The sequence below is a fragment of the Heptranchias perlo genome, chromosome 2, assembly GCF_035084215.1.
Source record: "Heptranchias perlo isolate sHepPer1 chromosome 2, sHepPer1.hap1, whole genome shotgun sequence".
Lineage (NCBI taxonomy): Eukaryota > Metazoa > Chordata > Chondrichthyes > Hexanchiformes > Hexanchidae > Heptranchias > Heptranchias perlo.
Window position 1 is genome coordinate 101,777,501 of NC_090326.1, and position 288,358 is coordinate 102,065,858.

Consider the following 288,358-nt stretch of genomic DNA (forward strand, 5'->3'; position numbering starts at 1 on the left):
CAGTAAGGCTAATGGAATGCTGGCCTTTATATCTAGAGGACTAAAATACAAGGGGGCAGAAGTTATGCTGCAGCTATTCAAAACCCTGGTTCGACCGCACCTGGAGTACTGTGAGCAGTTCTGGGCACCACACCTTCGGAAGGACATATTGGCCTTGGAGGGAGTGCAGCGTAGGTTTACCAGAATGATACCCGGACTTCAAGGGTTAAGTTACGAGGAGAGATTACACAAATTGGGGTTGTATTCTCTCGAGTTTAGAAGGTAAAGGGGTGATCTGATTGAAGTTTATAAGATATTAAGGGGAACAGATAGGGTGGATAGAGAGAAATTATTTCCGCTGGTTGGGGATTCTGGAAGTCGGGGGCACAGTCTAAAAATTAGAGCCAGACCTTTCAGGAGCGAGATTAGAAAACATTTCTACACACAAAGGGTGGTAGAAGTTTGGAACTCTCTTCCGCAAACGGCAATTGATACAAGCTCAATTGCTAAATTTAAATCTGAGATAGATAGCTTTTTGGCAACCAAAGATATTAAGGGATATGGGCCAAAGGCGGGTATATGGAGTTAGATCACAGATCAGCCATGATCTTATCAAATGGCGGAGCAGGCATGAGGGGCTGAACGGCTTACTCATGTTCCTATGTACTTGGCACTTCTGGCTGATGATGGTTGCAAACGCTTCAGCCTTTTCTTTTGCACTCACGTGCTGGACTCCACCATCATTGAGGATGGGGATGTTTACAGAGCCTCCTCCTCTTGTTCGTTGTCTGATTGTCCATCACCATTCATGACTGGTTGTGGCAGGACTGCAGACCTTGGATCTGATCCGTTGGTTGTGGAATCGCTTAGCTCTGTCTGTAGCATATTTCTTCCACTGTTTAGCATGCATGTCGTCCTGTGTTGTTGCTTCACCAGTTTGGCACCTCATTTTTAGGTATGCCTGGTATTGCTCCTGGCATCCTCTTCTGCACTCCTCATTGAACCAGGGTTGATCCCCTGGCTTGTTGTTAATGGTAGAGTGAGGATAATGCCAGGCCATGAGGTTACAGATTGTGTTGGAATACAATTTTGCTGCTGCTGATGGCCCACAGCGCCTCATGGATGCCCAGTTTTGAGCCCTTTGAGTACATTCTGTGCCCTTGCTACCCTCAGTGCTTCCTCCAAGTGGTGCTCAACATGGAGGAGGACTGATTCATCAGCTGAGGGAGGGCGGTAGGTGGTAATCAGCAGGAGGTTTCCTTGCCCATTTTTGACCTGATGCCATGAGATTTCACGGGGTCCGGAGTCAATGTTGAGGACTCCCAGGGCCACTCCCTCCTGACTATCACTGTACCGCCACCTCTGGTAGGTCTACCCTGCCGGTGGGGCAGGAAATACCCAGGGATGGTGATGCAAGAGTCTGGGACGTTGGCGGAAAGGTATGATTCTGTGAGTATGGCTATGTCAGGCTGTTGCTTTTGTAGTCTGTGGGACAGCTCTCCCAATTTTGGCACAAGTCCCCAGATGTTAGTGAGGAGGACTTTGCAGGGTCGACTGGGCTTGGTTTGCCTTTGTCGTGTCCAGTGCCTAGTGGTCCGATGCCGGGTGTTCCATCCAGGTATATGTGCACAAATCATTGAAGGTGGCAGGGCAGTTTGAGAAAATGGTTAAAAAAGCATATGGGATCCTGGGCTTTATAAATAGAGGCATAGAGTACAAAAGTACAGAAGTCATGATGAACCTTTATAAAACACTGGTTCGGCCACAACTGGAGCATTGTGTCCAGTTCTGGGCACCGCACGCCAGGAAAGATGTGAAGGCCTTAGAAAGGGTGCAGAAGAGATTTACTAGAATGATTCCAGGGATGAGGGACTTTAGTTACATGGATGGACTGGGGACTCTGGGGTTGTTCTCTTTGGAACAGACGGTTGCGAGCAGATTTGATGGGAACATTCAAAATCATGAAGGGTCTAGATAGAGAGAAACTGTTCCCATTGATGCAAGGGTCAAGAACCAGAGGACATAGATTTAAGGTGATTGGCAAAAGAACCAAAGGTGACATGAGGAAAAACTTTTTTTTACACAGTGAGTGATTAGGATCTGGAATGCTCTGCCCGAGGGGGTGGTGGAGGCAGATTCAATCATGGCCTTCAAAAGGGAACTTGATAAGTGCTTGAAAGGAAAAAATTTGCAGGGCTATGGGGAATTGGCGGCAGAGTGGGACTAGCTGGATTGGTCTTGCATAGATCAGGCGTGGACTCGATGGGCCGAATGTCCTCCTTCCGTGCTGTAACCTTTCTATGATTTGCAATTTTCCAGTCCTCTGGCACCTTCCAAACATCTATGGATGTTTGGAAGATTATGGCCAGTACCTCTGCAATTTCCACCCTTACTTCCCTCAGCAACCCTGGATGCATCCCATCTGGACTGGGTGACTTATCTACTTTAAGTACAGCTAGCCTTTCTAGTACCTCTTCTTTATCAATTTTTTGCCCATCCAGTATCTCAACTATATCTTCCTTTACTGAGACTGTGACAGCATCATCTTCCCTGGTAAAGACAGATGCAAAGTCCCCATTTCGTACCTCAGCCATACCCTCTGGCTCCATGAGTAGATCTCCTTTTATTGTCGCTAATCGGCCCCACCCCTTCTGTTACTTCCTGTTTACTTGCCTGTAGAAGACTTTTGGATTCCCTTTTATATTCTCTGTTCACAAAAGGTCTCATACAGGTTCAGATAGGGCAGGATATCTTTGACTGCCTTAACAAGCTATCTCCAGGCCTGTGGTCTTGATTGCTTGGTTTCAATTTCTGGTAAGGAATGTTTTGCTTATATAAACATTCATGGTTTAATTAGCAGTAACCCTTTCCTTTCAAGCAGTCTGACCACTGACTCCATTTTGAGGACACATTTAAGGCAATTCGGGCATTTCTCCCACGCCCTCTTCCTATTCAATCCCAACCATAAAGTGTGACGAGCTTATGGATTTCTTTGAAGATCTATTTGTGCAATTGCCTCATCTGTATCCTGCCCTTGCCCCCTGGCCCCAGTTTCCCACCCATTCTAGCCCAGAACCTCCCTCTCTCTGCAGCTATTCCCCTATCTACTACGTACTCCAAGCCTATCTTGTCTACGAAACCCATCTCTCATTCCCTCACTCCTTTTCAACTCAACTGCTGACTACCCAACTCCCTTCCCTGGCCCCTATGCTAGCTGGCATTTTCACTGGTTTCCTCTCCTCTAGCACTGTCCTACTCACCTTTTAAAACTGTTATTACCCCTGCTCCAAAACTCAACCTTGACTCTTCTGTCCTCACCAATTACCACTCCCATCTTCAACTACCCTTTCCTCTCTAACGTCCTCAAATGCAATGTGGCTCCCAGCTCTGTGCCTCTCTCTCCCACAACTCCTTGTTTGAATTCCTCGAATCTGGCTTCTGCCCTTCTCAGCACCAAAAATGGTCCTAACCAAAGTAATGATAGACATCCTCTGTGATGGCAACTGTGGAACTGTATCCTTCCTCGCCCTTCTCAACCTCCTTACTGCGTTCAACATGGTCAACTATGTCATCCTCCTCAAAAGCCTTTCCTCAGATTTTCAGCTCCATGAGACTACCCTTGTGTGGTTCCACTCCTACCCATTTGAATGTAGCCAGAGTATCTCCAGCAATGGCGTCTCTTCCCACCTTCCCCCCCACCCCCCACCCCATGCCATCACCTCCAGAGTCCCCCAACGATCTAACCATTGTCTCCTTATCTGTATGCCGCCCCTTGGTGACATCATCCGCAGTCATGGGGTCAGCTTCCACATGTATACCAATGATGCTCAACCTACCTGCCCATCACATCTTTTGGGTCCTTGACTGCCTCTGTACTATCAGAGTGCTTGTCTGACTGCCAGTCTTCAATGAGTTTGAACTTCCTCCAGCTCAACATTGGGAAGCCCAAAGCAAACAGTTTTGGCTCCTTCAACAAATTCTGCTCCCTTGGGATTGATTTCATGGTATATATTAATGATTTGGACTTGAATGTGGGGGGCTTGATCAAGAAGTTTGCAGATGATACAAAAATTGGCCCTGTGGTTGATAGTGAGGAGGAGAGCTGTAGACTGCAGGAAGATATTGGTGGATTGGTCAGGTGGGCAGAAAAGTGGCAAATGGAATTCAATCCAGAGAAACGTGAGGTAATGCATTTGGGGAGGGCAAACAAGGCAAGGGAGTACGCAATAAATGGAAGGATACTGAGAGGTGTAGAGGAACAAAGGGAACTCGAAGTGCATGTCCACAGATCCCTGAAGGTAGTAGGACAGGTAGATAAGGTGGTTAAGAAGGCATGCAGAATACTTTTCTATGCCTCGGTAATAAAGGATATAAGAGCAGGGAGGTTATGCTAGAATGGTATAAAACATTGGTTAGGCCACAGCTTGAGTACTGCGTACAGTTCTGGTCACCACATTACAGGAAAGATGTAATTGCACTAGAGAGGGTACAAAGAAGATTTCCGAGGATATTGCCATGGCTGTAGAATTTTAGATTGGATAGGCTGGGGTTGTTTTCTTTGGAACAAAGAAGGTTGAGGGGAGATTTTAATTGGGGTATATAAAATTATGATGGGACTGGATAGATTGGATAGGGAGGACCTATTTCCATTAGCGGAGGGGTCAGTGACCAGGCGGCATAGATTTAAAATAATTGGTAGGATTAGTGAGAGCTGAGGAGAAATGTTTTCACCCAGAGGGTAGTGAGGGTCTGAAAGGGTGGTTGAGGCAGAAACCCTCAATTCATTTAAAAAGTACTTGGATGTGCACTTGAAGTGCCGTAACCTACAGGGCTACGGATCAAGTGCTGGAAAGTGGAATTAAGCTGGATAGCTCTTTTTCGGCTGGCACGGACACGATGGGCCAAATGTCCTCCTTCTGTGCTGTAACTTTCTGTAAGCCAAGACAAAAGAGCTATTATCATAAATGAATAATTCATAAATATTTTTGATGAAGAATGTAGGCTTTCTACGGCTCAGTCACTATGCCCTCCACTCTGGTAAGTCAGAACTGGTAAGTCAGGTATATGATCGGACTAATATGGTTGTTCACACTGTTTTCAGATGGTTCCAAGATCCACTGCATGATGATTAGTATTCCTGAATACTGAATTAAAAAATATTGCACACACTCTAAATTCAGTCCACCTGATTAGTCGCAAGCAATTGTAGAACAAAACTTTATGCTTATGTTGATTTATGTTGTGTTACTTAATGCTGTTGATACCACTGGTTTTATATTTTTTTCCTCTGTTTTTGGGCCTTACTGGCCTTGAGGTGTTCATTACTTGTTTCAGCTTGCAGAAGTGACAATATGGGCCCGATATTAGGAGGGAGGAGGGTTGCCAGCGAGGGGTCGACTGGGCGCGTGGGTAACCCTCCCAGTAAAATTTGTGGGTTCCCCACGTGATCACAAGTAAATTGAAGCCACTTACCTTGGCTTCCGGGTTTTGCACTGGAAAGCTGCGCAGCGGCCGGACTGCGCACCCGCATCATAGGCTGTCAGCTGGTGGAGCCCTATTTAAAGGGGCAGTCCTCCACTGACGCTGCAGAAAGGAGCCAAAATTACAGCATGGAGAAGGCTGCTCCCAGGTTTAATGATGCTTCACTCCAGGTCCTACTGGATGGGGTGAGGAGGAGGGAAGAGGACAGAGATCTTCTCCCCGGCTGTCGGGAGGAAGTGCCCTGCCTCTGCCACCAAGAAGGCCTGGCTCGAGGTGCCAGAGGAGGTCACCAGCACCACCAAAGTATCACACACCTGCATACAGTGCAGGAGGCGCTTCAATGACTTAAGTAGGTCATCCAAAGTGAGCACACTTACTCATTCCCCTACACTCCGTCTGCCACATCACCGCCCCCACCCCACATCACCTTCTGCACTTCCAACACTACTCTATCATATCACTCCTCACATCCACTCAAAGCTTATCCTCATCTTACCTGCACTTACTCACCTCGCCTGTACTCATCCCACCACTACCACTGAACCCAATCCTCATACAATCTCATGGCTCTGTCTCATACTCACCCTCTCATGCATCTCTTTCACGGTCAGCCTCACGCCACCTGCCACTACCTGTGCTGCAGCCACAGGGCATGCATCACGTATGTGTAGTAGGAAGCGTAAGGCAAATGTGTCGTGAGCATGAAGGGGATGCACAAGGGTGTTTGAGGGTTTGTCATGGTTTTTACTTATTTGATTTCTGATCAACTCACATTACATATTATATTGTCACCACTACTGCCACGTCTTGGCCATTCTTGACTGGCTTGTGCAATACTGTCCTTTCATGAGGTTCTCCATGAACACCCTTGATGCCACCCATTGGGTCACCCTACATTGGGTGTATGTGTAGTTGCACAACTACTTTGTGCAGGTGCCTGTTGTGCAGCACTGTTGTGTAGCTCCACGTGGCGGAGGTGGACGGCATGCCTAGCGAGGCTGGTGATGTTGTTCGTCCTCCAATGGAGTGATGAATACAGCAATGGACTCCCCCCCCCCCCCCCCCCCCCCCCGCCCCCCGCAAATCCTGACGGTGTGAGTGTGAGGACAGCAGAGTTTAGGGCATGATTTAATAATTTGGAGTGTGGAGACAATGGTGTGACAGGCAAAACTTTGTCTGAGGTGACAGAGTGCCCCGCTGCAATGAATGAGGGTTTACCCCACCTGTTAAATGGACCTTTGCAGCTGCTGCTGGCTGCAACACGTCTGTTTAAACAGGGTTTGTTTCCCCCAGCATGGGAAACATGCTCTGGGTAGTCCAAAATCCAAATCCTCCTAAAATCTCTAACTAGTGAGGTCTGTAAACGACCTCAAGTACCCAGATAATGATCTTAAGTGGGATCCCGCCGGCTTTGATTGTCGGTGGGAGTCCCGCATGCAGGGGCTGCGCGCGCACCGATTCGCGTCATTGGGGAACCCGGAAGTGGGCGGGTTGGAGCCGGGCTCCAGACCCGCTCCGGGAATCCCCAATTTTAGGAGCTCCCCTGCTACGAACGCACCCGCTTGGCCATCCGAAAATTGACCCCTATGGCTCTGCAAAAAATGGTTATAATGAATCTTTTCTGCTGAAGTATAGGGGGGCAGAAAACTGATTATTAATGGCCAGAGTATTTTCATCAGCTCATGGAGGGAACTTTCATTATAACCAGAGGTCAGATAGTCAGCCATAATTAAACTGCAGGAGTTGAACATCTGGATTGTGGATTTTTTTGGTGTTTTAATGGCTTTTTTCTCAAAACTTGCCAATGTTGCTTTAAACATTTTAGGAGGGGTTATGTGCTTGACGCTGCAGTGAGAATGTTGGGGCTACATTGACATATCATTGATACACTGTGGAAAGCATTTAATTCATTAGGAGTGCATGGTTAAAACATGTATCTTGGCTTCTATTGCTGAGAGCTGCTATTGTATAGCTTAATGGCGACACAGACTTATCTTGAACTGTTGTTTTTAGGTCATCGTCAAGTAATAACCTGGAGACGCAGTGCCACAGCTATCTCAAAGGTGAGAATTTTAGTGGATAATAGCTCATGAGGGTTATAGATTTATTTTTGTTTATTTGGGTGGAATATTGGGAGTCATCTTATGTGACTTATGTACACCTGCCAAAGAACCAGCACAGTGGGGAAAGAGAGGGGTGCCGGAGCCCCCTCTGAAAATGTTAAGGAGCTGCTTCCTCAGCCTCCTAAGGATGCTGTTTCAAAAATATTTTAAAAATAAATTTCACTTGCCTTAAATCTTAAAGATCCAGGCCATGATCCTCATCCAGAATAGGCTCACAACTGCCATTTGATGACTAGGTGAGCCTGGTTTCACCAGACGTACTACTGCCGATGATGCACTGTGCCCTTGTGATGCTGTGGACACAGGAACTTCCAGCATTGGGAATGCTCTTTCCAACCCCTTCTACGCTGTAAGGGGTGGGTGGCGAGTCTTCAAGTTACAAGGCTCTGTGGAATCCCAGATTTAAGGCTGGGACCCAGTTATGCTGTGTCCTGGACTATTTTCTGGCACCAGAAAGACTGTATATTTTCAACCCCAGTATATTTTGTTGCTGATGACCTTCGATTAATATTGCTATAGATTTGTGCACCTGAATATTAACCTTAGTTGCTGTAATTTGACATCATTTTTGATTTATTGAGTAATATGTTTCCTAAGATACAAAGGATAGTGTACGGTAGCACTGTGGTTACGATACCGGGCCAGCAACCCAATGATCATGAGTTCAAATCCTACTGTGCCAAAATGTGAACTTGAATTCAATTAATCAAGTTTGAGAAGCCGTATTTTTTGTCATGCGCTGAACAGGGGACACACCACTGAGTAAGCATCTGGTGATTGATCAATTACTGTTCTGGACTAGGCCTATGGTCCTGGGGTAGAAGTTTAAAAATTATTTTTAAAAATTGCTCATCTTTACCTTTTGAGCCAGTCCAGTCACTGCCTCTCCCTGCCTGCACCCGCCCCCCCCCCCCCCCACTCAACCCTTTGAATGCTGCTCTGAGATTTGCACTGGCTTTGCAGGCTAATCATCCCTACAGGAATAGGCACACCCACCCATAAGATTTAAATAAATCCATCCCTGCGATTTAGGACTGAGTCACAGCAAATTCAAAGTGGTGGGCAAAAATTCTGCCCTGCTGCACTTAAGTTGCTACATTTTCCCACACTCAGACCTCAACAATTATTGCCATTTCGCTTTTGGTTAGCAACAAATCTAACCAATTTACCAAAGCCTTGAAATTTATACAAAATTGGGTTATAATAGTCCAAGTTGCTATGAATGACTGAATATATTTGGTCTACTGTTCTGATTTTTCTATTTGGTGTTTCTTGATTTGTAGTGTTACAATGAAGCAACAATAAAGTAATTACACTTGAAATCATTATTGTCAATTTTACAAACGAAATATTTTTCATTATGCTAGATTTTCTAAGAAATTGAGGATTGACATTCTAAATAATAGTTTGTAAATTAATTTGTTCTTTTCTCTGAGCATTTCTTTAGTAGAACTTTGTGCAAGAAGTTCAAAATATCGGGTATATTTTCTTCATTTAGCAGTAAGTATTAAAGTTTGCCCAGTTCTGTTCATAAGGAACACCTCTCCATCAAATTTGTAGCTCCATCTGCCTTTTCTCCCAATGACTTAGTGCCCCATGAATTTGATAATCTTGGGTAATCAGCACATACCTGCACTAATACTGATCTGACGAATATTTTCTATAGGTTAAATTCAGCAACCCCACTCTTCCAGCAAGGAGCTGCGCTTGAAAGGAGCACAGTTCAGAGAATTGGGGCACAAAGTTCTCTGATCTGCTCTCCCTTTAAGCACAGCTTGTTGCTGGGAGCACAAGATCACTGAATTTATCATTGTAACTACAACTATCAAGTCTCAACAGCCTGTATATCCATTAGTCGTGAGTTTTCAGATGATACAACTAGATCATGGTGAAAATGAGGGTGTGCGGCTCAAAATATGATGAATGCCCGCTTCCGATGATTTGCTGATCTAGTCATCTTTAGTGACCTTCTCCCACTGGTCACAAAGTGTATCAGACATTGGGGGTCATTTTCACTGGTTTTAGATGGAAAACCGGCAGTTGCTGACTGCCTGTAATACACCCTGCCCCATTTTCTTTTCCATTGACTTGACTTTTCTGCCTGCACCAAAAGTGAAAATTACCCCCATTGTTCTGCATGGGCCCCCAGTTGATTTTGAGGAAAGAAGTCACTGCTTGATGGGTGATTTGGAGCCAGATGCAGGAGATGACCTGCGGCAGGAACAGTTTTAAATATGTGCAGTGGGCTGTAGGATGTTACGAAAGAGAGGGGTGACTCTGCCCCATCTGTTCCATTCTAGGAATTCAATAAGAGTTCTGCTATTGGCAGTGGAATGCCTCCACAGCTACCCCACTTGCCTATCAAAAAGCCCTTTGAAAGTGCATCTGCCAAAGCTGCTGCTGTAACTCTGGAATTATGAAAGGGAAATTGTGTTTGACAAACCTACTGGAGTTTTTTGAGGAGGTAATTGGTAGAATAGATAAGGGAGAACCAGTGGATGTGGTGTATTTGGATTTTCAGAAGGCCTTTGATAAAGTCCCACATAAGAGGTTAGTGTGCAAAATTAAAGCACATGGGATTGGGGGTAATATACTGGCATGGATTGAAAATTGGTTAACAGACAGGAAACAGAGAGTAGGAATAAATGGGTCTTTTTCGGGGTGGCAGGCGGTGACTAGTGGCGTACCGCAGGGATCAATGCTTGGGCCCCAGCTATTCACAATATATATCAACAATTTGGATGAGGGAACCAAATGTAATATTTCCAAGTTTGCTGACGACACAAAACTAGTTGGGATTGTGAGTTGTGAGGAGGATGCAAAGAGGCTTCAAGGCGATTTGGACAAGTTGAGTGAGTAGGCAAATACATGGCAGATGCAGTATAACGTGGATAAATGTGAAGTTATCCACTTTGGAAAGGAAAACAGAAAGGCAGAGTATTATTTAAATGGTGATAGATTGGGAAATGTTGATGTACAAAAGGACCTGGGTGTCCTTGAACACCAGTCACTGAAAGCAAACATGCATGTGCAGCAAGCAGTTAGGAAGGCAAATGGTATGTTGGCCTTTGTTGCAAGAGGATTTGAGTGCAGGAGCAAGGATGTCTTACTGTAGTTATACAGGGCCTTGGTGAGACCACACCTGGATTTTTGTGTGCAGTTTTGGTCTCCTTACCTAAAAGAAAGGATATACTTGCCATAGAGGGAGTGCAGCGAAGATTCACCAGACTGATTCCTGGGATGGCAGAACTGTCTTATGAGAAGAGATTGGGTCGACTAGGCCTGTATTCACTCGAGTTTAGAAGAATGAGAGGGGATCTCATTGAAACGTATAAATTCTGACAGGGCTAGACAGACTGGATGCAGGGAGGATATTTCCCCTGGTTGGGGGGTCTAGAACAAGGGGTCACAGTCTCAGGATACAGGTTAGGACATTTAGAACTGAGATGAGGAGAAATGTCTTCACTCAGAGGGTGGTGAACCTGTGGAATTCTCTACCACAGAAAGCTGTGGAGGCCAAGTCACTGAATATATTTAAGAAGGAAATAGGTAGATAGATAGATAGATAGATAGATAGATTTCTAGACACAAAAGGCATCAAGGGGTATGGGGAGAGAGCGGGAATATGGTATTGAGATAGAGGATCAGCCATGATCATATTGAATGGCGGAACAGGCTCGAATGGCCCACTCCTGCTCCTATTTTCAATGTTTCTATGAAGGGAGTATTAATAGTATGAAAGGGCTTTTATACAACGTAGGATTGGGGGTACCACCTGGACTGTTGTCATCCAACATCGGTGTATTCCAACATCAAAAGCTTTACTAGGGGACTTCCATACACTTTGATTTCCCTAGAATGTTAATCAGGGCCTGGCTTAAGTACAGCAGTATGTGGAGGATGCTGAATAATGAATATAAATTTGTTATCCTTTTTTCTTCTTTGTGACTGCAATGTTCCCACATTTGCAAAATACAACAGCAATAAGCCAATCTATTTACAAAAACCTCCTACAAAAAGTAAAATATATAACACACACATCTAAAATCAGCCAGATTTGTGAACTAGCTATATAAGCACCACTAGATGAAGTCACAAATAAAAGTAGCAAAAGATCTGTCTTTGAAAGTTCAGGTAAGAAACACCCTGAAAGAATAGAAAATACATTGATTTGGCCAAACCCCTGCTGTCTGTAGGCCAAGCTGTCACACTTATTAGTTGAATCCTGTTTCATTAATAAGTCTGCCAGTTCTCAGCAGCTGCTGCTTGGCAGGAAAGCCCACTAGTGTTAACTTTATAGCAATGCCTTAGTAACCAGGAGGCAGGCTTTACATTGAATGGTGTTTAGGAAAGTAGAAATGTTACTGATTTTTAGAATGCTACAGAGAAACCTATAGTAACTATTTTACTGTTTATTTTTTATTAGCTGGGTCAGACCTACAGGGAAACCCATTATCGTGCTTAAGGATTTCCGATTCAAGCTAATGAGAAAGCCATAGAAGTAACTGTTTTGTTTGCCTAATATGGAGTGCACACACTCTTCCTGTAGGGACAAGGCTTCGGGCCTGCCTGTGGGCAGCAATGCTGCTGGAGTTTGACCTGCTAAAATTGAGAGGCTTGTCCAACTAGGACCACCTTGGGTTATTGGTTTTATAGGGTATGCCAGACCCGAGTGGGTAGAATCCTAGCCATCAGTTACAGATCCACCCTGCCAGGTTCTGTTAATAAGTTGGCTGTCAATTATCAGCAGTGCTCTGGGATACCATAGATCTATCTGGCTCAGATATCTGGGGGGTAAATTTATCCCCCAAGAACAGGTGGTTTGGGGGCTGGTGGTAGGTTAAAGTAGTAGTGTTTTGGAGCGGGACTGCATCCTGGCTCCAACTTCCGCATTTAACTCAGGCGCGTTAGAATGCACACATCAGAAACCTAGAAGTCCCATCCCCACTTAAAGCTAGCAAGCAGATATTTAAAGGGCCAATTCAGGTGGTTGAAACATTTTAGGTACTTAACTTTTTTTGTGGATTCTGCAACAGAAATGGATTTAACTACTCCTGAACGTGTCTCCCGTGGCTTCTGAAACACGCCATTGAAACGGAGGCAAGTTGCAGCTGAAGCTCATTTGGCTCTTTAAATCAGTGATTGACGCATCTCAATAAAAGGTGAGGTATTGAAGCTGGGCACTCAGTTCTCTCAGACAAATGTTCAGCTGGGAGTTCTTTGTGCTTAGACTGAGATTTATTTGTTGAGACTGAGAATTCTTGTGTTCAGACAAATTTACCTACATTTTGGAGCACCTCAAACAGATCAGGATGGGGGGTGCAATGGATCTATTCCACAGTACATCTGAGGAGGAGGAAAATGAAGATGGGGAACCCATTGCCAGAGCAGCTGCGCACATTGCTGCCAGGGATGCCATCATCTCCAACAGGTTTTTGTAATGAGATGTGCAAATTGAAGACTTTGAAATACTCAGGCTGCCTGGAACCATCACCACCAACCTCCAGGCCCCCACCTCCACCTTGCCTTTGCACAAAACAGTCCTTCATCCAGGCATACACCTATTACACATGCATCCAATGGGTAGCATCATGTCTTGGGATTCATGATGAATCACATGAAAGAGCAAATTCACGAAAAGGACTCAATAATGGCCAAGACGTGGCAATGGTGGTGATAATTAAATTTAATGTGCCATAACAAAAAAATATATAAATTAACAACATAAGACCTTGTCAAACACCCTTGTGCATACCCTTGGTGAATTATAATTGCTTAGCCTTTCTCTTTCTACCGTTTCTATGTGGTGCATCCCCTTTGGCTTCAGCAGAGATAGTGGCAGGTTGCTCAGATCCCTGCCCTGACTGCTGAGATGCTCTCGGCCTACGAGATCTGGGTTTTGGAGCCCATGAGGGCCACGCCAAAGACTGTTCCACCTGTACCTGTGCAGGGGCAGACTTGGCCATCAGGGGAGGAGGCAGCATTGTGGGTACTGGTTGAAGGGGGGGTGGGGGGGGCAACGGCTGAGACATGGGAGCACTTTGAGTGGAGTCCACACTTCCATGTCCTCTTTCGCCAACATCCCTTCCCGGGCCAGCGCAACATCACACCCACCACTCTGCTGGCCAGCAGGTTGGTGAGCAGATGTGCCCCACTGTAAGGTCACGGCTAACGTACCTGTCTGCCTGTTTAAGGTGGCAGACATGTTGGCACCCAAAGCCTGCACGGCCGTTGTCATAGCCTGCATGGGCTCATTTCAGAGCCGTTCTTGAAGCTCAGTGAAGCCTACCACTCTCTCCATCGCAGACATTCTTGTACTTACCTGCGCCACCAATCCACTAGCGATGGAGTTGGACTCCTCCATCCCCTCTGCTATCGCGCAGTGTGTGTGTGAGCGTGTGGCAAAGTTACTGCTGCACCTCTATCATTCTCCTTCTGAACGATGGCTCCCGAGGTTCAGCATCTATATCCAGCTGAGCAGAGCTTGGAGAGTAGTGTGCCCCCCGACACGGACTCTCCACAGTTGCCCCTGCCACCAGTGTCTGCTCGTGCTCGCTTGTGAGTGGTGAATCACCAGATGACAATCCAATCAACTCTAGCATGACCCACCGAAGTGCGAGTATCAGCGCTGGTGCATGGCTGTATATCCTGTGATGATGCACCCTCAGAAGGAATGAACTCCTCTAAGGAATTGCTTTCTTCCATTTCTGCTGATTCTGCGTGTAGGCCCTGGAAGACAACAGAAAGCGATATTAATTATTCATCGCAAAAGTGACAATCTTTCCAATGACCATATTGAGGTTTGGCACACTTACATCATTGATTAAAATCAATTCATCATATGTGTGAAAGATGTTAAGTTCTGTCACCAGCCATCTGTGGGTTGGCAGTCTCTCCAGTGAAGGATGCTTGCTGCTGCTGACACTTAAGTGGGTGTGAGGAGTTATCTGATGGGTTAGGCATGCCAACACAGTGACTGGGGGCAGGGAATATTGAACAGCACAGGATGTGGGTGAATCAACAACTGTACACACTTTTCCTGACCTGGTTAGGTAATTAAAACATTCCTGCACTGAACCCAAGACCTGGGCATCATATTCCTGATGCTCACCTCTTCTGCCACCTCAAGCCAAGCATTTTAGATATAAATATGCTCACTTTGCTTCCGGGTTCCCCACACTCAAATCCATCCACCCGCTGACTTCCTGCTACCATGCTAAAATCATGGTCCTGATAACCGAATCTGTAGTGGAAGGTTGATTAGTTTCAAATTTCTTTCAGCTTAGAAATGCCATCTTGGACCCAAAGACTTATCTCCCACAAAGGATGATGGCCACTAAATGACCATTAACCAGGCCAGATTTGCAGTTTTCCTGGAAAAATGGATGGAATTGCAGAATACTATCCCCAAAACAAAAGTAAAAGTCCATGAAAATCCCATAATTCCTTGTAGTAAAAACTAAGTTTAACTTATTCGGTCACTACAAGCAGAGGGCCTAATTCTAAATGGAGAAATCACAGAATTGGATCCGCAACATTGGTAAAAGTCCCAGAATCTAATTTAATAAAAATGGAATCTGACCTATTTATCCACTATAAAACAGTAGCTTAGGTAATTAGACAATGCACGAGTGTGGACTTGAACATTTGCCAGGTGAACAGCAGGCACCAGGAACTCCTCACAAGAAATACTATTCCACAGTACAGGCCCTGATGGCTGAAGGCCCTGCTACCAGTTGTGGAGTAGAAAGAGGAATGCACAAAAGGTCAGTATAGAAAGAGCAAAGGGTACAAATTGGAATGTCGTGTTGCAGATGTAGGCTGATGTGAGACCATGTAAGGATTTGTAAATGGAAAAAGGATTTTGAAGTCAATTAGGGAAAGGTGGTTAGTGAGGATAGAGGTAATAGTTGATTCAGTGTGGGTGGAAACAGTGTGGGATAGAAGTTTTGGAAGATAATAATTTTGTGAGGGTTGAGCTAGAAAAGATGACAAGTACAGCATTGGAGAAGTCAAGCCTGGAGATGAGAAAGATGTGGTGAGGATTTCACTGGTAGTGAGGTTGAATTAGCCAGTTTTGGCGATGAATAGAATATTGGGTTTGAAGCCTAGCTTCAGATTCCAACAGGACACCAGTAGTGTACACCATCGGGATCGCCCCGAGCAAGCAGCCAGAGAGGGCATAACATTTCTGGTGGGAGCTGAACAGGGTGGAGGTCTAGAGAAGAAAAAGGTAGGAGTTAGGGAGAATGTTGGTGAATAAACTGGGAGGAAGTTTATACAGGATTGGAGGCAGACAAGGAGCTGGTGAAGGTGAGAATGATGAAGAAAAGATCAGAGATGGCATTGTCAGTAGTGAAGACTTCTGAGGTGGCAAGGGATCGTGATGGCAAGGTTGAGGGGATGGCTGTGGGAAGTTAACGTGTAGACTGACGCTCTGTGAAGACAGGAGAGCAGAGAAGTTTGAGGACATCGGGCAGGGAGAATTTAGATATAGGTTGAAATCAGCAAGGATGATGCAAAAGCTAAATAAGAATAGGGAATGATTTTGCTGAGGAACTTGCAGTGGGTGTGGGGGATTGGTTGAAATTGAAGACTTTGAAGAATGGGCAGGAGGATGGAAGAGGAATTCTTAAAAGAAAAGATAGTGCTTGAGGAAAAGGGGGACAGGCCTAGTTGGGACCTGGAGTTGACTATCATACCACCAAAATGGTCATTTTGGTAAGAAATGTGTAGCTGGATGGGGCAGGTTCGGTGATGAGGAAGGAGTCACCGTGAGTGAACTAGGTTTTGGTCGAGCATAGCATGTCAATCAGTTCATCCAGGTTGAGGTTCTGGATGGGAAGGGCTCTGTTTGAAAGGGAGCTGATATTATCAAAATCAATATGTAGAAGGATAGAAGTGATCGTAGTAGTAATAGGAGACCCATTGAGGGTGTCGGAGGTGCAGGGGAATGGCAATCGGAATGGGACGGAGGTTGGAGAAATTATCTCCCGGAGAGGAAAGTTGGTGGGTAGTTGTCTGGGATAAATGGAGCTGATGCAGTTGGGGTTTCAAATCTGATGAACAGTGGCAAATGCCTGGGCAGGAGCAGAGGGAAACTGTGCTCATCAAGCTTTTCTTGCCTGCATTGAAATTAGATCCCTCTTAGTGGCTCATTTTCTGCTTAGTCCCTAGATGAATCCTATTTTGCTGCTTTTTCCCCAACCTCTTTTTCCTATATAATTATCCAGTACCCTTTTGAATGCTGTAATTGATTTAGCATCAATCACCATTTGTGGTCAAACATTTTACATTCTGATAACTTTGTGTAAAAAAAAAAGTTTCTTCTAATCTCCCTATTTATCTGCTGCTTATTTTGATATCACAATGTTTTGTTTTTGATTACCTACCAATGGAAATTATCTATTCTTTTATCATTTTGAATACCTTTATCAAATCCCCCCTCCATCTTCTCAGTTCAAGAGAATACAAATCTCTAGCCTTTCATTGTAACTCAGATCCCTCATCCCTAGCATCATACTAGTTGTATAGAGCCTTGGTCAAACTACATCTGGAGTATTGCATTCAGTTCTGGGCACCATACCTCTGGAAGGATATATTGGTCTTGGCGGGGGTACAGTGCAGATTCACCAGAATGATACTGGGATTTAGGGTTAAAATATGAGGTTCCTACGCTGCATTGAAAATGTACCATTTAAGTCAATTTGATTTATTTTCCATTTCCTGATTAAGCTGCACCTACCACTTGTCCACATTTTCTATCCAATATACATCCTCTTGATACTCCAGGCTCAATGGTAACACTCTTGCCTCTGAGTCAGAAAGTCATGGGTTCAAGTCCCACTCCAGGACATGAGCCCATAATCTGCACTGTCAGAGGTATTGTCTTTCAACTGAGGCCCTTTCTGCCCTCTTAGGTGGATATGAAAGAATTTGAAGAACAACAGTTGAGTTTTCCTGGTATCCTGGCCAACATTTATCCCTCAACCAACACCACTAAAAACAAGTTATCTCATTGCTGTTTGTGGGAACTTGCTGCGCACAATTTGGCTGCTGCATTTCCCTACTTTACAACAGTGATTGCACTTCAAAAGTACTTCATTGACTGAAGCACTTTGGGATAGGAACAAGAGTTGGCCATTCAGCCCCTCAAGCCCGTTCCGCCATTCAATTAGATCATGGTTGAAAGTATCTTAGCTCCATTTACTCGCCTTGGTTCCATATCCCTTAATACCCTTACCTAACAAAAATCTATCAATCTTAGTTTTAACTCTGTTTTTAGCCAAGGGTTGGAGTAGTGCATGCTCAAGTTCTATATTTGATGGCTGGTAAAGTGCAAGTTGTGCTGCATGAGATGATGGAAAGGAAGATGGGCATTTTTCACCTACAGAGCACCCTCCTAATAAGCAAGCATTACAGCATGCGTGGAAGGAATAAGAAGCAGAGAACATCAGGGCACAGATGACTTACTGCCACGAAGGGTTGCCATGTCTTCAGGATTGTTCTGGAGTCTCCAGGAATTAAATACTAATCTCCTGGATACTGCTGTAAGCAACATTTGATGCTCAAAAATGATATCTATTGGTTTGCTTCAGTTTTGAATTAGTGCAATACTTCGCCACTGATTGAACTTCCTTAAGCGTTAGATGTAAACATATTTTTGCTTAGAAATTTTGAAGGCACTGCTGTTCAAAATATTACTGACAGATTAGGGCTCGTATTCTGTGAGCATTTTGACTTAAGATCTGTTTCTTACCAAAAGAAGCAAAGGATTCTAATGCAGAGATTAAAGCTGCAATCCCAAGGGAGATGTCACTTTCTCCAAAACTTGGCACACAGTCAGAAGCTGCAAATCACAACAACTGAATAAAAATTCTTGCCTTGATTTACAGAGAAAGGAAATATTGAAAACCAAAGCCACACACTATACTTGAATTCAATATGTCTGATAGGAGTTTTTTTTTTACTTCTTTCAATGTTTGCTTTCATTATTTATTGATGTGTTTTTTGAATGGTGAATAAACAATTCAAGACAAGCAAGAGTGATTTACTACTGTGTAACTGTTCAACCCAGATTAGATGGTACTCTTGTGCTTTTCCATTTTCAATGCATAGATTTCCCATGGAATAACATGAAAACAAAATTTCCTGACAAGGCAGCAAGTGCTAAAATAGCATTGGGAAAACATTCCATTTTTAACCTTGTGGGATGCTTGTGTGATAAACTTTTTAGTTTCCCTATATTTCAGATAATCATGGCTGTGTGTAATGCTTTCTGATGGTAATATTTAAATGGTGTGTTTACAGGTTATAAATTTGTGCGCTCATTAAAGCTGATAAATTGTTTTAAAGGAACTATGCTTATTCTTTTACAAAAATAATGGTGTATCAAAATGGCCACCACTCTGGATCAAATTAAAGTTGACAGGTGTCCAATTTAATCTATGGAGATAAAAAATTATACTGGCTGACACAGCAAGGTCCACAATTTTCCCTTTAGATGAATGTTCTTGCAGCTATTTTCCTCTGACTGTACGGTATCCCATAGCAACCTCTTCTTCTGGAATCTTCTGATTTTGACATATCATTAATGCATGAATTCAGGAAGTAAGGCTGCGGAGCTGAAAATTGGCTCATGTATTTAGTTACAGTATATGCTAAAGAATCCCAGCACTGGCACAAATTTATTTTTAAGGGTCTTTGGACTTTTTGAGAGTAAGGACTTTTTTATAAGCTGCTTGTAGTGCGCTTTACATTTTATACCATGAGTGATTATGTCCATTACAATATATGAAAAATATTTCTACAAGTGGATTGACTTAATAATTCACAAGCGATGAAGTCATGAGTAAATTATAGGTAGCACCTCAATTTTAAACAACTTTATGTTACAAATCCTCCATTTATGTACAAAACCATTTATCCATTATACCACCAGTGAATGTGACAACACCTCAAAGGAGTGCAGTCCTGAGCATAGCACCATGGGGCAAAAGACTGCATAGGGGGGGTACAGTGAAGCGTAGAAATTCAGTGGTCATAGGGGATTCGATATTCAGGGGGACAGACAGGCATTTCTGTGACTGCCGACATGAGTCCGGTATGGTGTGTTGCCTCTCTAGTACCAGGGTAAAGGATATTATGGAAAGGGTGCAGAACATTCTGCGGGCGGAAGGGTAACAGCCAGATGTAGTGGTCCACGTGGGTACCATGACATAGGAAATAAAAGGGATAAGGTCCTGTGGCTACAGTTTCAGGCGCTGGGGAGGAAGTTAAAAAGCAGGACTTCAAAGGTAATAATCTCTGGATTATTCCCAGTGCCACGTGCTAGTGAGTACAGAAATGGGAAGATAAGGCAGGTTTAACGCTAGGGACATGGTGCAAGAGGGAGGGTTTCAGATTCTTGGGGCATTGGGATCAGTTCTGGGGCAGGAGGGATCTGTTCAAGATGGATGGGTTGCACCTCAACAGAGCTGGGACCAATGTCCTCATGGGGATGTTCACTAGTGCTGTGGGGGAGGGGGGTTAAACTAATTTGACAGGGGGATGGGCATCAGGATATAGCATTAGAAAGGAGAAACAAGATGCACAAAGGATTGGGAGAGACAGATAGCACTAGAGTAAGAAATAGTTCAGTATTAGGTGGGATCAGACTGAGCGAATACGAGAAGGTCTAAGATAGGTTTAGATTGCATATGTGTAAACGCATGAAGTGTGGTAAATAAGGTTAGTGAGCTGCAGGTGCAAATAGCCACATGGGAATATGATGTAGTGGCAATAATGGAGACCTGGCTCAAAAAAGGGCAGGATTGGGTACTAAATGTTCCTGGATACAAGGTGTTCTGGAAAGATAGGGAAGGAAAAAAAGAAGTATTGATTAAGGAAAATATTGCAATGCTGGAAAGAGAGGATCTATTTGGTTAGAGTTAAGAAACAATAGAGATGCCATTACACTACTAGGTGTATTCTATAGGCCATCAACTAGTGGGAAGGATATAGAGGAGCAAATTTGCAGGGAAATTACAGAGAGGTGCAAGAACTATAGAGTAGTGATGACTGGGGACTTCAACTATCCTAATAGAGACTGGGATAGTAATAGCGTAAAGGGCAGAGAGGGGGAGGAATTTCTGACGTGTGTTTAAGAGAACTTTCTTGATCGGTATGTTTCCGGCCCATCGAGGAAGGAGGCATTGCTGCATATAGTTCTGGGGAATGAGGTGGGTCAAGTGGAGCAAGTTTCAGTAGGGGAACATTTAGGGAACAGCGATCATAGTATCATAACGTTTAGATTAGATATGGAAAAGGACAAGGAGCAATCTAGAGTAAAAATGCTTAATTGGAGAAGGACCAATTTCAGTGGGTTGAGAATGGATCAGGTCCGGATCAATTGGAATCAAAGATTGACAGGCAAAACTGTAATTGAACAATGGGCAACCTTTAAAGAGGAGATGGTTCAGGTACAGTCTAGGTACATTCCCACGAGGGGGAAAGGTAGGGCAACCAAAGCCAGAGCTCCCTGAATGATGAAAGATATAGAGAGTGAGATGACGCAGAAAAAGGGGATGTATGACAGATGTCAGCTTGATAATACAAGTGAGAACCAGGCTGAATATAGAAAGTACAGAGGAGAAATGAAAAAGGAAATAGAGGGGCAAAGAGAGAGTGTGAGAATAGACTGGCGGCTAACATAAAAGGGAATCCAAAAGTCTTCTATAGGCATATAAATAGTAAATGGTAGTAAGGGAGGGGTGGAGCTGATTAAGGACCAAAAAAGAGATCTACTCATGGAGGCAGAGGGCATAACTGAGGTATTAAATGAATACTTTGCATCTGTCTTTACCAAGGAAGAAAATGTTGCCAAAGTCACAGTAAAAGAGGAGATAGTTGAGATACTGGATGGATCAAAAATTGATTAAGAGGAGGTACTAGAAAGGCTAACTGTACTTAAAGTAGATAAGTCACCCAGTCCAGATGGGATACATCCTAGGTTGCTGAGGGAAGTAAGGGTGGAAATTGCAGAGGTACTGGTCATAATCTTCCAATCCTCCTTAGATATGGGGGTGGTGCCAGAGGACTGGAGAATTGCAAATGTTACACCCTTGTTCAGAAAAGGGTGTAAGGATAAACCCGGCAACTGCAGGCCAGTCAGTTTAATCTCAGTGGTGGGGAAGCTTTTAGAAACGATAATCTGGGATAAAGTTAATAGTTACTTGGACGAGTGTGGATTAATAAAGGAAAGCTAGCATGGATTTGTTGAAGGCAAATCGTGTTTAACTAACTTGATTGAGTTTTTTGATGAGGTAACAGAGAGGGTTGATTGGGGCAATGCTGTTGATGTTATGTGTATGGACTTTCAAAAGGAATTTGATCAAGTGCCACATAATAGGCTTGTCAGCAAAATTGAAGCCCATAGAATAAAAGGGGTGGTGGCAGCATGGATACGAAATTGGCTAAGTGACAGGAAACAGTGAGTAGTGGTGAACTGTTTTTTTTGAACTGGAGGAAGGTATCCAATGGTGTTCCCCAGGGGTTCATACTAGGACCATTGCTTTTCTTGATATATATTAATGACTTGGACTTGGGTGTACAGGGCACAATTTCAAAATTTGCAGATGACACAAAACTTGAAAGTGTAGTAAACAGTGAGAAGCATAGTAATAGGCTTCAAGAGGACATAGACAAGCTGGTGGAATGGGCGGACACATGCAGATGAAATTTAATGCAGAGAAGTGCGAAGTGATACATTTTGGCAAGAAGAGCGAGGAGAGGCAATATAAACTAAATGGTACAATTCGAAAGGGGGTGCAGGAACAGAAAGACCTGAGGGTATATGTGCACAAATCTTTGAAGGTGGGAGGACAGATTGAGAAAGAGGTTAAAAAAGCATACGGGATCTTGGACTTTATAAATAGAGGTAGAGTACAAAAGCAAGGAAGTTATGTTGACCCCTTTATAAAACACTGGTTCGACCACAACTGGAGTATTGTTTCCAATTCTGGGCACCGCACTTTAGGAAGGTTGTGAAGGCCTTGGAGAGGATGCAGAAAAGATTTACTAGAATTGTTCCAGGGATGAGGGACTTTAGTTACACGGATAGATTGGAGAAGCTGGGATTGTTCTCCTTACAGCAGAGAAGGTTAAGAGGAGATTGAATACTTCTATCAAAAATCATGAACGGTTTAGATAAAGTAATTAAAGAGAAACTGTACCCATTGGTGGGAGGGTCGAGAACCAGAGGTCACAGATTTAAGGTGATTGGCAAAAGAACCAAAGGCGACATGAGGAAAATGAATAGTTATGATCTGGAATACGCTGCCTGAAAAGGTGGTGGAAGCAGATTCAATCGTGGCTTTCAAAATGGAATTGGATGAGTACTTGAAGGGAAAAAATTTACAGGGCCACAGGAGAAGAGCAGGGCAATGGGGCTAACTGGATTGCTCTTACAAAGAGCCGGCATGGGCTCGAAGAACTGAATGGCCTCCTTCTGTGCTGTACCCATTCTATGATTCTATAATGGGACAATTGTATTAGCTGTTTCATTCGCAATGATTAGGATAGTGGAGCATCCTTTAATATACCTCCTTATTAAACGTGAGCTGCCTTGCATCTCTTTACAAAGGTGAATAATTGATTGCCATCGTGAAATACCCATGATGGGATCAGTGGCAAATACAGCCTCGATAATTTTATATTTTGCCTATTTATACAAAGAATGTTTAATTTCCAAGCTTTGTAGCTCATTATTTCTTTTGTGTAAATTGTGAAAAAACCCCAGAAAGATCATCAGATTACAATGTTACTGATGTTGTTCATTGGTTCCACTGTAGCTGCACATATTAGCTGCTTGGTGAAGGACCTTGTGTGCACGACAACCTTTTGTTATCCAGTATGGCCGTCATTGAGCAGTCATTATATAGAACAGCACGGGAAGCATTGTTGGGTGAAATTTGGTCTAAATCAAGATTGTTCAATCTTATTCCTGTTCACAAATGTTAAAAGCCAGCTCTGAGATATTCATTGAGCTGTAAGATACAGAGCAAAAATTATGAGTGGTACCAGTAACTTCATGTTTAGCATTGGAGGTAGAAAATTTGACAAGACACTCATACCCTACATCTCTAGATCTGCCAGTAGGTAGATACATAGCTTGCATGACTCTCACTAGGCACCCAATCAAACCACTTATCATCCTTTTCAACTATGTGTAATCAGATATCCCCAGCTCTACCAGCTATGGAGAAGCCTCCTTTGTGAAAGTAAGATGTATGCAGCAAACCTAAAATTCTTATCTCCGATGTCAGAATCAAATTTCACAACATGAAGTGCAGGGGGGAGGGCCTCAAATGGTCGTTTCTGTCCAATCTCTGAACTAACCCCAGATATGTCATTTAGAGCTATGTGCACAGCATTTCTAAACTGTAACATTTGTGATATTCAATTCTTCCTCTCTTGCTGTTTACAACCTCTGATAATGCTCATATTCTATCTATCTTGAATCCTTCTAATTGAACAATAATGAAAAAAGCTGTATCTATACCTGACTGATTATCTATTAGCAGAAAGGTGGCATAGATGGCTGGCCTTTATTCTGTTAAATGGTGACAACCACCCAAAGATAAGACTTGAAACTAAGTATGTTTGAAGTATTAAGGAGGATGTTGCTTTTGTTATCAACTGGCATCTGCTGACATTCTCATCTTCATCTACCTTTTGGATGTCATTGACCGGATTCAATGTACCAGATGGTTTCCATCCCAGGGTTTTAAAGGAAGTAGGTGAGCAGATTGCAGATGCCCTAACTATAATCTTTCAAAGTTCTCTAGATTCAGGAACTGTTCCTCTAGATTGGAAAATTGCACATGTCACTCCGCTTTTTAAGAAAGGAGAGAGAGGGAAACCGGGGAATTATAGACCAGTTAGCCTAACATCTGTTGTAGGGAAATTGCTGGAGTGTATAATTAAGGATAGGGTGACTGAACACCTCGAGAATTTTCAGTTAATCAGGGAGAGCCAGCGTGGATTTGTGAAAGGTAGGTCGTGCCTGACAAACCTGATTGAATTTTTTGAATGTAAGGAGTCGTACAACACCAGGTTATAGCCCAACAGAAGAGGTGACTAAAGTAGTGGACAGGGGAATGTCAATGGATGTTATTTATGTGGACTTCCAGAAGGCATTTGATAAGGTCCCACATAAGAGACTGTTAGCTAGATAGAAGCCCATGAAATCGAGGGAAAAGTACGGACTTGGTTAGGAAGTTGGCTGAGCGAAAGACGACAGAGAGTAGGGATAATGGGTAAGTATTCACATTGGCAGGATGTGACTAGTGGAGTCCCGCAGGGATCTGTCTTGGGGCCTCAATTATTCACAATATTTATTAACGACTTAGATGAAGGCATAGAAAGTCTCATATCTAAGTTTGCCAATGACACAAAGATTGGTTGTAAACAATTTTACAACACCAAGTTATAGTCCAGCAATTTTATTTTAAATTCACAAGCTTTCGGAGGCTACCTCCTTCGTCAGGTGAACGATGTAAAGAAGAGTCCTGCACATGTTTCAGGACCATTCTGCAAAATGAGTGAAAATCTAGCCATGATTTCTCCAGTTTCTCCAGTGGTCTAAAATGTTGGTGGCTGCTGGTGGCCAGGCAAGAAATGGTAGGAAAAGTTTTTTTTTACTTCTCCTTCTATGGAGCATGGAGGAGCAAGAGTGCTCCTCCCAGTTCCAGAGCACTTCTGTGGGCTGCTGCAAGTCCGTAGTTGGCCCTCCTGCATCTCACTCCTCCATGTATTGGAGCTTGCGATGTAAAATCAGGGCGTGCAGCTACCCACGCGCAGTGAGTACCCCCCTGTCCCAATCTCAGAATCCTGATCGTCCCCCTCCCACTCCCCTAAGTCCCAATCTCCTGATCCTAGTCACTAGTTACCCTCTTCCAGTCCAACCCTGCACTTCTCCCTGCTCAGTCGTTCTCTATCTTTCCCAACCACCAGCCGGTTCCATTTCCGGTCACTCCTTAGTGAGTGCTTGCTCTCTGTGCCGGCCAGGGTGGAGTGACATCACGCAGTTGGGGGGGCTGCTGCTGTGGCACAAAATTTAAAAGGCGCAGTTCTCTCGGGCTGTTAGAATCAGTGCCTAGGAGGCTCATGTCCCATTCCATGACATATGGCACAGCACATGGTTGAGAATGGCTGGCTGTTATGTGCTGGATGGTTTTTCAGGAAAAGGACGAAGGGCACAGGGCAGCGGTGCCAGGAGTGTTTTTTAACTCTAGCATCCCCTTCAACTCTTATTCTAAACAGGCATTGTACGGCTGGAGAGCTACTCAGAGACTTTGGCGTATTATGGAACTAATTTGAATAGAGGTCAGATTTAATGATCCTTCACAAAACTTGCGAGCCGGATCCCAGCATCATTGCTCTGGTTGCCCACATTGGGTACGTTGTGGGTCTCAGACCTCTGTGCATGAAAGTACTACTGTTTTACTTTTTACATGTGATAAAAGCACTTACCATTCGTATAATCATAGAATCTTACAGCACAGAAGAGGGCCATTCGGGCTATCTTACCTGTGTCGGCTCTTTGAAAGAGCTATCTTTCCCACTCCCTCGCTGTTTCCCCATAGCCCTACAATTTTTTCCTTTTCAAGTTTATATCCAATTCCCATTCCATAGAATCTTATAGCACAAATGGAGGCCATTCGGCCTGCTGTGCCTGTGCCAGCTCTTTGAAAGAGCTATCCAATTTAGTCCCACACTACAGCTTTTTCCCCATAATCCTGCAAATTAGTCCTCTTCAAGTACATGTCCAATTGCCTTTTGAATGTCCCTATGGAATCTGCTTCCACCACCTTTTCAAGTAGTGCATCCAGATCTTAACAACTGTCTGCAAGAAAAAATGTCTCCATTTCCTCTAATTCTTTTGCCAATTATTTTAATTCTATGACACTTGGTTACCGACCCACTTGCCAGAGGAAACAGTTTCTCCCTACTTGCTCTATCAAAACCCCTCAAAATTTTGAATACCTCTATTGGGTCTCCCCTTAACCATCTCTGCTCAAAGGAGAACAATCTCAGCTTCTCCAATCTCTCCACATAACTGAAGTCCCTCATCCCTGGTATCATCCTGGTAAACGTCCTCTGTACTCTCTCCAAAGCCTTGACATTCTTCCTAAAGTGTGGTGCCCAGCGTTGTAGACAATACTTCAGCTGAGGCCTATTCAATGATTTGTAAAAGTTTAGCATGACTTCCTTGTTTTTGTATTCAATGCCCCTATTTACAAAGCCAAGTATCCCATACGCTTTCTTAACTGCCTTATCAACTTACCCTGCCACCTTCAAAGATTTGTGAATTTGCACCTTTTTTTTTTATGATGAAGGAACGGCGATATATTTCCAAGTCGGGATGGTGTGTGACTTGGAGGGGAACGTGCAGGTGGTGTTGTTCCCATATACCTGCTGCTCTTGTCCTTCTACTGCGGCAGGTTTGGGGGCGTCCCCGTAACCTGCTTTGGAGAGGCAGGTTAGTGAATATAATATTTAAATGAGGCTCAATTCCTCAGATTTTGGGAGCCATTTGAATTTAACAGCTGCGGGCCGGATTTCCCAGGGTGCAGGAAACCCGGCGGCTGAAGGGAAGCAGGAGCTGTTAGATCCAGCAGGTAAGTGCTTTTCCAGCACTGCTTGTGGGCCAGGAGGATCAGGAGTGTTTCCCCCTGGCCCCTCACCAACCCCTGATCATCTCCAGTTGCCAGCTGCGGCCTTGTACTGCAGGCTTTCCTGCCCGGCAGGTGGCCAGCCTCTCGAACTGGCTGGTTGCTGGGCGGGAAATGGATTTAAAAAAATTCTAATGAGGTCCTGCCGTTAAATTAGGCAGGACCTCCACCTTCTCATTTTCCTGGCTGCAGACACGCGCCCATGCTGCCTCCCCGCAAATATCTGGGCCATTATTTCAGTGAGCGAACGGTAAATCTATGGAACAGAATCCCAAGGAAGACGGTGAAAGCAGCAGCAGGAACTGATAGTGTTGATTCATTCAAATGCAAATTAGATTTCTTTCAAAAAATAATATTTTGGGATACATTACATGAGTAATTTGAGACATGGCATATGGTAAGTGTAGTATGCCTGGAAGGAACAAGTGACTTTGGACCTGTGGTTCCCAAAGCTCTCCACCACTGGGGGTTTCCCTTGCCTTATGTCTGGGTCTGCTGTAGACTAATTGATAGAGATTGATTGCTATGATTAGTCAACGACTCCATTTATTATTGTATCATGTGATAAGACAAACTAGATGGATCTTGGACTTTTATGGTCTAGCAATTCCTATGTTTCTATGTTCCAATTTACACCTGAAACCAAGGAGAAATTCTGCACTGATACTTTAACCCAAACCTCAGAAGAGTACCTCTGCTGTGAAAGTCTGACATTTCCAGCACTGATGGAAACAACCATTTTATTATATTTGAGTAAGATTGCCACGCTGTGGCAATTAGTGCCAAATTAATGGAACATTGTTCAAAAAAGGGTGTAAGGATAAACCCAGCAACTATGGGCCAGTCAGATTAACCTCGGTGGTTTAAGCACGGAGCTGTTAAAGGCAAATCCTGTTTAACTAACCTGAGAGAGTTTTTTGATGAGGTAACAGAGAGGGTAGATGACGGTAATGTAGTTGATGTGGTGTATATGGACTTTCAAAAGGCGTTTGATAAAGTGCCGCATGGTAGGCTTATCATTAAGATTGCAGCCCATGGAATAAAGGGGGCAGTAGCAGCATGGATATGAAATTGGCTAAGTGACAGGAAACAGAGAGTAGTGGTGAATGGTTGTTTACCTGACTGGAGGGAAGTGTACAGTGGTGTTCCCCAGGGGTCGGTACTGGGATCACAGCTTCTCTTGATATATATTAATGACTTGGACTTGGGTGTACAGGGCACAATTTCAAAATTTGCAGATGACACAAAACTTGGAAGGGTAGTAAACAGTGAGCAGGATAGTGATAGACTTCAAGAGGATATAGACAGGCTGGTGGCATGGGTGGACACGTGGCAGATGAAATTTAACGCAGAAAAATGTGAAGAGATACATTTCGCTAGGAAGAATGAGGAGAGGCAGTATAAACTAAAGGGCATAACTCTAAAAGGGGTACAAGAACAGAGAGATCTGGGGGTATATGTGCACAAATTGTTGAAGGTGGCAGGGCAGGTTGAGAAAGCGGTTAAAAAGCATGCGGGATCCTGGTCTTTATAAATAGAGGCAGAGAGTACAAAAGTAAGGAAGTCATGATGAACCTTTATAAAACACTGGTTCGGCCACAACTGGAGTATTGTGTCGAATCTTGGGCACCGCACTTTAGGAAAGATGTGAAGGATTAGAGATTTACTAGAATGATGCCTGGGATGAGGGACTTTAGTTACGTGGATAGACTGGAGAAGCTGGGATTGTTCTCCTTGGAACGGAGAAGGTTGTGAGGAGATTTGATAGAGGTATTCAAAATCATGAAGGGTTTAGATAGAGAGAAACTGTTCCCATTGGCAGAGGGTCAAGAACCAGAGGGCATAGATTTAAGGTGATTAGCAAAAGAACCAAAGGTGATATGAAGAAAAACATTTTTACACAGCGAGTGGTTAGGATCTGGAATGCACTGCCCGAGGGGATGGTGGAGGCAGATTAAATTATGGCCTTCAAAAGGGAACTGCATAAATACTTGAAAGGAAAAAAAATTGCAGGGCTATGGTGTTAGGGTAGGGGAGTGGGACCAGCTGGATTGCTCTTGCATAGAGCCAGCGTGGACTCGATGGGCCGAATGGCCTCCTTCTGTGCTGTAACCTTTCTATGATATTATGATTTTGTGCTGTGGATTCACGCCCACCTCTACAAAAACAACTTGCATTTATATAGCGCCTTTAATGTAGTAAAATGTCCCAAGGCCCTTCACAGGAGCTTTATCAAACAAAATTTGGCACCGAGCCACATAAGGAGATATTAGCATAGGTGACCAAAGAGGTAGGTTTTAAGGAGCATCTTAAAGCAGCGGAGAGAGGTGGAGAGGTTAAGGGAGGGAATTCCAGAGCTTAGGGCCTCGGCAGCTGAAGGCATGGCCGCCAATGGAGTGATTAAAATCGGGGATGTGCAAGAGGCACGAATTGGAGGAGCGCCGAGATCTCGGAGGGTTGTAGGGCTGGAGGAGATTACAAAGATAGGGAGGGACAAGCAGATGCGGGCAGCGGAGTTTTGGATGAGCTTAAATTTATGGAGGGTGGAAGGTGGCAGGCTGGCCAGGAAAGCATTGGAATAGTTGAGTCTAGGGGTAACAAAGGCATGGATGAGGGTATCAGCAGCAGATGAGCTGAGGCAGGGCACTGATGGGCGATGTTATGGAGGTGGAAGTCGGCAGTCTTGGTGATGGAGTGGATATGGTGTCGGAAGTTCAGCTCGGGGTCAAATAGGACGCCAAAGTTGCGAGCCTCAGACAGTGGCCAGGGAGAGGGATGGAGTCTGTGGCTAGGGAATGGAGTTTGTGCCGGGGACTGAAGACAATGGCTTCAGTCTTCCCAATATTTAGTTGGAGGAAATTAGATTGAGTGCCAGACTCATTTTAGGACCATGACAACCACCAGAGAGGAGACTTTCATCCCATCTGTATGGATTATATTTGAATGAAAGTGACAGGGTACTCTAACTATTCTAACCAGTTCTGCAATCCGACTTGAGTATACAACATTTTGTAATATACTCAGTTCACAGAGGATGGAATAGGCATTAACTCGCAAAACCAGTTCTTTTCAAGAATTGTCTCCACTTATGAATATACAGTGTTTGAGTAGCTGTAAATTTTGCATTGTTCATCATTGTTATAAACCATTTTAAATTATCTTTAGAAAAAGATAATGATCTCCCATGAGTTGGCACATAACTAAAACTACCAACAAAATTATACATGAAGAAAAGAATTGCAAGTGTTGGGAACTAAAAGTAGAAAATGATAGAAATACGCAGAAGGTAAGTTTAAAGAGAAATGACAGATTAACATTTCAGATGTCACCCTTCACAGGTACCAGAATGCACCTGTCTGGGACCTCCAATGCTGACCCCACCAAAATTCATAGGATCAGGGGCAGTTCCTTATTTTAATGCCACCCGTGGGAACCCACATCACTAGGAGCACATCTAGGGTGTCCACCTTTTCCTGCAGGTTGCAATTTGTGACAGTTGCCAGTTTCCTTGGGGGGCAGTGCCAGGTCCCGTTTGGAAGTAACTTCAGCATACCCTTGTGGCCTCTTGTAAGCGGTCAGAATCAAAATAATTTTTGAAAAAAAAATATTCCTTGAGGGTCCAGGCCCTGATCCCAGCCGGGACTCTCAGGATGTTCTCATGTCTATGCTTTGGTGGCTGGTTTTGCCCAGCCAGAAGGGCCATGGATTTTTAGCTTATCTCAACAATTTACACCTGTCTGCTAATTCAGCTGTGTTTTCTGCAGAACAATGCTAGGTTAAAGGTGTAGACTAAACTCAATACTTTGAATTTTGTTTTACATGAAATATATAAAATCAATCATTCGTGAAGTAATTTCTAAAAGCTATGCTACATACTGTCATGTGTGAGACAGATCCTATGTCGCAGATAACAAAGACATTCAGTTCTGGTTTCAGATTGGCAACTAAATATGTACAGAAGGCATCATGAATAATGCAACAATTGGAAGGCAGAAGGTTGAGGCACAACTCTGAACAGCTGCTGTCTGCTCGAATAACACCTTTTTATTTTAGCTGTTTACTCTATTGGAGCTAATCCTATAAGACAAATAAGTCTATTACTGTAGGTGCACATGAATGAAAAAGATAGTATTTGGCCATTTATTCAAGCTTACTAAAATTATAGCACTGCAACAGAAAACAATTTTAAGAGTAAAAACAGATTTGATGTGCCTATTTTGTCCACTACAATTATTTATGTTACACAGGATTAAGGGATGATCTGATCGAAGTTTATAAGATAATAAGGGGAACAGATAGAGTGGATAGAGAGAAACTATTTCCGCTGGTTGGGGATTCTAGAAGTAGGGGGCACAATCTAAAAATTAGAGCCAGACCTTTCAGGAGCGAGATTAGAAAACATTTCTACACACAAAGGGTGTTAGAAGTTTGGAACTCTCTTCCGCAAATGGCAATTGATACTAGCTCAATTGCTAAATTTAAATCTGAGATGGATAGCTTTTTGGCAATCAAAGGTATTAAGGGATATGGGCCAAAGGCAGGGATATGGAGTTAGATCACAGATCAGCCATGATCTTATCAAATGGCGGAGCAGGCACGAGGGGTTGAATGGCCTACTCCTGTTCCTATGTTCCTATGATCAAGTTCACGAATAACAGATTGGAAAATTATATGTGTATTATTTATATAGAACCTTGGTTAGACCACACTTGCAGCACTGTGTGCAGTTTTGGTGCCCATAATACATAAATGAATAATGAAGCACCGGAGAGTGCAGAAAAGATTTACAAGAATGTTGCCAGAATTGAGAAGATACAACTATAAGGGAAGATTGAGCAGGCTGGGGCTCTTTTCTCTGCAAAACAGAAGACTGAGGAGGCCTGAGAGACGTCTTTAATATTATGAATGGGTTTGATGGGATAGATGTGGAGAAACTGTTGTGGGTGAACATCAGTTGTGGGGAGGTTTCTGGAATCTATCATCAGGGACAGAGTGGGTGTGTACTTGGACAAGTATGAACTGAAAGAGAGTCTGCATGGATTTGTGAAGGGTAGCTCATGTCAGACTAATCTAATTGAATTTCTTGAGGTCACTAACATGGTGGATAGAAGAGTGTCTATGGGTATTGTCTATATGGACTTCCAGAAGGCATTTTGATAATGTTATGCACAAAAGATTATTAGCAAAAGTAAAATGCGTAGAATTGGAGATAACTTTATAATGTGAGTTGGTAATTACTTGGGAGATTGGTGACAGAGAGTAGGGATAAAGGACTCTTGATTGGCGGGATGTGCCAAGTGGTGTTCCCCAGACCTGTACTGGGACCTCAGCTTTTCACCATATATATCAATGACTTGGATGAAGAAGTAGGAGATTGTATAGCCAAGTTTGCAGATTACACCGTTATAAGACACAGTAAGTTGTGTCGATGGGAGCAGGAAGTTGCAAAGGGATATGGTCAGATTAAGTAAGTGGGCAAAACTATAGCAAATGGAGTTCAATGTAGGGAACTGTGAGGTCATCCACTGTGGATCCAAGAATGACAAATCGGACTATTTCCTAAATGGATTTGATTGGGTAGATACCTAGAATCTATTTCCTCTGGTGGGTGAATCCAGAACAAAGGGCACAATCTTAAAATTGGAGCAAGACCATTCAGGAGTGAAATCAGGAAGCACTTTTTCACACAAAGCACAGTGGAAATCTGGAAGTCTCTCCCCCAGAAGGCTGTGATTTATGGATTTTTGCTCTGTAAAGGGACCAAGGGATATGGATCAATGGCAGGTAAATTGGCTTGAGGCACAGATCATCTTATTGTATGGTGGACCGGGCTCAAGAGGCTGAATGGCCTACTCCTGTTCCTATGCGAAAGCATAACGAAGCAGCTGAGAGGAAAATATACCAGAGTGTTGATGTCAACACATCCCTGCTTAACACCACTCCGGATTTCAAAGCTGTCGGATTGATTACTATTGTACTGGATTGTAGCCTTCATTCCATCACAGAAGGATTGAATCAGGCTGAGGAGGACTGGACGACAACCAACTCTTCCCAGCATTTGAAAAAGGCCCTTTCTGTTGATCTGGTCAAAAGCCTTTGTAAGATCATGAAGGCTATGTAAAGGGTTTTCCCTGTTGTTGACACTTTTCTTGCAGTTGCCTTAGGGCAAAGACCATGTGTATAGTTTATCAAACAACACCGTGGATAGTTTATCAGAAACCGCACTGACTCTCTAGATAAACAAGTTCAGCAAGTTCTTGCAATCTTCTAAGACCTGTGCAAATGTCTTGCCAGTAACACTAAGGAGAGAAATTCCCCAACAGTTGCTACGATCTCCTTTGTTTTTGTAGAGCCGAATGATGTTGGCATCCTTCGTGTCTTTTCGAACCCCTTCCGCCATCCATCAAGCAAGAAAGACATTGTGCGTGTGTTTAAGGACAACCTGCTGTCCTTGTTTAAATACTTAAGCAGGAATACCATCTTTTCCAGCAGCCTTTGTTGATGCTAAGAAGGTGATTGCCTTTTCAAGCTCATTTATAGATGGCTGTATATCAAGCTCCTCCAATATCTGAAGCCTGGGGATCGCATTTAATCCTGCTACAGAAACAGTAGTTTCATATGAATAAAGTTTGTGATAGTATTCTACCCAGCATTGTATCTGTTTGTCTCTGTCAGTGATGATGTTTCCATTGAGGGATTTTGAGTGCTGCAATCTTCTTGACTAAAGGACTTATTACTTTCTTTATTCCATCATATTGAGTTTATATTTTCAAAGGATGTTTATATTTTCTCGCACAGATGTAGCCAATATGATTAAGCACATTTCCTTGCTGTTTATTGCAATTTGCTTTTAGCCGCTCTTAAGATTAGCACATCTCAGGAGAGGGATTCATTCTGTGGTGGAGATACGCTGTGCATTTTGCTTCAATAATTGGAATCATTTCCTCAGAATATGCTGCAAACCCGTCTTTATCTTGTAAAGCCTTTTAACCATAAGTTAAGTTGCAGCTATATGCACATTAGCTCTGAGTGTGTTCCGTGATACGTCAGCGAATCGGGGGCGGCGGAATTGATAACATAGCTTCTTCGAGAGTCACAGTACATTGGAGACAACTTACTTGGTCTTTTGTGTTTATTTGGTACAACGAAATTTCCTTAGTGAAAGCTTTATTGCGCAGCATTCGATCTGCATCACAATCTGTAGGTGATTACTACTGATAATAAATAAATTTAGTTGGTGCCAGTGTCCAGATTTGGGGTGTCTCCATGAAACCTTCCAGCAGTGAAGGCTTGGAAGTAGGTGTTGGCAATGCATAGTCCTCAGTGGGGATGTTCGCTGATGATTGCGTAGTGTTCAGTTCCATTCGCAACCCCTCAGATAATGAAGCAGTCCGTGCCCGCATGCAGCAAGACCTGGACAACATCCAGGCTTGGGCTGATGAGTTCCAAGTAACATTCGTGCCAGACAAATGCCAGGCTATGACCATCTCCAACAAGAGAGAGTCTAATCACCTCCCCTTGACATTCAACGGCATTACCATCGCCGAATCCCCCACCATCAACATCCTGGGGGTCACCATTGACCAGAAGGTTAACTGGACCAACCACATAAATACAGTGACTACAAGAGCAGGTCAGAGGCCGGGTATTCTGCAGTGAGTGACTCACCTCTTGACTCACCTTTTGACTCCCCAAAGCCTTTCTACCATCTACAAGGCATAAGTCAGGAGTGTGATGGAATACTCTCTACTTGCCTGGATGAGTGCAGCTCCAAGAACACTCAAGAAGCTCGACACTATCCAGGACAAAGGAGCCCGCTTGACTGGCACCCCATCCACCACCCTAAACATTCACTCCCTTCACCACTGGCACACAATGGCTGCAGTGTGTACCATCCACAGGATGCACTGCAGCAACTTGCCAAGGCTTCTTCGGCACCTCCCAAACCCACGACCTCTACCACCTAGAAGGACAAGGGCAGCAGGTACATGGGAATACCACCACCTGCACATTCCCCTGCAAGTCACACACCATTCCGACTTGGAACTATATCGTCGTTCCTTCATCGTCGCTGGGTCAAAATCCTGGAACTCCCTACCTAACAGCACAGAGGGAGAACCTTCACCACACGGACTGCAGCAGTTCAAGAAGGCGGCTCACCACCATCTTCTCAAGGGCAATTAGGGATGGGCAAAAAACGCTGGCCTTGCCAGCGATGCCCACATCCCATGAACGAATAAAAAAAAAACTTAAGGCACTTTACTTGTGACATATAAGGTAGTTAGTACGATTTTTAACTTACCCGGGCGGCTCTCCCATGGCTTCTGATTCCTCTGAGATCCGATGTCTCCCTCTCCGATCTCCCCTTCTTCACTCCCCTGATGCCCCCCTCTTCACCCCCCCTGATGTCCCCCGATCTTCCCCTCTTCCCCCCCATCTTCCGTTCCAGTGCTGGATGATGTCTCGCTCTCTCTCTTTCTCTCCCCCCCACCCCCCTCGCATTGCAGCTCCTGATGGCAGCCAGCCTTTCGAAAAGGCTGGCTGCCGAGTGCGAAACCCGGAGAGCACGTTAATCACCATCAATTACGATGCGATCGCGTTGGAAATGGTAAGTTTTGTTTATTCGGGTTTGCCACGCACACATTCACCCCCCCCACTGCTGCCAACCCACCACCATTTCAATATTGAGCCCCAAGTGTCAGATGCACTCTGGCTTTTTGGGTCCATTTTGGAGACCTGCACTACTGGCATGCATGACCTTCTAACCTTCTTTAAAAGCAGGTCCACGCCATAGTTTTGAACATTGGTCTTGTTCATAAAAGGACAGAGAAGTAGAAAAAAACCAAGGCCTGTTTAATAAGCCACCTTAAAGGGAGAAGTTAAGTTACCTTGGGAATTATTTTGTTTTTTTGTGTTTTTAGATATTCTTGGCTGCATTAGTTGGTTTTGTTGGGAATGCATCCATCTTGGTATTTTTGTTTTTCTCCCCCATCACTGCTTTGCTGCATTACTCCTGATTACTGCTGCCTTTGACATCACACCTTACAAAGAGGTGATGATGGGTATCCCTTTGGGGTGATGGGGGGGGGGTTCCAAACAAATTTTCATAATTGCGATGAGGATGAGGAGTTCATGAAGGGGCAACAAATGCAGGTGTAGATGGCACCTATCACTACTCTGGGAGCTGTGCCTGGACATGTCAAAGGATTCCTGTCTTTACCACATCTGTTTCACAAGATAAGATGCCACAGAGTTGGACCATTTGCTACCCAATGATCTGCATACAAAATCAAAATTAGAGACAGTTCTTCCGTAGAAATGAAAGTTACCACAGTATGTGGCTTTCATGCCGCTGCAAGCTACCCTTGGAGACATCTGCCACATCAGGCAGTCTGCAGTCTGCACATATATTAGGAAAATGACAACTACTGTATTGGCAAAAGGCAACACCCTCATCACTTTTCCTGTGGAAAGAAGGCATAAGCTGGACTGGACGCACAGCTTTCACTGGGTGGCAGGGTTCTGTTGCATGCAAAGAGCCAGATATGGAACCTATGTGGGCATTAGGACTCTTCAGATTAACCCCATGATCTTCATGAAGAGAAAGGGTTTGTAATCATTTCATGAATTTAACCAGCAGAAACATCATCATGCCAGTCCAAATTAGTCAGGAAGACCTGACAGGCACTCGCAGTTCACCAGAATTATTCAGATGAGGCCCTAAGCCCAATTTAAAATGAACTTCAGGCTTCAGGCCTCCGACTTCTGGAGCTGCTGCGAGTGCGTTGAACATTTTACGTCTGAAAACAAGCCGAAACAAATTTCTCCTCCACTTGCTTTCAGTAATGGCAACTGCAGGCACTTCAGTGTCCTACACTGTGCACACAATATACACTAAATCTAACCCGCAATGAGAAAGAAGTGTTTTGAAAGAGCAGAGATTTTATTTTACTTTAATCAATTATTTTGAACACATGAATTTAAATACATTCACTTCCGCTATTATTTTTTAGCCTGTTGCTGAGGCAGGAAAAACTGGTGGTAATCCAGGAAATTTGCGATCACTATTGACTTAACTGGGGGCGCAGCTATGATCAATTTTGCACAGTTTTGATGAGGGTATTGGTGGAGCAGTGCAATGATCCAAGGAAATTTTGGCACATCGTAAATAATGGCGTAACTCACTTTACGATATAAAATTAACCCAATTCCGTAGATGTGCCATACGAATTACTTAAGTCTTCAAGAAATTCTGGGCCATAATCTTAAGAATACAAGTAGCTCCTTCTAACTTTACAAAACTTGATAGTGCCTGCTCTGTTAAAGAGGTTACCCTGAAAAATGTATAACTAATACATTACTGAATATGCTGCCATATGATTTACTGAATTTAAAAAAATATTTGTTCATGGCAGGGCCAGCATTTATTGCCCAACCCTAATTGCCCTTGAGAAGGTGGTGGCGAGCCGCCTTCTTGAACAACTGAATGGCTTGCTGGGCCATTTCAGAGGGCGATTAAGAATCAACCATATTGCTGTAGGTCTGGAGTCACATACAGGCCAGACCGGGTAAGGACGGCAGGTTTCCTTCCCAAAAGGACATTAGTGAACCAGATGGGTTTTTACGACAATCCGGTAGTTTCATGGCCACCATTACTGATACTAGTTTTTTTTTATTCCAGATTTTTATTTAATTAATTGAATTTAAATTCCCCAGCTGCCATGCCGTTGAACTCATGACCCCAGAATATTAGTCCAGGCCTCTGGATTACTAGTCCAGTAACATAACCACTATGCTACCGTACCAGATATATTTAGGAAGGAGCTAGATAGATTTCTAGACACAAAAGGCATCAAGGGGTATGGGGAGAGAGCGGGAATATGGTATTGAGATAGAGGATCAGCCATGATCATATTGAATGGCGGAGCAGGTTCAAAGGGCTGAATGGCCTACTCCTGCTCCGATTTTCTATGTTTCTATGATGGTCAGGTTCTTGAGCCTTTTAATAGGAAGCTGCTGGGTGGCATCGTTTCTGCTGCATTGTACACAGGCCTGAGTTCAGTTTTGGTCTCAGTGAAGAAGCAATAATTAGAGGAGACTGCTGTTTCTCTGATCATAGTTTTTAGGTTTTCCATCCTGTAGGTTGTTTTAATGTTGCACTGTTGCCTGATGAGTTCCTGACATTGGAATCAAATCAAAAACTTTGAGTTGTTACTGAAATAAATATTTGGTAGCACAAAGTCTTCATTTAACATCTAAGGTCAAAAAGAAACTATTTTACAAAGAAGTTATTTTTGATAACATTTAAATAAACGCTCTGGTGAGTAGCTGCTTCTGTGCCGTAAATAGGTTCACTGTTTAAAAAATACAGTTTAAGGAGTTAGTTAACCACAGAGGGCAAAGCACAGTAAGTAAATTAAATTGCAAAAGTACAGTAGAAACAAAAGATTCTTCTCCTGGTGCTGCAAATTGTTTTGAAAAAGATCGTGCTACTTTGCCAGTACCCTCATTTACTGGGCAAGACAATCTGAAGATCCCATTTTAATTGCATGTAATTTGCACTTTGGGAAAGATGTGAAAACAACAGAGGCAGTTAGAGCAACTGCTGAGACGCAATGCAAAAATTAATTCCACAACGCAATAAATGAATGTGATATAACTAATATTGGACATCCCATGTAGATTAAGAATATGTGAAAGAAGATTACTGTGAAAATAACACGTCATGGATTGGATTCTACTCTGAATTACTGAAATTTGTTTTGGGGCGTATTTGGGGTGTTGAACGGAGCAAAATGGGTTCTTAGAGGCTACTGCCTCAAATCTGCTGCTAAAAACTGCAGCTGAATTGGCCTCCAAAATATCATCAGTCCCCTTTAAGGCTGGCTGGGAGCCTGATCTGCCATAAGTAAATAGGGTCAACGGAGTGTGAATAACCCCTCCGACCATTTTCCGCCCCAAATTATTTTGGCAGTAAGATATTTGAGGTGGATATCATGTTGAGGAGGCTACTTTGTGTGCTGTTACTGAAGGTTGGTGTTACTTTCCCATCATATCAATCTATTTAGCACTTTGGCTGCTAATTTGACTAAGCTCTGCTCAACATTTGTTACAATTACTTTGTACTTGGGACATGGATCTCCCAATGGGAATACATGTATTCTTAGGAACATAGGAACAGGAGTAGGCCATTCAGCCCCTCGTGCCTGCTCCGGCATTTGATAAGATCATGGCTAATCTGTGATCTAGCTCCATATACCTGCCTTTGGCCCATATCTCTTAATACCTTTGGTTGCCAAAAAGCTATCTATCTCAGATTTAAATTTAGCAATTGAGCTAGTATCAATTGCCGTTTGCGGAAGAGTGTTCCAAACTTCTACCACCCTTTGTGTGTAGAAATGTTTTCTAATCTCACTCCTGAAAGGTCTGGCTCTAATTTTTAGACTGTGCCCCCTACTCCTAGAATCCCCAACCAGCAGAAATAGTTTCTCTCTATCCACCCTATATGTTCCCCTTAATATCTTATAAACTTCGATCAGATCACCTCTTAACCTTCTAAACTCGAGAGAATACAACCCCAATTTGTGTAATCTCTCCTTGTAATTTAACCCTTGAAGTCCAGGTATCATTCTAGTAAACCTACGCTGCACATCCTCCAAGGCCAATATGTCCTTCCGAAGGTGCGGTGCCCAGAACTGCTCACAGTACTCCAGGTGCGTTCGAACCAGGGCTTTGTACAGCTGCAGCATAACTTCTGCCCCCTTGTACTCCAGTCCTCTAGATATAAAGGCCAGCATTCCATTAGCGTTATTGATTATTTTCTGCACCTGTTCATGACACTTCAATGATCGATGTACCTGAACCCCCTAAGTCCCTTTGGACATCCACAGTTTTTAACTTTTTACCATTTAGAAAGTACCCTGTTCTATCCTTTTTTGATCCAAAGTGGATGACCTTAATTATAGACTCCAGCATTTTCCCCACAACAGATGTTAGGCAAACTGGTCTATAATTCCCTGGTTTCCCTCTCTCTCCTTTCTTAAAAAGCGGAATGACATGTGCAATTTTCCAATCTAGAGGGACAGTTCCTGAATCGAGAGAACTTTGAAAGATTATAGTTAGGGCATCTGCAATGTGCTCACCTACTTCCTGTAAAACCCTGGGATGGAAACCATCTGGTCCTGGGGATTTGTCACTCTTTAGTGCTATTATTTTCTTCATTAGTGTTGTTTTACTTAGGTTAATTTTATTGAGTCCCTGTCCCTGATTCAATATTAGTTTTCTTGGGAATTCCGGCATGCTTTCCTCTTTTTCTACTGTAAATACTGATGCAAAGTAATTGTTCAACATGTCCGCCATTTCCCCATTGTCAATGACAATATCCCCACTTTCAGTTTTTCAGGGGCCAACACTGCTCCTGACCAGCCTCTTTTTCCTAATATAACTATAAAAGTTCTTCGTATTGGTTTTGATATCCCTTGCAAGTTTCTTTTCATACTCTCTTTTTGTAGCTTTTACTATCTGTTTTGTGACCCTTTGTTGATCTTTGTATCTTTCCCATTCGCCAGGATCTGTGCCACTTTTTGCCTTTTTGTATGCCCTTTCCTTATGTCTTATACTGTCCCTTACCTCTTTAGTTGTCCATGGCTGTTTGTTTGGCAAGTAGAGTTCTTGCCCCTCAGGGGTATAAACTACTTCTGTATCTCGTTAAACGTTTCTTTAAACATTTCCCACTGATCATCAGTCGTTTTACCCATTAACAGATTTGCCCAGTTTACTGTGGACAGTCTCTGTCTCATCCCATTGAAGTCGGCCTTACCCAAGTGTAGAATCTTAGCAGCTGATTCACTTTTTTCCCTTTCAAACACTACATTGAACTCGATCATATTATGATCGCTATTGGATAGATGTTCACGCACAGTCAAACTGTTAACTAAATCTGGTTCATTACTCATTACTAAATCTAGTATGGCTTGACGCCTTGTTGCCTCAAGGACATACTGGTGTAGAAAACTATCCCGGACACACTCAAGAAATTCACTACCTTTCTGACAGTTGCTAGTCTGCTTTTCCCAATCTATGTGAAGGTTAAAGTCCCCCATTAAGACCACTATGCCTTTGTTACACGCTTGTCTAATCTCTGCATTTATACAATCGAGCACTTTAGAGCTGCTGCCAGGGGTCCTATTCACAACTCCCACTATAGTCTTAGATTCTTTCCTATTTCTCAATTCAACTCATAAGGTCTCTGTTGGCTGCTTACCTCTCGTTATATCCTCCTTTATCATTGAAGTGATTTCATCTCTAATCACTAATCTTACTCCTCCCCCTCTTCCATTTTCCCTATCTCTCCTGTAGACCTTATAACCCGGTATATTTAGTTCCCAATCCTGACCATCCTGCAGCCATGTCTCAGTAATAGCTATCATGTCATACCCTCCAATTTGAATTTGAACCTGTAGTTCATTTAATTTATTCCTTATACTCCGTGCATTTGTATATGGAACTCTTATTTGCCACACACCCTAGCCTGACCTTGAGCTTTGATACTGGGTTAATCGCCTTACGCCTTCTAGTTTTCACTATATCTGTATTGCCTAACATAGGAACAGGAGTCGGCTATTCAGCCCCTCGTGCCTTCTCCGCCATTTGATAAGATCATGGCTGATCTGTGATCTAACTCCATATACCTGCCTTTGGCCCATATCCCTTAATACCTTTGATTGCCAAAAAGCTATCTATCTCAGATTTAAATTTAGCAATTGAGCTAGTATCAATTGCCATTTGTGGAAGAGAGTTCCAAACTTCTACCACCCTTTGTGTGTAGAAATGTTTTCTAATCTCGCTCCTGAAAGGTCTGGCTCTAATTTTTAGACTGTGCCCCCTACTTCTAGAATCTCCAACCAGCGGAAATAGTTTCTCTCTATCCACCCTATTCGTTCCCCTTAATATCTTATAAACTTCAATCAGATCACCCCTTAACCTTTGAAATTCCAGAGAATACAACCCCAATTTGTGTAATCTCTCCTCGTAACTAAACCCTTGAAGTCCGGGTATCATTCTACTAAACCTACGCTGCACTCCCTCCAAGGCCAATATGTCCTTCCGAAGGTGCGGTGCCCAGAACTGATCACAGTACTCCAGGTGCGGTCTATCTAGGGTTTTATATAGCTGCAGCATAACTTCTGCCCCCTTGTACTCCAGTCCTCAAGTTGGAAAGGCCAGCATTCCATTAACCTCATTGATTATTTTCTGAACCTGTTCATGACACTTCAATGATCTATGTACCTGAACCCCGAGGTCCCTTTGGACATCCACTGTTTTTAACTTTTTACCATTTAGAAAGTACCCTGTTTGATCCTTTTTTGATCCAAAGTGGATGACCTCACATTTGTTTACATTGAATTCCATTTGCCACAGTTTTGCCCATTCACCTAATCTATCAATATCGCTTTGTAATTTTATGTTTTCATCTACATTGCTTACAGTGCCACCAATCTCTGTGTCATTGGCAAACTTAGATATGAGACTTTCTATGCCTTCATCTAAGTCGTTAATAAATATTGTGAATAATTGAGGCCCCAAGACAGATCCCTGCGGGACTCCACGAGTCACATCCTGCCAATGTGAATACTTACCCATTATCCCTACTCTCTGTTGCCTTTCGCTCAGCCAATTTCCAAACCAAGTCCGTACTTTTCCCTCAATTCCATGGGCTTCTATCTTAGCTAACAGTCTCTTATGCGGGACCTTATCAAATGCCTTCTGGAAGTCCATATAAATAACATCCATTGATATTCCCCTGTCCACTACTTTAGTCACCTCTTCAAAAAATTCAATCAGGTTTGTCAGGCACGACCAACCTTTCACAAATCCATGCTGGCTCTCTCTGATTAACTGAAAATTCTCGAGGTGTTCAGTCACCCTATCCTTAATTATAGACTCCAGCATTTTCCCCACAACAGCCTAAAGTATACTTTCTTTCTGCTGCTCTACGCTTTTCCCTTTCACTTGTTCGTGAACAACTGTTTGTACTATTTGTATTGTAAATTTCCGCTGGGTCTTCGCCTCTCTTGCTGCTCTCATCTTTACTCCCTTCTGTCTCCCCGCTCAGGTTCCCATCCCCCTGCCACTCTAGTTTAAATCTTCCCCAACAGCATTAGCAAACACCCCCGCGAGGACATTGGTCCCGGTCCTGCTCGGGTGTAACCCGTCTCGCTTGTACAGGTCCCTCCTTCCCCAGAACCGGTCCCAATGTCCCAGGAATCTAAATCCCTACCTCCTACACCATCCCTGCAACCACGCATTCATCCGGTCTATTCTCCTGTTCCTATACTCACTGGCCCCTGGCACCGGTAGTAATCCTGAGATCACTACCTTTGAGGTCCTGCTTTTTAATTTATCTCCTAACTCCTTGAATTCACCATGCAGGACCTCATCCCTTTTATTTTACCTATGTCGTTGGTACCGATATGGACCACGACTACTGGCTGTTCACCCTCCCCCTCCAGAATGCCCTGCAGCTACCAAGGGGTACGGTAGCATAGTGGTTATGTTACTGGGCTAGTAATCCAGAGGCCTGGACTAAAATCCAGAGTCATGAGTTCAAATCCCGCCACGGCAGCTGGCGAATTTAAATTCAATTAATTAATTAAATTCAATTAATTAAAATAAAAATCTGGTATTAAAATACTAGTATCAGTAATGATGGCCATGAAACCACCGGATTGTCGTAAAAACCCATCTGGTTCACTAATGTCCTTTAGGGAAGGAAGCCTGCCGCCCGTACCCGGTCTGGCCTATATGTGACTCCAGACCCACAGCAATGTGGTTGATTCTTAATTGCCCTCTGAAATGGCCTAGCAAGCCACTCAGTTGTAAAATCTCGCTATGAAAAGTCATAATAAGAATAAAACCGGACGGACCACCCGGCATCGGACCACTAGGCACCGGACACGACAACGGCAAAACACCAAGCCCAGTCGACCCTGCAAGGTCCTCCTTACTAACATCTGGGGACTTGTGCCAAAATTGGGAGAGCTGTCCCACAGACTAGTCAAGCAACAGCCTGACATAGCCATACTCACAGAATCATATCTTTCAGCCAACGTCCCAGACTCTTCCATCACCATCCCTGGGGATGTCCTGTCCCACCGGCAGGACAGACCCACCAGAGGTGGTGGTACAGTGATATGCAGTCAGGAGGGAGTGGCCCTGGGAGTCCTCAACATTGACTCTGGACCCCATGAAATCTCAAGGCATCAGGTCAAACATGGGCAAGGAAACCTCCTGCTGATTACCACCTACCATCCTCCCTCAGCTGATGAATCAGTCCTCCTCCATGTTGAACACCACTTGGAGGAAGCACTGAGGGTAGCAAGGGCACAAAATGTACTCTGGGTGGGGGACTTCAATGTCCATCACCAAGAGTGGCTCGGTAGCACCACGACTGACCGAGCTGGCCGAGTCCTGAAGGACATAGCTGCTAGACTGGGCCTGCGGCAGGTGGTGAGCGAACCAACACGAGGGAAAAACTTACTTTGACCTCGTCCTCACCAATCTACCTGTCGCAAATGCATCTGTCCATGACAGTATTGGTAGGAGTGACCACCGCACAGTCCTCGTGGAGATGAAATCCCGTCTTCGCACTGAGGACACCATCCAACGTGTTGTGTGGCACTACCACCGTGCTAAATGGGATAGATTCAGAACAGATCCAGCAGCTCAAAACTGGGCATCCATGAGGCGCTGTGGGCCATCAGCAGCAGCAGAATTGTATTCCAGCACAATCTGTAACCTCATGGCCCGGCATATTCCTCACTCTACCATTACCAACAAGCCAGGGGATCAACCCTGGTTCAATGAGGAGTGTAGAAGAGCATGCCAGGAGCAGCACCAGGCGTACCTAAAAATGAGGTGCCAACCTGGTGAAGCTACAACTCAGGACTACATGCATGCTAAACAGCGGAAGCAACATGCTATAGACAGAGCTAAGCGATTCCACAACCAACGGATCAGATCAAAGCTCTGCAGTCCTGCCACATCCAGTCGTGAATGGTGGTGGACAATTAAACAACTAACGGGAGGAGGAGGCTCTGCAAACATCCCCATTCTCAATGATGGCGGAGTCCAGCACGTGAGTGCAAAAGACAAGGCTGAAGCGTTTGCAACCATCTTCAGCCAGAAGTGCTGAGTGGATAATCCATCTCAGCCTCCTCCCGATATCCCCACCATCACGGAAGCCAGTCTTCGGCCAATTCGATTCACTCCACGTGATATCAAGAAACGGCTGAGTGCACTGGATACAGCAAAGGCTATGGGCCCTGACAACATCCCAGCTGCAGTGCTGAAGTCTTGTGCTCCAGAACTAGCTGCGCCTCTAGCCAAGCTGTTCCAGTACAGCTACAACACTGGCATCCACCCGACAATGTGGAAAATTGCCCAGGTATGTCCTGTCCACAAAAAGCAGGACAAATCCAAACCGGCCAATTACCGCCCCATCAGTCTACTCTCAATCATCAGCAAAGTGATGGAAGGTGTCGTCGACAGTGCTATCAAGCGGCACTTACTCACCAATAACCTGCTCACCGATGCTCAGTTTCGGTTCCGCCAGGACCACTCGGCTCCAGACCTCATTATAGCCTTGGTCCAAACATGGACAAAAGAGCTGAATTCCAGAGGTGAGGTGAGAGTGACTGCCCTTGACATCAAGGCAGCATTTGACCGAGTGTGGCACCAAGGAGCCCTAGTAAAATTGAAGTCAATGGGAATCAGGGGGAAAACTCTCCAGTGGCTGGAGTCATACCTAGCACAAAGGAAGATGGTAGTGGTTGTTGGAGGCCAATCATCTCAGCCCCAGGGCATTGCTGCAGGAGTTCCTCAGGGCAGTGTCCTAGGCCCAACCATCTTCAGCTGCTTCATCAATGACCTTCCCTCCATCATAAGGTCAGAAATGGGGATGTTCGCTGATGACTGCACAGTGTTCAGTTCCATTCGCAACCCCTCAGATAATGAAGCAGTCCGAGCCTGCATGCAGCATGACCTGGACAACATCCAGGCTTGGGCTGATAAGTGGCAAGTAACATTCGCGCCAGATAAGTGCCAGGCAATGACCATCTCCAACAAGAGAGAGTCTAACCACCTCCCCTTGACATTCAACGGCATTACCATCGCCGAATCCCCCACCATCAACATCCTGGGGGTCACCATTGACCAGAAACTTCACTGGACCAGCCGTATAAATACTGTGGCTACGAGAGCAGGTCAGAGGCTGGGTATTCTGCGGCGAGTGACTCACCTCCTGACTCCCCAAAGCCTTTCCACCATCGACAAGGCACAAGTCAGGAGTGTGATGGAATACTCTCCACTTGCCTGGATGAGTGCAGCTCCAACAACACTCAAGAAGTTCGACACCATCCAAGATAAAGCAGCCCGCTTGATTGGCACCCCATCCACCACCCTAAACATTCACTCCCTTCACCACCGGCGCACTGTGGCTGCAGTGTGCACCATCCACAGGATGCACTGCAGCAACTCGCCAAGGCTTCTTCGACAGCACCTCCCAAACCCGCGACCTCTACCACCTAGAAGGACAAGGGCAGCAGGCGCATGGGAACAACACCACCTGCACGTTCCCCTCCAAGTCACACCCCATCCCGACTTGGAAATATATCGCCGTTCCTTCATTGTCGCTGGGTCAAAATCCTGGAACTCCCTTCCTAACAGCACTGTGGGAGAACCGTCACCACACGGACTGCAGCGGTTCAAGAAGGCGGCTCACCACCACCTTCTCGAGGGCAACTAGGGATGGGCAATAAATGCCGGCCTTGCCAGCGACGCCCACATCCCGTGAACGAATAAAAAAAAAAAGCTGCTCTGTGACATCCTTGACCCTAGCACCAGGGAGGCAACATACCATTCTGGAGCCACGTTTACGGCCGCAGAAACGCCAATCTGTTCCCTTTACAATTGAATCCCCTATCACGATAGCCCTGCCACTCTTCTTCCTCCTGTCCTGTGCGGCAGAGCCACCCGTGGTGCCATGAACTTGGCTCTTGCTGCTTTCCTCTGATAAGCCATCTCCCCCAACAGTATCCAAAGCGGTCTATCTGTTTGAGAGGGAGATGGCCCCAAGGGACTTCTGATCTACCTGCCTCGTCCTTTTACTCTGCCTGGCGGTCACCCATTTCCTTTCTGCCTGCGTAATCTTTACCTGCGGTGTTACCACCTCACTGAACGTGCTATCCACGATGATCTCAGCATCGCGGACGCTCCACAGTGAATCCACCCGCAGCTCCAGCTCCAAAATGCGGTTAGCCAGTGGCTGCAGCTGGACACATTTCCTGCACACATGGTCACCAGGGACACTGGTAGGTCTTATACTATCATCATCATCATCATCAACAACAACAACAACAACAACAACAACAACGTGATTTATATGGCGTCTTTAACGTAGTAAAATATCCCAAGGTCCTTCACAGGAGCACTATCAGACAAAATTTCACACCGAGCCACATCAGGAGATATTGGTACAGGTGACTAAAAGCTTGGTCAAAGAGGTAGGTTTTAAGGAGTGTCTTAAAAAGGAGAGAGTGGTAGAGAGGCGAAGAGGTTTCGGGAGAGAATTCCAGAGCTTCGTGCCTAGGTAGCTGAAGGCTACCTAGGCACGAAGGTGGAGCGATTAAAATTGGGGATGCACCAGAGGCAAGAATTGGAGGAATGCAGAGATCTAGGAGGGTTATAGAGATGGAGGAGGTTACAGAGATAGGAAGGAGTGAGGCCTTGGAGCGATGAGAAAGAAAGACAGTGCCTTTCACGACCTCAGACTGTCCCAAAGCACTTTACCGCCAATTAAGTTCTTTTTTGAAGTGCAGTCACTGGTGTAATGTCAGAAACGCGACAGCCAATTTTGCGCACAGCAAGTTCCCACAAACAGCAATGTGATAATGACCAGAAAATCAGTTTTAGTGATGTTGGTTGAGGGATAAATATTGACCGGGACCAGGGAGCACTCCCTGGCTCTTCTTTGAAATAGTGTTGTGGGATCTTTTACGTTACCAAAGAACATAAGAAATAGGAGCAGGAGTAGGCCACTCGGCCCCTCGAGCCTGCTCCGCCATTCAATAGGATCATGGCTGATCTGATCCTAACCTCAAATCTAAATTCATGTCCAATTTCCTGCCCGCTCCCTGTAACCCCTAATTCCCTTTACTTCTAGGATACTGTCTATTTCTGTTTTAAATTTATTTAATGATGTAGCTTCCACAGCTTCCTGGGGCAGCAAATTCCACAGACCTACTACCCTCTGAGTGAAGAAGTTTCTCCTCATCTCAGTTTTGAAAGAGCAGCCCCTTATTCTAAGATTATGCCCCCTAGTTCTAGTTTCACCCATCCTTGGGAACATCCTTACCGCATCCACCCGATCAAGCCCCTTCACAATCTTATATGTTTCAATAAGATCGCCTCTCATTCTTCTGAACTCCAATGAGTAGAGTCCCAATCTACTCAACCTCTCCTCATATGTCCGCCCCCTCATCCCCGGGATTAACCGAGTGAACCTTCTTTGTACTGCCACGAGAGCAAGTATGTCTTTTCTTAAGTATGGACACCAAAACTGTATGCAGTATTCCAGGTGCGGTCTCACCAATACCTTATATAACTGCAGCAATACCTCCCTGTTTTAATATTCTATCCCCCTAGCAATAAAAGCCAACATTCCGTTGGCCTTCTTGATCACCTGCTGCACCTGCATACTAACTTTTTGATTTTCTTGCACTAGGACCCCCAGATCCCTTTGTACTGCAGTACTTTCCAGTTTCTCGCCATTAAGATAATAACTTGCTCTCTGATTTTTACTGCCAAAGTGCATAACCTCGCATTTTCCAATATTGTATTGCATCTGCCAAATCTCCGCCCACTCACCCAGCCTGTCTATATCCCCTTGTAGGTTTTTTATGTCCTCCTCACTCTCTACTTTCCCTTCCATCTTTGTATCATCTGCAAACTTTGATATGTTACACTCGATCCCCTCCTCCAAATCGTTAATATAGATTGTAAAGAGTTGGGGACCCAGCACCGACCCCTGCGGAACACCACTGGCCAGTCCGAGAATGAACCATTTATCCCAACTCTCTGCTTCCTGTTAGATAACCAATCCTCCACCCATGTCAGAATATTACCCCCAATCCAGTGATTCTTTATCTTGAGCAATAATCTTTTATGTGACACCTTGTCGAATGCCTTCTGGAAGTCTAAATACACTACGTCCACTGGTTCCCCTTTATCCACCCTGTACGTTATGTCCTCAAAGAACTCAAGCAAATTTGTCAGACATGACTTCCCCTTTGTAAAGCCATGCTGATTTTGTCCTATTAAATTATGTTTATCCAAATGTCTCCTTAATAATAGACTCCAAAATTTTACCCACCACAGATGTTAGGCTAACTGGTCTATAATTTCCAGCCTTCTGCCTACTACCCTTTTTAAATAAGGGTGTTACATTAGCAGTTTTCCAATCTGCCGGGACCTTTGCCGAGTCCAGAGAATTTTGGAAAATTATTACCAAAGCATCCACAATCCCTACTGCCACTTCCCTCAAGACCCTGGGATGTAAGCCATCAGGTCCAGGGGATTTATCTGCCTTGAATCCCATTAATTTACTGAGTACCAATTCCTTAGTGATTTTAATCGTATTTATCTCCTCCTCCCCTAGATCCCCCTGTTTGTCCAGTGTTGGGATATTCTTAGTGTCCTCTACCGTAAAGACTGAAACAAAATATTTGTTCAGCATTTTTGCCATCTCCATGTTTCCCACCATTAATTTCCCGGTCTCATCCTCTAAGGGATCTACGTTTGCCTTAGCCACCCTTTTTCTTTTTATATAACTATAGAAACTCTTTCTATCTGTTTTTATATTTTTTGCTAATTTATTTTCATAATCTATCTTCCCTTTCTTAATCAATCCTTTAGTTACTTTTTGCTGTCTTTTGAAGACTTACCAATCTTCTATCCTCCCTGACAGGGCAGACGGGGCCTCGGTTTAATGTCACATCTGAAAGATAGCACCTCCGACAGTGCAGCACTCCCTCGGTACTGCACTGGAGTGTCAGCCTAGATTTTGTGCTCAAGTCTCTGAAGTGGGGGTTGAATCCATGACCTTCTGACTCAGAGGCGAGAGTGCTACCACTGAGCCACGGCTGACATGGATGAAGACATAGAAGAGGCTGGGTTGGAGGTTGTTACAATGAGGCACCTCGGGGGTCTTCTCTACAGTCTACAGATCAAGGGTAGAAATTATTTATGGCCCATAACCAACAGCACACAGACACCTCTAGAGGCAGCTCTCCCATTTCAAGGGGATCAATTTCAGGCTGCTTGCTTAGCCGCAGTGACTACTGAAGAATCCTGAGTGGCGCAGGCCCGGTGCTGTAGAGGACTCGCCATAGCTGTTTGCTAACTTTTCTGCCCGATTAACTTGGGCCAGATCCCTTCTGCTCTCAATGAACTCTGCCTTTTTTTCAGTCTAGCACCCTTACTATTCATTATCCTTTTCTATTCTTACATTGAACCTAACTATATTATGGTCGCTATTTCCCAATCATTCTCCTACTTTCACATGGGTTATTTGTTCCACTTCATTTCCCAGAACTATATCAATAAATTCTAATTTCCTCGTTTGGCTAGAAACATACTGATCTAGAAATCAGCCTTGCATGCATTCTAAAAGGTGTTCCCCAATTTGACTACATGCATCTCCTCGTGCCATGGGAGATGCATGAGGGCCCAGGGGCTATGTGGCCGGGTCCTGCTCCGACTTCTTGTGTTCTTTAGATTTGTGGTTGGGATCAGATCAGCCATGATCTTATTGAATGGCGGAGCAGGCTCGAGGGGCCGATTGGCCTACTCCTGCTCCAATTTCTTATGTTCTTATGTTCTTATGTTCTCATGCATCAGTCTATCGTTAAATATGATTGTGCCGTTGTTCTGATATATTTCTCTGAATGCAGATGTCGCCCTCTCATTTCCACTGTTCCCACAGCGAGAATTTTCCTTGCTACTCCTTAACTATGTCGATATGGATTCTATCTTAACATAATCTCCGAGAACATCCTCACATTCTAGCGATGAAACCCTTTACTAATACTGCCATGCCACCTTGTATGAGTAGAACATTATTAGGCAAAGACTTAAGTTGGTTGTTCGGAAGTTTATTTTTGTCGAGTCATTGCCCTCTGAAACAGATTACCAAGGCATGCAGTGATCTGCAGCCCTTCAAAAGGGAACGGGACAGACTCCTGAGAGAGGAGGATATTTCCAGTTTTGACAGTAAATTTCAGGTCTGCTGGGATAATGAAGAATTATGGGTTACCACGGTCTCCTGGAGTTTAATTGCGTAAAGGAGTAAGAAAGGAATTTCCCAGATATTTTTCCCTAAATTAGCCTTAAGGTTTTTTTCTCTTTTTTTTGCCTTTCCCAGGAGATTGTCCTAGGATCAATGGTGTATGTGTCAGCTTTGTGCCTCGGTGAACAGAATGGTCTTTTCTCCTTATTTGTATGCTCATATTTAACTCGCCTCCTGCAATTCTGAGTTTCCCACTATCTCTCTATCTCCTGTTTGACAGCAAGAACCAACTGGTACCTCTGTTGCCCTGCACTTCAGCCTCACTAATCACTCAGTATTAAAACAGATCATTGTCTATTCCTTCATTACAGTAGCTTTCTGGATCATGTCCTGTTCTCCCTATCCAAACATCACAATCCATTCATCAGTTCCTACAACTTCTGCCCATTGCATCCTCCTATTTAATATAAACATTAACTGTGACTTACATCTCTTCAAGAATCTATTTCCACTTCATCTTCACAGTTCCAACAATCAGACTAAATTCTGTTAAATCAATATCCCTTTTATTCTAATCTGGTATGGAGGAGAAAGGAGGGAAAGAATGAGAAGGCTTGGAATTTTGTGTATGGAAACTCACATTACTGTGTCATCGTATGCAGCCCACTCACTGGTTTTGACATGTGTACAGCCACCAGCTCTAAAAGGTTGGACATCCCTACTCCAACATCTGTTAAGAGTTGTTAAAACCTATCGTAACTGATATGTAAATTCTGTTCAGGTGTGAACCTTACAGTATTGTATATATGCAATCAAAGGTTAAGGTCTACAAGGTTAAACAACATTGATGTCTGAAATCCAGGTTATAGCACTAATGAATTATTCAGGCCAGAGACATAATGGTTTGCTACTGATATCAGCCTTAAGAAGCATGGCTACAGAGAAAGTTGGCAGAGAACAGCAGAAATCCTATTTTAAACCACCCAGCTCTAAATCATAGAATGGTTACAGCACAGAAGGAGGCCATTCAGCCCATTGAACCTATACCAGCTCTTTGAAAGTGCAATCCAGTTAGTCTCATTCTCCCGCTCTTTCCCCATAGCCCTGCAAATTTTTTCCCTCCAAGTATTCATCTAATTCCTTTTTGAAAGCCATGATTGAATCTGCTTCCACCATCCTTTCAGGCAGCGCATTCCAGATTATAACTACTCGCTGCGTAAAAAAGCTTTTCCTCATGTTGCCTTTGGTTCTTTTGCCAATCACCTTAAATCTGTGTCCTCTGGTTCTTGATCCTACCGCCAATGGGAACAGTTTCTCTTTATTTACTCTATCTAAACTCTTCATGATTTTGAACACTTCCATCAAATCTGCTCTTAACCTTCTCTGCTCTAAGGAAAACAACCCAGTTCCTCCAGTCTATCCACATAACTGAAGTCCCTCATCCCTGGAACCATTCTAGTAAATCTTTTCTGCACCCTCTCCAAGGCCTCCACATCCTTCCTAAAGTGCGGTGCCCAGAATTGAAAACAATACTCCAGCTGTTTCTGAACCAGTATTTTATAAAGATTCAAGATAACCTCTTTGATTTTGTACTCCATGCTTCTATTTATAAAGCCCAAGATCCCGTATGCTTGTTTAACCGCTTTCTCAACCTGTTCTGCTACCTTCAAAGATTTGTACACATATACCCTCAGATTTCTCTGTTCCTGTACCCCTTTAGAATTGTACCCTTTAGTTTATATTGCCTCTCCTCATTCTTCCTGCCAAAATGTATCACTTCGCAATTCTCTGCGTCAAATTTCATCTGCCATGTGTCCGCCCATTCCACCAGTCTGTCTTTGTCCTCTTGAAGTCTATCACTATCCTCCTCACTGTTTACTACACTTCCAAGTTTTGTGTCATCTGCAAATTTTGAAATTGTGCCCTGTACATCCAAGTCCAAGTCATTAATATATATCAAAAATAACATTTCATAATTCAGGCTCATTTTCAGCATGAAAGTTCTTCACTTAACAACAAAATATTTAATTTGGTTTGTAAGGTTGTAATCATGATGGTAGTGTTGTCAGAACCTGTGATTTGTTTTAAAAGTATTTATTTACATCAGACATCGTGTATGATTTCATGATACAAATTTCATACAGGAGAAATTGCTTTTTAAAGACTTGTTGATGACTGTGAAGATTTATGTTAAGATATGGGTAGTTTTGTGCAGGGGAAATAAAAACAAAGGGGTGCATTTTCCTTTGCTACCCCACCCGATCAGTTATTGAGTTTATATATGCACAGTATAAATACACAGTGAGATTCTCCCAGTAGATAGTGTCAAAAAAGACAGGCTTAGCCATGACTGGCTATTTATTGCATTCTGGAAATGTAATGTACAAATTTGTGTAATGTTTCCTGTGGTTGCCAGGTTGTTTTGATGAATGAATATGTGTAACCTGGTGTCAGCCAATCCAATATATGATGTTATTCACATTGGCATAGACAGTTTTGCATGTGAATCGGTGCCAATCAGATTTTTCTGTAACTCCAGTTCATGCTCCTTAGCCTGCAGAGGACAACTTCCAGTGTTGCTGTGCTGCTCCTGGGTTTGGCAAAGTTTTATCCCCTAAGATGAACTAGACATATAGGCAATAAGTCCTCTGGTCCTTTAAGTGTGCAAAAACTGCAATGTGGTCTTTTTAATTGGATTATCAATCCCAGCTAAAGATCTTAATTGGTGCTTTCTGACATCTTCAAACCATTTCTGTTGGTAAAAACGTGTAACCTCTGTTCCCGATGATAAATACATTAACCTGTGCAGATTTTTAAAGTTGTTTTACTTTCATTTTAATACAGCATATTTGTATATCTAATCCGTGCTTGTGTGCAAATGATTAACTGTGGATGATCAGAATTAAGTATCAATATTATTTTTGTCTTGCTGAGTGTTCAACATGGATTGATAGGGTAGCTCATCGAAAGTCATAAAACATCAACAAAGTAAACCAAGTACACATTTATTTCAGATATTTAAATTTATATCTCAGGTTTACAGCTACCTTAAAGGTTTGACTTTAAGTCTGCTTTTATGCCTGAAAAGAGTAAATGGACTGTTCGGAGTCAGTGCTTAAAACTATAGGACATGCAGCTTATGTGCACACTCTCATTTTAATATATAAAGCTTCAGAAATGCCTCTGATTGGGAGTTTACCCACTGGAGGATGGAAATAATATGCTGCTGCAGTATTTAAAGGCCTGGAGGAGTTTAAAGGAGCAGGAATCATCACCATCGCTGTTGGAGAATAGAAGAAACTTGATTTTAATGAAGGCACTGTGGCAACTCCCAGGGAACTTCTCAGCAGCAAGTGGGCACAATCCATAACTCCTTGGATAGGGATACCTGCCATCTGTAATATTGCGGTGACCCCCTGTTATGTTGCCACTGTCAGTGAGAAGGAGGTGAAGGGCTGAATTTTCCCCTAGGGTGGTATCACAGCCAGAGCTGGGTTAGGGTAGGCCTTCTGCCCTCTGCTCTGACCCATTTAGTTATGTAGTCACAGGCTCCCTGTGGTAATTCTGGTCTGAAGAGGGAGCCCACCACTGCAAAGATGGAAAATCCAGTAGCACTGCAGCACTGGAAAGAAGAGGAGAGACAATTTAAAAAGGGCTGAAACTTCCTATAAATTTTTATATAAAGTGCCCTTAATTAATCCAAATCTCAGATGTCAGCAGGAGGAGGGCAGGATAACTAGATCCTCTCACTCCTTTGGTGGCTCTGGCAATCTTACAGCTGTTGCAGACTCAATACTGCCACTCTTTTCTGATCTTACAGTGATACTGTGGTGGGAAGACAGGGAAATTGGCCAGTTGCCTTCGCTCCGCCCTCGCCTTCATTTAAATGCAGCAAGGTGGTCAAGAGTTGGACGGCTAAGATCCCTGTTGAGGAGGGAAGGTGGATAATTTGGCAGGCCTGATTTAGGGTTGGGGCTCACGGTAGACATCCCAGATACATTTTCTTTGCTGCACCGCTGCTATACCAGCCCAAAATTGCTTGCTGCAGAAAACAATGCATCTTTCTCGGCTGTTTGCCCAATGTTAGTGATGTCTCCAGTGGCAGCCTATAATGACCCTATAGTATAAAAGTTAAGGAAGATTGTGTGTTTAACAGCCACTGCAGTGCAGTATGTGTGGTGGAGGTGAGCTGAAGGTCTGATTGCCGCATGTAGCATACTCAGTGATGGTACTATGCAAAGCAAAGTCTCCACAGGCACTGCTTCTTTGCAAATGCAGGTACATGTGCTTCTATCTATATATTCTGGTGTGAGGTATTAGCTGTGAAATGCCTTGTGCCTCTGGTACTACCTCACTAGCCTGGCTTCTCTCTAATGGGAGTGGATCAGAAGGGCCAGTAATTATCCTGGGACTCTGGTATACCAGATCCTCACCTTCCATGGGGCCTTGTTTGGGTAGATCCTCTGTTCTCCACGCCCCCCCCAAACAAAGTCACACACGTTAAAGGAGGTGTGGATCAGGGTTGGGGGGCCAGTGGGGGTTTCCCAGGCCAAGGGTTTGCTCATCTTCAGCCTGGCAAAACAGCAGCTGCCAGTACAGCCAGTAAAAGAAAGGGTATCAGCTGTTGCAGGGGCACGAGTGGGGCTTACCTGGGGGTCCAGACTTGAATCCAAAGATTGTTTTTTTTAATTCAGTGATTTTCTTTGTCCCTCTTATAAAGGGGGGAGGCGGGTGGGGGGGGGTGCTGGGTGGCTAATGGGCAACCCTACAGCATATTTCGGGCAGAGGGGTGCGTCCTGGGAATTCCTGACGGAAATGGCAGCCTCTGCCGGATTTTGCAACCTCCCCTGTCTGGTGGGCACCCACCAGGATTATTTAAATGACGGAACTCCTCAGATCGCAGAAAGTCCAGAAGGATCAGCTATGGAGGTTCCCCGAGGGCTGACCATTGCACTAACAGTAGGATTAAAGGGTCACAGATTTGCTGCTCTATTATATGGAACTTCTCCCAGGGCAATCTGACACTACAAATTGGGTTCATTCAGTGGAGAAAATCAGGAGGGTGGGCAGTTTTTTTGACAAGGTAGCAATATTTCATGTTTATACAAAGCTATCCTGAAAGTTGCATAAAAAATTCTTGGCTATAGAATCTGAACTAATTATGGAATGTGAAATATTTATCAAAACCTCTGCAATTTAACTTTTTCTTCATTCTCTGGATGTGGGCGGCATTTATTGCCCATCCCTAGTTGCCCGAGTGACTTGCTAGGCCACTTCTGATGCAGTTAACAGCTGGTGTGAAACTGGAGTCACATATAGGCCAGACCTGATAAGGTCGCGGGCTTCCTTCCATAAAAGGATATTAGTGAACCATTTGGGTTTTTAACGACAATTCGACAGCTTAATGGTCACTTTTACTGATACTAGCTTTCTGTTTCCAGATTTTAAAAACTGAATTCAAATTCTCTAACTGCCATGGTGGGATTTGAACCTCTGGATTACTAGTCCAGTAATTTAACCACAATGCTACCGCACTGGTTTTAAAGCTATAATATATAATTAACTATATTATGAAATTAATACTATGCAATAATATAAAAGATGTTAAGCCTAATTTTCATTCGTGTCTCAAGCCAACACTTTTTTTTATCTATTGCAATATTTGGAAGGATGGCTGAACTATTTGGCATTACTGTTACTGTATGGACATCAGTACCCTATGTTGACTTTCAAGAGGTAAATCTGACAAGTAATAGAATTTCAAAATTGTATTTTTAAGTTTTTGTAGGCTATAAATTGATCTGCTACACTTCTTTGTTTACAAGAATTTCAGGACCTTTTCGAAGTTATTTATATCTGAGAAGCTGACTGTTCACTCCTCCCAAGTCTCGTGCTTTGACATGGTGGTATTAACGAACATGTTGCCAGGGTGGGAACGAGAGATCTATTTGAAACTAGAGATCTATTATGAAAAAGACAACAAAGGATCTCAAACGGCATAAACTGAAAAAATTTGTGATTTAAGAAATGCTTGAAATTGTTTTGAATGATACGTAATTTATTTTAAGACAGCATGTAGACTATTTATTTACAAAGCAAAAATTATCCTGAGATTACAAAAGCCTCCACAAAGGGGCAGCGAAGGACATGACAAAGTATATCGTATGCAGAAACTAATGCTGTGCACATTATTAACCAACCACTATCTCTTTATAAGAAATACAAATACGAAGAAAGACTTGAAAAGTTGGGTGTTTTTTGTTAGAACAACGCAGATTACAATACAAAGCAAGTTGTTAAAATTATAAAAGGACGGGACAGGGTAGAGAGAAGCAGTTGTTTCCAGTAGTTGAGGGGCCAAGAATGAGTGGCCATAGATACAAGATTTAGAACAGGGAGTTGTGAGGCCCTGGAATTCACTTCTAGGGTTAGTGGTTGAGGCAGAAATGATGTCAACATTCAAGATTAGATTGGATAGGTGGATAAAGGAAAAGGGGCTGAAGGAATATGGGAAAAGGGTGGGTAAAAGCGACTGGAACTATTTGCTCGTGTGGAGGGTTGACGCCGACCAGAACTGGCTAGGTCAAATGGCCCGTGGTTGTGTTGTAACTTCTGTGTATTTCTGTGACTCTCTAAGTAATTTATTTCCAGGTTTTTTCAGTAATGAAGATTCTCTGTAACACTGACTTTTGGAGCTGCACAAAACCATGTGTAAAAAAAGGGGATGCTTACATATTTCATTAATGAGGAAACCACAAATGATGCATTGTAAATTTACTATGTTATGAATCTTGAATGACTATTATAGTAAGGATCTATTTATAGTTATTATTGCAGCTTAACTCCAACTGAAAGGAAAACAAAGGTTTAATTTCCCCTACATTACAACAGTGACTACACTCCACAAGTACTTCATTGGCTGTAAAGCGCTTTGGGACATCCTGAGTTGTGAAAGACGCAATATAAATGCTAGTTCTTTCTTTTCTTTCATTTTCAACTTCACTAATTAGGCGGTAATCTGGTGGAGCTAATTGCCTACCTGTTGTAGAACTTGCCCGATTACCATTTGATAGAAATCAATGGAATGAAAATTGGTTGGGTTCCACAACAGTTGGATAATCTGCTCTGTTAGACTACTGCCCATGTGAAGATGAAAATTTATCTCAAACTATTTTCTTGTTACTTTTCGGCTTTTTCAGTGTGGATTGTCTTGTAGCATGCTACTTTCTTCTGAACTCAGTGTTTTATCATCGCAGGTAGTGGCCTTTTCACCTCTTTAAGCTCTGCTATTTATTTCCATTAAACATTTATCTTTGGAGGCTTCAAATTCACTGTCTCCTATTCCCTCAATGTCACACCCTTGTTACCAGTGGTGCTACTTGGGTCCACTTTCAGTTTGTATCTGCTTATGTCTATTATAAGCCAGCTTGTCCTACAAACAAGCATCTACTACTACTACTACTACTACTACTACAACAACGTGCATTTATATAGCACCTTTAACATAGTAAAATGTCCCAAGGCCCTTCACAGGAGCGTTATCAAACAAAATTTGACACCGAGCCACATAAGGAGATATTAGGACCGGTAACCAAAAGCTTGGTTCAAGACGTAGGTTTTAAGGAGCATCTTAAAGGAGGAGAGAGAGGTAGAGAGGTTTCGGGAGGGAATTTCAGAACTTGGGGCCTTGGCAGCTGAAAGCATGGCCTCCAATGGTGAAGCGACTAAAATCGGGGATGCGCAAGAGGCCAGAATTGGAGGAGCGCAGAGATCTCAGAGGATTGTAGGGCTGGAGGAGATTACAGAGATAGGGAGAGGCAAGGCCATGGAGGGATTTGAAAACAAGGATGAGAATTTTAAAATTGAGGTATTGTCGGACCAGGAGCAAATGTCGGTCAGTGAGCACATGGAGTGATGGGTGAACGGGTCTTGGTGCGAGTTAGGATATGGGCAGCAGAGCTTTGGATGAGCTCAAATTTATGGAGGGTGGAAGATGGGAGGCCAGCCAGGAGAGGATTGGAATAGTTAAGTCTGGGGGTAATAAAGGCATGGATGAGGGTTTCAGCAGTAGATGAGCTGAGGCAGGGGCGGAGACGGGTGATGTTACAGAGATGGAAGGAGGCCGTCTTGGTAATGGAGTGGATATATGGTCGTATGCTCATCTCAGGGTCAAATAGGACACCAAGGTTGCAAACGGTCTGGTTCAGCCTCAAGACAGTGGCCAGGGAGAGGGATGGGGAACAGAGTTTGTGGCGGGGACCGATGACAATGGCTTCAGTCTTCCCAATATTTAGTTAGAGGAAATTTCTGCTCATCCAGTATTGGATGTCGGACAAGCAGTGTGACAAATCAGAGATAGTGGCAAGGTCAGGACAGGTGGTGGTGAGGTAGAGCTGGGTTTTGCAGCGTACATGTAGAACCTGATGTTGTGTTTTCGGATGATGTCATCGAGGGGCAGCATGTAGATGAGAAATAGGAGTGGGCTAATGATAGATCGTTGGGGAACTCCAGAGGTAATGGTGCAGGAGCAGGAAGAGAAGCCATTGCAGGTGATTCTGGATAGATAAGAATGGAACCAGGCGAGGACAGTCCCACGCAGCTGCACATCGGAGGAGAGGCGTTGAAGGAGATTGGTGTAGTCAAGCGTGTCAAAGGCTGCACGGTTTTGAGATGTTGCAAGTAAATGAAGCACAACATCATGCAGCTGCCCACCCCAAGTGATACCAATGAACAAACAGCTAGGCTACATTACAAGGATTCCTTGTGTGAAGCCCCTTTAAGGTTTGTTGCTGCCTGCACAATTTGGCATATGCACCTGCTCATTCTATTTCACCTATGAAGAAGTAAGCATTCAGTAGCCTTGTTTTATCATGCCAATATTGCACTTGTTAACCTCCTATTACTGGTTAACATAATTCAGCAGAAAGTAATTTAAAGTTTTTTAGGATTTAATTTCCTACTTGTGGCATTCATAACACTACTTTTGCCTAATTTCTTCAGGTCAGACATCCCTCCAGGTCATCAGTGCCCTGAAGGCAACATTCGCCCTGTCTGCTTTTTCTCACATATGCTTATGGGGAGGTGGTCATCTCTGCCAAAATTACTTCCCTTCTTTTCCTCACTCCTTGTAGAAATGCTTCTACAAACCTACCTATTTTCATAGCCTTGGGTCCTCCGTTGCACAGGAATATTGTGCAGTAAGTATCTGTACTGCTCTCCTCTGTGCCTCAGTTTAAATACATCATTTACTGCTGTTTAAAGTTGCTGGCCGTCATTATTAATGGTGTTGCTCCATTGGTTAGCTTATGGAGAGGACATTATAACGCATGATTTATCCCTGTTTCCAAACCCAGATATATCGGGGTTTGATAGAATGCTATGTAACTCCCCAACCTTAAACAACGCTCACTTAACCTTAAGTAGCACTCCAACAACAATTTGTAAACTATGGTTCCTTGTATATACTTCTACCACCTTAGAGATGAACAAATAATTATTTCTCTGTTGAAAGGGAAATAATAGGCCTGTGTGTTGAGGAGCACACATCAACATTGCCATTGTGATATAAAGTAATAGGGAGAGAGAGAAATGCACTATTACTATCTACCTGTGGTGAGGCAAGGGCACAAAAACGAAATTTCAAGCTCAAGTCTGTTCAGTGAGACCAGGGGCATGAACCCGGGAAGAGAGCGGGGGTTAGATTTTCACGCGGGAAACCCGGAAGTGAAGCGAGCGTGTCAGAATCTGTGATCACAACTCAATTGAAGGTAATTATTTTTTCTTCCGAGGTTCGCATCGCCAAGCTGCTAAGCAGGCGTAATGCACACACGCACGATGTGATCTGAAGTCCACTAGTTAAAGGGACAATGCAAAAATAGATTTTGGAGGAGTAGGAGGAAATAAGGGAAAAAGGCCAGCACCCAGATTCACAGATGGTTCCCTTGAAGTACTGCAGGGTGCAGTGAGAAGCAGGAGGGAGGTCATTTACCCAAGCGATGGGAGGAAGAAGCCCGGTTCTGACACCAGGAGGTGGCAGAAGCGGTGAGCAGCAGGAGCACGGCGCCCAGGTCTTGGCTGCAGTGCAGGAAGCGCTTTAATGACCTAACTAGGTCAAGAAAAGTGAGCAGAGTTGATGATTCACCTACATCCTGTGGTGTACACCCTCCCACCCCCCACCACCTTATTCTTGCTTGGTAAACCTACTCCATCACATCACTCCTCACACCCACTTAAGTTTGAGCAGCAACATCCTTCACTTTCTATACACTTCCTCACCTCCCCATTTATGCACCCACCACTGCTACTCACCCCAATCCTTATGCAATGTGATGTATTTGTCTGATAGTCATCCCCTGATGTATCTGTCTGATAGCCGGCCTCACCCAATGCACTGCGTCCATCAAGTGAACCTTCAGTCACTCGCAGGTCTGTTCTTTTGCCCCTTGCAGGAGAAGAGAGTGCAAAACGCAAGGGAGAGAGCGTGGAATGGAGGTGGCCCTCCACAAAAAGCCCAGCTGACAGATGCAGAGGAGGAAGCCATAGAGATAAGCTGGCCATCGGCATCCCTATCCATCAGAGATGGAGAGACTGGGAACTTGCAGATGCCTGGTGACAGAACTTAAACATCTTCACACATGTAATGACTTTATTTTACCAATGATTGAACTATGAGAAACCTGAGTATGGTGATTGGCAAGATTGTTACTTTGCCATGTCTAATTCATATCACTTTCTGTTGTCTTCCAGGGCCTTCACGTACAGAAGAATAATGTGTGGAGATGGATGACATTGATTCCTCAGAGGATCTCATTCCTTCTGAGGGTGCACCATTACAGGACATAGAGCCATGCACCAGCGCAGATACTCACACTTTGGTGGGTCATGTTAGCCAGTTAGTTGGGTTGTCACCTGGGGTTTCACAACTCACAAGTGAGCACAAGCAGACCCTGGTGGCAGGGGCAGCTGTGGAGAGTCCACGTCGGAGGGCGCACTCCTCTCCAAGCTCTGCTCAGCTGGACACAGATGCTAAACCCTGGGGGCCATCATTGAAAATGAGAATGATTGAATTACAGCTGCACCTTTTGTGAGGTACTGGAAAATGTGCCACACACACTCTCCACAATAACGGAGAGGATTGAGGAGTCCAACTCCAACATTAGTGGATTGATGTCACGGGTAATTGCGAGAATGTCTGCAATGGAGAGAGTGGCCGCCTCCATGGAGCTTCAAGCACGGCTCACAAATGAGTCTATGCAGGCCATGACCACGGCTGTGCAGGAGACGTCTGCTGCCTTCAATCAGATGACAGATACCCTTATCCGTGGCCTTACAATGTGTCACAGATGTGTACCAACTGCTGTCCAGCAGAGTGGTGGGAGTGACGTGGCACTGGCCCGGGAAGGGATGTTGACAAAAGGGGACATGGAATTGGGGACTCCACTCAAAACGCTCCTACGTCTCACCCGTTGCCTCCCCATCCCACTCCTCAACCAGTACCCGGAATGCTGCCTCCTCTCCCGATGGCCGAGTCTGTCCCTGCACAGGTGCAGGTGGAGCAGTCTTTGGAGGGGCCCTCACGGGTTCCAAAATGCAGAGGTTGTAGGCCAAAAGCATCTCAGCAATCAGGGCAAAGATCTGAGTGGCCTGCCACTACCTTTGCTGAAGCCACATGGGATGCACCACATAGAAGCGGAAGTTCAAGCAATTGTAGTTCACCAAGTGTATGCACAAGTGTGTTTGAAGAAATGTTATGTTGTTAAGTTTCCTTTTTTTTCTGTATTGGCACATTAAATGTATTGATTAGCACCAGTTCCAAGTCTCGGCCATTATTGCGTCCGAAGTGTGAAATCGCCCTTTCATTTGCTTCATGATAAATGCCAATACATGACTGTACCCATTGGCTGGAAGTGAAATGGATGTTTGCATGATTGAAGGCCTGTTTTGTGAAAAGGTGGGGGGTGGTTGGTGGTTGTGCCAGTCGATCTGAGTATCTCAATGTCTCTTTTTTTGCCACTGTTATTAAGAGAACCTGTGAGGGATGAGGTCATCCCTGGCAGCAATGTGCGCGGTTGGTCTAGCGATGGGTACCCCATCATCACATCCTCGTCCTCCTCATCCTCTTCCTCTTCAAGATTGATGTCAACAGATGATTGATGAGCGCCTTTGTCCTCCTCCACCTGTAAACATCTCTGCTGCGCTATGTTGTGCAGGACGCAGCACACCACGATTATTCTGGAGATCCTCGCTGGCAAGTACTGAAGTGGCTCTGGTTGTATCGCTCTTGTGCATCATTGGTGGAGTTCCTCACAGGTGTCATAAGTCAAGTTTGAAGTGGGTATCCCTTGTCTCCAACGTGTCAGCCCTTAAGTCTGTCTCCTGCTCGGAAGAGGTCTGGAATGTTTGACAAGCGCAAAATGAATGCATCATGACCAGCTGCCAGGGAATCTGCATAAATCGCTTCCTGTGGTCACACACCAGCTGTGCATTGATGGAGTGATAGCCCTTTTGGTTAATGAAGACTCCAGGCTCATGTGGTGGTCCTCGGATTGCCACTTGTGTGCAACTGATTGCACCCTGGACCCGTGGGGAGTCAGCCAGAAAGGCGAAACCCACTGCCTGCTCATTCTGGCTATTGTTATTGTGGGGGAAGTTCACGTAATTGGATGCCCTGGAAAACAACCCATCCATCACCTGCCTTATATATTTATGTGCCGATGACTGACACACCCTGGAGATGTCACTGGTAGCACTCTGGAAGGATCCAGAGGCAAAGAAATTGAGGGTAGTGGTTACTTTTACTGCGACGGGCAATGCCTGGCCACCAGGTCCAACAGGGAACAGCTCTCTCTCAAGGAGGCTACAAATGTCTGCGACCACCTGCTGACTCAATCTGAGCCTGCATAGGCACTGCTCCTCAGAGAGGTCCAGGAGGCTCAGCCTCTGCGTGTCTAACCTCTCATGTGGGTAGTGCCTCCTGTGACCTCGGCCCCTCTGTTGCTCCTCTCTTTGCTGTTCTCCAGATCTGTGTTGTGCACTTCGCTGTTATGCACCTGCAGCACCCACGGACGTGGCTGCCGTGGATGGTCATTTTCCTCCTCCTCCAGAGATGTTCTCTGGAATACATCCCTTGCTCCCCCCCCCCACCATCCTGATCTTGTCAGTTTGGGAGGCTCCAAAGTTTAGCTAAAGATGTCTCGACACAAGAACTCTCAGCCAAATATTTGCCTGAGAGAACGGCAAGACCAGCTGCAATATATGAGCTTTTATTGAGATGGGTCAATCACAGGTTTAATAGCCCGAATCAACTTCAGCTGAATCTCACCTCTGTTTCACTGGTGAGATTCAGAAGCCCCGGGAAACCCATGCAGGGGATGTTAAACAAATTTTATGTTTAAGAATCAATTAAAAAAAACTACCACAGTGATCTTAATTGACGCATTAATTACCAGTCCACCGGCAGTAATTGGGGACGTGGGTTCCGACTGCCCGCGTATTCAAACGCGTTCACGTTAAACCTGGAAGTGGGCGCGTTGGAGCCGGGTTGTGGTCGCACTTCAAAAATCAACGATTTTCACTACCTATCTGCCCCAACCCACCTGTTCTTGAGGGTTAAAACTCCCCCCCCCTCCCCGACACCGTCTTCCCACTGATGTACTCTGTGATGATACTGTTACTAGTTATATACCAGTCAATTATGCATCAGTGTGATTTCATCCCAAAAGCTACATAGTTCAGACTGCAGTGGCGAGAGCTACTCAGTCAGAAGACAGTTCCATCCGCTGCAGGTTTTTTTTTGTAATCAAAAAAGTAAGGTCAGAGATAGCAGCAGAAAGTTCATAGCCAGTGGGAGAAGTATCAAAGGCAGAAGCACCGTAGGGAGCATGAGAGAAAACATAAATGATTTACAGCAGCATGGAATGAGTGGAATGGACAATAGGAAAACTTAAGATTGGAGACAGAAGGAAAAGAAATGGGGAAAGAAAATGTTGATAGATCTATAAAGGACAGAACAAAAATAGAAGTATAGAAAAATAGAAGAAAAATATAGAGTGTCCAATCGCGGACCCCCCGTCCTGATCGTGGACCCCCGACCCCGATCATCTGACCCCAATCCTCCCCCTCTGACCCCGACCCTAATCCTCCGACCCCGACCTTGATCCCCCGACCCCCGACCCTCCCCCTCAAAGATCGTGGCCCTCCGCGATGACCCCCGATCCCATCCCCCATGACTCGCGACTCCTGTGCTCACCTGTGCCCCTTGTCCACCTATGCCCCTTGCCCATCAATGCCCCCCCCCCCCGTTGCCCCCCCCCCTCTCCCTCCATGCAAACAAAGACTTACCTGCAGACGTCCTCGCCCTGGCTGGTCTCCCGTCCGAGTGAGACCAGCCTGTCAATCAGTCGGTCAGGAAACCGACAAAAAAAAAATAAAAGGCGTCCTTACGTCAAAATTGTAAGGATGTCCGGGAAACCCATACTAATGGATTTCCCGACCTCAAATTGCACCCCCCCCCCCCACCTTCCTGGCTCCATTTGAAAATTGAGCCCAACGTTTCAGGTCAATGACCTCCAGTCAGACCAGTCCATAAATTCCAACTTGTTATCTCAGAACCTTGTAAAGTTTACGTAAATTCTTGTTTTTAAGTATCTGTGTTCTTTCGTAGATGAGCATGCTGGACACAATGGTATGTTAATGTATACTTGTGCCTATAAACATTGTTGAATTATTGAACTGATAAGCCAATCAGATTATTTAATACAATTTAATTTGTCACTTCTGGTCACAAGCCTCTGGGTTTCTTCCACAAATGAGCATGCTGGGAACTACACATGCATGTGTATTCATTCATGAATCTTGACTTATAAGATCAATATGAGTCTTTTGTCAGACACTGTAAATATATAAATATGTTGGCAACCAGTATATCTCAGGATTGGCTGTTTTAGCCTTCTGATGTTTGTTCATGTATTTCTTATTACTTTTGCAATAAGAGCCTGAAGTACTACTCGGAACCAGGGATGCCCCAGCCTCCTCTTGCTCTGAAACCTCCAAAGTGCAAATAGACTGGTTTTAAACCATTAGAAGGTGGAAGAAAATAGCCCTTCCTGCTCTAAGATTTCTTGATGGTTACTCGAGCAGGGGGAAACAATATAATAGCAGGGGGAACCTCACAAACTAAAATGTGGCCAGGCATAGTTTTAAAATGAATATTATTGGTCTTATTTGGGAATGCTTCAAGTTAGAATATTTTTAAAAACTTTTATTTCATTTTTTTAGGCAGCCATTTTGTTTTTCCTAAAGTATTTCCTGTTTGGAATATTTTACATATAACAGAATTTTCTTCAGCAATAAAATGTTAACCAAGGTGAGGATATATTGGATAAGTAGTTAAAAATGTCTAAGCACTACAAGGAATGAACCGGCCTTTGATCCAGATTGAAGTTTTCTGGCCAACAATGAGAACAGCATTGTTGAAGGACCAGACTGGGTGGTCATGAAACCAACTTTTGCTCTGGACATGTATTTCCTACTTCTGCCTGTGCACAGGGGTATCAGGCATGATACACTGATTGAGAGCAATCCTTTTTCTTAAACCAATCCTTTTTCTTAAACCAATTTACCTTTGTTTTTTCTGTGTACTCACCTAACCAACATTTGCCAGGAACACGTTTACAAAGAGGGTTCCCTGATGGTCTGCTGATCAGATGTGCTGCATGCTTTGGTATTGAACCATGCAAACATGAAGGATTCTAGGCCTAGTATCATCTGGAGGAATGATGGGCACACCACATTTGATTTCACCATCCCCGGACAAGAGAGAGGAGAAATCAGCCAAGATTCTTATTCCTGATCCCTATCCAAAGACTCCTGCTGGAAAGTATGTGTATGTGGCTATTGGACAAGGACAAGATTGTGTTAAGTTTTAATGCATCCCCAAGGCAAATAGACTGCCAACACTCACTGTTTAGGCTCACACAAAAGACTGGTTTGTAATGCAAGATACAGGAAGGCTATTAGCACTTGTGGACTTGTACCTGAGCCAGAACGTTCAGGAGGGGAGGGAGAGTAAATTGGGAGAGGTGGGGCTGGAAAGAGAAAGTTGATTTTTGGTCATCGTATGCATGTACAACAGATAATGGTAGCTGGTGGAGAGGCATTATGTGAAAACATCTGCCTAACATCAGAAGGGCCTGAACACTTCACTTCTGTTGCATTGAAAGGTTGGATAGCTAGAGCTCTATTTCCCTCATAGGCAGTTGGAATTTGTGTGTTTTTATTTAAGGCTGGGAGATGTATGAAACTTTATATTGAAAGTACTTTTCCTTGCATTTATTGGTTCCTTTTAACAGAATAGGTTTATGTACGTAAGAAATTAATAGGAAATTTCAGCTTAAAAATGAACTTAAGTGAATGGTATTCACTGAATAGGGAACTATGTATTATTACGTTTCAAAAAATCTATATCCGAGGTGTAAGGGGTGGAAATAAACACAACCTGTTAAAATGTTAATAATTTAGAGAAATCAGGTGATGATTTGAAGCTACACTGTTCATACCAACTGGCATCTTGTTTTGTTAACAGAACTGATCCTTAAATTAATCAAATAAAGGAAATATATCAGCCCCGACATTCCTCTGAGCGGCGAACGAACAGGGCCCACCGCTCGTTAGACTTGCGCTAGCCCATCAATTTTTCTTGTTTTTTTTCACGGCAAGTTCCTCTCATCTGGCGCCGAATCCAAAACGGCGCTCTCTCCCTGGCATCTGGGACCTGTGTGTCTATCCCCTTAACCAATCAGATTAAATCAACTGATGAGCAGTGAAGAGTCAGAACCAGGAAGTGTAAGTTTGAATAGTGAATTCAATGTCAGATCAGGTACAGAAAGCGAAATAAAGAGGGGGGTAAAAAATACTGAATTAAGAGACAGAGATAAAAGAGACAGAAAGAAAAAGTAAAAAAATAAAAATTTTAAATTTTTTTTTTAAATGTCCAACAATTAAAATCTGCAGGAATGAGACTCCACTTGTTAAAATTAATTTTCAGTGCGGGAGAAGTTGTTTGGCAGTCATTGAGATTTACCATGCTGTTAAAATGGTGCTTCAACTTAAATGACTTGATGTACCTTTTTTTTGGCGAGATTAGTTTGTATCCATCAGGGCAGTGCAGGAACTTCACACCGTTGCATTCATTTGAATGATGAATCAGCCGGATGAATCAGAGATATTGTTCTCGCCAAACTTATGGAGGAGCAGGGCATCTGGCAGAGCAGCTTCGGGATTTCCATGTTTAACTGCGCATGTGCAGACGTTGGAAGTTGCTCTACCATTTGTACTGGAATAATGGTGAGTGGCCTTAGGCTCGCCATTATTTTCGCAGCAAAATCTGACCCATTGTGTACTATAATGCTAGGATCCCCACCCCAGAGAATCTGATCACTAATGTTCCACACAGATATATCCATTGATCTGCTGATAATAAAGACTTAATGGATTTACAGTTTTTTTCCTGCACTGCTGATGTAAATGACAAAAAACTGCCTCGCTACTTGTGTTTTATTAAAACAAAATGCAGCCTGCAGTGAAGTTGACAGCTGAGCAGTTAGGTTACAAATCCAATTGTGATGGCAGGGCAGGCAGAATGAATATTACCATTTCAGCTGTCAGATTTAGAGAAGATATGACGACTAATAAATAGTCAAGTGTGGCAGGCTGTAATGCTTCATGCGACACCGAGCTGTTGGATGAGACAATGTATTCGAAAGAGGCTTGCTGTAGTGGCCGGCTGGCATGAGCATTAAGTTTTGTTGTACTTGCCTGACTACATGACAGACTCTGGGGTATAATTGAATACTAAAGCAGGGTAAGAGATGTTGGTTCCAAAATCAGATGTAGATTTCTAACCACTCTTATGACCACACGCAGAGGTAACTGATCGTATTTGTTGCGGCCTATTACAAGAATGACCCTTGTACCTTATATTTATGAAGCTTACACTGGTGCATATATGTTCAGTGATATATTTATTATCCTTGATTGTAAAGATCACAATGTCCACTTAAATAAATGTACGTTATCATAAGGGTTCTCAAGTCTGCAAAATCGGTGGCATGTGTGGTTTCTGGTGTTAAGTTTTTGCTGCTTGACTTTCCCAAGTAAAATGGTTGCGAATGTAACTCTTTAATATGGCTGAAATGTATATGTAGTACCATTTTCACAGTACCTTTTTATACATATAATTTGTAATTTTATTCCCTGTGTTTACGGCCATGGGCCACAAATCATGTTTTTGTCAGAAAGTGCAGCCAATAACCTACTCTAAGGCCTTTGCAAATGTTGCTTGTGGATATTTTTTTTCTGAATATCTGTTGCTCTGTCTGGCCCTCTCCTTTTCTGTCTGCATTTCTGTCTCTTTTTCTCCTTGCTTGTCATGGAGACCTAGAGGCAGACTTGGGGTGCCACACCTCTGAAAACTTCGGTGATATCTTGGCACTCTCTAAATGCAGGGAGTTGAGGCATGTGTTGTCTTTAACCTTTGTGTAAGCATTTAGGGAGGGACTGGGGCTATTTTGGGAAGGGACTGTGGGTTGGACAGAGTTGTGAAGCATGTGGTTTAGGCAGAACTTGCAGAGATCAAGGAAGCGGGGCCAGGATGGGAGGTAGTTAGGAGATGTAGGCTTTACTGCAGAGCGATAATCTGGCCAAAAGTCCAGTGAATTGGTCCCTCATAACCAAGTACAGGGAGTGGAACAGAGCCTGGGCCTGTAGAGTGAAGCAGACATAGGTTTACATCTGGGGCACAAAGGAGAAGTGGTGAGGCTGGGCGATGATGCCTGGTTCTCGGACTGGGAGAAAACAGTTGGGGCCTGACAATGGTGTGCCAGGAGCACTCACACTGATTAGAAAGCAGCAAGAGATGGTGTGAATGAGGCTAGTAACATAAGGCTCCCATGGAGCAAATCAGTAGCCCAGGTTGCTGAAGTAGTGATAAGAGCGTGACCCAGGGCTTGGGAGCACTCAGAGTGGGCATGGGGATTGGGAGCTGTGTGATAGTACATCATTTTCCTGGCACAGGGACATGAGAAGGAATTCTGAGATTTATGTGTGCATGTGCTTTCTTGTATGTGTTAACCAACTCAGGCCTCAACTAGAGGGCTGATCTGTTCTGTGAAATGCCCTTCAGTGAGGTTGGGGAAGTTCACGAGGCCTAGGACATGTGTCAAGATATGTGAGGAAAAGCTGTTGGAAAATATCATGAGTATGTTTTTTAGATAAGCTTTTGAATTCGTCTGGATTGTTTAAATGTTATGCTTATTATGATATGAATTTTATTTTGAAGGATATTTGATGGAATGGGTGAGGAATTGTCACAATGACTACCTCAGAGAAGTTGTTTTTTGCTGGTAATATGACAGGACAGAATTTTTTTGCTCAATTGTGATTGGGATGAAAATTAGCTTTGGTGAGACTTAATTGAGAAGGGAATTAAAATTGGAAAGCAAGGTTTTTCACAATTTGTTGGTAGTTTTCTACTTTTATTATGCACGAATTTGAAAGAAGAAAAATACCAACACTTAGGCATTGAGGGGAAGAAAGGCACTTAAATAATCAAGATGAAGAAAATTGACAGATTTGATAGTAATGACATAGATGATGTTCACAACAAACACAAGAAATTTTATTATGAAATATTGTAGAAAAATGAACACATTCACTGCAAACATCGCTTTGATAGAAGGATATAAATAGCAATTTTAGATTTTAATGCAAACATAACATTATGGGGTAAATTTTCATCTTTTGTGCTTCTGAGGCAGAGCTTTTTACACTTGGAGTGCATATTGAGAATTTGGGTGCAGACTGATTCATGATTCTATCGTTTGCTGTCCATTGCCTTTAATTGTTGAAAAATTTTGGGGGGGTCGTAAATTAGTTTACACCTGAATACCAATATGTGCTCCAGAAGCATTAAAGATAAAAGTTTTCCCAATGGATTGAGGATGGGGGAGAAGGAAAAGGCTCATCTCAGTCAATGTTTTGGATCAGCTGGCCTTGAAATCGCATAGAAATTCATTTCTGAAACTTAAAAACGGTGGCCCCAAAATTCCTCTGGACATGATCCTGCCGATTTCCACTGAGATCATACTCGATGGTCCCCTCTAGTGCTGATCCCACCAGAATTTGTGGGGATAGTTGGAGGATGCTTCATTAATATGAGGCAGGTGGGAACAGCACCACTTCAGGTGCTTCTGTGGCACCTGCCTGCTCCATGTTCACGGAAACTCCTGGCATGGACCTCACCAGAATGGTCCACATACGCCATTGTGGAGGCTGGTATGGCTTCACTCACTAGGTGTACCAGCCACCATACAAACATTGGGTCCTGACTGTAGAGCAAGAGCAGGAACTTCCGGTTTAGAGAGACTCTGTCCTGTCTCCTGCCTGTCATTTGTATTGTAAGGGGCAGGCGGAAGTTCTATCCCTTACAAGTCAGTGAGGAAACGCCTGGAAACAGCTGCCAATCCCCTATAGTTCCATTGAATTTATGGTGGGAGGACCAGAAAAACCCACAAAAAATTTCAGCCTCTGTTTGTGTGTGTGTGTGTGTGTGTGTGTGTATATATATTTTTATATTTATACATGTATCACAAATTATTGGTATTGCAAACTGTAAATATGTAAAATAATGAAGACTTCAATCAGCCTGGAATGAATAAAATAAGTTGTGCAGTAGATGATTAATAGACTGAACTATTGAAGCATTCCCATGGAGGATCTTGCATACATTATGTGAAAATTAATTCAAAATCAGTAAGTGTTAACAGATTTCTCCCATTACTGTCACAACTATAGGTTGTTAATCCATCAACAATAACTTCTGCTTGATTCTAGCCCGAATGGTTAGAAAATAGCAAGTTTAGTAGATTGACTTACAACAGAGTTGCACTACAGCTGTCTTCAACATTACATTCAACAGTATTATAGTTATAATACAACTGTCTACAGATTACATTAATGAGAAGCAATCAATACAACCTGATCTGTCTGCATATCCAGATAGATCAGACCCGATCCTTGTGGACTTCCTGAGGCTATGGACTTCCGACTGTCCCCTCTTGAGAGCTCTAACTTATGGGAGGGAGCATACCCTATCTTATACTATTCGGCTGCGTTGTTCTGTACGTAAGCACCGCTGGTCTTATCTCATGGTCGTAAACCATCCTACTGTGCTGACTCTCCTAAAACCACCAAGGATTGTTTAATGTCTTAGTGTTTACGTAGCCTTTCACCATTATCAGGTCTTAGTATGTTTATACTAGGTTAGGACAACTAGTCTCTTGAATCTTACTGTTTTTCACAATTTTAATACCTCAGCATTCTTTCAATGACCTCATAGGTTTCTATAAGTTATTTTCCTCACTGATATGCGGATCTTTGCCCTCCTGCTTTCTTGCTAAGATGCATGGCACTATGTGAACCAGTATATTCTATGCTTGTTTTAAGCCATCTTCTTACAGTAATTTAATACAAGTAATAAAATGCTAATTGTGGGAAGTATAATTAGATTTGTACACCAATGGATTCAAAAAAGGAATTCAATTTTCATTATTGTAACTGAAAAGTTGCAGTTATGCATTGATGAAACTAAGGTTCATTTGGAAGAATGTTTATAAAGTACACTTTGAATCTTTTACATTTTAAATGATAAAAGTTGCTTCAAAGTTTAGCTGTATTGGTGTGCGGGAGGCCTTGCGCTTTTCTTTCTTTGCAAAGTGAATTCTGCAGTATAGAAACAACCCAACTTCAACAGATCACATTACAGTAGCTATGTTGGATAGTCAAAAGATACTGAAGCCACTGCTGGAACTCTCCCACACAGCTACAATTTGGCAACGATGCTGTTTTTAGAGCAAAAATCATATAAAATGATGTTTTTAAATGCAGGGGTAGCCTAGCCCCAGACAAGCATTGCAGGAATCACTAACAGAGTGAATCAGTTACATACTACTACTTGACACTAAAGTATAATGATTTTAAAAACATTTTTTAGTTAAAAGTACTGTGCAGTTATTTTTCATAGAATAGAACAGTCTAAAAAGATTTTATGGGGTTCATGTCTTTTTGGCCGTCAAATGGAGTATTATTGATTGATATCGTGTTTAGGCTCCTTGTCTCAAGTCTAGTCTTAACCTCGGTAAGAACTTCTAGATTTTGCTTTAAAGCTTTATTGCATGTTGCGTTCCTGCCAAAGTTGAATTGCATCCCTATAGAATCTGAACCAGGAATGTCTAAGCTTTTTGTTTTCATGGCCCAATTAGATCCATACCATGCAGTTTCACATGCCACATATACGTTCTCACAATTTTGCATATATCACAAGCTGTGGATACTAACAGATCTTGGTGTTCTGATTTAGGATTTATTCACCAATGGGTAACAACACTGATAATCGTCCTTTCCTAACCTCCAGACGACAAAATTCAAATAGGACAAGAAAACAAGTGAGAAATAATAGTGCAATCAGAATTAAGTTGCTTGGGCTTTGCAGCTGCATTGCCATAGCTTGCAGGTGAGAAATAGCCCACAGGACATAGTTGGACATGCCGATCTAATGTGCCATTACATCTAATGTGCCATTACTATTTCATTCAGCATATTCCATTTGCAATTAATTAATTGGTGGTGGGGAAACTTTTAGAAACGATAATCCAGGATAGAATTAATAGTCACTAGGACGAGTGTGGATTGATTAGGGAAAGCCAGCATGGATTTGCTAAAGGCAATTCATGTTTAACTAACCTGATAGAGTTTTTTGATGAGGTAACAGAGAGGGTAGATGAGGGCAATGCAGTTGATGTGGTGAATATGGACTTTCAAAAGGCGTTTGATAAAGTGCCGCATGGTAGGCTTGTCGTCAAGATTGCGGCCCATGGAACAAAGGGGGCAGTAGCAACATGGATACAGAACTGGCTAAAGGACAGGAAACAGAGAGTAGTGGTGAGCGGTTCTTTTTTGGACTGGAGGGAGGTAAACATTGGTGTTCCCCAAGAGTTGGTGCTGGGATCACTGCTTTTCTTGATATATATTAATGACTTGGACTTGGGTGTACAGGGTACAATTTCAAAATTTGCAGATGACACTAAACTTGGAAGGGTAGTGAACAGTGAGGAGATAGTGATAGACTTCAAGAGGATATAGACAGGCTGGTGGCATGGGCGGACACGTGGCAGATTAAATTTAACGCAGAAAAATGCGAGGTGATACATTTCGGTAGGAAAATGAGAGGCAATATAAACTAAAGGGCACAATTCTAAAAGGGGTAAAGGAACAGAGAGATCTGGGGTATATGAATACAAATTGTTGAAAGTGGCAGGGCAGGTTGAGAAAGCAGTTAAAAAAGCATATGGGATCCTGAGCTTTATAAATAGAGGCATAGAGTACAAAACTAAGAAAGTCATGATGAACCTTTATAAAACACTGGTTCGGCCACAGCTGGAGCATTGTGTCCAGTTCTGGGCACCGCACTTTAGGAAAGATGTGAAGGTCTTAGAAAGGGTGCAGAAGAGATTTGCTAGGATGATTCCAGGGATGAGGGACTTTAGTTACATGGATAAACTAGAGAAGCTGGGGTTGTTCTCCGTGGTAAAGAGAAGGTTGCGAGGAGATTTGGTAGAGGTATTCAAAATCATGATGGGTCTAGACAGAGTAGATAGAGAGAAACTGTTCCCCTTGGTGGAATGGTCAAGAATCACAGGGCATAGATTTAAGGTGATTGGCAAAAGAACCAAAGGTGACATGAGGAAAAACTTTTTTACAAAGCGAGTGATTAGGATCTGGAATGCACTGCCCAAGTGGGTGGTGGAGACAGATTCAATCATGGCCTTCCAGAGGGAACTTGATAAGTACTTGAAAGGCAAAAATTTGCAGGGCCAAGGAGATAGGGTGGGGGAGTGGGACTAGCTGGATTGCTCTTGCCTGGAGCCGGCGTGGACTCGATGGGCCGAACGGCCTCCTTTCGTGCTGTAACCTTTCTATGATTCTATGTTTATTTTTCTTGAAGTAAACTAAACTGTGTTATGGCCACCTGGATAATATTTTTTGTCTATCTTCAGTTGGGCAAGTAAATCCTGCTTTAATCTGAGTAACCCAATCCTTAAGTCTATCATTGGGCCGGAAATTGCTCCGACCGGCGTGGCAAAGTCCGCAGCAGCCCCTACGAATAAAATGAATGAATTTAACCTACCCTGTATCCATGGCGTGGAATACTTGAATTGAGAGACTGGAAATAAGTCGCAAGATCAGGCCAGCCTTGAACAGTGTGGGCTGCTGCACATAGCAAATGGCTGAGAGAATGGAAGCCCCGCCCACAAGCAGGCAAGTAAAACTCATTCATTTAAAGTGACATTCTCTATGTTAGTGTAAATAAAAATTTAACATACCTTATTATAAAAAGCCACGGAAATGATTTAATTTACTGAAACTCACAGAAGTTAAAAGTAAAAAAAATTTAAAATTTTTATAATTTAGAAAAAATATTTAAATAAGTGTAATTTGACATTCCACATTTTTAAAATTTTATTTTTTGTTGTCTTGCATTCATTAACAGTCACAGCGCTTTTAAAAAGTAGTGTAGGGCTGCTATTTTCAAGCATACCTTTTTGTAGCATATGTATCTTTGTTCCAGCTGAGCAGATGGGCAAGTTTACGAATGTTTCCTGATTATAATGATTGTAGTAGTATAGGTGGCCCTTTAATTCATAACTGTCAGTACGCCGGTGAACCAATCGGAGCAATTTCGCGATTTCGGGGTTTTACTGCGTATGTGCGCATTCGCGAACTTGCTCCAATGGATTCGCCGGCGGTTGGAGGGTACGCCATTACAGAGAGGCGTCCTCAGGTAAGCAATTTCTGGCCCATTAAGTTTTTCACAGAAATGTTAATGACAAACCAAGGCTAAAAGATTATCAGGAAAACAGAGAGTGGTTTCTGTTGCTACTTTAAAATCCTATGGTAAGAAATACTGAAAATACAAACATTACAGCTTTAAAATGGATACTGCTTAATTTTTAACTGAAAGAATTCCACATCTTCATCTTCAACAAAAACTGATTTTCACTTATTTTCTTCTCTTTTGACTTTCTTCTGATTTCAAACTTTTAGCCGCCTTCTCCTGAAGATGGTGATGCCAGCTAGGGTATGATTTCACAAGCAGCAGTCTTCCAGTACCATAGTCAAGTGATCTTTCTTCTCATGACCATGGACAATGACTGTTGGTCAGCTATTAAACGTTGTAAGCCGAGTCTGGCCATATCCACACAGATACAAGTGTTTCCAGGAGGGGTTGCTGGATGCTAATCAGGATAAGGAACCCTGGATGATTTTCTCCACCTCTGCCTGGGTATGTTAAAGCCAACTGCTGTCCTGGTTGAGGGTAGTTAATTCAACACGGACTCAGATCAAATCTAGGATCTTCCCTGACTTGTATGGATCAGCACCACGCCATATAGTGTGTTTACCCATCAAGAACTCTTGCTCTTATTGAGGGGTTGCATTTTGCTGGGGGTTCTCCCAATCATCCGCCATAAGTTCGGCAGAGTGTCTGCAGAAACCCCAGAGAAATGGCATAAACCTCTATGGGAATTAATGGCGTAACATTCTGAATGTTGCAGAGTTTCAAGTTATTCGACATTAGTAGCAGAATTTCCTCTTGATTTTGCATTAGGATTTTCCACTGCAGCAACCTTAATTTTTCTCTGGCAGTAATGTCACGACTTACATACTTACACACTTTTTGGTATTCAAGCATTAATCACTGGTGTACTGGACAGCATGGAGATTTAGCCCAACACTAAAATTCAGGGAACCTATCCTCTTCCCAATCATCGTGGCTGGATTCCTATCCCCATCGAGCATGATTGTAAATGTCTTCTGGGAAAGAACAGCATGAAAATTATTTTACTAGGCAATGTCAACATTGATGGGGTTGCTGTGTTTTGTTTTTATCACAATGCAGACTTTATTTTCCACCATTCCCGTCCAACATAACGTGTTCCGGACAGAGGGGCAGTAAGCAATTAACACTGCACAATGCAACTATCAACTGGAAGCGAGGTTTCAGAAAAGTTCCACTGTTGGTAGTTATGAATCTGAAACATCACTGAAAGGAATCATTTGTCTTTTAACAATATGCAAAATCAATGGTTGCAAGAACCCCAAATTCCTCCGCTCTGCCTATCTCCCATTCCTCAGACTCCTGGCGTATCTGTGGAGGCCAGTACATCTAGTGAGTGGAGGCATACTGGCATCCACAAAGGTGGATATTGGTGGAATCCAGACCAGGCAAGCGGCCTGGAACCCCAAAGACCACGATATTTTAATAGATATCTGTCCGTCGATCTCCTTTCTCGGAGCTACTGAAGTGATGATGGCCAGGGTCTGGCAAGCAGTAGAGTTTCTGGCCAACATGGGCAAGCAGATGCCACAGATGTGCCCAAAATGGTGCTTGAACTGCCTGTCTCCTGTAAATGAGGTGACCTCCCACTGACCCCACAACCGCTAGAATTTCAGGGTCTAAGGACTCAATTTTCCGGGAAATTGCGGGTGTGTTAGGGGTGGGGGGGCTCCGAAAATCGGGGAAATCCCTTTCGGGTTTGAAGCCCAGCTCCGACCTGCAGACTTCCAGGTCCCCCATTGACGTGTCAGGGTGCGCGTGTGCCTCCTGAATGCGGAAGTCCCACCGACAATTAAAGCCGGCGGGATGATATTTCACACAGTTGTTGAGATAGTTTAAGTAGTTGAACCACTTAATTTTCTCCACATTTTGGCAGGGGTGCGATTTTGAAGCATCCTCAGCATGTTTCCCGTGCTGTGGGAAACACTCCATGTTGCAACAGACGTGTTTCAGCCAGCAGCCAGTGAGACATTCAAATGCTTATTTGACAGATGGGGAGAAAAGGTCACTTTTTGCAGCAGGGCACTCAGTTCTTTCAGACAAAGTTTTGGCTGCAAGATCTTTGTGTTTTCACTGAAAATTCTTACTTTGCACTTTAAATTCTGCTGTTCAAACATATTTAACTACTTTGTGAACCCCCTCAAACTCACACCGTCAGGATGGGGGGTGCCATGGCTGCATTTACCACTACATCCAAGGACGAGCTACATCACCAGCCTCACCAGGCATGGTGTCCACCTCTGCCACTTGGAGCTCCACAACACAGTGCTGTGCCACAGGCACCTGCACAAGAGCACAGAGGGCAACAACAGAGAGAGCAACGTCGCAGGAGGCACTACCCTCGCCACAGGGTCTACAGACCGAGGCTCAGCTTTCTGCACCTCTCTGAGGAGCAGTGCATACGGAGGCTCAGAATGAGTCGCCAGGTAGTCGCAGACATCTGCAGCCTCCTTCATGCCGAGATGCTCCCGGCTGGGCCGAGCAGCATCTCCTTACCTGTCGCTGTCCAAGTCACCATTGCACTCAACTTCTTCGCCTCCGGATCATTCGAGGGTGCCACTGGGGACATCGCTGAGGTCTCTCAATCGTCTGTACACAAGTGCATAAGGCAGGTCACCGACGGCTTGTTTCGCAGGGCCTCACGGTACGTCAACTTCCCCATGGACGACCTCAGCCAGATGGAGAGGGCAGTGGGATTCCACGCTGTGGCTGGCTTCCCATGGGTGCAGGGTGCAATCGATTGCACCCATATAGCAATCCAAGCACCTCCACACGAGCCAGGACTGTTCATCAATAGGAAGGGGTATCACTTTATCAACACTCAGCTTGCTTGTGACCACGCAAAAGATTCGTTCATGTGTGCGCCAGATTTGTTGGCAGCTGCCACGATTCCTTCATCCTCCAGGAATCCAACATCCCGCCCCTCTTCCATGCACCGAACACCCTTAAGGGCTGGCTCCTCAGGGACAAGGGATACCCCCTGCACATGTGGCTCATGACACCTCTGAGGAATGCCATCAGCGAGCAACAGTGTCGATATAACGACAGCCACATAGCCACCAGGTCTACAATTGAGCATGATATAGGGCTGCTCAAGATGCGATTTATGTGCCTTGATCGTTCTGGGGGAACGCTTCAATACGCACCAGACTGAGTGGGATGCATTATAGTAGTGGGACGTGGCACAACAGAGAGGGGTGTCACTTGAGGTGGCCCCATCCACATCTGCCACCACATTGAGGAGGCAGAGGAGGAGGAGGAGCAGGAGCAACCCATGGGCAGAGCAGTGGCTCACCTGGCTGTTCATGAGGCCAGGGAGTCACTGATATGCGAATGGTTCTCCTAACATCAGAAAGTGTGAAGAGTCCAGTCCTCTCACCACCTGGATAGAGCAGCGCCCACACCAGCACCCCCCACCCATCCCTGCACAAAACAGTCCTGCAACTACACATACACCCACTGTCGAGTCACCCAATGAGTGGCATCTAGTGTCGCCATTCATGGTGAACCTCATGAAAGGGCCCTATTACAGAAACCAGTCAAGAATGGCCAAGATGTGGCAGTACTGGTAACAGTCATAATATTTAATGTGAGTTTAACGAAAAGCTAATATAAATAAAAAAATATGATCAATCGTCAAACACCCTTGTGCATACCCTTTGTGCTTACAAAACCTTCACCTTTCTCTTCCGACTACTTCTATGTGGTGCATCCCGTGTGGCCGCAGCAGAGGTAGTGGCAGGTTGGCCTTGTTCATGCCCTGACCGATTAGATGCTTTGGGCCTACATCCTCTGGGTTTTGGTGCCCGTGAGGGCTGCACCACCTGCACTTGTGCAGGGGCAGACTCGGCCATCTGGAGAGGAGGCAGCATTGTGGGTACTGATTGAAAGGGGGGCAATGGGTGAGAGGTGAGAACGCTTTGAGTGGCGTCCCCACTTCCATGGCCTCTATTGCCATTATCCACACTCTGGGCCAGGCCCACATCACTCCCACCACTCTGCTGGAGAACAGTTTGGAGGACATGTGTGAAGCCTTGTAAGGTGAGTTCTAGTGTATCTGCCTGTCTGTTTAAGGCAGTAGAATGTTGATCACTGTGAGTCTGAATGGCCGTTGTCAGGGTCTGAATGGACTCATTTGTGAGCCGTGCTTGAAGCTCAATGGAGGCTAGCCTTCTCTCCATTGCAGACATTCCTGCACTTACCTGGAACACTATCTCAGAGAGTTGCTCAGCGTCCCTGTGACACTATCTCAGAGATTCCTTCCCGTACTTGTGCCACCATTCCACTCATGCAGGAGGTGGACTCCTCCATCCTCTGCGCTATTGTGGAGAGTGTGCGTGGCACCTGTTCCAGCATCTCGCAAATGTGCTGCTGCCCCTCGATCATTCTCCCTTTAAAGGATGGCCCCCAGGGTTCAGCATCTGCGTCCAGCTGAGCATAGTCTGAAGAGGAGTGCTCCCATCGACGGGGACTGTCCGCAGCTGCCCCTGCCACTAGTGTCTGCTCGTGTGTGGTAACTCACCAGGTGCCAACCCAACCAACTGAAGACTAGGACCCACCGAGGTGTGAGTATCTGCGCTGGTGGATGGCTCGCTAAGATGTGACAGTGCATCCTCAGAGGCTGGCAGGTCCTCTGAAGAATCGCCCTCTGCTGTCACAGCGGTCGCTGAAGGCCCTGTAAGAGAACAGAAGGCAATATTAAGCATCATCACAGATGTATCATGTTGCGATGAGCATACTGAGGTGCTGAAGATGGCGGGGCATGTTAACATCAATTCATATTGTGTGTGCTGAATGTTAAAGTTATGTCACCAGACGTTTGTGGGGTGCCAGTCTTGGTGTCCCCAACGGACAGGCACTCGAGGGTTTGGCTGAGCTCTAGCACCTCCTGCTCCGTGCCTGTGAGGACGATGATTTGTTGTGGCCCCCCTCCGGTCCACGCCCTCTCCCGTGCATTCTGAGCTCTCCTCTCCTATAAGGGGAAAAAGTACAGACATGTGAGTGAGTGATGGTGACGTGGCCAACCGATGAATACATTGGTTTGGGTGCAGCTGACCGTGAAAGAGATGCATCAAAGGATGAGTATGAGACAGAGCCATGACATTGTATGAGGATTGGGTTGAGTGGTAATGTGGGGTGACTAATGGGGAGCTGAGGAAGTGCAGTTAAGTTGAGGATGAGCCTTAAGTGGGTGTGAGGAGTGATGTGATAGAGTAGTGTTGGCAGTGCAGAATGAGTTGGGAGGTGGGGGCGGTGATGTGGAAAATGGAGTGTAGGGGAATGAATAACTGTACTCACTTTGGCTGACCTAGTTAGGTCATTGAAGCGCTTCCTGCACTGGATCCAGGTGCGGGATATGTTGCTACTGCTGGTGACCTCCTCTGCCACCTCGAGCCAGGCCTTCTTGGTGGCAGAGGTAGGCCACTTCCTCCCATCACCAGGTGAAACACATCCCTCCTCCTCCTCACCCCATCCAGTAGCACCTGGAGTGAGGTAGCGTGGAATCTTGGAGCAGCCTTGGCCCTGTGCTGCTCCATTGTGGTGTGTGGGTGTTTGATCCAGGAGAAGCCATTGGAGGACTGCCCCTTTAAATAGAGCTCCTCCAGCTGACAGCCTGTGATGCGGGTGTGCAGTCCACCCACTGCGCAGCTTTCGGACGGCAAACCCGGAAGCCACGTTAAGTGGCTCCAATTGACTCGCGATCGCGTGCGAAACAGACATTTTTTATTGGGCGGGTCACCCACACGCCCAATCACCACCACCCACCCCCCCCCCCCACAGCTGCCATCCCGCCTTCATTCTAATATCGGGGCCTAAATCTTTAAGCTGAAATTCTGATCACTCATGTTATAAACATTCAAGGCTCTAAACCGTTACAAAGTTTAGTGAAGACCATGGACCCTGATAATGTCCTTGTTGTGTTGCTGAAGACCATACCCCCCCCCCACCCACTGTTGCAGTGCATATATGACAGTGACATCTACCCCATACTGTGGAGGTTTGCCCAGGTATGTTCTATGCCCAAAACAGGATCAATCTAGCGAGCCAATTACAGCTTCATATGCCTCCTCCCAGTCATCATAATGTGATGCAAGGAGTCATCAATAGTGCCATCAAATGACAACTACTCACCAATAACTGCTCACTGATGCTCAGTTTGGGTTCTGCCAGAGCCTTTCAATTCCAGTACGCATTTTAGCCTTAATCCAGACATGGATGCAAGAGCTTAATGCCAGAGGAGCTGTGAGAGTAACTGCCCTCAACTTTTGACTGGATATGGCACCAAGGCACCCTTGCAAAATTAAGTTTGCTGGCTACTTATCAGCTCAAACATTGATGTTGTCCACACCAATGGGAATCAAAATCAAAATCCAGTGGCTGGTGTCTTACCCAACACAAATGAAAATGGTTGTGGTTTGTCAGAGGCCAATTGTCACAACCCAGGACATCACTGCAGCAGTTTCACAGGCCAGTGTCCATCTAATCATCTGCAGCTGCTTCCTTTAATGGCCATTCCTTTGTCATAAGGCCAGGAGTGAAACTGTTTGCTGACAGTTATACAATGTTCATCTCTATTCATAAGCCCTCTGATAATGAAGTAGCCCATTCCTGGACCTGGACGACAGACGACAAGTAACATCCGTGCCAAGAATCATCATCTCCAATAAGAAAAAGCCCAACCAGCACCTCCTAACTTTCAATAGCACCACCATCGCTGAGTCCCCACCAGCAACATCTTGGGGGTGACTACTGACAAGAAACTTAACTGGACAAGACATAGCAACACTGTGGCTATAAGAGGTGGGCAGAAGCTGGTTACTGAGTGATGAATGGCTCATCTCCTAATCCCTCAAAGTCTTTGCACCATTTAGAAGGCTGAAGTCAGGACTGTGATCAACTGCTCACCATATGCCTGGATAGGTGCAACAACACTCAAAGCTCAACACCATCCAGCACAGAGAAGCCTGCTTGATTGGTGCCCCTGCCACTGGCCTCAGTATCCACCCGCTCCATCTTTAGTGTACTGTGGCTGCAGTACGCACTACAGCAAGTTATCAAAGTTACTTTGACAGCGCTACCTCCCTCATGACCTCTACCATTGAGAAGGATGACAGCAGTCATGTCGTGAGAACACCATCACCTCCAAATTCTCCTCCAAACCATGCACCATCATGACTTAGACATATATCGCTGTTCTTTCATGTTGCTGGATCAATATAGGAATATAGGAACATAGGAACAGGAGTAGGCCATTCAGCCCCTCGTGCCTGCTCCGCCATTGGATAAGATCATGGCTGATCTGTGATCTAGCTCCAAACTATTCCTTAACTAATACCATTTTGGGAGAACCATAAGGACAGCAGAGGTTCAAGAAGAAAGCCCACCACTACCATCTCATGACAATTACAGATAGACAATATATGTAGCCTTGACAATGTTGCCCACACTCTGAGAACAACATTTTTTAAAACTGTAAAGACAAAGTCTTGATCTATTCACCCTGTAGTTAGGTTTATCCTTATACTTTCAACATACCTTTCCTCCCTCCCCTTAACATTCCTCTGTTCTAATTTAAGTTAAGTTGTAACATGTATTCATTCACCAATAAGAGTTATATCCTCCCTCATTTACTGATTAGACTAATGATACACTCTTCATTTTTTTATTATTCGTTCATGGGATGTGGGCGTCGCTGGCAAGGCCAGCATTTATTACCCATCCCTAATTGCCCTTGAGAAGGTGGTGGTGAGCCGCCGCCTTGAACCGCTGCAGTCCATGTGGTGAAGGTTCTCCCACAGTCCTGTTGGGTAGAGAGTTCCAGGATTTTGACCCAGCGATGATGAAGGAACGACGATATATTTCCAACGGTGTTATATTTGAGTTAAGGACTTTATCCTCATTTCTTCTCCTCAAATCTGTGTTAGTATAGTTGTAGGAGTGAATTACTAGCTGTAATGGCCCAGAGGAGCTGTTATTTTGTAGCACTGTTCCCTGGAGTTTAGTGCAGGTAAAATGAATGAAATGTTGCAGAATTCAACTTTCCAACAATGCACATTTCAGCTCTGGCCAAGGCACACTGGCAAACTGCCCAATCAGAGCTCTTGAGTTCTCTATCTTTGAGTTGAGTGGTATTTCTATGTCCAACCAAGACAGAGTGTTCAGTGTTTGTGCATTTTGTTTGTAGGCCTTGGTGAAAATAGTGGGATTCCTTTTTAATGTAATTTATCCTATTTATAGTCATCAGAAGTTAACCTCTGCACTACTGCTATAATCATAATTGACAGATATCTTGTTTGGAATTGTGGTATATTTAACTGAAAGCACTTATACCATCAAAGGTACAGTTAGAAAAATCTTTGTTTTGCCTGATTTATATGGTATCTAATTCTATACATAATCATTTTTGTTCTTTCCCCAATTGTTGCATAATTTGTAAAGCTATTTTAAAATTGAACACGAATTATGGGGGAGACTTTTAATTACTGGCCGCCCATTTCGCATCTGAAAAACGGGCAAGAAAAGAAAGATGTGCATTTATATAGCACCTTTCATGACTTCAGGACGCCCTTAAGCACGTTACAGCCAATGAAGTACTTTTTTGAAGTGCAGTCACTATTGTAATGTAGGAAATGTGGCAGCCAATTAGTGCACAGCAACGTCCCACAAACATCAATGTGATAATGGCCAGATAATCTGTTTTTAGTGGTGTTGGTTGGGGGATAAATATTGGCCAGGACCCAGGGAGAGCTCCTCTGCTCTTCAAAATAGTGCTGTGGGATCTTTTGCATCCACCTGATAGGGCAGACTGGGCCTTGGTTTAACGTTTCATCTGAAAAACAGCACCTTTGACAGTGCAGTACTCCCTCAGTACTGCACTGGAGTGTCAGCCTAGATTATGTGCTCAAGTCTCTGCAGTGGGGCTTGAACCCACAACCTTGTGACTCAGAGGCAAGAGTGCTGTCAACTGAGCCACGGCAGCAGTTGAAAATCTAGTGGGGACCTTGTGCAACTATTTGCAAGCCTGAATCAAGCAGGCCAATAAATGGTTGCCCAGTACCCCTGTCCAAAACAGGGGGGAGGCTGTGTAAATATGCAAATGAGGTTCTATGTCTATTGTAGCACCTCAATTACAACTTTCAAGAAGGAATGGATGGAGCATGCATGACGCATGCTCGTCCCACTTTCTGTAGGCATTGTGAGGCCTAACAGTGAATCTTAAAAGGATCATTGGCTGCCTCTCCCAAAGGGTAAGTTTTTTTTTAAAAAGAATTTTGTTCAGCTCGGATGAGCAGGAGTTCTCCTCTGGGCCAACAGAACTCTTACAGCTTGCTGCCAACCCATTCTTGTCCACCCCCATCCCGCCCAATCTGCTTCACTCTCCCCCAACAGGACTTACCTGCCAGGTGGCTGCGTGCAGCAGCTGGATGATTTTCCTCCTCACCAGACCGGTGAACTAAAGTGGGTCACCTGTTTGGTGACTGCAGCTCGCGGAAAAAAAGTGTTAATGAGGCCCGAATCTGAAAGTGGTTCGGGTGCTGCGTTGGGAGCAAAGCTGATATCACATCCATTCAGCACCCAATCCGAAAATCTCGCTCTATGTTTTGTTGGTGTTATTTGTTACACTGGGGCCTCCTTCTGATTATTTTCAGCTTTCTGCAACTATGATGGTTTTGAGTCACAACTGATCTTGGTAGAATGGATTGGTTTCAGAAAAGGCTGTGTTCCTGGCAATAAATGCATTCTAAATATGAGTAAATATTATGCAGTAAAGTCTAAAGTGATTTCAGATGAGATTAGCAGTTCCAAAAGAAGAAGAAAATGGTATTATCAAAATGCTGACTTATCAAAAATGCATGGTGGACCCTATTTGAACTCCGGGAAGCAGTAGCGAGGTGAGATGGAATCTCACCTGCTGCTACAGAAATGAGGCCCAGGCTGTTTTAACTCACGGGCCTCATTTAATTCCCACTGGCCAACTTCCTGTCCAGAATGGGCGGACATGGTGGGAAATTGTGCGGCTCGCACAACACCCACCAACACAAGGTATTTTGCGAGATCTGCTAACGGGGCCGTCTTGTGGGGGTCTTGTATTCGAAGGAGGTGAGTCCAGACCAGGAGTGTGTGAGTTTTCCTTGTGGGGCCCAGCGGAACACTCCTGCTCCTTCTGGCCTCACATTGAACGTACAAAAACTTACTTGTTTGGGACTCTTCTGATTCTGGATCCTCGTCCCGATATCTTCACTCGGCAGGAAAGTCACAACAGCTTCCCCATTCCGGCCACCAGTTAAAATTGCAGTTGGGTTCTGATGGCCTATAAAGGCAAAAGTTTGACAACCCTCTTATTGAAAGTGTGGTTTCTCTGTTTGTGAAAGGACCACAAGTAATATGCTACATCTGAAGTTGTAGTATATCAGAAAATATTAAACCAACGAGCTAAGCAATGTGCTAAGTCAGAGCTTATAATATTTCAGGCAGCATAATAGTGAGGAGCGATTGTATTGTCTGTTATATATCTCATTTAAATTGAGCACATTACTATATAATTTTGTCATGTTATTAGTACCATATTTTTTGCTCAATATAAATCAGGAATTATCCAGTGTATATATTGTTCATGAAAAACAGTGTTATTCTGGCATATGGGATATTCAGAGCTAAAAATCTTTTGTTGCCTTCTGTTACTTGTAATAGAGTGACAAACCTGAGAGTTTGGGAGTTGGAAGCATGTGAATCTGACTTACTTCATTGCTATGCAAGCAAATGTTTTCCAATCTCTCTAATTGTTGAAGCATAAACCAAAGACTGTGCACTTAACCCAACGTTTTAACATCAAACGAATGGGTGGACTTTATAGAACATAAATCATATTTTTATCACTTATTACGCACAAGCATAATAATCCAGCTGTCCTGTAAGACAGAGGTTTGCAGAAGAAACAACATCTGTTCATAAATGGCAAAGTGAGAGTGTTAGCCTTGCACTTTTTCAAACTGATACATAAATATTCCAATAATATTACCATCTTCTAAAATCAGATAAAACAGATTTTATCTGGAGTATGCAATTTAGTTTTTTTTTTAATGAAACATATTCAAATTGGTAATGATTCCAAGATGTCTGGTTTCTTTTCAGTTAGTTTGAAGGGTTTATTATCTGTCTGCTTATTTTCTGCCATTGCCTGGTTCAAGAGAATCAAGTGTGTTAGGGAAAATTGTGGCATGTGGTTCATGGACCCCATAATTAGTTACACTTTAGCTCAGAGCAGTAATTAAATCTGCCACTTCTGCTCTGCTGATTCATTTATATATTCATGTAATTGCTGAACTGAATGCTTCTTTAACTTCAGAAATGGAACATTTTCTACAGACAAAAAAGCATGACCTTTACTTCAGAGCCAGAGATATGTAAAAGTAAACTGATAATGTTATATCTATGTTAGACTTTTCTTGTTCTCCAGTTAGATACATCCACTATAAGAAAACAGCTGTTACAACTGAAAATATTTTTTTCTATAAAGGGTTTCTGTCCCCTGTAAATTCATCTATTTCAAAGCACTATGGTATTTTTAAGAGACACATCCAAAATGTCACAGCTGCAAATCATTGGTATACTCCTGGTTACTCCTGGTCAGTGTTGAAGCCGATTGTCCTACCCTCTGGTCATTTACTGAGCAGATTTGGGCAGATCTTCTCATGTGGCACTAATTTAAATGATTGGATAAGGGGTTGTGAGCTCACTGTGCCTGACTCAGGCTTATCTGCCAAGGGCTAAGCTAGAAACAGCAAAGCTTCCTTCATACCAGCAGGGCTTAGGGCTCCTGGCCATCTGTCCACACTAGGAATTGTCAGACAAATAGGGACCACATTTGCACTAGCAGTGGAGCAGCAATAGTAAGTCAGCATTTACATTTCATTAGGACGACGGTACAGAAACATCTCAGCAGGTCAGTAATTTTAATTTGATTTCATGTATCTATTACTGGTGTAGTGTTACATCTTTTAAACTGACTTCAATGTAATTATTTTCTGTTGCTGCTATTACTAATAGTTATCCCTTAACAGAATAAGCAATTTTTAATATAAGATCTTAAGCTTCTGAGGGCTGATGCATGTTTCAATAGACTTATGCAAGGGTTGAGTCCTAGAAACTTATTTTTTAACGCTGTCAACCTTTTCTGCCAATTGCCTTGTAGATACATAAATCTGCACTCTACCTTTTCTGCAAAGGGGGATTACATTTTTGTTTATACAGTAGGTAAAAGAAAAGGAATATTGGCAAAAGAAAGAGTAAATTCTTATATGGTGCTGTGCCACTTTGACAGCGTTTCTTTTACACTTTATTACTGCCTTAGCTGTTAATGTTACTTAATGAGGTATGAGGATAATTAATAGAAAACAGTCGTCTTTTGGAATGTATGGAATCATGAAGAAACAAAGAATGTATTGTTAAACAATGAAAAACAAAGATGCTTAAAATGGTGTCTAAGTACTTCACTAACGATGTTTCAATGACAAGTAGAAACATCAAAAGTTAATAGTTGAACAAATCCATTTAATGAACAGTTTGAGTTGAGTATAAGTACAGGGTGTCAATCAATAAATTTATATGTGTTTTAGGAGTGTGCTGTTGGATGGGCAGTGATAATGTGTGGTCTAGATTAACTTTGGAAAAGTTGAATACATTCAGTAATAATTTACCACACTAGGAGCAACTGCTGAGTAAATACCTTACTTATTCTTTATGTGAAGTTTCCTTGTGTGTTCTATTGAAAAGACAGTAAGAACACTGCCAACTAAATATCTTAATAGTCTCATGCGAAAATTGAGTTTTGTAATCTGCATTATCCGTCTAGCAAAGGCGATCCGATCCTCCTCTCCCTTTAAAAAAAACCTCTTTGTCTTTTACAGTAGCTTTCTCTGTTCAGCCTTTACCCTGCAATCACTGGTGGCTACTTGGATTCTGCTTTTTTTGTTTTATTTTACGTTACAAATTCAAATGCTTTTTATAAAGACAAATATTTGTTTCAGATATTTGTTTTATTTCCTGAGATGATATGAGCATCAGTTAAACAATTTAAAAGCTAAAATAAAACAAAATACAGAACACAAGATTTTTATGTTTGTTGCATTTAAAAATAATCTTACCTAAAGCTGTTTATTCTACAAGAGCCTTAATTTCTAATTACTATTTATCTTTTATTAAATACTTACAAAATCCAAGTATTAAAATACTGGAAATAGTCTGCATACAAACCAAAGTTTAAATTTTTTTAACTGGTGCTACCATTCTAGATATATACTGTATATAGATTAAATAATAAATCTCCCTTTGTAATCCTTTAAAATGATAATCTCATGGAATTAAAAAAGAGCAAGTATTCATATATAAAAATGGGTCATTTGGGTTTTAGGATTAAGCAATACATCCTAGCCAATAGAATATAGTTGAAAAGTCAGGTTTATTCAGTATATTCAGGATAATACATAGGGGCCAACATTCCTGACTGCTAATTTTCTGAAATCACATTTAGTCCATGTTTAGTTCTGCTCTTAGGATTTCTAACCCTCCAAAAATGCATATAGAAGGAGAAAAAAGCTGTTTTCTATTTGTTTAGGCCATGTGAATGTCATTATTAATGAACTCATTGCAGGATTATATAGCTGCATTAGCAAGTTAAAAGAGTATTTTACTTCAGCTGATACTTGGAGTTAGTGACCTTAACAAAAGGGAAGACTGTTAAATGTCACCACAACCCTGACATAAGTTGAGTTTTTTTTGTCATGGTTATAACACTATTTGCAGAAAATAAGGAGAGGCGTTGGAAGTACACAGGCCATAAGAAGCACAATGCTAGTACTAGGTACTATCCGGGAACCACCTGGGCATAGCAGGTCGGCAGTGTTTGAGGAGGCTCACCAGGGTGGTCGTGACTGAGCTGTGCCAACTTTAGTAAAAGTGAAATAATTTTATTTAATTGTGCAGTAGTAGTGGTGTACATGTTTAATGTGATTTGCTTCTGGTGTGGTAATCTTCTCCATGCTAGTGGTGCATATGTCCTACTACTAGATGCTTCTCCAGGTGAAGGAATGCTTTCAGCCTGAGTAACTGGTGGGTGGTTTCAAATCCAATTGACAAGCTGCGGGAGATAAAGAAGGCCCTATAATATATCTGCCTTAGCTCAGTGTTGGTGCTCTCGCCTCTGAGTCAAAAGGTCATGGGTTCAAGCTCAATTCCAGGATTTATGCACATAATCTAGGCTGACACTTCAATGCTGAGGGAGTATTGTATTGTTGAATGTACAGTCTTAAAGATGAGATGTTAAACTGACTCCCCATCTGCCTGATCCGGTGAATGTAAAAGATCCCATTGCACTTAATGAAGAAAAGCAGGTGAGTTCTCCAACTAACCCGGTTAACATTTATCCCTCAACCAACACCACCAAAAACAAAAAGATTAACTGATCATTCATCACATTGGTGTTTGTAGGACTTTGCTGTGTGCAAATAATTGTGCTTTAATTCATTGGCTGTAAGGCACTGTGGGACATTTTGACAAATGGAAGGCACCAGGTTTATTTTTTAATGAACCAATAATAAAATCATGGGATTACACTTTGTGAAATAAGATTCCTAAGAATACGATTTCATTAGCAATAGTGAAAAAAATAGCAGCGAGCCATGACACACCTGTAATAACACCTTAAAACTAATGGATAGCATATTGAGATCAGCGTGCCGGTGATTTCCTGATCTCGTAGCCTATCCAAGCGGAGGAGATAGTTGACCACAGGGCTTGCATGGCCACAATATTTGTATCCCTCAGAGATGCTATTATTGGCATCATAGGCTCTGTTGTGGGGTGTTGGGGGGAGCTCAGCTGCATAAAACTGTCCATGGCAGGGTTTAAATGTCTTAAATCAGAATGCCACCCAAAGGGTTAGTTGAATGTTATACACTGGATGATATTTGGTGAAATAATCCTGGGCAGACAGCCCAACATGTCGAGCAATCTCTCACTGAGGTGTCTTTCCTAACTTTGCAGTAGAGGAAGGAAACAAACTGCCCTTCCAGACAGCTTCAAAAGCTGAAAATCTGAAATAAAAACAGAAAATGCTGGAAGTACTCAGCAGGTCAGGCAGCATCTGTGGAGAGAGAAACCATATTAACTTTTCAGGTTGATGATCTTTCGTCAGAACTGGAAGAACTGAAAGGTCATCGACCTGAAATGTTAACTGTTTCTCTCTCCACTGATGCTGCCCGACCTGCTGAGTATTTCCAGCATTTTCTGTTTCCTTCAAGACAGCTTGTACCTTTTCTTCCTTTGCCACTACACTTGTTCCTGTTCAGTAACGCTGAGTGCATCAACCAGTGTACTCCCCTCAAAGGCACAGTCAATTTCTGAGCTGGTGCTTGACAGGGTAAGATGGAATGACAGTACATCTTCAGCAGGTCTTTCATCATCTTTTTCCCTGGAATCCAAGTCTGAGTCATCTATCTGATCTAGGGAAAGAGAAGAGGAACAACAGTTAGGATGTAGCTTGGATGGCAAGGATATCCAGTTACTTTCAGCGCTAGGCCAGACAAAGTTTGTACATTCATTAACTGATTGTAGTTGCAGTAAATCGGGCAGTGAGTGAGGCATGAAAAAAGGTATAACAGTTGTCTATATACCCTGATCTGGGACCAGGCCTCCTGCTTCTTCATCTTTAATTTTCTCATTATTGTCTCTGCCTGTTCAGGCATGATGAAAGTCTGGAATTTGGGATGGGCTCCTGTGTGTAGCTTCTCACCCTCTTGTTTTGGGCAATCTTCTCCTAGATGAAGAGTCGAAGGGGGTAAATAATTGACATCAGCAAAGGATTTTCAACCTTCGCCATGTATCACTCGATGACCATAGTGTGTATGATCAGGAGGGCAATCGGCGGGATGCCCAATCAATTTAAATACAACTGGCAAGCTGCCAGTGCTAATCCCGCTGCTTCTAGGCAGCTTACCATTTGGGAGAGCAGGAAATCTGGCGGGCAGATGCTCATCATGGGCCTGGAGCAGCACCTCAAAGGAGAGTGCTGGAAGCATGGTGGGGGGAGGTTTGGGGTTGAACAGATCAGCAGATTTCAGTGGCAGAGAGATTTTATAAGTACACATAGCAGCAAGAAGATAAAAGCCTTTAAGGCTCAAAACACTCAACAGATTGAAGGAAAAAATGAGCGCCTAACCTGTTTCCAGCTTTTCCTGACTGATGCTAAGTATCCCTTTAGCGCTATAATGCCCTCCCAACTTATGCTGCACGAGGTTTGTGGACAGGTTGAGGAAGTAGTTGTGGCATTGCTGACTGACATGGAAATGACATTGGGGGAAATGTATTTAACCCTTTGAACTCAGAGCACAATTCTGGTCTGGGTGCCGTCGGGCTGCAGACACTGGATGAGTTTATTTGTCAGAAACAGCTAGTTTGGATAGTGTAATGCGGCAATCTTTTGAATCTGGATTTTCAATTTTCATTGCCACAGTTTATGACATCAAGTGAATCCCTTGATTCGATTACTGTCTGTCTGTTCATAGTATCATAAAAATTACAGCACAGAATGAGGTCATTCATCTAATCGTGCCTGTGTTGGTGCTGGCTCTTCAACTGTAGCTATCCATTCTCATCTCATTTTCCTGCTCTTTCCCTGTCATTTTATACTTTTCCTTTTCAAATACTTATCCAATTCTCTTTTTTAACAATGTTTAAAAGGGTAGGTTTACTGAGTCCTCACTCATGGTGAAGTACTTTGCATATCATGAACAAGGATCAGAAAATCGCAGGGTCTCTGCCTGCAGTTTTCTGATGCATGCTTACTGTGTACATAAACTTGAGCTCATCCAAAACTCTGCTGCCCGTATCCTAACTTGCACCAAGTCCCGTTCACTCATCACTCCATGTGCTCACTGACCTGCATTGGCTCCCGGTCTGTCAATGCCTTGATTTTAAAATTTTCATCCTTGTTTTCAAATCCCTCCATGGCTTTGCCCTTCCCTATCTCTGTAACCTCCTCCAGCCCTACAACCCTCTGAGATTTCTGCGCTCCTCCTATTCTGGCCTCTTGCGGATCCCCGATTTTAATTGCTCCACCATTGGCGGCCATGCCTTCAGCTGCGTAGGCCCTAAGTTCTGGTATTCCCTCCCTAAGCCTCTCTAACTCTCTCTTCTCCTTTAAGATGCTCCCTAAAACTAACCCCTTCCTGTCCTAATGTCTCCCTATGTGGCTTGGTGTCAAATTTTGTTTGAAAACGCTCCTTAGAAGCTCCTTGGGACATTTTACTATATTAAAATGCTACATAAATGCAAGTTGTTGTTGTGTGCCACAAGCAAGGACTCAGAAATTCTATCCTATAGCATCTGCCTCCGTAGTCACTTGTGGTGAAGCATACCACCTTCGATGTTTTAAAAAAAACCTTCTGAATCATTGGGGGTCATTTTAACCCCTCAGAACGGGCGGTTTGGGGGTGGGTGGCAGTAGAAATAGTGGATTTTTGGAGTGGGACCGCATCCCGGCTCCAATGTTCCCACAGCGTGTATGACCCAGGTGTATGACTCAGAGTTAACAGACACCCGGAAGTCGCGGCCCCACTTAAAGCCAGTGGGCTGATACTTAAAGGGGCATTGTACCTCATTGTGATAGTTGAGGTTCTTAATTTTTTGTGTATTACAAAAGTAAAACAACTTTAACCTTACCTGTTTGGGTTTTCCATCGCTTCTGATTCACGTCAGTTGAAAGCAGGCGGGAAGGGCCAGATCCATGAGGCAAATGCCTTTTCATTGCTTGTGGGCCCGGAGGAGCAGGAGTGCTTCTTCCAGGCCCAACAAGCTCAACTGGTGCAATATGACCCCACGATTGGCCGATCCCAGCCCCTCCCATGATGCTGAACTGCACCCCCCCCCCCGATCTTATCCTAGGTCCACCTGATGTCGTCTATGTCCCCCCACCTCCTTCCACCCTTCTGATTTCTTCCAGGGCCCACAATCTCCCTCTCCCTTCCTCTCCGGTTTGCGGCTCCTTACCATCCCAACAGGCAGCCAGCCTGTCAATCTGGCTGCCTAGTGCGAGGGAAACCCAGAAGCACAAATACTTACCTTAAATTGAGTGCAACACACTCATTTGGCTTCCAGGTTCCCCGTAGGAATATCTAAAGACGGGCTGGTTTTCCAGCTCCCAGTTAAAATCATGCCCCTTGTGTCTATACATTTTTTATTATTGCTTCCAATGTTTCTTAATTTCCTTCTGAAAGTTTTCAATATTTACCCATCGCTCGACTTTCAACACCACAACTTTTTTCCATTTATTACCACCAGACCCCAACTATTGACTCCTCTTTCATCCTCTTATGTTCCATATCTCCCCATCGCTTAAGTGTTACTCCCCAACCCTCATGGCCTAGAAATTGGGTTGCTCCTGAATCCCAGATTACAGGGCTGCCCCCAATGCCAATTAACTGTGTCCCTGGTACTGCAAAATGATTTTGCATACAACACAGATGTGACTCCTGGACTTCTCCACATTTGCTCTGAGGACATATACAGGCTGGCTGTCCAGCCAGTAGGTTCCTGATCCTCCACTGCTATCACTACCTGCTCTTGCTCACTTGTGCTGTGTGAATCACCCAGTGCATACTGCTTTATTTAGTTATCTAAATCCCAAAAGTGTACTTGTGGTAGAAGAATGAATAATGCAAGCTACAGTTTCTTGTGGCCCACTGGGGCATGGCATTATTCAATGGAAAGATATTGAAGAGTATGAATGAACAAAGAGACTTGAGGGTTCAAATATATAATTCATTGAAAGTGTGAGTGCAGGTAGAAAAAAGATCAATAGTATTTTGGGTTTTGTAAATAGGGATTTAGGGCCTCATTCATGAGGTGGAGAAGGGCACAAAGTAGACAGATTGCCTGCGGGGGGAGGGCAGGAATTTGGGGTAGAACCTGGACCCACCAGGTTTCCACATAGTTTCCGCTGTCTGCAATTCCTGCTGGGGGCAGGTGAGTCTTCTACCCACCTCCCTTCTGTCTGGCAGAGACTTTGGGATCATTTCTGGGGATGTTCCCGGGCCACCCGATAGGCACAGGAGGAGGTCATTCAGCCATTTGGACAAAGCAGGACAAAGCAGCCCGCTTGAATGGCACCCCATCCACCACCCGAAACATTCACTCCCTTTACCATCGGCGCACTGTGGTTGCAGTGTGTACCATCCACAGGAAGCACTGCATCAACTTGCCAAGGCTTCTTCAACAGCACCTCCCAAACCCACGACCTCTACCACCTAGAAGGACAAGGGAGGCAGGCACATGGGAACAACACCACCTGCACATTCCCCTCCAAGTCACACACCATTCCGCCTTGGAAATATATCGCCGTTCCTCTATTGTCACTGTGTTAAAATCCTGGAACTCCCTATCTAATAGCACTGTGGGAGAACCTTCACCACATGGACTGCAGCCGTTCAAGAAGGCGGCTCACCATCACCTTCTCAAGGGCAATTAGGGATAGGCAATAAATGCTGGCCTTGCCAGCGATGCCCACATCCCATGAATGAATAAAAAAGAAGGCAAATGGTATGTTAGCCTTTATTGCATGGGGGTTGGAGTACAAGAGTAAGGAAGTCTTGCTGCAATTATATGGGCCTCTGGTGAGACCACACCTGGAGTACTGTGTAAGTTTTGGTCTCCTTACTTAATGAAGGATATACTTACCTTGGAGGGGGTGCAATGAAGATTCACTAGATTGATTCCTGGGATGAGAGGGTTGTCCTTTGAGGAGAGATTGAGTAGAATGGGCCTATATTCTCTGCAGTTTAGAAGAATGAGAGGTGATCTCGTTGAAGTGTATAAAATCCTTAAGTGGGCTTGACGGGGTCGATCCTGAGAGGCTGTTTCCCCTGGCTGGAGAGACTAGAACTAGGGATCATAGACTCAAGATAAGAGGTGGGCCATTTTTTTTTATTCGTTCATGGGATGTGGTCGTTGCTGGCAAGGCCAGCATTTATTGCCCGTCCCTAATTGCCCTTGAGAAGGTGGTGGTGAACTGCCTTCTTGAACCGCTGTAGTCCGTGTGGTGAAGGTTCTCCCACAGTGCTGTTTGGTAGGGAGTTCCAGGATTTTGACCCAGCGACTGTGAAGGAACGGCAATATATTTCCAAGTCGGGATGGTGTGTGACTTGGAGTGGAACGTGCAGGGGGTGGTGTTCCCATGTACCTGCTGCCCTTATCCTTCTAGGTGGTCGAGGTCGTGGGTTTGGGAGGTGCAGTTGAAGAAGCCTTGGCGAGCTGCTGCAGTGCATCCTGTGGATGGTACACACTGCAGCCACGGTGCGGTGGTGGTGAAGGTAGTGAATGTTTAGAGTGGTGGATGGGGTGCCAATCAAGGGGGCTGCTTTGTCCTGGATGGTGTCGAGCTTCTTGAGTGTTGTTGGAGCTGCACTCATCCAGGCAAGTGGAGAGTATTCCATCACACTCCTGACTTGTGCCTTGTAGATGGCGTAAAGGCTTTGGGTAGTCAGGAGGTGAGTCACTTGCAGCAGAATACCTAGCCTCAGACCTGCTCTTGTAGCCACAATATTTATGTGACTGGTCCAGTTATGTTTCTGGTCAATGGTGACCCCCAGGATGTTGATGGTGGGGGATTCGGCGATGGTAATGCCGTTGAATGTCAAGGGGAGGTGGTTAGACTCTCTCTTGTTGGAGATGGTCATTGTCTGGCACTTGTCTGGCGCGAATGTTACTTGCCACTTATCAATTCAAGCCTGGATGTTGTCCAGGTCTTGCTACATGCGGGCTCGGACTGCTTCATTATCTGAGGGGTTACGAATGGAACTGAACACTGTGCAATCATCAGCGAACATCCCCATTTCTGACCTTATGATGGAGGGAAGGTAATTGATGAAGCAGCTGAAGATGGTTGGGCCCAGGACACTGCCCTGAGGAACTCTTGCAGCAATGGCCTGGGGCTGAGATGATTGGCCTCCAACAACCACTACCATCTTCCTTTGTGCTAGGTACGACTCCAGCCACTGGAGAGTTTTCCCCTGATTCCCATTGACTTCAATTTTCCTCGGGCTCCTTGGTGCCACACTCGTTCCAATGCTGCCTTGATGTCAAGGGCAGTCATTCTCACCTCACCTCTGGAACTCAGCACTTTTGTCCATGTTTGGACCAAGGCTGTAATGAGATCTGGAGCCAAGTGGTCCTGGCGAAACCCAAACTGCGCATTGGTGAGCAGGTTATTGGTGAGTAAGTGCCGCTTGACGACACCTTCCATCACTTGGCCGGACTGGATTTGTCCTGATTTTTGTGGACAGGACATACCTGGGCAATTTTCCACATTGTCGGGTAGATTCCTGTGTTGTAGCTGTACTGGAGCATTTAGGACCGAGAGGAGGAAAAATTTCTTCACTCAGAGGGTTGTGAATCTTTGGAATTCTCTACCCCAGATGGCTCTGGTTGCTCAGTTGTTGATTATATTCTATGTAAGGAATCTTACAACACCAGGTTATAGTCCAACAGTTTTATTTGAAAATCTCAAGCTTTTGGAGGCTTTCTCCTTCGTCAGGTGTGTGTGGGATTCCTTGAAATTTATCGCATATATAGACAGAGAACAATGCCTGGTGATTACAGATAATCTTTCCAACTGCCCATTATCAAGGCAATCAAAGGAATTGAATGGTGTTCAGACAGAGAGACATTAGATACTAGACTACTGAATATACAAATGGCCAGAACCAAAGACAGACAGAGAGAGAAAGAGAGAGAGAGAAACATCCGAAAGGAAGAGAAAGAGAGAGAATGACCCATTGTATTAAAAACAGATAACTTTTTTTTCGCTGGTGGGGTTACGTGTGGCGTGACATGAACCCAAGATCCCGGTTGAGGCCGTCCTCATGGGTGCGGAACTTGGCTATCAATTTCTGCTCGACGATTTTGCTTTGTCGTGTGTCTCGAAGGCCGCCTTGGAGAACGCTTACCCGAAGATCGGTGGCTGAATGTCCTTGACTGCTGAAGTGTTCCCCGACTGGGAGGGAACCCTCCTATCTGGCGATTGTTGCGTGGTATCCGTTCATCCATTGTCGCAGTGTCTGCATGGTCTCGCCAATGTACCATGCTCCAGGGCATCCTTTCCTGCAACGTATGAGGTAGACAACGTTGGCCGAGTCACAGGAGTATGAACCATGCACCTGGTGGGTGGTGTCCTCTCGTGTGATGGTGGTATCTGTGTCGATGATCTGGCATGTCTTGCAGAGGTTGCCGTGAGGGTAGTGTGGTGTTGTGGACGCTGTTCTCCTGAAAGCTGGGTAATTTGCTGCGAACAATGGTTTGTTTGAGGTTGAGTGGCTGTTTGAAGGGTAAGCATTCTCCAAGGCGGCCTTCGAGACACACGACAACGCAAAATCGTCGAGCAGAAATTGATAGTCGAGTTCCGCACCCATGAGGATGGCCTCAACCAGAATCTTGGGTTCATGTCACGCTACACGTAACCCCACCAGCGAAAAAAAAGTTATCTGTTTTTAATACAACTTGTCATTCTCTCTCTTTCTCTTCCTTTCGGATGTTTCTCTCTCTCTCTCTCTGTCTTTGGTTCTGGCCGTTTGTATATTCAGTAGTCTAGTATCTAATGTCTCTCTCTGTCTGAACACCATTCAATTCCTTTGATTGCCTTGATAACGGGCAGTTGGAAAGATTATCTGTAATCATCAGGCATTGTTCTGTGACTATATATGTGATAAATTTCAAGGAATCCCACACACACCTGACGAAGGAGAAAGCCTCCGAAAGATTGTGATTTTCAAATAAAACTGTTGGACTATAACCTGGTGTTGTAAGATTCCTTACATTTGTACACCCCAGTCCATCACCGGCATCTCCATATCATGATTATATTCTAGGCTGAGAATGATAGATTTTTGGATGCTAAGGGAATCAAGGGATTATGGCGATAGGGTGGGAAAGTGGAGTTGAGGTTGAAGATCAGTCATGAACATGTTGAATGACGGAGCCATCTCGAGGGGCCGTATGGCCTACACCTGCTCCTATTTCTTATGTTCTTATCTTTTGAAAGGGTGAATAGGGTAAAAAAGGAAGACTCGCATTCACATAGCAACCTTTAACAACCTCAGCACGTCCCAAAGCACGTTATATGTCACTGAATTTCCTCTGGTTAGGGAGTCAATGATGAGAGGTCATCAATTTAAAATTGTCACAAAGAGTGAGGAGAGGGGTTAGGAGAAATTTCTTCATGCAAAGAGTTATCAAATGCTTTGTACAGGGAGCAGTTGAGGCATTGAAAATTGCATATGTTAAAGGATAAATGGATAAGCATTTGAAACCTTGGAAGAAACAGGCCTAAAGGGAGAGAGCAAGGCAGTGGGATTGGTTTAGAACTGCTCCAACAAAAAGCTGGTGCAAACATGACTGGTCAAATAGGCTTCTTCTGTGCTTTGAACATTTCTGATTCTGTTATGTGCCTCCTTGTCCTGTGAACAGAGAAGCAGATTTGAGAGGTAGAAGTGTCAATAGCTCATGTAAAGTTTTGCAGTCCTGCAGCTCATCATAGGTGTGATTACATATACACGCATTGTGCATCAAGATTCACGCGGAAGGATTCTTTGAAGCCCGTTAATGATGTGAGTTTGGTAAGAATTACAGGTCTAACTGGCTACTGCAATGTGTGCTGTCCTCCAAAATGCATAGTAAGCATTCAGTGGACTAGAAGATAGTGTGAGGGGCAGGAATATTTTGCCTATTTGCTTAGTATAAAGTAATGATGGATACTGTTACCTCAGCTAATCTTATTGAAGTCTCCGAACTTTTTCCTTACTTGCAACCACGTTCTCTAGGTGATTAACACAGTATTAACATGCAATGCCACTGCCTCACATGCACTTTGCACAGCCTGCCTATGTAGATGTTGCCTTTCTGTGCTAAACAGGGTCAATCCTCTGTGCACTTAGTTTAGTAACAACGCCACAGCTGCATTCTTGAATCTAGCTCATCTAATATGCCTCTGCAACCCAAACCACTGAGAGGCTGCTATGGTATTTAGAAAGATACAACCCTGGAAGATGTGGCAGGGTCAGGCATGTGTGATTTGGATGGACGTAAATCCTGTTCTTTTAATGTCCACTCCGCAAACTCAAAGATTTCAGACTGTTATCTCTGTGATTGGGCCATGAGAAAATAAGCCTTGTTCTGCAGAAGACAGGCCAGGTCAGGTGCTTTCATTTGCAAATCAGTTAGGATGCAAGCAGCTGTTCCCAGAGCTAATGTGATTATGCCTCATTAAGTTGTTAATTAGGTCTACAAGGCCTGTACAGAGTGTGAACCATTGTTCACCAAATGGTGCCATGCTCAATATGCTTCATTGTGTTTTGGATCTGGCTTGATTGACAGCTCTGTACTGAGACACCTCAGCCTGGGATATATTCTGCTGACTTTTGCCATATCCTTAGTTTGTGTCATTCAATTGTATTTCTACATTATGGCAGTGAGACAGAGTACTAAGTACTGAGTTTACAGATTCTGTAAAGGGACTTTGACATTTTAGTATGCCTTTTATTTCAAAGTCAACAAATCAGCTGTGTGCAAGTTTAACTTTTTTTCTGCTGCATTTATTTTTGCTTCTGTGTGAATTTCTTTCTTGTAATAAATTCAACTGCTGGTCTTGCCTCAACTATATGGTCAAACAACCCTGTGAATTGCTGCTTATTGAAAAGTTAGGAGTGCATTGTAAGCAGATCACTTGAAATTTCTGTGCAAAATAACTTGATACAAGAGTCATTTATTTCTGTAACATGCTAACCCATTCACTTTACTGAATTTTTGTACTGTCTGCTGAGTGGCTGAATTGTGCTTTCTGTGTGTAAAAGTTTTTATTCATTCTCGGGATGTCTGTGTCGTTGGCAAGGCCAGCATTATTGCCCTTCCCTTGTTTCCCTGAGAAGCTGGTGATACAGTTAAGGACACTTCAGAGGGCAGTTAAAAGTTAACCATGTTAGCGCAGGACTGGAGTCACATCAGGACAGGTAAGGACTGCATGGTTCCTTCCCTAAGGGACATTAGCGAACCCCAGTTGGGTTTTTATGACCATCTGACAGCTTCATTGTCATTTTTTGCTGATATCATCTTTTTATTTCCAGATTTTTTTAAAACTGAATTCATATTCCTAAACATCCATGGTGGGATTTGAATTTATGTTCTCTGCATTATTAGTCCATTAACTAAGTACTATGCTACCGTACCCAGTTCAGTAAACCATCAAGGGAAGAGAGTAGAGGGAGTCTCTTGTATATTGAAGTTCGCTCTTAACTTGGGGTAAGCCAAGTTATTGTTTATAAATAGATTCACAAAAGGTAACTTTCCACCGTAGTGCTCCCAGAAGATTACCTCATTTGCCAGAAGCACATATTGAAAATTTGGACGCTTGGAAGGAAAAGTAAATTTTGGGTGTATAATTTAAATGGTCATAAAATCTTGCCCAGCTTTTGCCCGAATCTCCAATAAATACTACTGACAGTTGAGATTCTCTGCTAGGAACTCAAAGTCAGAAAATGATCTTTACTGTGTGGACTTTTATACAATCTACTATCAAACTATAATGTATCAAGTCCCCACCACCACAGTGCTATCCGGCATGGCCCAGGGCTTCCCCATATGGATATAACTGGAAAATGGTGCAGGACCTCCTGTGAGTAGTGTGATTAGGTGGGAGAGTGTCATTCATGGCCTTCTGCCTCACCTTCCTGTTCATGTGCATGTAGGAAGGGCAATCAAAGGAACTTGGTAGTGGGGCTTGCGCCAGGACTCTCTTCAAACGAGAAGGTCTGCAGGAACCCCAGGGCAGCCCAAATTTTTTAAGGTTTAAACCCCTCCCATCTCAAAACCATCTTTGGGCCGAGGACCTTTTTGGCTCCAGCCTCTTGGGCCTGTAGTTCACCTCCTCTGCTGCCCCCATGATCCCAGTGCAATGCCTGACCGGAGGACAGGCCTACATCGGAAATGTGCCTTGACAGGAAAATTGCATTCAGAGACTTCAATAAGATTAGCTGAGGTAACAGTATCCATCATTACTTTATACTAAGCAATTAGGCAAAATATTCCTGCCTGTTGGGGGCCGAGCGGGGGCTCGGAGAGGAGGATCAGCCCTATCACGTTTACCGTTAGTCAATTAGAAACTGGAAGTACAAATCTTCATCTAAATGAACTATTGTTTGATGGAAACAACCTAAATTTGTTTGTCAAGGAAAACAATACAATTTTTTAAGTCACGTTAAAGTTATACTGCTGTCTAATACAATGAGATAAATTACGTTGGATTGGATTTAACCATCTTTGACCTTTGTAAGATACATTAGAAAATATAGGCACCCCTCCATTTGAAAGACTACAAGCCTAAAAGTTCTAAATGATTTCAGGTCCTGGTATAATCTATTGGGTTAAATTGAACTTTAGCTAAATAATTAGATATATGAGCTGCTTGCAGGTTAGTTGCGCTGATCTGGTGCAGTGGCTGACATCATGAACTCCATAACTGACCTCTCTATTAAGCTAGGAGGTAATTTTCCAACTTTGCACTGCTGGCAGAAGCATAGTCCGCCAGGAGTATATATAGGAAATTTGGGTCCATAAATTCCATGCTGTTCTGGCTATTTAATCATGTGCTACATGTGCTTAAATTTCCAATATATACTCCTAGCAGGTGAAGCTCCTTGCTGGCGATTGTGTGATTTTGGAAAATTACAATATGGTGACTAGCCCATGGCTCAATAGAATAATTAAGTAACTTCTATAACAGTTTGAAAGATACCTACTGCTTCAAGTTTGTAGTTTCAATAATAACTGGAATAATCTGTTTGTTTTCAAGCATTATTTTGGTAACCAAAACTAGCCAAAGGTGCAAGATGAACAGCATACCTCATGCAACTCATGTTTCTGTATTGTAAGAGTATTAAAGTTCAAGTATTATACAGTGGAAAACTAAACAATAGCAACAATGTTAGGATTTGCTTTTCATATAATTGTTATACTTGAAATTGTAAGCATCTTTTGTTTCTTAAGTTTCAGAACTAATCTCAGTAGTTAATATTTGATTAAAGGTCCGAGAGGTTTTTTTGTTTTGTAGAATGTGTCCTGGTTGTATTTATAGCTACCTACAGCACTGTTAATGACCAAATTAGTAAAGGAGAGCAGGGAAGCAAGCTACTTGTAGTGACATTATCAGCAAGGGAGAATAGATCCATGTGTTTGAGCCTTATCTGAGAAGCTAAAAGAGATTAGTGTCAGCTGACTTGTCATTGTATGTGAATGCAGACAGCCAGTCCAAATGTACTTTAGGAATGTATAATTTCATACATGAGAAAATAAGTGTTTGTGAAACTGCTTTAGGATGGTTTGAATAATGCAGCAAAATATCTACTCCGATCACATCAAGTAAGACACTTGCATTTGGGTCAGCTTATCAAAGTTTACGTTTTCTTCCCCACCCCCCTCCCTTAGCCACTCCTTCTGATCGCTTGCCAAAATTGCCTTATGTGACTTCTGTGTATCCACCTTTCTGCTCCTTTCCTGTCCTGATGATACAGTTGCTGGCTGTCCTAAAGAGCTCTTTGACTTATGTTCCTCCTTCATTGTAATCCTGATGATCTTGAAAAGAACCTTCTGCATTTTTTTTATTCATTCATGGGATTTGGGCGTCGCTGGCAAGGCCAGCATTTATTGCCCATCCCTAATTGCCCATGAGAAGGTGGTGAAGGAACGGCGATATATTTCCAATTCAGGATGGTGTGTGACTTGGAGGAGAATGTGCAGGTGGTGGTATTCCCATGCACCTGCTGCCCTTGTCCTTCTAGGTGGTAGAGGTTGCGGGTTTGGGGGGTGCTGTCGAAGAAGCCATGGCAAGTTGCTGCAGTGCATCCTGTGGATTGTACACACTGAAGCCAAGATGCGCTGGTGGTGGAGGGACTGAATGGTTAAGGTGGTGGATGGGATGCCAATCAAGCGGGCTGCTTTGTGCCAGATGGTGTTGAGCTTCTTGAGTGTTGTTGGAGCTGCACTCATCCAGGCAAGTGGAGAATATTCCATCACACTCCTGACCTGTGCCTTGTAGATGGTAGAAAGGCTTTGAAGAGTCAGGAGGTGAGTCACTCGCTGCAGAATACCCAGTCCCTGACCTGCTCTTGTAACCACAGTACTTATGTGGCTGGTCCAGTTAACTTTCTGATCAATGGTGACCCCCCAGGATGTTGATGGTGGGGGATTCGGCAATGATAATGCCATTGAATGTTAAGGGAGGTGATTAGACTCTCTCTTGTTGGAGATGGTCATTGCCTGGCACTTGTCTGATGTGAATGTTACTTGCCATTTATCAGCCCAAGCCTGGATGTTGTCCAGGTCTTGCTGTATTCAGGCATGGATTCCTTCATTATCTGAGGGGTTGTGAATGGAACTCAGCACTGTGCAATCATCAGCGAACATCCCCATTTCTGACCTTATGATGGAGATTGCTTATTTCACAGGCCATTCTAAAATTGTAGCAGGCATGAAGACAGCGGGAAGACCACAGTAAGTTTCTCATTGCAATTTTATTGTTCTATTCTGTTTGATCGTTATGACTATCAAATATTATTGCTGCCAACTATGCCAGATCCTCTGCTTACTAGATTTCTATAAGAACTTGGGCTCATCTTTCAATTTCAGCGGGCGGTGGGAGCAGCGATCAGAACGCCCGCCCGATTTTGCCAGTGAGAGACCCAAACCATCTATCCAATAGCGATCATAACATGATCGAGTTCAATGTAGTGTTTGAAAGGGAAAAAAGTGAATCAGCTGCTAAGATTCTAGACTTGGGTAAGGCTGACTTCAATGGGATGAGACTGTCCACAGTAAACTGGGCAAATCTGTTAATGGGTAAAACGACTGATGATCAGTGGGAAATGTTTAAAGAAACATTTAATGTGAAACAGAATCGGTTTATACACCTGAGGGGCAAGAACTCTACTTGCCAAAAAAAAACAGCCATGGACAACTAAAGAGGTAAGGGACAGTATAAGACATAAGGAAAGTGCATACAAAAAGGCAAAAAATGGCACAGATCCTGGCAAATGGGAAAGATACAAAGATCAACAAAGGGTCACAAAACAGATAGTAAGAGCTACAAAAAGAGAGTATGAAAAGAAACTTGCAAGGGATATCAAAACCAATACGAAGAACTTTTATAGTTACATTAGGAAAAAGAGGGTGGTCAGGAGTAGTGTTGGCCCCTTAAAAACTGAAAGTGGGGATATCGTCATTGACAATGGGGAAATGGCAAACATGTTGAACAATTACTTTGCGTCAGTATTTACAGTAGAAAAAGAGGATAGCATGCCGGAAATCCCAAGCAAACTAATATTGAACTTGGGACAGGGACTCGAGAAAATTAACATAAGTAATGAAGAAAATAATGGCACTAAAGAGTGACAAATCCCCAGGACCAGATGGTTTCCATCCCAGGGTTTAAAGGAAGTAGGTGAGCACATTGCAGATGCCCTAACTATAATCTTTCAAAGTTCTCTAGATTCAGGAACTGTCCCTCTAGATTGGAAAATTGCACATGTCACTCCGCTTTTTAAGAAAGGAGAGAGAGGGAAGCCAGGGAATTATAGACAAGTTAGCCTAACATCTGTTGTGGGGAAAATGCTGGAGTCTATAATTAAGGATAGGGTGACTGAACACCTCGAGAATTTTCAGTTAATCAGAGAGAGCCAGCATGGATTTGTGAAAGGTAGGTCGTGCCTGACAAACCCGATTGAATTTTTTGAAGAGTGACTAAAGTAGTGGCCAGGGGAATGTCAATGGATGTTATTTATACGGACTTCCAGAAGGCATTTGATAAGGTCCCACATAAGAGACTGTTAGTTAAGATAGAAGCCCATGGAATCGAGGGAAAAGTACGGACTTGGTTAGGAAGTTGGCTGAGCGAAAGGCGACAGAGAGTAGGGATAATGGGTAGGTACTCACATTGGTAGGATGTGACTAGTGGAGTCCCGCAGGGATCTGTCTTGGGGCCTCAATTATTCACAATATTTATTAACGACTTAGATGAAGGCATAGAAAGTCTCATATCTAAGTTTGCCGATGACACAAAGATTGGTGGCATTGTAAGCAGTGTAGATGGAAACATAAAATTACAAAGCGATATTGATAGATTAGGTGAATGGGCAAAACTGTGGCAAATGGAATTCAATGTAGACAAATGTGAGGTCATCCACTTTGGATCAAAAAAGGATAAAACAGGGTACTTTCTAAATGGTAAAAAGTTCAAAACAGTTGTTTTCCAAAGGGACTTAGGGGTTCAGGTACATAGATCATTGAAGTGACATGAACAGGTGCGGAAAATAATCAATAACGCTAATGGAATGCTGGCCTTTATATCTAGAGGACTGGAGTACAAGGGGGCAGAAGTTATGCTGCAGCTAAACAAAACCCTGGTTAGACCGCACCTGGAGTACTGTGAGCAGTTCTGGGCACCGCACCTTCGGAAGGACATATTGGCCTTGGAGGGAGTGCAGCGTAGGTTTACGAGAATGATACCCGGACTTCAAGGGTTAAGTTACGAGGAGAGATTACACAAATTGGGGTTGTATTCTCTAGAGTTTAGAAGATTAAGGGGTGATCTGATCGAAGTTTATAAGGGGAACAGATAGGGTGGAGAGAGAGAAACTGTTTCCGCTGGTTGGGGATTCTAGGAGTAGGGGGCACAGTCTAAAAATTAGAGCCAGACCTTTCAGGAGTGAGATTAGAAAACATTTCTACACACAAAGGGTGGTAGAAGTTTTGGAACTCTCTTCCGCAAACGGCAATTGATACTAGCTCAATTGCTAAATTTAAATGTGAGATAGATAGCTTTTTGCAACCAAAGGTATTAAGGGATATGGGCCAAAGGCAGGTATATGGAGTTCAATCACAGATCAGCCATGATCTTCCATCACCATCCCTGGGTATGTCCTGTCCCAACGGCAGGACAGACCGACCAGAGGTGGCGGTACAGTGATATACAGTCAGGAGGGAGTGGCCCTGGGAGTCCTCAACATTGAGTCTGGACCTCATGAAATCTCATGGCTTCAGGTCAAACATGGGCAAGGAATCCTCCTGCTGATTACCAACTACCGTCCTCCCTCAGCTGATGAATCAGTCCTCCTCCATGTTGAACACCACTTGGAGGAAGCACTGAGGGTAGCAAGGGCACAGAATGTACTCTGGGTGGGGGACTTCAATGTCCATCACCAATAGTTGCTCGGTAGCACCACTACTGACCGAGCTGGCCGAGTCCGAAAGGACATAGCTGCTAGACTGGGCCTGCGGCAGGTGGTGAGTGAACCAACACGAGGGAAGAACCTACTTGATCTCATCCTCACCAATCCACCTGTCGCAAATGCATCTGTCCATGACAATATTGTTAGGAGTGACCACCGCACAGTCCTCATGGAGATGAAGTCCCGTCTTCGCACTGAGGACACCATCCAATGTGTTGTGTGGCACTACCACCGTGCTAAATGGGTTAAATTCAGAACAGATCTAGCAGCCCAAAACTGGGCATCCATGAGGCACTGTGGGCCATCAGCAGCAGCTGAATTGTATTCCAGCACAATCTGTAACCGCATGGCCCGGCATATTCCTCACTCTACCATTACCAACAAGCCAGGGGATCAACCCTGGTTCAATGAGGAGTGTAGAAGAGCTTGCCAGGAGCAGCACCAGGCGTACCTAAAAATGAGGTGCCAACCTGGTGAAGCTACAACTCAGGACTACATGCATGCTAAACAGCAGAAGCAACATGCTATAGATAGGGCTAAGCGATTCCACAACCAACGGATCAGATCAAAGCTCTGCAGTCCTGCCACATTCAGTCGTGAATGGTGGTGGACAATTAAACAACTAACGGGAGGAGGAGGCTCTGCAAACATCCTCATCCTCAATGATGGCGGAGTCCAGCACGTGAGTGCAAAAGACAAGGCTGAAGCGTTTGCAACCATCTTCAGCCAGAAATGCCGAGTGGATGATCCATCTCGGCCTCCTCCCGATATCCCCACCATCATAGAACCCAGTCTTCAGCCAATTCGATTCACCCCACGTGATATCAAGAAACAGCTGAGTGCACTGGATGCAGCAAAGGCTACGGGCCCCGACAACATCCCGGCTGTAGTGCTGAAGACTTGTGCTCCAGAGTTTGCTGCGCCTCTAGCCAAGCTGTTCCAGTACAGCTACAACACTGGCATCTACCCGACATAGTGGAAAATTGCCCAGGTATGTCCTGTCCACAAAAAGCAGGACAAATCCAATCCGGCCAATTACTGCCCCATCAGTCTACTCTCAATCATCAGCAAAGTGAAGGAAGGTGTCATCGAAAGTGCTGTCAAGTGGCACTTACTCACCAATAACCTGCTCACCGATGCTCAGTTTGGGTTCCGCCAGGACCACTCTGCTCCAGACCTCATTACAGCCTTGGTCCAAACATGGACAAAAGAGCTGAATTCCAGAGGTGAGGTGAGAGTGACTGCCCTTGATATCAAGGCAGCATTTGACCGAGTGTGGCACCAAGGAGCCCTCATAAAATTGAAGTCAATGGGAATCAGGGGGAAAACTCTCCAGTGGTTGGAGCCATACTTAGCACAAAGGAAGATTGTAGTGGTTGTTGGAGGCCAATCATCTCAGCCCCAGGACATTGCTGCAGGAGTTCCTCAAGGCAGTGTCCTAGGCCCAACCATCTTCAGCTGCTTCATCAATGACCTTCCCTCCATCATAAGGTCAGAAATGGGGATGTTCGCAGATGATTGCATAGTGTTCAGTTCCATTCGCAACCCCTCAGATAATGAAGCAGTCCGAACCCGCACGCAGCAAGACCTGGACAACATCCAGGCTTGGGCTCATAAGTGGCAAGTCACATTCGCGCCAGACAAGTGCCAGGCAATGACCATCTCCAACAAGAGAGAGTCTAACCACCTCCCCTTGACATTCAACGGCATTACCATCACCGAATCCCTCACCATCAACATCCTGGGGGTCACCATTGACCAGAAACTTAACTGGACCAGCCATATAAATACAAGAGCAGGTCAGAGGCTGGGTATTCTGCGGCGAGTGACTTACCTCCTGACTCCCCAAAGCCTTTCCACCATCTACAAGACACCAGTCAAGAGTGATGAAATACTCTCCAGTTGCCTGGATGAGTGCAGCTCCATCAACACTCAAGAAGCTCAACACCATCCAGGACAAAGCAGCGCGCTTGATTGGCACCACATCCAACACCCTAAACATTCACTCCCTTCACCACCGGCGCACAGTGGCTACAGTGTGTACCATCCACAGGATGCACTGCAGCAACTCGCCAAGGCTTCTTCGACAGCACCTCCCAAACCTACGACCTCTACCACCTAGAAGGACAAGAGCAGCAGTTACATGGGAACAACACCACCTGCACGTTCCCCTCCAAGTCTCACACCATCCGGACTTGGAAATATATCTCCGTTCCTTCATCGTCGCTGGGTCAAAATCCTGGAACTCCCTTCCTGACAGCACTATGGGAGAACCTTCACCACACGGACTGCAGCGGTTCAAGAAGGCGGCTCACCCCCCACCTTCTCAAGGGCAATTAGGGATGGGCAATAAATGCCGGCCTTGCCAGCGACGCCCACACCCCATGAATGAATAACAAAAAAAAATCTTCTCAAATGGCGGAGCAGGCACGAGGGGCTGAATGGCCTACTCCTGTTCCTATGTTCCTATGGTTGGGACCTTATTTGCATGGAATTGGTGAAAGATGCCTGTGTGTTTCCAGCAAGGATAAGCAACTTGCGATTTGTTGGGGAGTACGTGTGGGCTGTGGGGAGGGACGATGGAAAATGTGGCAGCGAGCCAGCGAGGCCCCTTAAAGTGAAGGACCAAGCTAATTGGGGTTGGAGGGGTGAGAAGGGGTGTTGTGCGGTGACTGAAGATTAGGCAGCAGTTGGGAGGATTTTTATGGAGGTGTCAGAAGACTAATTGTGTTCATCCTGCCTCCAAAAAATCCTCCACAAACCTGAATTTTGGGCTTTTTTGAGCATCATCCAGTGACCCCTTTAAGGAACGCTGGTTTGGCTGCATACCAGTGGGTGGAGCTTGTACAGCACGGGCGCTGTGCGTTTTCAGTTCAAAATTACATTGAGTTCTTTTTGTATGTCATAAACCCCTGATTTGCATTTATTAATGATACTCCAGCCTGTTTAGACGTGAACCCAGATCGCTTATTTCATAGGCCATTCTAAAATTATAGCAGAAATGAAGACAGCGGGAAGACCACAGTAAGTTTCTCATTGGAATTTTATTCTTGCCCCATTCCCAGCAAAAAATAGGGTGGTACATAAACCAAAGTGGCCCCCTCAAGACGTGATCATGTTCCCCCTATTGTCCTCAAAATGTGTGTCCATGAACTTGCACTTGTCCTATGCTATCTGTATAATTTCTCTTAGTGCACTTTTGGGGCTGAATTTCCCACCTCCTGCTGAAGGATTATTGGGGCGGGAATTCTGCCATCACCACAACCCCACCATGACCCTGACCCAGTTCTAGAATCATTTGGGTATAAATTTGTCTTGGGTGCTGCTGAATCAACAGTTTGTTTTACACTCTGCCCGATTTTCTTTTCCAGCCTGTTTTATACTCTGCCCGATTTTCTTTTTCATTAATATCTGATTTGCTAGCTCCCATTTTGTGCTATCACCCAAGTCTAGTTTCCTCCCCCCACTATCTTTGCTCGGCAGGTTCCTGGCAGGATCCCCATCACCAAGAAGATTCCCACCCTGTGAGGGAGGAAGGTGTGGCAGTGCTGCAGACCAGAAGAAAATAGGGGCAGAAGTGCCTTGAAGGTCTGAGGAATTAATTTTTGTTTATAGGCCTCAGACTTAGCTGTGGTCTATACAAGGTAATTGTTTTTGGGATTGGAGGAGAGCTACCCACTACTGGGCCTTCTCTCCTCCAAAAGGGACATTATTACGGAAGACATGTTGCAAAGATTAAGGACCATGGTATTAAAAATAGAGAGGTGGCTGAAACATAGGAAGAAGAGAATAGGAATGACTGACTGTTTCTGGGATTGGTAAAGTGTGGCTCGTGGTGCACTCCAGGATCTGTTTAGAACTCTTTTGTTGTCCATAAACTTGGATGTGGGCACAGAGGAATTAATACCAACATTTTCTTACAATGGCAAACAGTGAGGAATAACACAAAAGACTATAGAACTACATAGGGTAGTGGGCAGATATGAAGAAGTAGTACATTTTGGGAAAAACAGAGATTGTAACATATCCTAAAAGGTAAATACTCAACAGAAACCGAGTTCAAGGGCATATACACAGATCTTTAAAAGCAGGATTCCGGATTCTGTACAAGACATTGGTCAAACCACAGTTGGAATATGGTGTGCAGTTTTGTTCACCCCATTACTAAAAATATATTGGAATCACAGAAAAAATGCAATGTAGAAGCATAAAGATATTGCGTTAGAAGAAAGGGTTAATACAATATGGAATGTGTAACCAAAAGTGGCTGCTGCAGCTGAATCAATCATGACATTTAGGAAGGAAATAGATAAACACCTGAAGAAAAATATTAGAGAGTACAGGGAAAGAGCAGGGAAGTGGGATTAGAGTAGATCGGTCAAATGTGGGTTTACCATATGCACGATGGGCCAAATATCCACCTTCAATGCTGAAATTTCTTTGATTCTGTGGCCTAGATTTTCTAATCGGTATTATTTCAACTAGACCGCTAGCCCATTTATTGTATTTTAAATTGTTAAATGCCAGTTAAAAATAACACCGATTGAAAAAGCTAAGATAATATCTGCTCGTCAAAGTCACACCATTTCATTTGAGTGCGCTTGCAAGACCAACATACCCCAGAGAATGAATTAACTTATTTTATTGTATAATGCAATATTTTCTTGACCCCTATTTTTAGATACTAGAAAGTTGTAATGTGCAATGTTAAATTAGCAAGTATAAATAGAAATATGTACATTTTATTGTAAAACTAATGTATATCATTAACTACCAACATTGGTGGAGGGGTAAGTGCTAAAAATTGGTGAGTGCTTAATTCCTGGATAAGTTCCAGATACTTTAGTTATTTAAAAAAATGCATAGACATCTAGACATCTGCACAATTAGATTCAATGGACAGAAAATGTAAATATTCACATTTTCCAGGGTTCCTTTATGGAACCCTACATACACTAAATGCATTTCTTAAGCTTTTGTAAGCTAATACAGCTATAGAAAATTACACTTGTTGAGTCACATTACTGAAACATAGGCCTCGATTTTGAGGGGCACCACCTGGCAGGAACTGGGTGGGAGCCTCCCAAAAATCGCAAGGCTGAACTTACTGCCTCATTCCCACTCCTGATTTGCCCGCTGGCATTTTCATTGGGGCCTTCACATGGAAGACCCTGACATCCATTTATTTCAGGCGGAAATCTACTTATAATATGTAAATCGGGTTCCTATGATGTACATAGAACCCTGATGCAACTTTGAGGTAACAATGGGCAGTGCGTGCACCTTGTATGCACCGCCTAATGGTACCAGGTGTTGAGCAGCCTAACCAGCAGCCGTTAAAAGGACTGCTGCAGGCCACGCAGAAAAAAGTAACTTTCTGTTTTTTTCCAAGATTGTTGTGGGGCCAAGAGGACCATGAATGTTCCTCCTAGCTCTACAAAAATCTTCTGGCCTGTCAGCGCCTACCCCCAGCCATTAGCTTCCTCCCCTTCCATCAGTCCCTACTTCTGTCTTGGCTCCATGTTGGAGTTGTTGGATTTGACGATGACCAACCCCCCCCCCCCCCCCCAAAAATGACTCGTGTGTCTCATCAGTGACTTCAGACAGATGGCGAGAGGACTCCTCCCACTGCCTGGCCAAAGTTTGCCCAAAGTAAATATCTCTAGATAATCTAAATTGATACAGGTGGTTTTTAAGGAATAATAATTGTATTGCTAGCTTTTTAATCACGTGTAGAAATATTCCATGCATGTTCACAAAACTTTCCTGGGGGAAAGAATGATATAAAAGGAAATTCAAAGAGAAACCATTAGATGTCAAACTACCATTCTCTGCATAACATCAACTGGATTTAGTGAGCAAGACAGGCACGTTTAAGTAGCTCACATATTTCTAATTAATTCAAATCATATTTTAAATTTTTGATCAAAATTGATTGGAACATAATAATTTAAAAACAAATCTTTCGAATGAGCTTGGAGCAATGATATCTTCACTATATGATCATCTATATTTACTGACCATTGAGATATCGTAGATTTATTTAAATTTTTTTGATGTGATTTTCTTGAGTTCTAACAGTAGCTCTGATGCACAGCAATGAGTTGTGTATCTCAGGAGTTCTACAGGGATTTTAAGACAACCAGGCTCCTCCTCATAATTTAATTGGACAATAATAAGGCATGTTTATATTGGGGATTTGCCATGCTAGTGATTATTTTGGCACAAAACAAAACCGAGTGTTAAAGTAATGTTGATACAAACCCCTATATGCATAGCTTGGAATTTATTATTGCTAATAAGACCTGGCATTAGCTTGTAAATAAATTTAAATAGCAGTTGAAATAAATGCCATAGTGAGTTCAAAGTAACAATGACAGCCATACGAGTACCAAAAAAAAATTATATGCAGGCATGCAGAGGACATAATGAAAATTTAAAGATTGCTTTTCTGAGCCAGTAGCCCATGGTGTTTTACAATGGTCTGATTGTCAATAATTTATCTAATTACCATTAATGTATCCTACTTTAGTTGTGCAAATAATATTTTTCTTGATTTTATCATAAATGCTGGATTGTAAATGCACATTATATTTGTCAAAAAGATAAGCTATGTAGAGAAAATGGATTTCTGGGACTGATTGTAAGGTAATAATTAATTTAAGGAATATAATTGTCTTAAATCGTGAGAATGAAGTACAAGCAATTTATAACAATCATCTGAAGCCTGAGATTTGATTATATCCTTGAAAACACTGTTCTGTTATTGTTTGTGTATATCATGTTTCAATGATCTTATGTTGAATTTTATTCCGTTTCTGGTCAGTTTATGTGCCACTCACAGCTGTCAGTGTAGATACAGTGTCAGTGTGGGTGCAGACTGTCAATCTGATTCATGACCTTGATGAATGATTGCATTCACACAAGAGAATTAATGATTCTGACATCATTACTGCAAGTTAGACAAGCTAATTCTTGGTAAATTCCTTGTAGAGTATCCATCTAAAGGTTTTATTTTTGCATCTGTCCTGTTAATCTGTACAAAGCTTCATGCAGCAGCTTTCCTGTTGGTTTGTTATAAGTTCATGATCGATCCCAGCTCTATCTCTTCAATTCCCTTGACCACTTGACCACCTTTGTATTATCAGGCTGCTTGTCTGACATCCATGTCTTGAATGAGTCACAACTTTGTCCAGCTCGTCATCTAGAAGAGTGCAGGCATTGTCTTTAACCCCTGCCACAATCTCTGCTTCCTTGCCACCAGTTCCTTCCACCACCTTGACAGCTGTCTCAGACTCAATCTGACCACTCGTATCTTTGGTGTCCCTGAGCTCAGTTTCATATCCTGTCTAGGTTAAAGACCACTTAATTCCATCTCTGCAATATTCCTTACCTCTGTCCCTTGGCCACAGAAACTCTCATGTGCTTTTGTCACCTCCAGACTGGACTATTTGGGTTTTCTTGCAGACTTCCATCCTCCACCTTCCATAAACTCCAACTTGTGCAGTATTGTGCCACACATATCCTGTCCCACATTTGTCCTTGCTGATCTACTTTGGCTCCCTGTCTCCCAGCACCTAAAATTTAAAATCCTTCTCCTTGTCTTAAAATCCCTCCATGGCCTTCCCATCCCCCCCAAGCAATCAATTTTTCTGACTCTGGCCTTTTGTGCATCCCCCTCCCTTTGTCCCGTTATTGGTGGCAGAACCTTCAATTGCTTGGGTTCTACTGTCTGGAATTTCCTCTCTGTACCTCTCGTCCTTTCCACCCCCTCCTCCTTTTAAAAATCTTTTCAAAACCCATCTTTCCAGCCAAGTCTTCAGTCACCCCTAATGGCTCAGTGTCCATTTTTCTTGCACCTATCTGTGAAGTGCTTCAAATAGTTTTTAAAAAATTAAATGCATTGTGTAAACGCAAGTTGTGTTGAATGTTTAATATTTCTATTAGTTGTAGTTGTATGATTAATAATATTTAAATAAATGTATTAAACTTTATAAGAACATTTTGAGAAATTAGCCAGTCATTACTTCTCATTTTATGACAAAACATACTCTACTGAGCTGAGAGGAGGAGAAGCTTTTCTACTCAGAGGTTTGTGAGGCTGTGGAATGCACAACCGGAGTTAGTGATTGAAGTAGAGACCATAACCACATTTAAGAATAAATTAGGTAATTGGTTGAAGGAAAGGGGAATAACGAGACATTGGAACAGTGCAGGCACATGGGATTAGGACTAATGCTTCCATGGAGGAGACACACCAGCATGGACTGGTTGGGCCAAACAGCCTGTTTCCATGTTGTAATTTATATGTAATTCTATGATTAATAGTTAATCATTTTAAGAACAAGACAGACAATGGGAGTTTTTCAGTGGAATTTGTTACATGGATTCTAGCCTTAGTAGGATCTGAAAATTCATTTAATTGACAAGAAAATCTGATTTAAAGAGCACTTCAAATGAAAACAGCAGTGAGGTTCTGCCAGACTATAGAACAGTTCTGGTAATTTGGAAGCCAATGATGTCATGCTGCCTGATGAGTAACAAAGCTCATTAAGAACAAAGCAGAGAAAGGAAGATATTTCAAAGCTATTTATTAATAAAACATACTGCTAAATAGCGGGCTAAATACATCTACTGTGGTATAGTTTACGTAAAACCAAAATAAAGCATTAGTGATGTGATCTGGTACACCTGCACATTACAATCTTGTTGAAAGTGAATGTTTGTGAGAACGTTACAAATTTGATCTGAGAAATGTTATCCTGTCAGAATATTTTTATTTTACATAACATTTCAAAGGAATTATTGCAGTGGTGTTTTTGTTTCTCCTCCCAATTTTCTTTTGAAGGTGGTGACTCATACTGGGGTACACTAATAGCCTCTCAAGTACCTTGCCCAAGTTGCTATTGTTCATATATGAGCCCTTATATTGAGTTTTGGCAAGGTATTTTGACCATAGAGGGACATTTCAACTGAGATGAGACATACTGGCATACTGGCCTTCAGAAGGGTAGAAATGGGCCTCACTGGTGGGGAGGGGTCCAGGCTATGGAAATGGCCCTGACAGAAAGATGGGTAAATTTCTTTTTAAGTTTTACTATTGTCTTTCTTACACGAGGGATTGGCGTGAGGCAACAGTATAGCACCTCTGGGATATGGGAATCCCTCATCGCTTGATGGAGGGCAGCTGCCGAGGTTTCTGGCAGCATGGGACAGGTGGGCACTGAGATCTCTCCATGGTAACGCTGGCACTTGCTGGCTCTGTACAAACTCTAGCGAGGTTGGCCTGCAAACCCTGCCTGAATGCCAGGATTGTATCCCACGCATTTTCAGGGCAAGAGTATTTAATAAACTTTGAACAATTGTTCAGAATTAAAGGAACAATTGCCACATAATTGTAAATGTTAAACGTTGGCGTGAAATGGTTTTTGCATCATACTGACAAGAGGTCAGTAAAGCTGCAGCTTCCCAGTACCAGCTGGAAGCAGTACAAAATTTGCAGAGTGGTGTGAGACTGCCGAGAGCAGGAAGTCTCACACTGCTTCAGCTTTACACTGGTTGCAGTATAACAGGAACTGACGCAGAGGTGACTGTTGAAACTTTTCGGTCAGTCAGCTGAGCAACATTATGATTTATAGCAAAGTTCTTAATGTATGGAAAGGATTGATGAGCTAGTTAGCTCTTGCATTAAAAAAATGACCAGTATTTGGAAGGAGATGAACTTAATTGTGCACAGTTAAGTACTAATACGGAGCACTGCTTGCATGATTTGAGATTTACACTCCCTCTGCTCTGAAAATGGTACATTATCAATCTGGTAGGTCTACTATTTGTTTCTTAGTTGACAGTTTTTACTCTATTTTATGATTTAAAGCTACTAGTTAAAGGCATCCTGGGAGCAAACATTTTGTGTAGAATTCCTCTAATCTGACCTCATTTTAAGCTCTGTTCCAGTGAGATCATGAATAGTAATAGTGACTATGGAGGATTGGTAACAGACATGGATCCAAATCCTGGTATTTGTGAATATGAAAGAATATAGCACCATTCATAATCTCTGGATGTCCCAAAGTTTTACAATCAATAAAGTACTTTTGAAATATAGTCACTGTAGCAAAGTACAGAAATGCGGCAGCCAATTTATGCACAGCAAGGTCCCACAAACAGCAATGAGATAAATGACTAGATAATCTGATTTAGTGGTGTTGTTTGAGGGATAAATATTGGCAGGACAATGGGAGAACTCCCCTGTTCTTCTTTGAATTGTGCCATGGGATTTTTTACGCCCACCTGAGTGCAGATGGGGCATCAGTTTAACATCACAACTTAAAGACGGCACCTCCGACAGCACAGCACTCTCTCAGTACTGCGCTGAAGTGTCAGTCTGGATTATCTGCTCATGTCTCTGGAGTAAGGATTGAATCTATGACCTTCTGACTGAGGCAAGAGTGCTACCGCTAAGCCAAGGCTGACACCAGAATACACAGCAGTTTCTCAATTCCGGTCTCATTGGGTTACATTTTTGATTCAGAGCTGATTTGTAGCCTCTAGAAGGCAATGAGCTTGATGATTAAAGGTTAGCATTCTAGTTGTATTGGCCCTTGAATTGGTATTTTCACCCTTCTTGCATAGCTGCCTGAAACCATCAGCATGCACCTGAGTTGATGCAAGTTGTGAAGGACCAATGAACACACCACTCCTGTCACTCTGACTCTCACTGGAAAGTTTGAAAAGGTCATGCAAGCTGTGCTATTGACCACTGTGAAGATGGAAAATTGTTGGGACTCAAGCTGCCTATTAGCCTCTGGGGAGAGACAGTACAGTTTAATTATTTTCCTTCATATCATTTTCCTTCATATATCATATCATATATCCCTCCATATAAAAACACATTTTGCTGCATTTCTGGCATTCACTTAATATTTTTGTATGAAAAATTATGTATGGGGAAGAGCTGAGATTCTGCTACCTTTTTCAAAATAAAAATAATGATTTTGCTCATAATTATCTCTCTTCCCTGCTACAATCTGTAGAAGAACAATGGAAACCTGCAGGGAAAAAAAACAGTTGTCCAAGAAATGAGTGGCACATTGGGTTAGTACACTGTTCCTTTACTTCTGACCTCTGTTTGAATCCACTCCAAACTGATGGGATGAAAATCTTGTGTACTGGCTGCATGGGTGTGACATGAAATGAGTGAAGTGCCTTGGGATGTTTTTCTACATTAAAGGTGCTATAAAAGAGGAAATTGTTGTTGTGTTTCACCGGACTAAACTAACTCTAGTAGCATCGATGTACACTATAATTGTATAAATTGGCACTGAATTGAGAATCTCAGGGAAGTTACAACTTCCTTCAACTGAACACTGAAGTGATCATTTTCACTCTCAGTATCAACAATGCTCCATTACCACTCATCTTTCTCAATTTCACTCAAACTGAACCAGACCATGTGTAAATTTGATGTCCTATTCAATCCAGACTGTTTCAAATCCCACTTCCTATCTGTCATCAAGGCTACATATTTCCACCTTCATAGAGTTGCCCACTTCTGCCCATACCTTAGTCCCTCCACCTCTGAAATCCTTAACTATACCTCTGTTACCTCCAGACCTGATGGCTCTAACATTCTCCTTACTAGCTTCTCATCCATCGCCCTCCAGTTCTGGACACCGCACCTTAGAAAGGTGTGCCGCGCAGATTCACCAGAATGTTACCAGGGCTCCAAGGGTTAGATAATGAGGAGAGATTACATAAACTAGGCTTGTATTCCCTGGACTATAGAAGGTTAACGGATGATTTGATTGAGATTTTTAGGATTTTGAAAGGAATTGATAGGGTAGCTAGAGAGAAACTTTTCCCGTTGGTGGAGGAGACTAGGACAAGGAGACATAACCTTAAAATCAGAGCCAGGCCATTCAGGAGGGAAGTTAGGAAACCCTTCTTCACGCAAAGGGTGGTAGAAGTGTGGAACTCTTTCCCACAAAAAGCAGTAGAAGCTAGCTCAATTAATATTTTAAAATCTGAGATCAATAGATTTTTGCTAGCCAAGAGTATTAAGGGAAATGGAGCCAAGGCGGGTGGATGGAGTTAGGATACAGGTCAGCCATGATCTCATTTAATGGCGGAACAGGCTCGAGGGGCTGAATGGCCTACTCATGTCCCTATGTTCCATAAACTCCAACTAGTCCAGATCTCAGCCACCCATATTCTATCCCACATTAAGTCCTGGCCGGCCATCACCATGTTCTCAATGATCTATACTGGCTACCAGTCCACCATGTTTTAAACTTAAAATCCTTAAAATCATTTTCAAATTTCTCCACAGTCTCATTCCATCCAATCTGTTATTTTCTCCAACCTTACATCCCTTCCAATACACTTCAATCCTCTGATTTTAATCTTTCATGCATCTTCCTGTTCCTTTGCAACACCCATTCTTTTCACCTAGCATTTGGGCATCTCTCCTAATCTCTCACTCCATGGTTTGGTGTTTGTTTCCCTGTCTATTTCCGTTTGTGAAGTGCTTAGGACATTTTCTATATTAAAGGCGCTGTATAATTGCGAGCACACAGCATGCTCTGCCAGTTTCTGCCCAATTTGGCAGTGAGGTTCTAAAACAGGCATTAGTTCCGTGATTAGTGTATTCAAGGGGTCTAAAGCCTGTTTCAGGCAGGCACCCTGGACACTCGGAGATTGCTAGCATGCATGTTAACGTTGCCATAAGGATGGCTGGTATGAGAACTGAAAAATTCACATTAGTTCAGTAGGGAGTTCTGTTCTGAGATTGGGGCCAAGGTACATTGTCAAGCTAAATAAAAGGACATTTCCTGTATACTTAGCACATGCTGTAATCGACCCAAAGTGGAAAAAATATTACAAGTTTGTCAGCACTAATATCCCCCACTTTGGTCACAAAATTGGTGCTAAATATAAATAAAATTCTATCTCTCATAACAATTGTTTTTGAATTGGGCCTGGCAGACCTAGAGATGCTTTTTTAAAGCTAAATCTGGTTATATATTTAATCTTATGAAACACCTTTGTAAGCAAAGTGTATTGAACAGATTCTTTGTAAGAAATAATTACAGGAGCCATTTTGTTTTAAAAGCAAGAATCGCTAATCCTTAATGGTTTATGTGATTATATCTATAAAACTTTGTATAATAATCATTCAGAACTCAGAAGAATGAGTAAGAGTGAGAATGAATAAAGAATAAGGGGCTGAAATTGCCCCTCATCATGCCCGATTTCTGGGTGTTAAATGAGTGTTCCGGGGATGAGTTTCGATGACATTATCCCATACCCGCAAGTGCGGCAGCTGCCAAATTGGAAACCAGTGACACCCGAGTGTCCAGGGCTCCTTATAGATACCAATCGCGACCTAACGCCTGTTTTAGGACCTCTCTCCCAAATTGGGACGAAACTAGACAGAGCATGTTCTCTGCATACTAAGCAGAGTTTTTCTGGGTTTACTGTGGCCTTAAAGGGACCGCTAGAGTCTACCGATGAACATGTAAGAATAGTTTTTTACTCACCTTTTAATGTGGAGACAGGACTGGCTCCGCAGCAGTATTGTGGGGAATGGTGATTTTATTAGGTGAATTCTGCTGTATTTATTGGGGCTGATTTGAGGTAGAAGGTCTTACCATCCCGTACTCTTTTTAGCACCTTAAAACCACTTAAAATGGGTAGTAATTAGAAGGAAAATCCAGCTCTCTTTATTAATCTAATAAAGTGCAGAAGGAAATAAAACTGTCAAGCTTTGCGCATCTCTTCATCTACCTGTGTAACAGGCTTCCAGAAGGTGTTATCACTCGGAACTGTGTCTTGAATGCACAAGTCCAAATTTCTTTTTTTCAACCAGTGCCATTGTTGCTCTTTCATATATTTGTTTATAGCCACAGCCATTCCCTCTCATTTGATTGTTTATTTTCCACTCCGGTCCTTAACTTTCTCAATTATTCATTTATTTACTACCAACGAGGTCCATTCCCAAACGACACATTTAAGACCCAGCCCATTCAACTCTAAACTATACTATAGCAGAGCCACAATATTGTCTAACAATACATTCTGCCTACATACCACACCTCTCCTGTCGCTATTAAATGTCAATTTATCTGGCTAACTAGTGAAATTCACTAGCACATCTAAAAATAAAATTGTTCTATGTTGAGAATGCCACCATTGCCTTTCAGTGCTAACACTGTAACTTTTGATTTTCTCTGAAACCTGCAATATTTTAAAGGCTTCTTTTTTGTAACTTTAACTGTAAAGAAGTTAATTTTGTATTGTATTGCACAAAAAGTAAAATTAAATCTGTAATATTTTTTATAATGGCACTAGCTTTAATACAGTTACTTATAGTAAGAAATTAGATTACTTTTGGTAACATTTTAATCTTGTAAAAAGTGTAAACCTAAGACATAAGCAAGTGCTACCTCATCCATTGCATTCATTTGTAATTACAGGAAAACTCATTCAGCTTTTCCTGAGAACCAGGCTTACCTTACATCATTAGTTCCAGTCAATGTAGTAATCAAACCCTCTTAATACTGTAAAAAGCAGTAATCAACCATTGTGCTGACCTGAGTAGAAATATATGCTGAACAATTCATGAAATAAAGCCTAGTCCATTTATCTTCTGTTCCATCATTCCTTAAATTCCTTACACTGGCATTTCCAAACCACATGGATCATTTTACTTTAAAGAAATGTAGTAGGGATAACTGAAACATGACTACATAAAGAACAGGACTGGCAGTTGAATATTGCAGGATATAACATATTTAGAAAGGATAGGGAAGGAAGAAGTAGGGGGTGGAGTAGCTGTACTAATTAGTGACAACATAATGGCAATAGAAAAAAGGGACATAAGTAATATTAAGATAGAAACAGAATCCATATGGATTGAGACAGCGGATAAGAAGAGCATATTCTACAGATCACCTAATAGTGGAAGGGAAGTGGAGGAAGAAATATGTAGGCAAATCTATGAAATGAGTAAAAAAACATCGAATAATAATCATGGGAGATTTCAACTACCCCAAATAAATTGGCAAGAAGAGGTAAGGAATGGGGAAAGGAGATTGGAGTTTTTATAGTGAGTACATGATTTCTTTCTTACCCAGTATGTTAGAAGCCCAACAACAAAGGAATCACTGCGGATTTAGTAATGGGAAATGAACTGGAACAGGTAAGAGAAGTAAGCATAGTGGAACATCTAGGCAATAACGATCATAATAAAAAGTTTAAAATAATAATTGACAAAGACCAAAGTAATAGATTGGAAAAAAGCTAATTTTGATGGGATGAGAATGGAAACAGGGAAGGTAAACTGGAAAAGAATTTTGACAGACAAAGAGCTAGAAACCAACGGGAAATATTTAAAACGGTGATCAATAGAGTTCAGGAGAAATATATTCCTCTAAAAAACAGGAACAAACTAGCCAATAATGAAACATCATGGATGAATAAAGAGATAAGGGTAAAACTGAAACTTTAAAAAAAGGCATACTCTAAGTACATAGACAATAAAGGAGAGGATGACAAAAGAGAACACGAGGAGGTTAGGAATCATAGAAAGGTTACAGCATGGAAGGAGGCCATTTGGCCCATCGAGTCCGCGCCGGCTTTATGCAAGAACAATCCAGCTAGTCCCACTCCCCTGCCCTATCCCCGCAGTCCTGCAAATTTTTTCCTTTCAACTACTCATCCAGTTCCCTTTTAAAGGCCATGATTGAATCTGCCTCTACCACCCCCTCGGGCAGTGCATTCCAGATTCTAACCACTCGCTGTGTAAAAAAGTTTTTCCTCATGTCACCTTTGGTTCTTTTGCCAGTCAACTTAATTCTATGTCCTCTGGTTCTTGACCCTTCCACCAATGGGAACAGTTTTTCTCTATCCTGTCTAGACCCTTCATGATTTTGAATACCTTTATCAAAACTCCTCGCAACCATCTCTGTTCAAAGGAGAACAACCCCAGCTTCTCCAGTCTATCCACGTAACTAAAGTCCCTCATCCCTGGAATCATTTTAGTAAATCTCTTCAGCACCCTCTCTAAGGCCTTCACATCTTTCCTAAAGTGCAGTGCCCAGAACTGGACACAATACTCCAGCTGTGGCTGAACCAGTGTTTTATAAAGGTTCATCATGACTTCTGTACTTTTGTACTCTTATGCCTCTATTTATAAAGCCCAGGATCCCGTATGCTTTTTTAACCGCTTTCTCAACCTGCCCTGCCACCTTCAACGATTTGTGCACACATACCCCCCGATCTCCCTGTTCCGGTACCCCTTTTAGAGTTGTGCCCGCCTCGTTCTTCCTACTGAAATGTATCACTTCGCATTTTTCTGTGTTAAATTTCATCTGCCACGTGTCCGACCCATGTCACCAGCCTGTCTGAATCCTCTTGAAGTCTATCACTATCCTCCTCACTGTTTAATACCCTTCCAAGTTTTGTGTCATCCGCAAATTTTGAAGTTGTGCCCTGTACACCCAAGTTCATGTCATTAATATATATCAAAAATAGCAGTGCTCCCAGCACCTACCCCTGGGGAACACCACTGTACACCTCCCTCCAGTCCGAAAAACAACCGTTCACCACTACTCTCTGTTTCCTGTCGCTTAGAGAATTCTGTATCCATGTTGCTACTGCCCCCTTTATTCCATGGGCTGCATTCTTGATGATAAGCCTACCATGTGGCACTTTATCAAATGCCTTTTGAAAGTCCATATACACCACATCAACTGCATTGCCCTCATCTACTCTTCCTGTTACCTCATGAAAAAACTCTATCAGGTTAGTTAAACACAATTTGCCTTTAACAAATCCGTGCCGGCTTCCCCCAATCAATCAACACTCGTCCAAATGACTGTTAATTCTGTCCCGGATTATCGTTTCATAGAATCATAGAAGTTACAACATGGAAACAGGCCCTTCGGCCCAACATGTCCATGTCGCCCAGTTTATACCACTAAGCTAGTCCCAATTGCCTGCACTTGGCCCATATCCCTCTATACCCATCTTACCCATGTAACTGTTTCTAAAAGTTTCTCCACCACTGAGGTTAAACTGACTGGCCTATAGGAAAGATGTCAAAAAAACTATTAGGAAAGCAAAGAGGAACTATAAAATTAAATTATCAAGGAGTGTAAAAAAACAGTACTGACACAGAAATAACAAAAGAAAAATCAGGGTAGGTATATGGCCACTAAGGGATGTACCAGATAAACTCATAGGTTATTACAGCAAAATGGTAGAAATATTGAATAGTTACTTTGCCTCAATATTTACCAGGGAGACTAACAAGGTGGGTGTGATATTAGAAGAGGAGATCAAAAAAGGTATAAAGACTTTTAAGATAGAAAAGGGGAAGATAATTGATAACCCAATCAAACTTAGAGAGGATAAGACCCCTGGTCTGGATTGCATCCACTTATATCAAAAGAAGTTAAGGAAGAGATAACTGAGGCACTATTACATATATGTAACAATTCATTAGAAAAGGGAATAGTGCCAGAGGACTGGCGGACAGCTAATGTTATGCCTATATTTAAAAAGGGAGATAGAACAAGACCAGGGAACTATAGACTAGTTAGCTTAACGCGGTGGTAGGAAAGAAAATGGAATCTTTACTCAAGGATGTAATAGATAAACATCTAGAAAACAAAAATCTAATAATAGTCAGTACGGATTTCAGAAGGGAAAGTCATGTTTGGCCAACCTTATTGAATTCTTTGATGAAGTAATAGGAAGAGTAGTAGTGTAGTAGATGTAATATATTTGGATTTTCAAAAGGCCTTGGATAAGGTGCTGCATTGTAGACTCATAACTAAGGTCAGAGCATGTAGAGTCAGGGGACAGGAGAGTAGGGATTAAGGGTAGCTACTCAGACTGAAAAAAGTGAGAAGTGGTGTTCCACAGGATCGTTTGCTGGGACCACTGTTGTTCCCATTTACATCAATAATTTGGACTCGGGAATCAGACGTACAATTTCAAAATTTGCGGATGATACCCGAAATTGGGGTGTATAGTTAATACAAAAGAAGAAAGCGTTAAAATGCAAGAAGACATTAATAAACTTGTAGAATGGACGTGTAATTGGCAAATGAATTTCAATATAGATAAGTGTGAGGTGGTGCATTTTGATAGGAAGAATAAGGAGGCCTCATACTGCTTGGACAATAAGAGTTTAAATGGGGTAGAGGAGCAAAGGGATCTCGGAGTACAGATACACAAATCACTAAAGGTAGCGATACAGGTTAATAAGGCCATAAAAAAGGCAAACCGAACACGGGTTCATTTCTAGAGGGATAGAATTGAAAAGCAGAGAAGTTATGTTAAACTTGTTTGGACCTTGGTTAGACCACATTTTCGAGTATTGTGCACAGTCTGGTCTCCATATTATACAACGGCTATAGAGGCATTGGAGAAAGTGCAAAAAAGATTCACAAGGATGATACCAGAACTGACAGGATATACTTATCAGGAAATATTAAACAGTCTGGAGCTCTTTTCTCTAGGAAAGCGAAGGCTGAGGGGTGACCTGATAGAGGTCTTTAAGATAATGATAGAGTAGACATAGAGAAAATGTTTCCACTTGAGGAGAGTCCAAAACTAGAGGTCATCAATATAAAGTCACTAATAATCCAAAAGGGAATTCAGGAGAAACTTCTTTACCCAAAGAGTGGTAAGAATGTGGAACGCGCTACCACAAGGAGTAGTTGAGGCAAATAGCATAGATGCTTTTAAGGGGAAGCCAGATAAGCGCACAAAGGAGAAAGGAATAGCAGGGTATAGATAGGGGTAGATGAAGTAGGGAGGAAGGAGGCTCATGTGGAGCATAAATGCCGGCATAGACCAGTTGGGCCGAATGGCCAGTTTCTGTGCTATAGATTCAATGTAAATGTTGCCTTAACTTTTTTTAAACGAGATTTACAATGTAAACAGACAAAATTTCCTCATTTATTTATTTATTTTCTCCCTTTTTTTCAGTCCATCTTAATTTTGTTCAATTAAGTATCATTATAAAGCAATAACAGAAAGCATGCTAAACATAATGAATAAAAATTAGATTGAACATTTTTATGTATGCCACACACAAAATGTTTAATCTAATTTTTGTTGTTTGACTCCAGATATTTTTTGGGTTCAACATCCTGGACTACTTTCAAAGATGAGCCTTCCCAGAGAGTGCATTTATATTTAGGTAAATTAATAGTGTGCCCAGGGATTGAATAGCGAACATGTTTCACTTTGTTTTAACTTACTTCTTTTATCATGTGCCCTCGTGATCTTCCTTTATTTTGGAAGATGGTATACTAGACTATTACTTAGGCTTTCACTGCCAAATAGATTTATTAAAGAGTAAAAGTTTGGTAGCCATGACACAACATAGATTTTACAGTAGTTATTAAATTTAACTATCTCCTTGACTAAGCAAAAATTAACTAATACACCTGTCTGTTGCATTTGTATGGTGGTTCTTTTCCAATTCTCATTGTCCATGATGTTCTCTGCCTTGACTGCAACTCTCAAAGCCTCAAACAGACTCTCCAATTTGAACCTGTCAGGCTGAGAAATATTTTCTAAGAACAACCGGGACCAAAGAAAAAATAAAAATATGTGTATATACATATGTGTGTGTGTATATATATTTGCAATATGCAGTAAACTAAAACCCAATCTCACTGAAATAAAGATTTGCATTTATGTCACGCCACTCAAAAATGTCTCAAAGTGCTTCACATACAACAAAATGCTTTGGAGTACAGAATTGTTTTTACATAGGCAAACACGGCAGCCATTCTGTTCCAACAACATCTCACAGAGAGCGAAGGACATGCTTTGAAACATGTACTGTTACGAATAGCCTGTTTTAAAACTGATAACCCCGTTCAACCTTACCATTTCTGGCTATTACAGTCTACAAATGTAAGGAATCTTACAACACCAGGTTATAGTCCAACAGTTTTATTTGAAAATCACAAGCTTTCGGAGGCTTTCTCCTTCGTCAGGTGAGTGATTGTGGGATTCCATGGAAGGTTACCGCATTTATAGTCAGAGAACAATACCTGGTGATTACAGATAATCTTTCCAACTGCCCGTTGTCAAGGCAATCAAAGTGTTCAGACAGAGTGATGTTACCTACAGGACCGCCGAATATACAAACGGCCAGAACAAAAGACAGAGAGAGAGAAACATCCGAAAGGAAGAAAAAGACAGAGAATGACCCGTTGTATTAAAAACAGATAACTTTTTTTCGCTGGTGGGGTTACGTGTAGCGTGACATGAACCCAAGATCCCGGTTGAGGCCGTCCTCATGGGTGCGGAACTTGGCTATCAATTTCTGTTCGATTTTGCGTTGTCGTGTGTCTCGAAGGCCGCCTTGGAGACGCTTACCCAAAGATCGGTGGATGAATGTCCTTGACTGCTGAAGTGTTCCCCGACTGGGAGGGAACCCTCCTGTCTGGCGATTGTTGCGCGGTGTCCGTTCATCCGTTGTCGCAGTGTCTGCATGGTCTTGCCAATGTACCATGCTCCGGGGCATCCTTTCCTGCAACGTATGAGGTAGACAACGTTGGCCAAGTCACAGGAGTATGAACCATGTACCTGGTGGGTGGTGTCCTCTCGTGTGATGGTGGTATCTGTGTCGCTGATCTGGCATGTCTTGCAGAGGTTGCCGTGGCAGGGTTGTGTGGTGTCGTGGGCGCTGTTCTCCTGAAAGCTGGGTAATTTGCTGCGAACGATGGTTTGTTTGAGGTTGGGTGGCTGTTTGAAGGCGAGTAGTGGAGGTGTGGGGATGGCCTTAGCGAGGTGTTCGTCGTCATCGATGACATGTTGAAGGCTGCGGAGAACATGACGTAGTTTCTCCGCTCCGGGGAAGTACTGGACGACGAAGGGTACTCTGTTGGCTGCATCCCGTGTTAGTCTTCTGAGGAGGTCTATGCGATTTTTCGCTGTGGCCCGTCGGAACTGTCGATCGACGAGTCGAGCATCATATCCCGTTCTTATGAGGGCGTCTTTCAGCGTCTAAGTGTCCATTGCGTTCCTCCTCATCTGAGCAGATCCTGTGTATTCGCAGGGCCTGTCCATAGGGGATGGCCTCTTTGACGTGGTCATCGAGCAAGACATCGGCGTGTTGAAGATGCGCTTCAGGTGCCTGGATAGGTCTGGAAGCGCCCTTCAGTACTTGCCAGCAAGGGTGTTAAGAATTATTGTGGTGTGCTGCGTTCTGCACAACATTGCGCAGCAACAAGGGTTAGAGGTGAAGAACGATGAAGGCGCACATCAATCATTTTCTGATGACAACATTGAACAAGAGGAGGAACAGGAGGGCGAGGAGCAATATGAAGATGGGGCATCCCTCGCCAGTCGAGCTGCGTACATTGCTGCATGGGATGCCAGGGATGCCCTCATATCTCAAAGGTTCTCCATCAGAGTAGGAAAAAAGAAACATCAAAATACTCCAGCCAGCTCCCACCACCAACCCCACCACCCCACTTTGTACAAAACAGTCCTCAACCACGCATACACCCATTGCACATGTGCCCTATGGGTCCTATCATATATTGGCATTCATCATGAAGCAAATGAAAGGGCGAATTGGCACTTGAGGCACAATAGTGGTCAAGATGTGGAAGTCGTGCTGATCAATAAATTTTATGTATTGATATAAAGAAAGGAAACTTCACAACATAACATTTCTTCAAACATTATGTGCATACACTTGGTGAATTATAATTGGTTTCTCTTACACTTCTTACCGCTTCTCCATGGTGCATTCCCTGTGGCTTCAGCAGAGGTAGTGGCAGGCTGCTCAGATCCCTGCCCTGACTGTTGAGATGCTTTCAGCCTATGACCCTTTGGGTTTTGGAGCCCATGAGGGCTCCGCCAAAGAATGCTCCACCTGCACCTGCGGCCATTGGGAGAGGAGGAAGCATTGTGGGTACTGGTTGAGGGCAATGGGTGAGATGTGGGACTGCTTTGAGTGGAGTTCCCACTTCCATATCCCCTTTCACCAGCATCTCTCTCCTAGGCCAGCGCCATATCACTCTTACCACTCTGCCGGAGAGCAGTTTGGAGCAGATCAGTGATGAGTTGTAAGGCCACGGGTAAGGTATCTGTCGTCCTGTTTAACGCGGCAGACATGCTGGCTTCCAAAGTCTGCACAGTCGCGGTCATGGCCTGCATAGACTCATTTGTGATCCGTGCTTGAAGCTCCATGGAGGTGGCCACTCTCTCCATTGCAGACATTCTCACAATTACCTGTGATGTCAATCCACTAATGTTGGAGTTGGACTCCTCAATCCTCTCCGCTATTGTGGAGAGTGTGTGTGGCACATTTTCCAGTACCTCACAAAGTTGCAGCTGTACCTCAATCATTCTCATTCTCAATGATGGCCCCCAGGGTTCAGCATCTGTGTCCAGCTGAGCGGAGCTTGGAGACGTGCGCCCTCCAATGCGGACTCTCCACAGCTGTCCCTGCCACCAGTGTCTGCTCGTGTCCACTTGCGAGTTGTGAATCACCAGGTGAAAACCCAACTAACTAGCTGACAGGACCCACCGAAGTACTAGTGTTTGCACTGGTGCATGGCTGTATGTCCTGTGACAGTGCACCCTACACCTGTAGGCCCTGGAAGACAAAAGAAAGCGACATGAATTAGCCCTGGCAAATAACAATCTTGTCAATCACCATACTCAGTCTTCTCATAGTTAAGTCAGTCATTGATGAAATAAAGTCATCATGTGTGTGAAAGGTGTTTAAATTCTATCACCGGACATCAATGAGTGCCGAATCTCTCAGATGGAGAGGGAAGCAGATGTGTGCCACTTATCTCCATGGCCTCCTCCTCTGCATCAGCGACCTGCATTATTCGTGGAGGGCCACCTCCAGTCCTTTTCCTCTCCCTTGCGTTTTGCGCTCTCTTCTCCTACAAAGGGCGAAAGAACAGACCTGTGAGTGACTGAAGGCGATGTATTCACCTGATGGATGCAGTGCATTGGGTGAGGGTGACTATCAGTCAGATCACTTTGCTTAAGGATTGGGGTGAGTGGCAGTGGTGGATTGATACATGGGGAGGTGAGGAAGTGTATAGAAAGTGATGGATGGGTGCTGCTGAAACTTAAGTGTGGGTGTGAGGAGTGATGTGATGGAGTAGGCTTGGCAAGACAGAGTGAGGGGGGAGGGGGTGGAGGTGTTGTACGGAACAGGATGTGGGTGAATCAACAACTGTACTCATTTTTCTTGACCTGGTTAGATCATTAAAGCACTCCCTGCACTGCATCCAAGACCGGGGCACTGTGCTCCTGCTGCTCACCTCCTCAGCCGCTGCCTCTTGGAAGCAGAACCAGGTTTCTTCTTCCCATTGCTGGGGTAAATTATTTCCCTCCAGGTCCTCACTACAGCCAGCAGTACTTTAAAGGAAGCATTTGGGTGCTGGCCTTGCTCTTTGTGAATCCATGGCTTCACTTCCTCCTTTCTCCTCCAAATTCTATTTTTGCATTGGCCCTTTAAATAGTGGACTTCAGATTGCATCATGTGGATGCACAGTATGCTCGCTGCATACTTGGAGGCGCGAAACCCAGAAGAAAAAATTAATTGTTTCGATTAAATTGCAATCGCAGATTCCGACCTGCTCACTTCACTTCCGGGTTTCGCGTCCGATAAACTTTTCCTCCTGCTCTCTTCCCGGCTCCAAGTTAAAATCTAAGCTTATGCCTCTATTTAAAAAGCCAAGGATCCCATATGCTTTTTCAACAGCCTTCTCAACTTATCCTGCCACCTTCAAAGATTTATGTACATTACCTCCAGGTCTCTCTGTTCCTGCACCTCCTTTAAAATTGTACCATTTAGTTTATATTGCCTCTCCTCATTCTTCCTACCAAAGTGCATCACTTCACACTTCTCAGCCTTAAATTTCATCTGCCATGTGTATGCCCATTTCATCAGTCTTTCTCCTGAAGTCTGTTACTATCCTCCTCACTGTTTGCTACATTTCTGAGTTTCGTGTCATCTGCAAACTTTGAAGTTATGCCCTGTATACCCAAGTCCAGGTCATTAATATAGATCAAAAAGAGCAGTGGTCCCAACACCAACTCCTGGGTGACACCACTGCACACTTCCCTCCAGTCTAAAAAGCAACCGTTCATCACTACAAAACAATCCCATGGGCTTCAGTTTTGCTAATAAGTCTATTATGTGGTACTTTAACAAACTTCTTTTGTAGGTTCATATACCCAACATCAGCCCCACTACCTTCATCTCTGTTATTTCATCAAAGAACTCAATCAAGTTAGTCAAACATGAATTACCTTTCACTTATTAATCCATATTTTTCCAATTAACTTTGTCTCAGATTATTGTCTCTAAAAGTTTCCTCACCACCGACGTTAGGCTGACTGGCCTCCAGTTGCTGGGTTTATCCCTCTCTGCTTTTTTGAACAGCGGTGTAACAATTACAATCCTCCAGTCCTCTGGAACTGCTCCCATATCTAAGGAGGATTGGAAGATTGTGGCCAGAACCTCCGCTTTCTCCACCCTTACTTCCCTTAGCAACCTAGGATACATCCCATCCGGACTGGGTGACTTTTCTACTTTGAGCGCTGTCAAACTTTTCAGTACCTTCTCTTTATCTATTTTAACCTTATCCAATATTGCTACTACTTCCTCCTTTACTGTGACTTTGCAGCATCCTCTTCTCTAGTGAAGGCAGATCCAAAGTACTCATTTAGTACCTCAGCCATGCCCTCTGCCTTCAGTAGAACATCTCCTTTTTGGTGCCTAATTGGCCCCATCTTTCTTTTGACTACCCTTTTACTATTTATATGTTTATAAAAGACTTTTGGGTTCCCACTTATGTTAGCCATTAATCTATTCTCATACACTCTCTTTGCCCCTATTATTTCCCTTTTCAGTTCTCCTCTGTACTTTCTTTATTCAGCTTGGTTCTCTACTGTATTTTCTGTTCCATTTTAACTTCTATATCTTTAGTCATCCAGGGAGCTCTAGCTTTGGATGCCCTTCCTTTCCCCCTCGTGGGAATGTGTCTAGTCTGTACCCAAACTATCTCCTCTTTGAAGGCCTCCCATTGCTCATTTACTATTTTACTTGCCAATCTTTGATTTCAATCCACCTGGGCCAGATCCCTTTTCAACTCACTGAAATTAGCCCTCTTCCAGTTGAGTATTTTCATGTTTAATTGTTCCTTGTCCTTTTCCATAACTACTCTAAACCTAATGATATTGTGATCACTGTTTCTGAAATGCTCCCCCACTGAAACATGTTCCACTTGCCCCACTTCATTCCCCAAAACCAGAACCAGCACTGCTTCCTTCCTCGTTGGGCTCTAAACATCTTATTTATCTAAGTTAAATGCCATTTGCCATTGTGTAGCCCAATCCACTAGCATATCTAAATCATTTTTGAATTTGATTGCACTCCTTGAAGTGTCATTAACAGGTGCAGAAAATAATCAAAAGGCTAATGGAATGCTGGCCTTTATATCTAGAGGGCTAGAGTACAAAGGGGCAGAGGTTATGCTGCAGCTATACAAAACCTTGGTTAGACCGCACCTGGAGTAGTGTGAGCAGTTCTGGGCACCGCACCTTCGGAAGGACGCTACTGTCTTGATTCGTGACGTGGAAAGTGATGTTGGGAATATGGTCAGTAAGTTTGTAGATAACACCAAAATCTGTGTAAGGATTAAGACAGTAGAGGAACATAGGAACAGGAGTAGGCCATTCAGCCCCTCGTGCCTGCTCCGCCATTTGATAAGATCATGGCTGATCTGTGATCTAACTCCATATACCTGCCTTTGGCCCATATCCCTTAATACCTTTGGTTGCCAAAAAGCTATCTATCTCACATTTAAATTTAGCAATTGAGCTAGTATCAATTGCTGTTTGCGGAAGAGAGTTCCAAACTTCTACCACCCTTTGTGTGTAGAAATGTTTTCTAATCTCACTCCTGAAAGGTCTGGCTCTAATTTTTAGACTGTGCCCCCTACTCCTAGAATACCCAACCAGCGGAAATAGTTTCTCTCTATCCACCCTACCTGTTCCCCTTAATATCTTATAAACTTCGATCAGATCACCCCTTAACCTTCTAAACTCCAGAGAATACAACCCCAATTTGTGTAATCTCTTCTCGTAACTTAACCCTTGAAGTCCGGGTATCATTCTAGTAAACCTACGCTGCACTCCTACTGATACCACAAGATTCTATCTTGTGAAGTAATCTAATGTGAGGTACCTTATCAAAGGCTTTCTGAAAGTCCAGGTAGACAATGTCTATTGGATTTCCCTCATCCACTACCCTAGTAACTTCCTCAAAAGACTCTCTCAAATTTGTAAGACACAACCTATTTTTCCAGAAGCTGTGTTGTGTATTTTTAATGGCCCCTTCCCTTTTCCATTGATTATAAAGGGCATCTTTTACGATCCTTTCTAGCATCTTCCCAATAATGGATGTCAGGCTGATAGGCCTGTAGTTCCCCGGCTGTGATTTTTTAAAATCACCTTTGGATGGGTGTTATCCAGACCTGGAGCCCTAACAATTTTGAGTTTTCCTAATCTATCCAAAATGACATTACTATCTTTTTTAATATTAATATTAGTAACGCTATTCAATACTCTGGAACATAAGCATCATCTGCAGGAGTATAGACTGATGCAAAATAGTCATTTAGCAACTCTGCCATAACCTGAGAATTAGATTGAATCTGCCCTACAGTATTCTTTAATGGCCCTATATGGTCCTTAATGGTCTTCTGACTTCTGACATAGCTGAAAAAGCTTTTGCTATTACTGCCACAGTTTTGCACCATTTTCTTTTCCAGAGATCTCTTGGCTACTCTCATGGCTGCATTTGTCTCCCTCAATTGCTTGCAATACTTGTCCCTGTTCTCCTGGGAGTTAAATTCCTTAAGTCTGTAGAATGCCTTCTTTCAATCTGATTTGCTTCTGCAGATTCCTTGTCAACCATAATGGTTTTGTTTTGCCATGTGCCCTTTTAACCATTGGGATATTCATGGCTTAACCCATGCTATTTGTAGGCATTTGCTATTTAAATGCTGCATTCTGTAATGGTGTTAATTATTTCAAACTATAGTTTAGTACTGACCATTGCTTTTTGTGTGCAGACAGTGAGCTGATGCTGTGTGAGTTTAATCTGGTGAGATGTAAACATGCAATTTTATATTTAGAAATAATGCGGTTCGCAGGACTTTACCATAGAGAGCACATGAAATGCACTGGATGATTTAATTAATGGCCACCAATGAACTTTATATTTCTCCATCCTTCTCTTGTATTGGATTAATGCGTTTGGCAGTACTGCTGAGACAGAGTCACTGCGCTCTCATCATGGTGAGCTGTTGCTCACTCATTCATTCTGACATGCTTGTTTTATTAGGGTTCCGCCAAAATACATCTTGTAAGGATCTTATTAGAAAAAAGGAAGATGTAGATTAAAAGAAGGCACTTTTACTGTAATATTGCAAAAAGTAAAAGTAACAAAAGTACTGGACTATGTTTTGCATTTTTAAATATTTACATTAGCTGGCAATTAAAATGGTGGGCAATAACAGAGAAGAAAAGGAATATTAGCTATTGTGATATATGACATTAAAGATAATAGTCATATGGAAGATCTTACATTATTTTATTCTAACTGTTCACAGTTTTATGCCTTTATAGTGCAACTAGTAGAGGCTTCCATTGCTGACTTTTAATATAGTAATGAAGTAAGATAACCATTTCAGAGTACAGAAATTAAAAGTAATTGTTTCCTATCAAAGTATAACTCATATCATTGGTACTTTCAACTGATCAATCTAATGGCTGCCAGTGTCACTTCAGTAAGTGACTGCATCATGAGGATATAACAGTGTACAGTGCCTATGATTCCCCACACAATGAATTTACATTCTTATCTGTGCCATCCAAAGGCGGTTCTGAGCAGCAGGTAGATATTTACCCACTGGCAGAGAGGAAATCATCATAGGCAAGAATAGATTGTATCATGTCCATTCAGTGAAGAAATTATGGGTTTTAAATTTTGAAAATGAAAGTAGTACAGCTTAGTCATAATTATTTTACAGTGTTATTCCTATTAAAGTATCAGTAATAATAGTTGAAACGTAGACATAACAGTTTAGCACTGTATCAAACTCTTCTACAGTCCACAGAATAATATTTTACTACAGGCCATCTAGATGTGAATTCTTCTCACCTGTGCTAATCTAGTGACTGGACAGAATAATATATTGCATGTTGCAGTGAAAGGGTTTCATCAGAATATATTCCATTGAATAATTAAATAGACTGTTAGAAATAATTCACCTAAATGTGACCTGCAAAGCTAGATTCTCCTGTTGGCAACAGTGGATGGTTAAAGTTACCATCAGTGGTAAACTTACTTTAATTTAATTTAATTTAATGGTAATGCTATGCTAGCACTACTGTGAGGCTCACATTCTTTCCCAGTTCTCTAACACTTCCTTTTCAGTCATCAACTTTTTCTGGACCTCCAGCCAGGTTCTCTAAATAGTTGACACTGCATTAACTCTTTGAATGACATATTGCCATGATTAACACTTTCTTTGCATATTTGGGGGCTGATCTCCCCAACCAAAAATCTGTTTGCATTTCTCAATAATAGAGCTTATAAGCATTTGTGGGCCCAATTGGTAAAACTGCTTTTTTAAACTTGTCATTCAGCTATTTTCCTCAAAAATTCACATTCCTTGGCTAGATTAACTAATTCTCAACATTTATACAAGATTTGTTAGCTTATGAGAAGTGTTAAAGGGTAATTACTTGCACGTGCATCATGATTGGCTGCTATCTTTTTGTTGCCACTAACAAAGTTGCATTCTGTATCTTTCAAAGTTGCATATTCCTGTGATTTTGTTAGTAAGCCATTAATTACACTTAAAACCAGGTATTTCTCTCATTTTTCATGTAAAGGAATACCTAACTCTAGATTACAGCAGAGAGCAGTTCACTCACCTCACTTTTTGCTACAGTCCACACTTTTTCAGACAGATCATGATAGGAATTGATTGAAGAACAACGCATGTCAGCACAATAATCTGTGCACAATTCACGCAAATAGTGCTGCACGTTGGGATTTATGTTGGGTATTTGCTGATTAATTTGGATTATGGGATAAGTTCTTTAGATCTTTACTTTGTATGTTAGTAAGCAAAGAATAAAACACACAATTAAATTGTTTGCTGTAGTCTCAATAAAGAAGCTGGAAAACTCAATAGTGCATACATGAGCAGGTTACAAATCATTGTGTTGTCAGTAAAGTGGTGAAACTGGAGGTCCTCTTCACCATCACATTAAGAACGATTATGAGCTCATGTGTCTGTGCTACTGTATTTGAATTTGCAAACAAGTATGTTGTTGTGTTAAAGCAGTCAGTCAGTTCACAGTGGACTAAATTAACCAAACTCATGATGTACGGAATGTTAGTATAGGATAAAGCAGCTTTGTAAGAGCATACAATGACTTATTCAGCTGGCTTCACCCTTATGAATTTCAGCATAACACCTGAGGTAAGGAAATTGTGCAGCTGTGTTTTATTTCTATTTGTCTCTAGTGCAGTTCCTAATTAGCAAATGAATTTGTACGTTCCTAATTGAATTGTGACAAAGAGACAGCTGTGGGTCCCAGATGTCCAGAATTCCCATGTGCTCCTGTATAAGGGGCCAATGCAGTCACTGACAAATTAATTTAACCAGAATGCTTTGCCTTCAGGGAGTTGCACACTGTGCTGTCATTGTAGATGATTGCAGCCCTGTGCACTTGAAACAGTGTTTACTTTATAATTGCTGAGAGTACGCTCCTTCCAATACAGATTCAAAAGTTATATTTTAATATTTGTGGTCAGGCTTTCATAGTATTTTGAACTGTTGAATGCTTTTATGAACTTATAACACATAGCCATGCAGTGTATATATATAAAGTTTCAGTATCACTGTGTAAATTTATATTTTACCAGCCTATGCCATCATGTGATGTGAAATAAAACACTTTTGCATTGGAGGGATAATTTCCTGACTTTGTGTTTAGGATAGGGAGCCTTGACTGCAAATAGCACATATTTGGATACTCTCTACACATTGCACATGCCTGAATTTCAGATTATGGGCTTCTACAAGTGAGGCATCCTGATGGAAAGGCAAAATCACAAAATTATTCCATGTAAAGTTGGGCCCCGAGAAACGGATGATGAAACTGAAATGTGCAACCTCTGTTTGCTGCTTTCCCCATCCCTTTAATTGATGCCCAATTGAGATTGTAAGAATGATGCAGGGAATGATGAGAAAGCTGAATCCAATTGTTTAGAATTAAGGATTAAGAAGAGAACTGTTGCTTGATTGGGAATTTAATATAGACCACCACACAGTGGAAATCAGACAGAGGAAGAGATATTTAAATCAATTAGAAAAATATGTAGAAACAACAGGGTCATAGTAGGTGTCTTTAATTATTCTAAGATTTTTTTTTAGCCTAAGTTAGATTGGTGTAAAAGTAATATAAGTGACAAAGAAAGGAAATTTCTACAATATGCCTACGACTGCTTTCTAAATCAGTAAATTTGTAGCCCGACCAGGAAAAAGGCAATGCTGAATCTGGATCTAGTTCTAGGAAGTGAAGTGAGGAACATAGATAAAGTAAGAGTAGTGAAACATCTAGGAAACAGAAACCATAACATTAATAGGTTCAATGTAAAAATTTCAACAGGAGAGGGAACAGTCAGAAAAATAAAATGGGCACTGAGCCAAACAAGGAAATACTGGGCTTGGTCAAAGAGGTGGGCTTCAAGGGAGGTCTTAAAGGAGGAAAGGCAGAGATTTAAGGGATGTAATTCCAGAACATGGAGCCTTGGTGGTTGATGTTATGGCTGCCAATGGTGGAGAGAAGGGAGGGGGTATACACAAGAGTCTAAAGTCAGGGAAATAGAGAGTTTTGGGATGGGGTTGTAGCACTGGAGGAGATTACAGACACAAGAATGGGCAAGGCCACGAAGGGATTTAAACACAAGGATGAGAATTTTAAACTTGAGGCATTGGGAGATCGGGAGCCAATGTAGGTCAGTGAGAACAGAAGTGATGGGTGATCAGGACTTGGTGTGGAAAAGGATATGGGTAACACTTGAGCCTGGGGATGACAAGGGCATGGATGAGGATTTCAGCAGCAGATGGGCTGAGGTAAGGGCGGAGGCGAGCGATGTTATAGAGATGGAAGTACATAGTCTTTGTGATGGAGAGGATATGAGGTTGGAAGTTAAGCATGGGGTTGAATAGGAGGAAGAGATAAGAACATTCTTGTTCAACCTATGATAGTGGTGAGAAGAGCGCTGAAATAGGTGGCAAGGGTATGGAATTTGTGGTGGGGGCAAAGGCGATGGCTTCAGTCTTCTCAATGTTAGACGAAATTGACTGGATGTTGGGCAAGCAGTCTGACAACACAGAGAAAGAGCAGGGGTCCAAGGAGGTGGTGGAGAGGTAGAGCTGGGTGTCATCTCACTGAGCAAGAAAATGGAGGAGCAGCGATGGAGGAGGATGTTGTGGCCAGCCGTGTCAAAGGCTGCAGCAAGGTGAAGAAGGGTCATGACGGATAGTGCACCATGGTCGCAGTCACAGGATGTCATTTGTGACTTTGATTAGGGCTGTTTCGGTGCTGTGGCAGGGGCGGAAACCTGATTGGAGAGATTCAAACATGGAGTTATGGGAGAGACTGGCATGTATTTGGGAGATGGCAACACATTTAAGGACGTTGGAGAGGACAGAGAGGTTAGACAATGATACAAAAGAAAACCAAAGCTGAATATAGAATATTAGAGGAAGCAAAAAAAGATTGCAAAGACTAAGATCAGGTGTAAAGAAAGTATTTGCATTTATATAGTGCCTTTCACATCCTTGGGAGCTCTCAAAGTGCTTTAAAGCCAGTGAATTACTTCTGAAGTGTAGTCACTTTTTAAGCGAAGACTGGCAGGTAACATAAAGGGAAATAATAAAGAATTTTGTAGACATATATAAAGTAAAGAATAGTTAAAGAAAGAGTATGGCCAATTGGAGATGAAAAAGGAAATCTTCTTATGAAGGATGAAGGACTGACAGAGATGTTACATAAGTACTTTGCCTAATATTACAAAATAGAGTTACAATGGAAATCCAAGGGTCAAGAGGTGGAGGTAAAGCATTTAGATAGGATAACTATAGAAAAGCACATTAGTACTAAAAGAGTTGGTGGAACTGAAAGTGGAAAAGGGAATGAACCCTTGCCCTCAGTAAACGCCAATTGAAGATTTGCCCAAATTGCCAATATGCGCTACGTGCAGCAGCGCAGATTTAGAAGAGTATCCCCATGGTGTCAGAATGCAATTATTATCATGATTCACCCGAGAGGGCAGAGGGGGCCTCTGTTTAATGTCTCATCCGAAAGACGGCACCTTCGACAGTGCAGCACTCCCTTGGTGCTGCACTGAAGCACCAGCCTACTTAGAGAAATATAAAACCAAAGGAGGGAGCCAGCACTGCTTTATAGGAGCAAGATCAAGCCTGACAAACCCCTTGGAGTTCTTGGAGCAGGTTACAAATCTTATAGCTAGTGGTTGTTTATTTAAATTTCAGCAAAGCTTTTAATAAAAGTGCCACATAGGAGATTGGTCCACAAGGTTGAAAGCAGGTGCTTCTGAAATGGATATATAATTGATTGAAACAGAGGAAGCAAAGAGGAGTTGTACGTGGAGCTGGATTGGCATTGAAGGATGTAACTAATGGGATGCCTCAGAGATCAGTGATGACCAAGTGGGGATGGAAACAAAACTCTCCAAGTTTGCAGATGATGCCTAAAGGGGTGGGGGAGCGGGGGGCACTGCAAACAACTGGGAATAAGCTGATCAAATACATAAAGATCCAGATATATTGGGGAGTGGGCTGATGAGTGGCAGATGTCATCTAATGTGGACAAATGCAAAGTTATGAATTTAGGAAAGAATAATAAACAGTGGCAATATAAACTAAATGGTATTATTCTACAGGATACAATATTGGAGAGTGATTTGGGGCTACTGGTGGATATATTAATGAAGCCATCAAAACAGTGTGCAGCTGTAAAAAAAGCTAATGGAATATTGAACAGTATAGCCAAAGAAATAGAGCAGAAATCTTAGGAAATAATTCTGAGTTTGTACAGAACCCTGGTCTGGCCTCACCTGGAGAACAGTGTACAATTCTGCTCACCGTATTATAAGAAAGACATCCAGGCATTGGAGATAGTGCATTGAAGGGCAACTAAATTCTTAGCTCAGTTATAAGAAGAGGCTGCAGAAGCTGATAATATTTTGAGTGGAGAAGGCTCTAGGATGATCTTACTGAAGTATTGAATATCCTAAAGGGCATAAATAAGATAAACATCAATAAGTTTAAAAGCCATCGCCTTAAATCTGTTCTGAATCTATCCCATTTAGCACGGTGGTAGTGCCACACAAATGTTGGATGGTGTCCTCAGTGTGAAGACGGGACTTTGTCTCCACAAGGACTGTGCGGTGGTCACTCCTATCAATACTGTCATGGACAGATGCATCTGCGACAGGTAGATTGGTAAGGACAAGGTCAAGTAGGTTTTTCCCTCTTGTTGATTCACTCACCATCTGCCGCAGGCCCAGTCTGGTAGCTATGTCCTTTAGGACTCGACCAGCTCCATCAGTAATGGTGTTACCGACCCACTCTTGGTGATGGACATTGAAGTCCCCCACCCAGAGTACATTCTGTGCCCTTGCTACCCTCAGTGCTTCCTCCAAGTGGTGCTCAACATGGAGGAGGACTGATTCATCAACTGAGGGAGGGCACTAGGTGGTAATCAGCAGGAGGTTTCCTTGCCCATGTTTGACCTGATGCCATGAGATTTCATGGGGTCCGGAGTCAATGTTGAGGACTCCCAGGGCCACTCCCTCCTGACTGTATACCAGTGTACTGCCACCTCTGGTGGGTCTGTCCTGCCGGTGGGACAGGACATACCCAGGGGTGGTGATAGAAGAGTCTGGGACGTTGGCTGAAAGTTATGATTCTGTGAGTATGGTTATGTCAGGCTGTTGCTTGACTAGTCTGTGGGACAGCTCTCCCAATTTTGGCACATGTCTCCAGATGTTATTAAGGAGGACTTTGCAGGGTCGACTGGGCTTGGTTTGCCTTTGTCGTGTCCGGTGCCTAGAGGTCTGATGCCCAGTGGTCCGTCCGGTTTTATTCTTATTGTGATTTTCTGTAGCGAGATTGTAGAACTGAATGGCTTGCTAGGCCATTTCAGAGGGCGATTAAGAATCTCTGGAAAGTGGGTCTGGAATTACATATAGGCCAGACTGGGTAAGGACAGCAGGTTTCCTTCCCTAAAGGACATTATTGAACCAGATGGGTTTTTACGACAATTCTGTAGTTATATGGCCATCGTCACTGATGCTAGTTTTCTTTATTCCAGATTTTATTTTATTAATTGAATTTAAATTCCCAGAAGAGGGAGGGTATAAAGACAGCTTAGATTTGACTGCGTTATGCAGAATATATACAGTGGACTTCCAAGGACAGCAGATCCAAGAGAGATTTCAGTAAGTACCTAATGAAAAATTTGATTAGTGCTATGAAAGCTATGGTGGAACATGATATTTCCTTGACATTGGGACTGGCCAGAAGGACTGCAATAGCCTTTCCAGTTCTGTACATTCTTTTGTTCCACATAGAACCAGCTCTGCACTTTTAGCATGCAGGACAGGAGGCACTTAATACATTGGCAGGTTGCAGGATTCACAAAATTCTGGGTCTGTGAGGCCATTAGAATTCTGGAGTATCATCCATTTTATCTTCACGGGAGCACTACTTATCAGTATTCAACATTATTGCCTCTAGATAAAGGTAGCTATAGCTGAGGAGTTTTGTCATAAACTGTAGCTCCTGTCCCTTAAACAGCGTGTTGAGCAGATAGCATGTTTAGAAGTATGTCAATTGTTTGCTCGTAACAAGGAAAGGAATACCATGTAAATGTATGCAAAATAAATAAATGTCCAGACCTTGTAACTTAAATTGGTAGAGGAGAATCTCCTTTTTAGCTTAATTGTGTTCAATCAATTACATTTTAGTTTTGACTATTTCATTGGCTTTGTAACTTGAAATGATCCAAAAAGATTTCTTGATTTTCACAATCCTCATATTTAAATGTCCACCCAGAAAACTAGCAAAAGCTAAACAATAGCCTCAAGGAAGCTGACATATCCATGAAAACCTGACAGCTCAAAAATAGTTATAAATATCAGCTTAATGACATATGAAGACAAGGAGTTACACTGAGAATACAATGGAATACAGATTGTTATAATTTAACATGATGTATCTTTATTACGTTAGACTTTCCCTTCTAGCTGTACAGAGAAAAAGATTGTGGTGCATAAACTAATTTCAGAAAGGTTTGAGATTCCATTTATAGCTTATTGTTATTGGTGAGATCATATTTATCTGTGCCATTTATTTTCTGTGTGGAGTTAAGCTCTGGTGTCACTTTAGGCATAGGTTCATAAGGCACCAGTACGTAGCTATTCCATTATGAAGTGCATAGCAGAATATGAAAATTAATGTCTGAATGGCTCTGGTATAAGGATTTAACAGTACAAATTTCATTCTGGAGTTGGCTTTGGAATATCACAGTGTGACTCTTCTAGTGTGAATGAGTCTTGAAATGTCATTGCTATCAATAATTATATCAAAAGGAGCATTTCTCTCTGTTGCGCAATGATTTTGCTATGTGTTCTCCATTACTGAGTACTAATACATCATAGGGATAATTTCCACCACTGAATTTCAGGCTGGTACTGTATAAAATAGCTAAGAGGGTGTACATTTCTATTGTTTGCTTTTTGTTAGTCAAGGAGCTATGGGGGTGAGAGCAGTTCAAATTGCTTGAATTTTTAACGAATTTCTGTAGGTCAAAACCATCCTATTGAAATATGATAACCAGGGTGTGCAATATTGAAAAATAATTGGACCAGAAATTGCTCCCAGCAGCGAACCAACACTACTTGCCATTCCATAGATTTATACTAACCTACTAACTTATCGCGGTCTTTACTGGGTGCACTTCCTCTAGTAGGAAGCAGAGAAGAGCGTTAGCTCCAGCGAAGCTAGGACCCATGGGAAAAGCAAGAGGATCACTCTCTTCTCTTGACCAATCAGATTGCAGAATTTTTGACAAGCTGCGTACAGTTTCTGCAAGTTGGAACATAAAATCCAGGAAGTGAAAGGTACAACACTAAAATAATTTGTAAAATCAGTTATAGACAGTGAAAAAAGAGAGGGTAAGAAATAATCAAATTAAATAAGAGACAGAAGGAAAAAGTTTTTAAAAAATTAGTTTTTAAATTTTTAACAAATTTTAATGACCAAAAACAATTAAAATAAGGAGTAATGAGATTCCACATTTTTAAAAGTTAATTTTTAGTTATTTTTTAAGCAATTTCTGGCCCAATATATTTTACTTACAGTTTAGAAATTGTCAGGTTGACTTTATTTCTATTATTTACCAATAAAATAAGGTCTGAAACATTTTGTTTGCTATAGAAATTAATATGAACTTCAAAAGAAACAGATTGGCTACATTGTACTTGGTAACCTGTACCTTTCAAAGAGCTTTACAATACATAGATCTATAACAGCATAAACAGTAATTTGCCTACATTTCAACAGTGACTGCATTGCAGAAAGAAATTCATTCATTGTGAAGTGCTTCAGAACACCCTTAGAATTAAATAAAAGTTCTTTTTCGATAAAAACTTTGTTTATTGCAAGACTTTAGGGCCAAATATCACAAGTTGCAACCATACTAAAATTATATATTTTTGTATAAAATGTTTATATATTGTAAAACCCTTTTAAAGGTTAAAGTTAACAAGAGCATTTGCAAGTAACATGTTTTAAGTTTGTAACTTATGCTATAGCTATCTTGTTTTTTCCATGCACTAACTACTGCATAATGTCTCGCTGTTTAGGCTTATATTGGCTGCTCCCATTGCCACAGTTTGCTGTATATATATTAATTTCCCATTCATGCTCCACATTTTCAAGTTTGTGTACCTCCTTTTCTCCAAGGCCATTTGGACTGATGTGCTTATACTTACAATTTGCAGCTTGCAGCAAAGGGTAAAAATGTAAGAACTGAAAAAGGATCTTTGAGATCCGGATCATATTAGGGCCTTTAAACTAGCAATGGATTAATTTCATTTTCTTTTACCTCTAGGATAAAAATATTCTTCATATATTTGGCATTTTCTATGCCACATTGCTTTAAAGAATTAGACACATGAATATTTTCTGTGAACATATCACAATGGAAAGGCAATCAGACCATTAGCTGCTTCGTAACTGCAACACCTTTGAGTTCGCACCATCATGAGAAAAAATTATCAATAAATATGGGAGTTCATTAATAATTCTAAAATTTCTTGATTTTTTTTCCCTCTCCATATTAGTGTCCAATTTACTTGTAACTTGCTGTTACAATACAGTAAGAGGCTAATAGTCCCTTGAGGTGTCAAAAATTCTGTTGTACAGTATGTGTACTGAACATTCTGCTCAAATCTGACACAACTGTCAGGGTAACCTGTAGCAAACCATTTTAAAAATAGGGCAAAACGCACAGAGCTTGTGCACATCTAAAATACACACCAGGCTATAACCCAGTCAATAAAAATTAAGTTTCACAATTTTGTGCATGTATAATGCCATATTATACTCAAAAGTTTCTAAGTGCAGTGTTTCTCAGAATCAGAATATTTTTCTCCAGTATCAGTGGGGTGCTCAGTTGGAAATAACCCTAGATGAAACCTTCTTCCACTCTCCATTGCACTTTATCTGTTTATTCTCATTTCCAAAATACATATTTGGCTCAAAATCATGGATTTCAACTGTGATGGATTTATAATAAAATAGTGGATTCACAACTAACAATGAAAAAGGAAACTATCCAGCCATTTCATAATAGACATTTTCATATCCTGATTTGATGCTGTTAAATACTGTTTTCAGGATTAAGGCTCAAGTGTAAATTAAAAGCTTAAAATAATAAACATACACTTGTTTACTGATGGCTACAGTAAAGTTTCAGTCACCATTATAAATCATTTTGATGGATCTATTTTTGTTTCCAAATTATTGCAAAATAATCCTGAATGTTAATTATGGATCTTTGCAGCCTTTTTATTTTACGAACTGACAGATAGCATTTATGATTACTTCTTAACTAATGATCATTATGCTTTTTTTGGTCCAGCATGTGAAATACATTTATTGAAGCAGAAAAATCAATGCTGTATTTTCAGTTCATCTAAAAAGCATTTTTATGACCAGACTCTCCGGTCACTTAGAAAATTCTGCTATTGGAGCCTTTTCAAAGAAAAAATGTTTCAAAATAATATGCAGCTGTTGTATAGGTATACTGTATTTAGGAACTACACAAAAATAGCTGTAATAAGGCCCATGCAAAAGAATGGCTATTTTGTTTGGTTTATTGGTTAATTGAAAGCAGTATTTTAGTGCATTGGCAAAGGATTACTGTATTCATATTCAAAAATTACTGTAGACGTTTTGTGAACATTAGACTATAATTTGCTGTGGCAGGGCATCTAACGGTGTTTGCCGTTAGTTAGACTTGCCCTTGCACATTTAGATTTAAAAAATTTTTTGCATGGCAATTGCTGAAAGTGCGATCTGATAATGTCACAGCACGGGAAACAGGACAAGCAACTGTGTATCCCCTCAACCAATCAGATTGAAGGATTGTGAAATTAACAGTGCAAGGACTGAAAAGGAAGTGTAAATTAGAGTCAGTGAATTCAATGTCAAATCAGGTACTGAAAGAGGAATAAAGAGAGGGAAAGAATGATTGGATTAAGAGAGAGAGAAAAAAGAGACAGAAAGGAAAAATAAAAAAAAAATTTACATTTTACATTTTTAAAATTTCCAACAACAATTAAAACCTGAAGGAATGAGACTGCACACTTGTAATAGATAATTTTCAGTGCCAGAGAGGTTGACTGGCAGTAATTAACACTTACCACACCATTAAAAGGGTACTTAGACTGAAATGGACAAGACTTTAAGTATCTACCGTGCAAATACAGTAAAATAGAATCATAGAATCATAGAAGTTTACAACATGGAAACAGGCCCTTCGGCCCAACATGTCCATGTCGCCCAGTTTATACCACTAAGCTAGTCCCAATTGCCTGCACTTGGCCCACATCCCTCTATACCCATCTTACCCATGTAACTGTCCAAATGCTTTTTAAAAGACAAAATTGTACCCGCCTCTACTACTGCCTCTGGCAGCTCGTTCCAGACACTCACCACCCTTTGAGTGAAAAAATTGCCCCTCTGGACCCTTTTGTATCTCTCCCCTCTCATCTTAAATCTATGCCCCCTCGTTATAGACTCCCCTACTTTTGGGAAAAGATTTTGACTATCTACCTTATCTATGCCCCTCATTATTTTATAGACTTCTATAAGATCACCCCTAAACCTCCTACTCTCCAGGGAAAAAAGTCTCAGTCTATCCAACCTCTCCCTATAAGTCAAACCATCAAGTCCCGGTAGCATCCTAGTAAATCTTTTCTGCACTCTTTCTAGTTTAATAATATCCTTTCTATAATAGGGTGACCAGAACTGTACACAGTATTCCAAGTGTGGCCTTACTAATGTCTTGTACAACTTCAACAAGACATCCCAACTCCTGTATTCAATGTTCAGACCAATGAAACCAAGCATGCTGAATGCCTTCTTCACCACCCTATCCACCTGTGACTCCACTTTCAAGGAGCTATGAACCTGTACTCCTAGATCTCTTTGTTCTATAACTCTCCCCAACGCCCTACCATTAACGGAGTAGGTCCTGGCTCGATTCGATCTCCCAAAATGCATCACCTCACATTTATCTAAATTAAACTCCATCTGCCATTCATCGGCCCACTGGCCCAATTTATCAAGATCCCGTTGCAATCCTAGATAACCTTCTTCACTGTCCACGATGCCACCAATCTTGGTGTCATCTGCAAACTTACTAACCGTGCCTCCTAAATTCTCTCAAAATCATTAATATAAATAACAAATAACAGCGGACCCAGCACCGATCCCTGAGGCACACCGCTGGTCACAGGCCTCCAGTTTGACACACAACCCTCTACAACCACCCTCTGTCTTCTGTCGTCAATCCAATTTTGTATCCAATTGGCTACCTCACCTTGGATCCCGTGAGATTTAACCTTATGTAACAACCTACCATGCGGTACCTTGTCAAAGGCTTTGCTAAAGTCCATGTAGACCACGTCTACTGCACAGCCCTCATCTATCTTCTTGGTTACCCCTTCAAAAAACTCAATCAAATTCGTGAGACATGATTTTCCACTCACAAAACCATGCTGACTGTTCCTAATCAGTCCCTGCCTCTCCAAATGCCTGAACATCACGCCATTCAATCTGTTTCAGTGGTGAGGCAGACAGCGAGATGCTGTTTTTGCGAGGCTAATGGCGGAGCAGTGCATCACGGATTTCCACGTTTAACCATGCATCTGCCCCTTGCCTGAAGTTGCTGTAGCATTTGCACATAAATCATGAAAAGTGCCATTAGCCTCACCGTAATTTTGACAATAAATTATGGCCCATTGTATTGTCTTGTTGAGCAAATCCTAAGTTCAGTAACATTTCCAGGACAACCACAATACACTGTTTAAAAAAAAAACAGAATTAAACTGGGGCGCAAGAACAACTATTCCTTGAAGACAACTCCAACCTAATAATAGTTAGTGGATAAATAAAAGTTCATATATTGTAATGATTCCATCTTTGTATCTGACTGAGGAAAGCAACCAAGTTCCAGAATGACATGAACCTCATGCAGCGTTTTTGGCGTAGGAACATAGAATATAGGGAGTAGACCTTTCAGCCCCTCGAGGTTGTTCCGCCATTCAATTAGATCATGGCTGATTTGTATCTCAACTCCATTTACCCACCTTGGTTCCATATCCTTTAATACCCTTACCTAACAAAAAATTATTAATCTCAGTTATGAAATTTTCAATTGACCTAGGCTCATCAGTTTTTTGGGGGAAGAATTCCAGATTTCTACTACTCTTTGTGTGAAGAAGTACTTCCTGATATCACCCCTGAATGGCCTACCTCTAATTTTAAGGTTGTGCCCCCTTGTTCTGGACTCCCCCCACCAGAGGAAATAGTTTCCCTCTATCCACCCTATCAAATTCTTTAATCATCTTAAACATCTCAGTTAGATTACCCTTTAATCTTCTATACTCACAGAAATACAAGCCTAGTCTATGCAACCTGTCCTTATAATTAACAGGCAGTAACAGTACAGGCATAGTAGTACGTACTCAATCTATTATTATTCATCAGGACAGTTGACGTAGTTCTTTTTATCAGAGGTTCTTTAGTATTGCAGTGGAGCTTCAGGGAAAAGGATTGTTCCTAATTTGTATGGGACAGTGAAGCTCAAATTAAACATTATTCACATTTGAACAATACATAACTAATGTTTCTAAATATAAATCAATATTTTATAGCTGCATAAGAAGCTTATCTACTTATGTTTGCAATAACAATCTCTCGGGATTGACTGTTCAAAGGAATAATTGTTAAGTTTAAAAAAAATCTACTCAGCACCAATAGCCCAGTATTGCATATTATGTAAACAATCAACAGTTCTATCCAAATTACCAGCAGCTTGGAAAGAGAAATAGAATGAGTAACTGTCAGCAGAATTAATAGCCCTTCTGCGGGATCGAATTGCAGGCCGCCTGCCTCGCCAGGAGTAGCCACAGGTAAATGTCAGAGTGAGGACAATGGGTGGGGGGCTGATCACAGCCAGCACCTGCTCCGCTCAAGGCAGCCCAATTCCAGAAGAGTCCTAAAACACGTGCTAGGCCCTTCATTAGCATGTGCAAGGGGCCTAACGCCTGTTTTAGGTGGCTGCCCCGGACGCCTGAAAAATGGCCTGACCCAATATCGGGTTGGATGCCTTTCAAGCGTCCATGGGGCAAAGGTCGTTGGACACCGAAATTGGCCCTTGTTGTGCACATTTTACTCCCGTAAAACAGACGCAACAAGGTCCTATTTCTAGGTCACTATCTCCCATTTATGCCTTGGAAGAAGGATACTGTACAATATCATCAAACTTCTACTCCCATGCTTTAATTTCTTTGCCATCCTATGAGAATTTAAGAAGCCGAATGTCTGTGGAAGGGGTTGGGGGGGGGGTTCATTGTCTTTACCATATAAAACATAGATGTGGTACACAAATCATACAGCAGTTCTACACCATCTGTACATACTCAACTGGTACAGTATTTTCACAAGTGCTGCTGTTAGCCCTATCTTCAAAGGTAGAAAATAAAATGGTGGCTCCTCTTCACCAAAGCGATTATTATAGCCCAATTGATAGAAGCTGCGATGTTCCATTACCATGTCTTTTTCTACTGGATTAGGTTAATTTTATAGGGAGTACTTTGGATCAAAATAAATAAACTGATTTTATCACAGAACTGGTGCTCGTATCACAACCTTTCTGACATCTCTGCACTTGTCTCAGCCGTTAGAAATAGAGAGATAGAACTGATTTATGTAGTTGCAAGGAATCTGCAAATAAGCTATACCATTAGTCTGGATGCATCTAGCAGACCTTTTATGTGATGTAATATCTGTAACAATAATCATTTGTCGGTATGTTATAAATTAGGATCCATAAGTGAACTAGTCACTACAACGCTAGACTCTTTGACTTGCAACTAGAGAGACCAAGTTTGGAATCCAGTTTTGATTGACATTTAGGCTGGGGCTTCTTTTAGTGAATTAAGCAGTCTTGAATGAATTTTGGGAGGAAGGAGAGAAAACTGTCCAGAGATGTGAACTTCATGCTCAAGCACACCTCCTGCATGTCAATCAAAGGCAGCATTGATGGTATCTGGATGAAGTCTGTGTGCAGTGACCTCCACAGTAAAAGGGGAAAAAAAATAAAAAGTTGCTGCAGAGAAATACAGTGAAGCATAGAACAGTAAACAAGGATAATGCAATTTCTTTTTTAATTTAACATGGAAATATTTCTGTATTCCTGATAGGGTTATTTGTACATTAATTTTAAAGTGCCCAAGAAGCCAATAATTTTCATTTAAGTTTGGGTGAGTGAGAAATTAAACTCAATTGAAGCATAAAGGAAAATAATAATATTATCCCTTTAACCCACACAAAGGTGCCTGTGAATAAAGCAAGCTTGAAGATTGATAAAAATGAGTCTTAATCTTAGAAAATCATTAACCAATAGTCTCCCTCTGATTGAACTGATATCAACTGCACATCAGAGCACTAATATAATTGACAACACTCGAATAAAATGCACAAGACTGAGCAGTATCTTAGATCGGGAAGCCTTTCAATTTTCACACTGCTTCTATATTCTTACTTTATAGGCATAACGGATTATCTGCAAAAATGATTTAGCCATTGCCCCTTATGAATTTATTGCGATTATATTTATGATATATCTTAGCAGTGTACTGAAAACCATTAAAGATCCTGGGGCTGAAATTCAATGGTCCTTTTGGTGCATTCCCAATGGGAGTCCACCGGAAAGACTGGAAATTAGGTCAGAACCCAGATATGCCAGGTATCAGCTTTACACTGAGGATTATACAAAGCCTTGTAAGGGGCAGGGCCTCTGCCTGAGTAGATAAGGCCAGTGGCATAGGAAGGGCTGGGGCCAACGTTGAGGACTCCCAATGCTGGGAGTTCTCTCCTCTCTGGCCACTCAGAGGATCAGTGGATCATCCACGGCAGGACTCCTGGCCTAGTGTCCATTTGGCTGCCTGGTATATCCAGGTGTACAAGACCACCAAATAGCAATTATGTGCCTCACCTGGGGGTCCAGGCCAGGATCATGACCTAGACCCTGGAAGATTTAAGATTTTCATTTTTAAAGCAGCCCCATAACAAAGAAAGGAGCATGGGGGCATGATCTTCTCCTTTGTAGGGAGGACACTGACATTTCCCCCTCATCCCCCAGACTTGGCACACTACTTTGCAATATGTGGCCTCTGTGAGCAGGTGGGTGCCCAAGATATCCCCCTAGTAGTGCTGGTACCTGCAATTTGCATGCAAAATAGGGTCTGCGGACATGCAATTTCCCAAGAATCACTCCCTTTGAGCAGCAATCCCTAATAGGTAGTGCTGGATCATGGGGCCTCGGTTTGAATTCTGGTCAATAGTGATGGAATGCAAGCCTCCTCTCCAATGGCTGTAGTGACCATTTAATTGATGGGTTTCCAGCCAGTTTTAACTGAGCACAAACACACTGCACAAAACATCGACACCATTTGTCACGCTTAAAGAGACCACATGGAAGCTGATGTTAAGGTTAAGGTGTATTGTTAGATAGAGTGCAGAGGGATTTATCTGTTATACAACGTATGCTATTCTTTTTCTTTGTCTTTCTTTGGCAGTCCCTCAGGGTCGAGGATGACTTGCTTCCACTCCGGGAGGGTGGGTTCTGCGGTGGCTGAATAGTCCAATCCTGGAGCCACAGACTCTGCCACAAGTGGGGCAGGTAATGTTTAATAAGGCGGGTGGGTGAGACACTCTGGATTCTGCACGCTCTTTCCGCTGCTTACGCTTGGCCTCCACATGCTCCACTCCACACATTTGAGGTGATTGGCGTCTTTGTGGATGCTTCTTCACCAGCATTCGAGGGCAATCGATTCCCAGGTGTCGGCAGGGATGTTGCATTTTTTTAGGGAGGCTTTGAGAGTGTCCTTATAACGTTTCCTCTGCCCTCCTAGTGATCGCCTGCCATTGCGGAGCTCGGAGTAGAGCACTTGTTTAGGGAATTTTGTGTCGGGCATGCGGACAATGTGGCCTGCCCATCGCAGCTGGTTGATCATGACCAGTGCCTTGATACTGGGGATGTTAGCCTGGGAGAGAACGCTCACGTTGGTATGCCTATCCTGCCAGTGAATTTGCAGGATTTTGCGGAGGCAACGTTGGTGATATCTCTCCAGGGATTTGAGGTGTCTGCTATACATTGTCCATGTTTCTGATGCATACAGGAGGGCGGGGACCACAGCTGTTCTGTAGACCATGAGCTTGGTGCTGGATTTGAGGTCTCGGTCTTCGAACACTCTGTTCCTCAGACGTCTGAAGGCTACTCCGGCGCATTGGAGTTGATGTTGAATTTCATCGTCGATGTCTGCTCGTGCCGAGAGGAGGCTCCTGAGGTATGGGAAATGATCCACGCTGTCCAGAGGCTTACCGTGGAACTTGATGGTCGGGGGACAGTGTTGTGTGGCAGGAGCGGGCTGGTAGAGGATCTTTGTTTTCCGGATGTTTAGCCTGAGGCCCATTCTCTCATACACCTCGGTGAATGCGTCGACGATGGTTTGTAGTTCGGCCTCTGAGTGTGCGCACGCAGAGGCGTCGTCAGCGTACTGCAGCTCGATGACAGAAGTCGGGGTGGTCTTGGTTCTGGCCTGGAGGCGTCGAAGGTTGAACAGAGTTAGACAGAGTGCAGAGGGCTTTATCTGTTATTCAACATATGCTATATATCGTATGGGAGTGCATATCATGAAAAACTGTTCCAATCGTGTATTAATATCCCTCACTTTGGATGCAAATTGTCACCAAAAATGCAAACATAATTTTTTTTAAAATCACATATTAATGTGTTTTTTATTATTATGACATATCTATGTAAACGTTTTTGCATTTTTTTTGTTTTATTGACTATGTTAAGCTTGTGTGAGCCATTTAAATAAACCGGAAATAAATCTCCACTTCCCGAACACCAGATAGTGTAAAAAAATGTTCTTCTATATCTCTCATAGTTGATTAAAGGCTCAGTTCAAATGAGCTTGCAGTGTGTCCACAACATAAAATAGGGCCTGACCTTTAACAGGTATGCTATGAAAAAGTGGGTAGAAGTTGCTGTTCGGAAAAAAGTGCCTATAGTGAAAGTGTCACTATTTCCATGAAGTAGGAGTACTATTTGCCAAATGAAAAATGGAAGGAGGGACGAATCTTCCATTTTCTAATACAGTTGGTACAGAATCTATAAAAATGAATTACGAAACATTACCATGAATAATGACTTCTGTGTCTGGTAAATGGAATATGTGAAATTTTAGTCTGTTTTAGTCCACATCGAATAAAAATAAGCAGAATTAAGAAAAAATATGAAAAATATTTGTGGAGGCTATTATTTCACATGAAAAGCTTTTGTGGCCTCTTTTTTACAGCTATTATTTTGAAAGTTGATGTAAGAATAGAACCAGAACACACATACAGACAGGCTTTGTGCTTGATTGTTAGCGACAATTGTTAGTCCAGTTTGAAAGGGTGACATGCTGTCACGTGATGCTTACAAACATCAAAGTGAATGAACTCTTTCTGTTTTTTTTACTCCTCTTCTCCTAGTCATGTACACTGGTATTCTTACACCCCACAGCAGTCACAAGAAAGGCAAAAAATACCTGTGTTGTACATGCCCAGTAAGTCCCTCTTTCCTGCCCAACCGTGCTAAATTGGTCCTTAGGCCTCATCATCATAACTCTGGTGAGCTGCAGGTGTCAATCAGGCACTCCGAACCAGGCCTAACCAATTTCGACTGGTGTAAAGCCCCACCAGGTAAGTCTGCTAGGGGGCAGACGATCGGGAGAGGAGCGTGTGCAGGCCGACAGTGGCTCGCAGTTGTTTCGTGGAGCGAGGAGAAGCTCTCCTGCCCATTCCGATTCCATTAAAAAATAAAATTTCACAAAGTTTTGGGTGCTTTTTTGAGTGGCCTCCTTCAGTCTCTAAGGAATGTTGGCTAGGCGGGTCAAGACCCAGAAATACTAGTGGAAGCTTGCGCAGTGCACGGTCCGCCTGGTTGAACCAAATTTAGCAATCCGGGTTGGAATTGGATGCAGGAGCCTCACTTCAATGTGCAGATCTGGCGCAGGCCTCTGCTCTCCTAAATTGACTATCGTAGTGCTTGTTTTATGCTTGTAAAACAGACGCAGCTGTGTTGAACACAAGGAGGATGGGTCAATGCCAATGAGAACACATATTACCACTGTACAGAAAAGGTGGCCCAACTCAAAAACATCCCTAATGTGAGTGGGATGGTGCACTCCTGTCCAGCTGTACTGTCCTAACCCATGTATGCCTTCGACTTGAAGTGTGTTAAATTAATGTACAAATATGCACAATTAGGTTGTCAGTATACCCTCCTGTAAATGTCATGTTGAGAATATACACCAATACTAGATTAGTGTGAAAACTAGTGTGTGATTTTTCTCCTACACCATTAATTGTTGAATGTTTGCCAGTTTTCTTATTTCAACTTGTAATCTGTAAAGTTTAATTTCTTAAAATAATAGTGGGGAGAAAAAGAATGTGTTAATACCACAGATATTCCAAAACGATGTTATAGTATGATGTAATGGCCCAGAATTTGCAGGTAAGTTCACGGTGCTCACCACTATTAGTGCGTAAAAATCCCAGCAATTTGTGGCGAGGAAGAGATACGCCGTGAGTTGCAAATCGCCACACACACGTTGTTGGACGATTTGTGGCATTCCGCCGCTAGCCTCGCAAAAACAGGAACTCACCGTGATCCTCCCTAGGAGCGTCAAGACATTGCTGGAGTTACACTGTAAATATGAATTAAACTAGCCGCAGAAAGTTAGTGCTGCTATTTCACAACGTAAGAACTCTGTTAATGGGGTGATTAATGGTCCTGCAATTCCACTCAACCTTGAAGATCCAGAAAGCGAACAATTGAAACTGTGGAGTCTCATTCCTGTAGTTAGTAAATTGTTACTGGAAGTTTTAAAAATTTTTATTTTTCAATTTTTTTTCTACTTTTCCTTTGTCTCTTTTTCTCTCTCAATTCAATCTTTCCCTCTCTTTATTTCTCTTTCTGTATCTAATTTGATTCTAATTCAACCTATTTCCTTCTCTGTCGTTTGCTCTGTTTCTTTCCCTATCCTTAAATGCCATTGGTTAAGGAGATAGAGTATTGGTCCTGTCATTCACTAAGGTCCCAGATGTTCCGTTACCTGTTATCAGCTGGCTATCCAGCAATTTACAGCACAAAAATAATTGGAGCTGAAGGGTGAGGGATCCAATCCAACTTACTGCGCTTCACTGCAAGATGCTCTGCTCCAGCAAATTCTGGGCCAATATTGTGATATTACTGCTCAGCAAAAAAATCTAATAATTCATAAAAAGCAGATTATAATGGCAATTTTTGAATAATCAAAAATAGGCCCTTATCTTACACTTAGCAAGGTAAATATTAACAGTTAATGTATAACATTTCCAGTTCTTTTATGATGTTCACTATAAACATAACTCTTTATATTTAAGAACAAAAGAACATAAGAAATAGGAGCAGGAGTAGGCCGTACGGCCCCTCGAGCCTGCTCTGCCATTTAATCGGACCATGGCTGATCTTCGACCTCAACTCCACTTTCCTGCCCCGACCCCCGTATCCCTTGATTCCCCTAGAGTCCAAAAATCTATCTGTCTCAGCCTTGAATATACCTCACTAACTGTAAGATAAAGACCTATTTTAGGAGCAATTGGTGTGAGAAGTCAGGCACTCTGTTCCAGCTATTTTCTGGTCTGGACAGTAAGGCTACAATTTAACATTCTAAGTTCACCTACTAGTGTTTGAGTGTTTTTATTTGCGCTACTGGTGCTAAGGGCTAGTGTAGGCGTTCAGCCCAGCAAGTACCTAAGGGGTGGATTCTTTATTAAGTTGCATCTTGTGCCTAGTTGAACGAATAAGCATGGCTAGATTTCTACCTCACTGTGGATACAACTTCAGCCATTTACAGAGGGATATTTTAATACATACTAACAGATCTCCTGTGGTACTGCTCAAAGTAAATCAGAGTTATGCTGTTGTAAGAGGGAGTTTGAAAGTAGGAGGGGTGCACATCTGCAGTGGGATAAATTATAAGAGATCTCTTTTGGTTTCTGGAAAATAAGTACTTTACCCACTGCAGACAGATATATATCACAGTTTCATAAAATAATGTTAGTAAAAGATTCTTCTCAAAATCCATTACACACCAGCTGATGTTTATTATTCCAAATCCATACAGAACAACAATTGCAACAATTTACATTTATATTGTGCCTTTCACATAACAACCGCACCAAATAAAGGAATTCCATCTTACTGTATATAGGGCTGCATTCAGAACAAATCAACAGGACTGAACGACAGTGCTGCTTTTTGGTTACTCTACAAAAATAGTTTCAATGAAATCAGACATAACACCATTCACTAAGAGAAATTCATGAACTATTTGGAATTAATGAACTGGGTTAGAATTAAATGCTTTATTCGTCAATAAATCTTTTATTTCTGACTCCTTGATATTGCATTAATATTGTCTCAATCTGCTCACATTGTATTTCATGCACTGGGAATTTAATCCTTGGTCAAATCAGAAATATGAGAATCACTGTTTAATATGCCTTGGGGAGGAACTCATCTTTCTTTTCATTTGTAACCAATTGGGTAACTTAATCATCAAATTTGGTAACAATGTTTTAATACAAATTGAACTCTACCTACTGAGACCTCCTCAGGTCAGTGCTAAATTGTATTGCTTGCAAGAGCCACATGGGGTAAAAACATGAACTATAGAAGCACAATTTTAATGTATAGAACTCAGAAAAGACATGGGGTAAATTTTAACAATGAGGCGGTATCTCAGCGGGAGGGTCAATAAGCGGGAGGGAAACCGGGAAAAAGTTTTTATGCGTGTTCTCGAGCGAATGCGACTCAATTGAAGGAATTTAATTCTACTTCTGGGTTTCGGGTCTCCAAGCTGCGCAGCAGGCGTACTGTGCACACGCATGACATGATCTAAAGCCCACTATTTAAAGGGCCAATGCAACAATGCATTTTGAAGAGAAAGGATCAAATAACAGAATGGAAGGGCTTAGAGGATAGGCAGCACCCAGGGGTCAGGCGCCTCCCTTGAGGTACTACTGGCTTTTTAAAAAATTTGTTCATGGGATGTGGGCGTCACTGGCGAGGCCGGCATTTATTACCCATCCCTAATTGCCCTCGAGAAGGTGGTGGTGAGCCGCCTTCTTGAACCGCTGCAGTCCTTATGGTGACGGTTCTCCCACAGTGCTGTTAGGGAGGGAGTTCCAGGATTTTGACCCAGCGACAATGAAGGAACGGCGATATATTTCCAAGTCGGGATGGTGTGTGACTTGGAGGGGAACGTGCAGGTGGTGTTGTTCCCATGTGCCTACTGCTCTTGTCCTTCTAGGTGGTAGAGGTCGCGGGTTTGGGAGGTGCTGTCGAAGAAACCTTGGTGAGTTGCTGCAGTGCATCCTGTGGATGGTACACACTGCAGCCACGGTGCGCCGGTGGTGAAGGGAGTGAATGTTTAGGGTGGTGGATGGGGTGCCAGTCAAGCGGGCAGCTTTGTCCTGAATGGTGTCGAGCTTCTTTAGTGTTGTTGGAGCTGCACTCATCCAGGCAAGTGGAGAGTATTCCATCACACTCCTGACTTGTGCCTTGTAGATGGTGGAAAGGCTTTGGGGAGTCAGGAGGTGAGTCACTCGCCGCAGAATACCCAGCCTCTGACCTGCTCTTGTAGCCACAGTATTTATATGGCTGGTCCAGTTAAGTTTCTGGTCAATGGTGACCCCCAGGATGTTGATGGTGGGGGATTCGGCGATGGTAATGCCGTTGAATGTCAAGGGGAGGTGGTTAGACTCTCTCTTGTTGGAGATGGTCATTGCCTGGCACTTATCTGGCGCGAATGTTATTTGCCATGAGCCCAAGCCTGGATGTTGTCCAGGTCTTGCTGCATGCGGGCTCGGACTGCTTCATTATTTGAGGGGTTGCGAATGGAACTGAACACTGTGCAATCTTCAGCGAACATCCTCATTTCTGATCTTATGATGGAGGGAAGGTCATTGATGAAGCAGCTGAAGATAGTTGGGCCTAGGACACTGCCCTGAGGAACTCCTGCAGCAATGTCCTGGGGCTGAGATGATTGGCCTCCAACAACCACTACCATCTTCCTTTGTGGTAGGTATGACTCCAGCCACTGGAGAGTTTCCCCCCGGATTCCCATTGACTTCAATTTTCCTTGGGCTCCTTGGTGCTTTGATAAGCAGGAGGGAGGTGTTATACCCAGGTGACAGATGGAAGAAACCTGCTTCTGCCACCAAGAAGGCGTGGCTGGAGGTGATAGAACAGGTCAGCAGCAGGAACATGGTGCCCAGGTCTTGGGTGCAGTGCAGGAAGCGATTTAATGACATAACCAGGTCAGGAAAAGTGAGTATAGTTAATGATTCACCTACATCTCATGGTGTACATCACCCCACCCCCCCCCCACACTCTGTCTTGCCAAACTTACTCCATCACATCACTCCTCACACCCACTTAACTCTCTATCAACATACCTACACTTTCTGTGCACTTTCTCACCTCCCCATTGGTGAACCCACCACTCCCACTCACCCCAATCTTGATGCAGTGTCATGAATCTTTCTGATATGGGCAGCCTCACCCAAAGCAATGCATCCATCGGGCTGGTGTTGGTGGTGGTCATTCCAGGTGGTCTGAGTACTTGATTATCGTCACTTTGCCGGTCTCCTTATGAGAATCTATCAAATATGAGTGACTCCCTGGCATCATGAGCAGCCAGGTACGCCGCTGTTCTGCTGATGGATTGTCCATCGTCGTCCTCCTCCTCTTCCTCGTCTTCTTCAATGTTGATGGCAGATGCGAATGCTTCATGAGCAAATGGGACCTCATCCACCTGTAACCCTCTCTGTTGTGCAGGACGCAACACAAGACTATTATTCTTCACACCCTCGCCAGTGAGTATTGAAGTGATCCTCCAGATCATTCCAGGCATCTGAAGTGCATCTTGAGCATTCCTTTGGCTTGTTCAATGACAGACCTGGTGGTGATGTGACTGTCATTGTACCGCTGCTGTGCCTCGCTGGTGGGGTTTCTCTGAGGTGTCATGAGCCATGTCTGCAGGCAGTATCCCTTGTCTCCAAGGAGCCAGCCCTTAAGTCTGTCTTGTGCGTGGAGAAGGGCCGGGATGTTGGATTCGCGCAAAATGAAGGCATCATGGAAGCTGCCAGGAAATATGGCACACATCTGCAGAAACTTCTCCCAGTGGTCACAAATCAGCGGCGCATTGATGGAGTGATGCTGCTTTCGGTTGATGAACCGTCCTGGCTCATGTGCAGGTCCTCGGATTGCTACGTGTGTGCAATTAATTGCGCCCTGTACCCGTGGGAAGCCAGCCAGAGTGGAAACCCACTGCCGTCTCTGTATGGCTGATGCGATGGGGAAATTGATGTAGTTGGATGCCCTGGCAAATAGGTCATCTTAGACCCATCGTATACACTTATGTGCACTCGACTGAGAGATCCTGGTGATGTCATTGGTGGCGCCCTGGAAGGATTGGAGATGAAGAAATTGAGGGCAGTGGTGACTTTAACTGCGACAGGCAATGCGTGGCCACCAAGCCCAGCCGGGAGCAGCTCTGCATGAAGGTGCCTGCAGATGTCTGCGACCACCTTGCGACTCAATCTGAGCCTTCGTAGGCACTGCTGCTCAGAGAGGTCCAGGAAGCTCAGCCTCTGCCTGTAGACGTCCCTCGGGAGTAGTGCCTCCTGCGACCTCGGCCCCTCCGTTGGTCCCCTCTCTGCTCTTCTGTAGGTCCTTGTGGCACACCTCTGTCTTGTGGAGCTGCAACTCCCAGAACTGCATGCCGTGCCTGCCACGGATCGCAGATGGTGATGTGCTTCCTCCTCAGATGTACTGCTGAATAAATCCATTGCGCCCCCACCACCCCCCCCCCATCCTGATGGTGTCAGTTTGAGGGGGTCCAAAATGTAGGTGAATATGTTTCAACACAAGAATTCTGAGTGTGAACAAAGAAATCTCAGTCTAAACACAAAGAACTCCCAGCCAAAGGTTTGTCTGAGAGAAATGATTGCCCTGCTGCAAAAACTCACCTTTTCTTCACAAGTGTCAATCACTGGTTTAAAGGTCAAAATGGGTGCTGGCTGCAACTCGCCTCTGTTTCCATGGCGTCTTTCAGAGACCATGGGAGTCATGTTAAGGGAAAGATAAAATCGTTTGTCTGACTATACAAAACCCTGGTTAGACCGCACCTGGAGTACTGTGAGCAGTTCTGGGCACCGCACCTTCGGAAGAACATATTGGCCTTGGAGGGAGTGCAGCGTAGGTTTACTAGAATGATACCCGGACTTCAAGGGTTAAGTTACGAGGAGAGATTACACAAATTGGGGTTGTATTCTCTGGAGTTTAGAAGGTTAAGGGGTGATCTGATCGAAGTTTATAAGATATTAAGGGGAACAGAAAGGGTGGATAGAGAGAAACTATTTCCACAGGTTGGGGATTCTAGGAGTAGGGGGCACAGTTTAAAAATTAGAGCCAGATCTTTCAGGAGTGAGATCAGAAAAAATTTCTACATACAAAGGGTGGTAGAAGTTTGGAACTCTCTTCCACAAATGGCAATTGATACTAGCTCAATTGCTAAATTTAAATCTGAGAGAGATAGCTTTTTGGCAATCAAAGATATTAAGGGATATGGGCCAAAGGCAGGTATATGGATCAGCCATGATCTTATCAAATGGTGAAGCAGGCACGAGGGGCTGAATGGCTTACTCCTGTTCCTATTTCCAAAGTTCCTATGTTCCTAAATACACAAAAATTTAATCCCCTTAACTGCTTTAATGGTATTAATTGGACCTTTAAATATCGGCCCGCCAGCTTTAAGTGCCGGCGGGACTTGCAGGTTTCAGAAGCACATGTGCATCCAAATGCGTCTGGGTCAAACCCGGAAGTCGGTGGGTTGGAGCCGGGATGCGATCCCACTCCCAAAACCAACAATTTTCACTGCCCACCCGCCCCCAGCCCACCCATTCTCGGGGGTTAAAATTTACCCCCTTCACGCTTCCAGTGAAAAATGTTGACATTTAAGCTATCAGAAAAAAACTAATTGAGCTTAGAATTTCTTCTTTATATTTTCATTTCTTTACTCATATGTGATAGTTATCTGAAAAATGAAAACCTGTTTAAAAAACTTGAGTGTAGTTGTTCAATTAATCAAAAGCCATTCAACTGTGCTTTTGGTTTTAAGAAACGTTTCAATAAAATAGCATTACAGGGATTCCATAAAAAGATGTAATCATAGCTACACCATTTATTATCCTTATTTAAGACTGCCATAAACATACAGTTACATAATCCTGATATTACTATTTTGAATAGGAGAACGTTGTTTGATGATGGCTCCTATTGTAGGGTTTTGCATTTAAGCTGTAACACAAAAGCTCAAAACAGAAATCATTGCTAATCCCTGGGAATTTTTCAGGTGTAGTCCTGCTTTATTCTTCTGAAGCGTAGCCTAGCTGCTTATCCCCAAATTGATTAAGTAACATGAGGGTCTGTTTCTAAAAATTAAATATTAATGAAACCAATAATCCAGTAAGAGTTAAGCCCTTAGCATAGTGCATCTCATGATAGCACAGGAATGTATAAAAGCCAAGAAACTTTATGCATAATTTGAATAAGGAAATAATTTGTACTGCAGCTTCTCAGAATGATTAAACCATTAGTTAGTTGCAGTTCAGTTTTAATTTTTTCAGTTATAAAGATCTGTTGGGCTGATGAAAATCTTTACTGGTTTGTGTACCTCTAGCTAGCCATTACTGCTAGTCATCAAGATCAGACAGATGTGGGAAACAAAGTGTGTGCTCGTGAAGCTTAAATTGTTAAGTTGTGAAACTGTTTCCTATATAAAGAAATGGATCAGTCTGTACTTCAAATTGAAATAAACAACATCACGCATAATGCAAAAATGTCTATAAATTATGTCATAGGTTGTATTTCCTTTTTTATCCTTTATATTACAAGTCATATTTATTTCAATTGAAAGTGCAGCCTGGAGTATTCCTTTAAAAGGGCAGGTTCCTACTTGCATTAAAACTGGCATAACAGCTTAAGCCTCGGGTCAGGCCAACATTTGGCTCTGTCTAGTATAGATTTGTGCCTCTTTACTGTGTGTTATTTGGATTAAATAAGGTCCTGATTATTCTACATGTCATCATGAATAAAGTCATTTTGTGAAAGGATGTCAAGGGGAGGGCATGGAAATAATCCTGGGGCACATACACATCTCCGTGAGCAGCTAAACACATGGCTGCATTAAGCCACGTAATGAATGGAACAAGCTCCAGAAATTAAATTGCACTGTTGTTGTATAAGGGCACGTGGTGTTTGGATCTAGGGGGCATAATGCCTATATTCTAGTTTCAACAAAATGAAAGGTGCAGTTGTTGAAGTTATTATTAATGCCTGACTAAGGAGACATATGTACTGTACAGTAAATATGTGCTAAAATGTGCCAAAAGATGCTTCTGTACTCATTAGAGAATTACATCAAACGTTCATGCTTTCCATTAGCCCTTTGTAGCAGAAATAGTAGGGCAGTCCTTGCGACGTTTTATCCTAGACTCGCAGGAATTCACAAAGCGCGTCTGTTCAGCTAGCTTGACAAAACAGATCCAGCTACCATGGATAGTTTCTGCCATGATGAAAATGCTTCTTCATTAATAGTAATGAACTAAAGCATTATATTATCAATCAGGGAGAATGGAGACCAAGCACTGTTTTTTTCTCTTTGATTACTCATATGTATTTGTTTTGGTGGGTGGATGCTGATTTTGATTTTGATTTAGAAACCCTACATTTAGCGATGAATATTTCTTTCTGAGCATAATATAATGAACATTTTTTTTGGTGGAATAATTTTATTTGTACCATTATATTGTGTACAGACAGCCAAGCAAAGGCATCAGGCTTGATAACACAAAGAAGTATTGTTGGTGTTTTAACATTAGAATTCATTTTGATGTTTGAATGGAATCCCAGATTACATTACACCCACATGCATACCAATTGGACAATGAAAATGTTCTAAATGCTTTTCTTCATGTCTCAGTAATGCATATTATGAGAAAATAGAACCTGATTTATTTATCCACTTCATATCATAAGGAAAAAGTAGCACAAATATGAGAAATGTATTCATTCTGTATAACAAAAAAAAAAGAAAAAATAACTATACTGAAAAATAAACCTATTTCTGTTTACTTCTAGTAAATGTAGAAATTATTTTTTAGGATTCAGGATTTTCCAGTGAGATTGTTGTCAAATTCCTGTGTAGGTTTCTTCTGAACTGTTTTCTATGTTTATTTCAAATTAATTTTGAAATACTTCCACAAAACTGCAAGCATAACAGTTTTTCTTCAGTCAAAAGGTTCATGCAGTGTAGGGAAATTTATGACTGACTCACTTTAAATTTTAAAAAATAATTATAAATACTGCAGCAGAAGTAATCTTTGAAGTGAGATGTTGACCACTGAAATTTCTTTCTTTCTGCAGGGTTTCAGTGTTTCTGTGTGAAAACAGTGTGCCTCCAAGTGTTGAAAAGTCAGAATGAGTAAATCAGACTCCAAAGTGACTGAAGGGGGACTCAACGTCACTCTTACAATCCGCCTACTTATGCATGGAAAGGTATAGTGACATCAACAACAAATAGCTACATAAGATTGCCTTTGAGAATGCATGTTATTGGTTATTGACTTTGAAGTAATTAAGCCTGTGGTCCTAGAAAAAAGACATTGCCTACCTAAGGCTATCTATTTAAAACTGTCTGGTTCTAGCTGTTGAATATGTGGTTAGGGAAAATCTCTCTTTGTTTACTTTAACACGAGTCTAATTGTATGCATAACGTAGTGCAGTACGTTTCTCACCAGTAGTTTCCATTGATGGTCAAGGAGTTTATCCAGTAAATAGTTGAGCCTTGTAGACCAGGAAGGTGCCAGGTTTGAATCCTGATCTCAGCTAGTGCAACAGAGGGGGCACTGCTATTAGCCTCAGCGCTGTGTGTTAAGAAGGAGAAAATCAGCCACAGTTCTTGTTCCTGCAGATAGGAATTACATTTGCTATTCGCTAGTCCTCTGGCACTATTCCTTTTTCTATTGATTTTTTTTATATATGGATACTAGTGCCTCTGGTATCTCCTCCCTAGTTTCTTTGAGTATCCACAGATGCAATCCATCTGGACCCAGGGTAATGACTTCTTAAGTTTGGCTACTTTGTCTAGTATCTCCTTTATTTATAGCTTAACTGTTGTGATATCCTTCTTGACTTCTTCTGTTGTCATTTCCCTTTAAGTTAAAACTGGGGCAAAGTATCTATCTATTCAGTATCCCTGATATTTCAGCATCATAACCTGTGAATTTACCTTGCTCATCCCTTAGTCGCCTTATCCCTATCTAAATTCTCCTTTTGTTCTTATGTGCCTATAGAATACTTTACTATTTCTTTTTTTATTCCTTAATATTTTCATTTCATATTTTCTCTTTGCCATCCTAATTGCCTTTTTAATCTCTTCCCTAAGCTCCTCATATTCCCTGTGTGGATTTTAGATGAGGCCAGGATTGATCTTGCCCACTGTGGTTGAATAACTTGTCACTCCCTGTCAAGGTTCACATATGAACAATGCCCACTTTGCCGAGGTACCGGAAGGTAACCTGCATTTGTGGAACTGTTTCTAATCGGTACTACTCATCGGACTGTACTAGGAACCCTGCTACATTTCTTTGAACTTGAAGCATCTATTTATGCCTAATTTCTGCGAAGAGTAAGTCCCTATTGGGTCAACAGTTAAGGTACTTCAAATCGTGTGTGCGGGTTTGTGTCATATGTCATCAGTCTCATTTTCTTTTCTCTTTCTTCCACTCTTAGTTTTTAATATCCTCACAGGAGAAGATCTCCTTTAGAAAGCCCTTAGCACAGATGGCCTATGAGTCTTTCTAACTTCATGCTTCTCTGTGATGGAGGTATTGTTACCGGTCAAGCAATGTAATTTCTTTCCCCCCATCCCCCCCCATGTGATGTGTTCTATGACATAATATTCTATCTAGCAATGACAGCCAACTTAATTCGCTGTCAACTGTAGAATCCGAGTTCACGTGACAGGCATTTCAAGGACTTGAACCCATAACCATCTTATTTTGAAGCAGTGGCCCACAAAGTGTTCAGAAATGCTGTTTTTCTTTTATTGCTTCTTCTTCATCAGTTGCTAAATCAAAGCTGAGAAATTCACGGAGAGGTTTGTGGCGGGATGGGGAGCTGAGCATCAATTGTTACAACGTGAAAGCAGCGAAATGTACCTTTATGTAAAGAGCAATGGATGAAAAATAACAGGCTTTGCAACTTCTGATAAAAAGACAAAAATAAGTGAACAGTAATGTCAAAGCATGCAAAGTGAAAAATGTATCATAAAGTTGAAGCTTAGCAAAAATGATTGCAGTATAAACAGGCAATATCTCTGTCTTTAATTATGGAATAACAGATGTTCGTGTTTAGTGCTATAAATGATTCCTATAAACCGATGAGGTTTTCTGGGGGAAGGAGTGCAGGATGAGGATTTCCTAGGCAGATCTGAAAATTTGGATCCTAAAAATATAAAATTTGGACAGAGGTTTTTTTGAAGAAATTCCCTTTGTACAAGCTAGAGCTTCAATTTTAATGTACACTTGGCCAAAATAATGTAATGGGAGTCCCACAGCCAGACTCACTCAGTATGCGGAGCCGATAATAATGATGGATGCCGGATGTACTAAAGCATATTGGGTGCCTACTCCCCGTATTGTTAGGCATGGAAAGTCTGAGGCCTCTGGCGCAGCATGTCCCAATGCAGCTGCGAGTGCAAAGAGGGCCAGGAGCCTGTGCACAAGCTGTGTGCTAGGTTCATTAGAGCCCTGACTTCCAAACTGCCCCATAATACGACTGGTGCGCCTGAGGGTCACTCCAGTCATACAGTGCTTGTTGGGAACGGATGCTGAAGAAGAGGCTGTATTACAAGAAATAAAAAGATTCCCAACCACCCTTGCCCCAACATCCATGTTCCATATTCCCCATCCCATGCCTGGTGCTTATTCCCCCATGCCAGAAAATCATTTTGCACACAGCAGGCAGGCAGCAGCCCTTCACTGGCTTCTGATGACTGACATTTTGGTCCTGTAAATCCTGGTGCGTCATAAGCACTGCAGCAGCAGCGCTAGAAAATTATATAAATAAGCTGAGAAAGGCTTAAAGCAAATAACAAAAAATAAAGCCATAAAGTACTGTATTTAATATACAGTAATATCAGCCGGCAGCATACTTGCTACAGTTATAAACAGTATTGTATCTGGTAATAATATCATTGTTTTACCACCTGTAAAGATAGATACTGAACTGAGAGCCAGAAAATAAGAAAAGGCAAGAGAGTTGGAGGTTCCATTCTTAATCATTCACCAGGCTGTACTCGTAGGTTATCCTGGTAGAGTTCAATAGACAGCCTAAAGATAGATTCCTCCTGTTCAAAATTAGCTTATCCAGGCAGCAATTATTAGCCGCTTTTAAGCTGCTTTTATATTGCACTTAGTGCCATACTAGTGTTGCCGGCTCTCAATGCACAGGTCTTACACAGCCAACATAGCACCATCAAATAAACTTGCTAGGTATGCTAAGCCAGGCAGCCATGAACTCCCAGTCAGGAGCTGGCAGCAATAAGTGTAATATCCAGGCAGCTTTATATTGCAGTTTATTTACCTTGGAATTTCAGAAACCGATTTCAATGTAGGCAAGTGTGAGGTCATCCACTTTGGATCTAAAAGGGATAGATCAGAGTACTTTCTAAATGGTGAAAAGCTCAAAACAGTGGAGGTCCAAAGAGACTTAGGGGGTCCATGTATGTAAATCATTACAATGTCACAGACAGGTACAGAAAATGATCAAAAAGGCTAATGGAATGCTGGCCTTTATATCTAGAGGACTCGAATACAAGGGAGTAGAAGTTATGCTACGGCTATACAAAGTTTTGGTTAGACCACACCTGGAGTACTGTGTTCAGTTCTGGGCACCACACCTTAGGAAGGATATATTGGCCTTGGAGGGAGTGCAGTGTAGATTTACTAGAATGATACCAAGGGTTAAATTACGAGGAGAGATTACACAAGCTAGGGTCGTATTTCCTGGAATTTAGTAGATTAAGGGTGATTTGATCGAAGTTTTCAGGATGTTAAGGGGAACTGATAGAGTAGATAGATTGTAAACAATTTTACAACACCAAGTTATAGTCCAGCAATTTTATTTTAAATTCACAAGCTTTCGGAGATTTTCTCCTTCCTCAGGCAAATGTTTCAAGAGCTCCTTGAAGCCTACGCATTTATACATATTGAACAATATATGGTGTTTACAGACTGCCCCTGCAACTGCCCGTTGCCAAGGCAATCACCGTGTTCAGACAGAGAGGTGTCACCTGCAGAACCCCCGAATACACATTCAACAAAAAAACAAACAGGGAAAAAAAACAGAGAAAAAAAAAACACAGAGAGAGGCAGAAACATCCGGAAGGCAGAGAGAGCCAGCAAATGACCCATTATATTAAAAACAGATAACATTTGTTCGCTGGTGGGGTAACGTGTAGCCTGACATGAACCCAAGATCCCGGTTGAGGCCGTCCTCATGGGTGCGGAACTTGGCTATCAATTTCTGCTCGACGATTTTGCGTTGTCGTGTGTCTCGAAGGCCGCCTTGGAGTACGCTTACCCGAAGGTCGGTGGATGAATGTCCATGACTGCTGAAGTGTTCCCCGACTGGGAGGGAACCCTCCTGTATCCCCCACGAGTAGATAGAGGTAAACTATTTCTGCTGGTTGGGGAGTCCAGGACTAGGTGACATAGCCTAAAAACTAAAGCCAGGACTTTCAGGAGTGAAGTTAGGAAACATTTCAACATGCAAAGTGTGGTAGAAGTTTGGAACACTCTTCTGCAAATGGCAGTTGATGCCAGCTCAATTGCTAATTTTAAATCTGAGATTGATAGATTTTTATTAACCAAAGGTATTAAGGGATATGGGGCTACAGCGGGTATATGGAGTTAGGACACAGATCAACTATGATTTCATTGAATGGCGGAACAGGCTCGAGGGGCTAAATGGCCTACATCTTTTCCTATGTTCCTAGACCCCTGTGTTTACACTACTAAATCCATCTCCCTTATCCCAGTGGCAGGAATGGAGACTCTGGGGTTGATTTTAGGATGGCTGAGCAGGTGCGCTCGTGGCGGGGGAGCTCCGAAAATTGGGGATTCCCGGGGCGGGTCCGGAGCCCGGCTCCAACCCGCCCACTTCCGGGTTCCCCAATGACTCGTTTAGATGTGCGCGCAGCCCCCGCATGCAGGATTCCCGCTGGCAATTAAAGCCGGCGGGATCCCACTTAAAGCAATTAATTTGATAGTTCAAGTTGTTAGGAGACCTGATTTGGAGGATATTTTAGGAGGGGTAGAATTTTCATCCAAACTGAGCGTGTTTCCCGTACTGGGGGAAACACTCCCAGTTGAAATGGACGTGTTGCAGCCACCAGCCTGTGGCAGCTGCAAATGTCCATTTGACAGGTGGAGGGCGGGGGAGACCCTCACTCATTGCAGGAGGCCACTCTGTCACTTTGGACAAAGTTTGGCCTGCACCACCCTCCTCCTAACACAAAAAATTACCAACTTGCAACCTCAACCCCGGTGTGCAGACAGATTTACCTACCTTGCGGACCCCCTCAAACGTACATGTTCCAGATGGGGGCCGCCATATCTGCAGTCATGACCTCCTCGGAGGACGAACAGCATCACCAGCCTTGCTGGCTACCTCTGACACGTGGAGCTGCACAACACAGTGCTGTGACACATCCACCTGCACAGCAGGAGGGAGGGCAACCGCAGAGAGAGATGCGACGCAGAAGGCACTACCCTCGCCACAGGGTCCACAGACTGAGGCTCAGCTTCCTGGACCTCTCTGAGGAGCAGTGTACATGGAGGCTCAGAGTCATTCGACATGTAGTCGTGGACATCTCATAGAGTCATAGAGTCATAGAGTTATACAGCACGGATAGAGGCCCTTCAGCCCATCGTGTCCGCGCCGGCCATCAGCCCTGTCTACTCTAATCCCATATTCCAGCATTTGGTCCGTAGCCTTGTATGCTATGGCATTTCAAGTGCTCATCCAAATGCTTCTTGAATGTTGTGAGGGTTCCTGCCTCCACAACCCTTTCAGGCAGTGAGTTCCAGACTCCAACCACCCTCTGGGTGAAAAAGTTCTTTCTCAAATCCCCTCTAAACCTCCCGCCTTTTACCTTGAACCTATGTCCCCTTGTTATAGAACCCTCAACGAAGGGAAAAAGCTCCTTAGTATCCATCCTATCTGTGCCCCTCATAATTTTGTACACCTCAATCATGTCCCCCCTCAGCCTCCTCTGCTCCAAGGAAAACAAACCCAATCTTCCCAGTCTCTCTTCATAGCTGCAGCCTCCTTCATGCCGAGCTGCTCCCGGCTGGCCCGAGCACCATCTTCTTACCAGTCGCTGTCAAAGTCACCACTGCCCTCAACAACTTCTCCTCTGGATCCTTCCAGGGTGCCACCGGGGACATCGCCGGCGTCTCTCAGTCGTCTACGCAAAAGAGCCCTGAAAATACACCTGCACTCACTCTGCAGTGACACAATGGGTGGCATCAGGTGTGGGTCTTCATGGTGATCCTCAGGAAAGGGAATTATTGCACAAGCCAGACAAGATTTGCGAAGACGTGGCAGTTGTGGTGATAACAATTTTTAATGGTTTTTTGCAAAACAAACAAAAGTAAATCACAAACATGACACATTTTGTTTTACACCCTTGTGCACCCCCTTTGTGCTCACAAAACCATCACCTTACGTTTACGGGAATCCCTATGTGGTGTTACCCGTGTGGCTTCAGCAGATGTGGTGGCACGTTGCTCTTGTCCATGCCTTGACCGATGAGATGCTTTGCGCGGACGCCCTCTGGATTTCGGTGCCCGTGAGGGCCCCTCCAAAGAGCCACCTGCACCTGTGCAGGGTCAGACTCGGCCACCTGGTTGGGGGGCAGCATTGCGGGTACTGGTTGAGAGGGGGGCAACGGGTGAGACAAGGGAGCGCTTTGAGTGGCGTCCCCACTTCCATGTCCCCTTTCACTATCATCCCTCTCCTGACCCAGGCCCACATCACTCCTTCCACCCTGCTGGACGACAGTTTGGAGGACTTGTGTGAAGCCTTGGAAGGCCAGTTGTAAGGTATCTGTCAGCCTGTTCAAGGCGGCAGAACGTTGCTCACCCTGAATCCGAACGGCCATTGTGAGGGCCTGAATGGACTCATTGTTGAGCCGAGCTTGACACTCGATGGAGGCTAGCCTTTCCTCCATCGAAGACATTCCCGCACCTACCCGCGACACTATCTCAGCGATGCCTTCACGTCCCTGTGACAGTATTCCACTCATGCAGGAGATGGACTCCTCCACCCGCAATTGTGGAGAGTGCGCGTGGCAACTGTTCCAGTAGCTCGGCAATGTGCTGCTGGCCCTTGATGACTCTCCTTTTCATGGCTGGCACCCAGGGTTCAGCATCTGGGTCCAGCTGAACAGGCCCTGGAGTAGAGTGCTCCCACCGACGCGTACTCTCCACAGCTGCCCCTGCCACCAGGGTCCGCTCGTGCTCACATGTGCGTGGTGACTCACCATGTTCAAGCCCAACTAAGTAAGGACGGGGACCCATCGAGGTGTATGTACCTGCGCTGGTGGATGGCTGGCTCAGATGTGACTATGCACCCTCAGAGGCCAGCAGGTCCTCTGAGGAATTGCCCTCCGCAGTCACGGCGCTCGCAGATGGCCCTGCAAGAGAACACAAAGCAATGTTAAGCATATGGACAGATGTTGAGGTGCTGCAGATGCCAAGTGATGCTAAGATCATTCGCTATCATGAGTGCTGAGTGTTAGATTTCTGTCACTAACCGCTTGTGCACTCCCTGTCTCAGCGTCTGCCACAGACAGGCACTCCAGCGTCCGGCTTACTCCGAGTGCCTGCTGCTCCGTGTCCGTTAAGACCACCTGGTGTGGCGGGCCCCCTCCCGTCCTTGCCCTCTCCCGGGCATTCTGGCATCTCTTCTCCTGTCAAGGCAAAGCATAGAGAGGCATGATTGAGTGATGGTTGCATAGTGACCTGCTGCATGCATTGGTGTGGGTGGGGTGACCGTGAGGGAGCTGCATGGGAGGGTGCGTGTAAGACATAGCCATGAGATTGTATGAGGATTGGGTTGTGTGGTAGTGTTCGAATGGGAACTGGGGCGGTGAGTAAGTGCAGACAAGGTGAGGATGATGGTTGAGTGGATGTCAGGAGTGATGCGAGAGCTTTGTGATGGCAGTGCAGAAGGAGTTGTGTGGTGGTGGAGGTGATGTGGAAGACGAAGTGTGGGAGAATGCGTAAATATACTCACTTTGGCTGACCTGGTTAGGTCATTAAAGCGCTTCCTGCACTGGACCCATGTTCGGCACACATTGCCGCTGCTGCTGACCTCCTCGGCCACCTCCAGCCAGGCCTTCTTGGTGGCAGAGGGAGGCCACCTCCTCCCATCAGATGGGAACAGAATTTCCCTCCTCCTCCTCACCCCATCGAGCAGCACCTGGAGTGAGGAGTCTGAGAACCTTGGAGCAGCTTTGCCTCTGGCCTCCTCCATGCTCCAAATTTGGTTCTTTGCTGCAGGAGGAGTATTGGAGGACTGCCCCTTTAAATAGGGCTCTTCCTGTTGCGCAGGTCTGGAACGGGAAACCCGGAAGCACGCGTAAGTACCTTCAATTAGGCTGCGATCGCGTGCGGAGCACCCCGAATTCACTGGGCATGTTACCCACGCGCCCAGTCGACACCCCCGCTGCCAACCCACCTCCCTCCTAATATCGGGCCCTATCTGTGCAGTGGAGTCTGTTGAACCAGGTTTAAATAGAATCATAGAATGGTTACAGCACAGAAGGAGGACATTCAGCCCATCGAGCTGTGTCTGCTCTTTGTAAGAGCAATCTAGTTAGTCCCATTCTCCCGCTCTTTCCTTGTAGTCCTGAAAATTCCTTTTTGAAAGCTACAATTGAATCTGCTTCCACCATCCTTTCAGGCAGTGCATTCCAGGTCATAACTACTTGCTGCTTAAAACATTTTTTCCTCATGTTGCCTTTGGGTCTGTTGTCAATCACCTTAAATCTGTATCCTCTGGTTCTTGACTCTCCGCCAACGGGAACAGTTTCTCTTCATTTATTTTATCTAAACCCTTCATGATTTTGAACACTTCTATCAAATCTCCTCTCAACCTTCTCTGCTCTAAGGAGAACAACCCCAGCTTCTCCAGTCTCTCCACGTAACTGAAGTTCCTCATTCCTGGAACCATTCTAGTAAATCTCTTCTGCACCCTCTCTAAGACCTTCACATCTTTCCTAAAGTTTGTTGCCCAGAATTGGACACAATACTCCAGTTGTGGACGAACCAGTGTTCTATAAAGATTCAATATAACTACCTTGCTTTTTTACTCTATTCCTCTATTTATAAAGCCAAGGATCCCGTATGCTGCTTTAACTGCTTTCTCAACCTGTCCTGCCACCTTCAAAGATTTGTGCACATATACCCCCAGGTCTCTCTGTTCCTGCACCTCCTTTGGAATTGTACCCTTTAGTTTATATTGCCTCTCCTCATTCTTTCTGCCAACATTTGCACTTCTCTGCATTAAATTTCATCTGCCATGTGTCCACCCATTCCACCAGCCTGTTTATGTCCTCTTGAAGTCTACTGCTATCCTCCTCACTGTTTACTACTTTTCCAAGTTTTGTGTCATCTGCAAATTTGAAAATTGTGTCCTGTACACCCAAGTCCAAATCATTAATATACATCAAAAGGAACAGTGGTTCTAATACCGACCCCTGGGAAACACTACTGTATACCTTCCTCCGGTCCGAAAAACAACCCTTCACCAATACTCTCTGTTTCTTGTCACTTAGCCAATTTCATAGCCATGCTGCCACTGCCCCTTTTATTCCATGGGCTTCAATTTTGCTGACAAGCCTATTATGTGGCACTTGATCAAAGGTATTTTGTTTAATGTATATTGGCATGGGCCTGTACTGAATGAAAATATATTTCTGTGCCTTAATGACCTGCTTTTGTTTGTCATTGGTGCTCTTTGTTTTCAAACTTGGTAATGAAAAGGATGTCAGGCTGGGTCTAAGAATGCCAATGCTTTATGCACCAGCGCCTGATGCATAATTACCTGATCTCACTGGATAACACAAGGTCAGCTTATTTGCATAATTTCTGCCACCAAGGTAATGAAGCCAGATTTAGTCATGTAAATGAAGGGCATCAGCTCACCGAATCCAACCTAAACAAATAGATGTATAAAAGCACTTTATGGCTCTGGGTCGAAGACCTATTGACTTTGGAATAGTTGCGTCTAATTCCCTGCTGAGATTAACATTGGCCCAAAACTTATGCAGGCTGCGATCCTGGCAGTTACACCAGATCACTCCCACCTATGCCCTCCTTCACTCCACTCAATAGCTTCCTCAGATGGGTTAGGTTTTGCTCTCCACACACAGTGGGTTCTCTGGTTTCTTCAAGGTCAAAGCACCACTACACAAGTGCTAGTCCATATGTGTTTAGCAAGATCATAGTTTAATGCGATGTACAGTTTTGGGCTCCACACTATAGGGAGGATGTTGAGGCAATGGAGAGGGTACAGTGCAGATTCACTTGGCTGCTGCTTAGTATGACAAATACAATTACAAAAAAAGACTGGAAAAACAGAGGCTGTTTTTGTTGAAGCAGAGGAGATTACAGGGGTGATTTGATAGAGGTTTTTAAAATTCTGAAGGGATGGGACAGAGTAAATAGAAACAGACTGTTTCCAGTGATTGAAGAGGACATCGATATAAGATTAAGTTTAAGAGATTTAGGGCAGCGAGCAGGAGAATTTTTTTTACACAGAGGTCTGTGAGGCATTGGAATGCACTACAGGAGTTGGTGATTGAAGCAGAAACCATGTCAGCATTAAACAATAGGTTAGATAAGTGGTTGAAGGAAAGCGGGATAAAGGAACATGGAAACAAGGCAGGCACATGGGATTAGGACTACTGCTTGTGTGGAGGATAAATACCAACATGGACTGGTTGGGCCAAATGGTCTGTTTCCGTGTTGTAGTTTGTATGTAATTCTATGTAATGCATTTAGGTGCTCCAATTACAATGATGTTGTGAGTTAAATCTCGCCACGTATGTTACATCGACTGACTGCGCAATGTGCCAACCAAAGGAAGGGACTCAGGTCTGTGGGTAAATTTTGGGAAGGTTAATGCATTTCAGGACGTTGTGACATTGGGTTGGGTTGTGAATTCTTGTATTTGCTCCAGCTGTTAGACTAGAGACACAGTTGTTGTCCCAACTCTTTGGTTATGTTTTGGTGGAGTCGGGTTTGCTGAATTGGAGTGCAATTTGTCTGTTCCAAGCCACAATTTGTACCAAATTTTCAACCAAAAATAACAAGGATATTGTGCAGATCGATAAAAGCACCAAAAGCAGTTGTCGGATTTATAAATCTTTTGTGATTTGTGTTTGCATAATAATTACCTTTATCAGTGCAGTGATTATGTACTTGTATCATTTATTCTGCAGGAAATAACATATTTAATGGCAATGGCAGGCTTCTTACCACTTTCTTTCCTGAGCAACAGTGCAGCACTCCTGAAAATGTTCTATTAGTTTTTTTGCTGTATCTAGACCAAAACATTTCCATTGCAAGTGGTTTGGAATGGTAGAACCTTGTGTGTCTGGTTCATAGCACATTTTAATTATGTCTACAACCCATAACTAATGGAATCCAAAAAGGCTGTATATTATGGAATGAAAATATTTGGAGTACATGGATGGTAATTTAAAAATACATCTCCATTGGTCTCTGTCTGCCAATTCCCCACACAAAAGTTGCAGATCCCAGGTGTATTATCTGGGCATGTTGCTGAGTGAAGGACTGGAAAATCAGAGTCTGAGTCACTGATGCCATCTTTAGGCATGCCCCTGTAGCTGATTACATCAGCGGGGACTTGGGAGCAGGTCAACTTCTTATCTTCTTGGCTGAGCAAAGGTGCATGGGGGCTGGGAGAGGGGAGGAAATATCAAAAAATATGCAGGACTAAAAAAATGTAACCTGGTTCTCCTCTCCGCCAAGCAGTGGTGTGCTGCATAGGAGAGAATAAAGCATTAAATGAGGCAAAAATAGTGAAATTGAGGAGTGGCCCTGAAGTGGAGCAGAGGGCCAGCACTGATGTTACTGGTACTAAGATCACAGATGCACAAAAGTCTGAAAAATATTGGGAGGGAAGGTTCACCAGAAAAAAGAAAGTCCCAATTCCAGGTCTAGGAAAGAGAGGGCCTCCTGAGGCAAACTTATTGGATGGATTTCCAAAAGGGCATGGGCAAAGATTTTAAAGATTTTTTATGAATCATTTAAAGTTTTTATTTACTTGTATGTTTAAATTTTATTTTAAGTTGTATTTGGTCACCTGGCTAAGGAAACAACATGGCTGCTCAAAGAAATTGATAGATTCGGCTAATGGCAGTTGCTAGTTCCTAATTGGTCACTTCTTAGAGAAACTTTGATTGGTTTTGTATGGGTTGCTGGCTTGTGATGTTAGTTTCTTCTATCTACCTCAATTTGAGCAAATCAGCATGGTTAACTTAATAGATAGTGGTTATTTGAGGCAGTCAGAAAAGTGTCAACAGATACTTTTTATGTTAGAGGCATATTTAACATGCAATCTTTTATATGATTATATGGTATATGGGTTAGAGTTAGGGTATTCATTTAATGCCTGAACATGCTTTATGCAAGACTTTTAATTGTATCGATAGATGGCTAGGTAGCACATTCAGATTAGACTCAGGGATTTGTTCCATTTGTCATGCTGTTGGCTGTTTATATCTATATATTTAAGTAAACTCTCCCAAATTCAAGGGACACCCCATCAATTTGTAGAGGAGCACACTTTTTGAGTACCTTGAAGTAAGGCTGTGCAAAAGTATTAAAATGTGAGCAAAAAAAAAGTTAAGGTGAAGAAAGATTGCCCAACGTTACTGAGTAGAGTTTGCACCCCCTCGTCACCAGTATTCACTCTCTGCTTTGTTTTTCTGGTGGGGGCCCTGAATTTTTAACCCACTGAATACCCCTATGTACTTGAATCAACCACCCACTACAAAAAGTCATAATAAGAATAAAACCGGACGGACCACCCGGCATCAGACCACTAGGCACCGAACACGACAAAGGCAAATCAAGCCCATTCGACCCTGCAAAGTCCTCCTCGCTAACATCTGGGGGCTTGTGCCAAAATTGGGAGAGTTGTCCCACAGACTAGTCAAGCAACAACCTGACATAACCATACTCACAGAATCATACCTTTCAGCCAACGTCCCAGACTCTTCCATCACCATCCCTGGGTATGTCCTGTCCCACAGCAGGACAGACCCACTAGTGGTGGCGGTGCAGTGATATACAGTCAGGAGAGAGTGGCCCTGGGAGTCCTCAACATTGACTCTGGACCCCATGAAATCTCATGAAATCAGGTCAACCATCTGCTGATTACCACCAACCACCCTCCCTCAGCTGATGAATCAGTCCTCCTCCATATTGAGCACCAGTTGGAGGAAGCACTGAGGGTAGCAAGGGCACAGGATGTACTCTGGGTGGGGAACTTCAATATCCATCACCGAGAGTGACTCGTTAGCACCAAGACTGACCAAGCTGGCCGAGTCCTGAAGGAATAGCTGCCAGACTGGGCCTGCGGCAGGTGGTGAGCGAACCAACAGGAGGGAAAAACCTACTTGACCTCGTCCTCACCAATCTACCTGTCGCAGATGCATCTATGCATGACAATATTGGTAGGAGTGACCACCGCACAGTCCTTGTGGAGACAAAGTCCCATCTTCGTACTGAGGACACCATCCAACGTGTTGTGTGGCACTACCACCCTGCTAAATGGGATAGATTCAGAACAGATCTAGCAGCTCAAAGCTGGGCATCCATGATGCGCTGTGGGCCATCAGCAGCAGAATTGTAATCCCGCACAATCTGTAATCTCATGGCATGGCATATTCCTCACTCTACCATTACCAACAAGCCAGGGAATCAACCCTGGTTCAATGAGGAGTGTAGAAGAGCATGCCAGGAGCAGCACCAGGCACACCTAAAAGTGAGATGCCAGTCTGGTGAAGCTACAACACAGGACTACATGCATGCTAAACAGGGGAAGCAACATGCTATAGACAAAGCTAAGCGATTCCTCAACCAATGGATCAGATCAAAGCTCTGCAGTCCTGCTGTATCCAGTCGTGAATGGTGGTGGACAATTAAACAACTAACGGGAGGAGGAGGCTCTGTAAACATCCCCATCCTCAATGATGGCAGAGTCCAGCAAGTGAGTGCAAAAGACAAGGCTGTAGCGTTTGCAATCATCTTCAGCAGAAGTGCTGAGTGGATGATCCATCTCAGCCTCCTCCTGATATGCCCACCATCACAGAAGCCCGTCTTCAGCCAATTCGATTCACTCCACGTGATATCAAGATACGGCTCAGTGCACTGGATACAGCAAAGGCTATGGGTCACGACAACATCCCGGCTGTAGTGCTGAAGACATGTGCTCCAGAACTAGCCAAGCTGTTCCAGTACAGCTACAACACTGGCATCTACCCGACAATGTGGAAAATTGCCTAGGAATGTCCTGGCCATAAAAAGCAGGACAAATCCAATCCGGCCAATTACCGCCCCATCAGTCTACTCTCAATCATCAGCAAATTGATGGAAGGTGTTGTCAACTGTGCAATCAAGCGGCACTTATTCACTAATAATGCCCATCGATGCTCAGTTTGGGACCACTTGGCTCCAGACCTCATTACAGCCTTGGTCCAAACATGGACAAAAGAGCTGAATTGCAGAGGTGAGGTGAGAGTGACTGCCCTCGACATCAAGGCAGCATTTGACCGAGTGTGGCACCAAGGAGTCCGAGTAAAATTGAAGTCAATGGGAATCATTGACTTGGCACCCCATCCACCACCCTAAACATTCACTCCCTTCACCACCGGCGCACCGTGGCTGCAGTGTGTACCATCCGCAGGATGCACTGCAGCAACTCGCCAAGGCTTCTTCGACAGCACCTCCCAAACCCGCGACCTCTACCACCTAGAAGGACAAGGGCAGCAGGCACATGGGAACAGCACCACCTGCACGTTCCCCTCCAAGTCACACACCATCCCGACTTGCAAATATATCGCTGTTCCTTCATCGTCGCTGGGTCAAAATCCTGGAACTCCCTACCGAACAGCACTGTGGGAGAACCTTCACCACATGGACTGCAGTGGTTCAAGAAGGCAGCTCACCACCACCTTCTCAAGTGAAATTAGGGATGGGCAATAAATGCTGGCCTCGCCAGCGACGCCCACATCCCATGAACGAATAAAAAAAAATAAGGGGGAAAACTCTCCAGTGGTTGTAGTCATACCTAGTACAAAGGAAAATGGAAGTGATTGTTGGAGGCCAGTCATCTCAGCCCCAGGACATTGCTGCAGGAGATCCTCAGGGCAGTGTCCTCGGCCCAACCATCTTCAGCTCCTTCATTAATGACCTTCCCTCCCTCATAAGGTCAGAAATGGGGATGTTCGCTGATGATTGCACAGTGTCCAGTTCCATTCGCAACCCCTCAGATAATGAAGCAATCCATGCTTGCATGCAGCAAGACCTGAACAACATCCAGGCTTGGGCTGATAAGTGGCAAATAACATTTGCACCAGACAAGTACCAGGCAATGACCATCTCCAAATAAAAGAGCGTCTAACCACCTCCCCTTGACATTCAACAACATTGCCATTGCTGAATCCCCCACTATCAACATCCTGGGGGTCACCATTGACCATAAACCTAACTAGACCAGCCATATAAATACTGTGGCTACAAGAGCAGGTCAGAGGCTCAGTATTCTGTGACGAGTGATTCACCTTCTGACTCCCCAAAGTCTTTCCACCATCTACAAGGCACAAGTCAGGAGTGTGATGGAATATACTCCACATGCCTGGATGAGTGCAGCTCCAACAACACTCAAGAAGCTCGACACCATCCAGGACAAAGCAGCCCGCTTGATTGGTACCCCATCCATCACCCTAAACACTCACTCCCTTCACCACTGGCACACCGTGGCTGCTGTGTGTACCATCTACAGAATGCACTGTAGCAACTCGCCAAGGCTTCTTCGGCAGTACCGCCCAAACCTGCGACCTCTACCACCTAGAAGGACAAGAGCAGCAGGTACATGGGAACAACACCACCTGCACGTTCCCCTCCAAGTCACACACCATCCCGACTTGGAAATATATCGCCATTCCTTCATTGTCGCTGGGTCAAAATCCTGAAACTCTCTACCTAACAGCACTGTGGGAGAACCTTCACCACACGGACTGCAACGGTTCAAGAAGGCGGCTCACCACAACCTTCTCAAGGGCAATTAGGGATGGGCAATAAATGCTGGCCTTGCCAGCGATGGCCACATCACATGAATGAATAAAAAAAAAACTATGATGCATTTGAGAAACGAAGACAGTGACCAAGATGTGGACTGTTCTGTGTTTGGTTCCCTTCTATGTTATTCCTTATGCAGCAAGGGATTTATCTGTGTTTATTTTTTCATGTGGCATTTCAGCTGGTTATCTTGCTGAGACCTCAGATAAAATGTATCATACTTGTGACTGGTGGATCTCCATATGTTGTGCTTAACCTTAATGACAGGAGATGGATTGGGGTTGTCTGAAGACATCCCAATTGTTGTTAATTTAAATTAGTTTATTTATTCTTAAATATCTTTTAAATCAACACTAAAAGCAAAAAGACATCTCGTTCATTACAGAATAGTATAATGTGCCAACTAATATAGCCTTTATACAAACTTCTCAATAGCAAATAATGGGAGAAGCATCAGAAGACATTTTAATGGTGTATGTCTCTTGACAGCTACTATATTCATGGCTTTGTGTTAAAAGTACAAGTGCTGCTTTAAACATTGCTGTACAAGGTGCCAGTTTCAACAGGCTTTCCTCATTTATCATTTGTTAAACATCAGAAAAAACCTCAGTTCTCATTTTCCATTTGTATAATTTTCATTAATGAAACTGGCTTTTCTAATGCATAAGTATGGAAGAATATGGGCCTAACTACACAACACACGAATCATGTGGAGGATTATGTCTGGCCAAACTGTATTTCTAAAAGATTAAGATATATGCTGAACAAAAGCCACTGTACAATCAGTGGCAAAATGGAGCACATTTGTAAATCTTTTCAAAATGTTCTTATTTAAATGAAGTTACTCTAATTTGAGAGTTAACAATATAGCAGTTAGATCGGTCAAACAATTCATTTGTGGCATAACAATAATAGGCCCTAGAGTGGAATACATTTTCTAGGCAATGAGCTATAAAGAGGATTGGTCACAGCATGCGGTATAAGGGTGATTCTGCGACCTCGTGTTTCCTGTGGGGAAGCCATGCTTGCAAAGAGTGCGGATCAGCGATGGAACTGCAACATTTCAGGTCAAATCTATGATCTGCGCTCCCTCTGAATGTAGCTCCCCGCTCAAATGATTACAGAATCATCCCCTTTTATTAAAGAAAACAACAATCTGTATTGTACAACAATTCCTCATCTAATCTAATGAAATGATCCACTGATTATATTTTGGTAATAACATTGGAAAAAAGACTAATATCTTGCTGATATTAGCCTTTAGTCAACCAACGGATCAGATCAAAGCTCTGCAGTTCTGCCACATCCAGTCGTGAATGGTAGTGGACAATTAAACAACTAATGGGAGGAGGAGGCTCTGTAAATATCCCCAGCCTTAATGATGGCATAGTCCAATACGTGAGTGCAAAAGACAAGGCTGAAGCGTTTACAACCATCTTCAGCCAGAAGTGCCAAGTGGATGATCTATCTCGGCCTCCTCCTGATATCCCCACCATCACAGATGCCACCTTCAGCTAATTCGATTCATTCCAAGTGATAACAAAAAGTGGCTGAGTGCACTGGATACAGCAAAGGCTATGGGCCCCGACAACATCCCGGCTGTAATGCTGGAGACTTGTGCTCCAGAACTAGCCGCATCTCTAGACAAACTGTTCCAGTACAGCTACAACACTGGCATCTACCTGACAATGTGGAAAATTGCCCAGATATGTCTTGTCCACAAAAAGCAGGACAAATCCAATCTGGCCAATTGCCGCCCCATTATTCTACTCTCAATCATCAGCAAAGTGATGGAAGGTGTCGGCGAATGTGCTATCAAGTGGCACTTACTCACCAATAACCTGCTCACCGATGCTCAGTTTGGGATCCGCCAGGACCACTCTGCTCCAGACCTCATTACAGCCTTGGTCCAAACATGGTCAAAAGAGCTGAATTCCAGAGGTGAGGTGAGAGTGACTGCCCTTAACATCAAGGCAGCATTTGACCGTGTGTGGCATCAAGGAGCCCTCGTAAAATTGAAGTCAATGGGAATCAGGGGGAAAACTCTCCAGTGGCTGGAATCATACCTAGCACAAAGAAAGATGGTAGTGGTTGTTGGAGGCCAATCATCTCAGCCCCAGGACATTGCTGCAGGAGTTCCTCAGGGCAGTGTCCTAGGCCCAACCATCTTCAGCTGCTTCATCAATGACCTTCCCTTCATCATAAGATCAGAAATGGGGATGTTCACTGATGATTGCAGTGTTCAGTTCCACTCACAACCCCTCAAATAATGAACCAGTCCATCCCCGGGTGCAACAAGACCTGGACAACATCCAGGCTTGGGCTGATAAGTAGCAAGTAACATTTGCGCCAGACAAATGCCAGGCAAGGACCATCTCCACCTCCCCATGACATTCAACGGCATTACCAACTCCGAATCGCCCACCATCAACATCCTGGGGGTCATCATTGACCAAAAACTTAACTGGACCAGTCACATAAATACTGTGGCTACAAGAGCAGGTTAGCGGCTGGGTATTCTGCGGCGAGTGACTCACCTCCTGATTCTCCAAAGCCTTTCCATCATCTACAAGGCACAGGTCAGGAGTGTGATGGAATACTCTCCACTTGCCTGGATGAGTGCAGCTCCAACAACACTCAAGAAGCCCGCTTGAATGGCACCCTATCCACCACCCTAAACATTCAGTCCCTTCACCGGCACACCGTGGCTGCAGTGTGTACTGTCCACAGGATGCACTATAGCAACTCATCAAGGCTTCTTCGACAGCATGTCCCAAACCTGCGACCTCTACCACCTAGAAGGACAAGGGCAGCAGGCACATGGTAACAACACCACCTGCACATTCCCCTCCAAGTCACACACCATCCCGACTTGGAAATATATCGCCGTTCCTTCATCGTCACTGGGTCAAAATCCTGGAACTCCCTACCTAACAGCACTGTGGGAGAACCTTCATCACATGGACTGCAGCGGTTCAAGAAGGCAGCTCACCACCACCTTCTCAAGGGCAATTAGGGATGGGCAATAAATGCTGGCCTTGCCAGCGATACCCACATCCCACACGAACGAATAAAATAAGAGCTTGAATGACACATCACTAAGACACTGGAAGTACATTGGGAATGGCAAAATGGTAAGAAACAGATTTTAAAATTTCTAGATTTAACAAAAACATAACTTCGTTGTCATGCGCCCCCAGTGAGAAGCCACTGTCGAGGGGAGTGTGAATCGGAGCTACAATGTTGTAAACCTATCTCTGATCTGTGCTCCTTTTGAACACAGGTTCCAGCTGAGAGCAAAGGACCAGTAAATTTACTTTTTTTTATTTTAACAGATCTGAGGAATCTTAGGATTTGGTTATGTTTATTAATCTCTTGAAGTTGCACTCACGGAGAAGATTTCCTCTGTACACTATAAGTAATATAATTGAAAACCACAAGATCACAAAAGTTAGTGCAGATTTCAAGACGGCATTTGAAACCATAATAGGCTACTACATAGGTCATAGAATCATAGAAAGTTACAGCACAGAAGGAGGCCATTCGGCCCATCGTGCCGGCTGAAAAAGAGCTATCCAGCCTAATCCCACTTTCCAGCTCTTGTTCGTAGCCTTGTACTTTACGGCACTTCAAATGCACATCCAAATACTTTTTAAATGAGTTGAGGGTTGCTGCCTCTACCACACTTTCAGACAGTGAGGTCCAGACCCTTACCACCCTCTGGGTGAAAAAAATTCTCCTAAGCTCCCCTCTAATCCTTCTACCAATTACTTTAAATCTATGCCCCTGGGTAATTGACCCCTCTGCTAATGGAAATAGGTCCTCCCTATCCACTCTCTCTAGGCCCCTCTTAATTTTATACACCTCAATTAAATCTCCCCTCAGCCTCCTTTGTTCCAAAGGAAACAACCCCAGCCTATCCAATCTTTTCTCATAGCTAAAATTCTCCAGCCCTGGCAACATCCTTGTAAATATCCTCTGTACCCTCTCTAGTGCAATCACATATTTCCTGTAATGTGGTGACCAGAACTGTATGCAGTACTCAAGCTGTGGCCTAACGAGTGTTTCATATAGTTCCAGCATGGTTCAACTATCTCATTCTTCCATAGAAATCAGGATCACACATAAAAGTGTCTCACTGGCTCTTGAATATGCCTACAGTTGTTGCCACCACCATCATACCCAGAAGACTATTTTAGATGTGATATCCTTATCAGGAAAGGCTGAACAGACTGGGACACTTTTCTCTAGAAAAGAGAAGACTAAGGGATGACCTGATAGAGGTCTTTAAGACAATTATTGGATTTGATAGGGTAGATGTAGAGAAAATGTTTCCACTTGTGGGGGAGTCCAAAACTGGAGGTCATGAATATAAAATAGTCGCTAATAAATCAATAGGGAATTCAGGAGAAACTCTTCACCCAAAGAGTGGTAAGAATGTGGAACACACTACCACAAGGAGTAGTTGAGGCAAATAGCATAGATGCATTCAAGGGGAAACTAGATAAACACATGAGGGAGAAAGGAATAGAAGATATGTTGATAGGGTTAGATGAAGAAGGGTAGGAGAAGGCTCGTGTGGAGCATAAACACCAGCATTGACCAGTAGGGCCCAATAGCTTGTTTCTGTGCTGCACATTCTATGTAATTCTATGTACTGATGAAAGATACAAACTCATCTATAAAGAATGCATTGACAATTTTAGTACACAGAGGAAGTCCTTTCCCATGATTTTTAATCTCACCTGAATTTTTTGGTTTGAATGGTTACATAGGAACAGGAGTAGGCCATTCAGTTCCTCGAGCCCTCTCTGCCATTTGATAAGATCATGGCTGATCTGTGATCTAACTCCATATACCCGCCTTTGGCCCATATCCCTTCATACCTTTGGTTGCCAAAAAGCTATCTATCTAAGATTTAAAATTAGCAATTGAGCTAGCATCAATTGCCGTTTGCGGAAGGGAGTTCCAAACTTCTACCACCCTTTGTGTGTAGAAATGTTTTCTAATCTCACTCCTGAATGGTCTGGCTCTAATTTTTAGACTGTGCCCCCTACTCCTAGAATCCCCAACCAGTGGAAATAGTTTCTCTCTATCCACCCTATCTGTTCCCCTTAATATCTTATAAACTTCGATCAGATCGCCCATTAACCTTCTAAACTCCAGAGAATACAACCCCAATTTGTGTGATCGCTCTTTGTAACTTAACCCTTGAAGTCCGGGTATCATTCAAGTAAACCTATGCTGCACTCCCTCCAAGGCCAATATGTCCTTCCGAAGGTGCGGTGCCCAGAACTGCTCACAGTACTCCAGGTGCGGTCTAACCAGGGTTTTGTATAGCTGCAGCATAACTTCTGCCCCCTTGTACTCTAGTCCTCTAGTTATAAAGGCCAGCATTCCATTAACCTTATTGATTATTTTCTGCACCTGTTCATGACACTTCAATGATCTATGTACATGAACTCCTAAGTCCCTTTGGATATCCACTGTTTTTAACTTTTTACCATTTAGAAAGTACCCTGTTCTATCCTTTTTTGGTCCAAAGTGGATGACCTCACATTTGTCTACATTGAATTCCATTTGCCACAGTTTTGCCCATTCACCTAATCTATCAATATCGCTTTGTAATTTTATGTTTTCATCTACACTGCTTACAATGCCACCAATCTTTGTGTCATCGGCAAACTTAGATATGAGACTTTCTATGCCTTCATCTAAGTCGTTAATAAATATTGTGAATAATTGAGGCCCCAAGACAGATCCCTGCAGGACTCCACTAGTCACATCCTGCCAATGTGAGTACCTACCCATTATCCCTACTCTCTGTCGCCTTTCGCTCAGCCAACTTCCTAACCAAGTCCGTACTTTTCCCTCGATTCCATGGGCTTCTATCTTAGCTAACAGTCTCTTATGTGGGACCTTATCACATGCCTTCTGGAAGTCCATATAAATAACATCCATTGACATTCCCCTGGCCACTACTTTAGTCACCTCTTCTAAAAATTCAATCAGATTTGTCAGGCGCGACCTACCTTTCACAAATCCTGACACAGAAGGAGGTTATTTGGCCCATCGAGCCCATGCTAGCTCTTTGTAAGAGCAATCCAGTTAGTCCCACTCCCCTGCTCTATCCCCATAACTGCAAAATTTTTCCCTTCAAGTATTAGACTACAGCTTGTTTAATTACAAGCAGTGACATAGTTACATTGGGCTCAATTTTAAACTTAAATTGCGGGTGAGTTGGGGGCGGGGGGGATGCGAAAATTGCAGAAATGCAGAGCGGGTTTGGAAGTTGGCTCCAACCTGACGATTTCCGAGTTTCCCACAGATACACCTGTGTGAGCGCGGGTGTCCCGAATCCGGACGTCCGGCCGGCAGTTAAAGCCAGCGGGATGATAGTTAAAGAACCAAAAGTACCTCATTGAGGTACTTAAGGCACTTTACTTGTGACATATTAGGTAGTTAGAATGATTTTTAACTTACCTGGGCAGCTTTCCCACAGCTTCTGATTCACAAAGCAGGCGTGAAGGGCCGGATCAGGGAAAAAGAAATGAATTAAATTAAATAACAAACCATTGCACAAAGTTAAATCACAAAATCAACCTACCTTTCCACCCTGCTCTGATGTCTGATGCCTCCCTCTCCGATCTCCCCCTCTTCCCCCCCACCGATGTCCCCCCGATCTCCCCCTCTTTCCCCCCCACCGATGTCCCCCGATCTCCCCCTCTTTCCCCCCCACCGATGTCCCCCGATCTCCCCCTCTTTCCCCCCCACCGATGTCCCCCTGATCTTCCCCTCTCCCCCCCATGTACCCCGATCTTCCACTTTCCCCCCCCCCCCCCCCCACCGATCTTCCATCCTAGCACCGGATGACATCTTGCTCTCTCTTTCTCTCCCCCCACCCTCGGTGTTGCAGCTCCTGTAGGCAGCCAGCCTGTCAATCAGGGGCTGCTGGGCTCAAAACCCGGAAAGAACTTTAATCACCATCAATTACATTGCGATCCCATCAGAAACAGTAAGCTTTCTTTATTTAGGTTTGCCACGAGCACTTTCACCAACACCCACCCCCCCCCCCCCCACCCCCGCTGCCAACCCGCCACCATTTCAAAATTGAGCCCATAGAGTCTACATCACAGAAACAGGCCGTTCGTCCCAATTGGTCGATGCCACCATTTACGCTCCCGACGAGCTTCCTCCCACCCCTCTTTATCTAACCCTATCAACATATCTTTCTATTCCTTTCTCCTTCATGTGCTTACCTAGCTTTCCCTTAAGTGCATCTATATTATTCATCTCAATTACTCCTTGCGATAGCAAGTTCCACATTCTTACCACTCTTTGGGTAAAGAAGTTTCTCCTGAATTCCATATTGGATTTATTAGTGATTATCTTATATTTATGACCTCTAGTTTTGGACTCCCCCACAAGTGAAAACATTTTCTCTATGGCAAATCCTTTCATTATCTTGAAGACCTATATCATGTCACCCCCAGCCTTCTCTCTTCTAGAGAAAAGAACCCCAGCCTGTTGATGACACAAAACTGGAGTGATACTAATGTTTTTTTTGTGCCCTTGCTAACAGAAAGAGGATTCCCTACCCTGGAAAGAGACAGCAAAGGGTGATTGTGCTCCCAGACTAGCGCCTATATAGTTATGAGCCAGTAGGCAAAAGGCATAAAATTGGCTCATTGTAGTCTCCTCACCTGATTTTTTTTCTGCCTCCTACACCCCTCCTGTCATTGACAGGAGGTGCTTTGCCATTGCTTGCCACTTCTTCGCAACAATGCAACTGAGTTTGGGAACTCAATAGAGTGGGGGATCAAATCTACATACCTCCTTCCACTCCATGGCATTGTCCATTGGTAATCCATCAGTAGTAGTTCCAAATATTTGAATTAAAAATAAGTATTTATTTTATTTATTATCTATATTTTAAGGAAGATGCCTGTTGGTTTAGATATGCCGTTTCCACTTAAATGTAAGAAAAAATTGCCAAAATGTGTGTGTGTGTGTATGTTTTTTTTATATCCCTTGGCTAACTCAAACCATTTCTCCAAGGTACCAATGCATGGAGTTAAGGGGTTGAAAATCCTGGGCCCCTTCTTCCGATGTAAGAGACCATTCTATCACTAAGGGAAAAGTGGATAAACATTTCAAGCAGAGGAAGATACAGGGCTATGAGGAGAGGGCAGGGCAGTGAGATTAGCTTTGCATTACATTCGCAAAGAGCTTGCATATATGCAATGGGTCAAATTGCCTTTTCCTGTGCTGTAAACATTCCAAGGCTTTAAATAGGAGAATTGTATGTAAAGATGCGAGTAAAGGAACACCTGAAGGTAAATGTTGGAGTTCATTGTGTTACCTAGAATCATAGAATGGTTACAACACAGAAGGATCGGGGATCGGGCAAGAAAGTGGAGTGAGGTCGAAAATCACCCATGATCTGATTGAATGGTGGAGCAGGCTCAAGGGGCTATATGGCCTACTCCTGCTCCTATTTCTTATGTTCTAGGCAATTCAGCCCATCGAGCCCATGCTGGCTCTTTGTAAGAACAATCCAGTTAGTCCCACTCCTCCGCTCTTCTCCGTAGCCCTGCAAACCTCATAGCAAATTATGGTAAGCTCTTCAAGCACTTTAACAGTTTGAATGGGAACTAGTTGTAAGTGGCAAACAGTCTAAGATGGAATTGCGACAGGGATTCTCTGGCAGGAGATCAGCGGAACTCCCAGAGAAAGGCCATTTACAGCCATTTATGCCATTTCTCCAGGAGTTCCACTGATCTCCCACCAAAGTTACAGCAAGAGTTCAGAAGAACCCAGTGGCAATTCAGGACTGCTTACTATAGTGCATTCTTGGAAGATGTGGCTGGCTTCTCTTACCTTGCCTGGCCTGGTACGATTATTAAACTTTTTTGCAGCATTCAGTGGCCATGTGTCAAATACTAGATTTGGTACTGACTACCTTGGCAACCTCCTTCCACCTCACTGCTGCTTTTTACTTCAGGTCCATTGCCTGTATCTCTGTCTTCTCCACGACCTTCTGCAAGAGCACTTCCCATCACAATATGTGAAGAAGAGGGCTTTGTGCTTTGCAGCAGACGTGCCTGACAGTGTTCAAACAGCCAATTTCCTGGTTTGCAGCAAAAGTCTTATGATGCCTGGATGCTGCAGGCATTTAAATCTTGCAGCAGTTTGCTATTTCCCACCGCCAAATAGGCGAGCTCCCAATAAGAGGCATTTTCAATCGCTCAGTTCACCCACAATATTTTAACTAAACCAACTCTGGAAAATACAGTTGGGACACCAGTGGGTTCAAGTGGACAGAAGCCCCATCCAATAATGGGCACAATTTTAATAAGGCGACGGGATGGCAGTGGTGGGCGGGGGGGGAGTGGTCAATGGGCATGCAGCAAACCCGAATAATAAAATCTTACCGACCCCACGTGATCGTGACTTAATTGGTACCCCTTAATGTTGTTTCCAGGTTTGCCGTCCGAAACCTGCACAGCGGGTGGACTGCGCAACCACATGACCTGCTGTCAGCTGGAATGTCTGTACTTAAAGGGTCATTGCACCAATGGGTTTTGCTGAAGAAAGGAGCAAGCACGCAGAATGGAGCAGCAGAGGGGCAAGCCAGCTCCAAGATTCAGTGATGCCTCACTTGAGGTGTTGCTGGCCGGGGTGAGGAGGAGGAGGGAACTATTTTACCTGGCCGACAATTGGGAGCACCCTACCTCTGCCACCAGGAAGGCCTGGCTCGAGGTGGCAGAGGAGGTCACCAGCAGGAGAAACACCTGCCACACTTGGGTCCAGTGCAGGAAGTGTTTCAATGACCTAAAGTGAGTACACTTACTGATTCTCCTGCATTCCGTGTTCCACATCACCGCCCCCCCCACCCCGACCCCAACTCATTCTGCACTGCCAAGACTCCGTCACTTCACTCCTCACACCCACTTAAGGCTCATCCTCAACTTACTTTCACTTCATGAGCACTTCCTCACCCCCACCCCCATTTGTGAACCCACCACTACCACTCACCCCAGTCCTGATCCAATGTGGTGTCTCTGTTTAATACTCACCCTCTGGTGCATCTCTTTCACGGTCAGCCTCACCCAAAGCAATGCATTCATCGGCTGACCACTTCACCCTCACTCACTCACACGTCTGTACTTTCTCCCCTTGTAGGAGATGCACCCGAGAAGACGAGGACTGGAGGGGGGCCACAACAAATAGTGGTCCTCACAGAGGCAGAGGAGGAGGCCCTGGAGATAAGCCGTACCCTCGAGTGCCTGTCCGTCAGGGACGCCAAGACTGGCACCCCACAAATGTCTGGTGACACAAATTTAACATTCATCACACACAAATGAATTGATGTTAAGAACGATTGGCATGTTGAACACCTCAGTATGCTCATCGCAACATGGCACATCTGTGATGATGCTTAATATTGCCTTCTGCTCTATTCCAGACCCTTCAACGACCGAAGTGACGGGAGAGGGCACTTCTTCAGAGGAGCACCGTCACATTTTAGTGAGCCATCCATCAGTGCAGATACTCATACCTTGGTGGGTCCTAGTAGTGAGTTAGTTGGGTTGGCACCTGGTGAGTCACCACACACAAGCGAGCACGAGCAGACACTAGTGGCAGGGGCAGCTGTGGAGAGTCCCCGTCGGTGGGAGCACTCTTCTCCAGGCTCTTCTCAGCTGGACGCAGATGCTGAACCCCGGGGGCCATCCTTTAAGAGGAGAATGATTGAGGGGCAGCAGCACATTTGCGAGGTACTGGAACAGGTGCTACGTGCACTCTCCACAGTAGCGGAGAGGATGGAGGAGTCCATCTCCTGCATTAGCGGAATAGTGGCACAGGTAGGTGAGGGAATGTCTGCGATGGAGAGAAGGCTAGCCTCCATTGAGCTTCAAGCACTGCTCACAAATGAATCCATTCAGGCCCTGACAACGACCGTTCAGAGTCAGGGTGAACAACATTCTGCCGTCTTAAACAGGCAGACAGAAACTTTACAACTGGGCATACAAGGCATCACACATGTCCTCCAAACTGTTGTCCAGCAGGGTGGTAGGAGTGATGTGGGCCTGGTCCAGGAGAGGGATAATAGCAAAAGAGGACATGGAAGTGGGGACTCCACTCAAAGCATCCCCACACCTCATCCGTTGCCCTCCTCTTAACCAGTACCTACAATGCTGCCTCCTCTCCGGGTGGCTGAGTCTGCCCCTGCACAGGTGCGGGTGGAGCAGTCTTTGGAGGGGCCCTCACAGGCTTCAAAACCCAGAGGGCGTAGGCCGAAAGCATCTAAGCAGTCAGGGCATGAACTTGAGCAACCTGCCACTACCTCTGCTGCAGCCATAGGGGATGCACCACGTAGAAGTAGTAGGAAGAGGAAGGCTAAGGATTTGTGATCATGAAGGGTATGCACAAGGGTGTTTGACAGAATGTTATGTTTTTCATTTATATTTGTTTTTTGTTAAATTCACAATAAATGTTATACTTCTCACCACTACTGCTACATCTTGCCCATTCTTCACTGCCTTTTGTGATAGCACCCTTTCATGTGCTTCATCATGAATGGCGAGACTTGATGCCACCCATTCATGTGTATGTGTAGTTGTAGGACTGTTTTTTGTGGTGGGGGGGTGGGCCTGGTGTTGGCGCTGCTCTTTCAAGGTGGTGTGAAGACTGGACTATTCTCACTTTGTGATCTCTTTATGAGAATCGTTCAAATATTAGTGACTCCCTGGCCTCACGAGCAGCCAAGTGAGCCACTGCTCTGCCGATGGGTTCCTCCTCCTGCTCCTCCTCAATGTGGATGGCAGATGCGGATGCTGGATGAGGGCATGGGGCCTCATCAACCGGTAACCCTCTCTGTTGCGCCATTCTGGATCAGTATGGGTATGCACCATTGAGAGTGGGTCGAATTATAGTCGTCTGTTAGACGACTATAATTCGACCCACTCTCAATGGTGCATACCCATACTGATCCAGACACTGAAATCGCATCTTCAGCAGTCCTATTGCATGTTCAATTATAGACCTGGTGGCGATGTGACTGTCATTGTACCGACACTGTTCCTCGCTGATGGGGTTCCTCAGAGGTGTCATGAGCCATGTTTGCAGAGGGTAGCCCCTGTCTCCGAGGAGCCAGCCCTTAAGGGTGTTTGGTATGTGGAAGAGGGGTGGGATGTTGGATTCCCTCAGATTGAATGAATGATGGCAGCTGCCAGGGAATCTTGGGCACCTGTGAAGAAATCTTTTCCTGTGGTCACAAACGAGCTGAGCGTTGATGGAATGATATCCCTTTCTGTTGATGAACAGTCCTGGCTCGTGTGGAGGTGCTCGGATTGCTATATGCGTGCAATCGATTGCACCCTGTACCCGTGGGAAGCCAGCCAGAGGGTGGAAACCCACTGCCCTCTCTGTCTGACTGAGGTTGTTCATGGGGAAGTTGACGTATTGGGACACCCTGCAAAACAAACCATTGGTGACCTGTCTTATGCACATGTGGGCAGACGACTGAGAGACCTCGGCGATGTCACCGGTAGTGCCCTGGAATGATCCGGAGGCAAAGAAGTTGAGGGAAATGGTCATTTTAAATGCGACGGGCAATACAATGCCACCAGGCCCAGCCAGGAGTAGCTTGGCATGAAGGAGGCTGCAGATGTCTGTGACCATCTGGCGACTCACTCGCAGCCTCTATAGGCACTGCTCCTCAGAGAGGTCCAGGAAGCTCAGCCTTGGTCTGTAGACCCTCTCACGAGGGTAGTGCCTCCTGCAACTTTGGTCTCTCTGATGTTGCCCTCTCTGCTCTTGTGCAGGTGCCTGTGGCGCACCTCTGTGTGGTGGAGCAGAAGTGCACGCGGTGCCTGGCGAGGCTGGTGATGTTCCTTCTCCTCGGATGTACTGGTGAATGCAGCCATTGCACCCCCCATCCTGATGGTGTCAGTTTGAGGGGTTCCAAAAATTAGGTAAATATGGGTAAACAGAAGAATTCTGTGTGGAAACCAAGAATTTTCAGTCTAAACACAAAGATCTCCCAGCCAAAAGTTTGATATAGACAGGCTGGGTGAGTGGGCGGAGATTTGGCAGATGCAATACAATATTGGAAAATGTGAGGTTATGCACTTTGGCAGTAAAAATCAGAGAGCAAGTTATTATCTTAATGGCGAGAAACTGGAAAGTACTGCAGTACAAAGGGATCTGGGGCTCCTAGTGCAAGAAGATCAAAAAGTTAGTTTGCAGGTGCAGCAGGTGATCAAGAAGGCCAACGGAATGTTGGCTTTTATTGCTCGGGGGATAGAATATAAAAACAGGGAGGTATTGCTGCAGTTATATAAGGTATTGGTGAGACCGCACCTGGAATACTGCATACAGTATTGGTGTCCATACTTAAGAAAAGACATACTTGCTCTCGAGGCAGTACAAAGAAGGTTCACTCGGTTAATCCCGGGGATGAGGGGATGGACATATGAGGAGAGGTTGAGTAGATTGGGACTCTACTCATTGGAGTTCAGAAGAATAAGAGGCGATCTTATTGAAACATATAAGATTGTGAAGGGGCTTGATCAGGTGGATGCGGTAAGGATGTTCCCAAGGATGGGTGAAACTAGAACGAGGGGGCATAATCTTAGAATAAGGGGCTGCTCTTTCAAAACAGAGATGAGGAGAAACTTCTTCACTCAGAAGGTAGTAGGACTGTGGAATTTGCTGCCCCAGGAAGCTGTGGAAGCTACATCATTAAATAAATTTAAAACAGAAATAGACAGTTTCCTAGAAGTAAAGGGAATTAGGGGTTACGGGGAGCGGGCAGGAAATTGGACATGAATTTAGATTTGAGGTTAGGATCAGATCAGCCATGATCTTATTGAATGGCGGAGCAGGCTCGAGGGGCCGATTGGCCTACTCCTGCTCCTATTTCTTATGTTCTTATGTTCTAACTGAGTGCCCGGCTGCAATAACTCACCTTTTATCCCCATCTGTCAAACAGGGATTTGAATGTCCAAATGGCTGCCGGCTGCAACCCGCCGAGTTTCCAACGGTGTGACCACGGGAAACGTGTTGAGGCAGCGTTGAAATCGCTTGCCAGCGTGATTAATTACATTAAGGCAGATTTCAAGTACTTTAAGTACTAAATTGTTGGTTTAAATATCGTCCAGCCGGCTTTAATTGCTGGTGGGACTTCTGGGTTCGGGAATGGCACGCGCACCCAGATGGGTCAGGGTCATGCGCATTTTTCGGCGGGTTGGAGCCGGGATTCCTTCCCGCTCCAGAAATGCCCGATTTTGTTTGCCCCCCTGCTCCCAACTCACCCGGACTTCAAAGTTAAAATCGTGCCCCATATGTCTGGAGGTGATCACTCCTCAGAGGAAAATCCAGGCTTTTGTGTCTGTTGTACAAATGGTCAGAAGCTCCAGTATGCAAAGTTTGCCAGTGTTGCTGTACCCATTAACACCCAGGCAAAGAAGTAAATGTATTCAATTAGGATCATTTTTGGACAATATAGTACTATTTAAGGTAATACTTCATACTAAATGATGCATTGGGTTAGACACTAAACTTTCATCTGTGGGATCTGGATTCAAATGTAGCCCTGTCTGATGGGAAGTGTCCGTTCTTGCTTACTGGCTATAACCATGTTCCCAGTTGTCATAGGCCCATAGCACAAAAGTACTCGTAAATTGGAAATCTCACTGTAACAGGCCACAATATATCAGGATCTCTGCGTGTAATCCTGCTGGACCGAGCTCAGGAGTAATTAATGCTAATACCCTCCAACAATAACATCCTCACCTTAATCAGAATAACAATTAAAAACAAGTTTGTTCTATAAAAAATTACAAGTATTTATTTTAATTTAGAGAATTCATTTACTTAAGGAAAGCTGGTAATTTGAGCTATAACAGATTTTTTTCCTGTTGTTCTACAGGAAGTTGGAAGCATTATTGGAAAGGTTAGTGCAGTTATTTTTAATTCCCCATCATCCAGTTTTCAACGTGTCTAAAGAAAGTTACAGTCACTAAGAACGTTTATGTTTCTTTTACAGAAAGGAGAGACTGTAAAAAAGATGAGGGAGGAGGTAAGTTGTGGCTTGTTTTTCTTTAGTGAAACAAAGGTTGATTCATATTTCTCGTGGTATTCAGACAATGAGCTATTCTGTTTCATAGAGTAGTGCAAGAATCAACATTTCAGAAGGGTCCTGTCCAGAGCGCATTGTAACAATAACCGGCCCAACAGATGCCATTTTCAAGGCCTTTTCGATGATAGCACACAAATTTGAAGAGGTGAGTGAACATTCATATTTGAACTTTAAATATGAATTTAATCAGTTAAACTGTCGACTAGATTTGTACTAGAAATAGGCAGAACAAAAAAAATCCTAAAAGCTCAGTGGATGAATGCACTACTCAATATGGTATGGAGCTATAAGGCAGAAAAGTCTTCGGTATAATTCCTGCTCTGTGCTGAATTAGCTGAGTTCAGAGTGACGGGAGGGGATGGGGGCGGGGGTGTTAGAACTGGCCTGAGTTCTTCAGGGCTAGAGAAGGGAAAAATCAGTAAAGGATCCACCTCCTGATCACGTTTCTTTGCCCTTCATGCAAAGCATGTGCATGTCAGCATCAGGTGAAGATAGCACAGCAGACTGTGATACCTCCCCCAGGGTGCATAGCCTGCTGTCTGGGCTCTGAAATGAAGAATGGCCACTTGGGTGAGGTACTGGGGGTCTCCAGCACCCATAGAGCTGTAATCTATCATTGGTCACTATCCTTAGGAGAGGAGGAGAGAAAAAATGTAAAAGTGCACAAGATCCTTTCAAAAGTATGTGTTTTAAAAAGCTGTGTTCAATGGTCTCCGCACTATAACTAGGAATCCTTAATATCAGTTTTTACTCATTTCCACTGACAAATTTGCAGATTCTTTGTGTGGTGAATTGGTAAAAACTGATTCCCTCCTGAATTTGAGAAAAAGACCCTCAAAATTTGCCATTGTTTGCTTACCAAGAATCAGTTCTACAGATGTGCACAAATAATGTCAGGATGCGCACCGAAGAGCCTTGATAATGTCTACAGCCATTTTATTAACAAAATAGACACACTGCATACAATTATTTGCAATAAAACCATTCATAACACATACTACAAAATTAAATTTTAGCTGCAACCATCATATTTCAGACTGAGTTTAAAAATATTTATGATTCACAATGCTATGATGGTGATATGCTACTTTAAACATTAATTTAAGCAGTCAACATTTTGTAGCACACATTCCATTCGCCAATGCCATAAATATATTTTATAGCTAAAGGAGCTTGACAGTATTCTATGATGGTGGAAACTTATATTACATTAGTATTTTATTGGAGCTGCCATTGAGATCTATAAAAGTAGTGATTGTGAACTGTGTAAATAATTATTGGTTGTCATTTAACTTAACTCTGCCTTGTTAGTCTCTTGCTTGTTTTCCTGAGGCTTGGTGAAGTTCACAATAAAAACTGAATTTTATTAATTTTCTCCAAATTTACCCAGCTTTTTTAAGGTCTTTTTTTCCTCCTGATTTCTTTTTGATGTTAAATATGAAAAACTGAAAAACACCCAAAAATACACAGGTTTTTAAATTGGCAATAAAAACTGACTTTAAAGCTCCTTAACTATGTCTGTGGAGTTTTTATAAAGATTTTTTTTCAGATGAAACACAGTAAAAGATGAATTGCTCCTCATACATAATACCACTCATTTGGGAACTATTGGAATATGAGGTTGACATTACTGAAATAATTGTACCCATATTTATCATCATGCAGTGTATTGTAATCATCTGAAGAGCCCTGTCTTTGCAACATACTGTTATTTTTCAACATGCATTCATCTCTTGGCCATCTGTTCGAGATTTTGCAAGTATTCATTTTCTATGGAATCCACAATGAACTTCATGCCTGTCCTCCTTTATGGCTACTGTATTTGCTGTAATCCCAGATATTCTGAGTAGAGGATCAAAGTTTTAAATGGAGTGACAAATCCAAGACTAATTCTTACTGACGTTGTTATTACAGGATATAAATGCTTCAATGACAAACAGTACAGTGACAAGTAAACCACCTGTGACATTACGTCTAGTTGTTCCTGCAAGCCAATGTGGCTCTCTCATAGGGAAAGGAGGTTCAAAGATCAAAGAAATCCGTGAGGTAACCCTCATTAGAAACTAGAATTTAATATTTAATCTGAATAATTTTTGTATATCCCATTCTCAATATAAGTGGGAAAAGTGACTAAATATTATGCACATAATAATATCTGAATGATCAGAGTGCAATCTACAGTAACTGATAGTAAATTAAACCCTGTCAATCTTTATTCTTTATAATAACAATGCATAGGATTCATTTCAATTTGATAAAGAATGACATTATTAAATACCATTACCAAAATATTCTGATGGATATCATGGTCAAACATTCTAAAATACCCAGTAGAAATGTTTATTATATTTTAAATGTATAATGAATTCTATAAGAGGGTCTCACGCCCCTGGTTGAGTGAGGTTAGATTATTGTAAAAAAAATGTATTTTAAAAAAATGTGATAAGTTCCGAAAATATGGACTGGGGTACACCAGCAGGTTACAAAGTTGATTTACAAAGGTTTTCTTGTAGAGTTTATTAGGTTTGATGTTGATACTTGTGAATGTAATGTATTGTATACAAATCAAAATGTAAGTGAAAACCTGACTGGAAAAATATCCCAGGAATCTAGAAATATCTCTACAACCAACTCTTCTAAACATGATGGAATTTTACAAAGTCTTTTGTTTTCTTCAAAAATTATGACTGGACTAGTAATATTTCCCTGCCGACATTACGAGCTAAGTGCAGTATGTTTATTAATAAGATTCATCTGAGACAGGGCCAATCCATATGCAGTAATCTGATTTTCACTTTCAGTCCAAAAGAAATCCAAATCCCAAAAAGAAAATTCTTGTTCCTATTGGAATAGGAGCTTGAAGAATGACTGGGAATATATTACCCAGCACGGTGGCCCAGGACATTGGCGATTCAGTTCATTGTTCCACCGGGCATGGGTTCATCCCCCTCACACTGATTTCCCAGTCTCAATTGTGCTGCAGTAGAATGAATCATAGAATCATAACAACGCAGAAGGAGGCCATTCGGTCCATCGAGCCTGTGCCGGCTCTTTATAAGAGCAATCCAGTTAGTCCCATTCTCCCGCTCTTTCTCCGTAGCCCTGCAAATTTTTTCCCTTCAAATATTTATCCAATCCCCTTTTTGAAAGCCACGATTGAATCTGCATCCACCACCCTTTCAGGCAGTGCATTCCAGATCATAACTACTCGCTGTGTAAAAAAGTTTTTCCTCACGTTGCCTTATGGTTCTTTCCCAATCACCTTAAATCTGTATCCTCTGGTTCTCGACCCTTCCGCCAATGGAAACAGTTTCTCTTTATTTACTTTATCTAAATCCTTCATGATTTTGAACACTTCTATCAAATCTCTTCTCAGCCTTCTGTGCTCTAAGGAGAACAACCCCAGCTTTTCCAGTCTATCCATGTAACTGAAGTCCCTTTTCCCTGGAACCATTCTAGTGAATCTTTTCTGCACCCTCTCTAACTCCTTTGCATCCTTCCTAAAGTGTGGTGGCCAGAATTGGACACAATACTCCAGTTGTGGCCGAACCAGTGTTTTATAAAGGTTCAACATAATTTCCTTGCTTTTGTACCCCATGCCTCTATTTATAAAACCCCAGGATCCCGTATGCTTTTTTAACCACTTTCTCAACCTGTCCTGCCACCTTCAAAGATTTGTGCATTTATGCCCCCAGGTCTCTCTGTTCCTGCACCCCCTTTAGAATTGTACCATTTAGTTTATATTGCCTTTCCTCATTCTTCCTACCAAAATGTATCACTTTGCACTTCTCTGCATTAAATTTCATCTGCCATGTGTCCGCCCATTCCACCAGCCTGTCTATGTCCTCTTGAAGTCTATTGCTATCTTTCTCACTGTTTACTACACTTCCAAGTTTTGTGTCATCTGCAAATTTAGAAATTGTAGCCTGTACACCCAAGTCCAAGTTATTAATATATATCAAAGAAAGCAGTGGTCCTAGTATCGACCCCTGGGGAACATCACTGTACACCTCCCTCCAGCCCGAAAAACAACGTTCACCACTACTCTCTGTTTCCTGTCATTTAGCCAAATTCGTATCCATTCTGCCACTGTCCCTTTTATTCCAAGGGCTTCAATTTTGCTGACAAGCCTATTATGTGGCACTTTATCAAATGCCTTTTGAAAGTCCACGTATACAATATCAGCCGCATTGCCCTCATCAACCCTCTCTGTTACCTCATCACAAAACTCAGTCAAGTTAATTAAACATGATTTGTCTTTAACAAATCTGTGCTGGCTTTCCTTTATTAATCCACACTGTCCAAGTGACTTTTAATTTTGTCCCAGATTATCGTTTCTGAAAAGCTTCCCCACCACTGAGTTTAAACTGACTGGTCTGTAGTTGCTGGGTTTATCCTTACACCCTTTTATGAACAAGGGTGAAACATTTGCAATTCTCCAGTCCTCTGTCACCACCCCTGTGCCTAAGGAGGATTGGAAGATTATGACCAGCACCTCTGCAATTTCTACCCTTACTTTCTTCAGTAACCTAGGATGTATCCCATCTGGACCGGATGACTTATCTACTTTAACCATAGCCAGCCTTTCTAGTACGTCATCTTTATCAATTTTCACCCCATCCAGTATCTCAACTATCTCCCCTCTTACTGTGACTTTGGCAGTATCTTCTTCCGTGGTAAAGACAGATGCAAAGTACTCATTTAGTACCTCAGTCATGCCCTCTGCGTAGATCTCCATTTTGGTCCCTAATCGGCCTCATCCCTCCTCTTGCTAGCCATTTACTACTTATATGCCTATAGAAGACTTTTAGATTCCCTTTTATGGAGACCAGGTGCTTCCCCAGAGGGAGGGAAAGGAGAATTAGAGGGCCAAGAAGCAGGTATTTAATTTGGACTGTACTTCTGGCCAGACAAGGTTAAGATTTTAGATTTTAAGGTGTTAAGATTTGGAAATCTAAAATAAAGTACCCCCAAAAAATGCGATTACCAAGACTTCCTCCATTGCTACATAGTTCAGTCTCCGGAAAGAGCAAACTGTTTAAAAAATGGCCTTGATAGTGCCATTATGAAGATGCTCCAGTTTTTCAGAGCAATTTCAGGAACACACAGTTTGTGTACTTTACTCACCTTTGCCACTCAATTCCTGTCTGTCACAAAGTCAGAACTTGAGTGATGAGCTGAAGTTGGTGGGTTGTGTGTGAGAGAGTGGCAGGGAAGGGGAGAGGGGCAGCAGAGGACAAGAGAGAGGTGTGCAGAAAGAATAAGGAGAGAAGGTGGTCAACATTTACCTCAACAGGGAGAGAGGGGCTGTGAGTTATCTATTTTATGGTTCAGTCTTTAATCAAAAAGGCTCTGAGGCATTTTGTTCCAAAGTATAATAGCTTTATTAAGAATAAGTAGCAAAAATATTAATGTACAAGTGTACAATTAAACATGGCAAAGCTTAACACCACATAAGGCTCCGAGGTGCACCCCTCGAAGGTCCTTGAGATCAGTTGAGCGGTCCAGCCTCGCTCTGAAAACATTCTAACAAATACTCATCCTCATCTTATATATGTTTTTAGGCACATTAGCACTATATTCGGCCTCCCATCAATCATCCGCCCTGTCTCATGAATCTGCCATGCCTTTACTTCCTTAAATTCCAGATGACACACAACACCTGACATCATGCCTCCTATATGATTAGTTATCTCCAATTATCAAGGACATTATGTTTGCCCAAAGCATCTCGCACTCCCACCAAACTGGATAACTCTCTTTACCCATCTTATGCACATGAGATAAGAATGACACATAATGCTCATTACTCAAGGGGTCTCTTTTCTCAAAGTAACCAAAGTACCTTTTCTTTTGCAATATTAGTTTGTATCCATCAGGTCAGTGCAGCAACTTCACATCGTTCACATTCATTTGAATGGAGGGCCAAATGGCAAGATGTCATTCTCACGCAGCTTACGGAGGAGGGTCCATAAGACCATAAGACCATAAGAGATAGGAGCAGGAGTAGGCCATTCGGCCCCTCGAGCCTGATCTGCCATTTAGTGTGATCATGGCTGATCTGATTTTTACCTTAACTCCACTTTCCTGCCCTTTCCCCATATCCTTTGACTCCCTTGCTGATCAAAAATTTGTCCAACTCAGCCTTAAATGTATTCAATGACTCAGCCTTCACAGCTTTTTGGGGTAAAGAATTCCAAAGATTCACGACCCTCTGGGAGAAGAAATTTCTCCTCATTTCCATCTTAAACAGGCAACCCCTTATTCTGAGACTATTTCCCCTAGTTTTAGATTCCCCCATGAGGGGTAATACCCTCTCAGCATCTACCCTATCAAGTCCCCTCAGAATCTTGTATGTTTCAATAAGATCTCCTCTCATTCTTCTAAACTCCAACCTGTTCAATCTTTCCTCATAAGACAATCCTTCCATACCTGGAATCAACCTAATGAACCTTCTCTGAACTGCCTCCAATGCAAGTATGTCCATCCTTAAATAAGGGCACCAGAACTGTACACAGTACTCCAGGTGTGGTCTCACCAGCACTCTGTACAGTTATAGCATGACTTCCCTGCTTTTATACTCCATCCCCCTAGAAATAAAAGCCAATATTCCATTTGCCTTCCGGATTACCTGCTGCACCTGTATGTTGACTTTTGTGTTTCATGTACGAGGACACCCAGATCGCATCTGGTTAAGCAACTTCGGGATTTCCGTGTTTAACTGTGCATGTACGGTCGCCGGAATTTGCTCTACCATTTGCACAGAAATAACGGTGAGCCCTGTTAGCCTCGTCGTTATTTTCACAGGAAAATCCGGCCCATAAGATTTATAGATGACTGCCTCATCCGTTATCTAAGCTGAAAATATTATCGGAGTAATTTTTCAGGTTTGTGCTGCTATCAGGAAACCTTTCCCACATATCGGCTGCACATAACAGGAAATCGTGGGTGCACTTCCCACATTTTCCAAGATGCACTGCCACTGAGTAAAGTTCACTGCTAGCAGTACAGATTCAGAAAATTGGCCTTTATATTTATGTATTAATGGTAACAGGAAATGCCCTCACTGTTGTGATTACCCTTGGGAGAATATAATGGCATTATAATGTTTTAAAAAATCTGTATATTGTAAAATCTAAATGAATGTTTTCAGGTTGCTGTGTAGAAAATTTCTTACACCTTTTAATTTGTTTTTACTGTTGCGAATTTTGTGCTAGCAAACATGATCATTTCAGTGCTGGGAATGTAACAATTTTCCACATTTCGTACCCAGTGACAGCAATAAATGCTCCAAGGATAGGTATAGCATAACCAGATACGGAGTAAAGTTCCCTTTACTTTGTCTCAACAATGGAGAAACATTTTCCGTCTGCAGTAGGTGTGGTGGAATCTTAAATATATTTCTGATCTTGCTACATCTTGCTTGCACAGAGAAATTTTCCCCAAAATATTCCTTAACCTCAAACTCAGAAAAGCCAGTTTGTGAAGAATGGGTTTACAATTTTGTTTCACCAAGCGCATAGGGAAATCTCCCCTCCCCCTCTCCATAGCTATCTTGCCAATTTAGTAGCAATTAGTGCAGAATAGTAAGCAGTTTTATGCTGTGTGCTTGCTCCCATTAAAAAACTGAGCTAAGACTCCCAAACTTAATTCAACCAGTGGAAGGAAGAGAATTTCAACCCATCATCTAAGCTGGATTTAACTCAAATCCTAGAGCTGAAAGAAGAGTATGCTAACCAACTGTACCAGTTAGTCCATCTAACTTTTTTGGCTTTTAAAAGAAATTATATTGACTTATGGTAGACAATGCCCTCTTCTGTACCAATGCTGGACATTGTGTTCAGTCTATATAAACTCTTGGGTATCCTACAAAGTATATTGCAAAATCATAAACAAATCATGTCTTCCTTTAGAATTCCACATACACCTAGCCATCTTTAAGCATCAATGCTATTCATGTCTGCAGTTAAAAGAGTATAAACCCATTCATTGATGCCACTAAAAGAGTATAGTCAGGTCAATGTGTGATACAATGTATAGATACGAAAGTTATAGTTAATTTTCACCTTTGTATATTAAATGCCATGTTGCATTCTTATATTAAATTCTCACTATTGTTGTTCAGTTTTGTGGACCATGGATCTGGTTATATTTCTTATTATACAAAATCCATTGAGGATTTTAAATTTATTCCATAGAGCTCTATTGCACTATACCCAAGGTATACTTAAAATCCTACAAGATTTGACTTTGACATGTACAGCCTTGAGGAATTTGTTCCCAAGTCTAAAAGAATATTGTCATGCTTTATTGGATCTCCTATAGAATATTGTGATAATGGTTCTATAATATTTCTGTGCAAATACTTGTTCAAGGCATTGTGCTAAATGTTACAGAGATAAGTGTAGAAACATGTCTTTCATGGAATGGAATATGTTTAACTTTTATAGGTACATATTCAGAATCATTCTGGAGAAAAGGTGCTTCAAGATATATTAATTGTTTAGTGTTGTTGAAAGTGTTAAGTGCTGAGTCATTACAAATTCAGTCATTACAAATGTTTAAGAAAGAATTCTTGCATATTTTTTATCAGTGGATTCAAGTTGTCATTCAGTTTCTTTCTACTGTATCTGTAGAAGGGTATAAATATGCTTTTATTATTCTCTGTTTATAGACCACAGGGGCCCAGGTGCAGGTAGCAGGTGATATGCTTCCAAACTCCACTGAACGTGCAGTTACTATTTCTGGCACACCAGATGCCATCATTCAATGTGTAAAACAGATCTGTGTGGTGATGCTGGAGGTATGACATTTGGAGAAAAATGTGAAACCTACCCTCACATTTGAACTTTGCAGTCACTAGCTAGAATAATAGTAATTGTACAATTATGCATTTTTTTCAGTAATGAGGATGAATTACTATAAGATTCTATAATCACTTTATTAGTAAATGGATCTGTTAAATCATAAAATTCATCTCAAATTGTTAATAATAAACATGAGGAACTGTTAATCATCAAAAATATTGAGTTATACGTTGGAGTTAATGCTTTGAACTGTTTTATGAAACTAGTTACAAAAGCAAGAAAAAAACCTTTCAATTTAGTAAGAAGATATGTAAGTAAAACATTGCTTCTATTGCTTTATGTTCCTTGTCTTTAGTCCCCACCCAAAGGCGCCACTATTCCCTATCGCCCAAAGCCTGCCTCTGCACCCGTCATTTTTGCAGGTGGCCAGGTAAGAGCAGACACCATTTTGGCTTCCGCAGGAAACCACAGCGTCTTGGCCCACCAGCAGCCAGCACCTGTTAGTTTTTCAAATTTTTTTCTGTCTTCTTTCTTATCTTAATTACTAATTTAGAAACTTAGTATGCCTGCATCTTATTTATGTAGGGGCTGACTAATAATTTAACATCTGATAATAATTCTAATTATTCTCAGTTTCTCCTGATACTGCATCAATCTGAATTTGTTTGACAGTTTCTAACATAATATTAATTGAGAAGTCTATAAAATTATGTGGTGAATTCATGAATTCTGACTTTCTATTATTAACAATACTATATTGGTCTTCCCCTACCTCAAATAATGATTTGGTTAGATTGCAAAATAAGAAATCTAAATATTGCATGTCATATTATCTTACTCAGTTACTGCATTTTAAATATTTTATAAAAGCTTGATTTTTCAATTTTGAGGAATCAATTGCCCTTATATATTTGACATATTTCATTACATGGCAATCATTTCAATGTTTAAAGTATATACCACAGGTTCTGGGTAAACAGCACAGTACCTAGAAATGGATATTGTTACTAATTTTGCCTCTGCTTGCTAAGACAATGTCTGGGGTCTTTCACTGCCGATTCTAAAGCATATCAGTTTTTCTTAAACCACATTTTCATGAAGTGATACTTAACTAAGCAAAATCAGGAAGATCCACATTCAATCCTTGATCTATGATGTGTTAACCAATCTCAGCTGGGGTGGTTGGAGGGGTGCAATTGGCCTCAGTATCCCCAGGCTAGACAGGGAAAATCATCCAGAGTTTGTGCTCTTGATCATTGTCTAGTGACTCCTGCTGGAATCTGCATGCGTGGACATCAGGTTAGGATAGGAGGGGTCTTGGCTGAGATGCCCCCACAGTTGAATGGTCATTGACACTCACTGCCCAGGCTTACATGTGATGAATAGCCATTTGTACAAGGCACTTCTGCAATGCTGACACCAATGGAATCTCACTGCAATATAAGTTACAGCCTACAGGCAGGGGGGGAGGGGGGGTTGGGAAAAGGAAGAAAAAAATATTCACACACATTTACATTCAAAATCTGACTAAAATCCTATCTGTCCCAAAAGGGCAAGCTATTCCTTTCAAATTCAAGAAATGGACAATAATGTTTTCATTTTAGATGTGGCAATTATTTTAAGTGAATGTGATTTTGTAGTATTTTTATTCAGTTTTGTTGTGGTATAATTTAATTTTTTAAAAGTATACAGATAAATTTAATTGCATGTTTTTAACCTTTTGTTTTAGGCATACACAATTCAGGGACAGTATGCAATTCCTCATCCAGACGTGAGTCCTGTGCACTACAATCAGTGCCCTCTTTCTTATTTGTTCTGGGCAGCATTTACTTTCTGTCATTAATGAGTGGAAGACAGTTTGCTGTAGTTTCTGCTGTGTGTAGTACAGTAGTACATAGTTGAGTGTTAATTATTTGAAGTTTGTTTTGTGCTTTATATTTGCTAGAAAGTACATTGGCCCAGATACAAATCATTGACTTTGTGCATGTTAATAGCTTAAAATTTGTTAATCATTTAAATGTAAACAGTAGTTGGACATTAACAATAGTTATTGTATGTATAACAGTAGAAATGTCATTAGCTTTAACAGATTTGTTTCTCAATAGTAGCATAGAATGATTGATTGATTTTAAAAATGCATTTAATTTAATTAATTAATCCTGTTTTTTAAAGAAAGATGGTTTCTGTATTCTGATATAATTCCATTTGATTGGTTAGCTCTAATTTCCCATCCTGCCCTGCAGTTGACCAAGCTTCACCAGTTGGCTATGCAGCATACCCCTTTTACTCCCCTTGGGCAGACCACCCCTGGTTTCCCTGGTACGTACCCATGACTCCCTGGGGATGTCCTTTCTCAAAGCACCTTTATCTCCCATGGTCATTATATCACTTAATTAAATGTGGTCAATGACCAAGTTTCCTGTTGTCACGTTTAACTGTGACTAATTTTTATAATTACCCTTGTAATGAGTTATGTCATTAATAGTTATTCATTGTTGTCTTGTACCCTTATTAACAGCTTTGTTGTTAAAAAAAATAATGATGTTATGTTGTAGCATCATTTAAATGTAATATGTTTCTGTTATTAATTCCAATGTTGTATAATTATGTCCTGTTGTTTAACGTCTTTCCTAAATTTCATTTTGTCCTAATATTAAGCATATCTGTATTAGCAAAACCTCGATATTCTCATTAACATACATCTGATGCATGTTACATGAAAAAGTTGTGTATGATACAGACAGAAACAGTAAAGCCTACTAATCAGTTCTTCTCTTTCCTAAATCCTTATCATGTTTAATTTACTTTTAAGATGTGACCCTTTTAATTTGTGTTTCTTTTAGGGAGATAGCTTCCTTTCCAACCCTTCCTTACTTAATACAAACTAACCTTTTATCACTAAACCAGCACTTATTTTTTCATTTTTTTATGCTCTTTTCTCTCATTTACTGTTTTTTCCCTTCATCTGTTACATCTTGTCATCTGTTTTAATTTCCGTTCTCACCTGGAATACTCTTTTACTATCTTGTTCTTTGTCTCTCTTTCCGTATTTTCTGTACATCTATTGCCTTTCCCCCTCACATCTGGAGTTCTTCCTTTTGTTTGTGCTTTCTTCCCTGTTCTTTAATCTTCTCTTTGCTTTTATATTTTATATTCTGTATAGCTGTCTCTTTCGACCTCTGGCAATTATTCTTTGTTCTTGCTTCTCCTTTCTATCTATCCTTTAAACCATTTAAGGCCTTTTGTTTGTTGAATACCTGCCAGAAGGTTGATCCTAATAGACTTCCCTTTCTGCCCCAGCAGCAGGACTGGATGCCACTGCTCAAACCAGTTCCCATGAGCTCACTATTCCAAATGATGTAAGTGTTCCTAAGTTATCTACTCCTACCACTGTACATGCCATATTCCTAATCATGCTAATACCAGTGTGTGTAACCACAATAAATAGTCATTATCTCCTTCATAAATTTCACCTGAGGAAAGGGTATAGAATTACATTAAAACAAGCTTAAAATAATAATAGAACACAAACCAGGATTGTGCAAATGCTCTTTTTAGCTTAACCATGATTTTATGTTAAAATCAATTTAGTTATGCACACTATGGATGATAATTCTTGATTGAAAATGAATCTATAAATAATGTACTGACATGGTAATGTAAAAATTGGGTTAGTACTGCACATTCTAAAGAGAAGCATGTTTTCTTTGATGGACTCAAATATTGTGGCATGCCTGTTTAGATGATACTGGATATCATTGGAGATCTGAATTATAGTCAGTAACAATAAGACTATAAAATAACCCCACAAGTTAATAAAGCAATTACATACAGACAGATTCAGACACACTGAGAACATGGCTTAGCAACTGAACCCAAGTTTTCTGTAGCTACTTTGTACATATCTCCTAGCTATTCATTTTATCATGTATACAATATGATGACTTTTTTTAAATGATTAAAGGCACAGCCTTCTTTTTTTATTTCTTAATATTACTTTCAGACTCAATAGAGATGCATCACATCTGTCACTAAATATGATCATTACACATTATCGGCCGCCTATATGTCTATTAATACCTGTGAAATGATACTGCAGGGTGGGTGGGTGGGTGGAAGCATTGACGTTGAAAATGGCAGCTATAACAAGCAACCAGGAATAATTCTGTGCTTGACATTAATTGGCGGATTGTAGCAACGTAGCACAGAATTAATGATTTTGCATCCAATGTTAGTTAAACAAGACTTCCTTTTAAGACTGTTGCTTATTCAAACAAAAGCTCTTCTCACATGATCCAGTGATCATTGGGACACAGCAAATCCAAGTTATCTCCCATGTGATTTGTTTTGATAGCAAAAATTATTGAAAAATAATGGATATAAGGGTGTTACTTTTGAATTCATTTTTTTTTAGTATCTATTAAAATATGAATAACGTGCATGATAAACCTTTCCGTGTAAAGTTTTCATAGATTCTGAAATTTTGAGCAAATTGAAGGGTCTGTAAACTCTGCTGCACCGCTGAAGTTATTGTTCTGTGGGCCTGGATAATTTACAAGAGATTGGGAATGCAGAGATTTAAGAATAAATTAACATTTCCATTAACTCTTTCAGAACTGGAAGCTGATTGCTTTCAAATGAATTGTTGTTTTATTGCATTCCATCTGCAAAAACATATATTTTTCCGCAAAATTAATTTTTAAAAAATTCGTTCATGGGATGTGGGCGTCGCTGGCAAGGCCAGCATTTATTGCCCATCCCTAATTGCCCTTGAGAAGTTGGTGATGAGCCGCCTTCTTGAACTGCTGCAGTCCGCGTGGTGAAAGCTCTCCCACAGTGCTGTTAGGAAGGGAGTTCCAGGATCTTGACCCAGCGACGATGAAGGAACGGCGATATATTTCCAAGTCAGGATGGTGTGTGACTTGGAGGGGATCACGCAGGTGGTGTTGTTCCCATGTGCCTGCTGCTCTTGTCCTTCTAGGTGGTAGAGGTCGCGGGTTTGGGAGGTACTGTCGAAGAAGCCTTGATGAGTTGAGCAGTGCATCCTGTGGATGGTACACACTGCAGCCATGGTGCGCTGATGGTGAAGGGAGTGAATGTTTAGGGTGGTGGATGGGGTGCCAATAAAGCAGGCTGTTTTGTCCTGGATGGTGTCGAGCTTCTTGAGTGTTGTTGGAGCTGCACTCATCCAAGGCAAGTGGACAGTATTCCATCACACTCCTGACTTGTGCCTTGTAGATGGTGGAAAGGCTTTGGGGAGTCAAGAGGTGAGTCACTCGCCGCAAAATACCCAGCCTCTGACCTGCTCTTGTGGCCACAGTATTTATGTGGCTGGTCCAGTTAAGTCTCTGGTCAATGGTGACCCCCAGGATGTTGATAGTGGGGGATTTGGCGATGGTAATGCCCATTGAACGTCAAGGGGAGGTGGTTGGACTCTCTCTGATTGGAGATGGTCATTGCCTGGCACTTGTCTGGCGCGAATGTTACTTGCCACTTATCAGCCCAAGCCTGGATGTTGTCCAGGTCTTGCTGTACACTGGCACGGAGTGCTTCATTATCTAAGAGGTTGCGAATGGAACTGAACACTGTGCAACATAGGAACAGGAGTAGGCCATTCAGCCCCTCGTGCCTGCTCTGCCATTTGATAAGATGATGGCTGATCTGTGATCTAGCTCCATATACCTGCCTTTGGCCCATATCCTTTAATACCTTTGGTTGCCAAAAAGCTATCTCTCTCAGATTTAAATTTAGCCATCAGTGAACATCCCCATTTCTGACCTTATGATAGAGGGAAGAACATAAGAACATAAGAAATAGGAGCAGGAGTAGGCCCCTTATTCTAAGATTATGCCCCCTAGTTCTAGTTTCACCCATCTTTGGGAACATCCTTACCGCATCCACCTGATCAAGCCCCTTCACAATCTTATATGTTTCAATAAGATCGCCTCTCATTCTTCTGAACTCCAATGAGTAGAGTCCCAATCTACTCAACCTCTCCTCATATGTCCACCCCCTCATCCCCGGGATTAACCGAGTGAACCTTCTTTGTACTGCCTCGAGAGCAAGTATGTCTTTTCTTAAGTATGGACACCAAAACTGTATGCAGTATTCCAGGTGCAGTCTCACCAATACCTTATATAACTGCAGCAATACCTCCCTGTTTTTATATTCTATCCCCCTAGCAATAAAAGCCAACATTCCGTTGGCCTTCTTGATCACCTGCTGCACCTGCATACTAACTTTTTGATTTTCTTGCACTAGGACGCCCAGATCCCTTTGTACTGCAGTACTTTCCAGTTTCTCGCCATTAAGATAATAACTTGCTCTCTGATTTTTACTGCCAAAGTGCATAACCTCACATTTTCCAATATTGTATTGCATCTGCCAAATCTCCGCCCACTCACCCAGCCTGTCTACATCCCTTTGTAGGTTTTTTATGTCCTCCTCACTCTCTACTTTCCCTCCCATCTTTTTATCATCTGCAAACTTTGATATGTTACACTCAGTCCCCTCCTCCAAATCGTTAATATAGATTGTAAAGAGTTGGGGACCCAGCACCGACCCCTGCGGAACACCACTGGCTACTGGTCATTGATGAAGCAACTGAAGATGGTTGGGCCTAGGACACTGCTCTGAGGAACTCCAGCAACAATGTCCTGGGGTTGAGATGATTGACCTCCAACAACCACTACCATTTTCCTTTGTGCTAGGTATGATTCCAGCCACTGGAGAGTTTTCCCCCTGATTCTCATTGACTTCAATTTTACTAGGGCTCCTTGGTGCCACACTCGGTCAAATGCTGCCTTGATATCAAGGGCAGCCACTCTCACCTCACCTCTGGAATTCAGATCTTTTGTCCATGTTTGGACTAAGGCTGTAATGAGGTCTGGATCCAAGTGGTCCTGGCAGAACCCAAACTGAGCATCGGTGAGCAAGTTATTGGTGAGTAAGTGCTGCTTGATAGCACTGTCGACGACACCTTCCATCACTTTGCTGATGATTGAGAGTAGACTGTTGGGGCGGTAATTGACCAGATTGGATTTGTCCTGCTTTTTGTGGACAGGTCATACCTGGGCAATTTTCCACATTGTCGGTTAGATGCCAGTGTTGTAGCTGTACTGGAACAGCTTGGCTGGAGGCGCGGCTAGTTCTGGAGCACAAGTCTTCAACACTACAGCCGGGGTGTTGTCGGGGCCCATGGCCTTTGCTGTATCCAGTGCACTCAGCCATTTCTTGGTATCACGTGGAGTGAATCGAATTGGCTGAAGACTGTCTTCTGTGATGGTGGGGATATCGGGAGGAGGCCAAGATGGATCATCCACTCGACACTTCTGGCTGAAGATTGTTGCAAATGCTTCAGCCTTGTCTTTTGCACTCACTTGCTGGACTCTGTCATCATTGAGGATGGGGATGTTCACAGAGCCTCCTCCTCCCGTTAGTTGTTTAATTGTCCACCACCATTCACGACTGGATGTGGCAGGACTGCAGAGCTTTGATCTGATCCGTTGGTTGTGGAATCGCTTAGCTCTGAAAATGCTGAATATTATTAAAATAATATAATATAATATTAAGGAGAATAAAGAACTAAGGGTTATTTATTAATTTCCAAATTGTTTGAGTGGATGTAGCTGGATTGCTCTTGCATAGAGCCTGAATGGCCTCCTTCTGTGCTGTAACCTTTCTATGATTTCTATTGTACAAATCACTGAAACACTTTACTCCAAACATTTTGTACAGATATTTTAATGGCAGATCTATTATAAGGCTCACAGTCTGATCCAATAAGCCATTATCAAACACAACAAAGAACAGCAGGATGGGAGTAATTCTTTCGAAAAAATAATGGCCCACTTTTGTTCTTCATTTGCACAGGAGTTTCTTGGGACAGCATCCTCGGCCCAATTATTTTCAGCTGTTTCATCAATGACCTTCCCTCCGTCATAAGGTCAGAAGTGGAGCTGCTGGCTGATTGCACAGTTTTCAGCTCCATTTAGAATCATAGGAAATTTATGGCACAGAAGGAGGCCATTCGGCCCATCATGTCCGTGCCGGCTGAGAAACGAGCCACCCAGCCTAATCCCACTTTCCCGCATTTGGTCCGTAGCCTGCAGGTCACAGCTCTTCAGGTGCACATCCAGGTATTTTTTAAATGAGTTGAGGGTTTCTGCCTCCACCACCCTCTCAGGCAGTGAGTTCCAGACCCCCACCACCCTCTGGGTGAAAAAAGTGGCCTAACCAATGTTTTATACAGTTCTATTATAACCTCCCTACTCTTATATTCTATGCCTCAGCTAATAAAGGAAAGTATCCTATATGCCTTCTTAACCACCTTATTTACCTGTCCTGCTACCTTCAGGGATCTGTGGACATGCACTCCAAGGTCCCTCTCTTCCTCTGCACCTCTCAGTATTCTCCCATTTATTGTGTATTCCCTTGTCTTGTTTGCCTTCCCCAAATGCGTTACCTCACGTTTCTCCGGATTGAATTTCATTTGCCACTTTTCTGCCCACCTGACCAGTCCATTGATATCTTCCTGCAGTCTACAGCTTTCCTCCTCACTATCAACCACACAGCCAACTTTTATGTCATCTGCAAACTTCTTAATCATGCCCCCTACATTCAAGTCCAAATCACTGATATGTCACAAAAAGCACGGGACCTAGTACTGAGCCCTGTGGAACTCCACTGGAAACAGCCTTCCAGTCACAAAAACACCCGTCGGCCATTACCCTTTGCTTCTTGCCACTGAGCCAATTCTGGATCCAACTTGACACTTTCCCTTGGATCCCATGGGCTTTTACTTTCTTGACCAGTCTGCCATGTGGGACCTTGTCAAAAGCCTTGATAAAATCCATGTAGACTACATGAAACACGCTACCCTCATCGACCCTCCTTGTTACCTCCTCAAAAAATTCAATCAAGTTAGTCAGACAGAACCTTCCTTTAACAAATCCACGCTGACTGTCCTTGATTAATTCGTGCCTTTCTAAATGACGATTAGTACTGTCCGTCAGAATTTTTTCCAATTATTTGTCAACCACCGAGGTTAAGCTGTCTGGCCTATAATTGCTCAGTCTATCCCTTACTCCCTTTTTAAACAATAGTTCAACATTATCAGTCCTCCAGCCCTCCGGCACCACACCTGTAGCCAGATAGGATTGGAAAATGATGGTAAGAGCCTCTGCTATTTCCTCCCTTTCTTCTTTTAACAGCCTGGGATACATTTTATCCGGGCCTGGCGATTTATCTACTTTTAAGGATGCCAAACCCCTTAATATTTCCTCTCTCTGTGTTTATCCCATCCAATATTTCATATTCCTTCTCCTTGACTACAATGTCTGCATCGTCCCCCTTTTTTGTGAAGACAGATGTAAAGTATATATCACTGTTCGTTCATTGTTGCTGGGTCAAAATCCTGGAACTTCCTACCTAACAGCATTATTGGAGCACCTTCACAGCTACAATGGTTCAAAAAGCAAGCCCACCACCACCTTCTCAAAGGGTAACTGGGGATGGGCAATAGATGCTGGCTTTGCCAGCAATGCCCACTCCCGAGAATGATTTTTTAAAAAACTCCTTGTTGACAGCACATACTGCTGGTGAATGCTGTAGACTAATGAATGATTAGTGTAGCTTGTTGCCTGTGGCCTGTATTTCAAAACTAGTTTAAAATTGATGAGTTTTCAACATATAAGAAACTCTTAGTTGCTGACAAGGCTTATTAATTCCACCTTTGGAAAACTACATACTTAAAAATTGTATGTTTAATGTTTAAATATATCTTAGAGGTTCACTGGATCTTTTTCAAACTATTAACAATGAGTCGCAGACTTTCACCTTAAACTGCCTGTTGCTGTTGCCTGTCAATCTGCTGCTTGTACTGAAGGCTGTCCAACAGCTTTATCAGTGTCTCGAGAGTTTTATTGATCACTGTGTGGTGACTCCTTTCCCAATAGAGAATAATATTTTGCAAGAAGACACATTAATTGTTTTGTAAGATAGTTCTGACATAGTCCACAGAAAAATGGACATCCTTCTCTTGTGTAGAAAGGTGCCCCATGGGTTTAGAACAGGCAGAAGAAACGGGCTGCATGAGGCAAATTAAGAAATCCGGCTAGCACAGTAACATTATGAACCACAGAATATGGACATTGTATTCCAGTGGGCAGAATGAGTATTGCTAATTTTTGAATAATTTTACCTGCCATTATTTTTTTTGTTGCATTAAATATGAGAATATTTAAATGTCTAAAATCAGAACTAACCACTGGAAGATGAAATTGCCCTTGACCTGATAACTTAATCAGTGAATATATTGCTCAATATATTGCTCAATTTTAGCACACCACTGCCCTCCCAGTTGAAATCAGCTGAGTTAGCTGATTTCAACTGGGAGGGCAGTGGTGTGCTAAAATTGGTCACAGTGCCCCTGAACTACGGAAGGGGAACGAAAGCCAAGGTTATCACCTCTAATTGCCATCCAATGACTGGGGCTGAAAGGTGTCTGTATATGGACATCTAATGAAGGCCAGATCAGGCTTGGCTGTGGTACCTCCTATGGTTGAATAATCTGTCAACATTCATGACTTAGGCGCACACATCAGAAATGGCTCCCAAGTGTGAGATACTGGAGGGGTATTGGCACCCATGAAACCAAACCATGGCACGACTCAATGCTTTCAGAAGAGAAAAGGAGGGAACATTTTAAAATGTAGAAAATGCCTGCAGCAGTAAACTTATGTAAATACCTGCTGAGTATTTCCAGCACTTTCTGTTTTTATTTATGTTTATATATTTTGGCTATAAACGCTTACTGGCTACTCACATTAACATCCAGTCCAATATGCCTGTTGGCTGACATTTCTGCTTTGGAGAAGGTTGATGGAAGAACAACAAGAATGATTCTGAAACTTAGGGCTTTTAAATAGAATAAACTCATAAAGCTGGACTTGTTTTTGCTAGAAAAAACAAAATCATGTGGGTAAATTATCCAGGACTTTAGAAAGTGAGGGCTTATAGTCAAACCTATAAAAATAAGTTTACCTCTGCAGATATTTTCTATTTTAAAAAAATTCTCCCTGTTAGAAAAGCTGACTGGTACAGATTATTAAAGTAAAAACAGACTTTTTAACTTGGATTCACAACGGTACCCTTCCCTGCTCTCGATGGCATAGGAACCACTAGAAGAAAGAGGGGCTAGCCCAGGAGACCCTCCAGACATGCCCCCAAAATGTTGCTGGGATGTGGGAGGCTTGGGCAGCAGGTGTACCTTCCTCAGTTCCCCCTCCCCGGTCGAATTTCCAGGGTAAGTTAAATGGGATGGGATTGCACCCCCAAATTACAGGCTCCTGCCACAACTCTGCCTGCATTCTGTCCGTGCACCAGAGGGCTGGAATTTCTAAACAATGGTTTTTAACTATGTTATGCAAAGAAAAACAGGTACATTTTACTAAAAATTGATAAAAGACTTGAAAATAAATTGAAAGGGGATGAAGGGGTAGATTTTTGTTTTCACTACCTGGGTGGTTATTTGCCAAAGTGGATCAGCCATCCTTTATAGAATGTAAACAATTTTCATTCTATTGAAATCAGTGGAATAAAAAGCAGGGGTGGTGGGGGGGGAGGTTTATAAAGGGCAGGCGAACTACTCCGCCAAATTATCACCCAGGCAGTGAAGACAAAAACATACGATTAAATCTTCAATTACAAAAATCACCAGCCCATGGGCTGCAGCGTTCACTGAAAATGCCAGTACTGTAATGGTAAGGCCCTTCAATGCTCACTCAGTTCAGTGACCTTCAAATAACTACTAGAGCCTGCCAGCACCTAGTCATATCTCATTTACAAAGTAAGAAATTCTGTCCTGTTGTTGCAAGGGATTAACGGCTGTCACATCATTCACATCAGATGTCCTGACTTGTAGGAATGACTCATAAGAATCATAAAACTTCTTATGCAGTTTCCAAAATATATTCAAAGCGTACAAGAATTATAGAAGGGCAAAATTTTATGAACAGAATGTGTTGTGCTAACATCATGGTTTATTGAAAGTGTGGGGCTAAAATTTAGGTTAATGTAAAAGCAGCCTCTCTTAACTCAACAAATATTCATGATTTTAAATTGATGCATTATACTAATTATGTAAATGAGGCATAACTGCCAGATTTTTATTTATTTAACCAGTAATATTTACTTCTAATTACAGATACAAAATAGGTTGTAATTAAATGACCCAGTGGTACAAGCATTGGTGACTAACATGCTCTTGCGGTATAGTTTGTGTCTGCAGATCTGCCTATGAGAAATTTCTTGTTTCTACTCCATTGCCAGCAGTCGGCAAATAGTGTATGTTTCCCAACAGGAAGAGAAGCAACATGGTAAACAGAGGCAAACCAGAGGCAAACTGTTTGCTCACTTGGAATTGAGGCAGTGAGTAGTGCAGGAGGATCAAAAGAGGAGGAGATTAAAAAAAATACAGAAGGGCAGCTAGGGACAAATTAAAAGAGAAAGAAAGGCTGGTAGCCTTTCTGTGCAAAGTATTACCTCTTCTGTCTCAATGAAAAAATCTACTACCTTTTAGTAGGAATCATCATTTTTGCAGGTTATTGAGACTTCCATTTTGGGCTTCCATTTCACTACTGAACCATTCTGATGACCCAAATGTGTCCCAGAGTGGCTCCATTGATTTCAATGGGAGAAGGTACTTTGAAGGGGCTGCTCTGGACGGGCCTGATCTCTACTGTTCAGATATACAGTGGCACCCAGTGGGTAATGATTTTTCTTTGCTCGAGAGCTGCTTTAGGAGTTTTAGTCAAAGAGCGAAAGAAATAAAGAATTGCAATTAATAGTCCCTATCATATTTCTCAGAAACATCTCAAAGTGCTTCACAAAGTGAATTAAAGAAAGACTTGTATTTATATTATAAAAACATTTATAATACTATGTTAAGCTTACTACATTACACTTACTGGAACATCAAATTATAATTTCTGTAGCAGCCATACAAGAAATGGTGCAAAATCTCATTGTAAAATGAAGAGGTTTCACGTGGAAAACTAAAGTCAGGGGCCTGCTTCACCAGTGCAAGTTGTGTGTCTGGCCTGACAGCTGCCCAAATGGAAGGACACAGACCCTGTCCCAAATCACAGCGATGGGATCAATTATATAGTCAGGGCAGGCTACCCAGGACTGGAATGGCACTTCAGCAGCACCTGTCCTGATCTGCTGTTGGAAGGTGGAGTGGCCCACAGCCGCTCTAATAAAGTCCACTGAGTCCATAGAGATGTGTCTGCATTTCATCTTAAGCTTCTAAAGGAGCCATAAAGGCTGAAAATGAAAATAATCAATCCCTTTCAGGATAAATTACTTCTGACTGGGAGTTTTATGGGGCCTTCCCAAGCACCTCAATGAAACACATGGCAGCTTTCAGCTGGCAAGAGTTCTGTTGAGGCCTTATAAGGCCGTACTCATGGAACTCCTGGGGTAGCCCAGGAACTCCCTCAAACATGACGGTTTGATGCAGAGGGAAGGGCAGAAGACTTGAATTATCAGTTCAATATTATGCATTTTGTGTAGTGTTTTCAATTTCTATTTCCTTGACAGAAATAGCTGCTTCAAATAAATATTCATTTAACTAGAATTATCTGTATTCTACATGTCACTTTAATAGTAGACAAAATGTCTTCCTATTTTTCTCTCATTACAGTTAATAGGGTGTATTATTGGCAGACAAGGAAGTAAAATAAATGAAATCAGGCAGATGTCAGGAGCACAGATCAAGATTGCTAATGCAACAGAAGGTTCCACAGAGCGACAGGTTACCATCACAGGGTCTCCTGCCAATATTAGCCTGGCGCAATACCTCATAAATGCAAGGTAGGTTCACTATTTATTGTCCTTTGATATCTCTAGAGAAGAAAAGAGTATATCACACACTGACGTAAGAAATTGTGCACTGATTGTTGCAGTCAAAACGAAAATGCTACAATCATGCATATAGAGGATACACAGTAAGGAATCATGGGATGACTGTTCATTCCATAAATAAGAAAAAAATTATAACCCATAAATGAATAGATCGTCTTAAAAACAGATTCAACTGTTTCCCACTATGCCTCATTGTGTATTCTGTTTATATCACCATTAACACTTTTAACATAAAAATAATTTCATTTGTTAAAAAAGGTTACTTTTCATTATGAAGCAACACATCACTTATATTTGATGTCATGAGGTTACAAGTGCTATATTGTTAATGTTATTCCATTGTACTAGAATAACAGCTATTTGGTTCTGATCTGTGGAGCTGGAGTATGATTCCTCATGAATAATATCCTGGACAGGAGTATTTCATAACAGTCTTGGCATGAGACTTCCATAATAATAAGAGTTCATAGTTACCTGATCTGTTGTGGCCTATGCATTAAAATAACACACAGGTCGAGCAAATATCTCCCTTCAAATGGTAGCAGCAAAGTTTGAAAAAAGAACACCACATGTATATTTTGGCAATTAATTCTCAAAATGGCCTGTATTTTACTTATTTCACTTGCCATTTCTAAAAAGATAACATTCAAATGTTCTTATTGCTTTTTGTGGTGATACAGCTTTTCCATTTAATATTTCTACTTACTGTGAGAAAGAGGCTTTTTTATTAAACATGATGCACATTTTCCCTTAGTCAGCCTAATATCACTACAGTCTTTGTTGTGTCTCCCTTGCCTAGTTCATTGACTCATAGCATTTGAAAAGACAATTTTGTGGCCATGGGGTGTACCGATGCACAGCATTTGATTGGCTCCTAGTCAGTGAAGCTTTCCTTGGATCAATAATCCAGGGACAAAAAGAATGTTGACTCTGAAATGGGGAGGAGGTTCATAGTATCCTTATGTTCTTTTAGGTTTCTTGTTCCGGCTCATAACAGAAACAGCAGGTTGGTGGTGAGAGGGGGAATTACAGGCTGATCACCTAGGCTGGAGGTGCAGAAAAGCCAAATGTTTAGAGCTAGGGTCATAATGAGCCATTGCTGAAAAACTAAGGTTTAAAAAGGCACAATTACTCTTAATGCTTTAAAAAAACAAAAAGTTGACATGAAGGAAAACTGCAAAGAGAATAACAAAAAAATATCATTTTTTGGCCAGCAAACTAATGAAAAATATTTTTATTAGCTTAGAAACTGAACCCTCAGTATTGAAAAAAATTAAGAGTTTTTTTTCACTTAACATAAACCATTTTGGGAATTGATTGCCAGAAAAGCACCCATGTTGAGTACATTTAATATTAATTGTGGAAAAGGCATAATTGCTTCGCTCTTGAGTGCTTCTATGATGCTATAGGTTATAAAAGGTCAAAGTATTGCCACACGCTGCACCTACAACTCCACAGATGAGAACCCAATGTGTGTAACTTTATATTTGTGCTCCACAATCTGTCCCTTACAAGCCAAACCAGTCACAAACCATCCAACTTGATCCCCTATAAGCTGGAATTCAATCAGGAAACTCAATTAGTCATACTTAAAACCTAGCCTATAAAATGATAAGACTCATCTCACATCTTCTGCTGTAAAAATCAACTTGGTACCAAAAGAAAAACTAACTTTCTTACATTGTTACTCATAATTAATATTTACTATAAACTTCCTAAAGTTGCCACAGAAAAAGTAAGGCCTACTTTGTCAATGCAGAAAACCCAACAACAAGCTATCATTAAGTCATCAAAACAAAAGTTTACTTCTCCAGGTCTCATGCAGTGCCAGCAAAGTTTCTCTTGGTGCAATGCCTCCCCTCTGGGTCTGACACAGCAGCTCTCCTCTGGGCCCATTGCAGCTCTTCTCAGAGTTCAGTGCAGTAGCACCCACTGTGATCTGTGCTCCACAACAGACGCTACACAATTGAGGTAACCTTTGGAAGCGGACATAAATTTGACCGCATCCCTGGAAGTCACCTCTGCCATGCAGGAATTAGATCCTGCTGAAAACTAAACATCTAAAGATCATTGAAAATAACAATAGCAAAAAATAAGTCTACCAAAATGGGATGAATGGTTTGAGACCAATGATTTGGTTTCTGTGTCACTTGTCATCCCAGCTGTCACACTCCACTGGTGATCACTCATTGATTACATGTTGTACCATGAGTCATTGGCATATATCCTCTGTTTATACCAGAGGTGTGATCTCAGAACCGTTATTATCTATTTTTGTTAACTACTGTTTCATTCCAGTGGGATATGAAATAGCACTTTATATTGCCATGATTGCTTCTCTGATTTTATCACTGCTTTCTCAGGGCATCAGACTGAAGCTTAATGGCTTTCAGTGTGCAAGTGTTCCCACATAATTTAAAAGCAAAATGCAGTCGAATCTCACTATAGATAACAAAATGGGACAAAGAAAATGCACATGACTAACATCAATACTGAATAAGCAGTCAGATACACCATTGAACTAGTTACAATTTGCATATTGAAAGGAGAGCCTTAAAATATAATAGCAAGTAATGTCCCCATAGTATATACTATGTAAAAAGAATTGTTCCTATTTATTTTCGCACTATCGATGTTAAGTATTATACTGTTTCAGCAGCATCTATTGAAGTAAACTGTTGAGTAATTGGATTTCTTATATGACTTTCTACTTGAAAGAAAAATACAGATTAAGGAAGCTTTGCACTTCTTTCTAAGTGCATAATATGGAATTATTTTCCCCTTGATTACAGAGCTGCTCAAACCTAATTCCAGGAAAGTAATACAGGCAGTTGTTTGCCTGAATAACTGATTATTCAGAGTTTGAAACATACACTGCTTCCATCTGATCAAACCTAATTCCAGGAAAGTAATACAGGCAGTTGTTTGCCTGTGCTTTTTATTTCCATATAAATTGACATCAGGCAGAGATTATCACACAAGCTTTGGATTTCAAAGAACAACATTTGCATATTTCAAGCCCCCAGAGTGTGGTGCATCCTACACAGAAATAGATGAGGGAAGGGGGCAGCAAAGGCTCTACTGTTGCCCTCAGCATGCTGGGTTAGAGGGGAGTCGGAGTTCCTGCTCCTGATCACGATGCAACAAGCCCAATTTGAAAGTGCATGTGTGTGGGCATTGGGTGAGGCCAAGATTGGGCTGGCTTGTGATGTCCCCTGTGGTTTATCAACCTGTCAACATGCACTGCAAAGCCAACAAATGCATGATGACCATTTGAGTGAGACACTGGAGGCTGACCATTGTTTTCAAAAGTGTACTCGAGCGAGGGGTCAACAAATATAGAAGAGGAGGGGGGAGAACATTGGCAAGAAAATAAAAATAGAAAAAATGTATGAAAGGGCTTTCAAATACATAATATTGCTTAGAGAATGAGATTTTACCTTTCTACTTTGGGTTGGATCTCTACTGCATAAACAGTTGAATTTATCCAATTGTTCAATTGTAACTGCCAGTGAAGTACCATCAACACGTAGAAGCATAAAATGTCATAGCACAGAAACAGGCCGATAAGCCCATCGCATCTGTGCGATTTTTTTTCCAAATGAAGCGTCTAGTCTATTCCCACTCTCCTGTTTACTCCCCATACCTAGCAATATGCCTCTTTCTAAAGCAACTATCTAATTCACTTTTAAAAGTATTTATGGACTCTGCGTCAACAATAGTTTGTGCAGAGAATATTACATTCTAACCACCCTCTATGTAAAGATTTTTTTTTAAATCTCCCTTTTAATTCTTTTCTGATTATCTTGAGTGTGTGCCGTCTCATCCTTCATCTAGTGTGTATAATCTCTCTTGTGTTTTTTTTGTTCTGCAACATTTCCCACAGTAACATTATCGGACCCTAAATATTAATAGATTGATTTTTATGACACTAACAAAGCATGCTAGCAACAGCTGGTGGCAGATAAAGGTGAGCAGTGAACAAAATCCAAATTTGTCCAAACTTTGGGGATTCAGTTTCAGCTGAATATTGGTTCAAATCACAACAGAGTGACAAAATTCCACCTGCAAACAGCTAGATCCTCAGAAACAATAAACCTTGGTAGTTCAGACTCGAGCGCTTGTACATACACCAAATTTTTTGGGGGGATGGGGATTTGAAATTTTCTTTAGCATCAGCTGGATCTGTTCAATTTATGGAAATTCAAACTCTACACATTCCAATGATGATTCCAGCTGAGGGCAATTCTTTCATTCCCGTTTGTAAAAGATTAATTTTGCAGTAGACTGCGTCAATGCTTCTAAATATGACAAAATAATATTTTTTTCATTGTAGGCATGTGGACTAGTTTTGTTTCTAAACTAATACTGAAGTCAGAGTAGGAGGCAGGGCATTTCACATTCATAAAAAAGACATTTAAAAACTACTGGTGTCACCATCATTTATAACATAGACACTGTGAACCACTGCTCCCTGAGGTGAATCCTCTGTCCTGTCGATTCTGAGACTATACCTGTGGTGTAAACAATATTATTTGATAGCACCTGTCTGTGCACAGATTCTTACAGCAGATATACAGGGAACAGTCTTTCATAAAAGATTTTAAATTGTCTTTCCTTCATAAGCATAAACCTGTTTAACAGGATGCAGTCCCCATCTTTGAGAAAAATGCTGGTTAAAAGGTCATACCAGTTAAATATTGTTTGGTATTTTTAAGTTTAATATTGTAATTCAGAGGCCATACAGTCAAACCTCTTTTATAGCCAACTTGGTTATTACAAACCTTCCATTAGAACAATTTTCCTTTCTGTTAAAGTGTATGGAGTTCAACCCCTGTTAAAGCCAAACATCTGTTTCTAAATAATTCACAGCTCAGCTCCCACATTTGCAATGGTTTTTACCCCATTATTATGAGCTGGTCAGCTGTCATTGTTTTGACACTCACAGGAAGTGCGCAATGACATCATCAGGCATGGTCCCAGCACATGTGCGACAGTTGGAAAACCCAGTGCAGCAGCTGTGTCTGTGGTAAAGGAATAAAGTCAGCTCAGACCTCGATAGAATGAAGCCCCAATGAGAAGAACTACTTGGCCAGTCCCCGTGGGTTTGTAATAACGGGGTCTGACTGTATATTGTTAATATCCCCAAGTCGCATTCAAGACATATTTAAATAAAAATGTAACATTAAATAGCCAGTATGGAATTTGTGTAAGGATATTAATTTGGTACAATGCCTTTGCTAATTAGGTTTTTGGAACAGTATCATTGAAGTCATTAGTTCCAGCATTAAAATGCACTGTAAAGTTAAAAAGAAGTTTTCATCGCTTGCTGGAAAATGTATTGTTATAGTAATAGTCTTGTATCTAGCTGTCAGTAAGCATGTTATTATAGTATAATATAATAGTTATAATTTTTCATTTATTCTTTAAAATCCTTAAGTCAACTGATCTTTTACACATTTGCTTACATCTAATAATGTACAATGTATTATATATTTATACATGCCATATCAATGTGAAATGTGAGAAAATGTTGGTTAAATTTAGTCTTTATATTCCAGTAATTCGTTGGTGTGTATATGCATATACCATTAGTACCCTTGTATATAAAGTATAATTACATACTCTAATTGAATTTGAATTCTTATCTTTCAATTAGTATTGCATTTTCGGATTTCTTTTTCAACAATAATGCAACAGTGGTATTTATATTGTACTGAAACAGGAAATGGAGAAACCGCAACATTTAATAAATAAATAAATAATGTGGTTTCATTTTCATTCTAATCCAATAAGCCAGTCTTCAAACCTTTTCTGACTCCTCGAATTCATTTTCTTATTAGTTTTCAAAGTCAAATAAAACAACTTTCACAAGAGTACTTATGGTATTGCAGTACTGTAGATGAAAAATAATAATGTTTGAAAGCCTTTCCAACTCAGATGTGTTTCTTAGTGCTGGGGAGTAAACCTCAATTATTTTAAGTTCCTGGTCTTTAAATTTGTTTTTCCATCATTAGTCATTATGTGCATTTCCTCAGATTAATTTCACTCATAATGTCAAACCTTTAATTTGAAAAGACTTGAGTCTCAGTAATGTTTCATCATCAAATCATGAAATACCCTTTTGTTATTTCTCTTCTTTAACACATAACATGTTCCTCCTTTGATCCTCATCTTTCCCTTCTTTCCTTCCAATTGCCTCTTCCATATGTTGACCAATCTAATCCCACCCTCTGTTTGCTCCCCTCCTTCCTCCCTTCCTCACCCTGGCTTGACCCACCCAACTGTTTGTTCCTGTTCCTCTCTTCGTTTGCAGCTTAGAGATGGCTAAAGTCAGCACCCAGACTGCTTCCGTCACGAACCCTGTTGACCTGAACGTGAACCTCTCTCAGTCTGCTATCCCTACCTCCACCCCCACCTCTGTGGCTGTTTTGGCGGCAGCAGCAGCCTCCGTGGTTAATGTGAATACCCCTCCCCCCTTACCAGCACCCCACTATGCCGTTCCTGTCTCCAGTCTGCTTGGCATGAAAACTGTCCCACTCCTGGCACTTAATGCCACGGCCACTGCGGGGGCCACAGGGAGTTTATCTGCTTATACTCCCAAAATTCCTTCGACGAGTGGGGTTAAGAAATCTGACCGGCAGAAGTTTGCTCCGTATTGAAGGGATGTGAATGCAAGTTTTCCAATCTCTACTAAGATCATGTGGTAGATGATAGATACTAAGGAAACATTTTAAAATTTCTTAATTTCTAATGTAACTGTTGACACCTAAAATTGTCTTCCACCTTCCATTACAATTAACAATATGATGCAACTAGTTCCAACAGCTCACCGACCCACTATAAAAGAAAGAAGAAATCTTTTCCCACATCCTGAGATAAAATGATTAAGAATTTTAGTTGAAGAAATTTAGTTGAAGAAGGTAATGAAGAACACTACTTCTACAAATGATATCCATTGGTAAAAAAACAAGTGGGAAAGGACATTTTACAGAACGAATAGGCGAATTATCACAATTTTCCACCAGACAAGGGAACTGTTAGAACAAGTCAAAAGCCAAGAAGCAATGAAACAGAACTGTAAACATTGTGGGATGAATTTTTATCTTTACTGCCTGGGCGTAATGCATCGCATTGACGGAGCACAGAGGAAAATTGGACAGCGAGAATTGCATGTCCATTATGGAGCTTGCCCCATTATCCTTCCATTACTTTAACTTGATTAAAAGTCGGGCAGGCTTTGTAACAATTGTGCAATCCATGTGATTTTATATCTCTAGGCAGTAAGGATGAAAATCTACCCCAGTTTTCAGTGATACAAGGAAGAACGATAGGATTGTTAAAAATCCAATGAAAGCAGTTTTCAGTTATTTAGCCATTTATTAATTACATTTTGTGTCATAAAGTTATCACCAAGCAGTGCATGGGCTTGATTTTAACTCCCAGACGGGAGCACGGTAAGGCGAGTGGCATGCCAGTCAGAGAGTGGTAGCAGGGAGGCTCAGCCAATTTTAACAGCCGGGCCTCATTAACATGCTGCTTGCCAACTTCCTGACTAAAATGGCTGGGAAGTCAGCAGAAGTGGCTGCCCGATCGTTAAGATCGGGCGTCAGGAGGCTGGAGGCCCCTGGGTCCCAAGGGAAATAGATGGTAAAGATATTCAGGATTAAAATAAAAAAGAAATTGTCTGAGAAATTGGATTTGTGCCCAAACTGTTCGTCAAACCAGCGAAGCTGGTACCCGCCAGTCTGATGCCCGGTTAAAATTGGGCTTCGGGCCTCATTTGCATTAAACAGGCAAGCTGCAAATGCTAATTGGCCAGTTGGGGCCTGACAAATTTCGGCCAACTGTAACACCGAGCCAGCCTGCAGTAAGGTCCTGGGAGGGGAGGGGAGGCAAAGTGGAAGGGAGCGAGCCCGGACCACTAGCAGCCAGCAGTACCTTCGTGGAGCAAGGAGGAGCACTCCTGCTCCTCTGGCATTACAGAAATGTAACTTGTAAAACATTTTCTGGGCATTTTTTGAGTGGCCTCCAGTGGTACCTTTAAGGAGAGTGGTTATATTGCTCAAGACCCGAAATAACTGGGCAGAGCATGCATGGTGCAAGCTCCAGCCATTTGGACATGAGTTTCAATTGGGGTCCTACAACCGGAGTTAGGACCCTGATTTGCATGTGCAGGGCGCCTATCGCCTGTTTCAGGTGGATGCCCTATACATCTATCGCTGATTTCCAATTTGGCAGCCGGGGCACTTCCAGGGAAGGTCAAGCATGGGTGGTCGCGACCTAAAATTTACCCCCCATCCTTCATTTTACGTCCAAAAATCGGGTGAAATAATGTTACATTTCTCCCCCAACATTGGAATTGTACAGACAGGGTAAACCCAAAACTATAAGAAACCAGCATACTTCATATTTTTTTAATCATTTTTTTAAACCTAATGACTTACACATTCATTCTTCCTGTTGTATTTATTTATTAAATTGAATTTAATTAAGTTTATTGAAGAAGTATAAGTAGTGAAGTTGGAGATATCATGCCCTGCTTACTGTTATTTGGTAAGAGTCAATAATGATGCACCTACTATATTTGTTCCTATGTCAAATGGGCCCTACAAATACATGGGACATGGGACACCAGGAACACACCCACTGGTGCCCTTTAGCACTGATACCGCCAGAGTTTGTGGGGTGAATGGGAAGGCATTTCATTTGTATGGGGCTAGCATACGCCCACACCACTAAAAGGCACATTTTAGGCCTGCCCCCTGCTGTCGGATATCTTTAGCAACCATTCTGCTGCTAACTAATCCAACCTCAAGGGCAAGGCATGGACTGGTTGAATGTTCTGTGGATCTTTTTTATTGAAAATATGAGTTAGTCACTTTCCCAAGCAAGTAAAACACTTCTTGCAACATTGGGGGTAATTTTCATCTTCACCACCTGGGCAGTAACCTAGTGGAACGGATTTCAATGGGATGAAAATTAGGCAGGTTCTACAATGGGTGGACGATCCACTCCGTCACATTGATGTTGCACTTTTTAGTTCTGCAAACTGAATTTTGGTTTAGTTTGTTATTATGATGCATGTAGTGTGTTTTGAAGATGCCACTAATATACAGTGTCTGTTATTTTCAAATTGGCTTCTTGGGGGAGGGTTGAAAATTTTCAATTTGATAATCTGTTGTGAGTTGCTTTACTTTGCCTGTATCAAACAGATTTTAAGCAAATAAAACTAGAGGCGAAATGTATTGTTAATATGTGGTGGATGGTGGAGGAAATATAATATTGGAATAGTATTGTATTTGTGCGTGTGTGAAAGAATATTAATAAATGAGTATGTTTACATGTTAGGAATTAGACAAGGATTAAATGTGGCCAGAGATTAATTAGAAAACAATAACTTTGATTGAACCTATCACAAATGACATAATACATTATACAGCATAACTGCAGAAATCTGATCTGTCTTAGAACCATCACAGCAACACATCTTTTCTGTAGCTCAGCATGATTAACCAGTGAATAGCTCAGCCATTCAGATCAGGAATATCCCAGGTTTGATTCCCAGTCAGCGCTGAGTTAACTGCACTCAACCAGGGTGGCAACCTCAGTGCTCCTGAGACACTGATGAGAAAAACTGTACAGAGTTCTTGCTTCTGATTGCTATCTAGCGATCCCTACTGGAAGTGAATGTGTATGGACACCAGGGTGAGGACAGCATTGGGCTCAGTTGTGATGCCTTCTAGCCGAATAGTCTGTCGACATTCACTGCTAGGTTCACACATTAATAATGGCTATTTAGGCAAGGTACCCGTGGAACTGTATCCCAAGGAATCAATGCCTTCAGGGGAGAAAGTTGTCATAAGAAAAAGAATTCGCTCTCGCATAATGTGTCAACAGTTTATTGTTAATATTTGGATATTTTTACAAGTTATACTGGAAAGAATTGGGATCCACACCATGACTGGGCACGGTGCATAAAATACAAATTATATGGTTTGAAAATAATGTCAGTGAATTCACCGGTGACTTAAATATCACCAAAAATATCTGGTCTTTATCTGTTGGAACTAGTCTTTATTACATCTTCTGTTTTGTCCATCCATCTTTTTTTAATTTAGTTTTACAGCACTGATACAGTAATATGATATTGTTTTAGTCACTTTACTGAATTCAAAAACTCATTAACCTTTCATGTTCATTCACCTTGCACTCTTCAGACCAATACACAAAGCTTTAACTGTATTGAGTGTATTTGAATATACAATGGAAAAATGCAACACTTGTTAAGAAGTGATATTTTAAAAGCAGTCCTAGTGTGCTGTTTTATAGGACTATGTATCTTTAAGTATTACAAATGTATGTTATTGTTGTATTCTGCAGCTCTTCACTATTTTAGCAAAATTGCACTAATTTGTACTTTAGAGGTAGAATTGCCGTTCTTACAGTGTTGTTTATTTTAAAGTTTTTTTTGTGTGTATATAAATGAAGGAAATATTTGGAAACAATGTCCAAGTACCTCAGCTATTTAACAACTTGCTCACTTGAGAATTTGTTGTAAAATTTATTCCAGAATTCTGTACCTACTGATCTTACTGTAGAAAACACTGTTAGGATTTACCAATGAATCACATACCTGGTTTATTGTATTTGAACAAGATTACAAAGTTGAGAAGTATTTTGCTTTTCTGTTTTTCTTGATTTTGTTCCTGCATTTTAGGCTGACTTCAGAAGTTTCTGGCCTGGGGGCTCTGTAATGTATTCATCATGCAAAACTGCATTAGTCACAAGACAGAACATTTTCACTGCCCCATGTGACAATGATTTCTTTGGACTGTAATCTACAGAATAAGAGAAGAACTCCTACCATTTCTAACTCAGTTCTTGATATTGAGAAATAAATGCTTTTACTGTCTCTATGACTAAGCAATTTAACTCTTATGTTACTACATCACTGTTACAATTCTACACAACATTTTGTGGCTCATATATTAATAATTAAATATTTAAAGATATTTTTTCAGGTGTTCATCCTTTAGCTATTCTTGTAACAATGCATGGGCTGGTAGCACTCCAATTCTGTGTCTTCTGTTAAAGCAAATTCAAAATTATGACCTTTTTAGAAATAAAAGGGCATCTAAGGAAACCTAAAACCTGCGAACCACATCATTAAATGGCATATTTGTAACAGGCTTGTTGCGTGTTTGATTTAAAAGTTAATGGACGTTATATTTAATATATGCTCAAAATCATATCTGCACAGGCTTCTACAAAAGTACTAGCTTCAAAAACACATTTATTCAATATCTACATTAAATGTGTTAAAAAGTTAATCATTAAAATGACTGTAAAGATCACCCATCATCCTTAATGACTCACTTTTAAAACTTACTAACATAAAAAAGTTATCATTGAGTTTCTATGTCCCTTAGGGATCTCATAGGACTGTATTGAAAACTTCATAAAGTATAAAAACCTGGTTTGACTCTATTTTTCGTACTCAATGTATTTACACTTATTATTGGATGACACGTTAAACCAAGGCCCTGTCTTCCCTCTCAGGAAGACGTAAAAGATCCCATGGCACTTTTCATAGAGGAGCAATGAGTTCTCCTGGTGCCCTGGCCGATATTTATCACTCAACCAACATCACTAAAAACAGATTATCTGGTCATTAATTACTTTGATCTTTGTGTGACCTCGCTGTGCCCAAATTTGCTGACCTATTTCCCTACATTACAACAGTGACTACAGTTCAATAGTACTTCATTGGCTGTGAGGTCATGAAAGGCACTATATAAAAGCAAGTTCTTCTTAACCCCAGTTCACCATCACTGGGATTTATGATAATGCTGTGTTAACAAGTAGATGGTTCAATTAGGAATACTCCAGCATTAATGTTATTTTTTTTCTTTTGAAGGCTACAAAATAGTAAAGAAAATATTTTTATAAATTATATTTTTTCAAATTAATTTTTAAGAGCTTTATATTATTTTTAAACAATAAGATCTGTGGGCTGAATTTTATGATTTAGCATTCTGGTTGGGAGCTTCATATGACAGGAATACAGATTGGGAATCTGGGTGCTGAGGCCAGCATACCTGACTCACTGTCTGCATTATTTTCTGGGATCTCCATGCCTGAATTCCCAATGTGTGCTCATATCACATGAAGCTCTGTACCAGGAATGCTAAATCTCAACATTCCCCCCAGTGAATCTTTTCACTGCCTCGGTGTTGTTGAACTGCTTGACTGATATCCAGTCTTGGATGAGCTGCAGTTTCCTCCAGCTAAGCATTGGGAAGATCGAAGCCATTCTTCGGCCCCCACCACGAGCTCCGTACTCTTCTCATGGATTCCGTTCCTCTCCCTGGCCACCGTCTCAGGTTGAACCAGACTGTTTGCAACATCGGTGTCCTATTTGACCCCAAGCTCAGCTTCCAACACCAGATCCTCTCCATCACAAAGACTGCCTACTTCCACCTCTATAACATTACCCGTCTCCATTCCTACATCAGCCCATCTACTGCTGAAACCTTCATCCATGCCTTTGCCACCTCTTGACTTGATTAAGCCAATGCAGCCTTGGCTGGCCTCCCATCCTCAATAAACTTCAGCTAATCCAAATTTGCTGCCTGTACCCTATCACGGACCAAGTCCAGATCAGCCATCACCCCTTCCTCGTTGATCTACATTGGCTCTTAGTCTCTAATATCTCCAATTTAAAAAGCTCATCCTCATGTTTAAATTCCTTCATGACTTCACTCCTCCCCAGCTCTGTAACCTCCTACAACCCCCCCAAAACTCTCAGTTTCTCCAACTATGTTCCACTGCATACCCCCTCTCTTCATTCCATCACTGTGGCTGTGCTTTCAGCTGCCCAGGCCCCATGATCCCTAAATCCCTCCACTTTCCTCTCCTACGTTAAGTCCCTCCTTGATACCCACCTCTTCGACCAAGCTTGTAGTCAACCCTTCTAATAGCTTTGGCTTGGCATCCATTTTTTAAACTATGGGCCAGAAATCGCGCAGAGTGGCGAGGCAATGCTCACCGCAGCTCCTGCGAATTTAATTAACGAAAATACTGCAGGCTCTGTGGCGTCGAATTGCATGAATTTGAACTTTAAACAAAATGTGCACTATCAGCCTAGCCTCTGAACAGTGTGAGTTGTTGCGCAGCTGGAAAAATCTGTGAGGATAAGACACGCCCACAAAATCTGGCAGGAAGAGAAGTCACACCCACAGATTCAGGCTACATTGGTCAAACAAGCAAGCAGACTTCATTCATTTAAAGTTAGTATTCTGGATGTCATTGTAAATAAAAAAAAAATTATAAAAAGCCAAAGAAATAATTTAATTGAATTAAAGAGACAGAAGGGAAAAGTAAAAAAATATATTTTTTTAATTTAAAATTTTTGCTCTATAAATGCAAGTTACTGTTATATGTGAAAAAGGAATATAAGACTGGAAATTATTGTTTGTGATAATTAGTGAATTAGCACCTAACATTCATCCATCTGTTATTTTAACAGAGGCATGAACCTGTATAAAATAAACTGCTTAACTCCTCCATTAAAATAGCAGACAGAGGAATGTCATATGAATGTATTAAATATTTATACACTAATATCACAGTAATATAGGGGCAGCACAGTGCATCCAAACTCCCCTTTTAATTCTCATTAGTAGCAATATAGCATGTTCTCAATGAATGCACTAAAATGATTGCTGAATGGGCGAAGTTTTTTTTCACATATAACAGTAACTTGCATTTATAGAGCGCCTCTAATGTACAAAATATCCCAAGGTGCTTCACAAGAGATGTAGGGCCAGAAATCGTTCCCAAAACAGTGCTCTCTGTTTTTAGTGGTGAATTGAAGGAGCAAGTTCCCGCCTTTACACATGTGCAGTGAAATGCAGAAATCCGGAACTTGCTCCTAGTGGTTTGCAGGCGACTTGACAGCTTCGAATTAAAGGGCCATTGTACGCTGCAATCGGAGAAATCATTGAAAAAGTGCCAACTTGCTTATCTGCCCAGCTGGAAAGTAACTAACTGAATTTTGCTTCCAAGTCCATGAATTTAGAGTAAGCTGTTTCTTCCTGACAGAGGGGGCTCAGTTTTATACTGAAACATGTAAAATTCTTAGAGGGCTTGACAGGGTAGATGCTGTGAGGCTGTTTCCCCTGGCGGGAGAGTCTAGAACTAGAGGTCATAGTCTCAAGATAAGGGGTCAGCCATTTAGGACCTAGATGAGGAAACATTTCTTCACTCAGAGGATTGTGAATCTTTGGAATTCTCTACCCCAGAGGACTGTGGATGCTCATTCATTGAGTTTATTCAAAACTGAGATCGATAGATTTTTGGACACTAAGGGAACCAAAGGATATGGGGACAGGGCAGGTAAGTGTAGTTGAGATTGAAGATCAACTATGATCTTATTGAATGGCAGAGCAGGCTCGAGGGACTGTATGGCCTACTCCTCCTCCTATTTCTTCTGTTCTTATGATACTTTATCTCTTTTACTACTTCCCCAACACACACATTGTTCCATTTGCAAAGAACATTACAAGAAGATCACATAGGATCACTGTCCTAACCCTGAAGCACAAAGACATAATGTGAAGAATTGCTGCAGTTATCATGCTGTTCCTCACAGCTGTTTGGCCAGAAAATATGTTAAAAGCAGATCAAAGTGAAAGATGTATTGTACGTTTAATACCATATTCTCAGTGCATTACTGTTATCACTACAATTGCATGACATTTGCTAAATAAAATACCACACCATTTGGCATTGTGTTGATCATTGAATGACATACCTTAGTTTTTTTTGTGACAGCATCTTGTTAGTAATCTGGGATGTGCCAAAAATGTCCTGGCTGCTGTGTTGGAGATGCTGCTAAACAGCACGAATATTGGGAATCAGCGTGATGTTTAAAGAAACCAAACATACAGAAATCCAAGTAATGGTGGGTGTTCAGTAACTGTGTGCTGGTGGCACGAATTGCAACAATTATCCATTCCTTTCTGGCGCAAAACCACAAAAGGAAAAGCGGACATACCACAATGTGTGCTGTAGTAAATACAAGTACTCTATGTACATGGGGTATGCTGTAGTGAATGGGAATTATCTATGGACATGAGGTGTGCTGTAGTAAATGGGAATATGATATAAGTACATAGGGTGTGCTGTGGTGAATGGGAATACAAATGCATCACTGGGATTCAGTGCAGTGTAACGGTGGATGTGTGAAACTTTCACACGATGTCTGTTCAATTGTGAATATCACAATTCTAGAATGTATCTTTCCAAAACTTGGCGGTGCCAGTAGAGAGCATTTTAAGGTGTATAACACTGGGGTACAGTACTGGTGGATACAGGTCTGTCACTGTATAACAGGAGTACAGTATTGGTGGGTACAGGTGTTCCACTGTATAACATTGGGATACAGTACTGGTGGGGACAGGCCTGTCACTGTATGACACTGGGGTATGGGATTGTCATTGTATAATGTTGGGGTACAGTACTGGTTAGTACAGGTCTGTCATTGTATAACATTGGGGTACAGTACTGGTGAGTACAGGTTTGTCATCAGTGGTGGGAGAAGGGACCAGGGACAAGAGACTTCAGTTATTTAGAGAGACTAGAGAAGCTGGGATTCTTCTCTTTGGAGTAGGGAAGGTTAAGGGGAGATTTAATAGAGTTGTTCAAAATCATGAAAGGTTTTGATAGAGTAAATAAGGAGAAACTGTTTACACTGGCAGGAGGGTCGGTCACTAGAGGACACAGATTTAAGATAATTGGCAGAAGAACCAGAGGGGAGGAGAGTGGAATTTTTTTTATGCAGCGAGTTGTTATGATCTGGAATGCACTGTCTGAAAGGGTGGTGGAATCAGATTCAATAGTAACTTTCAAAAGGGAATTGGATATACTTGAAAAGGAAAAATTTGCAGGGCTATGGGGAAAAAGTAGGGGAGTGGGACTAATTGGGACTTTCAAAGAGCCTGCTCAGGCACGAAGGGCTGAATAGCCTTTTTTTTTATTCATTCATGGGATGTGGCCGTTGCTGGCAAGGCCAGCATTTATTGCCCATCCCTAATTGCCCTTGAGAAGGTGGTGGTGAGCCGCCTTCTTGAACCGCTGCAGTCCGTGTGGTGAAGGTTCTCCCACAGTGCTGTTAGATAGGGAGTTCCAGGATTTTGACCCAGCGACGATGAAGGAACGGCAATATATTTCCAAGTCAGGATGGTGTGTGATTTGGAGGGGAACATGCAGGTGGTGTTGTTCCTATGTGCCTGTTGCCCTTGTCCTTCTAGGTGGTAGAGGTCTCGGGTTTGGGAGGTGCTGTCAAAGAAGCCTTGGTGAGTTTCTGCAGTGCATCTTGTAGATGGTACACACTGCAGCTATGATGTGCCAGTGATGGAGTGTGTGAATGTTTAAGGTGGTGGATGGGGTGTCAATCAAGCGGGCTGTTTTGTCCTGGATGGTGTCGAGCTTCTTGAGCGTTGTTGGAGCTGCACTCATCCAGGCAAATGGAGAATATTCCATCACACTCCTGACTTGTGCCTTGAAGATCGTGGAAAGGCTTTGGGGAGGTGAGTCACTCGCTGCAGAATACCCAGCCTCTGACCTGTTCTTGTAGCCACAGTATTTATGTGGCTGGTCCAGTTAAGTTTCTGGTCAATGGTAACCCCCAGGATGTTGATGGTGGGGGATTCGGCGATGGTAATGCCGCTGTATGTCAAGGGGAGGTAGTTAGACTCTTTCTTGTTGGAGATGGTCATTGCCTGGCACTTGTCTGGCACGAATGTTACTTGCCACTTATCAGTCCAAGCCTGGATGTTGTCCAGGTCTTGCTGCTTGCAGGCACAGACTGCTTCATTATTTGAGGGGTTGCGAATGGAACTGAACACTGTGCAATCATCTGCGAACTTCTGACCTTACGATGGAGGGATGGACTGTGCTGTAAGATTCTATGAGAAGAGAAAAATCCATAAATCTTGTTTCATCCAGACACCAGGGACTCTTGTCAGTACTCTTAATCTCATTTTCTAGTTTCTGTATGCCCTCCCAAAGCAAATGAAGAAAAACTACAGAATACTTATCTGGTCTTACGTTTTATGATATTTAGCCTTGACAATCTGCCTTCCTTGCATGATATTTGCACGGTCCCAGTACCTCAGGAGCCATCGTGTTCATCATTCAATTATATCTAGCTGCACTCAATCTGATTTATCAAGGCCCAATCTTACTCCAAATTGTAGCCCACCTCCTTCACCGTGGTTCTCAGCTGAACTGGAGTTCTTGGTGCCTCAGGGTCTCCATTCACAGTCTGTTCATCATGGAATGTTAACAAGAGCTGAGATTCAGCACTGTTCTCTCTTTTGCTCTTTGATGGGAGAAGGTAAAGGATTACCATAAAGAGTCAGGGCTTTCCCAGTCACAGCAAAGTGAAAGAGCTCTGTTATATAGTTCTCTCGAACTAATGGATGTAGTTTTTTTTACTTTTTTTTGGAGAAGTGCCTGATCTCTGCTCAGCAACTCCCTAAAGTGATATCAGAAAGGGCATTCGCAGACATGGGTCCCATCACTCCATGCTACAGCATCCTGGAGCATTCATGGACGTGACCCTCAAGCAAGAAACTGCTTAGTATTGTGGCCCTTGACAAAAAGTTTGTGAATAACACTTAATTAGCCCTTTCTAAAGGTATTAACTAATGATTTGCTATTGTATTAGCAAACCTAATACTTGATTGTTTTAATAGGATATATAAGATTACACTGATTAGTGATAAAATGGATAAGTGACAGAAAATAATGGTTTATCAAAACAATTAAATGTATCAGGAAGCAATCGACCAACAAATCTAAAATATCCACGATTCTGTAATGTTTCAAAAATAACTTCTTGATAGAGAAATAACAAGCTGATCCAATGACCTCACAGATATTGTGTTATTTACCAAAAAACAAACAGTTCCATCATTACAGAAAGTGATTCTTATCGGTCTACAACAATAGAAGTAACATACTTGTAAGTCAACAGATAATACAGCAACAACTTGCATTTATATAGCACTTTTGCTGTAGAAAAACATCCAAAGTATTTCATAGAATTTTACAGCACAGAAACAGGCCATTCGGCCCAACAGGTCTATTTCTATTTCACAGAGATGTAACCAAGAAAAAGACACCGAGCCAAAGAAGGAGCTCTTAGAAGGGTAACCAAAATCTTGGTCAGAGGTGGGCTTTAAGGAGATCTTAATAGAGGTGGAGAGGCTGAGGGGTTTAGGGAAGCAATTCCACAGTGTGGAGCCCAGGAAATGACCGCTAATGGCAGGGTGAAGGGAGGGGGGATGTACAAGAGGCCAGAGTCAGGAGTGGAGAGTTTGGGGAAGGGAATCGTAGGGCTGGAGGAGGTTACAGAGATATGGAGGGCCGAGAGCATGAAGTGATTTATATAAAAGGATGAGAATTTTTGATTTTGAGGCGTTGGGGGAGTTGGAGCAAATGAAATTGGTAGTGATGGGTGAATGGCACTTGTTGTGGGATAGGGTACCGGCAGCTGAGTTTTGGATGAGTTGAAGTTTATGGAATATGGGTGGCGGGGCAGGAGAGAATTGCAATAGTCGAGTCTGGAGGTGACAAAGATATGAATGAGGATTTCAAGAGTAGATGGGCTGATGCAGCACCACAGGCTGCCGCTGTTACAGAGCTGACAGGAGGCAATCTTTGTGATGGAGAGGAAATGGGTCGGAAGCTCAGCTTGGTTGAATAGTTTGCTAAGGCTGCAAACAGTCTGGTTCAGCCTGAGACAATGGCCAAGGAGTGGATGGAGTATGGAATTTTTGGTGGGGAATAAAAGCAATGGTTTTGGTCTTCCCATTATTTTGCCGGAGGAATTTGCAGCTCATTCAGAACTGGATGTTGGACAAGCAGTCTGACAGAACAGAGGGGTAGAGCTGCTTGTCTCAGTGTACATGTAGAAGCTGACCCTGTGTTTTGGGATGATGTCATCAATGTCGCCAAGTGTGAGGGCTGGAAGAGATTCTGTCACTGGAGACACTCTGGCGACAATAAGAGTGGAACTGAGCACAGACAGTCTACCGAACTGGACGATGGAGGAGGGGCATCAGAAGAGGATTGTATGAACAAAGTGTCAAAGATTGTAGAGAGGCCATAAAGGATAATGTACCGTGGTCACAGTCACAGAGAATGTCATTTGTAAATTTGGTTAGGGCTGTTCTGGTGCTGTGGGAGGAACAGTAATCTGATTGGATGGATTCAAGCAGGGAGTTGTTGGAGACAGTATTAAATCTGTACTGAAGACTTTATAATAGAGTCTTCAATACTTAGTCACATATATGATATTGGGATAGGTATATCCTGTGTTTAGTTTCTCCCTGAAAAACCTTCCCTCAGCCTCTACACTGAGCAACTTGGTGATTTGAATCTTCATCCCAGCTCCTCTTGTCCTCTCCTTTCCCAATTCACCACCCTCCTGTTCTCTCTACACCTCTTTGTCCATATAAACTTTCCTATCTATAGACACAGTCACCGCCTTAACCTCACGTCTCCACTGTTCGCTCTACTCCCTTGGTTTTGATCGCTGACAAGGCCATCTCGGACCACTTCCTTATATCCCTCATCATCCATATCTTGCTACTTTCCTTCAACTCCACTTCCTTCAGCATTCATAACTGGAAAAACTCTCCCCCGTCACTTACAACTGCGCTTTCAAAATCCTAACAGCTTAGCGTCTGCCCTTTCATTCACCACAATACCTCTGCAGTTGTTAATTTGCTTAACCATATCCCCAGAAAAATCTTCACTGTCTCCCATCCCTGATGTTCTCCCAGGTACAGTTCCTATCTTCACTCTTTCAAGTCCAATGGAAGAAAACTTGAATGTATCTGGCGCACAACTGGCTTTGCCATCCATCACCAGACCTGGCTTTATCACAAAAAGGTCTTTCACTCAGCATACTGGTCACTAGCCTTCCACTAGGCCACAGCCATGAAAACACCTGGCCTGGGAATCCTTTCCACCCATCTACATTCCCGATGATGTTGTGGTCCATAATTGGGTTGGACAGAGGTACCTCCCCAAATGAGGACCCGCAATAAACTGGGAGAAGAATTCGGGACACACTATATCCGGATCATGGCCTAATTTGTAGCTGTTCTGCAACATTCCCACCAGCTTGTGGCAAAAGTGCCCCAGATGGGCCACAGACTTTCAGGGCTCATTAGACCTCAAAGGTAATAATCTCCGGATTACTCCCGGTGCCACGCGCTAGCGAGTATAGAAATAGGAGGATAGAGCAGATGAATGCGTGGCTGGAGAGATGGTGCAGGAGGGAGGGTTTTAGATTCCTGGGGCATTGGGACCAGTTCTGGGGGAGGTGGGACCTGTACAAGGTTGCACCTCCATGGAGCTGGGACCAATGTCCTTGCAGGGAGGTTCGCTAGTGCTGTGGGGGGTGTGGGGGGGGCAGTGTTAACCTAATTTGGCTGGGGGATGGGCACCAGGATGTAGCATTGGAAAGGAGAAACAAGGTGCACAAAGGATTGGGAGAGAAAGAGCGTCTTTGACAAATTTATTCAAATTTTTTGAGGATGTAACTAGCAGGGTAGATAAAGGGGAACCAGGAGATGTAGTATATTTGGATTTCTAAAAGGCATTCGATAAGGTGCCACATAAAAGGTTGCTACATAAGGTAAGAGTTCATGGGGTTGGGGGTAATATATTAGCATGGATAGAAATATATTAGCACGGACAGGAAACAGAGAGTAGGGATAAACGGGTCATTCTTAAGTTGGCAGGCTGTAACCAGTGGGCTGCCACAAGGATTAGTGCTTTGGCCTCAGCTGTTTACAATCTATATTAATGACTTAGATGAAGGGACCGAGTGTAATGTATCCAAGTTTGTTGACGATACAAAGCTAGGTGGGAAAGTAAACTGTGAGGAGGACACTTGGGGCGCTAAATTGGGCCATGTAGCGCCCGTTGTTTTGGCACTACATGGCCTCTCTGACATCCAAGATGGTGTCTTGAATGCGCACGCATGTTTGCTGCGTGTCGTGCGCCAGATGCCATCTTGGTATAGGAGTTAGCACAGGCGCAGATAACAAACGCTGGAATCATGTAAAGTAGGGTGAAAATGGCTTCAATCAGTGTGCAACGCTGATTTAAAGTGATAGACACGATTTTGGTCCAAACTTGTGTCCTGCCTGCACAGGGGCCATTGGACATGGGGTAACATCACACTACCTACGCCCAAAAATGGCCTCTATCGAATTTTTCCCCCTTAGAGTCTGCAAAGGGATATGGACAGATTAAGTGAGTGGGCAAGAAGGTAGCAGATGGAGTATAATGTGGGGAAATGTGAGGTTATTCACTTTGATAGGAAGAATAGAAAAACAGAATATTTTTTAAATGGTGAGAAACTATTAAATGTTGGTGTTCAGAGAGATTTGGTTGTCCTTGTACAAGAAACACAAAAAGTTAGTATGCAGGTACAGCTGACAATTAGGAATACAAATGGCATGTTGGCCTTTATTGCAAGGGGGTTGGAGTGCAAGATTGAGGCAGTCTTACTACAATTGTACAGGGCTTTAGTGAAACTTCACCTGGAGTACTGTGTACAGATTTGGTCTCCTTATCTAAGGAAGGATATACTTGCCTTGGAGGCGGTGCAACAAACGTTCACTAGATTAAATCCTGGGATGAGAGGGTTGTCCTATGAGGCGAGGTTGAGTAGAATGGGCCTTTACTCTCTGGAGTTTAGAAGAATGAGAGGCGATCTCATTAAAACATATACGATTATGAGGGGGCTTGACAGGGTAGATGCTGAGAGACTGTTTTCCCTGGCTAGAGGATCTAGAACTAGGGCGCATGGTCGCAGGATAAGGGGTCGGCCATTCAAGACTGAGATAAGGAGGAGTTTCTTCACGCAGAGGGTTGTGAATCTTTGGAATTCTCTACCCCAGAAGGCTGTGGATTCTGAGGGTGCTAAATTGGGGTGTGTCGGGTCCGTTGTTTTGGCACTTCATGGCCTCCTGTAGTGCCAAATGGCGTCTTGGCTGCGCATACACGATTCCAGCGTGCCGTGCGCCGGACGCTATCTTGGTATAGAGTTAGTGCAAGCGCAGATAACGAATGCCGGAAGCATGTAAAGTAAGGAGAAAATGGATACAATCAGTGTGTAATGTTTATTTTAAAGCGATAGACACCATTTTGGGACTTAATGCACAACTCAACGCATAGTCTTAACCCCGACCATCTGAATGTGTCTTAGAGTGCCTGGAGGACGCCCCACCAGCGCTATTTAAAGGGACCATGCAGGATTTCCAGGTTAGTGGCTGGATTATTGCTTCTGGCTGGCGAGACATTTGTAACATTTGAAGGTCTCCCAGACTTGAATACAAGGATGCGGGGACATATTTAGAGCCAGGACGCGCAGGAGTGAAGTTAGGAAATGCTTCTACACGCAAAGGGTGGGAGACGTTTGGAACGCTCTTCTACAGACGGCAGTTGATGCTAGCTCAATTGTGAATGTTAAATCTGAGATTGATAGATTTCTGTGAACCAAGGGTATTAAGGGATATGAACTAAATGCCACTGCCACTTGCTGCCTGTTGATATGCGCCACCTTCTCCTGCAAGAAAGCTGGACATATGTCTGGGCGATGTGCCTGTCATGGTTGAATAGCTGCCAGTGTGTGTGGCCTGTGAGTTGTGGTGGGTGGCTTGCAACAGTGGTAATGTGTGAAGGTGAGAGGAAGCATCTGATTGGAAGAGATGAGTATTGATGGAAAGAGTTTGTTGGTAGGTGGGTGATGGGGGGTGTAGTGTGTGGAGCAGTGAATGCGACTAGTGGCACAGTTGGTATGAGACGTCACTTGACAGTTGACCTCACTCTCCTTAACCATTCGTATCAAAGCATTGAACGTGTTCCTGCACTGTATCCATGTTGATGATGCTGTGCGCCTGGCATTGACTTCGTCCCCTACTGCCTCCCACTGCCTTTTGGGTATATGTCTGGAGGGCCTCTTGCACCCCCTCCCCTCCCCCACCCCCTGCGGGTATAAGATGTCCCTCCTTCTGTCCACCTCTTGCATCAAGGTCTCTAGTGCATCAGCAGAGAACCTTGGTGCATGCACTCTCACAGGCCTGGTACCAAATTAGATCAGCAGATTGGTGAAGTCTGGTGTGCAGATTGGAGGATGTGGGATTTAGTAGTGCGCAACCTTTATTCACTGTTTTAACATAACTCATCAGTGTGTAAACATATGGACGGGATCTGCATCTGTGTTTTATGTGTGCAATGTCTGATCTCCATTCCAACTCCGTGCAAACAGCACACTGTTATTTTCAGCAAGTAACAGGTACCAGCTACCTTTAAGAGATTTTTAACAGACAGCCTGCCTTTAAGAGATTGGAGGTCTCCTTGCTGGTGGAAAGTGCAAATTGCAAGGAATCCTCATTCAACACTGATTTCCAATGCAGATTGCATGTAAGACCTCAGGCCTGATGGAAGTGTTGTCCTGCCTAGGCAGGGACCACTGGGCACGGGGTAATAGCGGATCGTGCTACCCCGCCCAAAAACAGGCCCTGTCTAATTTTTCCCCCGAGTCATTGAGTATATTCAAGGCTGAGATGGATAGATTGTTGAACTCTAAGGGAATCAAGGGAAATGGGGATCGGGCGGGAAAGAGGAGTTGAGGTCGAAGATCAGCCATGATCTGATTGAATGGCGGAGCAGGCTCGAGGGGCCGTATGCCCTACTCCTGCTCCTATTTCTTATGTTCTTAAGATAGCACTAGTTTAAGAAATAGTACGGTATTCGGTGGGATCAGACTAAGTCAGAGTACAAGACAGGTTTACAGTGCATGTATGTAAACGCATGAAGCGTGGTAAACAAGGTTGGTGAGCTGAAGGCACAAATAGCCACATGGGAATACAATGCTGTGGCGATAATGGAGACCTGGCTCCAAAAAGGGCAGGATTGGGTACAAAATATTCCTGGATACAAGTTATTCAGGAAAGATAGGGAAGGAAAGAAAGGAGGGGGGCTGGCAGTATTGATTCAGGAGAATATTGCAGTGCTGGAGAGAGAGGATGTCCTGGAGGGGTCAAGGTCAGAATCTATTTGGTTAGAGTTAAGCAACAATAGAGGTGCCATTACACTACTGGGTGTATTCATTAGGCCACCAACTAGTGGGAAGGAGATAGAGCAGCAAATTTGCAGGGAAATTACAGAGAGGTGCAAAAGCCATAGAGTAGTGATAACTGGGGACTTCAACTATCCTAATATGGACTGAGATAACAATAATAATAAGGGGCAAAGAGGAGATGGAATTTTTGAAGTGTGTTCAGGAGAACTTTCTTGACCAGTACGTTTCCGGCCCAATGAGGGAAGGAGGCATTGCTGGACTTGGTTCTGGGGAATGAGGCGGGCCAAGTGGAGCAAGTGTCAGTAGGGGAACATTTAGGGAACAGCGATCATAATATCATAAGGTTTAGAATAGCGAACTAACACTCTAAAGTAAAAATATTCAATTGGAGGAGGGCCAATTTCACTGGGATGAGAACAGATCTGGCCCAGGTAAATTGGAATCAAAGATTGATGAGTTTGGAAGACAGAGGAAACATAGGTTAGAAAGCCCAACAAGAGGGGGGGCAGTTCTGGATTTAGTTTTAGGGAATGAAGCTGAGCAGGTGGAAGGAGCATTTTGGTGGTAGTGATCATGGGCTTCATTTTAGCACCCGCTATCGGGTGCGTTCCTGGCGGGGGGCTCCAAAAATCGGGGAATCCTGGAGCGGGTCGGAAGCCCGGCTCCAACCCGCCCACTTCCGGGTTCCCCACAGACGCGCCGACGTGCGCGCGCAGCCCCCGCGTGTGGGACTCCCGCAGGCAATTAAAGCCAGCGGGGTTCCACTTAACAATATTTATCTAGCTATTTCAGGTCATTAACAGACCTGATTAAGGGAATATGTCAGGAGGGGTGGGATTTTAGAAACAACTGGGACTGTTTCCCGTACTGGGGGAAACACACCCAGTTGAAATGGACGTGTTGCAGCTGTCAGCCTGTGGGGGCCGCCATAGCTGCAGTCATGACCTCCTCGGAGGGCAAACAGCATCACCAGCCTCGCCGGCCAAGCCGTCCACCTCTGACACGTGGAGCTCCACAACACAGTGCTGCGACACATCCACCTGCACGACTGAGAGACATCGGCGATGTCCCCGGTGGCACCCTGGAAGGATGAGGAGGAGAATTTGTTGAGGGCAGTGGTGACTTTGACAGCGACAAGTAAGAAGATGGTGCTCGGGCCAGCCGGGAGCAGCTCGGCATGAAGGAGGCTGCAGATGCCCACGACTACATGTGGCGAGGTTAGTGCCCTCTGCGAGGCTGCAGATGTCCATGACTACATGTGGCGAGGGTAGTGCCCCCTGCGACGCATCTCTCTCTGTGGTTGCCCTCCCTCCTGGGAGGGCAACCACAGAGAGATGCGTCGCAGGGGGCACTACCCTCGCCACAGGGTCCACAGACCGAGGCTCAGCTCCCTGGACCTCTCTGAGCAGCAGTGCACACGGAGGCTCAGAGTCACTCGTCATGTAGTCGTGGACATCTGCAGCCTCCTTCATGCCGAGCTGCTCCCGGCTGGCCCGAGCACCATCTTCTTACTTGTCGCTGTCAAAGTCACCACTGCCCTCAACAAATTCTCCTCCTCATCCTTCCAGGGTGCCACCGGGGACATCGCCGATGTCTCTCAGTCGTCTGCACAAAAGAGCCCTGCAAATACACCTACACCCACTCTGCAGTGACACAATGGGTGGCATCAGTTGTGGGTCTTCATTGTGATCCTCAGGAAAGGGCATTATTCCACAAACCAGACAAAATTCGCAAAGACATGGCAGTAGTGGTGCCAATATAATATGTGATGTGAGTTGGTCAGAAATCAATAGAAGTAAAAACCATGACAAACCCTCAAACACCCTTGTGCATCCCCATCATGCTCACAACACGTTTGCCTTACGCTTCCTACTGCACATATGTGATGCATGCCCTGTGGCTGCAGCACAGGTAGTGGCAGGTTGAGTGAGGCTGGCCGTGAAAGAGAGGCATGAGAGGGTGAGTATGAGATAGAGCCATGAGATTGTATGAGGATTGGGTTGAGTGGTAGTGGTGGGATGAGTACTGGCGAGGTGAGTAAGTGCAGGTAGGATGAGGTTTGAGTGGGTGTGAGGGGTGATGTGACAGAGTAGTGTTGGCAATGCAGAAGGAGATGTGGGGTGGGGGCGGTGATGTGGCAGATGGAGTGTAGGGGAATGAGTACGTGTACTCACTTTGGCTGACCTACTTAGGTCATTGCAGCGCCTCCTGCACTGTATGCAGGTGGGCGATATGTTGGTGGAGCAGGTGACCTCCTCTGCCACCTCGAGCCAGGCCTTCCTGGTGGCAGAGGCAGGCCGCTTCCTCCCGCCCGCTAGGGGGAAGATCTCTGTCCCCTCCTCCTCACCCCATCTAATGATACCTGGAGTGAGGCATCATTAAAGTGGGAGCAGCCTTCCCCCTGGGCTCTTCCATGCTGTATTTTTTCCTATTTGTTGCAACATCTGTCAGTGGAGGACTGCCCCTTTAAATAGAGCTCCTCCAGCTGACAGACCTTACTGCGCATGCGCAGCCCGCCCGACGCGCAGCTTAGCAGTGGGGAACCTGGAAGACAAAGTAAGTGGATCCAATTAGGCTGCGATCGCGCGCGGGGCAGACTGATTTCGCTGGGCGCGTTACCCACGCGCCCAATAGCCCCCCCCCACCGTGAACCCACAACCCTGGCAATATTGAGCCCCATAACTCAGTTAGATTTAGTATAGTTATGGAAAAGGACAAAGAAAGAACAGGAGTAAAAGTTCAAAGTTGGGGAAAGGCCAATTTTACTAAGCTGAGAAGTGATTTAGCAAAAGTGGACTGGAAACAGCTACTTGAAGGTAAATCAGTGTCAGAGCAGTGGGAGGCATTCAATGGGGAGATTCATGGGGTTCAGTGTAAACATGTTCCCACAAAGAAAAAGGGTGGGATTCCCAATTTAGAGACCCCTGGAGAACAAGGAGCATACAGGGTAAGATAAGGCAAAAAAGGGAAGCTTATGTCAAACACCAAGAGCTCAATACTGCAGAAAGCCTAGAGGAGTATAGAAAGTGCAGGGGTGAAATTAAAAAGGAAATTAGGAAAGGAAAGAGAGAGCTTGAAAAGGTGCTGGCAAGTAAAATTAAGGAGAAGCCAAAAATGTTTTATAAATACATAAAGAGCAAGAAGATAACTAAGGAAAGAGTAGGGCCTATTAGAGACCAAAAGGGTAACCTATGTGTGGAGGCAGAAGATGTGGGTATGGTTCTTAATGAATACTTTGAGTCTGTCTTCACAATAGAGAGGGACGATGCAGAGATTGTAGTTAGGGAGGAGGATTGTGAATTATTGGATGGGATAAACATATTGAGAGAGGAAGTATTAAAGGGTTTAGCATCTTTGAAAGCAGATAAATCGTCAGGCCCGGATGAAATGTATCCCAGGCTGTTAAGAGAAGCAAGGGAGGAAATAGCGGAGGCTCTGACCATCATTTTCCAATCCTCACTGGATACAGGCGTGGTGCCAGAGGATTGGAGGGCTGCTAACATTGTACAATTGTTTAAAAAAGGAGAAAGAGACAGACCAAGTAATTACAGGCCAGTCAGTCTAATCTCGGTGGTGGGCAAATTATTGGAATCAATTCTGAGGGACAGGATAAACCATCATTTAGAAAGGCACGGATTAATCAAGGACAGTCAGCATCGATTTGTTAAGGGAAGGTTGTGTCTGACTAACTTGATTGAATTTTTTGAGGAAGTAACAAGGAGAGTCGATGAGGGTAACGCATATGATGTAGTGTACATGGATTTTAGCAAGGCTTTTGACAAGGTCCCACATGGCAGACTGGTCAGAGAAGTAAAAGCCCATGGGATCCAAGGGAAAGTGACTAGTTGGATCCAGAATTGGCTCAGTGGCAGGAAGCAAAGGGTTAAGGTTGACGGGTGTATTTAAGATTGTAAGGCTGTTTCCAGTAGGGTTCCGTAAGGAACAGTACTGGGTCCCTTGCTTTTTGTGGTGTATATTAATGATTTGGACTTGAATGTTGGGGGCTTGATCAAGAAGTTTGCAGATGATACAAAAATTGACCATACGGTTGATAGTGAGGAGGAAAGCTGTAGACTGCAGGAAGATATCAATGGATTGGTCAGGTGGGCAGAAAAGTGGCAAATGGAATTCAATCCAGAGAAGTGTGAGGTGATGCATTTGGGGAGGACAAACAAGGCAAGGGAATACACAATAAATGGGAGAATACTGAGAGGTGTAGAGGAACAGAGGGACCTTGGAGTGTATGTCCACAGATCCCTGAAGGTAACAGGAAAGGTAGATAAGGTGGTTTAAAAGGCATACGGGATACTTTCCTTTATTAGCCGAGGCATAGAATATAAGAGCAGGGAGGTTATGCTAGAACTGTATAAAACACTGGTTAGGCCACAGCTTGAGTACTGCGTACAGTTCTGGTCACCACATTACAGGAAGGATGTGTTTGCTCGGCAGAGCGTACAGAGGAGATTTACGAGGATGTTGCCAGGACTGGAGAATTTTCGCTATGAGAAAAGATTGGATAGGCTGGGGTTGTTTACAAAGGAGGCTGAAGGGAGATTTAATTGAGGTGTACAAAATTATGACTGGACTAGATAAAGTGGATAGGGAAGACCTATTTCCTTTAGCAGAGGGGTCAGTGACCCAGGGGCATAGATTTAAAGTAATTGGTAGAAGGATTAGAGGGGAGCTGAGGAGAAATTTTTTCGCCCAGAGGGTGGTGGGGGTCTGGAACTCACTGCCTGAAAGGGTGGTAGAGGCAGAAACCCTCAACTCATTAAAAGGTACTTGGATGTGCACTTGAAGTGCCATAACCTAGAGGGCTACGGATCAAGTACTGGAAAGTGGGATTAAGCTGGATAGCTCTTTATCGGCCAGTACGGATACGATGGGCCAAAATGCCTCCTTCTGTGTCATAACCTTCTATGATTCTATGATTAGCAGACAAAACTGTAATTAAACAATGGGCGGCCTTTAAGGAGGTGATGGTTCAGGTACAGTCTAGGTACATTCCCACAAAGGAGAAAGTTAGGGCAACTAAAGCCAGAGCTCCCTGGATAACAAAAGAGATAGAGAGTAAGAGGAAGCAGAAAACAGGGGCGTATGACAGATGTCAGGTTGATAATACAAGTGAGAACCAGGATGAATATAAAAAGTTCAGAGGGGAAGTGAAAAAGGAAATAAAGAGGATGTTAAAAGAGAGAGTATGAGAATAGACTGGCGGCAAACATAAAAGGGAATCCAAAAGTCTTCTCTAGGCATGTAAACAGTAAATGGGTAGTAAGAGGAGGGGTGGGACTGATTAGGGACCAAAAAGGAGATTTACGCTTGGAGGCAGAGGGCATGGCCGAGGTACTAAATGAGTACTTTGCATCTGTCTTTACCAAGGAAGAAGATGCTGCCAGAGTCTCAGTAAAGGAAGGTGTTGCGATACTGGATGGGCAAAAAATTGATAAAGAGGAGGTACTAGAAAGGCTAGCTGTACTTAAAGTAGGTAAGTCACCCGGTCCGGATGGGATGCATCCTCGGTTGCTGAGGGAAGTAAGGGTGGAAATTGCAGAGGTACTGGCCATAATCTTCCAAACATCCTTAGATATGGGGGTGGTGCCAGAGGACTGGAGAATTGCAAATGTTACACCCTCGTTCAAAAAAGGGTATAAGGATAAACCCAGAAACTGCAGGCCAGACAGTTTAATCTCAGTGGTGGGGAAATTTTTAGAAACAATAATCCGGGTCAGAATTCGGACAAGTATGGATTGATTAGGGAAAGCCAGCACAGATTTGTTAAAGACAAATTGTGTTTAACATCATCGTATTTTTTGATGAGGTAACAGAGAGGGTCGATGAGAGAAATGCGGTTGATGTTGTGTATATAGACTTTAAAAAAGCGTTTGATAAAGTGCTGCATAATAGGCTTGTCATCAAGATTGAAGCCCATGGAAAATTTTTTAAATATTTGTTCATGGGATGTGGGCGCCGCTGGCGAGGCCGGTATTTATTGCCCATCCCTAATTGCCCTTGCGTGGTGGTGAGCCGCCTTCTTGAATCACTGCACTCCGTATGGTGACGGTTCTCCCACAGTGCTGTTAGGAAGGGAGTTCCAGAATTTTGACCCAGCGACGATGAAGGAACGGCGATATATTTCCAAGTCGGGATGGTGTGTGACTTGGAGGGGAACGTGCAGGTGGTGTTGTTCCCATGTGCCTGCTGCTCTTGTCCTTCTAGGTGGTAGAGGTCTCGGGTTTGGGAGGTGCTGTCGAAGAAGCCTTGGCGAGTTGCTGCAGTGCATCCTGTGGACGGTACACACTGCAGCCACAGTGCGCCGATGGTGAAGGGAGTGAATGTTTAGGGTGGTGGATGGGGTGCCAATCAAGCAGGCTGCTTTACCTTGGATGGTGTCGAGCTTCTTAAGTGTTGTTGGAGCTGCACTCATCCAAGCAAGTGGAGAATATTCCATCACACTCCTGACTTGTGCCTTGTAGATAGTGGAAAGGCTTTGGGGAGTCAGGAGGTGAGTCACTCGCCACAGAATATCCAGCCTCTGACCTGCTCTCATAGCCACAGTATTTATATGGCTGGTCCAGTTAAGTTTCTGGTCAATGGTGACCCCCAGGATGTTGATGGTGGGGGATTCGGCGATGGTAATGCCGTTGAATGTCAATGGGAGGTGGTTAGACTCTCTCTTGTTGGAGATGGTCATTGCCTGGCACTTATCTAGCGCGAATGTTACTTGCCACTTATGAGCCCAAGCCTGGATGTTGTCCAGGTCTTGCTGCATGCAGGCTCGGACTGCTTCATTATTTGAGGGGTTGTGAATGGAACTGAACTCTGTGCAATCATCAGCGAACATCCCCATTTCTGACCTTATGATGGAGGGAAGGTCATTGATGAAGCAGCTGAAGATGGTTGGGCCTAGGATACTGCCCTGAGGAACTCCTGCAGCAATGTCCTGGGGCTGAGACGATTGGCCTCCAACAACCACTACCATCCTCCTTTGTGCTCGGTATGACTCCAACCACTGGAGAGTTTTCCCCCTGATTCCCATTGACTTCAATTTTACCAGGGCTCCTTGGTGCCACACTCGGTCAAATGCTGCCTTGATGTCAAGGGCAGTCACTCTCACCTCACCTCTGGAATTCAGCTCTTTTGTCCATGTTTGGACCAAGGCTGTAATGAGGTCTGGAGCCGAGTGGTCCTGGCGGAACCCAAACCATGCATTGGTGAGTAAGTGCCGCTTGATAGCACTGTCGACGACACCTTCCATCACTTTGCTGATGATTGAGAGTAGACTGATGGGGTGGTAATTGGCCGGTTTGGATTTGTCCTGCTTTTTGTGGACAGGACATACCTGGGCAATTTTCCACATTGTTGGGTAGATGCCAGTGTTGTAGCTGTACTGGAACAGCTTGGCTAGAGGCGCAGCTAGTTCTGGAGCACAAGTCTTCAGCAATACAGCCGGGATGTTGTTGGGGCCCATAGCCTTTGCTGTATCCAGTGCACTCAGCCGTTTCTTGATATCACATGGAGTGAATCGAATTGGCTGAAGACTGGCTTCTGTGATGGTAGGGATATCGGGAGGAGGCCGAGCTGGATCATCCACTCGGCACTTCTGGCTGAAGATGGTTGCAAACGCTTCAGCCTTGTCTTTTGCACTCACGTGCTGGACTCCGCCATCATTGAGGATGGGGATGTTTGCAGAGCCTCCTCCTCCCGTTAGTTGTTTAATTGTCCACCACCATTCACAACTGGATGTGGCAGGAGTGCAGAGCTTTGATCTGATCCGTTGGTTGTGGAATCGCTTAGGTCTGTCTATAGCATGTTGCTTCCGCTGTTTAGCATGCATGTAGTCCTGAGTTGTAGCTTCACCAGGTTGGCACCTCATTTTTAGGTACGCCTGGTGCTGCTCCTGGCATGCTCTTCTACACTCCTCATTGAACCAGGGTTGATCCCCTGTCTTGTTGGTAATTGTAGAGTGAGGAATATGCCGGGCCATGAGGTTACAGATTGTGCTGGAATACAATTCTGCTGCTGCTGATGGCCCACAGCGCCTCATGGATGCCCAGTTTTGAGCTACTAGAACCGTTCTGAATCTATCCCATATAGCACGGTGGTAGTGCCACACAACACGTTGGATGGTGTCCTCAGTGCGAAGACAGGACTTTGCCTCCACGAGGACTGTGCGGTGGTCACTCCTAACAATACTGTCATGGACAGATGCATTTGCGACAGGTAGATTGGTGAGGACGAGATCAAGTAAGTTTTTCCCTCGTGTTGGTTCGCTCACCACCTGCCGCAGGCCCAGTCTGGCAGCTATGTCCTTCAGGACTCTGCCAGCTCGGTCAGTAGTGGTGCTACCGAGCCACTCTTGGTGATGGACATTGAAGTCCCCCACCCAGAGTACATTTTGTGCCCTTGCTACCCTTAGTGCTTCCTCCAAGTGGTGGTCAACATGGGGGAAGACTGATTCATCAGCTGAGGGAGGGCGGTAGGTGGTAATCAGCAGGAGGTTTCCTTGCCCATGTTTGACCTGATGCCATGAGATTTCATGGGGTCCAGAGTCAATGTTGAGGACTCCCAGGGCCACTCCCTCCTGACTGTATATCACTGTACCAGCACCTCTGGTGGGTCTGTCCTGCCGGTGGGACAGGACATACCCAGGGATGGTGATGGAAGAGTCTGGGACGTTGGCTGAAAGGTATGATTCTGTGAGTATGGCTATTTCAGGCTGTTGCTTGACTAGTCTGTGGGACAGCTCTCCCAATTTTGGCACAAGTCCCCAGATGTTATTAAGGAGGACTTTGCAGGGTCGACTGGGCTTGGTTTGCTGTTGTCGTGTCCGGTGCCTAGTGGTCCGATGCTGGGTGGTCCGTCCGGTTTTATTCTTATTGTGACTTTTCGTAGCGAGATTTTGCAACTGAGTGGCTTGCTAGGCCATTTCAGAGGGCAATTAAGAATCAACCACATTGCTGTGGGTCTGGAGTCACATATTGGCCAGACCGGGTAAGGACGGCAGGTTTCCTTCCCTAAATGACATTAATGAACCTTTTATTAGGACTAAAAGGGGCAGTAGCAGCATGGCTACAAAATTGGCTAATTAACAGGAAACAGTTGTTTTTCTGACTGGAGGGATGTGTACAGTGGTGTTCCCCAGGGGTCAGTACTAGGACCACTGCTTGTCTTGATATATATAATCAATGACTTGGACTTGGATGTACAGGGCACAATTTCCAAATTTGCAGATGACACAAAACTTGGAAGTTTAGTGAACAGTGAGGAGGATAGTGATGGACTTCAAGAGGAAATCAATAGGCTGCTGGACTGGGCGCACCTGTGGCAGATGAAATTTAACACAGAAAAATGCGAAGTGATACATTTCGGAAGGAAGAGGGAGGAGAGGCAATCTAAACTGGAGGGCACAATTCTAAAAGGGGTTCAGGAACAGAGAGATCTGGGTGTATCTATGTGCAAATCGCTGAAGGTGGAAGGTCAGGCTGAGAGAGCAGTTACAAAAGTATGCGGGATCCTGGTCTTTATAAATAGAGGCATAGAGTACAAATGCAAGAAAGTCATGATGAACCTTTATAAATCACTGGTTCGGCCACAACTATAATATTGTGTCCAGTTCTGGGCACTGCACTTTAGGAAAGATGTGAAGGCCTAAGAGAGGATGCAGGAAATATTTACTAGAATGGTTCCAGGGATGAGGGATTTTAGTTATGTGGATAGACTGGAGAAGCTGGGATTGTTATCCTTGGAACAGAGAAGGTTGAGAGGAGATTTGATAGAGGTGTTAACAATCATGAAGGGTCTAGACAGAGTCGATAGAGAGAAACTGTTCCTATTGGTGGAAGGGTCAAGAACCAAAGGACATGGATTTAAGGTGATTGGCAAAAGAACCAAAGGTGACACGAGGAAAAACTTTTTTACACAGCGAGTGGTTATGATCTGGAATGCACTACCAGAGGGGCTGGTGGAGGCAGATCTAATCATGGCTTTCAAAAGGGAACTGGATAAGCACTTGAAAGGAAAAAAATTGCAGGGCTACGGGGAAAGGGCGGGAGAGTGGGACTAGCCGGATTGCTCTTGCATAGAGCCAGCGTGGACTCGAGGGGCCGAATGGTCTCCTTCTACGCTGTAATCTTTCTATGATTTCTATGATTCTAGACTAACTGTCATGCAAGGATAAATTAGTGAATCCTGCACTCCCAGTAATAGGAGTGCGAGTCAGAGATAGGGTTTTAATATTGTAGTGCTGATTTTCTTACCTGTACTCCTTTCATGCACTGCTCTCTGCTGGGAGCACAGGCTCATTTAGCCTGCACAGCCCTGAAGAAGGCAATATGATCAATCTGAGCCAGTGTGCTCATGCTGGTACATAAAATTCACTCATATTCACATGGCAAAATTTCTTAAGCCATAATATGATCATTTATGAAGAATTTTAAAGCTTCAAATCTTATATTACTGGCCTCAATTTTCTGGATTTAAATGCAATTTCTCACTTTATTTAAGATTAAACATCTGAATATTCAGCCTTCTATAACAGAATTAAAATATCTGGAATAAGAATAGAGAATTTCAATATTCTACAAAACTATGTTCCAATTGTTTAATTTGACACTTTAATTGAATTGCAGACTGACTGGGGATTTTTCCTATGACATGTATGGGCTATTATTCTACTGTGAAAGTAGCCTTTTACCACCTTTCTTAACACATTGTAAACAATTTTACAACACCAAGTTATAGTCCAGCAATTTTATTTTAAATTCACAAGCTTTCGGAGATTTTCTCCTTCCTCAGGCAAATGTTTCAAGATCTCCTTGAAGCCTACGCATTTATACATATTGAACAATAATAAATGGTGTTTACAGACTGCCTCTGCAACTGCCCGTTGCCAAGGCAATCACCGTGTTCAGACAGAGAGGTGTTACCTGCAGAACCTCCGAATACACATTCAATAAAAAAACAAACAGGGAAAAAAAAACAGAGAAAAAAAAACACAGAGAGAGGCAGAAACATCCGGAAGGCAGAGAGAGCCAGCAAATGACCCATTATATTAAAAACAGATAACATTTGTTCGCTGGTGGGGTAACGTGTAGCGTGACATGAACCCAAGATCCCGGTTGAGGCCGTCCTCATGGGTGCGGAACTTGGCTATCAATTTCTGCTCGACGATTTTGCGTTGTCGTGTGTCTCGAAGGCCGCCTTGGAGTACGCTTACCCGAAGGTCGGTGGATGAATGTCCATGACTGCTGAAGTGTTCCCCGACTGGGAGGGAACCCTCCTGTTTGGCGATTGTTGCGCGGTGTCCGTTCATCCGTTGTCGCAGCGTCTGCATGGTCTCGCCAATGTACCATGCTCTGGGGCATCCTTTCCTGCAACGTATGAGGTAGACAACGTTGGCTGAGTCACAGGAGTATGAACCATGCACCTGGTGGGTGGTGTCATCTCGTGTGATGGTGGTATCTGTGTCGATGATCTGGCATGTCTTGCAGAGGTTACCGTGGCAGGGTTGTGTGGCGTCGTGGACGCTGTTCTCTTGAAAGCTAGGTAGTTTGCTGCGAACGATGGTCTGTTTGAGGTTGGGTGGCTGTTTAAAGGCGAGTAGTGGAGGTGTGGGGATGGCCATAGCGAGGTGTTTGTCCTCATTGATGACATGTTGAAGGCTGCGGAGAACATGGCGTAGTTTCTCCGCTCCGGGGAAGTACTGGACGACAAAGGGTACTCTGTTGGTTGCGTCCCGTGTTAGTCTCCTGAGGAGGTCTATGCGATTTTTTGCTGTGGCCCGTCGGAACTGTCGATCGATGAGTCGAGCGTCATATCCCGTTCTTACTAGGGCGTCTTTCAGCGTCTGTAGGTGTCCATCGCGTTCCTCCTCGTCTGAGCAGACCCTGTGTATTCGCAGGGCCTGTCCATAGGGGATGGCCTCTTTGACGTGGTTAGGGTGGAAGCTGGAAAAGTGGAGCATCGTGAGGTTGTCCGTGGGCTTGCGGTAGAGTGAGGTGCTGAGGTGCCCGTCTTTGATGGAGATTCGTGTGTCCAAGAAAGAAACTGATTCTGAGGAGTAGTCCATGGTGAGCTTGATGGTGGGATGGAACTTGTTGATGTTATCGTGTAGTCTCTTTAGTGATTCCTTGCCGTGGGTCCATAGAAAGAAAATGTCGTCGATGTATCTGGTGTATAGTGTTGGTTGGAGGTCTTGTGCAGTGAAGAAGTCCTGCTCGAACTTGTGCATGAAAATGTTGGCGTATTGGGGTGCGAATTTGGTCCCCATGGCTGTTCCGTGTGTTTGGGTAAAGAACTGGTTATCGAAGGTGAAGACATTGTGATCCAGGATGAAGCGGATGAGTTGTAGGATGGCTTCCGGAGATTGGCTGTTGTTGGTGTTGAGTATTGATGCTGTCGCAGCGATGCCGTCATCGTGGGGGATACTGGTGTATAGTGCCGAGACGTCCATCGTGGTGAGAAGTGTTCCTGGTTCAACTGGTCCGTGGGTACTGAGTTTTTGTAGGAAGTCTGTAGTGTCACGACAGAAGCTGGGGGTTCCCTGCACGATGGGTTTCAGGATGCCCTCGATGTATCCAGAGAGGTTCTCACACAGGGTTCCGTTGCCTGATACGATGGGACGTCCGGGTGTGTTGGCTTTGTGTATCTTTGGGAGGCAGTAGAAGTCTCCCACGCGGGGATTACGTGGGATGAGAATGCGTAGGATGCTTTGAAGGTCTGGATCGAAGGTCTTGATCAGTTTGTTGAGCTGGTGGGTGTGTTCTTTGTGTTCATTTCTTAACACAGGTTAAGAATACCCTTCAGGAGGTTCAATTGACTCTAAATAATGTTGCAATTCAGTCCCAAACATTTTTACAATATTCTTCTTGCAATAATAGCTCATTAAGAGGTCATCTAAAAGGATGAGTGCACCATATCGCCCCATATATTGCAGCTGGATTAGAGATATTAATATCAATTGGTGCTTGCTTGAGACCAGTTACAGTGGTACTAGAAATGAAGATTGTATCGATATATGAATAAAATTTATAGCAATGAGAACAATTATAAATCATGACTTGAGGGTTCATACACATAACAGGTGTGAAGTAGGCCCAGCCCTCATATCTTTACTTGTACTGTACTAATATTCAGAGAGAATAGCCTAACCAAGATGGGATTTTACCCCATATTACAGTTTTCTCCCAATATCAAAGTAATAAAGTTCGATCATCAAAAATAAGTCCAAGACTCCCATTAGAAATTAATATGAAGGGAAAGCATTTTGGAGCATAAAAGAACCAATATCAATACCACTAAACAGCAACTTGATGATGCATTTCAACTTTATTACAAGAATGCCCTTCTAATTAACACTTCAGTAACACATATAAACACAAGAAGCTAGATTAGAATGAGGTACAAATTATAGATTACGGCACAAATGTCCCTCTGGAGTTCCCCCTGATGTACGTGATCTGTCAGTAGAGAAGGAGAGATCGATATTGCATTTGGCTATATTTATATGCTTCTGGTATGCTCTGGGAGTGGAGTCTGTTACCATGGAGACGTCTGTGGGGGTCAAAGATCCCAAACTTTTCTACATTCAAAGAGCCACCATACAATGACATTAGAACAGAGAGTTCCGATGTACAGCTCGCATTGGCCCTGATACAATGGGCTGAAATGGCTTCCTCTTGTGCTGAAATTTCTTGGATTCAGTATTTTGATTATATGGGATTCCTATGCTCCCTAGGGGTCATCTGATACTAAATCAGTGGACGTGACTTTTTTAACTTCTTTCCTATTTTCTCCATTGAGCACGTCTAATACACTGTGCAACCCAGTTTCCTTTAAAAACTCTCCTATATCTGCATAGCACAATACTTGGTTTCCTGGGATACGGGTACTGATGGGTACAAATTTGGTCACAGTGGATCTTGCACTCAAACAGAACAGGTACTGTTACATATCCATCCTTTTCCAAGCGCTCCACCTTCACGGACGATGTGCCTGCCAGTCATCAAACTGAAGCATTTGACCTTAATAAAAATACCTGCTTCGGTCATTTTTATATCAGCATATGTTGAGATTGATACACCATCATCATTAGTGTTGATATTGCTAGTCCTGTTCTATAACAGAACATAGAGAATCACTTCGTTTATCCTTCTCCTTCCATGGTAGTTTGCAGCACCTGACTCCTTGCTTCTCAAACAATACCGTTGCCACAAATAATGACATACATAAGCCCCGATTTCAACCAGGATTTTGATTCGGGTGGCCGGGATGTGTACTAATTTGACAGGGGGATGGGTACCGGAATATAGCATTGGAAAGGAGAAGCAAGGTACACAAAGGATTGGGAGAGAAAGATAGCACAAGAGCAAGAAATACTATGGTAGTAGATGGGACCAGACTAAAAGAGAGTACAAGAAAGTCTAAGATAGCTTTACAGCGCATGTGTGTAAATGCACGAAGTGTAGTAAACAAGGTTGGTGAGCTACAGGCACAATTAGCCACATGGGAATATGATGTTGTGGCGATAACTGAGACCTGGCTCAAAAAAGGGCAGGATTGGGTACTAAATATTCCTGGATACAAGGTGTTCAGGAAAGATAGGGAAGGAAAGAGAGGAGGGGGGTGTGGCAGTATTGATTAAGGAGAATATTGCAGTGCTGGAGAGAGAGGATGTCCTGGAGGGGTCAAGGACAGAATCTATTTGGTTAGAATTAAGAAACAATAGACATGCCATTACACTACTGGGTGTATTCTATAGGCCTTCAACTAGTGGGAAGGATATAGAGGAGCAAATTTGCAGGGAAATTACAGAGAGGTGCAAAAGCCATAGATTTGTGATAGTGGGCGACTTCAACTACCCTAATATAGATTGGGGTAGTAAGGGGCAAAGAGGAGATGGAATTTTTGAAGTGTGCTCAGGAGAACTTTCTTGACCAGTACGTTTCTGGCCCAATGAGGAAGGAGGCATTGCTGGATTTGGTTCTGGGGAATGAGGCAGGCCAAGTGGAGCAAGTGTCAGTGGGAGAACATTTAAGGAACAGCGATCATAGTAGCATAAGGTTTAGAATAACTATGGAAAAGGACACGGACCACTCTAAATCTGGCCCGGGCAAATTGGAATCAAAGATTGGAAGGCAAAACTGGAATTGAACAATGGGTGGCCTTTAAGGAGGAGATGGTTCAGGTACAGGAGAGGTACATTCTCACGAGGCAGAAAGATAGGGCAACTAAAACCAAAGCTCCTTGGATGACAAAAGAGATCGAGAGTAAGATGAAGCAGAAAAAAGGGTGTATGACAGAAGTCAGGATGATAATACAAGCGAGAACCAGGCAGAATATAGAAAGTTCAGAGGGGAAGTGAGAAATGAAATAAGAGGAGCAAAGAGAGAGTATGAGAATAGACTGGCGGCCAACATAAAAGGGAATCCAAAAGTCTTCTATAGGCATGTAAACAGTAAACGGGTGGCAAGAAGAGGGATAGGGCTGATCATGGACCAAAAAGGAGATCTACTCATGGAGGCAGATGGCATGGCCGAGGTACTAAATGAGTACTTTGCATCTGACTTTACCAAGGAAGAAGATGCTGCCAGAGCGTCAGTAAAAGAATATGTAGTTGAGATATTGGATGGGCCAAAAATTGATAAAGAGGAATCATAGAATCATAGAAGTTACAACATGGACGTGTTGGGCCGAAGGGCCTGTTTCCATGTCGCCCAGTTTATACCACTAAGCTAGTCCCAATTGCCTGCATTTGGCCCATATCCCTCTATACCCATCTTACCCATGTAACTGTCCAAATGCTTTTTAAAAGACAAGGAGGTACTAGAAAGGCTAGCTGCACTTAAAGTTGATAAGTCACCCAGTCTGGATGGGATGCATCCTAGTTGTTGAGGGATGTAAGGGTGGAAATTGCAGAGGTACTGGCCATAATCTTCCAAACATCAGTAGATACGGGAGTGGTGCCAGAGGACTGGAGAATTGCAAATGTTACACCCTTGTTCAAAAATGGATAAACCCAGCAACTATAGGCCAATCAGTTTAACCTCGGTGATGGGGAAACTTTTAGAAACGATAATCCGGGCCAGAATTAACAGTCACTTGGACAAGTGTGGATTGATTAGGGAAAGGCAGCACGGATTTATTAAAGGCAAATCGCGTTTAACTAACTTGATAGAGTTTTTTGATGAGGTAACAGAGAGGGTAGATGAGGGCAATGCGGTTGATTCAGTGTATATGGACTTTCAAAAGGTATTTGATACAGTGCCGCATAATAGGCTTGTCATCAAGATTGAAGCCTATGGAATAAAAGGGACAGTGGCAGCATGGATGCTGAATTGGCTAAGTAATAGGAAGCGAACGGTTGTTTTTTGGACTGGAGGGAGGTGTACAGTGGTGTTCCCCAGGGATCGGTACTAGGACCACTGCTTTTCTTAATTTATATTAATGACTTGGACTTGGACTTACAGGGCACAATTTCAAAATTTGCAGATGACACAAAACTTGGAAGGGTAGTAAACAGTGAGGAGGATAGTGATAGACTTCAAGAGGATATAGACAGGCTGGTGGAATGGGTGGACACATGGCAGATGAAATTTAATGCAGAAAAATGCAAAGTGATACATTTTGGTAGGAAGAATGAGGAGAGGCAATATAAACTAGAGGGCACAATTCTAAAAGGGGCACAGAAACAGAAAGATTTGGGGTATATGTGCACAAATTGTTGAAGGTGGCAGGGCAGGTTGAGAAAGCAGTTAAAAAAGCATACGGGATCCTGGGCTTTATAAATAGAGGCATAGAGTACAAAAGTAAGGAAGTCATGATGAACCTTTATAAAACACTGTTTCGACCACAACTGAAGTATTGTGTCCAGTTCTGGGCACGGCACTTTAGGAAAGATGTGAAGGACTTAGAGAGGGTGCAGAAAAAATTTACTAGAATGATTCCAGGGATGAAGCATTTTAGTTATGTGGACAGACTGGAGAAGCTGGAGTTGTTCGCCTTGGAACAGAGAAGGTTGAGAGGAGATTTGATGGAGGTGTTTAAAATCATGAAGGGTCTAGACAGAATAGAGAGAAACTGTTCCCATTGGCGGAAGCGTCAAGAACCATGGGACATAGATTTAAGGTGATTGGCAAAAGAACCAAAGGTGACATGAGGAAAAAATCTTTATGCAGTGAGTGGTTATGATCTGGAATGCACTGCCCGAGGGGGTGGTGGAGGCAGATTCAATTGTGGCTTTCAAAAGGGAACTGGATAACTACTTGAAAGGAAAAAATGTGCAGGGCTACGGGGATAAGGCGGGGAAGTGGGACTAGGTGGATTGCTCTTGCATAGAGTCGGCACGGACTCGATGGGCCAAATGGCCTCCTTCTGCTTTGTAACCTTTCTATGATTCTATTTAAGGAAAAAAAACTACTTGTTCGGGCTTCTTCAGGTCATGCATCCTCTTCCAGCTGTCTTCACCTGGTGGAAAAGCCACAACGGCCTCTCATTCAAGCCACAGTTAAAATTGCAGTTGGGGCCCAATGATGTCATCACTTCCCAATCTTCATATTTAAAATAGGACCCCGCCGGTTTCAGGAGGGTGTCTTTGCCGCCTGTACAGAAGAGCAGATAAAATTGAACATGGTGGGATCTGTGTGTGCCGTCGGAAGGCAAGTCACCTGGCCGATTTTAACGGCCCTGTACCCGGTTTCCACCGGGCAGTTAGGGTTGAAGTTCATGGCAGTTAGTTTAAGTAGACAGTTAGTCAGTTAGCAGCAATTAGATACAAGGTGATTCAAAACAGCTCCACTGTACCATTTCTGTTTCCAAAATTACTTGTCTTTATGGCTTCCCTTCGTCAAATTGTCCAATTACTACTAATGAGTGCTGAGCTACAGCCAGGTTTTCTGCTCTGGACTTGCATCTACTGGGAACTGGATTGAAACTGCTCATATTTAATTCACTAATAGCCATTTGAACAGCCATCAGACAGATTGCTATGCTTTTGTTTGGTATGGATTCAAGCCATATCTCTGATGAAAGGACATTTTCCTATCCCCAGGCCAATCAATGCCCTTAAAACCAGTTAAGTGACCAGGAAAATTATAGATTAAATGACAATCAGTGTGGTCTGCTGGAGCGTTAATCTGAGACAAATTATGGCCTTAAAATATTTAATCAACCTGTTGTGTTGCACAATGCTGAGCTTTTGTACGCAAGAAAAATTCAAAACTATGTGAAAGACCAACGGTTATTAATATTCTGAAAATGTTTGGAATTTAATTTAATGGACTATTTTTTGTACATTTTTTACATTTTGCAGTTGAAATCCTGTGCTACTTTTATAGCATTAGGAAATCCATTAACAATATCGTATATTATTAAAACCACTTGCACAACAATGAAACAAGCTATAAAATGCTGAACAGTACTGACAGTGATATCATGGTCTTACCATGAAGAGGCAAACTAACTGCAAGATCTATAGACAGCAGTTAAGTTTTAACTGGTCTACCATAGGCTGTAATCAGATACCTGCACTCCATAATAAAATGCTGTGTGAGGAGTTGACAGGATTTGGAACATCATGCTCCCATGAATTTTACATTGCTGGTGCCAGTGAAGATAACCACTGTTTTCATTCTCTCAGCAGCATTCAGCCTTTACCACGATGGCTATCACTCAGTCATCAGTTTTCAGTTATTTCTCAAGTCGTTGCTGTTTTTCTCATGAGGAGCCCTCCAAAATATTAAGTTTCCAACATCCCTCAGCAGTAAATGAGGATCAAACAAGATTATATATCATATATTAGATATGACTTCTCTAATATCCTGGGAATTATCATATGTACCCATGTGGTCACGTAATGCAATAGGAAAAGCATCCACATAACCAAAGAGGTGGCATGTGATACCAGGGGCGTGATTTTAAATGGGAAAAATGGGTGGGTTGGGGGCGGGAGGCAGTAAAAATTTTAAAGATCTAAAACCTGCCTTCAACCGGCATCCAACCTGCACACTTCCGGATTTAACAGAGGCGGGATGAAGGGCGGGTGACCAAACCACTCTTAGGAGGTGGGTCAGTCAGTAAAAGTTTTCAAGGAGGCCATGGGCCTCCATTTTGACAGATTTTTTGTTTTCAATCCATGGGGGCCGGGATTCCTGGGCCTTCGACTTCATGCCATGTGAGAGGAGGCGAGAAGGCCCGGCTCAGCAGGTAAGTGCCTTTATAGCAAAGCCTGTAGGCCCGGAGGAGCAGGAGTGCTTCCCTCAGACCCAACAAGCCTACCTGCAGCGACACCCTCCCCACGATCTCTGACCCCTCCACAATCTCCGACCTTACCATGATTTCTGACCCCCCCCATGATCTCCGACCCCCCCCCCCCACCGAAGATCTCTGACCCACCCCCCACGATCTCTGATCCCCCCCCACGGTCTTCAATCCACCCACACGATGACTGACTCCCGACCCGATGACTGAGCTCCCCGATGACCCTCAACCCCCCGATGACCCCCAATGACTGAGCCCCTCTATTGAACCCCAGTTTGTGGCTATTTTTAATGCGCAAATTGGCTTCCGCAAAAGAATAGTGATTGCACTTCAAAAGTAATCCATTGGTTGTAAAACACTTTGGGACATCCTGAGGACATAAGTGGTGCTTTACGCATTTTAAATATTTCTAATTTGTCCTTTTGTAACATTATAGTATCTGATACATTGTCATGCTAAGATTAGTAATCCCTCTGCTCCATGAATGATCCACAGGTCATAGCCATATTACGAGTGGGTAACACAGTGCAGCTTGGCATGACTATTCACGTTGATATTAATAAAAGAACACCATGCATCTATCACATGTCCCTTCTACAACTGAATTCCTTTGAGCTCCTACATTTGTGCCACTCTTAATTCAGTAGAGTTAGAAAAGATATCCATTTTGAGTTGTGATAACTGAAAACAAACCATCAAATAAAAATGGCCCTAAATAAAACGAAGTTTGTTATTTGATCTCTCATGGCATTGCTTTTGGACAAAAATATAAAATTTTGTGCCACTTTCTCTTCATATAATTGTCTTGCTGGTTCTCTCGCACTCAAATTCATTGTGTTCCCCCTTCAATCTTTCATTTCGCCTTCCACTCTTTCTGTCTCCCTTTCCCCTTCACTCTATAGCTCTGAAACACTTTCTATTGTTATTGCCACCTCTATATCTGTCTGTGTCTGAGTCTTTCTCAATTTTTCTGCCTCTTTGTTTTACTGTCCCATTTTTCATTTGATTGTCTCCCACTCTGTGTGTATTTGTCATAAAAGTTAGTAAACAATTTTAAATTTAAATAAGAAAAAACATTTAGTATTATCAGAATAGAGTCAGAAAAGAGTGAAATTAAAGTTAAAATAAGAGAAAAAAAAAAGGACAGGGAGGATTAAATTGAGATAATTTTGTTAAAGTTAATAGGATAAATTTTCAGTGTGGAACCGAGTTCAAAGCGAGCATGGATCAGAGATAGGGCTCCAACACTGTAGCTCTGATTCTCCAATCTGGCATCTCTTGGGTGCATCTCCAAGCTGGCAACACAGAATCAGTACATTGACCCACATATCACAAGTACAAAGTGGTTTCTGATTTGTGTAAAGATTTATTACTGTTAAGCCGCTGTGACATTACAGATAGCTTAGTATCTATAGAATGTAATGCGCAACCAGCAGACCAAAGTTAGACACTTGGGGCACAATTTTAATATGCCGGCGGGAAGAGTTGGTGGGGTGGAGGTGATTTGTGGGCGCCAAACCCGGAAGGCAAGTAGGCGGGTTGTAATGCGATCGCAACCCTAATGAGGCCAATCAAAGCCTCTTCCGGGTTTCGCACCAGGGAGCCAGCCTGATTGGCAGGAAGGCTGCTGACAGAAACTGCACAGCCGAGGTGGGGGGGGGGGGGAGAGAAAGAGAGAGAGAGAGAGAGAGAGAGACCTCATCGGCCATTAGTATAGAAATGGGGGGGGAAACAAAGATTAGAGTGGAGACATCGAACATCGGGATCAGAGTGGGGGGTGGTCCAAGCAACATTGTTTTTTAAGGTATGTTTATTTAATTTGTTTGCAATGGGAAATGTAATTTAATTTAATTTATTTATTTTATTTTTGCCTGATCCGGCCCTTCCTGTCTGGTTTCATAGGTGTGAATCGGAAGCCGTAGGAAAACCGGCCAGGTAACGTTAAAATCTTTTTAACTATCCAATACGCAAAAAATAAACTACCTTAAGTACCTCAATGAGGTACCTTTGCTCCTTTAATTATCAGCCCGGTGACTGCTGTACGCATGCACACAGATTTACCTAAGCCTCATTCAAAAATGTGCGGATCTGCCCCTCCCAAAAAAGAGCGATTTTGATTGCCTCCCTGCCCCCAACCCGCCCTTTTAAAATCGTGCCCTTTATCACTCTTCACCATGGCTCACATTGAGGTTTGAAACAAAGGAGCACTGCAATGCATTTTTAGACATGTGTGCACAGCTCCACTACCCAGAATTAAATTAATTTACATTTTTTAATGTCATGAGAGTGCAACTGGGGGGAAAGTACTTCTCAGAGCATCAAAAGCATTGGACACTTTTAGAATATGGGTTTAGGGCTGCAGTTATACTTTATCCAGTGTGAACCCCAAAAGGAGTGCGACTACCTGCTAGAGCAGGTCTCACAATTCTTGACTTCAAGGGTCAGTTTACTAACTTGTCTCTTGAATTATAATGCTACTTTCTTGTGCTTTGGAAACTGCTTTGCATTGGCACTGAAGTGGCAGCCTAATAGTATCAGCTGAAAACAAACAAAACTGGTCAGTTAGGGACAGAGGAGTTTTCCTGAACCTGGTGACAGTATAAAGGTTAAATATTTTTTACAACTGTGGGGCACCTTACCTTCAACAGAAAATGAAATATCTGAAAAGATTTGAAGAGAAACCAAAAATGATTTTGGAACAAAAAAATTGAAGTTATAAAAGTAGTCGAACAGAAGAATGAGGGGACATAATCCAGATCTTTAAAATGATGAAAGCTTGTGTTGTAAACAAGTTATCAAACTTAAACTGTGATTGTAGGATTGCAGGACATGAATACAAAGTTGTCAAACACACACCAAAATTGGGTATTAGGCAACATTTGTGCAGCAAATTAGTAGATACGTGACTTCTACCCAAAGTTGCTAACACTGGGTTGACTAACTTATTTTAGGGAGCACTGCAGTGGAAATTCAGCCAATACACAGAACTTGCACGGAAAATATGTTGATTGTTTCTCAAAAATGCTATCCATTAGCTCTCTGAGATAAAACATCTAAGCTGGTTATTAAAGTGATTGAAGGCTATAGGGATAAATATAGATACAGTAGAAGTTTTACCTCAGGTTGTTGTTTTGCTCAGGAGATTCAAAAGGTTGGGCAGAGTCTGTGATAATATAAATTCTACATGCTTCATTGGAAGGAGCAGGCCTGATTAGCCAACTGGCCTTTCCTTGTCCCATTCTTTGTTATGTTCTAAGCCCATAGTATCACCCATAAGCACTAATCAATAGGAATGATTTAATTCTGCTCTGGGCCACATTTTAATGCCCCTGTCCATGATCAATAGGAGATATATATTTTAGTATGTTGATAGTGAAATGACAATCCCAGTTTGAGGAAGACATATTTTAAGCACTGGAATCACAGCCTACGTGCATGGATCAAGGCTAATTCACATGGATGATAAAAAAATGAGATGAAAATCTTTTTCCATGCAGTCAAGCTGAGACATTTATCTCAGTGAGCTAATGGATAGCATCTGTGAAGAACTCAACATCTTTTCCACGCAAGCATTGTGCATCTGCTAGATTTCCTCTGGGAAGATCCATTCATTATTTCCATACAAACAATTCCAGATGTCTTTAGTGCAATGCTAGCTACATGCCAGCATCAAATTACAGTTCATTACGCAGGGGAGCTCTGCTCACTGAAAAGAAACAATACGCAAGAGACACTCTATAGCTCAAACAATGCATGACAAGACAGCACAATAGATTGCACAGCATTACGCTATTGAGCTTTATTGACTAAATATTACATTCTGTAGGATGCAGTTATGAACTTAAGTATTTTATGAGTTCAAGATTTATAAAGGCAAGCTACACAAATTATACATCTATCATGAAACCATCTTTAAATGCCTCCAGAAGAATGTTTCCAGAGGGCACATAGGGATGTGCATTTGTGATTATTTGTCAATGTAGAATAAGAATAAAAAAAACACATCATATATCAAATCTTACCATCATTTATATTATAAAGAACTTTCACCAACAAAAATGCAATGTTATATGTCTGTTTACTGCAAATCAAAGTGCTGACAATAGAAACTTGTGACAAAATACAGATATGTGGATACAGGAAGTATTAATGATTTGTGTTTGAATGCAACTTCCAAACATGTATAGAAATAGAAAGATCAGTAAATCAGTATGAAATCATTATCGCTGTCATCTTGAATAAGCACCGAATCTGAGACAATCCGTTTCCACTAATTTTCTAAAAGAGTTTTCTTAAATCATCAGCCAGAAGAAATATGGGTTTATTCATTACCAGGGTTACAGCTACAAATCCATGATGGATATTTAAAATATCTACATTATTTAAAATGAGGATACCTAGGTTCTAAGAGATAGAAAGCCAAAACAGCTGGTGTCAAAGTGGCAATTCCTTGAACCAAAGGATGATGGGGAAATCATTATTGTGCCTTATCTTGTAGAGCACATAAGAGAGGCTGCAGGCATGCATATGATAATGATGGGGGAATTTAAATATCTCAGAGGTAAAGTGGACAGACCAGGGAAAATTAGGTAGGCAGGGTGGGTTCAAGGTGGGATTCCCACTGCTAAATAGTTCTCTGCCACCTGGAGGGAGGGAAGTGTGGTGTAGCTGCAGCATTTAAAGTGCTGCAGCAGCATAATGGACCAAAAGGCAACCATTCGTTAATGAGGCAAAAAAAAGAAAGAAAGAACTAGCATTTATATAGTGCCTTTCACATCCCCAGGCAATTGCAAATTGCTTTACAGTCAATGAATTACTTTTGAACTGTAGTCACTATTGTTTTGCAGCAGCCAATTAACACACAGCAAAGTCCCACTAAAAGCAAAGGAATGAATGACCAAATAATCTGTTTTGGTGGTGATGGTTGAGGTATAAATATTGGTCACGACACTGAGACAACTTCCCAAGCTCTTCTTCAAATAGTGCTATTGGATTTTTTATATCCATCTGAGAGAGCAGACAGGGCCTCAGTTTAACATTTCATCTGAAAGATGGCACCTCCAACAACATAGCACTCACTCAGTACTGCACTGAAGTGTTAGCCTAGATTATATGCTCAAATCCTAAAGTGGGAATTGATTTCACAAACCTTTGACTCAGAGGCAAGAGCATTACCACAGAGTCAAGGCGGAGACAGAGGAAGAGCACTGTGATAAGAGCAGAAGGTAGAGCAGCATCAGGGATGTCTGCTGTAGCTAAGAGCCCAAGATTCTCAGAAGCTTCTATGGAGGTGATATTGGATCCCTTCCCCCCAATAGCCGCACATCCTCTCCCACCGTTCCACTGTTCCTTATCTCACTTCCTGAGACCAATGGTGGTATTACTTAAGAAAAAAGTGAGGAGACTGCTGCATCACCTGATCACAATGGAATGTCATAGACACCTGAGTGAAATTAAATTTTGAATTAATCGCTAGCTATTTATACTTTCATGTTCTTTGTAAAAGAAAAAGTCACCCAATATCAGTGACAATGGAGTGGCACAGGTGGTGGAAGAGCAACCATTGATCCCTTAAGTAGGTATGAGGAGAAAGTTCTACAACTCCCAGGGAGGCGGTGAGAAATGGAGAGGTTGGAAAAGAATTGTCAGGTTCAGGTTGATAATGGGATGGATCACCTACAGTCCCGTGAGTGGTCACAGACTTCAGACATTTGGATTAACTGAAAGGCCTCCTATCATTGCTCAGTCACTTACTCTGAATCACAGCTAAGAGTTCACCTTCCTAAAATGAATAACCTTTGAATCCCTCACAGATACTGGCCGTTTACGGAAAGGAGGATCTGATGAGTAGCCTGGCAGCTCCAGAGAGCTCATTCCTTCACCTAATAAACAGCCTCTTTCTTGGCATCTTACTTATTCATGGAACTCTTCCCCTCCAGGAGCTAGGAGCTAAATTAAGAATCAGGACTTCAAGGGTTATAATCTCTGGATTATTACCCAAGCCACGTGCAAATTGGCATAGGGATAAGCAGATTAGGGGCTGAAGGAATGGTGTGGGAAAGAGGGGTTCCATTGCATGGGACACTGACACCAGTACTGGAACCGGAAGGAGCTGTACCATTGGGATGGGCTCCACCTGAACCGGGCTAGGACTAGGGTACTAGCGGAAAGGATAAATAGAGCTGTCACCAGGACTTTAAACTAGTAAATGGGGGAGAGGGGGAGGCTCAGGTGGAAAAGATAGTATAAATAATAATTCTAAAACAAACAAAAAGGAAGAGAGTAGAGTGATCGTCAGAAATTATGCTTTAGGCACTACAGGTAGAGGGAAAACTAAAAGATGTAAAGTAATTAAATTAGGAGAGAGAAATAAGAAATGTGTGAGAAAAACATTAGAGCAGAAGGACAGGTTAGAGTGTGTGGCCCAAATAAGCGTTCTTTATACAAACGCACGGAGTATAAGAAACAAATTGAATGAATTACAGGTGCAAATTCAACTTAGAGGGTTCGACATGGTAGTCATTACTGAGACATGGCTGCAAGACGGTCAGGACTGGAACTGAATATACCAGGTGATAAGGTCTACAGGAAGGATAGGGAAACTGGTAGAGGCGGAGGAGTAGCCTTCGTGATTAAGGATGAAATTACTTCAATGATAAAAGAGGATATAATGAGAGGTAAGCAGACAGTGGAGACTTTATGGATAGAATTAAGAAATAGTAAAGGATTTAAGACTGTAGTGGGAGTTGTGCATCGGCCTCTGGTAGCAGCTGTGAAGTGGCAGAATGTATAAATGCAGAGATTAGACAAGCATGTAGCAAAGGCAGAGTGGTTTTAATGGGGGATTTTAACTTTCATATTAATTGGGATAAGCAGATGATCTCATGTCAGAAAGGTAACAAATTTCATGAGTGTGTTCAGAACAGCTTTCTGCAACAATATGTCTTAGAACCTACAAGGGGGCAGGCCATATTTGATTTAATAATGAGTAATGAGACAGATTTAGTTAACAGTCTAACGGTGCATGAACATTTATCTAATAGCGATCACAATATAATCGAGTTCAACGTTGTGTTTGGAAGGGAGAAACCCGTATCAGCTACTAAGGCTCTAAATATAGGTAAGGCCGACTTCAATGGGATGAGTCAGAGGCTGTCCACAGTAAACTGGGCAAATCTGTTAATGGGTAAATGACTGAAGATCAGTGGGAGGTGTTCAAAAAATAATTTAACATGATACAGAACCAGTTTATTCCCCTCAGAGGCAAGAGCTCCACTTGCCAAAAAAACAGCCATGGATGACAAAAGACGTAAGGGACAATGTAAAACTAAAAGAAAAAGTATACAAAAATGCAAAAAATAGCAATTCTGGTGACTGGGAGAAATGCAAGAACAGCAAAGGGTGACAAAACAGATAGTAAGAGCTACAAAAAGGGAGTATGAAAGGAAACTTGCAAGGGCTATCAAAATCAACACAAAAAATTTTTACAATTATATTAGGAAAAATAGGGTGGCCAAGAGCAATGTGGGCCCCTTAAAAACTGATAATGGTGATATCGTAAACGAAAATAAGGAAATGGTAGACAAGTGAAATAATTACTTTGAGTCAGTATTTACAGTAGAGGAAGAGGATAGCATGCGGATACCCCAAGGAAACTAATTTTGGATCAGGGATGGGGACTCACCATAATTAACGTAAGCAAATTAACAGTAATGAAGAAAATAATGGCACTAAAGAGTGACAAATCCCCAAGACTAGGTAGTTTCCATCTCAGGGTTTTAAAGGAAGTAGGTGAAAACATTGCAGATGCCCTAACTATAATCTTCCAAAGTTCTCTCAATTCAGGAACCATTCCTTTAGATTGGAAAATTGCACGTCACTCTGCTATTTAAAAAAGGCGAGAGGGGGAAACCAAGGAATTATAGACCAATTAGTCTAACATCTGTTGTCGAGAAATTACTAGAGTCTATAATTAAGGATCGAGTGATTGAATACCTGGAGAATTTTCAGCTGATCAGAGAGCACCAGCATGGATTTGTGAAAGGTAGGTCGTGCCTGACGAACCTGATTGAATTTTTTGAAGAGGTGATTAAAGTAGTGAATAGGGGTATTGTAAAAATTCTGGGAATTCCACCTTTTCCCTGAGTATGTAAAACTTTGGCCATTGACCAAAATCCTAAGATGGAAGGATAGGTGAGAGGTCACCAGACAACACACAGTGGAATATGGAAGAATTACTGCTTCAGACATGTCTCTGTTTTAAGCAAAACCTACAGCAAGTGGTCAACGATCAGCACTAATTCGAGAGGCAGTGGGCCATTGAGAGAGGCAACTGCTCCAGCCTCGGTTCTGATGCAAACCGAATCCACATCTAGGACGTGGGATGAAGAGAGCCTTGTGTGGCAAGTGCTCGATGATCGGAATGAATTCGAAGAACAATGGCCCATCAAGAGAAGCAATTGCAACATGATGAGAGACCATCAAAAGCCATCAAGGACTCTTAAAGACTTATATAGAACTGTTTAAACAGACATGGAAGTGCCTCATTTAACGACGAAAACTATTGTAAGAGAGGAGTGTATAAGTGGAAACTCGAAACCCCTCTCTCTCGTGTTTGCTCTCTTGCTTTTGGTCTCTTGTTTTTTTTTCTTATTTGCCGTCTCTCTGGTTCTTGCTCTCTTGCTTCTTAGCTCTTACCTCTTTTCCAGCTGTCTCTCTCTCTCTTTCTCTCTCTTCCTCTTAGTTCTTGCTCACATTTTTTTTCACCCGAACTCTCCAGGGAGGAGAGGAGCTTCCAGCGAAACCAACGACCCCTACGTGAGAGAACCGGTCAGCCAGACCTGCAAGTGCAAAGCATTGGTGAGCCTCGACCATACGTGTGTGTGTGTGATAAGTGTCTCCAGGGTCCCCACCAACCTTTAGTTTAGCAGGATAAAGTACTGTAGTGGGTGTGTGTAACTCAATGTACTGTGTAGGACCGTTTTTATCGTTATTTTCTTCGTGTTGATGGTATAATAAAACCAACATTCCAATTCAATTCAAACATTGATTTTGTGTGTTCTCTGTGCTATTCGGCTACGTGATCCATCACCAGATGCATTAGCATAAGTCCCGTTTTCCTGAACCCCCGATCCGTGAGATATAAAGGTTCCTTGGCTAGACTGGGGACCAGATATCTACACCGATCAATAGGGTGAGAACAACCCCAAAACACCCCACAGTATGTGTATGGATGTTGTTTATATGGACTTCCAGAAGGCATTCAATAAGGTCCCTCATAAGAGACTATTAGCTAAAATTAAAGCTCATGGAATTGAGGGCAAATTATTGACCTGGTTAGGAAATTGGCTGAGCAGCTGGAGACAGAGAGTAGGGATAATGGGCAGGTACTCAAATTTGGCAGGATGTGAATAGTGATGTCCCACACGGATCTGCGTTGGGGCCTTAACTATTCACTGTATTTATTAATGACTTAGATGACGGGATAGAGCGTCACATGTCCAAGTTTGCCGATGAGACATAGATAGGCAGCTTTGTAAGCCGTGTAGATGGAAGCATAAAATTACAGAGCGATATTAATAGATTAAGTGAATGGGCAAAACTGTGGCAAATGGATTTCAATCTAGGCAAGTGTGAGGTCATTGACTTTGGACCTAAAAAGGATAGATCAGAGTACTTTCTAAATGGTGAAAAGCTCAAAACAGTGGGGGTCCAAAGAGACTTAGTAGTCCATGTACATAGATCATTAAAATGTCATGGACAGATACAGAAAATAATCCAAAAGGCTAATGGAATGCTGGCCTTTATAACTAGAGGACTAGAATACAAGGAGGCAGAAGTTATGCTACAGCTATACAAAGTTTTGGTTAGACCACACCTGGAGTACTGTGTTCAGTTCTGGGCACCGCACCTTAGGAAGGATATATTGGCCTTGGGAAGTCAGGTGACGAAGGAGGAAGCCTCCGAAAGCTTGTGATTTTCAAATGAAACTGTTGGACTATAACCTGGTGTTGTAAGATTCCTTACATTTGTCCACCCCAGTCCATCACCGGCATCTCCACATCCTGACCTATCCAGGTAATGGAAACGGGACTTCAGAATTCCAATGGTCTGTTCAATAACGATGTGTGTAGATTACAAGGTTTCATTGAACGCTGGGAGTCTTAGAAAAATCAATCGAGAAAATTGCAATGAACGTGAAAAAGGTAAGTGAACAACAGAAAGGTGGGCTGTAGATAACAGAAAGAGGGCTCCAATATTTGTAGCTATGTTAGTAGGAGACCATATGCTAAAAAGCACATCAGTCCTGAAAGGTATAAGTTGGGTAGAAATATTATAGAGAATCAGGAAATGAGAGATGTGTTAAATAGAATCCACATCAGTATTTGTAAATGAAAACAAATTGTCTAATCAGTAATTTTGTTTCCAGAATCCATAATGCAAGTAGACATCATACATTGGGTTCAAAGAAGAGCAACAGGTATGCTTCTGGTCTTAGGACTCCAAGTTATGAGGAGAGGTTCACAGATTTCAACTTGTTTATTTGGAGAATAGGAGACGGGGGCGTCAATGATCCAGGTCTTTAAAATGCTGACAGGCATAGATGATGTAGATTTAAGCTGTTTACTTTATGGTGCTAGCATCAAAGTAGAGTTCATGGATTCAACATTTAAAAAAAACTCAGGTAAGAGATGATAAAAGGCTTGGATGAAGATACAATTGTGTAGTATTGCTCTAAAAAAAATCTTCCTCCTTTAAAATTTGCATGTCATTCACCATTTCTCCAGCCAAGAAAGTAAATAAGCAACCTGCTGTCAGGCCTCTGTTAATCCTGCTCTGTGACTAGGCATGCGGAGATTATTTATTATTTTGATAGTAAGAATACAATCATGGTATAATGGTATGTCTATAATTTGATCTGAGCAAGCTGGTTACAGGTTAAAGAAAACATACTTTGATAGCTAATGCAGGGTGAACCCGCTCCCAATGTAGGATATGAATGCAAAGGTAGAGTTTGCCAATAAAAAAAAATCTGACATTGCACAGATGGCCTCGCAGTGAGATGTACGAGTGCAAAGGGGAGAGTTTGTTAATGTAAGACAAAATCTGGCGTTGGACAGATGCTGTGCCAGTGAGAGGTATGAGTGCACAGAGACAGAATTGCCATTGTAGAATAAAAAATGCCCTTGCATAGATGCTGTCCCAGTAAAAGATCCAAGTGCAAAGGAGTGAGGTTGATAATGCTGTACGAAATCCAATACCACAGATGCTTTACCAGTAAGAGGTATGAATGTAAATGTCTGCAATGCAGGATGAAACCTGGCATTTCAGAGACACTCAAAAAGAGGCACTAGTGCACATAAGCATGTTACCAGCTCTGTTCAAACAACTGAGGCAAGGTCCTTACAGCTCTCTTTATTTTCTAGCTGACTATCATCCACTATCAGTATTTTCCATAATTTTAGTGTGAGGGTGGGAGTCTAAGAAATTAGCTAAGTTATATCAGTATGTTTATCAGTAGTGATTTTATTGCACTCAACCCAACCTGGACATTGATTGATAACGTCACTTTGTACTCAGTGGGGAAGTAAGTCAGCAGAGCTATCCCTGCCTAAGAATATGCTGTTATGATGAGCTCCCTCCACATCCATTGGTTTAAGACAACTTCTTTTGTTCCTGCTGTTCTGTTGGTGAAGGATGAAACGTGGCATTAAATAGACATTCTCATACAAGGCAGAGGAGATAGGTCATTAACAAAGAACAAAATCCAGTATCACGTACACACTCTGCCAATGAGAAATGTGAGTGTACAACAAAGAGATTGCTTATGAAAGATTAAACATCATGACATTACAATATTTGCCCCAGAAACAGCATATTTTTCATCTATTGGCAAAACAATGTGTGTGTCTAGGGTATACATTTGGATACACTGTCAGCTTCACTTCCTTGCTGTATAGTGTCTTTGTTCTGACATGTGATCTAATCTCAAGACTAGCCAGTGATTTTTTTTTCTATGACCAGTCACAGAACTACTACTGGCTGTGACCAGAAGATCTTGAGTGATGTTCTTTTATTAAATTTGAATTGGAATTGCTACACAGCCAGCACGAGTGTCACAACTAGGAGGCATTTCTAAGGTGGGAAAATGATAGAAATGGTTAGATATGTGGAAAAAAGCATATTGAAAATATAACATTTTTAAAATTGCTATTCTTAGAAAGTGCAGTAAATAAAGTATAACAGTTTCCTTTCCTTCTCTGGGAATAGTCTGCGTCAGAATAGAACAACCGTGATGTTCTTTCCTTCCGATCACCAACTGATTTTTTTTGTCAGTTTCTTTGCTACCCTGTGTTTTGGATAGGCTGTTATTTTTTTCACGATGACTATCTAAAATACACTGGGAGGCTCAGGCAGACACAAAGCTTAAATGTTCATGAACATGGGCACAACACAGAGGTTTAATATTATACTACCCAATTTAAAATTACTGAATGATGTGGATATTTTGATGTGCCCTTGCACATCCGTCACATGGTTATATTGATATGTGCAGCTTCTCACAGGATCCCCTCAAATCAGGAAGGATCAATTTCTAACCACATCCAAGGTCATGAAGGACGGAACTGATCTGTGCAGCAATGTATTTATCAATCTGCTTTTTAGGCTACAGACTCCACTTACCATTGTAATTCAATTTATAGTTTTGCATATTAATAAAATCTCTGAGAAATAACAGCCATGAGGAAACCAGTCCCATTTTTAAGGCTAGTTTTAAGTCATGTCAGTATCATTGTTTATTCATTTTGTCTACTAGCCCTGTACGTGCTATGCCATTCAAATACGGAATCTGAAGGTGAACTGGGGTCTATGTATATTGAACAGAATTTGCGTGTATTCAAATTCACATTTGATGAATCCATTTGATTAGATTGCTTTTGCTGAAACATAAAGCAGGATTTGCTGTTCCTGGAGATGTTCTGGATGTGGCAGAAAGTTGAAGACGGGGAAAACAATTTGCAGCATTACATTAATATGTTTAGTCAGTATTGTGTTCTCAAGGCCATTTTAAGTTATTATAATTGCGGCTCATCTGAAAGGTCACTTACCATTCGGGCCTCCCTTTACGAGCAGCTGAGCACAGCTGGTGCTTTCAGAAATTGCAATAGGGTTTTTCAGGTTCAAGGCAATTGTGTGAATCTTTCTCTTTAAATACATGTGCCCAACCAGTTTCTTTGCGTCATTCATTTTTACATTACTTTTTTTTTCAATTTAGGTTATTTTTAAAATTACCGTGAACAGAATATGAATGTGCATTCACCTGCAAAATAACAGTGCACATGCATATTTAATATGTCAATGTCTCATCAATGTGGAAGTAATGAACCCACCCTCAACCCTTCTGTCCTTGCAAACTACTGCCCCACCTCCAACCTCCCTGTCCTCTGCCAAGTCCTTGAATGTGTTGTTGCCTCCTAAATCCATGCCCATCCTTCCCACAACTCCTTGTTTGAATCTCTAAAATCAGGTTTCCGCCTTGCCACGGCACTGAAACAGCCCTAATCAAAGTCACTAATAACATCCCCTGTGACTATGAGCATGATGCATTTTCCCTCCTCATCATCCTTGATCTCTCTGCAGCCTTTGACACAGTCAACTACACCATCCTCCTCCAATGCCTCTCCTCCAATGTCCAGCTGAGTGAGATTTCCCTCACTGGGTTCCACTCTTACCTATCCAACTGTAGTCAGAGTATCTCCAGCAATGGCTTCTCTTCCCCCCACAAGACTGTTACACCTGGAATCCCAAAAAGATGTATCCTTGACCACCTCCTCTTCATCATCTACATGCTGTCCGTTGGCGATATTGTCTGAAGACATGAGGTCATATCCCACATGCTGATAACAGCCAGCTTTACCTCTCCACCACCTCGCTCTGTGTTGTCACATTGCTTGTCTGACATCCAGTCTCGGATAATATGCAATTTCTTCCAGTTAAATGTTGGAATTCTTACATTACTTTTTTTTCAATTTAAGTTATTTTTAAAATTACCGTGAACCAAGCCATCATTTTTGGCATCCCAAAAAATTCCTCTCCTTGCCACCGATTCCATTCACCTGTCTCAGATTGAACCAAGCTGTTTGCAACCTCAGCATCTTATTTGACCCTGAGCTGAGTTTCTAACCCGATATCCTCTTCATCACAGAGACCACCTACTTTTACCTCCGTAACACTGACAACTTCCACCCCTGCCTCAGCTCATTTGCTGCTGAAACTCTCATCCATTCCTTCGTCACCTCCAGACTTGACTATTCCACTGTTCTCCTGGCTGGATTCCCATCCTTCACGTTCTGTAAACTTCAGCTTATCCAAAGCTCTTCTGCCCGTCCTGCACCAAGTCTCACTCACCTATCACTCCTGTCCTTTCTGACCTACATTTTTTCCAAATCCCCCAATACCTATAATTTATACTTCTCATCCTTGTGTTTAAATCTCTTCATGACCTCAACCCTCACTATCTCTGTAATCTCGTCCAATCCTGCAATCCCATAAAACTCTCCGTCCCTCTGACTGTCTTGTGCATCCTCTTCCCTTTGCTCCACCATTGCTGGTCGTGCCTTCAGCTGCCTAGGCCCCACGATTTGAAATTTCCTCCCTAAACACCTCCAGCTCCCTCTCCTTCTTTAAGACCCTCCTTAAAACCCATCTCTTTGACCAAGCTTTTGGTCACCACTCCTAATATCTTTTTCTTTGGCTCAGCATACATTTTACCTGATTATGTTTCTGTGAATCATCTTTGGACGTGTTTCTGCATTAAAGGCACTATATAAAAGCACAATGTTGTTGTTGTAAGTATATGAGTTAGTTCTGATAGAACATCTTCCACAAGTATAGATTGAACCTGATCACACTAGAGTGACAAGGTAAAGTTTATCTAGAGAATTGTTACCATTTGGATTAGACCATAAGACCACAAGAGACTGTAAGAGATAGGAGCAGGAGTAGGCCATTCGGCCCCTCGAGCCTGCTCTGCCATTGAATGAGATCATGGCTGATCTGATTTTTACCTCAAGTCCACTTTCCTGACCTTTCCCCATATCCTTTGACTCCGTTGCTGATCAAAAATTTGTCTAACTCAGCCTTGAAAGTATTCAATGACTCAGCCTCCACAGCTTTTTGGGGTAAAGAATTCCAAAGTTTCATGACCCTCTGGGAGAAGAAATTCCTCCTCATTTCCATCTTAAACGGGCGAACCCTTATTCTGAGATTATGCCCCCTAGTTTTAGATTCCCCCATGAGGGGTAACATCCTCTCAGCATCTACCCTATCGAGTCCCCTCAGAATCTTGTATGTTTCAATAAGGTCTCTCATTCTTCTAAACTCCAATGAGTATAGACCCAACCTGTTCAATCTTTCCTCATAAGTCAACCCTTCCATACCCGGAATCAACCTAGTGAACCTTCTCTGAACTGCCGCCAATGTAAGTATGTCCTTCCTTAAATAAGGGCACCAGAACTGTACACAGTGCTCCAGGTGTGGTCTCACCAGCACCCTGTACAGTTGGAGCATGACTTCCCTGCTTTTATACTCTATCACCCAAGAAATAAAGGCCAATATTCCGTTTGCCTTCCGGATTACCTGCTGCACCTGTATGTTGACTTTTTGTGTTTCATGTACGATGACACCCCAATCCCTCTGTACCGCAGCATTTTGTAGTATTTCCCCATTCAAATAATATTTTGCTTTTTTATTTTTCCTCCCAAAGTGAATGACTTCACATTTTCCCACATTATATTCCATCTGCCAAATTTTTGCCCATTCGCTTAACCTGTCAATATCCCTTTGCAGACACTTTGTGTCCTCATCGCAACTTGCTTTTCCACCTATCTTTGTATCATCAGCAAATTTGGCCACAAGACACTCTGTTCCTTCATCCAAGTCATTGATATATATTGTAAATAGTGGAGGCCCCAGCACTGAGCCGCACAGCACCCCACTAGTTACAGATTGCCATTTTGAAAATGACCCTTTTATCCCGACTCTTTGTTTTCTGTTAGTTAGCCAATCCTCTATCCATGCCAGTATATTACCCCCAACACCATGAGCTCTTATCTTGTGCAGTAATCTTTTATGTGGCACCTTATCGAATGCCTTTTGGAAATCCAAATATACTGCATCCATTGGTTCCCCTTTATCCACCCTGCCCGTTACTTCCTCAACGAACTCTAATAAATTTGTCAGACACGATTTCCCCTTCATAAATGGTGGCTGATTCTTAATTGCCCTCTGAAATGGCCTACCAAGCCACTCAGTTGTAAAATCTCGCAAAAAAAAAAGTCATAAGAATAAAACCGGACGGATCACACGGCATCGGACCACTAGGCACCGGACATGACAAAGGCAAACCAAGCCCAGTCGACCCTGCAAAGTCCTCCTCACTAACATCTGGGGACTTGTGCCAAAATTGGGAGAGCTGTCCCACAGATTAGTCAAGCAACAGCCTGACATAGCCATTCTGACAGAATCATACCTTTCAGCCAACATTCCAGACTCTTCCATCACCATCCTTGAGTATGTCCTGTCGCAACAGCAGGACAGACCGACCAGAGGTGGCGGTACAGTGATATACAGTCAGGAGGGAGTGGCCTTAGGAGTCCTCAACATTACTCTGGACCCCATGAAATCTCATGGCATCGGGTCAAACATGGGCAAGGAAACCTCCTGCTGATTACCACCTACCGCCCTCCCTCAGCTGATGAATCAGTCCTCCTCCATATTGAACACCACTTGGAGGAAACACTGAGGGTAGCAAGGGCACAAAATGTACTCTGGGTTGGAGACTTCAACGTCCATCACCAAGAGTGCTCGGTAGCACCACTACTGACCAAGCTGGCCGAGTCCTGAAGGACATAGCTGCCAGACTGGGCCTGCGGCAGGTGGTGAGCGAACCAACACGAGGGAAAAACTTACTTGACCTCATCCTCACCAATCTACTTGTCGCAAATGCATCTGTCCACGACAGTATTGGTCGGAGTGACCACTGCACAGTCCTCATGGAGACGAAGTCCCGTCTTCGCACTGAGGACACCATCCAACGTGTTGTGTGGCACTACCACTGTGCTAAATGGGATAGATTCAGAATGGATCTAGCAGCTCAAAACTGGGCATTCTTGAGGCGCTGTGGGCGATCAGCAGCAGCAGAATTGTATTCCAGCACAATCTGTAACCTCATGGCCCAGCATATTCCTCACTCTACCATTACCAACAAGCCAGGGGATCAACCCTGGTTCAATGAGGAGTGTAGAAGAGCATGCCAGGAGCAGCACCAGGCGTACCTAAAAATGAGGTGCCAACCTGGTGAAGCTACAACTCAGGACTACATGCATGCTAAACAGCAGAAGCAACATGCTATAGACAGGGCTAAGCGATTCCACAACCAATGGATCAGATCAAAGCTCTGCAGTCCTGCCACGTCCAGTCATGAATGGTGGTGGACAATTAAATAACTAACGGGAGGAGGAGGCTCTGCAAACATCCCCATCCTCAATGATGGCGGAGTCCAGCACGTGAGTGCAAAAGACAAGGCTGAAGCGTTTGCAACCATCTTCAACCAGAAGTGCCAAGTGGATGATCCATCTCGGCCTCCTCCCGATATCTCCACCATCTCAGAAGCCAGTCTTCAGCCAATTCGATTCACTCCACCTGATATCAAGAAACGGCTGAGTGCACTGGATACAGCAAAAGCTATGGGCCCCGACAACATCCCAGCTGCAGTGCTGAAGTCTTGTGCTCCAGAACTAGCTGCGCCTCCAGCCAAGCTGTTCCAGTACAGCTACAACACTGGCATCTACCCGACAATGTGGAAAATTGCCCAGGTATGTCCTGTCCACAAAAAGCAGGACAAATCCAATCCAGCCAATTACTGCCCCAGCAGTCTACTCTCAATCATCAGCAAAGTGATGGAAGGTGTCGTCGATAGTGCTATCAAGCGGCATTTACTCACCAATAACCTGCTCACCGATGCTCAGTTTGGGTTCCGCCAGGACCACTCGGCTCCAGACCTCATTACAGCCTTGGTCCAAATATGGACAAAAGAGCTGAATTCCAGAGGTGAGGTGAGAGCGACTGCCCTTGACATCAAGGCAGCATTTGACCGAGTGTGGCACCAAGGAGCCCTCGTAAAACTGAAGTCAATAGGAATCAGGGGGAAAACTCTCCAGTGGCTGGAGTCATACCTAGCACAAAGGAAGATTGCAGTGGTTGTTGGAGGCCAATCATCTCAGCCTCAGGGCATTGGTGCAGGAGTTCCTCAGGGCAGTGTCCTAGGGCTAACCATCTTCAGCTGCTTCATCAATGACCTTCCCTCCATCATAAGGTCAGAAATGGGGATGTTCGCTGATGATCCACCACCGGCACACCGTGGCTGCAGTGTGTACCATTCACAGGATGCACTGCAGCAACTCGCCAAGGCTTCTTCGACAGCACTTCCCAAACCCACGACCTCTACCACCTAGAAGGACAAGAGCAGCAGGCACATGGGAACAACACCACCTGCACATTCCCCTCCAAGTCACACACCATTCCTTCATCGTCGCTGGGTAAAAATCCTGGAACTCCCTTCCTAACAGCACTGTGGGAGGACCTTCACCAGACGGACTGCAGAGGTTCAAGAAGGCATCTCACCACCACCTTCTCAACGTCAAATAGTTATGGGCAATAAATGCTGGCCTCGCCAATGAAGCCCACATCCCATGAACAAATAAAAAAAAATAAAACCATGTTGACTCTCCTTGATTGTATTATGAGTCTCCAAATGTCCTGCAACTACTTCCTTAATAATGGATTCTAGCATTTTCCCAATGACAGATGTTAGATTAACTGGTCTATAGTTACCTGCTTTCTGTCTCACTCCCTTCTTGAATAGGAGTGTTATGTTTGCGGTTTTCCGATCCACTGGGACCTTTCCAGAATCTAGTGAATTCTGGAAGATTACAACCAATGCATCCACTATCTCTGTAGCCACTTCCTTTAAGACCCTCGGCTGCAAGCCAACAGGTCCAGGGGTCTTGTCAGCCTTTAAACCCATTAGTTTACCTAGTACTTTTTCTCGAGTGATAGTGATTGATTTCATTCCTCCCTCCCCTTTGCCCCTTGATTTTCTATTATTATTGGTATGTTATTAGTGTCTTCTAATGTGAAGACAGATACAAAATATCTGTTCAATTCCTCTGCCATTTCCTTGTTTTCCATTATTGTTTCCCCAGTCTCATCCTCTAAGGGACCAATGTTAACTTTAGCTACCCTCTTCCTTTTTATATACTTGTAGAAGCTTTCACTGTCAGTTTTCATATTTCTTGCTAGTTTAGTCTCATAATTTATTTTCTCCCTCTTTATTATTCTTTTAGTCATCCTTTGCTAGTTTTTAAAGTTTTCCCAATCTTCGGGCTTACCAGTAATCTTTGTCATGTTGTACGCTTTTTTCTTTTAACCTGATACCATCCTTGACTGACTTAGTTAGCCATGGCTGGTTCACCCTTTTTGTGGAGTCTTTCCTCCTCACAGGGATATATGTGAGTCATAAAATATCTTTTTAAATGTTTGCCACTGCTTATCCACCATCATACCATCTAATCTGTTTACCCAGTCCACTTTAGCCAATTCCACCCTCATTCCTTTATAATTGCCCTTATTTAAATTTAATACAGTAGTTTCAGACCCAAAATCCTCACTCTCAAACTGGATGTAAAATTCTATCATGTTATGATCACTGCTTCCCAAGGGATCCTTTACTTTGAGATCATTAATTAATCCTGTTTCGTTACCCATTACTAGATCCAAAATGGCCTGTTCCCTGGTTGGTTCCCTGATGTATTGGTCTAAGAAACAGTTCCTAATACACTCTATGAACTCCTCCTCAGGGCTATTTTTGCCAATTTGATTTGTCCAATCTATGTGAAAGTTAATTTCGCCCATGATTATTGCATTACCTTTTTTACAAGTCCCCTTTATTTCCTGATTTACATTTTGCCCTACAGTGTAGCTACTGTTAGGGGGCCTATATGTTACTCCCACCAGTGATTTTTTTTTCACTTGCTATTTCTTACCTCCAACCAAATTGATTCGACATCTTGATCTTCTGAGCCAAGATCCTTTCTCACTATTATACCAATATTATCCTTTATTAACAGAGCTACCCCACCACCTTTACCTTTTTTTCTATCCTTCTGAAATGTTAAATAACCCTGAATATTTAGCTCTCAACCTTGGTCACCTTGCAACCACGTCACTGTAATGGCCATGAGATCATACCCATATGTTTCAATTTGTGCTGTCAATTCATCTATCTTATTACAAATGTTGTGCACATTCAGATAAAGAACATTTGATTTTGTCTTTTTACCATTCTTTCCTACCCCGGCCCCATTTGTTAGTGCACTCTTATGTTTGTACGCTCTGTCCCTTCCTGACACACTCTGTTTATCATTACCCCCATCATTTTCCTGTACTACTTCCTTGTCTTTTCTCTTTATCAATCTAAACTTCGCCCCACCTGAGCCCTCCCCCCCCTCTATTTAGTTTAAAGCCTTCTCTACTGCCCTAGTTATTCGGTTTGCCAGAACACTGGTCCCAGCATGGTTCAGGTGAAGCCCTTCCCAACGGAACAGCTCCCTCTTTCCCCAGTACTGGTGCCAGTGCCCCATGAATCGAAACCCACTTCTACCACACAAATCTTTGAGCCACGCATTCATCTCTCTGATCTAATTTACCCCGTGTCAATTTGCTCGTGGCTCAGGTAATAATCCGATGATTATCACCTTTGTGGTTCTGCTTTTTAATCTAGTCCCTAGCTGCTCAAACTCCCTCAGCAGAACCTCTTTCTTAGTCCTATCTATGTTGTTGGTACCTACGTGGACCACGACAACTGGATCCTCCCCCTCCCACTCCAAGTTTCTCTCCAGTCCTGAGGAGATGTCCTTAACCCTGGCACCGGGTAGGCAACACAGCCTTCGGGACTCTCGCTCTTGGCTACAGAGAACAGTATCTATCCCTCTAACTATACTGTCACCTATAGTTAGAGGGATAGATACTGGATTGAGGAATTCCAAAGCTATTCAGTCCCAGGAGCAATCGGACCTAATCATAAATCCCTCAATTGTTAACTGTCATGGAACTTAGTGAAGAGACAGTAATAATTTTTAGGAACAAGAAAAGGCCATTACACTCAAAAAGCTAGGTCTATTTTATAGATCAACTCCACACATCTGCTAATTCACCCTATCCCTCAATTCCTTTCTGTAGGAAATCTCATTCCCTGTTGAACCCATGTTTCCTGTATGCTTCAACATCCCTCCCTGGTAATGTACACTATAACTCTATTATCTTTTTCGGTGAAAAAATTTCATCTGACTTCCCTTCTTAGTCTTAACTTCTTAAATTTTAATGTGTTTCCCCTGGTATTTGACCCTTCACCATAGTGGACCAATGACGGGAAAGAAAGTTCTTAATTATTTGGTCACCTCTTCTATAATCCTTTGGACTAGTGGTGAACCTCTACCCAAGATGCTGTACTGGCAGCCCGTGATCTAAATGTAGCATTGTATACATGTAGCACTGTCCTCATAATTACCTCTACTAACGTGCCCAGCTAAATATAAAGCATGTTTACTAAAAAATGTGCAGAGGATGGAAACAGGGCTACAATCCAGCTCATCAATATGTTATTTGTTATTACATTCTTAACTACACAAATGAGACAACAATATTTGCATTTATATTGTATCGAAAAAATAACAGACAACAAAAAGCTATAATGCAATTTATGTATATGTAGAATGTTTATGCCTCCAGTGGAATCTACCCGTTTTTTTTACTGCCTTATAACTCTCTCAGATCCCCAATATTTTACATCTGCAACATCAGGAGGTTAATGAGTAAAAAGCATGTGTATTTCTTTTAAATTCAATAGCATTTAATAGTGTTTAACATTCCCCCACCCACCAAGTAAGTAAAATATTATTTTTTATCATGGTCTTTTTCAAAGTGTTGTCAATACTAAAGTATATTTTGCAACATTTGACTTGTTTTCTGAGATTGAATATCCATTTTGTCACAGTTGGGGAGTAAATTCTTAGACCACAGGTCACTGTCTCTAGAGACTGTACTGTTCATTAGAGCTTTCAGGCAGCTGCAGAAACACACCTTACAGGATTATATGCTTAAGAACATTCTGAATCATTTACTATTCCGACTAAAATCTCTCTCTCTCGGGGGTGTTCATTGTGCTACTGTACCATTTTTAACTGTCTACTAAGGAAAGATAGCCTTGGGGCTGTTTTGATTCCCTATGTCATTTTTTATGTTGACTATTTTTTAACTAAAAAACAATCTCTTTCAACAAGTCAACTGGATTATGTTTTAAACGAAGAATCTTAACTGAACTTTGGAGCAGGAGTTGCCTGAGTACAGGAGTCCTAAGGGGTCTCAAATACTGACCTCCTCAAAACTGTTTTTTTAATTCTCCAATTGTTGTTTTAATCAAACCCACCCTATTGCAGGCAGTTAACTCTCTATATATGACTGAAATACAATATTTAATTATAATAACTTGTGTGTAAACAGGAACAAGGACGATGACCTTTGCAAATGAGGCTGTCACACCAGAATATATATGAACAATGAGCTACATTCTTAACATTAACATTTCTATCAGAATGGATTTTCTGTACTTTCTCTCAGCAAGTTCCTTTCTTCTTGTCTATAGTCCACTGCAGCATTTGTAACTACTTCCCACACATTGTTGTAGTCTTTTGTTCAGCTGTATAGCCATTTTTCTACGAAAATGTTAAATATCTAAAAGAAAGGCAGCAAGGCTGAAAATTGAGAAAACATGAGCGTCTGTTAGTTACAGCACAGGAGGAGAGGAGGATGCCATTCAGCCCACCGTGCCTGTGCCTGTGTATATAGGATAACCTTTATTATAAATCTGCAGACACCATTATATATTTAGTAAATATTAGTCTTACCGATACCATAAAACTGGGAGAGGGGAAGTCTGACAATGAATGTACAATTTCCGAGATGAAATACCCCAATTCTATCTAAGATCACTAAAGGGCAAAATGTTTTTTCTAAATTGGGAATCACATTGTATTTTCAATTAATTTACAACAACACAACAACTTGCATTTATATAGCACCTTTAAAGTAGTAAAACGTTCCAAGGCACTTCACATGAGCAATTTTCAAACAAAATTTGACACTGAGCCTCATGAGAAGATACCAGGACAGGTGACCAAAAGCTTGGTCAAAGATGTAGATTTTAAGGAGTGTCTTAAAGGAAGAGAAAGAGGTAGAGGGGCAGAGAGGTATAGGGAGGGAATTCCAGAGCTCAGGGCCCAGGCAGCTGAAGGCACAGCCGTCAATGGTGGCGTGATTAAAACCGGGGATGCACAAGAGGCAAGATTTGGAGGAGCGCGGAGATCTAGGAGGGTTGTAGGGCTGGAGGAGATTACAGAAATAGGGAGGGACAAGGCCATTGAAAAAAGGATGAGAATTTTCAAATCGAGGCTTTCCTGGACCGGGAGCCAATGTAGGTCAGCGAGCATAGGGGTGATGAGAGAACGGGACTCGGTGTGAGTTAGGATTTGGGAAGGAGTGTTTTGGATGAGCTCAAGTTTAATAACAGCAATTATGAATGAGTTACGAGGACTAACCTGTGAACTGGTTATAAATAAGGTTGTGGGAGTTCAGAAATCTGTCAAGTATCAAATTATAAGAGGTTCTTTTTCAATAGTGCTTTATGGGAATTTGTAGCTGACAAGTATTCAAAATTTATTATTGCTCTAACTGAGCACAGATTGGGCAGTTGGAATATGCACTTCAGTGGCTCAGTCATATAAACAGAGTGTCCTTGAGTTCCTTTTATTTTCTGATATCATCAACTACAGGTGAGGAAAGATGTAGAGGGGGGGCCAAACAGGTAGATTGGAAGTTTTATCATCCTAAATTCAGCAAGTGAGACAAGACTCAAAGTTCACCCAGGTGATTGAAGAAATTAATATGGATCACTGAGTCTCTTATCTTTCCACATTTACAGTCCATTTCATGTGCTATTTTCCCAAGGCTTTGAAGGGCCACTAACTGTGATAGCTTTCTCAACAGGCCACTGGTAATCAGAAACACAGCTGTGGCTTGGTCCTGGAAGTGAACGAAGGACTAGAAACAGGCTTTGAGGACACCGCTTTGGTATCTTTGAAGCTCATTTTTGATTGATCACTACGCTTTATTAGGAGTGTTATTTGTCTGTCTATCGAAGAGATCCAGAGTCTATGAGGCCACTCATACTATTTTCAGTGAGTTTATCAGCAGCATAGAGAGATTTCCCCCTCCCTTATAGTATTCTGCCTCCCCGATTACTTCACACATAAGATCACAGTTCAGTTCATAGGATGTGTGGGATACCTGTGCAAATGATCCTTTGTGCTGGGATAATTAAAAATGATTTTTGTGAGCCTAAGTCATAACCAGGATTGCAGGTTCGATTCCTACGAGAGATATTATTTTGACAATAAATAAAGAAAAATTAAAGGCTGCCCATCTATAAGACTGATTAAAAGTGTAATACCTTGCTTAAATGGATGAAATTCAATAACTACAACTTGCATTTATATTGCACCTTTAATGTAGAAAACCTCCTAAAGTGCTTCACACAGGCGTTGGATAATCGACACTGAGCCAAAGAAGGAGATATTCGGAAGGGTGACCACAAACGTGGTCGAAGGAGTGGTTTTTAAGAAGGATCTTAAAGGAGGAGAATGACATGAAGAGGCAGAAGGGTTTAGGGAGGGAATTCCAGAGAATAGGACCGAGGCAGCTGAAAATATGGCGGCCAATGGTGGGGCAAAGGCAGGGGGGATGCACAAGAAGTCAGAGTCAGTTGATCGGAGGCTTCGAGGGAAACGTAGGGCTGGAGAGGGTTACAGAGATAGGGAAGGGTGTAGCCTTGGATGAGTGCCTGGAAGAATGCAGCTCCAACAACACTCAAGAAGCTCGACACCATCCAGGGCAACGCAGCCCGCTTGATTGACACCCCATCCGCCATCTTAAACATTCACTCCCTCCACCACCAGCGCACAGTGGCTGCAGTGTGTACCATCGACAAGATGCACTGCAGCAACTCGCCATGGCTTCTTCGACAGCACCTCCCAAACCCGCAACCTCTACCACCTAGAAGGACAAGGGCAGCAGATGCATGGGAACAACACCACCTGCACGTTCCCCTCCAAGTCACACACCATCCTGTCTTGGAAATATATCGCTGTTTCTTCATTGTTGCTGGGTCAAAATCCTGGAACTCCCTTTCTAACAGCACTGTGGGAGAACCTTCACCACACGGACTGCAGCGGTTCAAGTTGGCGGCTCACCACCACCTTCTCAAGGGCAATTAGGGATGGGCAATAAATGCTGGCCTTGCCAGCGACACACACATCCCATGAATGAATAAGAAAATATACATACACACACACACATACACATATACAAACACATACACACACTGATGTACACGCACACATACACACAGACACAAGCACACATGTACACACACATACACACACAAACATACATGCATACAAACAGTTGCTCAAGAACAAGTGAAAGGGAAAAGCGTAGAGCAGCAGAAAGAAAGTGTACTTTAGACACTACAGATAAAGTGAAAACTAGAAGGCGTAAGGCGATTAATCCAGCATCAAAGCTGAAGGTCAGGCCAGGGTGTGTGGCCCAACTAAGAGTTCTATATACAAATGCACGGAGTATAAGGAATAAATTAAATGAACGACAGGTTCAAATTCAAATTGGAGGGTATGACATGATAGCTATTACTGAGACTTGGCTGCAGGATGGTCAGGATTGGGAACTAAATATACCGGGTTATAAGGTCTACAGAGAAAATGGAAGAGGGGGAGGAGTAGCCTTAATGATTAGAGATGAAATCACTTCAATGATAAAGGGGGATATAACAAGAGGTAAGCAGCCAACAGAGACCTTATGGGTTGAATTGAGAAATAGGAAAGGATCGAAGACTATGGTGGGAATTGTGTATAGGACCCCTGGCAGCAGCTCTGAAGTGCTAGATTGTATAAATGCAGAGATTAGACAAGCGTGTAAGAAAGGCATAGTGGTCTTAATGGGGGACTTTAACCTTCACATAGATTGGGAAAAGCAGACTAGCAACTGTCAGAAAGGTAGTGAATTTCTTGAGTGTGTCCGGGATAGTTTTCTACAGCAGTATGTCCTAGAGGCAACAAGGGGGCAAGCCATACTAGATTTAGTAATGAGTAATGAACCAGATTTAGTTAACGGCTTAACTGTACGCAAACATCTATCCAATAGAGATCATAATATGATAGAGTTCAATGTAGTGTTTGAAAGGGAAAAAAGTGAATCAGCTGCTAAGATTCTAGACTTGGGTAAGGCCGACTTCAATGGGATGAGACAGAGACTGTCCACAGTAAACTGGGCAAATC

The 288,358-nt window shown here is 42.9% G+C and overlaps 1 protein-coding gene across 3 annotated transcripts; it reads left to right on the forward strand.

The window, feature by feature from the left end:
- Positions 1 to 88,400: 88,400 nt before the first annotated feature.
- Positions 88,401 to 229,573, forward strand: zgc:110045 (uncharacterized protein LOC664755 homolog). Of its 3 annotated transcripts, none has more exons than XM_068005190.1 (13): positions 88,401 to 88,534; positions 164,481 to 164,612; positions 195,456 to 195,479; positions 195,573 to 195,605; positions 195,694 to 195,810; positions 197,580 to 197,711; positions 204,340 to 204,468; positions 204,828 to 204,971; positions 206,202 to 206,243; positions 206,716 to 206,791; positions 207,773 to 207,831; positions 218,178 to 218,347; positions 229,119 to 229,573. In XM_068005190.1, exons 2-13 carry the CDS (start codon positions 164,535 to 164,537, stop codon positions 229,153 to 229,155), a joined length of 1,041 nt encoding a protein of 346 aa, XP_067861291.1. In that variant the 5' UTR covers positions 88,401 to 88,534; positions 164,481 to 164,534; the 3' UTR covers positions 229,156 to 229,573. The 3 variants fall into 3 exon arrangements, with proteins under 3 accessions (XP_067861291.1, XP_067861273.1, XP_067861281.1); XM_068005172.1 differs by lacking the exon at positions 229,119 to 229,573 and adding an exon at positions 223,347 to 223,607; XM_068005180.1 differs by lacking the exon at positions 229,119 to 229,573 and adding an exon at positions 223,347 to 223,607 and having other exon boundaries at positions 207,776 to 207,831.
- Positions 229,574 to 288,358: the final 58,785 nt, after the last annotated feature.

Excerpts from the sequence above, each read along its gene's own strand:
- zgc:110045 (XM_068005172.1), top strand. The coding sequence starts at position 164,535 with ATGAGTAAATCAGACTCCAAAGTGACTGAAGGGGGACTCAACGTCACT. Across the intron at positions 197,712-204,339 it reads AGATCAAAGAAATCCGTGAG|ACCACAGGGGCCCAGGTGCA; the intron begins GTAACCCTCATT and ends CTCTGTTTATAG. Across the intron at positions 218,348-223,346 it reads CAATACCTCATAAATGCAAG|GAAGTGCGCAATGACATCAT; the intron begins GTAGGTTCACTA and ends TGACACTCACAG.